Raw genomic sequence first — 212,306 nt, 5'->3', positions numbered from 1 at the left:
TTTTTAATTGTAACCTGATTATTTCTCTAATTTTGAACATACTTAAATCAGCCTAAAGATGCAATAGTGCACTGCAAATGTTTGTAAAACCACTCAATTTGATTAAAATGTGAACGTGTATGTGTCTGAAAAAGACTAAGTATAAGAGGAATCTGAATATGGTTGTCACGTATCGACAGAACTCAGGTATAATTCAGTTTTTTCTATGAAATAATAACCAATGATTTTGGTACACGACAATCAATAAATAACTCATAAAACCTACGTCATATCCTCAAAATGTCAACGTGTGGGCTAGCTAGTTTATTAATAATAATAAGATAAGACCATTTTTGTTTGACCAAAAAAAATATTTGAATGTTCTCCATGAAAGCAAGGATAATAAATATAATATCTCTATCAAAAATAGTACAAAAGGTGGATCTCTGCCACATTACGTTCTAAATGCTCAGATATACTTGAACAAACCAAAAATAAATGAAATGACCGCCACAAAAACTTATTTTTCATTGATTTCGGTACATTGCAAAATAGTATAGTTAAAATTCTTTCTTATTATTCCAGACTGACATGTCAAGTAAATTTTATACATTTGTAAAGCGCAACATTTGAACCAACCTGTATTTTATAGAAATTCAGTTCATAATACGTAAAACATTGTGAATTTCCAGCGTATAATTCCATCGAACATACTTTGATCTTTTATCTATTAATGTTTTAGGGTCAGTGTCAAGGTGATTTAAGTAATTTCCAATAATACACTAAATATTCAGCTTCATAATGTATTAAGTAAACAGTAAACGTAACGGGTAATTACATTATCACAAACTAAATCATTTTCGATCGAGTACTGGAAGAAAACCAACAGCCTTCATTAATATTAAACTGTACTTAACTTCTAGATTATCACAGCATCCCACAGTGCAAAATTTGACTAGACTAACACATTACTGTTAATTTATTTAAACTTATTTCGTACGAACCACTTTTAGATTCATCGAAAATGTCAGTGGTTCTCCACTTTTAAGCTTCAGCTCTTTTTGGTTTAAATTAACACCACCGGCTAACATGTAGTTATTCCAATTGGCACAGGCTAACTTCTTTTTTAACGTTGTATGATTAACCATCACAGACACTTCAAAAGAAAATTCCGCAGCTTTGACACACGGTCCTAAATAAAGAACTAGGATTTCCGCTGATGTGACGTAATTGTAAGTCAAACATTTGAAGATACCTTCATGACAAATCATTACAAACGTTTGGTCTTCCTCTGCTACTGTTTTGGACACTTCATCAGAAAGTATGACCACATTATGATGAACATTTTTCAGATGAGTCATCAGAGTGTTGAAATCAAATTTTTGTTCACAAATTGGGCAACTAATTTCGTTGAATTCACAGTTATCCCGGTGAAATCCCACGTCACTTTGACACAACAACTCCTTGCATCCTTTGGAGGCGTTCTTGCAGGCTATTCGGGAGTTTCCGTCCACGTTTCTGACACAAGCTAAACACATATCGCTCTTACAATTACTGCACGTTACATGTCCAAACAGGCATACGTTCTTTGTTTTTTTATCAGCTGAGCCACTGCAATTTAGGCATTTTATTGATCTGGTTGAGTCCAAAGTGCAGTAGAGATTCTCGTAACTGTGACTGTTTAGAGCTGGCATAACATTCGACTCCAAGTGGGAGTTGTGTCGATTCTGAGTGATGTGCACCAGCTCTATTTGACTACCTGATGATTCATTGTCAAGGTTTCCAACCACTAAGTCCGGCACTGTAAAATGTCTTTTTTTGCACTCGATTTCATGCCCGTTTTCTTGATTAAACTTGTAGGTGTAGGTACATCCCATTTTGTGGTACCTACAAGGGAATTGTAGGTAATTGGCTACCGCTTCGTAGGCAATCTGTCGCTGACATAGCACTTTTTCTTCTTCTGGCAGTATTTTATAACACTTTGCACATATTTGTTTATTGTTTTGAACTAAAACTGGTTTGGCGTTCAAGTAGCCGTCACACAAATAACACTTCAACGTGTTTAAGATCGGTTCGGAGACTGGTAACATGGTGAAACGTTGGCAATGGTCCTACTAATTTATTTTTAAGCTAGCTCGAAGGTAAACGAGTGTAATCTACGTATGTCGAGGTTGAATACGTTTACTTTCTTATCAGCCAGTTCTGTCAACAATTTTATCGGTTTATTGGAATATAGCCTGTTTGCTGTTATATTTCGACGCTAAATTGATACTTGCAACCAAAGTTTGCTGGCTTTTAGAGATATTTTTCCATCAAAACAAAATAATTAAAACTGATTTAATTTTTATCTTAAATGGTTGTCTGCTATACGTGGTGATTCACAACCAAAATGCAGACGTGCATCATTTTTACTTTATTATCGTTCCTTTGTATCATCGAAATGATATATTTCACCAAAATTTGAAGTGCTTTGGTATAAATATACCTTTTGCTGTGCATTGAGAAAAAATAAAATTTTGCCAAAATTGCACTTTTGCTCAAAAGTGTCATTTTTTGTATTTTTGAAAGGTTGTAACTTTTTTGTTTGAACTCTTATCAATTTCGCTAAATCCCTATTGGAAAATGGATAAAAAACACTACAAAATGAGCATAAACTCGCCTCTCTTGCTCTCCATGTTACCGAGATACGGTATATCAAAAAGTAGTTAAAAAAATCCCTAGTATCCCCCATTCTTTCAATTTTTTTGAAAAATAAAAAATCATAAACTGTTTTTTTTGCGCTTATTTTACCTAATTTAAGGTTCTTTGGTATAAATATACCTTTCGCTGTGCATTGGAACCCTTATGGAGCAAAATAAAAATTTGCCAAAATTGCACTTTTGACCCAAAATTAATTTTATCCAGTTTTTGAAAGGTTGTAACTTTTTTATTTGAACTCCAATCAATTTCGTTAAATCTCCATTAGAAAAAAGATAAAAAATACTACAAAACAAGCCAAAACTCGTCTCTACAACTCCTCACGTTACCGAGATATTGAATTTTAAAAAGTAGTTAAAAAAGAGCCCTATCTTTCAATTTTTTAAAAAAATACAAATTTTAAGGTGCTTTTATTGGGCTTATTTCACCTAATTTTATGCCCTTTGCTGTGCATTGAAACCCTTCTAAGACAAAATTTTTTTTGTCAAAATTGCACTTTTGCCCAAAAATTATATTTTTGAAAAAGTTGAACAATTTAAAGCTTCCGTGTAAAAAACTTTGATTATCCGAATAGTTTCGAGAATAAAAACAACTATACGACCTCAAAATATAATCATAATATACTTTTTTCAAAAACATGGGTATACCTATTCTACCTTTTAAAAATTGACCATTTTCGACATATTGAAAGCTGTTTTACTGTAGACATCTAAGTTTTAGGAAACCCTAAATGAATAAGTAGCTCATTAGTGAAATAAGTGATAAGCAATATATGGATGGAAGTTAAAAATAATTTTACTGGCTCCATCTACTATTTGCTAAATAAAACGTCGACTAGTACATTAAAATTATTCGTTTCGATTTACAAATAATAGATGGCAATGGTTTGTATAAAATATAAAATAGTCCCTGTACAAAATACATTCTCTCTTGTATCTGTTTTGGTTGAAATAATGTGTGGTTGTACGACAGTCATGACTAGATGCTATTTTGATAATAATAAGTCATAGTTTGTCATAACTTCTACAAACAATTTACTGATTAAAACAACAAGTAAAAAATTTCAAAACTATTCCTAGGAATTCTATTACTACAAATAATTGGAATAAAAGATAATAGAAAAACGTTAGTTATTAGTAATTTGACAGTTGGTTAACAAATATTTACTCAGACTTTCTAGTGAGTTGTCGTCAAATATGTTAATTTTTAAACACTCTGTAGGTGCACATTGTACTACTTTCTAGCAACTTGATGACGTCTTTAAAATACTTATCAAAGTGTCCCCACTAAAACAACAATTTCCTTTATATACTTAAGTCATAAATCCTCTACATTGTGTTTTGGATCTGGCTTAAAAATTATAGCACCATGTATTAAATAACAACATTTAACAATAATAGATTTGTTTTGAAAGCTATGAAAAGAAATAAGTCTCCTAAAAGCTAAAACAGTGGATGACAATAACAAGAGCTTAAGAGATTTTGTGAGTATTACAGTTTTGTTCTAAATGAGATTAAGATTTAAACACCTTTAAATTGATTTACCTTTAATTTTCGAGTTATTAAGGTTTAAAGGATTGATCACACCCGATTATTCACTTGATTGACGAGGAAATAAATTTGTTTTCTTATTGTTTGATCACATAAAGTACACAAATAATTCCGACGTTCACTTACATCAATCAATGTCAATAACTGTCTGTTTTCATTCTCATTTTATATTAATTTGTAAACTGACTTATGCTTAATTAAGTTTAGGTGGAGAAACCAACGGAAAAATTCACTGTCTATCCATTTTCAGGAAAATAAAAAAACAACTTAATCATTATTTAGCCAAATATAATATTCTTTTTAATAAGGTTTGAACATTTTCAAAGACAGATCCCAATTTCAATTTAGTTTCGCTACAAACGAAATAATAAAATTCTCAATTTAAAACGTACACGTTTATATTCAAATGATAATTAAATCGACTTCGTTTTTTCGGTACATTTCCAGCATTAAATAGTTTGCCATAAAATGAATTTCGCTTAAGTTGAACATTTCGTATTTTATACGAGATTTTCCATAAACGTTTATAGTTAGACAATTTGGTGTTGATTTATTTAAAATCGACGCAACATTTTGCTTGTACAACATAATATTTTGATGGAAAGGCTGTTTACTGGAAATAGCTTAAAGGCAATTTTAGGGTTTATTAAAATTTATTGTATAAATCTCTTCTGTTAAAGCTGTGACGCAGACGCAATCAAAATTTTAGCCAAATAAAAAAATCGCAATTTATGTCCGGGAAAGTAATGAATTTTTGCAAAACGAGCAGTCCTGCATGTCCTGCAATCTAATTGCTATATGCAATAATAGGTTTCCGAATTAATTTTTTGTCACATTATGTAAACTGTAACAAAGTTTTACTTTACGTAACTAGTTGATTAAGTTACACAATGAAGATGAGACTAATGAAGGAAGAACGTTGCCAAACACTTATTATGTTTTTTTTTGCATTATTGACATTTATTAAACTTATTTCAAAATTGTTATTTTTGCATGATTAGGTATCGATTTTAGTTCTGATAACTCCGGGTTTGACCATTTTTGCTCTGATTTTACGATCTCTTCCCAATTCTTGTACGTCCAGTGGCCTTATTTTAGTGATTTAAGAGGACCAACTATGTCTGATTTTTTATAACTTAGTTTAGGCATATCTATCGTTGAAATAGACATATTTTTAAGGTAGTGAGTCCATAATGCATAGTTAAAAGTTAATTACCTATATCATTCCATATTTTGAAAAACGTTAGGAACAGAAAAAAGATTTCTAGAAAGTTGACTTACTACTTCAATAATATGTTTTAACATACAAAAAGTCTAACTAATTTCAAACAGTACTTTGATCTGAAATTCCAATGATTTTCCTTAAAGTGACCATAATACCAATTTGCTTAATCTGGTTTAACTTTCACTTCCATCAGGCTGACACCCAGTTAATTAAACCATTGTTAAGTTATAATTTTGTAAGATTTTATTTTTTATATAACAGACTTGTTGCTTTTAAGTAATAAAAAAACATTGAAACAAGAAAGATGTCTGTTTGAGCGGTTTTACTAAATCTTTCTAGGACTAAAAAAAAAGTCAGGGTGTTACGCAAAAGATTCCAAATAAGTTTCCAAGTAATAAATCTCGTTCTACTAATAAAAAGCAGATAAATATATTAATGCAGGTCTTGGTCAACATTTCCTTTGACGTTGCCTTCTTTCACTACATTACGCGCTCTACGATAAAAAGGTCTTCAAAGGCCAACTCGGCCTTTGCAAGTTTATTAATTTAAAGATTTTAATTACCCCTCCGTTGCGACGAATCATAAAAATGTAATATCCGGTGCAATTATGACTTTAAATTCCATTTTTTAATAACTGGCTCTTTGCAAGCAAATTTTATGAAACTTTGGATGGTAGTAAATCAGCCGTAAAGCTTTCGCCTTTAAAACGCAGATTAAATTGAGGTAAGCGATATTTTGTACTTAATGTAGATCGCTTGTGCGCTTTAATCCTCTGCTAAGCAGTTCTTCGACAGGCTGCTATTTATCCGAAAAAGACTTTCAGATAGTTTAATACCTGTGATAAGGTGCTTAAAGCGCTGGATTAGCTACATACGTGGAAGAACGTTAGAGTTGATTTTGCTGTAATTCCTTAAATTTCTCTTTTATGTAACAGTAATTGATAAGACAAAAATGTGCCGTTATTTTATTATTTCTAAAAAGGATTTCGATGTTTTTCCGATACAGATCATCGGGCAAATTCAACTTCCAACTTTGCCGAGGCCTTTCAGCGATTAATACACAAAACTTTGTTAAGAGTTTCTTTGCAGTTTCTCGTGGAAAACTGTGGGCGTTTTTTTCAGAAATTTATCCGAACGTGGCAAAGACATTTACCATGCAGCCCTTAAAAGCAAAGATATTTTCAATTTCCGATTAACAATTTTGTATTTAAGAACTCTAATAATCATATAACTTGACACCAATATATTGTTTGGATCCAAAAAAGTAAAGATAACATTCGAAAAGTACTAACAAAATAATAAAACAATGTAACAAGTAAATACAGGGTGGTCCAGTTTTAAGTGTCAATAATTCACCATTTGATAGCTAATCAAAAAATAAGTTGACTTGCATCATGTCATTTTTCTGAAAAACGTTTCCTAAGGAAGATACAATCCTGCAAATTTCAATTTAAAAAATCGTTTTATAGTTTAAAACTGAACATCCAAGACTTGTGAAAGTCCAAATTTGTACTGAATAGTCTAAAAACTTTTTTACTATTAGGAATAGTCTTATGATTCGCTTTCTCAGACTGCCATCCTGGTTGAGTGTCTGAAACTGGCATTCAAGAAGTAAAAAAAGTCCGAAAATCAAGACAAAGATTGTATTGTGCATGAAACTCATTTTTTACTACTAAAAATAATATAAAAGTTGACTTTTAATGCTAGAACTGACTTTACTACGACTAAAGAGAGTCCAAAAGTATATTTTCAAGACTTTAATTGGTGTACAACTGAATTTTCTGGACTGGACAACAAGTCTAGAAGTAAATTAAATTTTCGGACTATTTTATTTCTAAAAATTAGTTCTCAAAACTATTATTGTAGCATTTGGTACCAAAATTTTTTACTTTTATTACTGAAGAAACTTGACTTTTGGAAATAGTCTTAAACTCGATTTTTAAGTCTTAAAGAGCACTAAAAACAGTCTGAATTTCTTAGAGATGCTACAATTTATTGCACCTATGAGTGTAGAAGTCAATTTAATAGTGAAGAAGCTTGAAATAGCATTTTCAAGATTATGGTCAGTGGACAAAATGGCTTTTAGGCCTGATACGTCAAAAACTTTGTAAAGATAGTCTCAAAACTCGATTTGAGGCACTGAAAACAGCTTTAAAACACTAAAAACAGTCTAGTTTATTAAGAAATACCCGAATTTTTAGCACTGAGGTGTCTAGAAGTCGATTTAATAGTGACAAAGCTTGGAATGCCATTTTAAGTCTATGAAGAATGTAAAAATTGTTTTTTAAGTTTGTTATGTCAATAACTTGGTGAAGATAGTCTTGAAACTCGATTTTCCAAGCTGAAAGCAGTTTTGAAGCACTAAAAATAGTCCAGAATTCGATGAAAATGAAAAGCAAAGGAAAAAGCACGAAAGGTTAATTATTAAGACAATTTTCATGAATCTAATGTAATGTTCTGCATCTAAGACTATTTTCAAGACTAAAATATTGAAATTTGTTTTCAAATTATGAAAACTTACTTCAAATGCAAATTTTAAGCTTCTGGTGTCACTTTTCATTAGTTCTATCACATTTTGGGGTTCAAGTCAATTTTTAAGGTTTAAATGTATGAATTTGTAGTTACAAATTCTTGAAAAAGTACTTAGTTTTTATGTCTACAAGTCAATTTTCAGTATTAAAGTCTCTCGATTTGCATGAAAAGTCAATTTTCAAAACTAAAGTCTTTCAGTTTGTATGGAAACTATGAAAACTGGCTACAATAATATTTTTTAAACTTCTTAAGTGATTTTTCCGTTTCCAAGACAATTTTTAAGCTGGGTTGGGTTAGTTTTTGGTCCTTGACCGTAATAACGTGTAATAAAGTGCTTGTTCCAAATTTGATCAATATTGCTCCAACGGTCTGACAGTTATGACAAAAAAAAACGATTTTTTAAACAGAAATTTGAAGGGCTCTATTTTCCTTAGGAAACACTTTTCAGGAAAATGACATAATGAAAGTCAACTTATTTTTTAATTGGCTATGGATTGGTGAATTATTGACATTTAAAACTGGACCACCCTGTATACAAAAATAATTAAATCAATACCTGAACAGTTTGGTCAGTTTTCTACATATTTAGGATTCAATTTCAATCAAATTTTGTTTAAGGATAGTTTAGACTAGTAAAGTTTTATTTTGACTGTTTATATGCTATTTTACATATTATATTTTACACATACACGATTCAATGCAACTTAAGGTAGCTTTAATGAAAAATGTAAGCATCTTAGTTAATTAAGAAGTTTTGAGTATGGAGAGGAATTTTTTAAGTAAAAATATACTGCAAATACATTATAATATACGTACTCGTAGATAAATACAAGGATTATCTGATTATTTTTCTTTTATCTAGATATTTCTAGAACACTGAATTTTCTATAATGTTTTGAATTTGTAACAAATTAAATTTTGAAAAAAAACTTATATTATTTACATAAATTTTCAAAAAAATGAATACTGATCTAAATCACTTAGTAAAACAATCTCAGTAAACAAAACAATTTAAAGTAACTATCTAGAATAGTTAATTGGTTTAGATAATATTCTTTAACTTGTTTGTTTATTTTTGTTAAATTACAGATGTTATAAAATTATTATTCTGTCAAATAGTTGGCCTGAAAGACTTTTTATTCTCTATTTAAAGAAATTACTTTTTATTTTTACTGAGTGAAATTCTTAAAACCGGTTTTCTAACCGAAATTTGTATTCCGTCTACAGTCACCGATAATATTGAAGATGATGCAGTCTTTGCGGTTTATTACGGTTATCAACAAATAAAACAACATTATTCGCAACCTGGAAACTATTACAATATGTAATAAAAACGCGAACCAAAATTCAGGGTTTTACGGTTCTCAGGTTACGAATTTGCGCATAACCTTCAATTAAACACATCGTAATAATCTGCTGATAAAAATTTTATCGTAAGCATACCTTAACCTTATCAACACCGGTTTTGTCGACAATTTTATAACAAAAATACCAGCGCGGTTTACTAGTCGAGTTACGCGGAAATTATTATAATGTTTTGTGAATAGTTTAGTTGAGTCTGGAAAGTGCCATGATTACCAAAGTGTACTTGTGTCCTGCTGACAAAAAGTACAGTTGTACTTGGGAAGGGGCTTCCGATGATATTTACGAGCATTTTACTCAAGAACACGAAGATCTGCTGCACCTGACCAATTCGGTTACAGTTTCTCTGCAGGTGGACTCAGAAAACCAGTTGCTGCTCTTTAAAACTGAAATTTACCTTTTGCAAAGTAAAATCATAGATGAAGAGTTAAAAATATTTTTGAGATATCTAGGTCCTGCCAGTATAGCCGCAAACCTTAACTACGAAATCGAATTGTCGACTGCAGACCAGAAAGTTCCGAAACAAGACATTGAAACCCATGACGGTTATTTCAGTATATCTTTGGAATGTTTGCGTTCACGACTTGGTGCAGTTGATGATATTCAGTGCAAATTAATAATACGAGGAGATTTTCATCCATCTTCTGAACCCCCTAAAAGTCCTGTTTCTGCTGATGAATCTTTTAATGGTTCAGTAGTTAATCTGCAAGACCTATTCACACAATCCTATTCGCCTGAAATAGTTGAAACAAGAGAAAAGAAGCACAGTCTGGATGATTCGTACAGATCAACTTGGGGTGGTGACAACTACGTTAGCAGCAAAGCTTCAGGACTAAGCAGATCACAAACTTTTACACCAGAAGACATTAAAAGACACAGTGGAAACTTTCAGAGGTACGCCAGTACTAGAAGTTTGTGCTCTATTGCTGAAACTGACTTGGATGCAGAGTTGAGATGTTCAAACTGTGATTTTCACTTGTCTGCTCCAATTTTTCTTTGTGCTTCAGGACACAATGTTTGCCATCAATGTTACCAGAATGAGACTCCATGCACTTTGTGCGGCATGGAGATCACTACAAACCGAAACACTGACTTGGAAACCAAAAGTGAAAATCATATTTATTTGTGTGTGAATAGTAAGGAAGGGTGCAACCAAAAACTGCCTTATCCTTACATTATAGAACATGAAATCAACTGTGTTTTGTGTCGCTATATGTGTCCGATAGACGAGTGCGGGTTTAAGGGAGCTTTCAAGCAAATGTACAACCATTTAAAGCTGATTCACAGTAGCATCAAAGCTCTTCAGTCTTTTATAGCCACCTTCGAGAAACACCAAGAGATTTTCCTGTTGAATGAAAGAATGGGAATTTTCTACTGCTTCTGGACGCAACTGAACGACAAAGTCATCTGGACAGCAAAATTCTGCGGTCCTAAAGAGAAAAAGTTCTTCTGCGAATTAAAGTTCAAAAAGAAAACGTTCAAAAAACCTCTCCTCTTGACCAAAAAGGACGATTGTTATGTGAAAGAGTTGAGTCTGGCTGAAATGAAAGAAGCTAAAGTAAAAGTGAAAAACTCCGTTCTAACTGTGAGTTGTTAAAGTATTTTCCTAAATGAACTTTTGAGCCCAGAGGGCTGAATGGATTTCATATTTTCCGTGATATATGAAACTTAGCAAATATAACGAATTAGAATTCACGGCACAGCTGCAATATTCTCGGAATCCTGGCAAACACGCCCATCCATATTTAGAACCTGTTTCGACAAGAATTTATTTCCTGCAAATCTTTGTCCTGCCTCGAGGACGAAGTGACTTTCCGATGACAAAGACTGATCGTCTCGTCTTTGGAGGCATTTTTTCTGTTAGGATTTAGTGCAATTTGTTGTTTAGTTGTGGATTATTTTTGTTCTCATAGGTTGTGATCGCTTTTAGTTTAATAATATGTCATAAAGTTGAAAGTGAATTTTAGTTTTTATGAAGCAAGTTTTGTAGCTGAATAAGCATTGTAAATTTATTTACTTGAGTACCTAACTACTAATACAGTTTGATTTTTTTTTTAAATTTACTTTTTTGTTTTTATTTGTTATTAGTGTTACATTATCATAAGCACTTTTCTACGACATTTTTAAGTTACTACAGTCGCGGTTCAAAGGTATATTTTCGGCTCATCTTTGGAATTTTATACTTTCTTTGTCGTAGGATGTCAGTTAATACAATTTGTTTTTGATTCATGTGCCATAATTTATTCTTTTCGAGAAAATAACAGATTTTGATAGTGTACTTACTGTATTATCATAAATATACCGAGCAGACGAAAAAATGAGCGTATATTTGTTCAAACTTTAATAACATGACTCATTGAGTAAAAACCATTATTATCCAGTAACGCTTTTTCAACACTCTGTGTTTTAAAAATAACCAAATACTTATTTTAGAGCTTCAAATCTGTTTTATGTCTCAATCTTTATTTAAACTACCATGCTAAGTTTTTTCCCATCTAGGCTCGAATTTATTTGACGTGTACCAGTGGTGGAGATCTTAAATTTACTAAAAAAATTGACAATTTGACAACAAATTATGAAATGAAGTGGTTTTTCATGGGCAAAACCAAATATTTTGTTAACGTTGCCAACTAACCAAATTAATTTATCCTAAACCTGATAGGAATTTAAACAAAATTTTACGATTTTAAATAAATGAATCATTTTGGCAATCCAGCTTATGAAATTCAAGTATAGTTCAAACGGTTCTTAAGATATATGGAAAAAACTGAAATAAGAATGTTTTGACGCCATGTATTTCGAAAATCAAGAGCGGATACAAAAATATACAAGTTTTTGTGATAAATTTACAGTTTTCACACCCTGTATTTTTACAGCGTATATCAGTTAATTTTTTATATTGATTCATTTTTTTATTAGAATTATTAGTACAGAAAACTATGAAATGACCGTATTTTATTCTGAATTATTACAGTTTTGTTTGTGTTTTATCATTATTTTCTTGTTTTGTCCTTCTGGTTTTTTTTTTCTCTATTGTACATATTGTCCTTATTTTATTATTTCATATTGTTGGCATAACAAAGCTGCTCGACCTGTATCATACAATTTTCTAATAAAAACTTCTATGTTGTAAGTACATTGTTTATTTGGGTCTGGGTGGTACAGTTGATAATTATTAAGTATTGAACAGTAGTGTATTACATAAGCACCAAAGTATTATATTTGTTTATCTTGCTAAATTTGTCATTCTCGATAATTTCTGGAATTATTATTGCTGATAACTATGTTGTGACGCAAAATCTCACACTAATGTCAGATCAGTCTGCCTCACGTCGGATTCTGGGGGAGGCAAAAATTCGATAAATCGGAACGAACAACACAAAATAAACGCCACAAAGATGTATATAGCTACATATAATATCAGAACAATGAGCAATCCAGAACACCTTGTCAAACTGGAAAAAGAACTTGAACACATAAAATGGGACGTCCTCGGTCTTTGCGAAACACGGCTGCCAGGAGAAAAAACCACTATTCTGAAATCGGGCCACATACTACACCAAAACAATTCCGTCGAACGCACAGGCCAAGGCGGAGTGGCATTTCTTATTAACAAGAAACTAAAACATTTGATAACTGAAGTAAACTCGATCTCCGACAGGGTTATTTACATGATACTTAAACTAAACAAAAGATACAGTATCCAATTCATCCACGGATACGCACCGACAAGCCAGGCAGATGACGAACAGATGGAAACATTTCTCGAAGATATATCCAAAGCCATGGACTCACACAATACTCACTATAAAATAATAAGTGGTGATTTCAATGCTAAAATCGGCCAGAAGAGCGCAACCGACTCAAACAACATCGGAAATTTTGGTCTGGGTGTAAGAAACCAAAGAGGAGATATGCTCATAAACTACTTAAGTAAGGAAAACTTATACTGTCTGAACACCTTCTTCAAGAAACCCCAACAGAGGAAGTGGACGTGGAAAAGCCCTGATGGCAAAATCAGAAATGAAATCGATTTTATACTCTCGAACAACAGAAAAATATGCACAAACGTCTCAGTACTAAACCGGTTTGACACGAACAGCGATCATAGGCTGGTAAGAGCATCTCTTAGCTTCAATCTCAAAATCGAAAGAAACAAACTCATTCGAGCAGAAAGGTTTCCTACCGTCGAAGAACTTAAACAAAGAGCGACAGAATATCAGGAAGAATTGGGAAAGAAACTAGAACCAACCGAAACTTTGGATAAAATGGACATAAATGAACTTAACCGTAAAATCACTACTGACATCTGCATTGCGACGAAAAAGATTTGCGCGAAGTCAAAAACCGAAAAGAACTCTAAAATACAACCAGACACCTTGCAACTTATGGAACAAAGAAAAAGAACTCCCAGAGACACACCAGATTATCAGGAACTAAATAAAAGAATCCATAAAGAAATAAGAAAAGACATTCGAACGTATAACACCAGGATGATCGAAAACGCGATAGAGGACAATGCAAATATGCGGGTATTAAGGTCAAAACTATCCTCAGGCAAACACAAGATTACCAAAATGAAAAATCCCCAGGGAAACATGGTTTCGGACAACAGAAGTATCGCGGAACACATTAAAGAGTTTTACAGCTGTCTCTATACGTCTATTAGACCAGACCCAAGAGCTACGAACACAATTATATGCAACGTAGGATCGGAGAACGTTCCAGAAATATCAAGGCAAGAAATACAGGTTGCCCTTACGCAAATGAAAAATAGAAAAAGCCCAGGAGAAGACAAAATCAGATGTGAAATGTTAAAAATGGGGGGAGCCGTCGTCGAGAAGTCTTTACAAATTCTTTTAAATAAATGTCTGCAAGATGGCAATATTCCGGACGCCTGGCAAAACGCAGAAGTAATTCTGCTATTTAAAAAAGGAGATAATACTAATATAGAAAATTATCGACCAATTAGTCTTCTCTCTCATCTGTATAAACTCCTCACCAAGATTATCACCAACAGGCTAACCAATAAATTGGACGCATATCAGCCAGTGGAGCAAGCGGGGTTTCGCAAGGGGTTCAGCACCATAGACCACCTACAATCTATTAGAACACTCATAGAAAAAACAACCGAATACAACGTACCCCTTCACTTGGCATTTATAGATTTTCACAAAGCGTTCGATTCTATTGAAACGTGGGCCTTTATACAAGCAATGGACGACGCTAGAATAGATTCCAGATATACAAATTTATTGAAAAATATATACGAAAATGCCACTTTTCATGTCAAAATAAATGAAGATTTAAAAACAGATAAAGTCAAAGTGAATAGGGGAGTACGACAGGGTGACACCATATCTCCGAAATTATTTACCCTGGCGCTAGAGAACATCTTCAAATCATTACAGTGGGAAACAAAAGGCATTAACATCGACGGGTCCTACCTAAATCATCTCCGATTTGCCGACGACATCGTCCTGATAAGTAATAACAGACATGAATTGAGTGACATGGTAAAACAACTGAATGATGCTTCAAAAAAGGTTGGCTTAAAAATGAACATCTCAAAAACCAAAATAATAAGTAACAACGAAGAACACATACTTATAGATGGGATAGAATTGGAAAACGTGGAAGAGTATATACAGTGTGGAACAGCCAAATGGAATAAATTCGATAACGAATAAATGAGAGCATGTTGGGAAAAACGCTTCGACACGTCGATTTGTATTTTTAGATGCGCATTTATTAAAATAAATAAAAATTATATAGGGTGTGTCATGTGACAGTGGCCGATACCAACTTTCTTATTTTAAATACAACCCCCTGTATATTATTAGTTTTTTGGATTCTTCAGAAAATTCTAGACATAATTCATGTACAATGTCCCATACCTATCTTCAACTGTTACGAAAATATTAAGTGTTTTCAGATGTATTACAACAATTAACATTAAAAAAAGAAAATTATTTTATTTCACAAATAATGTAAAAAAAAACAAAAAAACATTAATTTCAATGTAAGAGATGTTCAAAATGTTCGTGAAAATAAGTACTGAGTGTAATGTAGCGAATTTGTGAAATAAAATAATTTTCTTTTTTTAATGTTAATTGTTGTAATACATCTGAAAACACTTAATATTTCCGTAACAGTTGAAGATAGGTATGGGACATTGTACATGAATTATGTCTAGAATTTTCTGAAGAATCCAAAAAACTAATAATATACAGGGGGTTGTATTTAAAATAAGAAAGTTGGTATCGGCCACTGACACATGACACACCCTACATAATTTTTATTTTTTTTAATAAATGCGCATCTAAAAATACAAATCGACGTGTCCAAGCGTTTTTCCCAACACGCTCTCATTTATTCGTTATCGAATTTATTCCATTTGGCTGTTCCACACTGTATATTTGGGACACACAATAAAAATAGGCAAAGAAAACCAGTCGGCGGAGATAAGACGAAGAATAAGACTAACTTGGGCAGCGTTCGGAAAAATGAAGCATATACTTAGAAATGGTACCATCCCTATTAACCTTAAAAGAAAAGTTTTCGACACCTGTATAATGCCGGTGGCGACCTATGGCCTCGAGACGATGGCAATGACCAAAAAAACCGCAAATCGGCTCAGAATAATGCAAAGAGCGATGGAGCGGGCGATGCTGGGTATTAGTCTCAGGGACAGAAAGAGAAACGAAGAAATCCGAGAAAGAACCAAGGTCGTAGATATAATAGAACGTATTGCAGAACTGAAATGGCAATGGGTGGGACATGTGGCCCGACAAGACCAAACTAAATGGTCAAATAGATTAACACACTGGCGACCAAGGGAAACAAAGCGCAGCACAGGAAGACCACAGACAAGATGGCTTGATGACATCAAAAAGCAAGCGGGAAATAGGTGGTTCCAGATGGCACAGGACAGGACGGCATGGAAAAACATGAAAGAGGCCTACGTCCAGGAGTGGACAGGAAGTGGCTGAAGAAGAAGAAGAGAAGATGTTGTTTAAATTTAGTATCTTTATATAAATTATTATTAGTTTCATTCTCTCTGTTAATGTTTTTCCGTCAAAACAAATTGTTAATTATCTCTCTATTGCCTGATTGTTCTTTCAACATTTAAGTTTACTAGTTTTTTTACTGGTTTCTGTAAATATAATAAATAACGCATTTTTTTTTTCTTTTTTTTTATAGTTTTTCTCCAGCGTTAGAAAGCTTAATGTAAAGACATTGAACATACTTGAGTATTATGATTGCTTTTAAGTATTTTTATACTGTTTACAATATATGCTCTCATTCATAAGACAAAAAAAAATGCAAAATAAATGCCAACATGAATGCTTTTATTCTTTGTTCGATTTCAAAACTGTATATTGAACCCACTTAAATAAAAACAGAATTTCTATTAACAATTGAACCAAGCATATGGAGTTAAGAGAACAAATATGTCTTCTTCATTTATTTATGTAATTAACATAAATATTTGTATTAATTTTTCATTCTATCAATTATAGGTAATTGCTTTAAAGTACGTCACATGAGGAAATGATTGAACTTTAATCATCTGGAAAATTTTCTGTTATTACGTACGGTTTGTCCCACTGATTTCGTTTACCAAGAATTAAATAAGCTTTAGAGCCAGATTTAGCCTTAATCTGTTTTGTAGTTCTGTTCATGTAGTTTACTTAACCTGATTCACCAAGTCAGATTTGTGTGGATCTTTAGGTATTTAGACTCTGGTTGTTATTGTGTAGTTTTTGCTACAAAACACATTTTCATATTTAAGCTGGAAAACTTTCTTGAAAACTTTCTCAAAATGTTTTTGGCAAAATTAAACTATATTCCATTTTCTTCTAATAATTGTCAAAATTTGAAGCTTTAATAAAGTGTGCAATTTATCTTCAGGATCACGTGACCGTTTTTAGACATTTTCAGACACAATGATTGTCAATAATTATTTTTAGAAATAACTTTGACACGAAAATGTAATAATGTTTATGAACTTATTATTTTTACTTTAAATAATTACATTTTAAATTGTTTCCTAATCGTTTTTTTTTTAACACAAATTTGCACAATAAGTACAATACCACAGCAAAAAACTTGTTTATCAACTATACGTACAGTTTAGTGTAGGAGTTAAAATATTAATGTATGTAAGTATTAACTTTCCTTATCGAAAATGTAATAATCGTTTTTCTACTTAAAAAGCTTTACATACAAATTTACTAGCAGCTAAGGCAATTTAACACGTTCTGCTCTTAGATTAGAGATTGCATAATAAATTGATGAGGACTTACCAAACAAAAAGTATTATACAGAGTGTTGGAGAAAAGTGTTTTAATATTTTATGGTATAATTAAAAATAACGAATTCAACAACACACAAACTTTAGTAAATTGAAAAATTATAATTATTTTTGGTTAATATTACTTTAGAGCGATAATACTAAAGAACTTTTTGTTAACTTTATGCTCAAGACAATTCGAAACGATCCTTGCAAGACGTAGGGGAGTCTGATAAGACTTTGTCCGGGGACTGGGAATTAAGATTAAGCAGATAAGTACAAGTCCAATTAGGAAAGTTATTATGTATGTATCCAAGAGCGGTCTCCTATTAATACGGGGGAAGATTAGCTGTCCGAAGATTCATAGCTTAATGTGCACTGAACTGTGTAATACACACTGTCGAATTCGGTTTATTATTGAAATTAGTTCTGGAAATTCCTCTTGCAGTTTACTTGAGGTGGTTTACAGCAGAAACTGGAAAATCAAACTTTTTTGAATAAATTGATACTTTGAAACTTTAGGTTTAGCCCATTGTTGCAGTCTGTCAGTTTTGAAAGTTCAAGGGTTTTTGGCACAGTAAATATCTGAAACAGTAAGAAACTTTCAGTGGTGGAAGACAAAGCAATGCTTTCTAATATTTCCAATTTAAATGAAAATACAGGGTGGCTTAAAAGTACTCCGACAAGCTTTAAGAAGTGATTGCTGACATTAAGATCATGGTTTTATTATGGTTTAATACGTCCAATTCAAAGTTCACAAAATGGAAAAAACAAAATGGCAAATTTCTCATAAAACAGAAACATTTTCTTCTTCAGTTTTCAAGGTGCGTGGGTGTTAAATTTTATTTGACATTTCAGCTTTTTGCCAATATTCAATATCTCATAAAGCGTTTAAATTATAATAAAAAAACTAACAGTCTTTTGCCTTTTTTTCGAATTTTACTCCTCATGGTTCAAAAAATAAAGTCAACCCTTTGCGAGAAAAAAGGATTTCTCACAAACATACGCAGATATTTTGATAACTTTTTGAACATCTTTTCTTCTGCAAAAGTAGTAATAATTAACAATTTTAACAACATTTTACAAAAGATTTTAATGATACTCGTAAATTTCTTTGGCTACACAAAAGAACCTATCAAATTTGTCTTTTTTTAGCTTTTTTATTATTTTAGTCCCTAATATTCTTTTCTTTTGTCTAGCAGACATCATCTATTTCTGTTTTATACCTTCATCCAAGTAATTTTGAGTTGATTACAGATTCTTCCTGTACTGCTTGCTTTTTTTTTCAGATTTACACCAGTTATTGCTGCAGTCCACCAGTTTGTATATAATATCCCCAGCATCTCAAATTTTTCCATTTCTTGTTTTATATCAGGATTATAAGTTGTGTAAAGTTTCGTTTCTGAGTTTCTCCCTCTTGAAAGCATTTTTTAGAATTTGTTTTTTTAATTTTGATGCTTTTATATTTGGTTACTTTCGTTTTTTTAAGTTGTCGTTGTTTTTGGATCATCTGCCAGCACATTTAGTCTTTTCTTTGCATTCTTGTACTGTCTTTCTTGTTTGTTCTGGTGAACTTGAATTCTGCTGTTCTGGTGTTTCAGTAACTATTTCTGTGCTGATTTTCTCACTTTTCCTAGAAAAATCTTTAATTTTTATTACCTATTACCTTTTGCGGAATGCTTCTCTAATATAAACTAAAATTACAAATTTGCAAAGTATAAATTAAATTATTTGCTACATCTACCATATTGTTTTCCTTCTGTACCCAATAAATACTATAACGTTTTTGAAAAGGGTTTTTGGTCAATATAAAGCAGGGTTTACACTGCAATTTGTTAAAGAACTTGATACATTTATTCATAAAACAGCTTTAAGAACAAGTTTTATCAGTTTTAAAAGCAACATTTTGTGTAAAATTTACCTAATTGTTTCACAAAATAGGACTGGTTCCTTCTGTTGCCAACTTGCTGTTTTATCTGTTACCAACACTTTGACCAAAATAACATCTTATTTGTTACTAAACAAACTACGAAAATACTACCTTCTTACAGAGCATTTTCTTGTGTTGACACATCTGTAGATTGTTGTAAGTCATCTTTAGAAAGGCTAAATATTTCTATTTTCCAGGTCGAAATTTTAGGTCAGATTTGTTTGAAATACGCCACTATACATATAAAAATTGATCAAAATGACATTTGTAACTAAACAAATTGAGAAACTAGTAGTTTTTTAAAGTGAATTTTCACATTTTTGGGAAGGAAAAAAAAAGGCGAGAGAAAAAAAAAGGCAAGACAAAGAAAAATGTCGAGAGAAAAAAAAACGTCGAGACAATAAAAAAGTCGAGAGAAAAAAAAAATGTCAAGACAAAGAAAAATGTCGAGAAAAAAAAAATGTCGAGAGAAAAAAAAAAGTCAAGACAAAGAAAAATGTCGAGAGGAAAAAAAAAGTCGAGACAAAGAAAAATGTCGAGAGGAAAAAAAAAGTCGAGACAAAGAAAAATGTCGAGAGGAAAAAAAAAGTCGAGACAAAAAAAAATGTCGAGAGAAAAAAAAAAGTCAAGACAAAGAAAAATGTCGAGAGGAAAAAAAAGTCGAGAGAAAAAAAAAAGTTAAGACAAAGAAAAATGTCGAGAGAAAAAAAAAAGTCGAGACAAAGAAAAATGTCGAGAGGAAAAAAAAAGTCATGACAAAAAAAAATTTCGAGAGAAAAAAAAAAGTCAAGACAAAGAAAAATGTCGAGAGGAAAAAAAAAATCGAGACAAAAAAAAATGTCGAGAGGAAAAAAAAGTCGAGAGAAAGAAAAAAGTCGAGACAAAAAAAAATGTCGAGAGGAAAAAAAAGTCGAGAGAAAGAAAAAAGTCGAGATAAAAAAAAAAGTCGAGAGAAAAAGTCAAGTCAACATTTATAGAAAGAGAGTTTTATTCTCTATTTAAGAATAATTTTTATTTTAGAAACAGTACGTTTTCCATTGAGTAGTAAAAGTTAAACCATTTGTTATATTTTTATCCATATTTCTATTTTATAAAACATTTTTTGATCTCCCAGTGGGGCATGTAAAAAAAAAACAATATGTTAGTTGGTCTGTATAAAAACTGGGTAATTAAATAGTGTCTAACGTGACTGGTAGAAGAGACAGAAAAAAAAATGGAAAAAGCCACATAAAGAAAATGGGAAGTGGCAATAAAAAAAGACCCATTCTCTGCAGGCATAAATCCCTTGTTAGGGATGGAGAGACAGATAAGAGTCGCTCATTATCTACTTTATTTCGCTTTGAGGTTTAAAGTTGGATAATAAAAAGTGTCAGAATCCGAAAAAATTAATCCTTGTCCTGAAAGTTTCACCGCTCTTTTAAGTCGAAAGTAGGTAAAGTTCCTAGCGAAACTTTTGAGGCACGTTCAAAAATATCCGTCTCTGAGGTCGTGTTTACTTGAGCGCCTCTAGGAATTTACTTTTTGGGACCTTGCCATCGATCTTGAGGATTAAAATACCGTTTCTTTTGCTTGTTGGAAGATTTTCAGGTCGCGCGATATGGAGCCCACTTAAATTCGATACAAACTAATAAATTACAGGAAAAACTCCCGGTCTCGCGAACATTACTCAAACGGAAATGACATATATGAAATTCCCGTTCCCCATATATCGGCGCCTGGCGCTGACTGCAAATGACTACCTAATGTATTGGAGGAGGTTTAATGCAAGACGCATTTTAATGGGAGTAATGCGGCAGAAAAATTTTTGGGCTACGTTCACAATATTTGCATCGCTAACGATAAATGCTTTACCACCCAAATACGGTGCTTTTAACGACCAGAACGAATTTAATGACAACAGTATCCAGTCTGGTTCACTGGAGAAGATGTATAGTCAATTTCTTCAGGAGATTTGGCAGTGATACTTGAAGTTTATTTCCAGTTATGAGCGTAAACTACTTTTATGCCTGATCCACATTTTATCATGTACTTATCGTTCTTTTAGTCACTCATGTGTTAAAGTAGTAATTTAAAGTGTATTCCAAGAAAAGACCAAATTCTAGAACACTTAAAATTTTACACAAATAACAATTCTATTATATAGAATTCTTTGCAGATGACACGATGATCTACTGTGCTGGGAAAGACATAACCACCATGCAGCAAATTATAAATAAGGATCTGGATGATATTTGGGAGGAAGAGTAAGCTAAATATAATATCGATATAAACGCCATTAACATTATGATTAGTGAACAAAAAATTATACAGGGTGGACCATATGTAATGGGACATAAAACTACAGCATATTCTTGATATTACAGAAAATTGTCCCATAAGGAATGTTTTTATTAAGAAAGATACAGTGTGTGAAAGTTGAAATTTTATTCTTGATTTTTTATTATATCATCTAGGTCTTTTCATATAAACTACTGAAAATGTGTATAAGAGGGTTTTGACAGACAAACTTTTTTCTACGCCATTGAAATGAATACACGATACTTGTTCTAAGTCTTCAGAGTTGACCGTTTTTGAAATATCCGATATTTTGATATTGCCTACAGCAACTTTCAAATTAGTATATTTTTTTTCAAAGTAAGTTTTTATTTTACTTTTGTAGAACACTTGTTGTTCAAAAGAAACCTTTTTTTAATGCTAATACTTTAATTTCCAGTGGTTTGAGGTGTAATTTTCATTTATTAATATCGGTTTTTTTGTTGTATGATTTAGCTAAAACTGCTAAAAGGCCTCTCAATTAGTTGTTTGTATGAATTACGTAAATGTACTTTACCCTTTAATCATTTAATCGTATTAGCAAAATATATTAGCATACAAAAATTTATGGAATATTAAAACATTAAATATTATATCCTTATTCGAAATATTTAGAAATATGTATAGGTACTTAGTAATCAATATTTAATACTTATTGTTCCTCATTGCTTGTGTTTATTATTTATTTTTATCTTTTTTGTAAATCTTTAAGCAATTTGCTAAATAAATACCTTATTAATATAATATATACAATCAATAAAACTTTGATAAGTAAGATAGCCTTCAAATTCATTATAAAAAAATAATGAATGTTCAGTGACTTTAATTTTTCTTTCTTATTATTTTTATAAAGTTTGCAATACTGCATAAAACAACATATACATAGTAGATATTTATGTGGTAGGCTGAAACTCTAACCGTTTTCGAGATATTCTACTTTTTTACTTTCTTTTTGAAATTCTTATTAAATTTTTGAAAAACCATATTACCGCCATTTTTTGGAGTTTTGAAAACCTCAAAATGTTCGTTTTCAACCTGTATATTTAACCACGCGCTAACCGCAATACCATTAAACATACAGGGTGTTTAACCAAAGGGTTTAATATCAAACTAACACTCTCACTTATTTTTTTCCATATTTTTTTTGTTATGAAAATTATATTTCAAAATTAATTGTTTGTTAATTGTATTGATAAATCATTAAATACTACATTTTATTTGATGTTAATTTACTTAATTTACTGTCAAAAGGTCAACGATAATTATTTTATCTACATTTATATATCATGTTCTATCATTTCAAGTACTTGCATGCGCGGGTAAAAAGGTATTGATCATGTTTTCGTACGTATTCGGTAGTATATTAATTTATTTTCGTCCAAAATATTTACAAGATAAAATTATGTTAAAATATATGAATAAATACAGGACTTGTTTTATACACAACTATATACATATTATATATAATATATTATTTTTATTAGACAAAATGTTTTTGTCTTCAAGTTTCTTGAAAACAACTCCATAAAATAAGAAAATAAACTAAAAGTCTCAGAAATACTAATAATCCGGTAGAAAGCAAAAGTTTTCAATGACAAGTAATAATTACAATAAGAAACTAAATAAGCAACAAGTTGACAATTATCAACCAAACATTTCATTAACTATTTATTGAATTTTTATTTTGTATTAATTTTTTTTATTGTATTAATCAAAAACCTTTTTCTTCCTTTCAAAGGAGAAAATTGTTTTCGTTTTCTTACTTCATCAGAATATATTAGGCGGAGATCATCAATGCATTATCTAGAATATTATCGGCAATACCATACAAATCAACTAATAAGAACTGAGTTACTTACGTTTGATAATTTTGGATTATTGGATGAATGGGAAAGATCCATAAGGATCGAAAAAAGATTACTTACTATGTAAGCAGAAAGACAAGCAACAAGACAACACCATATTTGTAATTGTTATCTGTCAGCAGTGACAGAAATGTATTTTTGTAAAACCAGAGCCCCAAATCTAAAAAAAATTGGTATAGCTTTTGCAAAAGCTCACTAATTTAAATAATTTAATTTTTTTTCTGTCAAAAGTAAATAACTTCTGTTAATCTAACTTCAAAATCAAACAAAGTTATAAAGAAAAACCTGACTTTTAAACAAACTTTCACTTTTTGTAACATTGATAAAAGAGCCATTTGTATGACAAAAAGTGACTTTAGGAAGTGCCCACCCAACTTAATGTAGGAAATTCCAGCCTTATTCCGTCGTCAGTTTTGAGAGAATCAGAATTACATCAGAACCATAAAAACTAACCTGGGGAGACTAAAACAGAGAGACAGAGCCGATTCCATGAAAGACCAATCATGGACATCTTGAGAAGAATCAGCCTCAAACCGGATACCACTGACAATTTTTACAGAAACCTCTACAAAAAGCAGACAACCATCACAATAACTCCCTCTTTTTACTCATGGACTAGAAGACTCAAGAGAGAGGCTAGAGGACGTAATTTGAATCATCAAGTTTCAGGCGAGGATGGGATTATACAAAGTCCTATCAGCAGCCAAAAAGTTCCTGGATAAATATCTCTAGATAATAAACTATAGTCAGAAGAAACTCTAAACCGATGCCTGATTGCCAAGAGATTTGTTTGAAGATCGTCTTGTTTCTTTCTGTGACTTGGTACATTCACTTGCTTTTAAAGGATTTGTTCAGACAAATTGATTTGCTTAACTACCTCTTGGCTTGACAAAAGTTTTCAATTCTTTATCTAATGCTATAAATCTACGATCCGAATAAAATATTTAAATAACTATGAAAGTTCTGTAATATATCTGTTATGTGGTGTATTTTGTGTAAGTTTCCAAAAATATTTATCTCTTGACTGTAGCCTGTATGTTAGATTTATATCTTCTCATTTGTATGGCGAATGGGCTAGATGGGTCCACTGTGTATTCGTCAACATAGCAAAAAAAAAAACAAATTTGAAGACGAGCTGTTTAAGCATGCAAACTCGGCTCTAAATCTTTGAAGTATTTCCTTGCATTATATCGCCCTTAGGAAAACACACTCCCAGGTTAAATTCGAAAGACTTTAAATTAAACCTCTGTTTTTATCGTCTCTTTTGCTTCGAGCATCCGAAATATATGGGTCCCATTTAACATGAGATGCGACGGCAGCAAATAGGGCAACGTTGATACGATACGTCTTTATTTGATATTCATGAGCAGATAATCATGCGAAACCTAATTTTTCATAGAGAAGAAATTCCGGACCGTCCCGGATATTTTTTAATCTGCAGAGCAATCTGTCTGGACATGTAGTATGACCTCGTTTGACGTGTAGATAATTCCTACACATGTTTAGTTCTGTCCGGAATTCAACTAATGCGTTCAGAGGCTTCCACAACAAAAAATAGATGGCGTTCCGGAAATATTAATCTCAGTCGTTCTGCTGGTGAAATAAACCAAGCAAATTTGCATAACCACCCTAAAAGGGATTAATATACGAATCTTTTTTCTAATATCCACGATCTGAGACTAACAAATCCCAAAGGCAAACGTTAATAAATTTTGTTTCATTTATCTTCCAGAAAGAAAAAAAGATTGGAACGTATATAAAGATAACTGTCGCGTATTTGGGATACTTAAAATGAGTTATGTGCTAGATTAAGGTTTTTGGACAAAAAACGATATTACACTCGGACAGTGGACGTTATTACATATCATAGAGTCACTTTGGGCATGTTGAAACGATCCGGCACCTCAAACTTATAGGGTTGTTGTCCTCCTTCAATTACCCACATTGTTCCAGGAGGAGCTTTTTCTATCACATCCATGAGATGAATAGCAGCTTCCTCAGGACTAAAATAACACAATTACAAAAATTTTATAACCATGAAATAATGGGTTACTTTTGACGTGGTGCAGAAGCAGATTCTGCCAACAGCAAATCCAAATAAAATTGAGACAAAGTGGCGTTAGAATATCCAGCCATTAAAGGAGTATTGGTAAACCCTGGACATACTCCCACTACCCTAACCTTTGTCCTGTCGTAATGGGCTGGCAACCCCCAAGCCAAAGTTAAACCGTGCAAAGCAAATTTAGTGGCAGTGTAAATGGGGATGCCGCCCAAAGGGCTGACTCCCCCAATTGATGATACGTTGATGATGACTCCTTCAGATCCTGATTTATACTTGGGAATGTAGTTTTCTAAACCCAGCAGCATTCCGTGCAACGTTCCTTTCTACAATCAGAATGTTGATTAGTTGGTGACTGGGTACTGATGGTACTACACGTTTTACAGTGAAAGATGACGCTTAATTAATTCAAATAAATCAGTTTATATTGAGATACATTTATGTAGTTTTGTGATCTTTTCTATTAATATCTTAACCATTAAGATGTCTAAAACTATTTTAGTTGATCAAACTTACTTAATATACTGGAGAGAGTTTCTGCAACCTGTTTTGAGACTGTGGTGGTTAGTTCCTAGTGCTTACAAACTACAGAATGTAAACATTGCTCATATATTCAAAAAACAGGTTTAACTCTAGTTCTAAGTTCTCTAGTTTTACCTAATCATGATATGAAATAAGTTGCATTTTAAAGTATGAAAACTAGTTGTACCTAATAATGAATGAAGCATATTGTGAATTCAAAAATCTAATTAATCAACGTACAACAGAAAAATGAATAGTAGCAAAATTGTACTTTTGACATCACTAAATCCTTGACAGACTGTTAATATTTTACTATATTCACAAACTTTTATTTAATATGTTCAGTAATCCTATGTTTGTTTGATTTTTCACATTCAGTTCAACCTTAATTTCTGATTATAGGAATTTTGGTTAGAACGTGAAAATTCATTAAAACATGACCGATCCATCATCAAGAGATTTTTTAAACTTACGTGATATTCCAAAATTATATATTTGTAGCATTCATTTTGAGAAAAAAGGTAGACCGTTTCGAAACATTTGGAATACCGTGTATAGTTCAATTCTTAACTCAAATACTTTTTGCAAACCAAGACTTATTATTCACAAATATTTTGGCAGATCAGAAAAAAGTAAAAACAGTAATATTTTATATCAAAAAAATTGTGTTGTGTTATGATAGCAACTTAACACTTTCTAATAATCGAATTGCTCCTCTCGTTGATCTTTGTAGGAGTATGATGCAACAGAATTTTAAAAGTTTAACCTAATGATAATAAAGATTCAAAACGTCGACATGCGAAAAATTGGATTTCCAACTCCGAGAAAAATTATTCGAATCCATTCATTTTCTTGCCATTATGATAATCTTGACTCTATTACCAAATTTGCTTACCAAATTAATGTCAACTTCTCTATTCCATCTCGCATCATCACACACTCCTGCATTGTTGATCAAAATATCCACATTACCAAAAAATTCTATCGTTTTTTTGAATGCATCTGAAATTATCATTATCAACATAGCAGCAAATAAATAAACAACTCAACAAACTTTCAAAATCATCTGAATTGGTAGTATCCACATGAACAAACAACACCTTGTTTGTTCCATATTTATTTTTGAATTCCTGCAAAGTTTTGAGACCATTTTCGTTGGAAACATCAGCTAAAGTAACCCCCTAAAAGACTTAAAAGTTACTTACAGATACACAAGTAACTCTTAGGTATGGTTACTTTTGCTCCTTTTTCAAGTAACTGAGCTGCAAAACAATATCCTAAACCCGAAGCACCACCAGTCACTATGGCCACCTTGTCTGCTATACTAAAAGACGTCATATTTTAAGTTTTAATATAATAAAACGAAAGTGAATCGTTTACTAGACATTCACAAATACCTGAACGAGTAACTATAATTAGGATCAGGCAATACACTAGCCAAATCAAGTTAAAAAGTGTTAGTTTGGTTGAATGCAATTTGTAATTGTGTTGAGTAGTGTTCTTGTTTAGGTCAATGTGCGTTTTGTTTTATCAGCATCTAACTGGAGGGAAAAACTGATGAAAAACTGCTGAATCGATAATTATTGAAAATTTAGGTAACTTTCACATTCATTGATTTTCAAATAGAAACCTAAATGTTTATCTAGTTGCTTTTATGATTAAGACAACGCAAATGTTTTGTCCTTCATTTGAAATATTACTAAAAATTGTTGTAAAAAACAAACATGTTTTCTTGAATATGAATCAATTAAACTTAATATTGTATTGATCAACTAAAACAATCACTTTCTTTAATTTCACTCAAAACACTCAAACTCGATTAAATCCGTTTTGAGACTTTTACTACAAAGAGAAATTAGAACACTTAAAATTACTACTTTAACAAACAAAAACACTAGTGCAACCAAGTTGCAGAGCATTTTTGAATACAAGCTATATTGAAGGATTGTATAGGCAGTTTAGTTCACCCTGTAATGAAAAAAGAAAATTCCACACAAACGTCATGTACTTTTCTGTTAAACAACCTTATTTGCTTTGTTTTATTACTTTACTGTTCTCTAAGTAAACCAACAAAATATTCACTCCAATTTGCAATCATTTAATAAACTTTAAAATTGCATTTAGATTATTTATATCTGACACTAGATGATGTTTACGAACTATTCAATACAACCATTAAAATATTATAATTAATAATAGTTATTTGCATCAAGACGAGTTTTACAATGTCAAGAGAGGTTATCTCTAAAATATGATAAAGAACTTTCATGAAAACATACCAAAAAATAGTGATTTTAAAGAACAAATATAAGGAAAAACTTAACAATGCAATAGAAAGGTAAATGTTTTCATTGTGCAAATTGATTATTCAAATTTACTTTGACTTTTGTCATATTATCCGGCGTTATAAATGTACTTTGAAAATGAAAAGATGATTGTGTTGACTCTGACCTCACCTCTTTTTTACAGCCATAGTGTAAAAGGTTGATAAAGATAATAATATATCATTTAAAATTATTTAATAAGCCTATAAGCTCAGTACTAATTTGTCAAATCAAGAGCACACATCTACAAAATGGCTACTTTTGATATAACCGGCAAAGTTGCTCTAGTAACTGGAGGAGCGTCTGGTTTGGGTTATCACTTCGTCGGTCAGTTACTCGAAAAAGGAGCTAAGGTAATAAAGCTAATTTGATCAATTAGATTATAGGAGATATTTTAATTGCTATTAGGGGGTGACTATTGCTGATATTTCGGAAGAAAATGGACGTAACGTGTCGCTAAAATATGAGCAGAAATACTCTAAAAAGAAAATTCTGTTTGTTAAAACTGATGTTACTAATTACGAAGACTTTGACAGTAAGTATTTTGATTCCAGTGAGTACTAAAAACCTGAATCTTTTCTCCAAATTTCATAAAATAGCAGTTTTGCCACATATTTAGTTATAGTAATTTTAGTGATATACACAGTGTCATTATCAGCAATAGTTGATATTTTATCATCAATATCATCGATATTTAGTTTATTGCCCTAAAAGCGTCTTAGTTTCAAAACTCTCTTTGGCTTTGTTAAAGAGCTGTAAGCAATGAGTTTCACATAAACTTCTCTAAAACTTTCCCTATTTAACCGACTCTGTAGCTCTTACGGTTACCGAGATCCAAATACATGTAGAACCAATTTGGGATGGTATAAAATAAAAACTACCCGTTTGATGTTAACTGTTAAAAAAATATTTAGTAAATAAATAATTAGTTTTTGTTTCTTAAATGTCCTGTTTTTGTAAATCAAAACATTTATCAACCAAAAACAAATGTTTGCAATATGTCTGGTGCATAATATTTCAAAACTTTTCAATTATACTATTTTATCATTTTCTAGCTTTTAAGTAAAATAAAATTCATTGTTGAAAATTTCTATATATAGATAATAATCTATACAGCATTTATTTTGTTATTGAAAAAAAACTATTTGCAACAGTATATTTATTTTATTATGAATTAAATCAAATTACTAACATTTTAGATGTCTTCAAGGTGACAATCAAAAAATTTGGAAATATTGACATTCTAATAAACGACGCAGGAATATTTGATGACAAGAATTTTTGCAGTAAAGAAGTGGACATCAATTTGGTAGGATTTTCTTTTTATTATTTTTGTTTTCTATGCTTATTCTATGATGTAGAAAGGTACAATTCATGGAACTATGCTAGCCGTGGAAAAATATATACCTAAGCACAAAACAGGGTCTGAAGGAGTTGTAATTAACGTATCTTCCATTGCTGGTATACAACCATGTGGAGGATGCCCAGGTTACACTGCAACCAAATTTGCTGTACACGGTCTAACTTTGGCTTGGGGACTTCCAGCACATTATGAAAGAACTGGAGTGAAAGTGATTGGAATTTGTCCCGGAGTGACCACTACTCCTCTGATACAAAACTTTTACCAAGCAACTTTTTCTCAATATTATAGTGATTTACTAAAACAAGAAGTGGATGCAACTGGACCATTGCAATTGTACGTTAATTTTATTAATAATATCTGACTTATGTAGTAATTATCGTTATTTGGTTTTAGACCTGAACACGTGGCTCTCCATTTAATGAAAATCATAGAAAAAGCTGCATCTGGGACAATTTGGATAGTGGAAAATGGAGAATTACCTTACAAATTTGAATTACCTAATCGTTCCAAAATTACAAAAGTGTTTTTGTAAAAATGTACCATCCATGCATTGTGTCTAACCAATAAAACTGTTTACTTACTTTTTAACTTTATCCAAAATTTTTTTCTTTCACCGTAAACATTATTAATTAGGAATTAATTTCTCTATTTTGCAAGTGACTATAACTATGATTTATTTTGACCAAAACTACATTTGTTGAATAAACTATTGGAAAGTTGGTGGAACCTTTACCACAACTTAATTTATTCATCTAAATCTAAATGAAATAGATAGAATTTAAATATTCTGAGAAATATATCATAATCCAATGCTGCTTATTAGTTTTGAAGTTTTAGGTGGAAAAATACACAGGGTGGTTCAGAATTATTCCATTCTATCATATTAAGTCCTATTAGTCGGAGAGGTACTAAAAATACCCTGTTTATATTCAAAGAGATCTACTGGTGCATTGTGGTTTGCGAAGAAAGAACATTTTTGAGCAAATCTATGCAAACTTACTTGTTTTGACAAAATCGATACTTGTCATAAACAGTTTTTACTTGACTCTATTTTTAAAAGTGAATATGTGACCGTACCCCAAATGAGGTAAAGGGCTAATTGACCATTGTAAAGAAGCTATGCGTTCAAAATTGCATATTTTGTTAGTAATTTTGGAAACCCAGAGCCCAGAGCCTATTAAACACCGAAATAGGGTTTAGAAGGCGAAATCAATCTATAAGTATTACAGATCTTTGAAATATCTTGAAATATGGTATAAATCGCAGTAAAAAATTGGGAAAATTTAAAATTAATACCACAGACGACATAACTTTGGATTAATGGTAGAAATTTAAAGTAAGGTGTCAAAAACCAATAATCAAACCCCAAAAATTAACATACTTATCATAGTTTCAAATTTATTATTAAGCGAGCATAGTGAGTAACGTTTTGTCGAAAAATCACAGCTAGATAACACAGACAAAAAATCTTTAATTATTTTCATTTTCAGCATAGACACTACACCATTCAGATAAGGTAATCTGTAATCTAGGTTCAACACGTGTTAAATAATTGTTGACGGCAAAATAAACAAAAATATAAACTCATAGAAGTAACAATAATTCAGTTTATTGCAAAATTAACATTTATCTATATTTACACAGTAACTATGTACTCACAAAGTAGTATATCAGTAAAATCTATGTATTAGTACGAGAAATATAATTTAGTCACGTGAGAAATAAGCACTAAAAGTGAGTGTTTAAATACCAAAAACATTGACACTTTCCTAATATTACAGCAAATATCATTGTGCACAACACTGTGCTATAAGTAAAGTTTTACTAATTGTCCGTTGTGCTTTACGAACAACATGGCTACTTTTGATATATCCGGAAAAGTTGCTATAGTAACGGGAGGAGCATCCGGTATGGGTTATCACTTTGTTGGTCATCTACTCGAAAAAGGAGCTAAGGTAATTCATAAAATTGTATTAATAAGAATAAAATAATACACATAATAGACATTCGCCTATTTACAGATGTAAACAAACAAGAAATTTAATAGAACTGTAAATTTTAGTTTTTTTTTATATATTTAATATGTCGAAATTTAATAAAATATTGTATAAAACACGTGACTTAAACCGGTTTATTCACTCGAAGAACACTCCATCTAATTGTTCTTTTCGTGAATAAAAAACGGTTTAAGTCACTTGCTGTATAAATAACTATTAATTCTTATCAGGGGGTTACTATTGCGGATGTGTCTGAGGAAAATGGTTCTAAAGTGTCCCAAGAATATGAGCAGAAGTACTCCAAAAACAGGATTCTGTTTATTAAAACTGATGTAACTAATTATGAAGAGTTTGATAGTGAGTATTTTTTGTTTAAATATATTAGAAATTGTTGCTATTTTATGTTTATTTATTTTCAAATCGAATACCATGTAACTCGAAATATTTTTCAATTTATCGCTGTAGTTTTTCTTACTACATCCCTAATCACAATTTTGACAGTTACCTCTTTCTCCTGCATTACCATGTGCCTATCAAAACCAGGTAAAAATTACCTAAAAACTACCAAAATTTGGTACAAAAAAAATCACATTTTTCGAACTTTTTAAAGGCCCCACTACCTTCTTTTATTTAAACGATATTCGAAAAAGCAAAATGAGTCAAAACTAGCTTCTCATCTCTTCATACTTCCGAGATATTGCAATTAAAATTCAGCTGATGTTCTTTAAGTAGATTGATGATTGCATCTTTCACTTCATTTATGAATTATTACTAAATATATCTTATTCTAGATGCATTCAGAATGACAATCGAAAAGTTCGGAAATATTGACATTTTAATAAACAACGCAGGAATATATAATGACAAAATTTGGAGTAAAGAAGTGGACATCAATTTGGTAAGTTTCTCTGATTGCTTGTTTTCAAATGCTAAATATGACTTAGAAAGGGACAATCCACGGAACTATGCTAGCACTGGACAAATATATACCCAAACACAAATCAGGATCTGAAGGAGTTGTAATCAACCTATCCTCCATAGCTGGAGTTATGCCTGTAGCAGGCATACCAGTTTACACTGCAACCAAATTTGCTATACTTGGGTTAACTTTTGCTTGGGGTCTTCCAAGACATTACGAAAGAACTGGAGTGAAAGTAATTGGGATTTGTCCAGGAATAACCAAAACCCGTCTGGTAAAACCCGTTTATCCAGAAACATTTTCCTCATGCTATGCGGATATCTTAAAAGTAGTTTTTGATGCCTGTGGAACGCAAATGTATGTTAATTGGAGTTTAAATAGACTTAGGACTGAATGCTTTCTGGTTGTAGGCCTGAACACGTGGCAGTAAATTTAATAAAAATTATAGAGAAAGCTCCATCAGGAACAATGTGGATAGTGGAAGATGGAGAACCAGCGTACAAGTTTGAAATGCCTGAACGTTCCAAAATTCCAAAAATGTATTTGTAAATTGTTTATCACTGTTGGTTTAGTTCCGTTTAAATGTGTATAAAAAAAATTGCTGTTTCTGCATTGTTCACTTATGATTTAAAAAACAGTTTACGAACCCCAAAACGCATTATAGTGCAAGAAAGCGCTTCTTGTAGATATTTTCCTTCGACAACTCTTACATACTGCTTGTTTTGCAGGACGGTTTGGTGGTACAGCGTGTTTTCACGAAAAGAATATAATCTATTACAGTTACAAAATATCGTTTGTATCAGACAATTGCTTCATATGAACGCAAACCGATGATAAGTTACCGAGATCCCAATACATGTAAAACCAATTTGGGATGAAACACATTGTATAAAATAAAAACTACCCATTTGATGATAATTGTTAAATAAAAAAATATATATTTAGTAAATAAATAATTAGTTTTTGTTTCCTCGTGGACAGGATGTTTTTAAATGCAGTTTTATTGAAGATAAGAAAAAGGATACGTAAATCAAAACATTTATAAATCAAAATCAAATGTGTTTGCAATATGACTGGTGCATATTCACATGCAGAATATTTCAAAACTTTTCAATCATATTATTTTACCATTTTCTAGTTTAGTTATGCTTTTATAGTAATTAAGATACCATATGCCCTATGGCATTATTTCTTAGATAATTGACCTTAATAGGTGTCGTTATTGATGAAATAATGCCCTTGGTATGTTAATTACCATAAAAACATTATTTTTTGTTTAGTTTCCATATTTTTCAGGACCATCGTACCAGTCCCGGGATTTTTCAATTCAGTCTGAAGTCCCGAATAGCTTTCTAGTCCCGGGACTTGGATGCCCTACCCAGAGCCTATTAAACACAGAAATAGCGTTTTGAAAGCGAAATCAATCAAGTGTTACAGATCTTTGAAAAATCTTGAAATATTGTATAAATCGCAGTAAAAAATTGAGAAAATTTAAAATTAACACCACAGACGACATAACTTTGGATTAATGGTAGAAATTTAAAGTAAGGTGTCAAAATCCAATAATCAAACCCCAGAAATTAACATACTTATCATAATTTCAAATTTATTATTAAGCGAGCATAGTCAGTAACGTTTTGTCCAAAAATCACAGCTAGATAACACAGACAAAAAATTTTTAAATTATTTTCATTTTCAGCATAGACACTAAACCATTCAATGTCAGATAAGGTCATCTGTTATCTAGGTTCAACACGTGTTAAATAATTGTTGACAGAAAAATAAACAACAATATAAACTCATAGAAGCAATTATTCAGTTTATTGTAAAATTAACATTTATCTATGTTTACACAGTAACTATGTACTCATAAAGTAGTATATCAGTAAAACCTATGTATTAGTACGAGAAATATAATTTAGTCACGTGAGAAATAGGCACTAAAAGTAAGTGTTTAAATACCACAAACATTGACACTTTCCTAATATTACACCAATATCATTGTGCACAACACTGTGCTATAAGTAAAGTTTTACTAATTGTCCGTTGTGCTTTACGAACAACATGGCTACTTTTGATATATCCGGAAAAGTTGCTATAGTAACGGGAGGAGCATCCGGTATGGGTTATCACTTTGTTGGTCATCTACTCGAAAAAGGAGCTAAGGTAATTCATAAAATTGCATTAATAAGAATAAAATAATACACATAATAGACATTCGCCTATTTACAGATGTACAAACAAGAAATTTAATAGAACTGTAAATTTTAGTTTTTTTTTATATATTTAATATGTCGAAATTTAATAAAATATTGTATAAAACACGTGACTTAAACCGGTTTATTCACTCGAAGAACACTCCACTCGCTGCGCTCGTGGATCTAATTGTTCTTTTCGTGAATAAAAAACGGTTTAAGTCACTTGCTGTATAAATAACTGTTAATTCTTATCAGGGGGTTACTATTGCGGATGTGTCTGAGGAAAATGGTTCTAAAGTGTCCCAAGAATATGAGCAGAAGTGCTCCAAAAACAGAATTCTGTTTATTAAAACTGATGTAACTAATTATGAAGAGTTTGATAGTGAGTATTTTTTGTTTAAATATATTAGAAATTGTTGCTATTTTATGTTTATTGATTTTCAAATCGAACACCATGTAACTCGAAATATTTTTCAATTTATCGCTGTAGTTTTTCTTACTACATCCCTAATCACAATTTTCTGATCTTAGAGATTTTAAAAATTGTACGACAGTTACCTCTTTCTTCTGCATTACCATGTGCCTATCAAAACCAGGTAAAAATTAGCTAAAATCTACCAAAATTTGATACAAAAAAAACTATTTAGAACTTTTTAAAGGCCCGAATTCCTCCTTTTATTTAAACGATATTCGAAAAAGCAAGAAAAATACAAAATGAGCCAAAACTAGCTTCTCATCTCTTCATACTTCCGAGATATTGCAATTAAAATTGAGCTTTCACTTCATTTAGGAATTATTACTAAATATGCTCTCATCTTATTCTAGATGCATTTAGAATGACAATCGAAAAGTTCGGAAATATTGACATTTTAATAAACAACGCAGGAATATATAATGACAAAATTTGGAGTAAAGAAGTGGACATCAATTTGGTAAGTTTCTCTGATTGCTTGTTTTCAAATGGTAAATATGACTTAGAAAGGGACAATCCATGGAACGATGCTGGCACTGGACAAATATATACCCAAACACAAATCAGGATCTGAAGGAGTTGTAATCAACCTATCTTCCATAGCTGGAGTTATGCCTGTAGCAGGCATACCAGTTTACACTGCAACCAAATTTGCTATACTTGGGTTAACTTTCGCTTGGGGTCTTCCAAGACATTACGAAAGAACTGGAGTGAAAGTAATTGGGATTTGTCCAGGAATAACCAAAACCCGTCTGGTAAAACCCGTTTATCCAGGAACATTTTCCTCATGCTATGCGGATATCTTAAAAGTAGTTTTTGATGCCTGTGGAACGCAAATGTATGTTAATTGGAGTTTAAATAGACTTAGGACTTAATGCTTTTTGGTTGTAGGCCCGAACACGTGGCAGAAAATTTAATAAAAATTATAGAGAAAGCTCCATCAGGAACTATGTGGATAGTGGAAGATGGAGAACCAGCGTACAAGTTTGAAATGCCTGAACGTTCCAAAATTCCAAAAATTTGTTTGTAAATTGTTTATCACTGTTGGTTTAGTTCCGTTTAAATGTGTACAAAAAAAATTGCTGTTTCTGCATTGTTCACTTATGATTTAAAATGCAGTTTACGAACCCCAAAAAGCATTATAGTGCAAGAAAGCGCTTCTTGTAGATATTTGCCTTCGACAACTCTTACATACTGCTTGTTTTGCAGGACGGTTTGGTGGTACAGCGCGTTTTCACGAAAAGAATATAATCTATTACAGTTACAAAATATCGTTTGTATCAGACAATTGCTTCATATGAACGCAATACCGATGATAAGTTACCGAGATCCCAATACATGTAAAACCAATTTGGGATGAAACACATTGTATAAAATAAAAACTACCCATTTGATGATAATTGTTAAATAAAAAAATATATATTTAGTAAATAAATAATTAGTTTTTGTTTCCTGGTGGACAGGATGTTTTTAAATGCAGTTTTATTGAAGATAAGAAAAAGGATACGTAAATCAAAACATTTATAAATCAAAATCAAATGTGTTTGCAATATGACTGGTGCATATTCACATGCAGAATATTTCAAAACTTTTCAATCATATTATTTTATCATTTTCTAGTTTAGTTATGCTTTTATAGTAATTAAGATACCATGTGCCCTATGGCATTATTTCTTAGATAATTGACCTTAATAGGTGTCGTTATTGATGAAATAATGCCCTTGGTATGTTAATTACCATAAAAACATTATTTTTTGTTTAGTTTCCATATTTTTCAGGACCATCGTACCAGTCCCGGGATTTTTCAATTCAGTCTGAAGTCCCGAATAGCTTTCTAGTCCCGGGACTTGGAAGCCCTACCCAGAGCCTATTAAACACAGAAATAGCGTTTTGAAAGCGAAATTAATCAAGTGTTACAGATCTTTGAAAAATCTTGAAATATTGTATAAATCGCAGTAAAAAATTGAGAAAATTTAAAATTAACACCACAGACGACATAACTTTGGATTAATGGTAGAAATTTAAAGTAAGGTATCAAAATCCAATAATCAAACCCCAGAAATTAACATACTTATCATAATTTCAAATTTATTATTAAGCGAGCATAGTCAGTAACGTTTTGTCCAAAAATCACAGCTAGATAACACAGACAAAAAATTTTTAAATTATTTTCATTTTCAGCATAGACACTAAACCATTCAATGTCAGATAAGGTCATCTGTTATCTAGGTTCAACACGTGTTAAATAATTGTTGACAGAAAAATAAACAACAATATAAACTCATAGAAGCAATTATTCAGTTTATTGTAAAATTAACATTTATCTATGTTTACACAGTAACTATGTACTCATAAAGTAGTATATCAGTAAAACCTATGTATTAGTACGAGAAATATAATTTAGTCACGTGAGAAATAGGCACTAAAAGTAAGTGTTTAAATACCACAAACATTGACACTTTCCTAATATTACACCAATATCATTGTGCACAACACTGTGCTATAAGTAAAGTTTTACTAATTGTCCGTTGTGCTTTACGAACAACATGGCTACTTTTGATATATCCGGAAAAGTTGCTATAGTAACGGGAGGAGCATCCGGTATGGGTTATCACTTTGTTGGTCATCTACTCGAAAAAGGAGCTAAGGTAATTCATAAAATTGCATTAATAAGAATAAAATAATACACATAATAGACATTCGCCTATTTACAGATGTACAAACAAGAAATTTAATAGAACTGTAAATTTTAGTTTTTTTTTATATATTTAATATGTCGAAATTTAATAAAATATTGTATAAAACACGTGACTTAAACCGGTTTATTCACTCGAAGAACACTCCACTCGCTGCGCTCGTGGATCTAATTGTTCTTTTCGTGAATAAAAAACGGTTTAAGTCACTTGCTGTATAAATAACTGTTAATTCTTATCAGGGGGTTACTATTGCGGATGTGTCTGAGGAAAATGGTTCTAAAGTGTCCCAAGAATATGAGCAGAAGTGCTCCAAAAACAGAATTCTGTTTATTAAAACTGATGTAACTAATTATGAAGAGTTTGATAGTGAGTATTTTTTGTTTAAATATATTAGAAATTGTTGCTATTTTATGTTTATTGATTTTCAAATCGAACACCATGTAACTCGAAATATTTTTCAATTTATCGCTGTAGTTTTTCTTACTACATCCCTAATCACAATTTTCTGATCTTAGAGATTTTAAAAATTGTACGACAGTTACCTCTTTCTTCTGCATTACCATGTGCCTATCAAAACCAGGTAAAAATTAGCTAAAATCTACCAAAATTTGATACAAAAAAAACTATTTAGAACTTTTTAAAGGCCCGAATTCCTCCTTTTATTTAAACGATATTCGAAAAAGCAAGAAAAATACAAAATGAGCCAAAACTAGCTTCTCATCTCTTCATACTTCCGAGATATTGCAATTAAAATTGAGCTTTCACTTCATTTAGGAATTATTACTAAATATGCTCTCATCTTATTCTAGATGCATTTAGAATGACAATCGAAAAGTTCGGAAATATTGACATTTTAATAAACAACGCAGGAATATATAATGACAAAATTTGGAGTAAAGAAGTGGACATCAATTTGGTAAGTTTCTCTGATTGCTTGTTTTCAAATGGTAAATATGACTTAGAAAGGGACAATCCATGGAACGATGCTGGCACTGGACAAATATATACCCAAACACAAATCAGGATCTGAAGGAGTTGTAATCAACCTATCTTCCATAGCTGGAGTTATGCCTGTAGCAGGCATACCAGTTTACACTGCAACCAAATTTGCTATACTTGGGTTAACTTTCGCTTGGGGTCTTCCAAGACATTACGAAAGAACTGGAGTGAAAGTAATTGGGATTTGTCCAGGAATAACCAAAACCCGTCTGGTAAAACCCGTTTATCCAGGAACATTTTCCTCATGCTATGCGGATATCTTAAAAGTAGTTTTTGATGCCTGTGGAACGCAAATGTATGTTAATTGGAGTTTAAATAGACTTAGGACTTAATGCTTTCTGGTTGTAGGCCCGAAGACGTGGCAGAAAATTTAATAAAAATTATAGAGAAAGCTCCATCAGGAACTATGTGGATAGTGGAAGATGGAGAACCAGCGTACAAGTTTGAAATGCCTGAACGTTCCAAAATTCCAAAAATTTGTTTGTAAATTGTTTATCACTGTTGGTTTAGTTCCGTTTAAATGTGTACAAAAAAAATTGCTGTTTCTGCATTGTTCACTTATGATTTAAAATGCAGTTTACGAACCCCAAAAAGCATTATAGTGCAAGAAAGCGCTTCTTGTAGATATTTGCCTTCGACAACTCTTACATACTGCTTGTTTTGCAGGACAGTTTGGTGGTACAGCGTGTTTTCACGAAAAGAATATAATCTACTACAGTTACAAAATATCGTTTGTATCAGACAATTGCTTCATATGAACGCAATACCGATGATAAGTTACCGAGATCCCAATACATGTAAAACCAATTTTGGATGAAACACACTGTATAAAATAAAAACTACCCATTTGATGATAATTGTTAAAATAAAAAAACTATATATTTAGTAAATAAATAATTAGTTTTTGTTTCCTCGTGGACAGGATGTTTTTAAATGCAGTTTTATTGAAAATAAGAAAAAGGATACGTAAATCAAAACATTTATAAATCAAAATCAAATGTGTTTGCAATATGACTGGTGCATAATCACATGCAGAATATTTCAAAACTTTTCTATTATACTATTTTATCATTTTCTAGCTTAGTTATGCTTTTATAGTAAATAAGATACCATATGCCCTATGGCATTATTTCTTAGATAATTGACCTTAATAGGTGTCATTATTGATAAAATAATGTCCTTGATATATTAATTACCATAAAAACATTATTTTTTGTTTAGTTTCCATATTTTTCAGGACCATCGTACCAGTCCCGGGATTTTTCAATTCAGTCTGAAGTCCCGAATAGCTTTCTAGTCCCGGGACTTGGAAGCCCTACCCAGAGCCTATTAAACACAGAAATAGCGTTTTGAAAGCGAAATCAATCAAGTGTTACAGATCTTTGAAAAATCTTGAAATATTGTATAAATCGCAGTAAAAAATTGAGAAAATTTAAAATTAACACCACAGACGACATAACTTTGGATTAATGGTAGAAATTTAAAGTAAGGTGTCAAAATCCAATAATCAAACCCCAGAAATTAACATACTTATCATAATTTCAAATTTATTATTAAGCGAGCATAGTCAGTAACGTTTTGTCCAAAAATCACAGCTAGATAACACAGACAAAAAATTTTTAAATTATTTTCATTTTCAGCATAGACACTAAACCATTCAATGTCAGATAAGGTCATCTGTAATCTAGGTTCAACACGTGTTAAATAATTGTTGACAGAAAAATAAACAACAATGTAAACTCATAGAAGTAATTATTCAGTTTATTGTAAAATTAACATTTATCTATGTTTACACAGTAACTATGTACTCATAAAGTAGTATATCAGTAAAACCTATGTATTAGTACGAGAAATATAATTTAGTCACGTGAGAAATAAGCACTAAAAGTAAGTGTTTAAATACCAAAAACATTGACACTTTCCTAAAATAACAGCAAATATCATTGTGCACAACACTGTGCTATAAGTAAAGTTTTACTAATTGTCCGTTGTGCTTTACGAACAACATGGCTAGTTTTGATATATCCGGAAAAGTTGCTATAGTAACGGGAGGAGCATCCGGTATGGGTTATCACTTTGTTGGTCATCTACTCGAAAAAGGAGCATCAATAAAATTGCATCAATAAGAATAAAATAATACACATAATGGACATTCGCCTATTTACAGATGTAAACAAACAAGAAATTTAATAGAACTGAAATTTTAGTTTTTTTTATATATTTAATATGTCGAAATTTAATAAAATATTGTATAAAACACGTGACTTAAACCGGTTTATTCACTCGAAAAACAGGCCACTCGCTACGCTCGTGAATCTAATTGTTCTTTTCGTGAATAAAAAATGGTTTAAGTCACTTGCCGTATAAATAATTAATAATTCCTATCAGGGGGTTACTATTGCGGATGTGTCTGACGAAAATGGTTCTAAAGTGTCCCAAGAATATGAGCAGAAGTACTCCAAAAACAGGATTCTCTTTATTAAAACTGATGTAACTAATTATGAAGAGTTTGATAGTGAGTATTTTTTGTTGAAATATATTATAAGTTGTTGCTATTTTATGTTTATTGATTTTCAAATCGAACACCATGTAACTCGAAATATTTTTCTATTTATCGCTGTAGTTTTTCTTACTACATCCCTAATCACAATTTTCTGATCTTAGAGATTTTAAAAATTGTACGACAGTTACCTCTTTCTCCTGCATTACCATGTGCCTATCAAAACCAGGTAAAAACTACCAAAATTTGGTACAAAAAAAATCACATTTTTCGAACTTTTTAAAGGCCCCAATACCTTCTTTTATTTAAACAATATTCGAAAAAGCAAAACGAGTCAAAACTAGCTTCTCATCTCTTCATACTTCCGAGATATTGCAATTAAAATTCAGCTGATGTTCTTTAAGTAGATTGATGATTGCATCTTTCACTTCATTTAGGAATTATTACTAAATATACTCTCATCTTATTCTAGATGCATTCAGAATGACAATTGAAAAGTTCGGAAATATTGACATTTTAATAAACAACGCAGGAATATATAATGACAAAATTTGGAGTAAAGAAGTGGACATCAATTTGGTAAGTTACTCTGATTGCTTGTTTTCAAATGCTAACCCTATGACTTAGAAAGGGACAATCCACGGAACTATGCTAGCACTGGACAAATATATACCCAAACACAAATCAGGATCTGAAGGAGTTGTAATCAACATATCTTCCATAGCTGGAGTAACGCCCGAAGCAGGCATACCAGTTTACACTGCAACCAAATTTGCTATACTCGGGTTAACTTTTGCTTGGGGTCTTCCAAGACATTACGAAAGAACTGGAGTGAAAGTAATTGGGATTGGTCCGGGAATAACCTTACCCCGTGTGGTAAAACTTTTTTATCCAGAAACATTTTCCCCATGCTATACAGATATGTTAAGAATAGCGTATGATGATTATGGAATACAAATGTATGTTAATTTGAGCTTAAATAGGCTTAGGACTTAATGCTTTCTTGTTGTAGACCCGAACACGTGGCAGTAAATTTAATAAAAATTATAGAGAAAGCTCCATCAGGAACAATGTGGATAGTGGAAGATGGAGAACCAGCGTACAAGTTTGAAATGCCTGAACGTTCCAAAATTCCAAAAATGTATTTGTAAATTGTTCACTTTTTGGTTTAGTTCTGTTTAAAAGTGTAATCGAAAACCGACACAAAAAAATTGCTGTTTCTGCATTGTTGACGTATGATTTAAAATGCAGTTTACGTACCCCAAATCGCTTTGACGCTATGTTTGACAAAAAGAATATAATCTCGTATTACAGTTATGCTTCATATGAACGCAATACCGATGATAAGGATATTTATATAATTTGTTATTAAAATTTGAGTAGTTACATTGTAATTTGCTATATAAAGTTGGCTATTACATAGTAGATATTAGTCTATTAGATAGTAGTATTGACATAAAATCGGCGCTAGTCGGCGTTAAGTGTTTGTGCGATTAGTATTATTTAAGTAATAGAACGGGGTGTTTTTTGACCATATTATGGCTAATTTTGATATAACTGGAAAAGTTGCTATAGTAACTGGAGGAGCATCCGGTTTGGGTTACTGTTTCGTTGGTCAGCTACTTGAAAAAGGAGTCAAGGTAGTAGTGAATATTATCAGTTGGATCAAGAATATTGATTTGCGTTAGGGGGTTACTATTGCCGACATTTCCGAAGAAAATGGAATTAAAATGACCGAGGAATATGAAACAAAGTATTCTAAGGGCAAGATTCTATTTGTCAAAGCTGATGTCAGTGCTTATGAAGAATTCGAAAGTAAGTACTTTAGTCAAGAGTATTTAAAAATGTATCACACGTATATTAGGCAATACGTTTCAGTAATTTATATTGACATTTCCCAATACTCTTAGATGTCTTCAAACTGACGATCGAGAAGTTTGGCAACATTGATATTTTAATCAACAACGCTGGAATATTTAACGATGCCAACTGGAGCAAAGAAGTGGACATAAATTTGGTAAGGGTTTTCAAGGCTTGTTCACTAAAACTAAATAATGCACTACAATCAAACCATACTTAAACAATGAAAATGTATCAAACTGATTCTTTATAGCCGCAGAAATTTTAGATATGGCTTCAAGCCATCAAGAATCAAGACCACCTAAAACTTTCATCAAATCAACACTCACTTTAAGCAAGAGGTTTGTAGAGGTTTATTTTTACTTAAACCCTGAAAGTGTGGCAGAAACTACACTCTTTAAAAAATATATACCTATAATTTTCTCCAGTACTTAATACTAGAAAATATTAACAAAATGCTAAAGAGGGAAGACCATGAAACGTCGCAGAAATTAATAAGCTTCATATGTGTAAATAATACTTTATTATTCGTACATTAATGTTATATGAATTTTTAACGTCAAGTGTTCTTGTACAATATTACTTTTGGACACGACAACATCACTAAAAGAAACAATGGTTATTATCACAAGCTCGCTGAATAAATAATATATCTATTGACTCTTTGCTAACTAGAAAAGTGCAATTCACGGTACAATGCTCGCCATGGAAAACTATATCTCCAAATACAAGTCAGGATCCGAAGGAGTAGTAATCAACATGTCGTCAATTACTGGGGTGGAAGCGTCAGAAGGAATACCAATTTACAGTGCGACCAAATTTGGTGTTCACGGCCTAACTTTAGGTTTAGGACATCCAGCTCATCACGAAAGAACTGGAGTTAAAGTCGTGGCAATTTGTCCAGGATATACCCGCACTCCTATACACCAAAGCCTACTTCCAGGCGCTATTTCGCAATTTCATGTTGACTTAGTGTTAAAAGCAATTTCTGGACTTGGACCTATGCAATCGTACGTTCGTTTCATCTAATAAAACGAGATAGGTGCTCAAATTTTGGTTTCAGAGCTGCGCATGTGGCTGTATCGTTAATGAAGATAATAGAGAAAGCTCCAACTGGAACAATCTGGATCGTGGAAACTGAAGAACCACCTTATAGGTTTGAAATTCCTAAACGTTCAACTATTAATAAAATATTTTTGTAACAATTTATGAAATATACAGTCTTTTTATTTTCCATTTATACTGAAAATCTTTGTTATTTTGTACATTGTTGCTAAAAGGTATCTTCAGTTATGAAGATCGTGTTGGAAGTCAAAGCCACGAATGACTGAGTATGTCATGACAAACTCCTGAAGATTTTTTGGAATCAATGGAAATGTCAAGAAATAGGTAAATTAGCTGTACCCCCAACTAGATTTACCTTGTCCTAAATTGGCGGAACTATTTTTAATGATATAGTAGGAAGTTCTAATTATTAGTTTCAGACAAATGAGATGAGAAATGTAATGATCAGTTTAAATAACTTGCGGTAAATAAAGTCAATTGTAATTTTACTATTTCTGTGCTTCTGTAAAGATACTAAAATCAACCTGAAGAAGCAGTTGTGCATTGCGAAACGTCTACTTGGAAGTGATGGAATTCAATTCTTCAATTTGAAACTAGACCTCTCTCAGATTATCTTCATTCCTCTTTGTTTCAGACATATCAAAAAACAATACAAAAGCCTAATATGATCAATAAGTAAAAAGTTTTTTAATTAGAGACAAAACAATTTAAAGTGTCATCTTTATCGCTCATAATCTTTTTTTCTTAGGATTATTAGGAAGGTAACTGTTTTCATCTTTTTGTTTAAATTGCTTCTAGCACCTTAGTGTACTTTAGTTGATCGGTTATCGAACAGCTTAAACGAATCTACAGGTCACGAAACACTTTGGAAATATATTAATTACTATGTGAGTTGCACAACAAACTGCTTTTTATAATACCATACAGAATGTTAATTAATTTGTCCGTAGAGTGGCAAAAACGGAAACCGAACATAGTTTGTGGGAGATGACAATTATTACTCCCACAACAGTTACGTAATGTATTCATAAAATGCACACACACGATTCGGTTAGACATATGCCGAAATACAGTGTACATAATATTGACAATTCAAATGCTAAATTTCGTATAAATTGGTTTAAAACAATTTTGGTTCGCGGACACGAAAAAAACGCACAACTGCGATTAAAAACGACAATAAAACATATCAATTTCATCTAGTTTGTTATCGGAAATTACAAAAAAAAGAGATATTAATTATTAATTTTTGCTGCTACATACGAGTATTTTCATGTTTGTTACTATAAAATATTGTCAAACTGTATTCAAAATATAAATTTGAAAAAAAAATTTCCTTGAACTTTTAACCACTAATTGTAAATTAAATAAAAAAAAAGCCTGACTGTATTATATATTTGTAGGCTTATATCAATGCTAGATTTAAAACTTATTATTAGCATATTTTACCTAATTTAAGGTTTTTAGTTATAAATATGCCTTTTGCTGTGCATTGGAACCCTTTTGGAGCAATAAAGAAATTTGAAAATTTTGCCAAAAAATGTCATTTTTCGAATTTTTGAAAGGTTCAAAGTGGTTATTTTACCTAATATGAGGTCCTTTGGTATAAATATACCCTTTGCTGTGCATTGGAACCCTTATCAAAAGGAGCAAAATAAAAATTTGCCAAAAATGCACTTTTTGCCAAAACTGTAATTTTTTGTATTTTTGAAAGGTTACAACTCTTTTATTTATACTCCTATCGATTTCGGTAAACTTTTATTAGAAAGACGATAAAAAATACTACAAAATGAGCCAAAACTCGCCTCTCTAACTCTTCACGTCAACGAGATATTGAATTATGAAAATTACCTAAAAAAGACCTCTAATACCCCCATTTTTTCAATTTTTTCGAAAAATTAAAAAATTTTAAATTCTTTTTTAGTGCTTATTTTACCTAATTTGAGGTTTTTAGTTATAAATATGCCCTTTGTTGTGCATTGGAACCCTTTTGGAGCAACATAAAAAATTGAAAATTTTGATAAAAAATGCCATTTTTTCAATTTTCGAAAGGTTCAAAGTGGTTATTTCACCTAATTTAAGGTCCTTTGGTATAAATATACCTTTTGCTGTGCATTAAAACCCTTAATGAGCAAAATAAAAATTTATAATAAAAATTGCCGGTTCCAGATACAAAAAACCACATTAGAATAGACTAAAGTTAAAATAGAAAATATACCTACTTAAAAAAAAAGGAAGAAGGAAAAAGGAAGGATAAAATAAAATAAAAATTCATTAAAAAACTACCCACCGGGTTTAAATAAAAAAACATTTTCTAGAAAATGCTTTTCCTATAAAATTTCCTTTATGTATATGTGCATTATTTAGGTAGCTTTTATTCAAACTTCCACGCTTTAAAACCTTAATCCATTTCAGTAAAAGTTCTTTGAAAAAAGCGTCCATTAACCCATCAGCCTCTCAAAGCCTTTCAGATTCAAAGAAATCGAACTTTGTCCCTTCGATAACCACAATCAACTGAACGAAATGATAACATTTTACAAACTTTATAACACACGGAAAACTTCTTTAAAGGTTATCGAAAGGAACGTAAATCAACAAATGGTGCTCCGGAGTTTTAAACTACATGGGATGTGACCATAAATTGCTTTGATCGGTATGGTTTGTGTTTTCACTTTAGTTCTGTTTGAGTAGTGGTTATGATAGAACAAGCTAAAATTAAATACACTTTCAACTTTAGTCTAAAACTGTTATAGTTTAATAGTCAATTGGTATACTTTGGTGTGAAATATTTGAATTTCTCCCCCTTGAAACGTTAACATATTCAAGACGTCTCTAAAATGTATACCTACATTACCTACCAACAAAAAATTAATTCAAAAGTCTTGTGGCTTTAAATCTGAACTGATCTAACCCAACCCCTCAATTAGAATTAGTTCCACAAGTGATTTGAGTATAAATATGAACAAAATACTGAAACTAAAAGAAACTCTAAACTTTACATTTGGAGTGAAATCAGAATTTTTGCCAAAGCTCTTTTAGTCACATTCTGTAAAATTCTATTTAGTTCCTTCTGTTTGGTTTATTTCTATTTTTCCACTAAAGGGGATTTTAAATATTTGTTATTTGCATTATGCATTTTTCAAATAAAAACAAATGCAGCAGTATTTTAAATTTCACTTTACTCATCACTTGACTTTTTTGTCAAATAATTCAAACATTTTACTTATGAAATTTTATTGGAGTTCAATTATTTGTATCAGTACAAATCTGTACATATTAAATTTGTATCTGGTAATCCGGAAAGTTGTTTGAAAAGCCCTGTTTATATAAAACATTTCAACTGGAAATAAACCTAATCAACAATGTTCCAGTTTCAAACTTTTTTATATCGAATTTACCAAAATCGTTTCAGGCAACGACAAAACACCTGAAAAATATCGATGCGGTAAACTTATTTAGGGCAAAGGGGAAGTTATTATTTAAGAGAAAAACCCTATATTACTGAATATGGTAGGTTTTTGCTCTCGCAGATTTTAGGTGAATTTGCATATTACATGTTCGGAGATTTTGAGGAAAAACCCAGGTCAGAAAGAAAAATCGGGCTGTATACCAAGTTTATGAGGTACTTTTTTTAGTAAAAAGTAGTGTAATACTTGTAGCTTGAAGTAAATTGATTGGCACTATTTTGATTACATCGTTTCGGTTTTAGGTCGGTTATTTGGTGTTTGTAAATAGTTGAATCGATTAATTACGCAAGAAGCAGTCATAAACAGTCATTATGATAATTATGTCTTCACTAGCACAGATAACAAATACAGTAATTAGGTTGAAGATTGTTAGAGTTTTCTTTATGCTTTGTTCCACCACTCAGTTAATAACTGGTATTGGCAACATCAACTGATTTTTTTGGCTTTACCTAATTAATATGTCCTCATTTAGTTTTAACTAATCAATCCTGTATTCCTAAAGAACTCAAGAGTGGATCTTTGTTCTAACATGTATGGGTATTGTTAACTGTTAACTAGATACGGAAGGATATACAACTTTTCAACCACTTGGTTTTATCAGAAAACCAAACTTTAGTAATGCCATATTGCAATATTTTACCTCTGAAAGAAGTATCTGTAAAAATTTACAAAAACAAGTAAATAATAACCGAATTTAGCGTTTTTTAACTTATTAATTATTGGTAATTCCTAATCAGTTTATCGTTATTCCGAGACTGAGGAAAAAGTCATTAACAAGTTTACTTTTTTTTGGTTATTGCCACAAACTCTTCTCAGCAAATAGTCAGACAGGAAGGACATTTTTTAAAACTAGATCATCAATTTTGTAAAATGATACACACACATAAGTAACTTATATTTTTCTAATATTACCTGCCACTTACCAAGAATTCATTTTTTTTAAAACATATTGCATAAAATCACTACACACATGATTATTCACATTTTTTTTATGTACAAAATAACAATTAAAAGTTGCAAATTATTTTTATATGATTTGTACCTACTTTTACGTACAATTAAGGAAGTGAAAAACGAGGAACAAAAATTATTAATTACTTTACACACTGAACTAGTAAACTCACTTAAGCAAGACTTTACTAGTGTTTAGACATCCATTGACCATTACCTTAGTCAGTGATAATGGCGGTAAACTTTTTAGTAGGTTTGCTGTTGTTTATGGTAATTTCGAAAATTGTGATGTGCATCACTGCAATGAAACCTTATAGTGGGCCCGAATGTCTTATAGGAAAAGTTGCTTTAGTTATTGGTGGTAGTACAGGTATGTTTTTACTTTTACTTGTTAAGTTTTTAGTCTACTAAATCATTAACCATTTTGAAACAAATATAAAATCCGTTTTCGAGATAACAAATATTGGTACATTGGGATTTTCAGCAACATTACAATTTATTATCAAACTACTTACTTCAAATATTAAAAAATATAACTAATGTAATTTACAGACTTATTGTATAGTTATTCGGTATTTGATACATTTCATAACAACAAATTTTTTTTAAAAAATTGTGTTATTTTGTTTAAAACTTTTTTTAAACTTTTTAAAATTGTTGAATGCTTTTAACTCATACAAAAACAGCTTATAGAGATGTTAAAGGAAATAAAACTAAACATTGAAAGTATTGCAAAATTGCAAAATGGTAAGTTGTGAAGTTAAACAAGCTCAGCAAGTAGAAAAAAGAAAATTATACAGTTATACATCAAAATTTAATAATTATTTAAACTCAAAGTTCAGTATGGTAATTCCTAAATGAATGTATTCAAAGAAGTCTCAATGAATTGAAAGGTCAAAACATATAACTTTACTAAATTCGTTTTACAAAAAAACTATTCAATATTAGCAAAAAAAACAAACCAGTCTATCAGCAGATAACTGTTTAATTTTTATATGAATTTCAAATAGGAAATAATTAGGTAAATTATTGATGTACTACTTATTAAATGTTGTCCAATGTAGGTAATTAATGATACACATCATCAACTTACCTAGGCTAAATAAATTCTATTATATTAAACCAAATTTAAAATACGTAAAAAAACTAACAAACTATTTCAAACATTAGATTACATGAAGAAGACTCTCCTTTTACCGTTCAAAACTGACACTGAAAATTATATCTGTTGTGTGCATTTTTTCAGGTATTGGACTTGAAGTCTCCAAATGTCTGGCTAGCAGAGGTTGTCGGGTTATAGTAGCCTGCAGAACTTCCTCAAACAAGTTGAGTAAATATTTACTACAAGAAACCTCAAACAGTAACATAGTTGTGAAACACTTGGACTTGAAATCGTTTACCTCAGTACGAAAATTCGCCAATGACATTCTGAAAACAGAAAACAAAATTGACATTTTGGTTAACAACGCCGAGGTTTTGTTTGACTTGAGTCCATTGATTGAAGATGATGAAGTAGATTCCCTTCTCCAAACTAATATTGTTTCTTCATTTTTACTCACCCATTTGCTTATCGGTTAGTCTAGTAAACTGTATCTGCAACAAGATTTAATTAAAAGTGAATTGCAGATTTATTGAAGAAGTCTGATGACCCAAGAATAATTTTCACAACTTCGATCCTAGCGTTTTGTCATAATTTAAGTGAAGAAACTTTAACAAAACGAACTAAAATTAAGGAATGCGCTGTTGTGGAGCATATCAGTCGTAACGGTGACACCAAAATATTACAAGTGCTGGTTTCTAATATTTTAGCTGAGAAATTGTGGAAGTTTGGCATCAAATGCAACTCCATTCACCCTGGCTTAGTGAAAACTTACACGATCACCAGAAATGAATTGCTCAACACTTATGGAAAAGCTTTTCAAGCTTTCTTTGTACTGCTCACTTTTTTGTACGGACGGGTAAGTTACCATTTAAACTAAAATGCTAGAGTTGTTTTACGTGCTGTTTGGCAGGAAATCGATGAAGGTGCTGCAGGAATTGTGGAATTGGCGGTTTCAGCAAAACATCGAAACACAACAGGACAATTTTTCTGGGGTGTGGGAATGTCCAATATTTATCCGAGTATTCGAGTTCTGAAAGATAGAGAGCTGTGCAGGAATATCTGGGAGCAGTTAGAGATGATTGTACAACTCAAACCAGAAGAAAAACTTTGATGCAATTTGTTTCAAGTATTGAAAAATGTAGTTCTTTTTCTGAGTGAAATGGCTGGCTATGATTCTTTTAGAAACTTTATGTATTTTTAAATACAAAATGATTTGATAAAAAAGTGTTTAAAGTGGTGATTCTTTATATTTTAATTAATATTTATCAAAGTGGAATATTATATTAATATTATTTTTCCTGAATAGCCAGAATACGATGTCAAAATTGTGAGTGAAAGTCCAAATTTGTACTCAATAGCCTAAAAACTTTTTTACTACTAGGAATGGTCTTATGATTCGCTTTCTCAGACTGCCATCCTGGTTGAGTGTCTGAAACTGGCATTCAAGAACTAAAAAAAGTCCGGAAATCAAGACAAAGATTGTATGGTGCATGAAACTCATTTTTTACTACTAAAAATAGTATAAAAGTTGACTTTTAATGCTAGAACGGACCTTACTAGGACAAAAGAGAGTCCAAAAGTATATTTTCAAGACTTTAATTGGTGTACAACTGAATTTTCTGGACTGGACAGCAAGTCTAGAAGTAAATTAAATTTTCGGACTATTTTATTTCTAAAAATTAGTTCTCAAGACTATTATTGTAGCATTTGGTACCAACATTTTTTACTTTTATTACTGAAGAAACTTGACTTTTGGATTTTTCAGTCTTAAAAAGCACTAAAAACAGTCTGAATTTCTTAGAGATGCTACAATTTATTGCACATATGTAATGTAGAAGTCAATTTAATAGTGAAGAAGCTTGAAATAACATTTTCAAGACTATGGTCAGTGGACAAACTAGCTTTTAGGCCTGCTAAGTCAAAAACTTTGTAAAGATAGTCTTGAAACTCGATTTGAGTCACTGAAAACAGCCTTAAAATACTAAAAACAGTCTGGTTTATTAAGAAACACCCGAATTTTTAGCACTGAGGTGTCTAGAAGTCGATTTAATAGTGACAAAGCTTGGAATGCCATTTTAAGTCTATGAAGAACGTAAAAATGTTTTTTTAAGTTTGCTATGTCAAAAACTTGGTGAAGATACTCTTGAATCTCGATTTTCCAAGCTGAAAGCAGTTTTGAAGCACTAAAATTAGTCCAGAATTCGAAGAAAATTAAAAGCAAAGTAAAAAGCACGAAAAGTTAGTTTTCAAGACAATTTTCATGAATCTAATGTCAATGTCCTGCATCTAAGACTATTTTCAAGACTAAAATATTGAAATTTGTCTTCAAATTATGAAAACTTACTTCAAATGCAAATTTTAAGCTTCTGATGTCACTTTTCATTAGTTCAGTCACATTTTGGGGTTCAAGTCGATTTTTAAGGTTTAAATGTATGAATTTGTTGTAACAAATTCTTGAAAAAGCAGTTTTTATGTCTACAAGTCAAGTATTAAGTAGTAGTTTAGTATTAAAGTCTCTCGATTTGCATGAAAACTGGTTACAAACACAATTTTTAAGCTTCTAAAATTTTTATCTTTTCTAAGTCAATTTTCAAAACTAAAGTCTTTCAGTTTGTCTGGAAACTATGAAAACTGGCTACAATAATATTTTTTTTAAACTTCTTAAGTGAATTTTCCGTTTCCAAGACAATTTTTAAGTTGGGTTGGGTTAGTTTTGGGTCTTTGAAAGTAATAACGTGTAATAAAGTGCTTGTTCCAAATTTGATCAATATTGCTCCAACGGTCTGACAGTTATGACAAAAAACCGATTTTTTAAACAGAAATTTGAAAGATTGTATTTTCCTTAGGTAGCACTTTTCAGGAAAATGACATAATGAATGTCAACTTACTTTTTAATTGGCTATGGATTGGTGAATTATTGACATTTAAAACTGGACCACCCTGTAGAGAACAGAGAAAACAGTTCATAAATGACAATTTATTGAGACCATGATGAAAACTTTTTTCCCCATTTAAACAAAAATTTTACTTTTCGAAAAATTTAGGTTTGAATTGAAGTTGACAGTCAGGTATTGAGTAAAATATAAACAATCACCTTCTGGAAGTATTTTTTTTATTATTATTTGTTTATGAAGGCTCTTCATAAAGTGTTCTCAAACAAGATGTTATTTTTCGGCTTTTTGAGTATTTCAGTGCAGTAGATGAAGAGAAAAAATAGTATGTAACTTATAAGGCACAGCAAAAAATTAAATTTACCAGAACATTCTACGAATGCTCAGCTTAAAGAAGCGGAAAGTAAATGCAACCACGATGACAAACATTAGGCCCACAACAATGTGCAATGTGACGAACAAAAAGTTGTTACAGATATTTGAATTGTTTATAGATCTAACTGGAGAAAACTGCAAAAACCATTTTAGTTGCACTATGCCACAGCAATATGAAAATATCACAAAACGAAGTTAAAAGCTGAGAATTTTGTCCAATATTGAATTGTTCACTTACATAAAATCACTCGAACCTAATAAATTAATTTAAATTCCATCCCCCTGAAACTGTTCCCAAAACTTTCAAAGTTCAAATATTCACTGTTAAGCTGGATATAAGTAACAACTCACTGCTTTGTGTATTGGAAAGAACTAATAGCGTTCGGATTTCCACTTTACTCCGTTTAACTTTGGAAACTTGTAAGATATACCTTAACTGAAGTTAAGCCTTTAATACATTTCTTGAAAGTTTCACAGTAGAATTCGATTGAGTTTCAAAAACACAACTTATTTACACGGACCGTTTCAATAGAATATCCGATTTATTTTACCTATATCGCTGTCAATTTGCCTGTACCTACGTCCAACATCAGTAACTGGTTCTAATATTGAGAAAATTTAAATTCAAAATGTAACCTTGTGTGAAGTTTTCGAATATTCGAGACTTGCGACTATTGAAACAGCTATTCAGCTCAAATCGGAAACGAGCGAGTGTGAAGTTTGCCTGCGCTTGACGAAAATATGAAACGACAAAGTTCTAAATTTATATTTAAGTTTTCTGATAATAGAAATGTCTATTGTAAGGTAAAATGATTAAAGTTAGCACTTGAAAGGGCTTTGATGTTGGAAATATATTTTTTTTGCAAAAAAAAAACATTATAAAAGTATATCAAAAATCAGGAACAGAATGGATATGAAATGGTGAATATGCCCTCTGTCAAATATCTGACAATGATTGGTTTTAGGAGTAAAGGAAAAGCGAAATAGAAGCAAGTTGGCAGGAAAATTCTTTAGCCAGTAGACAATGAATAGAATATTACACAGAAAATGTGTCTGAAACAACAAACAGAATCCAAAAATGCAGAAATATACAGATTTGTTTCAAAAGAAATATTCGCAGTTATACATTTGATGCAGGTAAATTGAGCCAATAGATTTATTTTTAAACAAATTTTGTTCCAGTACCAAATTTTGTTCGTCCAAATTGATTGCCAGAAGAAATGTGCAAAAATCAACTGCAGTCTCGTGCGGAAAAGTTCCACTTTCCACACATAAGTAACTATAAAATAGCTGAAAGATCATTAATTTGATTAAAAACGGATAAAATTTCCTGACCTGTTTTAATTAAATTCCTGCAAATGGATTGTTTTTTTTTGCATTTGTTGTAATTAAAAACAGAGAAATAATCTTGTTATACTTTTGTATTTACTCGTATTTTACTTTAAATCAAAGAACACTGTCTGGATTACGCTGATTTTAATCCCCCCTGGAAAATTATTGTCAATCAGTCAATGTTTTGTAAAGAGTTTTACAAAGTAGTATTAGGATGAGCTTTTTCCAATAATAACAATGTTAGTTGAAACCTGTATGACTGACTTGCATATGGAATAGGTTTTTTTTTTTAGAAATTATTATTAAAATATGACAAGCTGTCTGATCAACACGGTACTGAAAATGTGATAGTATAGGACACTCTGTAAATAGTACAAAAACAACGTTTTAAGAGAGTATTAATTATTTAATTGCAACATGTTTTTTCTTGTCTCTGGATTTTCGTTAAATGTGAATATAACAAATTTGTAGTAGTTTGTACATACCACGCCTTCATAAACCACATTGTATACTCAAAAATAACTTTAAACTACGTTTTTTGTATTTCTAGTCACAAGTGAGCACAGTACAGCACTCACCCTGTACTGTAATTATCAAATTTTAGAGTTTAAACTGAACCTAAACAACTGACCCTAAGATACAGATTGTACTAATCCTTCAAATGTGCATTTTTATTGACATCAACTGTAAAGTTTTTCATTAGGTTTGAGGTCCACAATATTCTCCATTTGAGTCCAAATTTTGCGACAAAAAGCTTCATCGTTCAATATTGCTGGGTTGAAAAATTCTCCAGTCATCCAAAAATCCCAGAAAAATTTTCCAGTTTTCTTTTTGTATTTTTCTGATACTGCTAAATGTACTATCCCTGCTGCGCCTTGTACTATTGTCTAAAAAAAACCAATTTTACCAATACTATATGATTCGTTCATAAAACTTACTTTGCCACAAACCCAGTTGCATAAAGAGTAAAACCATTTAAATAAGACTATATCAAAGCTCTCAATTTTTACGCTGCTTACTATTTCTGTTTTAACTAAACTAGGATGGAGGGCATTGGATGTAATGCCAAATTGTTGCAATTCATTTGCCAGTCTATTAGATATTAAAACTTGCAACACTTTAGTTGTTCCATAAAGGTATGCATTGTCAATTTTTTCATAGTTGCGATATGTGGTTAAAGTGGACTCAGTCAAGTTGTGGAAGAATGCAAATGATGATGAAGTGAATATTATCCTTGCTTCACCAGGTATCTTCAGCAAATCTGTGGTAATGATATTCATAGTTATAAGTGTTGATTTTAGCAATAAGTTTACCAATAAGTAGATGAGTCAACAAAAATGAAGAAACCACATTTACTTGGAGTATTGGATGAAGGTTATCTTCAGTAGGGCCGTTTAGATCTAAAGAAGTCCCAGCATTATTAATTAAGATATCAATTTTCGGTTCAGTTTCCTTGATTTCCCTGGCAAAGTTTCGTACTGACTTAAACGACTTCAGATCCAAGTACTTTACAATAATATTTGGGTTGTGGGTTTGTTCAACGATAGTTTTTTGAACGTCCTCAGCATTACTTCTACATCCCACTATTATTTTACATCCTCTGCTCGCCAAATTTTTGGTGGCCTCCAAACCGATACCTCAAAAAACACTGTACTATAGTAATAATTTTCTTAATAAGCACCATTAACATACCTTTACTGCCTCCAATAATAACTACAGTTTTTCCCACAAGGCACTCGTACCCATTGTAAGGTTTCATAGCAGTGCAGTTAGACGCCAGTTTTACAATTAGCAGGATAATGACTGCGATGATGATTAACACAAAAATAAACATGATGATGCAGTGTATAACCACTCACTAAACCATTTAGAAAAGTAAGTGTGGGGTTATAAACCACTAATTGACCTAAAAATGCTATTGAAAACGCTAATTACCCATAGTAGGGAGCCATTTTATCAGTTAATTAATGCCACTATCAAAGGTTTCATGAAGAAGAGAAAATGATGATTTTTATAATTGTTGATTTGGTCACACTAACAGACATTACTAATAAGTAATTATGGTTATACCAATAAGGGAAATGAACGATTACAGGAATACTTTAAAAATCTCTAACGAAATAACATATGAAGAGAACAGGGAAGAAAGGAGGAAGGTAATTTTTTGGGCAAAATGAGTTTATGTTGGCAATGTGAAGCTAAATACCCATAGAAATAGAAGAAAATACTTTCTTTTGCGTCTTGTTATATAATTAATTTTACATTAAACAAATGAGTACCCACCTTATTTAAAATAGCATTTTAAACTATAAAATCGAGTTTTCTCGAAAACATAAAAAAGTGACCTTCTTCTTCATATGGTTTCTACTTTGTGACAGTTTTCGGTTTGGGATTTAAACAACAATTCACGCGTTATTATTACTTTACTATGCAAAATAATTAATTAAGGTGTGCACGTTTATTCGCTGTTGCAATTTAGTTAAACTATAATAATTGTGTGACGACTGGAATAACGTAATTGCTAATTAACAGTGGCTTGTGCGACAATTATCTCTAATTGTTGTCGTAATGTGCCTTGTTATAGTGTTAAACTTTGACTAGGTGTTCCAAATTCAGCTTTTGTTGAAGGATAATTAACATATTATATGCAGTATTTATGCAAATCTGTTCAATCCACGCAAATAGACCGGCCATTATGTCACAAAATGCATCAAAACTACAAAAAGTTAATCAAAGTAAGAAAATCTAGGCAATTAGAGATTTTTTAGCAAAAAAGAAGTGAATGTATCGTAACATAGACGCTTTACAAAAAGTTAGTTTTAAATTCTGGGTGTTTGCATACTACTTTACTATAGGTGGCAACACAATCAAGATATAGCATCAGTTACTAGGGTTGTCAAACGAAAATCCGTTGTTGCCACTGATTTCATGTAGATGCGGCAACGCTGGAATCACGGAAATATTTTAGTCATCACGGAAAAGTTTTTCTTATGGCCATATTACTTAATAAAATTTTTCAGCTCAACTTTTCGTCCTTGTACAATATACTATTGTTACGGTCTGGGCCTACTATGCTCGATACTTCTTAACGAGCGCTCGCCTCGGGATGAAACCGATGCGCCGCAATATCTGGCCGGGCGCGTATTAAAGTAGGCCACAGTTAGGAAGCGCTACCTGGAAGATTCTTGAATGATCAAGGCAACCCGCGAAGCGTTTCGCGGTCATTCTAGAACGTGGTTTGCGAATATAAAAGACGCGGTCTCGACCGCAGTAGTAGTGAATTTGGGAACGCGGTAAAGTTTAAATAGCGGAGTAATTGTGGAATTGTAGTAGTGTTTTTAGTAGCTGTGTTAATTATTGTACGGAGTGTTTTGAAGTGTAAATAAATTTATTAATTGTTGAACTGACTTTGTGTGAACCCACGGGAAAATCGTAACACTATTTTCTCATTTTTCCCAATAGAATATTTTAGTAATATTAAGAATTTTGGTTAGTTTAATAAATATGTCGATGCAGTTATACTAGGCAAATTATTATTTTGCAAAATATCACCTCTGGAAGACACTATGTCACAATGAACATACTGTATAAACGACTGTAGTCACTTATTGGATTTTATAGCAAAGTTGAATTTTATTGCACTGTCGATATAATTCTGACTACGCAAACTAAAGTTTATTGTATTCTAATTATAGTACACTTAATTTCCAACCAATACTCATAAATAAATGCAAACATTAACAGTTTGAAAAATTATGGAACCATAAATAAAAGGAAAACAATTAACAGACATATTTAATTAACACTTCAGCTAAGTTTAATATTAAAATTTCAACAACAAAATTACAAACAGTAAATGCACCGAAACTCACTGAACCAAACTATCGTGGTTGTGGCGTATTTTCCATAAAATTGCAAGTTGTACATTACCATCATCAAAGAAATTCTCGGTACAAATTGCTGCTACTAATTTACAGCTGAAAACATCGTTAAAATGTTAAAAGCCTTTTGAGAGGATAGAGTTTATCAAAAAAGACGAAAATGACCGGCATCAGATTTTCTTGTTTCCTTTAGTATACTGAATATCAAATATTTATTTCTCATTCACTCATTCAAGATTTAATTATCAGCAATACGATGGTTATATCGCTGTGTATGGCAAGGAATAATGTATTCTACAGGGTGGTCCAGTTTTAAATGTCAATAATTCACCAATCCATAGCCAATTAAAAAAGGAAAATACAGTCCTTCAAATTTCTGTTTAAAAATCGTTTTTTTTGTCATAACTGTCAGACCGTTGGAGCAATATTGATCAAATTTGGAACAAGCACTTTATTACACGTTATTACGGTCAAAGACCCAAAACTAACCCAACCCAACTTAAAAATTGTCTTGGAAACGGAAAATTCACTTAAGAAGTTTAAAAAATATTATTGTAGCCAGTTTTCATAGTTTCCAGACAAACTAAAAGAATTTAGTTTTGAAAATTGAATTAGAAAAGATAAAAATTTCAGAAGCTTAAAAATTGTGTTTGTAACCAGTTTTCATGCAAATCGAGCGACTTTAATACTAAAAATTGACTTGTAGACATAAAAACTACTTTTTCAAGAATTTGTTACTACAAATTCATACATTTAAACCTTAAAAATTGACTTGAACCCCAAAATGTGACTGAACTAATGAAAAGGGACATCAGAAGCTTAAAATTTGCATTTGAAGTAAGTTTTCATAATTTGAAGACAAATTTCAATATTTTAGTCTTGAAAATAGTCTTAGATGCAGGATATTGACATTAGATTCATGAAAATTGTCTTGAAAACTAACTTTTCGTGCTTTTTACTTTGCTTTTAATTTTCTTCGAATTCTGGACTATTTTTAGTGCTTCAAAACTGCTTTCAGCTTGGAAAATCGAGTTTCAAGACTATCTTCACCAAATTATTGACATAGCAAACTTAAAAAACAATTTTTACATTCTTCATATACTTAAAATGGCATTCCAAGCTTTGTCACTATTAAATCGACTTCTAGACACCTTAGTGCTAAAAATTCGGGTATTTCTTAATAAACTAGATTGTTTTTAGTGTTTTAAGGCTGTTTTCAGTGCCTCAAATCGAGTTTCAAGACTATCTTTACAAAGTTTTTGACTTATCAGGCCTAAAAGCCAGTGTGTCCACTGACCATAGTCTTGAAAATGTTATTTCAAGCTTCTTCACTATTAAATTGACTTCTACACTCATAGGTGCAATAAATTGTAGCACCTCTAAGAAATTCAGACTGTTTTTAGTGCTTTTTAAGACTGAAAAATCGAGTTTAAGACTATTTCCAAAAGTCAAGTTTCTTCAGTAATAAAAGTAAAAAATGTTGGTACCAAATGCTACAATAATAATCTTGAGAACTAATTTTTAGAAATAAAATTTCCGAAAATTTAATTTACTTCTAGACTTGTTGTCCAGTCCAGAAAATTGAGTTGTACACCAATTAAAGTCTTGAAATTATACTTTTGGACTCTCTTTAGTCCTAGTAAAGTCAGTTCTAGCATTAAAAGTCAACTTTTATATTATTTTTAGTAGTAAAAAATGAGTTTCATGCAGAATACAATCTTTGTCTTGATTTTCGGACTTTTTTTAGTTCTTGAATGCCAATTTCAGACACTCAACCAGGATGGCAGTCTGAGAAAGCGAATCATAAGACCATTCCTAGTAGTAAAAAAGTTTTTAGACTATTCAGTACAAATTTGGACTTTCACAAGTCTTGGCTGTTCAGTTTTAAACTATAAAACGATTTTTTAAATTGAAATTTGGAGGACTGTATCTTCCTTAGGAAACGTTTTTCAGAGAAATGACATAATGCAAGTCAACTTATTTTTTGATTAGCTATCAAATGGTGAATTATTGACACTTAAAACTGGACCACCCTGTATATTAAAAGCAGATATTGAACTATTATTTACAGTGATATTATTTCCGCAAGTCAATCTCATTACTCCTTCTGATATTATATGACCCTCATTTAGTTTCTCTTAAGAAGCTGAATTTTAGTAGGCAGATTATTAGGTGGTCGTGGACAAATCACAAACCGGAATGTAAGACCTTAATATACGAGTATTATACCCAACGTTATGGAGAACAATTTTCGCGTTGTACAAATGTAGAGCTGTTTGTTATTTAGCCAAAACTGCCTGGCTTTTCCTATAATACAACTTTTGATGGAAAGTCCTATTTAAGCGCCGATCCTATAGGTGTCAATTTATATACCTATATCCGACAGCAATAACCGGCTCAAATATTGAGGGAATTTAAATTCGAAATGTAGCCCTTTGTGAACTTTTCGAACCTTCCGATCGTTCGTTGTGACGATTGAAATAGCAAATCGCCTAAATCGAAAACGGGATGGTGTAAAGTTTGCCTGCTTTTGACTAAACCAAACCAGTAAAAAAAATTTCAAAAGGATTTGATGACACTTTACAAGACAAAAAAGAAGAAATAATATTTTTCAATCCAGTTATTAATTTATATAAACGAATTATATTATTAACATTTTACTAATAAAAATTTTTCAAGATCAAATTTTTCTATCTATCTCAAATCGACTGCTTTCCGTTTGTGTTATCAAATTCAAAGAAAATCGATCGATTTCAGGTTAAAAAAGTCCAAAAGGATTGAAAGATGAGGATATCGTAAACAAAAGAACGTAAAACATTCAAAGTGTCTGCTTTCAATTGAATTTGGATACGCGAATCGAATTCTTTTGGTCCACGAGATCTAAAACTTAGACAAAGGAGTTCTCGCGCCTGATTGAATAAAACCCCGGTGGTTTACGGTTTCTCGTATATTTTTAGTGTTGTTTTAGCTTTAGTCAAAAATTCTGGTACGGCACTGAAAAACCACACGGCATATCCGCATAACTTAACCAGAAATTTTCATTAAAACAAATAACACGTGAGCAACTTTCAAACTTGTTTAAAACGCTTTCAAGGGGGAAGAATTTACGGTCTGACGCAAATAACTCAGTAGGAAGTTGCGCAAAACATATGCCCCACAAGGGAACTGCTTTAGCCACCAACTTGAGTGATTTTTTACGTTCCTCATTGCTTTTGTCGGAAAAAAGCAGTTTGCATTGCCGTAAAGCAATAATTTCTATAAAATCTTGTTAAACGGGTCGTTTTGGTTTCGCAGACTGCAATTAGTGAATGTAAGAAGCTAAGAAAGCGTAATTTTGCGTGTTGCTGTCGTACTTTGGAAGGGGACTTCTTAATTAAAAGCCAAGTCTGTAGAAATTAACGCGGTGTTAATGAGGGTGGTTTAGTTAAAAAAAAATCTTGAAGTTTTAGCGAAAACGGAAATCTCTCTGTAATGAGGTTGAAATAAAACTGAGCAACTGAGCTTTAAATTGAGACTTTGTCAAAGAATGTAGTTTGTAGAGATTTTGATTTATTATATTTGGGGTGTTGACAAAAAAAATGTTTTAGTAATAAATATGCAGGTCCGTATTTTTTATTGTTAGTAGTTAGTATTAAAAAGAACGCCATGAATATACTTTATGCAACTAATTTTATTTTTTTTACTATAAGTGAAGAAATGCATTATTATTATTTTTTCTTTTTGGATATTTAGAAGTAAATTTAAAGGCCTTTAAAAATTAAATACACTAAAATTAACATTTTTCTTCTACAAAAATCAGCGAATGTAAAGTCGAAAATTCCTGTAAACCAACTAGCATTTTAATAGAGTTTACCGTGAAAATGCAGATTAATGATGGACGATTTTGCCACTTATTATGTACTTATTGTTGATATTCTGCGCTGTAAGTAGTCTACAAAAGGCAATTTATTTTTCGGTTAGGTTATAGTAAAAACACCATAGTATACATTGAATATAGAGGTTTTTCCAAAAACCCACCCACCGTATAAACCTTAAGAGTTACAAGGTCGGTTGGTTTTGTTTCTTTCTGCATAAAAAAGTTACTTATTTTGGGTTTTTAAAGTAAGCCAAATTGTTCAGTTTTTTTCTTTATTATGAACCTTTTCTTAACAATATTGGGCCACCCTTTATTTTGAACCTTAACAATTGAGTTGTTTTACGTCTGAGATAATCCCGAGAAATTTTCAAAAAATATCCTCTCTATTGTGAAAACTGTGTATGTTGAAACTGACTAACTGAAAATGGGTCTTTTCGTATCGAAATGTTGAATTTCGATAATAATTAATCAAACAAGGGACTGCGTTTTCCATTACCCAGTACTTATGTGGGTCTAATTGTAAAACAAACATAGAGAGAGGACTCACAGTGTCGTAATTGGTGTTCCAGAAAGCGGCATCGCTACCTTTTACCTGGGCCCTCAAGTAATTTCCAGAAGGATCGTAAATTCCCCAGGTGACTGAAACTGCAGGAAGTTCGTCGAACGCAATAGTTTACGTTCGCGATTTACGACTTGTTTCGACACGGATTTGCATCCGGAGGTGTGTTTCGTTGTTTCTGATTAGAAAGTTTACGCTCTTATTACTGCACCGTTATTGACTTACCGCACTCGAGAAGAAGTTTCATTTTATTGCCCGGTTTTGTAACCGACCATAAACTATTCAACAGACAGGAGTGAAAACGTATAGAGTTACATTCAAATGCACAATGAAAATAAAAGGCCCTCGTCAAGTGGAACGGTGCCAATTCCTGTCAGGAAAACGCCGGTATGTTGAAACTACATCGCTATTTAGGGGTGGATAAGAATCTGTAGGAGACAAATTTTAGTATGGGGAGGCCTTCCCATATTAACGACAGGGTTGTTGTTATATGTAGGTATCGTTTGGGTCCTGCGGTTTATAGAGTGATTTGGGACAGGAATTTTCCAATTACCGGTTACCTAATGTGGGAATGAAACCCTTGTAGGGTTCGGATGCCGTAGCACTATTATCAGTAATTAACGTTAAATGTTGCTCATACTCAAAAATAATTAAATTTATTAGATTGGCATTCAAAAAGTAATCAGAAAAGTAAAAACCCAAAATAATGTATGTATTTACAAATAATACTTTCATTTATCCACTATTATTATTTATTAATAATAAAAGTTTATTAACTATTTGAACCAAATAATTCTATTTGGCCAGCATGTTTTTCTTCAGTAATTTGTGACAAGTTAAAATCTCAACAGACAATTGGCAACTTTGTCGGAAATTTGTAAAAAAAAATTTCTACATTTTTAAAAAATGTTTTTCTTACTAATGTTGTCTAATTTTATTTATACGATACGAACCCCGATCTCTCTCTACTGCCCTTTTTACTTGCTTTAGTTCTGTCAAATTCAAATTCTAAAATCAAACAAAATTTGAAAACAATGTTACGAGATTTTAATTTGCGATCCATATTGACAATTTTTAACTAATTTCAAACCGATTTTCTAACATTTTATTTTTTAATTAATCCCCATTTACACTGACGTACTTGAAGGCAAGTTTAAGCTTATTTTGACGTTTTTTAGTTAAAAATAGTTTAACTTAGTTAAACTATACAGGTTGGTCCAGTTTTAAATGACATTATGTCATTTTCCTGAGAACGCTTCCTAAGGAAAACACAGACCTTCAAAATTCAGTTTTGAAAATCGTTTTTTTTGCTACAACTGTCAGACAGTCAGACTAATTTTATTCCAAAAATTAAAGTTTTAGACTAATATCGTAGCATTTAATGCCAAAATTGTTTACTTTCATCAATGAAGAGTCTGAAACTTAACTTTTACTATAAAAAATAGTTTCAATTTCGATTTTTCAGTCTTAAAGCACAGTGAAGCGTCTAGAAGTCAAATTAATACTGACAAAGCATGAAATGGCATAATTAAGCCTACGAAAAATGTAAAAATAGTTTGTCAATGTCAAAAACTTGGTGAAGATAAGACTAAAACTCAATTTCCCAAGCTGAAAGCAGTTTCAAAGCCCTAAAAATAGTCCAGAGTTCTAAGAAAATGAAAAGCAAAGTAAAAAAAACCTGAAAAGTTAGTCTTCAAGTCAATTTTCATGAATATAATATAAATATCCTGTATTTAAGACTATTTTCAAGACTAAAATATTGAAATGTATTTTCAAATTATGAAAACTTACTTCAAATGCAAAATTTAAGCTTTTGATGTCACTTTTCATTAGTTCAGAGTAACTTTTTGGTCCAAGTCAATTTTCAAGGTTGAAATGTGTGAATTTGTTGTAAAAAATTCTAGATAAAGTAGTTTTTCATGGCTACAAGTCAGTTTTCACAAGTTCTTCAACTTATCTGACTACAAAGATAGTTTCTAAGCCTCTCAAGTAAATTTTCACAGTTTTAAAGTAAATTTACTGGTTTCTAAGTCAATTTTCAAAACTAAAGTCTTTCAATTTGTCTGGAAACTGTGAAAACTGGCTACAAAGACATTTTTTAAGCTTCTTAAGTCAATTTTCACCGTTTTTAAGGCAATTTTTATGTTGGGTTGGGTCTTTAAACGTAATTACTCAATTTTTTCGTAAACAAAACTTCAAATCAGAGTTTTGTAAGAGATACTTATTTTGTCAAATTGAAAAAGTAAAAAAAACGGAAAATTTTGATAAATATCCAGTGACATAGAATATAAGGCAGAAAAATGAAAACCATCTTTTTGTATTTACACCACTGGACAGTTTCGATTCATGGAAGTATTAATTTCATATGTATTTGTTCTAAATTTGATTAAAATTGCTCCAGCGGTCTGACATTTATGACAAGAAACTGATTTTTTAAACTGAACATTTATGGACTGTATTTTTCTTGGAAAGCATTTTTCAGGAAAATGACATAATATGTATGTTAACTTATTTTTTGATGGGCTATAGAATGGTGAATTATTGACATTTAAAAGTGGACCACCCTCTATAATATTTTAAGTTTAGTTTTTCCCACTATATTATTTTTAATAAAGCTTTTAGGCAGAAATAAAGCTCAACATTTTTTTATTCTTTTTGTACACTTGTCTTCATTTCCTTAGTTAGCAAATTATCAGTTACCAGTCAAAACAGAGTATAACGTTTGAAGGGTGAAAGTTCAAACTGTGTGTCAGATCACCAAAAGCTTGCAAACGAAACTTTGAAAGTTCTAGACTTGGATAACGTTTCCATGAAAACACACTACAGATTCCCCTTTGAAATTCCATTACTACACACAGATATTTCGTAAGTGTGCTAATTAAATAAAAAAAAAAAACCACGCAAGATCAACATCAATCACATCGTACCCATTCAAACCTTTTTGCATAAACGGCTTTTCAACTAAACGTGAAAGAAAGCGAGAACTCCCGTTTTATATAAATTCTAATTCGGGTCTGCGGTCTATTCACGTTAAATAACTCATGACAAAATAACGGCGCCTTCACAACCTTCCGGGACACGATTTACATGGGAAGAATTGAAAATTTATGAATATGTATAGTAAATGTTTTGCGCCATGTTTATATGCATGAGGAATGGAAAGCTCGCTATGCGAAGATGGATATTATCAACAAACGCACAATTTAATTTTTCGTCCTCCATATTAAATGAAGTGCAGTTTTTCTGATTTTAGTATGCCAACTGAGTATTTGTGTAATGTTGGGTTCTGCCTTTTACTGTTGAAAGCAGATAAAAGTGTAATTTGAACTGTGAGGGAGTTTTAAAAAAATAGACTATGCGGACTTGAGTTTAAATATTACAAATCTTGGTAAATGATTAGGTGTAAAGAACATTATTATTGGATTAGTCTAAAATAATTTTAGTATTCACACCTAAAATGAAAATTCTGGTAAATACAGGGTGGTCCAGTTTTAAGTGTCAATAATTCACCATTTGATAGCTAATCAAAAAATAAGTTGACTTGCATTATGTTATTTTTCTGAAAAACGTTTCCTAAGGAAGACACAGTCCTCCAAATTTCAATTTAAAAAATCGTTTTATAGTTTAAAACTGAACATCCAAGACTTGTGAAAGTCCAAATTTGTACTGAATAGTCTAAAAACTTTTTTACTACTAGGAATGGTCTTATGATTCGCTTTCTCAGACTGCCACCCTAGTTGAGTGTCTGAAACTGGCATTCAAGAACTAAAAAAAGTCCGGAAATCAAGACAAAGATTGTATTGTGCATGAAACTCATTTTTTACTACTAAAAATAATATAAAAGTTGCCTTTTAATGCTAGAACTGACTTTACTAGGACTAAAGAGTCCAAAAGTATATTTTCAAGACTTTAATTGGTGTACAACTCAATTTTCTGTTCTGGACAACAAGTCTAGAAGTAAATTAAATTTTCGGACTATTTTATTTCTAAAAATTAGTTCTCAAGATTATTATTGTAGCATTTAGTACCAAAATTTTTTACTTTTATTACTGAAGAAACTTGACTTTTGGAAATAGTCTTAAACTCGATTTTTCAGTCTTAAAAAGCACTAAAAACAGTCTGAATTTCTTAGAGGTGCTACAATTTATTGCACCTATGAGTGTAGAAGTCAATTTAATAGTGAAGAAGCTTGAAATAACATTTTCAAGACTATGGTCAGTGGACACACTGGCTTTTAGGCCTGATAAGTCAAAAACTTTGTAAAGATAGTCTTAAAACTCGATTTGAGGCACTGAAAACAGCCTTAAAACACTAAAAACAGTCTAGTTTAATAAGAAATACCCGAATTTTTAGCACTGAGGTGTCTAGAAGTCGATTTAATAGTGACAAAGCTTGGAATGCTATTTTAAGTCTATGAAGAATGTAAAAATTGTTTTTTAAGTTTGCTATGTCAATAACTTGGTGAATATAGTCTTGAAACTTGATTTTCCAAGCTGAAAGCAGTTTTGAAGCACTAAAAATAGTCCAGAATTTGAAGAAAATGAAAAGCAAAGTAAAAAGCACGAAAAGTTAGTTTTTAAGACAATTTTTATGAATCTAATGTTAATGTCTATGTATGACTATTTTCAAGACTAAAATATTGAAATTTGTCTTCAAATTATGAAAACTTACTTCAAATGCAAATTTTAAGCTTCTGATGTCACTTTTCATTAGTTTGGGGTTCAAGTCAATTTTTAAGGTTTAAATGTATGAATTTGTAGTAACAAATTCTTGAAAAAGTAGTTTTTATGTCTACACGTCAATTTTTAGTATTAAAGTCTCTCGATTTGCATGAAAACTGGTTACAAACACAATTTTTAAGCTTCTGAAATTTTTATCTTTCCTAATTCAATTTTAAAAACTAAAGTCTTTTAGTTTGTCTGGAAACTATGAAAACTGGCTACAATAATATTTTTTAAACTTCTTAAGTGAATTTTCCGTTTCCAAGACAATTTTTAAGTTGGGTTGGGTTAGTTTTGGGTGTTTGACCGTAATAACGTGTAATAAAGTGCTTTTTCCAAATTTGATCAATATTGCTCCAACGGTCTGACAGTTATGACAAAAAACCGATTTTTTAAACAGAAATTAAAAGGACTGTATTTTCCTTAGGAAGCACTTTTCAGGAAAATGACATAATGAATGTCAACTTATTTTTGAATTGGCTATGGATTGGTGAATTATTGACATTTAAAACTGGACCACCCTGTAGTTTGTCAAGATTACTGTAAAAAAGGAATAGAAATAGAAGGAAATACGAAATTAAGATTATACAGGATGGACGAACTTCCTCGTTGTATTAGCACTCAAAATATAAAATTTGTAGTCTAAGTGTATTTTATATCTATGTAGATAATTGACTGATATACAGGGTGTCAAACAAATCAATATTCATGCTCAAGAGCGCTAGGTTTTCAGTTTCAAAGTTTCTTACAGTTCTTAAGCCTGCGTAGAGACTTATAGTAAGTTAGTAAGGCCAGAAACATTTGAAATCTAAATAAACTAAGATTAACACCAACGTACTCAGCTGTAGCAAAAATTATTTATTTGAGTTGTATGGATATATTGAGTTATAGAAGCAGAAGTTTGAAGAAAAGTAGGTATGGGCGTTAATGTTTTTCATTACTGGTACCTTTATTAGCATGAGTAACTTCATTAAAAATTGTTTTTACTTTTAAAACCTGTTTTTCTTACAGTAAAACCACAATTAAACAAGTACTAAAATAAATAACAATTATGATTTTTAAGAGAAAATATTGTTTTCATTGCCTTCTTTTGGCAATCCTTTAGCACATTTTACTAAAAAATCGGAGATATTAAATTTTTTATCAAGATTTAACTTTGATAATTTTATATCAGGCAAACGTGCAATTCAAGAAGAACATTTCAGTTTCTGACCTGGAAATCGTTCGTGGACTTTTTTCGCCCCTATAAGTCCGCCATATGTCGACGAACGATTTTCAGATTAAAAAGGGAAATTTTCGTAGTTTCTTCTCGACCGCAGATAACTTGTTCCGAGTCGCTTTTCAAGTTTCCTATAGAATGCCCCAGGATTAGAAACTTTTGGAAAGACCGGCGATCCGGGAGGAAACTTAAAAATATTCCGCCGTGTCGAGCGGAAGAAATTTGTATTCAGGAGGAATAATAAGAGAAACTCCGTCATGGGCTAAATCTCTGCCGAAATCTTATTTTGCAGTGCGAGTCAGTGGCTTACCGCCCGTTTTTTCTCTCGGGGGCCTTTTAATAAAAACGCCGCATTCCGGCTAAACGACCGTTAGATATAATAGACCCTCAACCTAACCGGGAATAAATCCAAAGAGCCCCATGAAGCAAAAACACGAAAAAGGAGTGCAAACGCCATAAAAAATCTTTAGGCAAGAGGTTTTTCCTTTTTTTTACAATCCATGTGTAAAGCATCCAATCCATAACAGCTTTGCAGAAAATTGAAAGTACACACATTGATGAGCTGTTTTTTAAAAATACTTATAATTAGAAATTCAGTTTTGTAACAGCTTAAAAACTTGTCTTATCAACAAAGTTTTAAAAATACTAACATTAGGAGTCACGTGACACAAGTTAAAAAAACTTTAGTTTAGCCTAAGAACAGTTTAAACTAAGTTTTAGTTTGTCTGTAATTTTTTTAAAACTTGGTAAAGCAACACTATTTTACTGTATTTTTGATAAACACATACAATCTTACTGTTGATATATTCCATAAATGTTCTTATTTTTTCATGGAAAACATTATCAAATATCATTACTACACATTAACTTTATAAAGGTTTCTTAACTTTTGGCATTAAAAACCTAAAAACAATCATGTTCTTACATTTTTTACACTGTGCTGTTTTTTAGCTAATTGTCCCAATTATACCGTGCTTTATCAGCTATTCAGTTAAAAGCTAAAATATGCAAGATTTCAGGAAAACATGTGAAATACGTTTTACACTATGAAATTTCAACTAAAAGTAACTTTTACAATTTTGATCACTCTTTGAATTATAATGAAAAAGAGATATAAAACAATTATAAATATTCTCATTACACAATCTAACAGTGAATAAAATATGATTAACTTCTACTTAACAGCTATAACTGTATCAAACAGAGTGACGAAGGCGAGGAATTCTGTAATTGAAAAAGTCAGAAACTTTCCATCAAACATTTTTACCGGCTGGAATTTCGCTTCTTAAAAACGCTTTTCCGCGGATTACGCGAGGGATTTTTAAGCTTTATTCGTTGAAGAGCTACAAAAAACCAAACTTTTTTAATACTGCCGACTTAAACTTTGGCGCTTTTGTTCCGAGGGCAAGCGGCCTTTTAACGTTTCAAACGTCGATAATTATAATCTGCCAGTTCCGATTCGATTGCCGAAAATTAATAACATAAATGCCATCTTTAATCAATAATTTCACTTAAGACCTAAAGCAAACAGGCTGAATAATCCATCTTGCGATAAACCATGTTTACCTAAAATTGTGGTGGCCGTTATTAATTCAGATGGAATTCAGTGCAACCTTTATAAGGATTATTTGGCAACCATTAATGGTCAGAATTGTAATACTAATATTAACTTTTCTCTTAAGGGTGTTGTAATTTAGACCTTACATGGTGTGTTTTTGGGGTGAAGGTTAGCAATTTTCAGCATTAACAATCATTGAATAATGCAAAGCTACAGAACCGTACTTGCAAAGTGTAAAATCAAATTAGACTTTTTACCAAAAGAAGCTAAAAAGTGCAACTAAATTGTGTAAACGTTGTAAAAAATTTTTTACTGATTTATTGGCCTGACATTTATACTTTTTATCCTTATTACGCAACAACAACAATAATCACCTACAGGGTGGTTAAAGGTTATTGATATCTGCATTTTTGTACTGGATTAAATAAACCTTAGAGTCAATGGTTTTGTTCTGAAGAATGTCACAGATCTATATTGCAATATTGGGTCCGTAATGTACCCAACCATTTATCATTAATATTGTATACTAGGCTTAGGACCAAATGTCATAATAATTAAAAAAAATTTAAAAGACTCATTACCTATACAGGGTGGTCCAGTTTTAAGTGGCAATAATTCACCAATCGAAAATAAGTTCAGTCCTCCAAATTTCAGTTTAAAAATCGTTTTGTTGCTATAACTGTCAGAGCGTCAGAGGAATTTTAATCAAATTTGGAACAACTACTTATGAAATGAATACTCGTTATATGATGTGAATGACGTTTGGCAAAATTGTTTAGTAGCCCCGATACAAGATGATTTTAAAAATTGTAGTTTTTTAATTTCCTTGTTCAATATGGAGAAAGGTCTCTTGTAAAATTTTGATTTAAAATTCCGTTTACGAGATAACCAGGTTATTACGTTTTAAGACCCAAAAAAAATTGGACATGGGAGAGGAAAATTGTAATATATTATTTTATAAACATGGATATCACTCCACTCACTAGCTTTCAGGCCTGATAAGTCAAAAACTTTGTGAAGATTAGAAGTCTTGAAACTTGATTTTTCAGACTGAAAACAGTCTTAAAGCACTAAAAACAGTCCACATTCCTAAAAATTGGTCGAATTTTTAGCACTGAGTTGTCTAGAAGTCAATTTAATACTGACAAAGCTTGAAATGACATTTTTAAGCCTATGGAAAATGTAAACATAGTTTTTTAAGTCTGCTATTCAAAAACTTGGTGAAGATAGTCTTCAAACTCGATTTTTCACGCTAAAAGCAGTTTTACAACACTAAAAATAGTCCAGAATTGTAAGAAAATGAAATGTAAAATTAAAACCTTGAAAAGTTAGTCTTAAAGTCAATTTTCATGAACCTAATGTCAAGATCCTGTATTTAAGACTATTTTCAAGACTAAAATATTGAAATTTGTCTTCAAATTATGAAAACTTACTTCAAATTCACATTTTAAACTTCTGATGTCACTTTTCATTGGTTCAGAGTCACTGTTTGGTGCCCAAGTCACTTTTCAAGGTTTAAACGTGAATTTTTACTCAAAAATCCTAGAAAAAGTCGTTTTTCTCGACTACAGGTCAATTTCATCAATCAATACTATCCAGTCTGAAAACTCTGACGACTGATTACAAATACAGTTTTTAAGCCTCTCAAGTCAATTTTTTTAGTTTCCCAGTAAATTTTTAAGACCAGGCTTTCAATTTGGCTAAAAACTATGAAAACTGGTTACAAAGACAATTTTTAAGCCTTTCAAGTCAATTTTCACCATTCCAAATTCAATTTACTGGTTTCTAAGCCAATTTTCAAGACTGATGTCTTTAAATTTGTCTCATAACTATGAAACCTTATTACAAAAATAATTTGGTGAAGTCAATTTTCACTGTTTCGAAAACAAACTCAGAATTTTCAAAAAAAGATACTTTTTTTTTCAAATTTATTAACGAAATTAAAAGAAACGGTTATTTTTGAAAAATACCCAGTGACGTAAAAAATTTGACAAAAAATTTAAATTAAAAAAAAATCAAATCTTCCTGCATCTACCTCACTGAACAATTTGTGGTTGTTCCAAATGAGAAATGTTTGTTATGACAAAAAAACGATTTTTTAAAATGAAATTTGAAGGACTGATGTGTTTGCCTTAGGAAGCATTTTTCAACTTATTTTTTGATGGGGTATGGAATGGTAACTAAAAAACACAACACAAGTTAATATACATTTCAGATCTGATTTATGTATTACACTTCATAAATTTAGCCCTGCTTATCTTTAATAAAAAAAGACAATAACCAGATTTAACATCATCCTGTACAAAGTTTTACTCTGTTATTTTTATAATTTTAAAGCGTACATTAAACAAGCTAGTAATTTTAATTAAAATTATTAAACCGACGAGAATAATCGAGAGAAACTCGGTTTATAATTAGCTCTATATGCTTGAACTCTTTAAGCCCCCTCAGATGTAACAAAACCTTACTCAGATATTCATATCAGTGGAAGTTAGGGTCGTCATAATTTGTATGGGTGTATGTGTGTTTTCCCTTCCAACTGGAGAATCATTAGGGTGGTTTGTGCCGGAACAGTTTTACTGAATATGGTACAATTTGTTGGTAGCTCTATTATTTCTCAGGGTGAAATTATTAGGAATAGTACAATTTGGTTCAAAATCAGTACATTACAAAATTCCCTTCTAGTACATAATTTAATTCACTAGGAACACCATTATATTGCAAGGGAAATAAAGTGTGTCGCAGCTGTTTGACGTCGACTCCTCCGCATCATTAAACGCTAATTAGCGGCATTATCCGCTAAAGTGTTGCCCCCATTATACATTCCACTTTTATTATCTGTCTGTGTTTGGTCGGGCACCGAATTAGGAACCAATTTAAAATATATTGCCGTCAACCGCGTCGGGGTTTAATTAAATTCTTTGGGCCTCCTCCTTCTCAGTATATTAAAAAAAAACCTTTCGGTCGACCACCTAAATTAAATATTCGAGCCCCTTTAATAAGTCATTACGAGTCTTAATTACTTTCCAAATTTATGACCAATCGAAAATCTCCGCGACTGGGAAAATGTATACCAAAAAGATTCAAAATTGTTTACCTTCTAAATAATCTGAGAAATTTGGAAAATCTTAACTGATACTTCTTTAAAACTTTTTAACGCTATTAATATATTTCATGTAAATTATTATTATAGTGCGTAATTTTGACGATTTTAAGGAGATTTTTATGGTTTTAAAGAGCTTATGTTAAATTATTACTGTTATTATAGTCCTTTGAGGATTTAAATTAAGTATATTATAAGTATAAGGAGGTACCTAAAAAAATGATTAAAATCATTAGAGATCCTTTTGAAAAATTCCATCATTGCAGCTTATATTATTATACTAGCTGTATCGAAAAGAGAGAACATGAGGTTCTGCGGTAGAAAGCCTCATTAATGTAATGTAATTTCAAAAAGCTTTGGTCAAAACCCAGTATCATCCAAAAACACGTTTACTTTGAAATTGGAATTTGCCTGTACCGGTTAATTTTAGAACATAAAGTAATTCATTAGCCGCAGAGTGTCCGCGTAACTCATTAGCTTATTAGTTTGGATCAGGCTGTGGCACAGTGCGGTTTTGTCAAACTTCACCAACAAATAGGAAAAACTCACCGGAGACGCCAACATTTCAATATAAACTTTATAGCCCCCGCTTCTACGAACTTAAATAGAGGAGTGTAAACTTGAATGTTATCTGAACAACATAATTTAAGTTTGGATCCCAAAAACTAGCTGCAATGGTAGAGAAGTGTGATTCATGTGGGAAATTCAAGTAGGATGCACCTTTAAAGTTTATGACTCGAATTAAAAAAAATTACTTTTAGAACTTTATTTAGTTCAATTAATTTTAATTAAATAATTTTTATCTTTACTTATTCTTTGAAGTTATTAAGATTTGTTATAATAAATCCTCAAGTAAATGAGATTTCACTATTTTTTTATTAGTTTGCTCAAGATCGTGGGTTAATTGCAGGAGATTATAACTAGCTGTAAATGAATAAACCAAAAGTATAAAAGTTAACAAGTTGCAGATCAATAGAGGTTGCATAACAATGCTGCTGATAAAAATTGAGTAATAATTAAAACAGAAAAAAACATTTTTCCAGTGCCATACTGTCCTAATTTGTTCCTTACCAGATTTGAACGATGTATTTTGAGTAAGATTAGCTAATATTAAACTGTCATGACACACTGACACAACTGTCATAAATGTAGATACAAATTATGACAAGCATCAAGGAAGACAGATAATAATATAAAGCACTTTTTGGATACATATCAATTTGTAACAACAAGTCTGATCTATAGTTTAAATCACTGACGCTGAATTGTTAAATTTGGTTTAAATTTCAACCGATAATTCAAAGCGACATTTATCGGTAAATCCTTTTATTTATTGGCATTAATCCAAGCAAGCTCCACACTTAAGATGCTTTATTGCTTCGCCTTGTCGTACTTTTTCTCCAATATTTTAAGAAAGCTGCAATTTAAAAATCAGGAAATTTTCTACTTAATCATCTTAAAAGCAGATTCATTGCTTATGAATTTAGCAACTCCGGAAATATAAACTATAAAACATGAATTTTCAATTAATACGGTTTATCAACACCAAACCATAAATCAATTTATTGTTAATGTTTATTTAAGATAAGCCGAAAAACAGGAAGTAAGAGGCGTAAGTTAGCTTTTATCTCTCTTTGCTTCAATCCTTAAATTGTTCTGAACAACAATAGGGTTTCTGTACAATTGCTATCAAAAGAGTGTTTATTGAAGGAAGGCTCTATTGTTCCAACAATACAAAACAAATTACATAGGAGAGTTTATCAAAGGTTTAAAGTTTTCCTCAGGCAGAAAACAACAGTATAGATTAGTTATCAATCTAGCTATAAACTACATACATAAATAAATCGGAATTTTTATTACAATTTTTTAAAATGTTGTGTTCTGAAGCAGTCAGCTGTAGTTTAGCAAATGATTAAAGAAAAGAAAGTTTGTTAAAATAATCAATTTTACAGAACATACTACATAAACATTATGTCACCTAATGACAATTTAAGATACTCAGGTTAAGGAAGATAGACGGTAATTATTATTCGAGTGTGCTTATGTCTTTCCATTGTTTTATGTCAGTAAAATAAAGTTGTATAAAATCTAATAAAAGTATCTTCAATCTCTTTGACCAGTTCATAAAGAAATAAAGGAAGCTGTAGAAATTAACAGGTTATGGGCCCAGTCCAGGAAAACCGGAAAAGTAAGCAGTAATTATCCTGTTGTGAAACGTATTTTGAAAACCTGAAGGATAAGACAAATTATGGCGACACTTCCTAGTAATTTAATTGTAAAGCCATTTGATGGAAACGGCTTCTCAAATTGGGACTTGGGGATTGTGTCTTGAGCAACAAGGTGTTTTAGAAATGTTGGAGAAACATCCTCCGGAATCAACAGCCACAAATGAACTTGCAGTTTTTAATAAAAACGATATAAAACTCGGAATTTTATTGTTCAGTTATTGGCTGATAATGTTCTTGAAATGGTGAAAACCAAAACTACAGCTAAAGAAATCAAGAATGAGTTGAAAGGTACTTTTCAAAAGCAAGGAATAGCAACCCAGGGTAAAAATTTGCAGAAGAAATTAAGAAACATGAAATACTTTGGAAAAGGAAAACCAAGTCAATTTCTGTTTGAATTTGAGAAAACAGTCTCAGAGTTAAAAAACTGTGGTGGAAACATAAATGACACAGAGGTAGTTACACAGTTATTGTCTGCAATGCCAGAGAACTATCAAGTAGTTACCACTGCAATTGATATTATTTTTTGAAGGTGAAAGTAACATCTCTCTTGACTTTGTAAAAAAACAAATTACTTATGGAGGAATCAAGACAAGAAAAGGTAAAAGAGGAGAATGTAGAAATTAACAGATGCCATATGAAAAATCTTAGAGAGTGTTTCAGAATATTGTAGAAGATAAAAGTAGAAAAATTATAACAAAATACCTTTCTGATAAAATAGAAAATATGTTTTCAAAAAGACTTAGTGGAAATTAACTAATTTCCTATCATACAAGTCCGAATTTCAGCATAAAATTAAATGGGGATGAATTTTGCAGTCATATACAGGGTGAACTTTTTTGAGGTTTAGTGATGGAGTCTCGAAATCTATCAGATCTACTAAGTGACCTGAAAACTTATTTTATTTGTTTTTTTGAAATTGTTTATTCTTTGCTATATATTTAGCAGAAACCTAATTTGATCGATTATTTTGATTTCATCTAGCCAAAGCCGCTTCTCGAACAAGTGGTTAGGTAAGAGTTGCAGAAATTCATGAGTAATTGATGTAGCTGACCATGTAGGAAGGGATTGATAACATTATCAATTGATTGGGGAAGATTACTAGAAAACATGAAGGAAGCGTCCAATTGATTGTGTAATTAACACGTCAATATAGTTCAGGAAATTCATCATTTTAGAAAACGCTGCTTTTCTGCAGATCTCTATGGAACCCAAAAGTTTTGTACTGTTTAGTTCACAATAAGCGAAAATAAAAACAATAAAGCATTCACAACGCGAAAACTACGATGTATTCCATCAATCTCAACTAAAACTGAACTGAAAACTGTTTTAAACAATAGTAACAAGTACAATTTTCAGATTTAGGCCACTGTCAGATGTTGAGTTTGTGTCTTTGTCACCAAATGTAATAAATGCTCTTAAAATCTACACTGCAATCAATCATTTCACCTCGTTGATTGCATCGATTCACTTAAAACAGCATGGAATAAATTGATTGAATAAAACTACATTAAAGACGCTTTAGGAAAAGCAATTTCTACTTCTTCTTCTTCTTATTCATATTTAAGATCTCGCGATCTGTTAGTTTTGCAGGTTCCTCTGGATCAGTTCCTGGGAGCTGTCCTTCCATCTCTTAGGTGGTCTTCCGGGTGCTCTTTTCCCTATTGGTTTACCTTCAAGTGCGATGCGTGGCAGTCTTCCCTCTTCCATTCTTCTTACGTGAGGGTACCAATATCTTTTTCTTTGTCTCCTCCATCTTACGAGTACGATGTCTTGCACCCGACATTGTTCCTGATTCGGTCTCTTCTTGTTTTTCCTATTATAGTCCTGAGCTTTTTCATTTCGGCTACTCGAAGCGTTTTTTTCCTTTTGTTGGCTTCATGTCATGATTGGCCTGATACAAGTCTTATAGATCCTGACCTTCCTATCCTTTCGCATGTATTCGTTCGCCCATATTATCTGCCTTAAGCAGCCCGACATGGCAGACGCTTTGTTGATCTGGCTTCTTAGGTCCTTCACTGGGTCGTGATAACTCGACAGATCCATAACCAGATATTTGATTTGTGAGACTTGCTCGATGATTTTGTCCTGAACTACCAGCTTACATCTTACGGGATCTTTAGCAAAGGTTATGCTTTTCGTTTTTTCTATAGATATGGTCATGTTCATCGCTTGGCTGACCTGGCAGATTTTGGGTAGTTGTCTCTGTAGGTCGTCCTCCGTTTCCGCGAAAATAGCTGCATCATCGGCGTAGCATACCATACTGATTCTTTTATTTGGTATCCCATATTTAGTGATGATGATACTTCCTCTATAAGTCTGTCCATTAAGAGATTGAACAGAAATGGGCTAAGGCTGTCACCTTGCCTGATGTCTTCTGGTATCGGTATCTCTTCCGTATAAGTATCTCCTGCCTTTACTTTCTAAATTTGTAATCTTGTTCATATTGAGACTGCGGACTGGTCTTACGATGGTGTCTGGCGTTTCTTTTGCTATCAGTATATTTATGATGTCGGAGAGGCAAACCCTATCAAATGCCTTGGTCAAATCAATGAAGCAGACATATGCTGGTGTATTAAATTTGATTGATTTTTCTTTTAGTTGTTTGATAATGAAGCCTTCCAGAACCAAATTCACTGCAACTGTGATTCGATATAAAATTAAAATGAAATGTTATGTTTGTTAACAAAATTAATACGTTACGTCATATTTTTTTTTTCAATTTTGAACGATCTAGTAACTGGCTTTACTGTCTCATTGAATAAACGTAAGTATTTTCCAATCAATTGAGAATAAAAAATAGTTGATCTTTATCATTACTAAATAAAAAAAACATTTCAACCAAAATTTGAGCAATTCGTTTTCCTAAAAGCAAACTTTATAGAAAGAAAATGCACTTTATCGATCTGAATGAACCTTTCAGAACAAAGACGATAATCCGAGCATAATAAAACAATTTACTTTCAATAATGCCTTCGTCCAAAAAGCAGTTCTTTCCTTTCCTGTCATCTCAAAAAAAAAACAATTAGATCATCGAACAGTAAAGAATGTGAAATGGATTTTTTTTCAAACTTTCCGCTCGTTAATCAATCATATCAAGACAGGTGTCTTTACGTTATTAAAGTCTGGTGTATGAACAATTCTAAAACGAAAATAATAAGACGTCGCATTTGAAACATTACAATTTTCATAACCAGTTTTTGATTGCGGGGCGAGGCAATATGAATATAAATTGAATTTAAATCAGACGGCGTCGCAGGCAAAAGTCAAATCGATGAACCCATTGAAGTGTGATGGAAGTGAGGTAAAAATTGAATAATATCCAGTTCCGATTTACCAAACGTAATTGGTAGGTTGAAGCGCTAATACTTATACATAAATTATTCATCGTTGGATTCGTTATCGCTTCATTTGGATGGTAATATAAACCATAACCAGAAATTAAACTCGTATAATTATTTACCTATCAAGGGCTGAAAAAATTGGCTTTCGGTCAAGGATGGTAGTCCTTCTAAATGATGCACAAATCATCTTGGGTTAAAACAGTTTCATGGTAAATTAGGCCTTCAAAATGATCGAATATCCTCTAAGTAGTAAGCAAACGTTTGTTCGTAAAAACTATAACCAGAAATTAGATCCGAAATCCATAATAATTTACTGAGGGTGGTTTTTCCAGTAATCCTACGCGACCCCGTCGTTGTTGAAAACAAAGAACTTATTTGCTGGTTGTCGGCTCTCGCCCAAATATCATTAATCTTTTTTATTCATCTTACAAATCCCCGCTGGGATATTGTGAATGAAATTCTTCGCTTAAAACCGACGTTCCGCGGTTTCGGGCTAAACATTTATTTGACGATTATTTTTGTTGGCATTGTTGACGGTTTAGGTGCAAAGCGGTCGCTATCTAAATAGAGTTTTTTTTTAATAAAGAATCGACACCATCGATAAGATCCTTTGGGATATTCAATTTCCTATTCAGAGTTTAATTTCCATTTGCCATTGGATAAGCTTTCAAATTTGCAAAGTTGATGTACTTTTAATTTAAATTGTTTGAAATTCCAGACGAAAAATTACTGCATGAGATTAATTAAAAGTAAACTTTAAGGATGTTTGAAAATTTGTGTCCTAAATCATTCTGATACAACGACTTTTAGCAAAAGTTATGATATAGCCCAGGTTGGTTATGCTGCATTTTTATGCAGGGCTGTATATTGTTATGGACTTAGATAGGCTTTTTCTAGACAAAAAGATAAGATAATACAACGACTAATATAATGTAACCTTTTTTTAAATGTAAGTCTGTTACCTTCAAGAAATTATTAATTCTAATGCGGATGAATGAAACAATTGTACGTTATTTTGAAACGACTTGGTGTAGAATATTGAAATATCTACGTTACTGGAAAATCCGAATTTATTTCAATCTTTTTGCAGTGTTTTCACATTGTATTTTATCTAACTTTGTGATTTTTTTAAATGAAACTCTTTATACTAATTAATTAGTTTTATAAAGTGGAATTCAATGACATACAGTGTCTGAATGTATCATCAATCTAGTAACACGTAATTTTATTGAAACTTTATACAAACTTTGACCAAAATTAGCTGAAGAAAATAAAATAATTATCTAGTAATTTTAAAAAATATGAGAAGAATTATACAAAAATAAACGACGTAACAATGTAATAGACAGATAAATGTTTTGAATGTGATGGTTGCTTCTTTACTTCTCACCTATAAATAAATTCAAAACATTTATCTGTCTAGTACATTGTTACGTCATGCTATTTTTGTTTGATTTTAGGTATGTAATGCAATCCTATCAAATTCTAAAAACCGATTTTATTCCAAATTCAATGGTGTATTACACTGTAGGGTTTAAATGCAATTTACTCGGTTTTTTGACCTTAAGAAATGTCCTATTACAGATCTGAAAATGATTTTTAGTTTCAACAAAAAAATTAGTTCTTTTCCAATAACAGAAAAAAATAGAGTTTTAAAAACATCAAATCAAATCAAAAAATGCACTTTTTGAAAATATCTCAAAAACTGAAACAAAAATTTTTAAGGCCATGAGTACGCAACTTTTATCCCATTTAACCAAATCTGTAATTCTAACCGCTTCCTAGTGACCAACCTTATTCCGGATACCCTGTATAGTATCACAAATATTAATGACTAACCAAACTTATTTTCTTATTTTTAAATATTATTACTATAATTATTCTACGGAAATATGTAATGTATACATTTTTGAATTACAATATCTCGAAAACGTTTTAGAGAGGCGGCTTTACAACCATTTGGTAGTATTTTGATTACTTTTGCATGGTTGAAATTTGCAATCAGACATATGGAACATAACAATATTGGAATTAAGTCAATCACTTACCTCAAACAAAAAACTCGAATTAATATAACGGTGTTAATTGCTCACCTGGACTTAATTGAGTTTTATCTTAAAATAATAAACGTGTAAATTGTCAAGAACTGCTTAAATAGTATATTCTATATTAAGAGCGGAAAGTATATATTTGCCGCTTGCACATGAAACTACAATTTACAAGAATTTACAATCAATTTACAATCATGTAAAAGCGGCAAAAGTACTTTTGGCTCGAAATATAGACGATATTTTTTCGACGACTGCTGTGGGGTGGATTAGAAGGACAACTCACATCATTTTCGTCGCTCGAACTCATTGTCACCGATAAATCACTTTGACGGAATGTGGTTATTTCAAACAGGTATGTCAAGCGTTGTTATGGAAACGCCGAAAAAAGTTGGTGAGTAGATTGTTAGTAGAAAGCGAAAACGCTCTAGAGCAGAAAATCTCTCTTTCTGCTCGCGCGCGGCAAATAACCCCTTTCTGCTTCTAAATGGAAGCGTACATGAGGTACTTTCAAAGTCAGTTGTCGAAAAAGTCTATTGAAACCCATTTAGCGATTTGAATAAGGAGATTCATAGAATTTCTCACGCTATTTATTAAAATAAGTGGTGAAATGTGCCATTTTTCTACATATTAACAGTCAAAAGTCGTTGAAATAAATGAGTAAATCGATTACTCGAGCTAGTTCTGATAATATGAAAACTATGAGGAGCCTATGTAGGGAGCTGGTAGGGAAAATAAATAAATCTAATGATGTTACTGGAGGTGACTACGCATTATCAAACCAAATGAATAGACACTTTCTAACTGTAGTACCAAATTTATTAAGCAAACAAAAATTATTGCCATTACAGTGTAACATAAATGAAAACAATCAATCAATGTTTCTCAAGCCTGTAACGAAAGATGAACTGTTAGAAATCGCCGGTAAACTAAAAAATAATTACACTTCGGGGGATGACAATATCCCAATATGTATTGTTAAATCAATTATAATACAACTTCTGGATATGATGAGGTATCTTATTAACAACTCACTGTGTGCTGGCATCTTCCCTGACGAGCTGAATGAAAATTGCCAACATTAAGCCTTTATTCAAAAATAAGGGACAAACAGAATACCCTAACAACTACAGGCCGATATTTATACTTCCCAGTTTCTCCAAAATATTCGAAAAAGTAATGAGTACTAGGATTCTAAATTTCTTGAATTGCAATAGCTTGTTGGCAAACAATCAGCATGTATATTTGACTGGCAGATCTACAAACACGGCTATCTTTCAATTTATCAAAACTGTTATGGAACACTTAGAGCACGGGGATATTGCTTTGGGTATTTTTCTGGATCTGAGCAAGGCATACGATTGTGTTAATCATGAGAATCTGCTAGTCAAATTATCAAAATATGGGATAAGGGGAAAAACAAGTGTATGGATCAAATCATATTTGTCAAATATGCCGCAAAGAGTGGTAATAAATTCGGCAAAATCCGAAATAGGTATAAGGTTGCTCAGGGAAGCATTTTGGGTCCAGTTCTTTTCGTTATTTATATTAATGACATGTACAATATGGGAGAAGAATTTATGTTAACGAGCTATGCAGACGACACCAACATTCTACTATCTGGCTCAGACCTGCCTGGCCTTGTGGTCAAGGCTCAGGATGCCTTACACCAAACCTCTAATTGGCTCAAACAGAATCAGCTAATACTGAACACCGAAAAAACAAAGTTAGAAATTTTTAAAACAAAAAATAAACGTCTAACTGTTAATGATTCAATACATGTAAATAATGAAACTTACAGACTAAACAGTAACGTGCAGTTTCTTGGAATTACACTTGATGAGTTTTTGTCATGGGAGAGACATATTGACCGTAAGGTTAGCCAGAATAGGTTACGGAATAAAGACAATCTCGCAATATGTAAGCTTGGACTGTGCAAAAATTATATATCATGCAAACTTCGAATCTGTATTGCGATACGGAATAATTTTTTAGGGAAGTGATTTTAGAATACAGAAGGTTTTTGTAATACAAAAAAGGGTTATTCGAATAATACGGAAAATGAGTCCAATAACTAGCTATAGAGGTGTTTTTAAAGAACTAAATGTGTTAACAACAATTGTTGTGTACATTTTTGAATGTTTAATGTTTGTATATAAGCATAAAGATAAGTTCAACATGACCCAAGTACGTCAATATAATACCAGATCTATTAATAGTGTGTCATTTAAGAATCAAACCAACGTAATATTTTTTAAGAAAGAGCTAAAATCATTGTTAATTAAAATGGAGCCATATTGTACACAGGAATATTATAACAAACTACAAGGTAGAAATTTGATCTAAGTAAGTAATGAGTAACCCTTTCTTTTGGTTTATGTTGGCATTGCGGATATTACAGAAAGATAGGTAAAAGCAGCATCCACCTATTGATTTATTGACGCTATTTCATTTTATGTACTATAAATATGTAATTTGAAATAAAGAAACATTATTATTATTATTAGTTCTAGTAAAGTTATAAAACATTCACATATTAAGTTAAAACGATTCACACACTTTGTCAAAATGGTTAAGAACTTATATTGAATTGTATTCCACTCACAACTATATCTTGATGTTGAAAGCACAAAACCTTGATTTGGGTTGCTAAAAGAGTGATAAAAATTCAATAACTTTGTACAAGGAAAACCCCCGGTACAACACATTATAAATTTTATTTTACAAGAGTTCAACTAAAAATAAAAAAAGATTCTAATACGTTTATATTAAATGTTATAATGGTTTTTCCATCGTCTAGACGTGCAAGAAGAAAATTTCCAAAGTAATGCAAAAACACGAGTAGCGATATTGAAACAGCCGTGCGATAATCTGCCCTAATCCCGTGCAAGGCTGCAGCCCAAAAAGTGTTAATCTCGGGTTTTAATGGGTAAAGTAGGCGGACTAAGTAGGTTCATTAATTCTAGGAAGACAGTGGATTCGCCTGTTTTCCACACTTTTTTCCAGCTGAAACTAAAGCACTAAGACGGCTACAAAATTAGACGGTCCAGTAAAAGACACACAAACTGGATCTTGGTTATTAAAAGGCCACTCAACCTAATTTGTTAAGATAAGTCGGAACTTGAGTGAACTCCATTAAAGACAGCTTTAGGAACGCCATCTGGGAAATTCCCGTTTAAGCCTCCGGAAGGTTTTGTTTCCGATTTAATTAGTCGCAACTGAATTTAAATAGTTTTGTAATAGCCATTTGGTTCTTTTTAAAGACACTCAGACAAACATACGAACCGCTTGACGTGTTACAAATTTCGTCCTGTGTTCATTATATTTATCTAAATTGCTTTCATTTAAATAAATAGCGGGTCCCGCTATTTGGTGAGTAAAGTGGAGCTGAGGGAACAAAGGGCATTATGACCATATTTTACCTTTATCCCGGATCGGGGATGGGGAATTGTTTCTGAGCGGATGCACGCACTGAAAGGAAAACTTTGTCTTGCTATGATGACGAATGGGATTTTAAGTTGCACTTCGAAATTCTATTATTTATATGCTTGGAGTGTTTATTGTGTCGGGGTATATGAAGATGGATCTATGCGTTTTGTTATATTATGCTATGTTGTATTCGGTTTTGCTCTTTTACTAGGTCCCATGTTTTGTTTCACTTTTATACGTTTTTTCAGGTATATATTTTTAATCTCTATGAGATTATGTTAAGTGAGACATCACTGCACCATGATAAGACTAAGTTTGCATGTGCAACTTTTGCAAGTCAAAAAAAGCAGCTTACAAACCACCAACAGCGCACTGATTTAAGCAAATAGTGCACATGTAGACTTGTCTAAAAACTTTTGTTGAGGAATGCTTTTAATTTATCAAATACAGTATTTTATAATAAATTATCAACACATTGTGCAGGTACGTCCAGACAAATGTAATTCTAGCTTTTGACAATTGCAAAGTGTTTCTACTATTTATTGTGGTACACAAGTAACGTTTTCAAACATACATTCTGGCAGGTTTAAATATTTAATTCTAGACAAATAGTCTTGTACTGGCTACCACAATATTTTGGATCTACAGTGTGTCCCAAATTTAGTCTACATGTATTCTGATCTCTGTAACCGTAAGAGCAACATAGTCGGTTCAATGGGGAAAGTTTTAGAGAATGTTATGTAAAACTTATTTCCGGTTTCCAAATTAAATTATCTTTCTCCGTTTTCCGGAAAATTGGAAAAACGTCAAAGGCTGCATTTTAAACACTCTTTAACAAAGCCAAATAGAGTTTTGAAACTCAGACTCAGGCACTTTTTTACGTAGAACACGATGACGTAATTAGAAAAAATCTATCGTCGTTGGTTTCCGAGATATGGAGGACGCCATCTTGAAAGCGGCCATAAGAATTTACAAAGTTATCCTCCACATCTCGGAAACCAATGACGATAGATTTTTTCTAATTACGTCATCGTGTTCTACGTAAAAAAAGTGCCTTAATATTGGCTTAGCTTCAAAACTCTCTTTGGTTTTGTTAAAGAGTGTTTAAAATGCAGCCTCTGAAAATAATTTAATTTGGAAACCGGAAATAGGTTTCACATAAAATTCTCTAAAACTTTCCCTATTTAACCGACTTTGTAGCTCTTACCGTTTTCGAGATCCCAATACATGTAGAAGCAATTTGGGCACACTGTATACAGAATAAAAGTTCTTGGCAAAAATGAACTCTTTCTATAAAAACTTTGTATTTCAGAGATGAACACTGATGTAAATGTATGTAATTTAATTAATGGCATGTAGGTAATTAATCACATTACACTGGTGTATATTGGTCTTTTTCATACTACTTCTCTTCTTAAAAATTATGAAAATAATGTAATTATTTACATTGCAATAATAACATCAGTGACGTTTTTTACATCAACAAAACAGTACTTCATGTAATCTACTACAAGCCAATAATGCTTAATAAAATTTCTTATGTAGAATATATTTCGATACAGTAAACAGTTCTTGAGTAAAATGTTTCTAACATTTCCACCTGCATATACCGCGTTGGGATAAAAATAATCGCCATTTAACAAATTTAGTTTACAAAGTTACTGATAATTGCAATTTATAAATCTGAGCTTATGTTAGTAACCAGTCAATTTAGCACACAATATGTTGAACTTAAAAATTGTTTTGGATAATTCACAAATAAAGTAAATCACAGAGTGTTTTACTAGAAATTAAAAACTTCTTGACAGTTCAGGGAAGCAGTAATAAAATTTCAATTCATTCAGTTTCAGAGAAAATTCATAAGCTTTTCGAGATATTAACGGGCGTTCCATGTTTTTGTCATACACACTGTATAGTTGCAATGTCACGTTACTTCGTTCCTAAATAATCCTAAAAACCATTTGATAAAAACTGCTAGACAGGTCGCTTTCTTTTGATCCTAATAATCCACGTCCAGTATATACACTTTTTACTAGTAGTAGTGTAGATAGTAAGTAAACTAACTGAAACTTTGTTATTTTTATAAACAAAATCTTAACCACTTGGTAGCAAACTATAATTTAGTTACTAAAAATATTACCAAGACGTTTGATTTAGCCTATTAAGCAAAGCAGAATAAAATAATTTAAAGACATGTGAGAAATTATAAAACATTTTACATTTGACTCTCGTGATTCTATTAATTTAGAATAACAATTGATTCATATTTTTTAAAATTCGGTGTAATTACTAACTCTTACTAATCCTTAGATTTGCAGGAATAAATTCAGTAACAAAATCTACTGACATTACAGATTTTTTAGCATAATTACTTGTGTAGGTACGCAGCTGCATATACATATTTTTAATTTTGCCATCCTCGGACATTCTGCTTTACTTTAGTAATTCTATATTTTTTAATCAAACTAATATCAATTCGTGGCACTATTAAACAAGTAATTATAATTACTATTGGGGTAACAATAACATGAATTCGAGTGCAACCAAATAAAATGGTTTGAAACAGGAACCACTGAACCAAACCACAATAATAATAATCATAATAAAGTAATAGGACAGTGCGTTCAATCGATGGTAAATTAATCATCCCGGGTTGCATTGTTGGATAATCCAGTCCAACGTAATCCATAAATGCTGTCCAGATGACTTTCATTAAAATCGGCAAAGTGCAAAAGCCGAAACGGCTCTTCATAAACGATGGTGGTAGTTGCCAGATAATAGGTGTTTTGTGAGTCAATATAAGCCATTCAGGAACGAGAATGTCCAGCAGGAAACTAATCACTTTTAATTTGTCCGTTTTCAAAATACCTTTTGAATAGTTGGTTGTTGCAATTTTCAGCGGGCAGGTATAATACTCATTTATCTGTAATTAGCAACGTGGACTGTAATTTTCGCATTTGATTCAAAACGAGTATTGAGAAGAGTATATTGCCTTTAAGGGAAGAGATTTGTAGCATGTATAAAGCAGAGAAATTGAAATTAAAGTGGTCTCTAAAATTCAATTTCAATTTTGTACCCATAGTTATAAAGAACAATTTTGTCACAGTCAAACAGTTAAGAGAAATAATTTTCTACATTAACTGTCTGTATACATATACATAAAGTCATGTGAAATATATAAATTACCTCTCAGATACTTTGATTTATATTTACTAGCCGTAATTGAATTTTGCCTCAAAATAGTTTTTCGAATATTTAGCACATTTAAATTACGTCAATAAATTACAGTATCACTAAATAATTTTGTGCAACTGGGTTTCAACAATTAAGAAGAGAAATACTTGCTGTAAATTTGTGTTTACAGCAAAATCTGGCAACAAAATATTTGCTGAAAAAGATCGTGGTTACTTTGTGTTGTTCTTGGATCATTTAAGACGAAAAGCCTAGACTAAAGGTCGAGGATTCTAGAGGTGCCATGCCATGATTAATCGGCTCGGTCTAAATTTGCAGCTCACCTTAACGATTCATCACGTCCTCTTTCTGCGTGCCCAGTTTTCTTCCACTTTGGGCAAATCAGTGGCGTTACTTTTCTTTCTCTGCTTTACTTTTGTTATCCAATTTAAATCACGAAGCAAAACATAAATACGTTACTCAGACATTTTTTCAAACCAGTTTTAATTAATTTATCCAGTAAAAGCAAAGCAGTTGTTAAACTGCTTTGATGCTGATAACTACGCCAATGCTCCCAAAGAGAAATTTCCTTCTTTTCGCTATATTGCAAGTCTAAGGTAGCTGAGCTAGGTTATGACAACTATAATTCATCAGCCTGGATTTTGTTTAATAAATGGTATCCACTTTATTTAGGGGTTTATACTTTTCGGACGGATGTTACTTACATCGTAGCGGTTTCTGTCACTTATCTTAATTTTGCCAGCGTTGACACAGTCGGCTCTATTTTTGATGAACAGCCAAAAGTAACTTTATTTCTACCTTAACTAGTTTGTACTAGATATGTTCAATATGTGTCGAGATACTTTTATGAAATGCGTCAAGGTAGTGGATATGCAAAAATCGAGACTTTTACAAACACCGAACATCTCTAGTTTTTTTAGTAACCGCAACACTTGAAATTACTTTGCATCACTTTATTATAATCTTAAGATCTGCATTGTGGCTGAGCATGAATATTCATTACTGTTTAAAATAGAAGCAAACAACCGTCCCTTAAATGGGGGGATTTTCCCTCGGTTACAAATTGAGGACATTTGCGGAAATCAGCGTGTGCGATAGAATTTTTACGAGGTCGCTTAGTGTAACGATTTTTTAAAAATGTTCCGTCATTTGCATTAATTAACATTAAATTAGATACCCAAACGAGGAATGATAACAAAATATTACAAGGTACAATTGACCAGATAAAGCAGTCAAATTAATCAAGCCGACATTGTGACCATAAATTAACCGTTAACAAATTGAATTTACTCTATCAGTATTTTGTATGAGTAATATTAATTCACTAAAACAAGGACTGTAAAAAATCACGCTTTTCAAATAAATTTAATGGCAGGTGCTCGAAACTGGCTCATGCTTCCGTAATTAACCTGCCAAATACGCAGTTTAACATTAAATAAATGTGCCCCGCTTTTCATGTATTAATAGCACATACGTAAATATGCCATGCAAATTAAATACCAGTTTTTAGATCGGAATTTTGTTATTAAAAATAGTCGTAGTCCATAAAGAACTTGTTTGACCGTATTTTGATACAAAGTGAATTCTGTACTCAAATTTAATACAGCTTGTATACAAGAAAGTTAAAATGAAAACCCATTTAGAAATAACGGTTTAGATTATTAAAATGGTACAAGTGTTATTATGGTAACCGGTGGAAAATATTGCTACGAGGTCGTAGAAATAAAAAGAAAAACGGATTTAAAAGCGTATATTTAATTTAAAATTTCTAAAACAAATTAATAATGCATGTATTTATGACTGTTGTAAGTTAATAAGTTAAATAATAAAAAATGTATTTAATAACTTATTAAATAAAAAAAAGTTTCTTTGAAAAGTGTTTTAAATAAATGCCTGTGTCCCAATGATATAGTACCCATCATTATGTAATTTGGTTTGAAACACTTTTAAAAGATCTTTGGAAATCCAATAATTACTAGGGGCTACTAAATAAGACGAAGAGATAAAGTAACCATAAGGGTCAAAGTAAAAAGTGTTGCCAAACAGCCAATTTTCGCAGAAACTAGGGGGAAACGTCTCTAAAGACGTCATTGAGGTTTTCAGTTTAAATTTATTTTTTAGGGACAGTTACAATTTGTCCTTATTATTAATGTTATCACATTTTCTATTTTTGTCATAAAACTATTACATAGATTTACGATAAAATGGTACAAATTAAAAAATAGGGACTTTTAGGGGTTCTCACAACTCCTCCAAGTGTCAGCTAACAAACTTAACAGGTTTCGGACAAACAATACAAAGCTTCGTCCTTATTTTAACATGTTTATGGAAATCACTGTCAAATAATATAATTAACTATTTTTTGTCCAGTGCTTTTTTGACGTAAGTTGTCAAAATTCAGGACATTAAGGGTAAAAGAGGAAAGTGTCAGAAATTGCAATTACGGCTTGGAATATCAGAACACTTTATTAACAAGTAAAGCGACGTTGCCAACTGGCAGGAAACTTATGAAGTAGTATTTGGCCACACTGAGATATTATCTGAGATCGAATGGCTTTTTCTAGTGTCAATTCAGTGTGTGTCAGACTTTTGAATGGGTGGAACGGTTTATTCAGTTGTTACAAGTAAACTAGACGTTTTAGAGCTGAAGAGCCGTTTTAGAGCTTAAGAACGTTGCCAATATTTAAGTTTTTGCAGGCACACTGCAAGTTGATTGGTTTTGAAATCTTTTAAAAAAAGCAAGTTGGTTTTACACTAAGAAGAACCAAAATAAGTTTTCAAAACAGTGCAACGTTGCCAACCTTTAATTAGACAGTTTCAATGTTAAAAAATCTTAATAATCAACACAGCATTTAAATCTAATATTAACAACTTATGAGCTTTGACAGGTTAAAATTTTTCATTTTTTTAACCTCGACCATTGTCAGATTTTAGTTTATGAATAAAATTAAAGTAAAATCTACAAGTAAATGTGACATTTAAATTACAATCATTCAAGGTCGGAATTGTATGACCAACTCTTTCGACAAAACGTAGACAAATATATACTACAATAAGACAACTAACCAAAATGTAAACCTTAACCTAACCCAAACATAACTGTAGTCCTAATTAACTGGAGTATTTTCCCAGACTAGACCTTTTTGTTGTTAAAGCCAATTAAACGAACAATACCGACAAGTTTGTGGTTTTGTGTAACTACAGCCAGACAACCCTAAATGTAGGAAAAAGCAAACAAAAATATAACAATAATTAGATTACTCTTTTAGTAAAGTTTCAGAACTACAACGTAATAAACACGGTTAACAATTATTTTCTAGAAGTAGTCCACACACAAAATAACCCTAAGATATGTTAAATTCTAATTATTACAGAATTCGTAACCCTCGTCACTGTACTTAATGCAACAATTGGGTTTTTAATTTTATAATATTTTTGTCCACAATTTTTCTGTAGTACCTACTTATAATTGAGTTTATGATAGTCTTAGGTGAAATTATCTCAGTTAACAATCATATTTGACTTTAAATTTTCAGCGACAAAACATTATCTAATTAAAGCTTACGGAAGTTCGCCACTAAACCGGCTCAAACTCTAATTGGAATCTCTTTCGGCGAATTGAAATTCAGACCCGTTAGTCGGAAACTAATCGAAACGCAGCTTTAATAGTTACACCATTTCGAGGACATAATTAATTTTTGCAACAAAAGGCAAATTGGTAGCCGAATGATTCCCGTATATATGAGACTCGCTAACAATCAGTCGATAGCACTTCCGGATCGCGCAAAACCACCCTTAATACGCTCTATCTACGTGAAACAAAAAATAATTTGTCTTTTTTGGAGTATTAATAAATAACGAAAAACAACCAGTAATTACAGTGCTTTAAAATAATTATAGTTGAATATTTGCATTTATTTACATAAAATGTACATGTATTGAGGAAAATTTAGTTACCGGATGTTTCTATGTGGGTTTCAAATAAATGTTAATAAATTAATTTAAACAATAAGTTAATTTTATATATTAATGGAACTGAGTAACTCGAGACTAACTCTAACATACATAAATATGTGATAAGGTTAAGTTTTTAGTAATGTACAGGGTGATTGCTTATATTTTACTCAATAGCTAACTGCGCTAATTTTGATCTTGAATTAGCCTAATTGCAGTATGTTTTCGCCAGGATCTGATGTTAAAATTGACATATCTCAATTTTTGACACACGTGGATTTAACAAATTTTTTTGAGTCTATATTCCTAACGCGCCAAATGTTGATGTTTTTATTAAAACAGAATATCAATTTTATCTGTCTCAGAGTGTATAATTTTTAAGTCAAAAACACTCTAAATTTTGAATATAAAGAGGTCAAATCTAGCTTAACCACTAATATGTTAAATGTAGATTGTTTTTTATTTTTCGAAAAAGCAATAATCAGTTGAAGCTGAAGGTAACCTTTATTTGTTTCAACCTGCTAGTTTGTTGTTATTTTAGTTGTTTGTCTTAGTAATTACTGGCACCTTTTTATACAATAATTAACTTTTTGATAAAAAAAATAAAATGAAGTCTCATTTTTAACATAAAATAAATTCCTTGAAACAAGTTATATCCCATAATGATGTCGGGACAAACCCACACCTAAACGTACTTCCAGGCCCGCATCCAGAAAGATTAACCTTTTCCCCGAAGATTTATAACTTCAATCATCGGGAATTAGCCGGCGGCATCGTAGTCACAGGCCGATTTTTGGTTTGGCGGCACCAATGTCAACGTCTCGTAGATGCAGGAAACTGGCAAAAAAAATTAGAAAACGGGCGTGCGCAATACAGGAACATCGGGATAGAATCGGGACGTTGGGAACGTCAGTAGCGTTGCGACGTTTCGAACTAGTCTTTCCGTAACGTTTCATATCCGGTTCGCGCCAATTTAACGCGAAAAAGTTGCAGAAAACTGTGCGTGAAGTTGTGCTGGTTTTTTTTGGGGTAGTTGGTACCTTTAATCGGTTGTTTTAGTGACTTTCCGGACTTAAACTGTAACTGGTAAGTTTTACCTAATTAGGTAAGAAACTTTGACAAAAACATTTTTGTTGCATAAACAGTTTGATTAAATTAATCAATACTTACAACAATTTTAGCACATTAGCTAATGTAACTTTCGTGTACTTCCTATTTACTACCGTCAGGCTATTCAGGAAACTTTTGCATTGCTCCCAAACTAAGTTTACAACTTGTCGCTACGTGTCACTTGTTTCCGCGTATTAGCATCGAAAGCGGAAACTTTACAGGTCCACAACTTTGAATTTAATTGACAACAGTTCAAGATGCTTTTATTGTTATAGATTGCTATTTAACCCAATCAAATTTGGGTACAATAATGTATCAAGTTTTAGGATTAATTCGGGTTTCAACATTCAACAAAAGAGTAAAATTATAATTTGTAGTATAAATTTAATATTTTAAAACCGCATGACTCAAATACTACTTAATATATTTATTTTAATTTAATATTATATATAATTAAATATTTCGTTAAAGAATCTTAGTAGTTTTATAGGTAGATTGCATTCGTCAGAAACAATACAAATAATAAATTATGTCAAAAGTTGCTTGTCACGTAAGTGATTTTTGATATGTTTTGGGTTTATTTCCGAAGAACCCTCATCAAAAATAATAATATTACTGGAATATTTTTTATGGAATTTATAAAAATATTGATGGTTGTGCAAAGAAAATTTAAGATGCTCATAGTAGCTCTCCTTATCCTGGACACACTGTATGAATGAATACAGGTTTTTATACCTTTTTATGGTACATAATAATATTTTTCTAATTTTGGCATATAAAGTGACACTTTTCAAAACTGATTAGAGTGACAAACGTAACTAACTAGTTACGAAAAGCTCATTTCATCACTCCCTGTTTTTATGCATTTCCGTAGAAACATATGGGCGACATCCATCATAACATGTCGTTGTCACAGTTTATACAAGGTGCTATGAAAGTGAATATTTGTGTTAAATCACTTTAAAAGATGGTTTTCACAGCTTTTTGGTCAAAATTAGAAAAAATTATGTATGCAACACGTTTCGAAAATGTCTTATTGTGTAACTCATTCAAATTGTAGGACCTCGCTGCGCTCGCCCTACAAACATTCATTCGTTACACAAAATCCATCTTTTCGTAACTGGTTACATAAATGGCTATTGTATTTCTTTTGTTCATATGAAGTAATAAGCTGCTGTCAATAAGCAATTCTTAACCCCAAAACTCAAAATCTCACAATTTTTCTGGCATTTTTAATTTTAGATGAACGAACCAATGTCCTGTCGACTTTCAAAATACACTACACCACTTGCAAACATACTTATTTACCACATACAACTGAAATTGCAAAGCTTTTTATCAAAAATCAATGATCAGAAGGGACAACAATAATTACAGTCCAATGTAATCTTGTCAAAAAGGGTAAACTTCATAAGTGATGGTTGGTCAGTCAAATGGCCTTACATCCGTTTCTTTGCCCACAGCATTGAATTGCAGTAATTATTCACTATTTCATGTTTGGTCCCATCAACAAAAAGTGTTGTCTCGGGTTCCTTGGGTTCCAAATAGTCAGAAACGGCCATTATCAACTCTCGGAAAATTGGCATAACCTCAGGGAAATCGAAAAAGTGCATTTTTAGTCGGAGAATAAAATTTCTTGTGTTTTCGTCAAGGTTTTAGGATGGTCTTGAGGATTGAGTTACCTAACCCATAACCCACTTAAATTAACCCAATTTAGGCCAATTTTATTAATTTTTCCAGATTTTTTAAATTTTCACTTAAGAAAGTCTAGAGAAGCAGAAAAAATTGCTCCTCACCAATAGACTTGGTTAAAATATCCAAAATTATTGTTTAGCTGCTAACATGCACTTTTACGATTTTTAGCAATTTTGTGATGTTTGCAATAACAAAATTTGATGTTGCCTATTTTGAATAATTATTAGTTTATATCAAGAAAAGAAGAAATAATTGTCCCACAAAACCACTAATATCACATTTACAGGTAATGTATTAAGTTGCCGCAATTGAAAATATTGCCAAAAGTGTTTATTTTTCTTTTTTTGAACTTTTGACAATCGAAAGTTTGCAGTTTCTTTGTTTTTTTATTTTTTTTATTTTTTTACTTAGTGTTTCTATAACAAACTGGATTTTTTGCTATACTTGTACTTGTATGTGTATACGATTCCCAACTCTCAAAGGAGGCTTTTAGTGCTAATATAAACACTAATAAACACGGTTAACGATTATTTTCTAAACCTAGTCCACACACACAAAATAACCCTAAGATATGTTAAATTATAATTATTACAGAATTCATAACCCTCGTCACTGTACTTAATGCAACAATTGGGTTTTTAATTTTATAATATTTTTTGTCCACAATTTTCCTGTAGTACCTACTTATAATTGAATTTATGATAGTCTTAGGTGAAATTATCTCAGTTACCAGTTAACAATCATATTTGACTTTCAGCAGTTTCTTTGTTTTTTTATTTTCTTATTTTTTTACTTAGTGTTTCTATGGCAAACTAGATTTTTTGTTATACTTGTACTTGTATGTGTATACGATTCCCAACTCTCAAAGGAGGCTTTTAGTGCTAATATACAAGTCTCTTTGAATATGAAGGCTTTTACGTGATTATACATCATGTAAGGTGAATTATAACACCTTTTAGCCATGAATGTATTTCCTGAATATTAACTATTAGTAATGGTTTCTAGACTTGGTAAACGAAATCACTATCTTACGCTACAATACTACAAAGGTAATAAAAATAAAATACTTACACATGATATTGGTTCAATTTAACTGAAATCTGTAGTCTAAATTCTAAAAATACCAGTGACATTATCGAATTTTAGCGCCTTTCTTTTCTTTTTTTCTGCTCACCTTTAAATTAATTTTTTTTTATTCTAGTGGTCTTTTTTTGTTCTTTTCTCCTATCTCACTTCAATTAAATTCTTCTTTATTTAATTTGGTGGTCTCATCTTCTTCTGATTCTTGATTTTTTGCGTTTAAGTTTTTTCTTTTTCTGTATCTTATTCTTCTTTGATTTTTTGTTTTTACCTCGAGTTTTCTCACTCTTACTCACTTACTCAGTCTTTTTAGAGCTATTTCCTAGCTCTACGTTTTCTCAAAAAGAATTATTAGAAACTTTTAATAACTATAAGCAAACAAATTAATGCAAAATACGGCATTAGCCTCAAATTTTTTGTCGGGAACTTAAATGAAATGATAATTTGTTTGTCATATATTTGGAATTAAAAAATGCCAACTGTAAAGCGGCCTTATAAAGTTATTTACTGATTTAAAACCATTTGATTGTGCTTAGAGGTTTCATGCGTTATGGAATTTGCAGTAGACAGTAACAGTAATATAAAATCTCTATGTTCTTTCAGTGCACCGCTCTATTTTCACTTTTTTTACACCTGTGTTTCCTGTAGTGCGAATAAGAATTTGTATGCTGAATGCAGCTACATACTGCTCTTCCTCTTCATGAAAAAATTAAAAATATAAGTTGACTCCTAATATTGCTCCGTTTTGGATATAGGTGTGTTAAAAAACGCTTGTTTTTGGATTTTTATGAAAAAAAAGTAGAAACTCCAAATCACCAACCAAAAAATTTAACTCGATCATAATATGAACTTGCAAAAGTCAGCATCCATTCCGACATGTGACACGTCATCAAATAAGCTCGATCACACCTTGGCGATATATTATCGAGATTCGATTAGTCAGCCGTCATAATCTCGCAACGCCAATTAAACTCGGATCTATCATAAATCTTAAACCAACCATCAGATATACGTGGAGGGAAATGTGTGTTCTGCTGGAAACGTTCCAATAACTTACCAGCGAAAATTAATCTCATTTACGAGGCCAAACACACAAAGATATGCCGGAGAACCCTTCAAGTTATGCAGGTGATGGGAGTTTCGGGGTTATTCCAGCAATTTTCAACGAGGATAAGGCAGGAATTTGATAATGGTATTAGTGAAATATCGCGGTTCAAACTAATGAAACTATTCGGGATTCAGTTATACGGCTCATGTTAACCAAGTTTCTAGAAAGCAATATTCATAAGGTAAACTTTTGTAATAAGTCGTGCTGGCGAATAACAACGACTACGGTATCGATACACCGTGTAAAGTGGTTCTTGACGAACAAACTTTATTGAAAACTCACTAATTAAATTGCCAGTTAGCTGGCTAAAGTTTCAAGTTTTCCTGATGCCGAAGTTGGCAGACACTTTTGAAACAGGTGACGAGTTACTAATTTTCATCGCAAAGTTTCAGACTAATGGAATTAAATAAAACCGGACTGTATAATGTTGTCCACTAAAAGATAGTTCGCATTAACCAGTTAAGAACGAGGTAATTGCGTTAAATTTTTAATTTTCCGACATGAATTTATGGTAAGTACGCGTGATTTATTGCTGCAAAATGATTAAGCTTTAGCCAGACGGCAAGAAAATTAAATAGAACGCAATTTAATGCAAAATTCAAGTGGTTTCACGGCACCAAAGTAAGTTACAGCCTGAATTATTAACCTGTTTTTCTGAAGGGTACTTTCGTCTTTTTAATGCAACGTAATGCATTTATTTACGTCGCAGTCTGTTAATTAATACGACCCTTCAAATAGTAAATAACACGATAGCTCTATTAGTTACTCTACTCGCTGGAGCGTTGAATTCCTGTAATTTTCTTAAACATGTTTTTCGTTAGGTTTACACAAAGGTACTAATTAAAAATAAATCAATTAATGTTTAGTTACCATTCTACTAAAAATTATGCTTTGTTTTTTCGACAAACACTTGTTCAAGCAGAATGTTCTTATATACAGGGTGGTCCAGTTTTATATGTCAATAATTTACCATTCGATAGCCCATCAAAAAATTAGTGCACATGTATTATATCATTTTCCTGAAAAATGCTTCCTAAGGAAAATACAGTTCAAAATTTTGAAGAAGTATCTCTTGTAAAATTTTGATTCAAAATTCTGTTTGCGAAATAATCAGGTTATTACGTTTTAAAACTCAAAAAAAATGAGATGATTCAAATTTGGTCACTTGGGAGGTTAACAAGTTAATTTTTGACACTGAAAATAGTCAAAAAAACAGGATTTTTGGACTAATTTTTACTAGCGTTTAATTTTTTTAGACTATAAGTAGTGCCAAACTGATCATTCAAGACTTTTGTTGTTGTTTCAAGAAATTTGTACTGAATAGTCTAAAAACTTGTTATTTACTACTAAAAATAAGATTATAATCCGTTTTTTCAGACTGCAATCCATTGTCAAGTGTTTGAAATTGGATTTCAGCAATAAGAATTCTTTTAATGCTACAAATGACTTTACTAAGACTAAAGATAGTCCAAAAGTTTTTTTTCAGGACTTTAATTGATATACAACTCAATTTTCTAGGCTGAAACAAGTTTAGAATTCAATTAAACACTGCAAACTGTCCAAATTTATTTTTTTGGACTAATTCATTTCATAAAATTAGTTTTTAAGTCGAATATAGTAGCATTTAGTTCCAAAATTTTTACCTTTATTACTGAAGAGTTGATTTTTCAGTCTTAAACCAATAAAAACAGTTCGAATTTCTTAGAAATGCCCCAATTTTTTGAATCGAAGGAGCAGTATACAAACTGTCCTTCAGGCCTGATAAGTCAAAAACTTTGTGAATAGAGTCTTGAAACTAGATTTTTCAGGCTGAACACAGTCTTAAAGCACTAAAAACAGTTTAGATTTTTAAGAAATGCTCGAATTTTCAGTACTGACGTGTGTCTAGAAGTCAATTTAATAGTGACAAAGATTGAAATGACATTTTTAAACTTATAGAAAATTTAAAAATCGTTTTTTAAAGTCTACTATATCAAAAATGTTGTGAAGACAGTCTTGAAACTCGATTTTCCAAGCTAAAAGCATTAAAAATAACCAAGAGTTTTAAGAAAATGAAAAGAAGAAAGAAATGTATTTTCAAGACTAAAATTTTGAAATTTGGTTTCATATTATGAAAACTTATTTCAAATTAAAAGCTTCTGATGTCACTTTTCATTGGTTCAGAGTATCTTTTTTTGGTATCCAAGTCAATTTTCAAGGTTTAAATGTGTGAAATTTTAGTCCAGAATTTAAAAAAAAGGAATTTTTTATGTCTACAAGTCAATTTTCAATACTAAAGTCTTTTAATTTATATGAAAACTGTGACGACTGACTACAAAGACAGTTTTTAAGCTTCGCAAGTCAATTTTCACAGTTTCCAAGTCAATTTTCAAGACTAAAGTATTCAATTTGTTTGGAAACTATTAAAACTGGCTACAAAGAAATTTTTGAAGTCAATTTTCAACGTTTTCGAGACAATTTTCAGGTTGAGTTGGGTTGGTTTTAAGTATTTGAACGTAATAACTCAATTATTTAGAGTATTAATTTCATAAGTCTTTGTTCCAAATTTGATCAAAATTACTCCAACGGTCTGACAGTTATGACAAAAAACCGATTTTTTAAACTGAAATATGAAGGACTGTATTTTCCTTAAAAAGCATTTTTCAGGAAAATGACGTAATGCATGTCAACTTATTTTTTGATCGGCTATCGAATGCTGAATTATAGACAGTAAAAACTAGACCACCCTGTATTAAGTAAAAATTAGTTTGCTTTCTTAAATTGGAACACTTTAGCTCAAAGTATCGAAGAACTTGGCAAAATTGTATATTTCTACATTTCTTCTTTTTTGCTGTCCCTAACTTTGGGTAGGAACACTCAGTATTTTAGCTGTTTTCCAAATTTCAGGGTGTTTTTAGTGTTCAATTTTAATCGTTATTTTATTTGCTGTAGAGCGGGATACGAGAGTAAGCTCTATGTGATAAAAGTAAGTAAATAATGTCAAATACCATTATGAAGAAAGAAACAAATTATTTTACACCTGGAAAAGCAAATTTTTATTGCTTTCTCTGCTAGCTAACTACAAAAATGTAGTAGAAAATAAGTAGACAAAGAACTGGCTGTTACCAGTGCTCATTAAAATAAGGTTTGCATAAAAACTTTAATTTCAGGAAGAAACCTTTCTTTTTAATTTTTTTTTAAACTAAAATATATAAAATAATAAAATATGTATAATACACTATAAACCCTGCTAACTGAAACAATGGAATACTAAAGTTAATAGTTGTAGATGATCCCATGAAGAAAGTGTGTAAATAACGTCACTAAAAAAAAATAAATAAGAAGCATAGACCAAATCTAAAAAGGTAGGTCAGAATGGGATAGAAATCAAGTTTTTGAAATTTTGTAGTTTTATAATACTTTCTTCTTTTTATTTAAGTTAGTTTGAGGTTCATATTGAGTTCAGTTGTTTACCCATTCTTTTTATGTTTATAAAGTATTTTTTTTCTGTTTGGAAAGATTCTTAGTTTTAGCACCCTTTTGGCAATAATTATGAACAATTGTGACTTATGACTTTTCTGTATTTTTGATCTGCATGCTATTTTTTTCTCATTTAATTATACTGAATAGGTCCATATTTTGAAACGATTTGTAGGTGGATCCACTTAATGTTTAGATATATTGTTTTAGGAGTTTATGGTTAATGACCGACTTTCTGGATCAATTAAGGTTCTCTGTAATCAATTTTTTTTAAAAATATAGCAACTAGAATTTCACTGAAACAAGCTACTAAAAAATAAAAAGAATTTCCTCGGAGACAAAATTAAGTTTTTTGTTTGTCGAGTAAGACAAATATGCCACCCGACGAACCAAATAAAATTAATAAGCACCGCCTCCATCGTCAAACAGAAAATTGATTAAATCTGGTCCCTGAAGTAATATTAGAAAACAGGTCCTCATTAAAATTCTCAAAGTGTTCGGATCTTTTTCTTAATTAAAAAGAGGCTCTGCGTGTTTATTTGCCATGCACAAGCAAACCTTATTGGCTGCGACAATTATTTCCCAAAAAAAAACAAAAATTACGGAATCGCTTGAAATTCATTGTTAAGTTCAGGCGTTATCAAAGTGATTAAGGCACCGCACAATTGCTGGGAAAAACAATTATCCTTTAAATTTCAATGGTAGACGAATTATTCGACGATAAAGCTGTCTTAAACAGCTTCGTAATTAATTCAATAAGTATTATTGCAAACTTAGAACCCATTAAGTCCTAAGAATTTCGCGATTGGAAACTTCTACAAACTAAAGTTTGCAATCGAGTGATTGATTATTAATTTGGAAATCTATGCAACTGTGTATTAATTTTACTACAAAAAATTCTACCCAACAAAAAAAATTCTGATAAAATAATACAACCGATGTAAAGTAAAATTCGATATTATGTTATTTTAATGGATGGTTCAAAGTTGGCTCTAATTCCCTTGAAAATTGGAAACTTTCCAACATGGGAATTTTAAATCCACAAATTTATCAGATTCTGGTATTTTCAGTTTTATAAGTTTGCCAATTTGCTATTGGTCTCCTAAATAGCGGAAATTTTGAAATAATTTAAAAATATCTTGCAACGTATAAATAAGAGTATTATGAGTGTATAAGAGTATTATGAGAGTATTATTTTTAAGCTTGTATACAATTTTACTATATGTAACTCGGTTTCAATATAATTAATAAAAATACTGTCTGCAAATATTGAACATAAATATTTTAATATTTAAGAGGTGTTTATTAAAAAATAAAAATAGATAGATTGCCTATTATTAGCGATAGAATTTTTATTCATGTCATAAACAATTTTTTGCTACTTTATCAATCAATTTCACAACAACTCTACTCTACTCTCAAGCTGTATTTAGAGTAAATTTTCACCAAAGTCATGGAAAATGTATAGGGGAAACAGTCGTTAACTCGTAAGTTCCACTCAACAATTTGCGCTATGCAGACGATACAGTATTTCTCGCCGAAAACAGGTCTGACAATATTCTGAATAACGTCATTACATCTAGTCGATAATATGGTCTAACACTCAAAGTTAAGAAGACCAAATTTATGATTGTTACCAACATTGAAGTGCCAAATGAGGTTCTGTATGTGGAAGGCGAAAAGCTGGAAAGAGTTGAGAGCTATGACTACTTGGGGACAAGTGTCAACTGTTCTCTGGACTATTGTTCAGTAATAAAGATTCTCGTTGAGAAGGGATTTATGAGGATCAAGAAGCTGCTTTGTAATCGCGATCTGAACATGGAAATAAGAACTGGGATGCTCAAATGCTATGTATTCCCGGTCCTGTATGGTGTGGTGGGTTGAACTTTGAACGTATATTGCGAGCAAAAATTGGAAGCCTTTGAGATGTGCACATACCGTAGGATGTTGAACCATGGACAGAACATGTTACAAACGTAGAGGTTCTAAGAAAAACGCTGAAAGGCGTGGAGATCCTACATGAAGTTAAATCAGATTATGCAACTCAAAATCCAGCGAAAGATCGCGGGAAAGAAGTCTATTGGAAGAAGAAGAATATCCTGGCTTAAAAACTTACGAGAATGGTTCTGCGTCACGTCCTCCAAACTATTCAAAGCCGCAATTCCCAAAGTAAAAATAGCAATAATGATAGCCAAACTCCGACATGGAGAGAACTTGACTGAACCTACTTCTTATCCCTCACATCTTTTGAGAGCACCAATCATTTTGTTGTTTCACTTAAAACTCGTTTTTCAGTATACAGGGAGAACCAAATAATACATACTTTTTGTAAATGATAAGAGCAAACTAACCTTTGAAATCTAATGTGAACGATTTATCCAAAAACACGTCATTTGACAGGTTTTTTTCATGCTTTTTTTGGGTTTTATCTTGGTTTTGTGCTTATTTACTGCTATTTTTGTATGGTTTAACTAGTTTTTGACAAAACAAGCTTTTCAAGTTTTTAAAAATAAACTAAACTAATAACTGCTTTGACTAGTCTGCATAATTGTTACTTTTGAGCGGTTCTACGTCTGTTGGAACCATATTGGATGCTGAATTTGGCTCGTTCGTGGTTAATCTGTGCCAAATTGTATTATTTCGTTTCAAAACCGGTAAAGATCGATTCCGATGTTGTTCTAGTCTGCATATTTGTTACTTTTGAGCTATTTTACGTCTGTTGGGACTACATTGGTCGCTGGATGATCTGTGTCAATTGTGATAATAATCACTTTTGCTATATTGAGATATTGAAGGTTTCTAACGACAAAAACATGTATAAGTACTGACCAAAAAACTTCTAAATTTTCCTGAAGAAGTCTAAAAAAATGTAAAAACATTCCAAAACACTATAGAAGCCTTAAAATGCCTTGTAAAAGCTTAGCAGAAGTTTTGATAAAATGCTGCACGATCATGTAATCGAAGTAAATGAAGTTGCTAAATCGAGGATTATTAACTAAATAAAAATTATCTCCACTCTAAGTTATTGTATATTGAGTTCCTTAATAATAGTACAAACCTTTTCCGAACCGATCTTCAGGAATTTTCCTGAACTTAAATGGTTCTATGGTCTCTTTAAGGAACATTTGTTGCAACTCTTTGTTACTTTAATGCCTTGAATCATCTCCAAAATACCTTGATGTTATTCTGGCTCACCCTGTTTTATTATACATCAAAAATCATACAGTTTAATTTCAAAACTGTTCAATTTTAACATTAACTTTACTTGTTTTTCTATGCAATTTTGATTTAAATTTCGTGTAAACCACAATTTTTTATAAAAAAAATGTCAACCATTATCAAAATAAAAGCTGTTGTCCATGTGATGCAAATAAAGTGAGACAAAAAGTAACAAACAAATTGTTTCTAATTACTTACAAAATAGTTATTTTTCTAACACGTGCGGAAAGTGATACTTTTCCGCACGCTAACTGAAGCATCATTTGTTCTACGAGCGTTTTCAATAATTGGAAAAAACGACAATTTGAAAATAAATGATATTAATAAATTAATTTTTAATTATAAATATTAATAATAAATGAACAATTATTATATGTAATAACAATTTTAAATATTATACATAAATTAACATAATTTATTTTTCACGCCCTAGTGCGGGAATGTTATCATTCAAGCACGCTCGTAGAAAAAGTATTTTTCGACGACTTACTTTGAAAGTACCTCATGTACGCTTCCATTTAGAAGCAGAAAGGGGTTATTTGCCGCGCGCGAGCAGAAAGAGAGATTTTCTGCTCTAGAGCGTTTTCGCTTTCTACTAACAATCTACTCACCAACTTTTTTCGGCGTTTCCATAACAACGCTTGACATACCTGTTTGAAATAACCACATTCCGTCAAAGTGATTTATCGGTGACAATGAGTTCGAGCGACGAAAATGATGTGAGTTGTCCTTCTAATCCACCCCACAGCAGTCGTCGAAAAAATATCGTCTATATTTCGAGCCAAAAGTACTTTTGCCGCTTTTACATGATTGCAGCGTTCGGCTTCGCCTCAAGCTGCAAATTTCATGTGCAAGCGGCAAATATATACTTTCCGCTCTTAATATAGAATATACTATTTCCGCACTCGACTATATCGCCGACACAACTGCAGTCTCGTGCAGAAAAATCACTTCCCGCAATATACATAAGTATAACATAATTGTCAGTATTATGCATGTGTATTCATATTAGACTTTCCTACGTGATTTAACATTTAATTTTCGGAGATTACATACAATTTAATAAAAACCTTTAATATAAAATTTTATTTTAGCTTTTTCAATCCCGCTCTTAAATTTCGATTGGCAGCACACAAATTTTCCGGCCTACCATCAAACTGTTTTAAATCCCAGTTTGGCGTATTTATTTAGTTTAAAGCCTGTATTCAATGTCCTGTGCATTTAAAATTTAAATTATCCCATATTTTTCTTCGGAAATTTACACGTGCCAGTGGAGTGCCGAAGCGAAAAGAGCAACGGCTTTCGTGGGATTATAAGTAAAAAACATCGGTGCACATGAGTTTGTGTGGATTTTTTTATTGTAATGGTCTAGTATTAAAAATTTATCCGATTTCGAAAATTGCCATTCATTTTCTTTTGCAATCGCGGATCATTTTCATGCCGAGCACGCTCTAATGCCTTCAATTTGCGAATATCGATTTCAGTTTAGGGAAATGGAAAAATTTTATTCAACATTAAAGCGATATAAATTACGCATAAATCACACTGTAATATTCTCACCGTACTCTGTCTCAACAAAAAAATGAACTTTGAAACAAATATTAAACTTGCGGCAATTCTACCACCCAGCCAGAGTTATTCCTCGACTCAAAGCGGCGTTAAGTTTGCAATAATGATTATTGAATTAATTACGAAGCAGTTCTCGGGAGCTTTCTCTACGAATAATAATAGTTCCTCTCTCCCATTCGAGTTTTAGGGTGTAATTGTTCTGCTCACCGTTGTACGATGCCTCAAAGTCTAGTAATTGCTTAGATATATTGTTCTAACTAATTGACGTAATATTAGACGTAGGGGAAGGTTCATAACTATATTAAAAATTATATTTCTGGTGAATGATTATAAATTTTAGTTCAGGTAAGACAGTTTAATTTGAAACAGCCCTTGTTTCAGTTATGGAATAGAAGATGCTCAACAATTATGTCTTTTTTTGTAACTTGTTATCAAACTTGTGACTGTTACAGTTTAGCAGATGACCAAACGAAACCGACGTAATCAGCGTTAAACAATTCTTCAGACAGCTGAGTTTTGCTGAATTTTGATCAAATTCGGAACAAGCACTTATGAAATTAATACTTATTGTGAATGACGTTTGCCAAAATTCTCCAGTACCGTAGATGCAGGAAGATTTAATGTTTTTGCCTTATCTTCTACGTCTCTCATTTTTCAAAAATTACAGTTTTTTTAAATTTCACTGTTCACGATGAAAAAGAAATTACCTCTTATAAAATTCTGATTTAAAACTTCGTTTACGAGATAATTCAGTTATTACGTTCAAAGACCGAAAACGGAAAATTCACCTAAGTAGCTTAAAAAATTTCATTGTAGCCAGTTTTCATAGTTTCCAGACAAACTGAAAGACTTTAGTTTTGAAAATTGACTTAGAAAAAATAAACAAAGTTTGTAACCAGTTTTCATGCAAATCGAGAGACTTGCGAGAGAAAATTGATTTGTAGACATAAAAAAACCACGTTTTCTAGAATTTTTGACTACAAATTCATACATTTAAACCTTAAAAATTGACTTAAACACCAAAAAGTGACTATAAACTAATGAAAAGTAACATCAGAAGCTTAAAATTTGCATTTGAAGTAAATTTTCATAATTTTGAGACAAATTTCAATATTTTAGTCTTGAAAATAGTCTTAGATAGAGGACATTGAAATTAGATTCATGAAAATTGTCTTGAAAACTAACTTTTCTTGCTTTTTACTTTGCTTTTCATTTTCTCAGGATTCTGGACTGTTATTAGTGCTTCAAAACTGCTTTCAGCTTGGAAAATCGAGTTTCAAGACAATCTTTACCAAGTTATTAACACAGCAAACTTCTCAGCAGAATTTTTTGACTTATCAGGCCTAAAAGCCAGATTGTACACTATCCATAGTCTTGAAAATGTTATTTCAAGCTGCTTCCCTATTAAATTGACTTCTAAACTCATAGGTGCAATAAATTGTAGCATCTTTAAGAAATTCAGACTGTTTTTAGCGCTTTTTAAGACTGAAAAATCGAGTTTAAGACTATTTCCAAAAGTCAAGTTTCTTCAAGCCAAAAAGTAAAGTAATAAAAGTAAAAAATTTTGGTACCGAATGCTACGATATTAGCCTTGAGAACTAATTTTTAGAAATGAAATAGTCCGAAAATTTAATTTATTTCTAGACTTGTTCCGGCCCAGAAAATTGAGTTGTACACCAATTAAAGTCCTGAAAATAGACTCTTGGACTCTTTTTAGTCCTAGTAAAGTCAGTTCTAGCTTAAGTCAACTTTTAGATTGTCTTTAGAAGTAAAAAGTGGGTGTCATGCACAATACAATCTTTGTCTTGATTTCCGGACTGTTTTTACTTCTTGAAATCTAGTTTCAGACACTCGACCAGGATGGCAGTCTGAGAAAACGAATTATAAGACTATTCCTAGTAGTAAATAGCAAGTTTTTAGACTATTCAGTACAAATTTGGACTCTCAGAAGTTTTGAATGTTCAGTTTTACACTATAAAACGATTCTTGAAATTGAAATTTGGAGGACTGTATGTTCCTTAGGAAAAGTTTTTTTAGAAAAATGGCATAATGCAAGTCAACTTATTTTTTGATTGGCTATCAAATGATGAAAACTGGACCACCCTGTATAACTTGAGAGCAAAAGATTGATTTTGTTTCAATTGACATTAGATACTTGACTAAACATTTGCATGTGCTTAGTTTCGATGTTGATGCAAACGTTCCAGTATAGCTGTGGCCTGGGGCGAACAAATAGGAACAATATTTCCCGGCTTCGAACTACAGATGTACGACCAGAAGAGCCTGACAACATAATGCATAATGCACGTTCCGTATTCCCGCCTTGCTTCATTCCTCAAACAGGAACGTTTTCGGAATGCCGCGGTGAAAAACGACAACGTTTAGGGGAAAACATGTCGCCATATTTCCAGTTCGGCTCGCATACGTGACTGCCGGCTGAAGGGTGAATATTTCGTTGGAGCGAAAAAATATTTTGGCGGTGACGAGCCACTTTATAACGCAAAGTGAAAGCCTTTCGAGACGAATTACGGTTCAAAGGAGATATACGGAAAACGACGGTAATACGATGCCTTAAGCTGTTTTCCTACGGTTTGTATTTCCTTCAATTGCAGCCTTAATAGAAACAAAGAGGGGTTTAAACTGCGAGGAGTTTAAAAAGAAATATTGTTGCGCCCCTTCAATGTTTAAGAGCAAAACAAACCAAAAAACTCGAGTTGGGATTTAATATAATGAAAGTCGCTGTACAACTTTGATTTCAATGTCGAAACTTTTCGTTTCTGCTCTTCTGGAAATTTGCTTTTACAACAACCAGCTTTTGTTCCAGTTTTAGTACAAAAAACACTCGAAAAAAATTAAATCTGTTGAAATTGCCTTACAATCTCATGTCTCTCAGCAGATTTCCAATACTCGCATGTACATACACCATTTTTAAGTGAACATTATCTATACATATGAATTTAACTTGATAAATTAATTAATAAAACGTTCCAAAAACTTTCAAATACAAGTAATTAATTATCCAAAATCCAGAAAAAGCAGAGGATACACTTGAAAAGAATTTATGGCTTTAAGAGATTTAGGGATTTCTGAATCCCTAATGGGCTTATTTGTGAAATTTCCATTCTTATTTCGTAGAATTCTGAAAGTCAGTTGGTGTTCACGTCCTTAAAGCTAAACAGGTATCACATATCGTTAAAAATTAAATTGCAAATTTTATGAAAGCCGGTCTGGAAAATAAACGTAAATATGATGCCAATAATATAAATATGCATAATAAATAAGATCCGAGGATGCGTCGTATTTCCTTTTTTAAAAGTCCACCGAGTCTCATATCAAAATTTGAATTGCAAATTTCGAGCTGCCGAGATCACTCCGATTTGGTTTCCTTTTGATCATGCAAATGCGTTCGTTTTTATTAGAAAACGATCGTTTTATTGCGCAAAAAGGATCAAAGTCTTGGTTTTTCTGGCCAATATAACTTCAAGAAACGGACTGAGAACCCTAACTGGTATTACTACAATTAAACCGCATCCAGATGGTAAAAGGTGTACTTTAATTTTATAAATACGCTGAAAAGTCGGGAGAGCAAGATTTTCTAGAAAAATGGCTAAACTTAACGAATAGTGGGGTGCACGACCTCGTTTCCGCATGAAGGAGGGTATTAAGCTTAATTTAGTGAGACATAAAATATGTTGGTTCTTCGTCATTCTCGTTGCATTAAGTCGGAATGGAGTTTTGTGAGGTAAACAAAAATGGAAAAATCTTCGTTTTTATATTTTGGATTATGCCAGCAAGGTAGACAAATGTGTAGTGTGGTGTGGAGTAGTTTTGTCAGTTATATTTGTGTCAGTTTGTAAATACAAAGTTTTATCGTATTGGACCCATTATTGGCGGAATCATTCGAACCTTTACAATGGATTCCGATACTAAAACTATGATGGACCGTTTTGTTAAATTATTGGAAGCCCAACAGCTAGAAATGCAACAACAGGCACAAACATACCAAAGTCAGATAAGGGAGCTTATTACATGTCTTGAAGAGAAGGGAAGAAATTGGTGTGATACCACTATTACTCGCCATTTTAACCAACTGTGGAAACGACATCCAAGTAGACAACCCTCCTTACCGTTTCAGGAAGCGAATGGATTGTTGGAGACTAATCAAGATCAATACGACAAGACTCAACTGGATAATCTTCAGTTAGAGTGCGTGCAATCCAATTCTAATGGCAATGAAGTAGTGAATAACCGTGAGGTAGAAGACTTGGGAAACAGTTGTTCTGAAGAAGTATTTCAAGAAGTTTACACATCAACCATTCATCCTGATGATGGTTTGAAAGATTGTGATTCTGGCAGTAGAGCTCCAGATTCTAGGCCACAGCGCACCACCAGCAAAGATGTCGATTATCGGGAGTTGTCTGGTGTTAGAACATATCGTCGTAACATTGAGTAAAAGGGCAGGAAATGTTGGGTTATGCCAGAAGGTAGACCTGTGAGGTAGAAAAATGTGTAGTGTGGTGTGGAGTAGTTTTGTCAGTTGTATGTTAGTTTGTAAATAAAAAGTTTTATCGTATTGGACCCATTATTATACAGGGTGGTCCAGTTTTAAATGTCAATAATTCACCATTCGATAGCCCGTCAAAAAATTAGCGCACATGTATTATATCATTTTCCTGAAAAATGCTTCCTAAGGAAAATACAGTCTTCAAAATTTCGAAGAAGTATCTCTTGTCAAATTTTGATTCAAAATTCTGTTTGCGAGATAATCAGGTTATTACGTTTTAAAACTGAAAAAAATGAGAGGATTTAAATTTGGTCACCTGGGAGGTTTACAAGTCAATTTTTGACACAGGATGACACAGGAAAAAAAACAGGATTTTTGGACTAATTTTTACTAGCGCTTAATTTTTTAGACTATAAGTAGTGCCAAACTGATCATTCAAGACTTTTGTTGTTGTTTCAAGAAATTTGTACTGTCTTGTACTGTTACAGAAATTTAAATAGTCTAAAAACTTGTTATTTACTACTAAAAATAAGCTTATAATCCGTTTTTTTCAGACTGCAATCCATTGGTCAAGTGTTTGAAATTGGATTTCAGCAATAAAAATTCTTTTAATGCTACAAATGACTTTACTAAGACTAAAGATAATCCAAAAGTTTTTTTTTTAGGACTTTAATTGATATACAACTCAATTTTCTAGGCTGAAACAAGTTTAGAATTCAATTAAACACTGAAAACTGTCCAAATTTATTTTTTTGGACTAATTCATTTCATAAAATTAGTTTTTAAGTCGAATATTGTAGCATTTAGTTCCAAAATTTTTACCTTTATTACTGAAGAGTCGATTTTTCAGTCTTAAACCAATAAAAACAGTTCGAATTTCTTTGAAATGCTCCAATTTTTTGAATCGAAGGAACAGTATACAAACTGGATTTCAGGCCTGATAAGTCAAAAACTTTGTGAATAGAGTCTTGAAACTAGATTTTTCAGACTGAACACAGTCTTAGATTTTTAAGAAATGCTCGAATTTTTAGCACTGACGTGTCTAGAAGTCAATTTAATAGTGACAAAGATTGAAATGACATTTTTAAGCTTATAGAAAATTTAAAAATCGTTTTTTAAAGTCTACTATATCAAAAATTTTGTGAAGATAGTCTTGAAACTCGATTTTCCAAGCTAAAAGCATTTTTAAAGCACTAAAAATAACCAAGAGTTTTAAGAAAATGAAAAGAAGAAAGAAATGTATTTTCAAGAAGAAGAAAATTTTCGAAATTTGGTTTCATATTATGAAAACTTATTTCAAATTCAAATTTTAAGCTTCTGATGTCACTTTTCATTGGTTCAGAGTATCTTTTCTTGGTGTCCAAGTCAATTTTCAAGGTTTAAATGTGTGAATTTTTAGTCCAGAATTTAAAAAAAGGAGTTTTTCATGTCTACAAGTAAATTTTCAATACTAAAGTCTTTTAATTTGCCACTTTGCCACTGCCACTGGAGAATTTTGACAAACGTCATTAACATCACGTAATGAGTATTAATTTCATAAGTCTTTGTTCCAAATTTGATCAAAATTACTCCAACGGTCCGACAGTTATGACAAAAAACCGATTTTTTGAACTGAAATATGAAGGACTGTATTTTCCTTAAAAAGCATTTTTCAGGAAAATGACGTAATGCATGTCAACTTATTTTTTGATCGGCTATCGAATGCTGAATTATAGACATTAAAAACTAGACCACCCTGTATATTACAGTTTCAGATTTGTAGGTATATCAAGCCATCTGTGTAGTCTTCTTTTCCATTTATTTTAACATCCTTTATAACTGAAACTTTATTTTATACTTATAATAAGATGATGTCGTTCCAGTACGGACTCCTTGGAGATTATTATGCTACTTTTAAAATATGGACAATTATTTTACAACTAAATATTTCACAGGCAATATTAGAAAAAAACTAAGACACACACATTTGCATTCTTTTTTACTATAAATAATATAAAAGACATATTTAAAATAAATAATTTTGGTAAAATGCAATGCACTAAAACCCAATCTAGCATCTATTTTGCTGTTATCCAAGAGTTACATATTAACATATTTTACAAAAGAAAAAGATTTAAGCGTTTAAAGAAAATTAATAATCACCTTAGATGTAAAACTTGCACAAAACAATATTATATAGCCAATTTTGTATTACTCCTTGTTTTCACATTATTTACTATTGATTCTCAAATATAAAAAAATAAAGATATTACTGTTGTGAAACCATGAGTAAAGTTTATTAAAGCAAAGTTAAATGGTATAGCATTTTAGGTTATATTCACAGGAAATTTGAAAATAATCCATCCACGAAAAGAAAAGAGAACTATTTCAAGACAAGGTTGAAGAAAAACTTTGTAAGTCACAAGTGACTGTTTACATTTGCGGAATGGATGTAATGTCAGTTGATGACATTTGTTTTCAAAACATTGTCTGTCATCTAGAAAATTACATTTACTAATATTTATGTATGTAATACTATAATTTTACCAACTTGTCTACCCTGTAAAAACTCTAGGAAAAAATATTGCCTGTAGATACTCAGAATGTAAAACTACAAAAAAAACACCTGTCCATTTCCTATGCAGAGATAAATCAAAACCCTATTTCATTCCGGGAATAAATTTATTGCCGATTTATCAGATTCCCACAGGAACGTGAGTTTAAAAGAATTTCAGCTTATAGATGGGTGGAATGAAATCGATAAGCAAACTCCACACAAGTCATTTCTATTCGATTTTACTTCTGCTAACGGTTTTGTATGGTTTTGAAGGAAAGTCATCCAACAATATAGATCGAACTTTCTTGTAATGAAATTTCCACCTAAAGTTTGATCACCTTTAGATGTTTTGCCACCGGCCACTTTCCATACACCAGCATTTCCTCTAGGAAAACTCACTTACCAAAGTTGGAGATCAATTTTGGGGCTCGTACGAAGAATGCTGTATGGGTTCGGCTAAACTAATTTAAGAACTTTTATATTAAAGTTGTCATGTGAGCCGGACGTACTAAAAGGACCGTGGAAAAGTTATGTGCCCATTTTTGGGGTCTTATTCCATTCAAAAAGGATCCGCTTTTTCGGCCCTGATTTCATTTACATGTAAATTAAAGTAGGATGGAGAGAGGACAGAATTCAATTTGTTCTATGCTCAAAAATTAACGACCTAATGTATCCCTCAGGTATTCAATTATTAATCTTGGGACACCCGAATTAACAGCGAATAAGGTCGGTTAGGCTTTCCATTAAACTACTTTCACTTGATTTAATTTATACAGTGTGTCCCAAATTGGTTATACATGTGCTGGTATCTGGGTAATCGTAAGAGCTAAAAGTCGGTTAAATGGGGAAAGTTCAGAAGATTTTATAACAGAATTATTCATTGGAAAATCGACAGAGAAATAAGTGTTAAAAATAAGATATTTTTTTGTGTGATCTAACAATTGACTCCAAAACCAGTATTTTTTCTTAAAAAAAAATGAAATTGATTCAATTTTGATTACTAACTGTCAAATTTTACCATCTCTTTAACTTATTAATTCTTGTTGTTACAAAATTATGATTTAAATTATTAAAAAAAGTCAGATCAAGTTTTTGAGTTATCCTCTTTGTCACTTCCAAACTTCCTTAACAAACGAACCCTACGACACACTAATTTTCTTGTCGTATTTTCAATTTTGATGCCTACTAGGGGAAAAACTTTAAATTAAGCGTTATTTTTTGCATTCAATTAACAAAAACATCAAAAATGTTTAACTTCCTTAAAATGTAAAAGTTATCGATATGACGTTTATAAAACTTTCTAGAGTTATCCTTCATATCTCAAAAACAAATAATGATAGATTTTTTCTAAAAAGCCATCAAACTCTACTAAAAAGTGTTGTAATAATATTTTATTTCCAAAACTTAGTTAAAAAACTATAAGCAAAATCATTAAAAAGTAGTTTCTGACGTTTTTCCAACTTTCAAAGTGTGTTTTCAAGTTGTTCAAACTTTCCCCATGTTCCCCACCTTGAAGCTATTATAATTATCGATACCAATACATGTCAAATTTTGTACTGACACCCAGTATACCAAAATATGCGGAATTGACAACGTCCCAAACTTTTCTTATTGATAAATAAGACAGATAATCATAAGAAAAAGAAAATCGAGCCTTCTTGTTTTTCTGTTTCGATATAAATTGCCAAGAAACTTTCTTTCCTATTGTTGGCTTATAACAAAAGCTAGATTAATGCGATCGTTTTATTATTTTTCGACCATTAATTTGCTCTGTTATGGTTTTTCCGTTGTTGAGTAAATAAAAGTTGAGTAAGTAAATAAAGAGAAGTAAATTGAGTAAAGTTTTTAACTAATAAGTTAATGTATACTGCAAATTAAATGTAATATCTAGCAGGCACTTCAAAATGTTTGTTTATTTTTGGGACAATGTTGAGAAAGAGCAGTCATAATTTTCTTAAGCAAAAATTCAAGTTAATTTTGGAAAATAAAAGATGCTTCTGTATTTCTCTTATTTATATAGCAAAATGAGTCATTTTGTAATAATACAACAAACATTACTATTCTCTAATCTTGACATATAAAACAACCCTTTTTAAAATAGATTACAGTGACAAAATGTTTTACTTTACGTAATGGAGGTGTAATTTAAAGTTGTTTTGTATGTAACTGGTTATAAATATTTCATTTCGTTAACTATTACTTTACCGAAAAAACACTTGGTCCTGGCATATTGTTATCGTTTATATAGGATGGCTCATCGAAAACTAACCAAGTACGTTTTTAGCAACTCTCTCTGTCAGTTATTTTGATGGGAATTTTCATGGATTTTTGAAATAACTGTGAAAATGACCTTCTCTCAATACCTAAAACCAAAAATATTTTAACAAAAATGTGTTAGTTTGCTTGTCAAACAAATAAAATCACACATTACGACTGGGTAAACTACCTCATATCGGATTTCCTGTTATTCAAGTATTAATTTCATGATGAATTATTAGTTCTGACTGGGTCAAACTAGTTTGTCCAGTTTCGACCAGACGAAAGCCAACTAGTTTGACCTAGGTATTCTGAAACTAAAATGTGCTGAAATGGGCTTTAAAGTTGAATGAGTTGGTACATTCGAAAATAACTTTGAAATCTGCTATTTTCTGAAAATCAACATCATTATGCAAACAGTTAAAACACTTATTTGAATAAAATACTTTTAAGAAATAAAGGGTTTGTCCTAAGTTTCAGTTATCATCATATAGAATATGCTTTGTAGGTCACATAGATTTATTTAGTCTCGAATTCAAGTCTCATATTAAGTTACCTTTTGCTATGAAATGCGGTGAAAAATGTAATATTTCTCACTATTAAAGACGTTTACTATTAGATAATACATTTGAATGTTTATGTTAATTTTCCAACAATTTCCAGCGTTTTACATTTCCAAGCACGTCTTCGGGTTTTTTTTTCTGTCGTGGCTCAAACATTATCATTAGCCCTCAACTTGTAACTTTTCCACACAGATCCCGAACAACCGATAGTATAATCGCAATTAACAAGAAAAAAACCGACTAAGAATATTCAAAGGGCCGCTTGCAAGGGTTTCCGTCGCATCTAGTTAATTCCAAGGCGGAACATGATTTTAATTATCTCCTAAACCCTTAAACATCCCCGGCAAGTGGAGTCTCATTAAAATTCTAAAAGTATAGTCTATTCCCGACCACTCAACTCTTAATTAAAGAAAATGAACACTTAAAGACAATACCTCTCGCCTTGAGGCGGCAGCTCGTTTTTAACTGAAATGTGTTCATATTTTAGAAATCCGATCCGACGCTGCACTTTTTATTTTGTCAAGAATTTTAAATTAAGTTTTAAAATTCTTGACAAAATGAAAAATTGATGTTGTTTTGTGCAATAAATTTATGGAGTTTAAGAACTTACACCATGCATAATAAGATTGGTTGAACAACTGATTCATTATTTTATCCTATCTTAACTGTCCTAAAACATTTTATATTAAAATAACGATAACGGGTATTAATACGGTAACGATGTCTATCCCTAACTATGTCATTAAGAATTACCCTGTATAAGCCGTTTAATTAAGGTAAAAGTATCGTACTATTCTAAGTAGAAACTACCGAAACTTTCGATCATGCTTACATTGGATATTTGCTAAGCACTTTAAATTCAATCAAAGGAAAATCCGTCAGTGCTTAGTGTTGACGAAAAGCACAATTTACTACTTTCATTTACCTTAATGTTTACCAAATCAACAAAACTCGCTAACTTAAATTCCAAAAAACAAACTTAACTTGAAGTTTAATTTGCCTTTAAGTGTTTAGTTGTTTGAAACTACTACTGTTTTTTTTTTAATTTACAACGCTTGATGTTTTCTAATGCAATAATAAATATTAGTAGTAGTAGTAGTAGTATATTATATTAATTATAGTATATTAGCCAACAAACATGTAATGATAGCTTTTGCTCACGAAAATAATAAAATGTTCTGCCGTAGTAAGCAATAATTTATTACTCATGCTACCTATTTAAAAGTAGTGAATAATGAGCATATCAGTTAATTAAGACGTCCTATTTTCAAGTCAATTAACCCCACCAAGAATTTGTCAAAATATTTCCAGTCGTTTTGAAAAAATCGTGAAGTTTAAACTTTCCAACACCTTGTATGTTCTAAATAAGTTTATATTGTACTTTATACAGTTTTAGAAATTTCTAATATCGAAATCAATGATAAGAAGAGAAGACTATTACAAATCAATGGAATATAAGATTTACAATAAATTATAGTATTGTGGCCAGAAAGATGATTTCTATGAAAACAATTGTGTTATTTCTATATTTGTCATTGTTAAGCCTCTAAATACTATCAGAAACCTCCCAAAAATTATCAGAAGACAATCTACAAGTGTTCTAAACCTTAAAACAAGCGTTTGAATTAGCTAAAACCCTTTAGAAGTAAAAAACTTTACAAAAATTGTTTATGATTGCCAGAGGCCTCTAAATACTAGCGAAAACTTCCTAAAACTTGTCAGAGACCTCTTCAATTGCTCTAAAAACATAGACAAATCGTTTTAAAATGGCCAGAAGCTTCTAAATAGTATCGAAAACCTTCTACAACTTGTCAAAGGACTCTACAATTGTCCTAAACCGTAGAAAAACAGTTTAAAATTGTCACAAGCCTCTACAAGTGTCCTGAACCATAGAAAAATCGTTTATTATACCCAGGAGCCTCGAAATACTATCGAAAATCTTCTAAAAATTTGTCAAAGGTCTTTTCAAGAATAAGTAACCTCAGAAAAAAGGTTTAAAATGGACAGAAGTCTCTAAATATACTATAGAAAACGTCCAAAAAATTGTCAAAAGACATTACAACTGTCCTAAACTTAAAATTATTTAAAAAACGTCACATTCGTCTACAAGTGTCCTTAAACGTACAAAAATTTGAATATTATAGTCAGGAGCTTTTAAATGCTATTAAAAACCTCCTAAAAATTGTCAGAGACCTTTAAAGAGTGCTAAACTTTAAAAAATTGTTTAAAAATGGGCAGAAGCTTCTAAATACTTTTTAAAACTGCCTAAAAATTATAAGAAGACTCTATAAGTGTCCTAAGCCTTAGAAAAAAAAAACTAAATCTTATCGAAAACCTCCTTACACTTACGAATATTCCAAAAAAAATTAGTCTAAAATTCGAGCGTATTTTATCTGAAAAACTTTTCTTTGTTTAATGTCACTTTGTTTCCTGGTGTGGACTTAGTGAAACTTGTTCACTCAAACACCATTTAGCGTTGACAAACCAATTTTCCTTCAATAATAATGGAAAAACAGGCAAAGGGAGAATTAATAATCACTATAAAACTGATGTCTACATCACAAGCGCTAAAGGAGGCCGAACTGTAACGTGCCTCGTGACGTCACACGACATGGAAAGGAATACCATGAGAGAAGAAAGATTTCAGAACCAAATTTCATGGTATGTAACTGTCAAAATTATAAATTAAATAAATGTAAATATAATAATAGAAAATTATTATTAAATTGCTAGTTTATGAGGCATATTATGTCAATAATTTCAAAAACAATACTTTTGTAACACAAACAACATGTTTCTATAGGTACTTTTTATTTCTATTTCATTACAGCTTCTTTGATTTTGTTGTTAGTAATTTATAATGACTCCCTTGTTGGCTTTCTTTTAATATGATATGTTATAGTCTTTTAAATAATACTTTGTACTGTTGTTTATTCATTAATTCAAAGTTTAAAACTTTTTTTGAGCCTTGTACCAATTTGTCTTGTTCTGTCATTTTGTTATATTGTGGATATGGCAAATAAATCAGTTTTTCTAATTTTGGCATATAAAGTGACACTTTTCAAAACTGATTAGAATGACAAAACGTTTTACTTTATGTAACTAGTTACATAAAGTATCACTTTTTGTAACTAGTTATGAAAAGTTCATTTCATCACTCCCTGTTTTTATGCATTTCCGTAGAAACATATGGGCGACATCCATCATAACATGTCGTTGTCACTATTATATATAATATTTGTGTTAAACGACTTTAAAAGATGGTTTTTACCGCTTTTTGGTCAAAATTAGAAAAAATTATGTATGCAACACGTTTCGAAAATGTCTTATTGTGTAACTCATTCAAATTGTAGGACCTCGCTGCGCTCGCCCTACAAACATTCATTCGTTACACAAAATCGATCTTTTCGTAACTGGTTACATAAATAGCTATTCTACGTTTTCTGGTTTTTAGTTCTTAACTTTTATCACTAAATTAAAATAAATATTATTATATAACACTATTATTAATAACACATTATTAAAATAATATTATATTATAACACTAATAATTGTACTACTAAAATATCAAAAACACTACCTATAAATTGAAACAACAAATATTTAATAACCAAAAATGACGGATTTTCTGTATTAATATATTCAGTTATCTGTTAGCACACGCTTTTGTATCAATTTTACATGCAATATTAAATACTACACACTTTTTATTCAATAATTAATTGCAGTTCATATAGTGTTGCAGAAAGGATTTGGGTTTTTATTAAAATTTTACAACCAGTTGGAAAAAACGAATTATTTGAAACTTTGCCCAGATGAATGTTTGAATCAAAGTTATGTTGGCTGCAATTTCACTGATGTTGTTAAACTGTAGTGAAAAAGCTGATAGCCAGTTCCTTACAAAGCTTCACTGATAATATCTATGAATAACAAATGTTAATATAGCTGCAAGTTTACAAATTCTATTACTAGTTATAAGAAAACTTTTCTAACTTTAAGATTGCAAAAGTTTAAGACCAAGCTTGGACATAGCCACTTTAATATTTAAACTTACCAAATTGATATTTCGAAGTTTTGTGGACAAGAGATGATAGTTTGAAAGTCAGTGCCCTTATGTTTGATTCAGGGTATACTAATAGGGCAGTAAATAAGCCAAACTTTGTATATGTATTGTGAGCCACTGCTTAGGTATGTCAGTCACGAAGTTAGGCAGAACAAAGCTGTTTATATTTATTTAGGTATAATATCTAACCGAATGGGAATGCTCTTAATCAAGTTTCCTATTATTTTCTCTTTTAAAATTCTTTTTATATTTTGTTAAATAAATTCAACTCAACACCCAAATCAAGAGTATAATTTAAATGCGGAAATTAGCATTAAAAGATTTCCCATAAAAAAAGATGAATTTTTGCAAACGGTCATTTCGTGTTATTGTTAAATTTCTGCGTTTCCGTCATAAAGCCCATTTAAATGTAAATTTAGAACAATGAAATTTAAATTGCTTTCAAAACACTCCGCTTCCTGAAAGGTACGGTTTAATTTTCAACTTTACCTTCCCGAGTCTGCGGTTCTTAGAATAATACTGTAAACGATTCGCAGTAAAAATTCTGAAAGGAATCTTGCGTAGAGAATTAAAAATAAAAGTCGACGAGTGCATCAAAAGTTTCCGCAAGAAAACCCCGAACAAATATAAACGAAAACGTTCCGAGACAATTCGAGCAATCGATTCACTCTCGACTGCAAAATGAAATGGGCTTGTTTGGGCAAAGTTTGGATTTTAAAGTTCGAACCCAGTTTGAAGAAGTTTCCGCTTTTGCCTAACCGCCTCGAGTGACTGAAACTTTTCCAGCCAAATTTCGTTAAGCCTACTGGACAGCCGGAAAATTAGGTGCTGAGAAAGTTCTTCATTCGTTTTAATGAGGCACCATTTCGTTTTCATGTCCCATTAATAGTTGTGAAGATGAACGAAAAATACTTTGTGCTCAAAGATAATAATCAGCAATTTATTATTTAGCTATCATCATTATTTAAGTATTTTTTAAGACTATCTGGGCCAATACTGGTATAAATGACGAATATTGTTAGTGTTTGTTCGAATTATAGTATTTTTTTTTTTTTTTGTTTAAGCTAAACTTCAGCTTAATTAAATTAGTAAGCTAAGAAAATAGGTGGGTTTAACTAACTTTTTTATTTTTAACCTAAAGTTTAATAATTGATAATTTTATCTCATTTTGATATCCTCTATTTCTGCTTTTTTCTTAATGTTTCTACAGCATCTCGTGTTTTTCTGTTTGTTGTCTTAAATGAATCTCCCTCACCTTATAACGATTTGACTATTTTTTAGCATTTAAATTTCGAGTTCTTTAGTCTTTTATTGCTTTTTATACAGTGACAATATAATATCATTTAAAGTCAGACATTTAGTTTGCATTTATGTGCTAAAGTGCTAAACTTATTTTATGTACAGCGTGTCCCAATAAGCAATGCACGCTCGAAGCAAATGTTCTATTTAGCTTTTCGATAGTACGTTTTTATCCTAGAAATCTCGAAAAAATTAAATTAATTTGTGTTGTTTTCTATTGCCTATTCCATAAAGAATCTGATTATCTATCGTGAAGTGAAAACTGCAGAAAACTCTAGAGAAAGTTATCTGCAATATTTTGCTGCACATGTTTAAAATGATATTTTTCAACCACTCTGTATAAATATTGCAAATTCCTATTGTTTTCATTGGTACAGCCAGGGAGAAAAGCACTGTCAAAGTTTGAACTGAGAAACACAGTTTGAAATGACAGTCAGAGACAAAATCGCCTGTAAAACCCACTTGGAGTAAAAAAATGACTGTTTTAAAAACATTTTTGAAATCCTCATTAAATTTCCTATCCAATAACCTGAAAAAACACTACAAAATTGGTACAGTCTCGGAGAAATGCACTGTCAAAGTTTGAACTGAGAAACACAGTTTGAAAAGACAGTCAGAGACAAAATCGCTTGTAAAAACCACCTGGAGTAAAAAAATTACTGTTTTAAGCAAATTTTTGGAATCTCCATTAAATTTCCTATCCAATAACCTGAAAAAACACTACAAAATTTGGTACAGTCAGGGAGAAAAGCACTGTCATAGTTTGAAATGAGAAACACAGTTTGAAAGGACAGTCAGAGACAACATCGCCTGTAAAATCCACTTGGACTAAAAAAATTACTGTTTTAAGCACATTTTTGGAATCCTCCTTAAATTTCCTATCCAATAACCTGAAAAAACACTACAAAATTGGTACAGTCACGGAGAAAAGCACTGTCAAAGTTTGAATTGAGAAACACAGTTTGAAAAGACAGTCAGAGACAAAATCGCTTGTAAAAACCACTTGGAGTAAAAAAATGACTGTTTTAAGCAAATTTTTGGAATCTCCATTAAATTTCCTATCCAATAACCTGAAAAAATACTACAAAATTTGGTACAGTCAGGGAGAAAAGCACTGTCAAAGTTTGAAATGAGAAACACAGTTTGAAAGGACAGTCAGAGACAAAATCGCCTGTAAAACCCACTTGGAGTAAAAAAAATGACTGGTTTAAGAACATTTTTGGAATCCTCATTAAATTTCCTATCCAATAACCTGAAAAAACACTACAAAATTGGTACAGCCAGGGAGAAAAGCACTGTCAAAGTTTCAACTGAGAAACACAGTTTGAAAGGACAGTCAGAGACAAAATCGCCTGTAAAACCCACTTGGAGTAAAAAAAGAACTGTTTTAAGAACATTTTTGAAATCCTCATTAAATTTCCTGTCCAATAACCTGAAAAAACACTACAAAATTTGGTACAGTCAGGGAGAAAAGCACTGTCAAAATTTGAAATGAGAAACACAGTTTGAAAGGACAGTCAGAGACAAAATCGCCTGTAAAATCCACTTGGACTAAGAAAATGACTGTTTTAAGCACATTTTTGGAATCCTCATTAAATTTCCTATCCAATAACCTGAAAAAACACTACAAAATTGGTACAGCCAGGGAGAAAAGCACTGTCAAAGTTTCAACTGAGAAACACAGTTTGAAAGGACAGTCAGAGACAAAATCGCCTGTAAAACCCACTTGGAGTAAAAAAAGAACTGTTTTAAAAACATTTTTGAAATCCTCATTAAATTTCCTGTCCAATAACCTGAAAAAACACTACAAAATTTGGTACAGTCAGGGAGAAAAGCACTGTCAAAGTTTGAAATGAGAAACACAGTTTGAAAGGACAGTCAGAGACAAAATCGCCTGTAAAATCCACTTGTACTAAGAAAATGACTGTTTTAAGCACATTTTTGGAATCCTCATTAAATTTCCTATCCAGTAACCTGAAAAAATACTACAAAATTTGGTACAGTCAGGGAGAAAAGCACTGTCAAAGTTTGAAATGAGAAACACAGTTTGAAAGGACAGTCAGAGACAAAATCGCCTGTAAAACCCACTTGGACTAAGAAAATTACTGTTTTAAGCACATTTTTGGAATCCTCATTAAATTTCCTATCCAATAACCTGAAAAAAAACTACAAAATTGGTACAGTCAGGGAGAAAAGCACTGTGAAAGTTTGAACGTATTTGTCTAATACAAGAAATATGAGTGCTAATACTTGATTTTTGAGATGTGGTAATATAAAAGGACTTTAAGAATAACTTGTGTAGACAAATGACAAATGAGGAGGTACTGGAAAGAATGGGAAAGAAAGAGGAAGTTGCAATATCTGAGCCACGTGATGAAGGGAGAGAAATATGTATTGGTGCAGAATATTATTCAGGAAAAAAGAAGCAGAGGAAGAAGCTGCAGCATCAAAAATGAGAATTGCTATGATGATACCTTCTGAGAGGAGATGGCCCTTAAAGAAGAAAAAGGGAGTTAATTAAAAAGGCATTTTAGAGATATTGATATAAAAAAGGTTCTTCAATTATTGACAACATAATCAGTTTTGCAACAGCACAACAGATGCTATTACTGAAAGTCATACATAAGTGAAACTAAATTGGTGTATGGACGTTTACAGTTGGCTGTATCGGCCACATGCCAGTTACTGATAAATTATCAAAACAATAATCAACAACAAATTTCCTGAAGCCAAACTCCGGTCGCATATTTAGTTACGTTCTCATTCACTGGCTGGCGATGTTGAAATTACAGATTTGAGCTGGCAAATTGCCAAGCTAAATATCCCCAACAAGGCTTTTGTAATTATCAGGCAGCGGAACTAGTGCATAGAGCTGTTTATGGTTGATTAAAACCGCGCGTGTTGACCGCAAGAGAGGTTTTAGTTCCAAATGTTCCACAATTTTAATTTTCGATATTGATTTAGTCGTTCACGTAGGCGCGCAAAATTAATCCGTTACGATTTTAAACCTCCCCTAATTACAATATTAGGTAACTAAATACTTTAGAGAAACCAAGGCGGGGAATTTTCAAATTCCTGGAATTTTCGTCGTCATGTCGCTTTTAGTATTCTAAAGAAAGGTTTAGTATGGAAATTTAAGGTCTTTAAAATTAAGTATCTAAATATAATATGGCGCATTCATTTGGAATCCTTAATTTTCTCTTGGTGTTAAGTAAAAAGCTGAGATTTGTGTGAAGGCTGTAACAAAACCCTACGACTTAAATGGATTTTAAGTAGGGTCTCAATAAGGACAGTTGTATACCTCAAGAGTCCTAATGTATTATAATGCTTCTCAAATTAACGCCACAAATTTAGAGCCAAACTGCCATGTTAGTCAAACCCTTCTCAGCGGAGGTCCAATAGGACAACTCTATATTATCCCAGTGTTATCTGGGTCTAGTGCGATAATTTTAGAATAGAAAATTTTATTAAATATTTCAAGACATTCACTTCTTAAAACGCTTTCGAGGAATTGAAGTCGAATAAAAAGCAGGGCGAATTCGGTGAAAATAAATTACCCTCAAGAAATGCAGCGCTATTTTGCATTTTTGCATGCACATAATTTATGATTTGCAATTTTCGTTTGCTCCGTTCGAAGGATGGAAAATCCATGAATAGAAAGCGTTGTTGTAGTCCGGCCGATATTGCGAAACTCGCCTAAATGGATATTGCAGGTCATTGCCGACAAATACGGTTCTTTTCTGCGTCGTAATGAACTGAAGGCCTGTTGATGATGGCTCATAAAATGCTGTCGATTTTTGATAGTATACAAAGCGAAGCTACATAAAGAAAAGTTTACTTTTTCGGCTTTAAAAGTAAAAATTAACCTAAAAGACGACGATGTAAATTTGAAAATATATTGTAAAACGAGCTGTATTGAAACTATTTAGGCCAGTTCATTTTTAATGCTTTTTATATCAATTCAATAGTTTAAATTTAGCTTTGTAGACAATGTAATGAAACAGTATTTCTACGGCAAAAAAAATGAAAACTTTTTGTATTAAAGCCTGGAAAATTTAATTAGTTTTCTAGTAAAATGAAAACTCCTTCAGTTGTACTAGACAGAATATTCTTTCAGAGAAAACATTAAATTACACAATAACACTGCTAAGCTATGATAAAGTTGCAAAAAACAATAAAGATTCTAAATTAAATGATGGATCCGATTTTTAGTGGATAGGGAATCTAGGTCTTCAAGAAAAATCAGAAGAATCAGAATCAGGTTACGAAATCGATTTTCAGGTATTTTTTTCATGTTTACAGTGTGTCCAGAATAAATAACGCTGTAATTTTGTTACAAACGCGATTTTCCGTAAATCTACACATTTCTATGTAAAATCACAACAAAAAATTACATAATTTCTAATCTAATTAATAACTATAGTTATTGAACCAAATTTTACTTAATTTAGTTTATTACAATAATCCTTAAAATGTATCCTAATATAATGTATTTTTCCTTGTGTGATAAAATTTTTGATACTCAAAATTCTATGTAAAAATTAAGTAAATGATTTTCAATTCAATAAATTATTAATCAATAATTGACCAAGAATTCAGATTTTTTCAATATTTGGAATGCAAACGGTTGAAGATTTCATCAAACACTTTTTTGATATCTATGGTATGATTTTATTTTTAAAACCTGCTCCATACTGGAAAAACTGACATCTACTGAACATATCCACAAAATTTATATTTTACATACTTATGTTAAGGGGGAAAGCAAAATTATACACAAATAAAAGTCTTAGTACACACAAACGACAAACTTTTCTCTACATTAACACAGCAAATTTAAATTTTAAACCATAAAAACTATCCTAGTCTGTCGTATCAAAAACCACGTACTTTCAGCTATACACTAGACACAATACCGTCACAAAACAAGTTAAAATAGTAATGCAACTTGTAAAGTGATATTTTAAAGTTTTCCAACTTCTAGTATAGTGTAAAACTTACAAACCCGTAAAACTCGTTTGTTTTCAAAGTTATAGCAACGTTTTTGCGTTCTAACACTTCTTGTAATTCAAATCTGATTTCAAACAATATTAACTTTGAGGTAGCAAAAAATTAGTTTTTAAACCAGAAATACAGATGGTGTCCCTCTAATCCTCTAATTCCTTTCAACAAGGCATCACCACAAATAAAGCCATTTCCCTTGTATCTAAACTTTTTACGATGTGTTCCCTTAAACTAATTTGAAAAGTTTTTTTATTAAACTTTCCTTTTGCTTGAACAGCATCAAGCCTGGGGAATTGTATCAATAGTTAGTCGAAAAGTTATATCGAAAATATGTTGTTCTTTGCCTTTTCTATTTAAAGAAGATTTTAATGAGGTTGTCATAATTGGTTTGAGACAACTTTGTTAAACAAAGCCAACTGTAGTTTCATAAAGTTTTCGTTTGTTTCAGATCTTGACTGCGCAACGATGAACAAACCAACGTTCCAGAATTGCCTTGGAATTTGATTGTTGACTCTCTGTTTTGGGTATTTCGTATGCGGAAAAATGTGAAATTCGTCTTCCGGTAGCTTAACGCAGAGAGTAACGTGTGACGGGAAATGATGTGCTTATTGGTTTATCTGAAGTGCTCGTTTGTCTTCATGACTGTAATATTTACGTTAGGGAGAGGCGTCCCGGCGAAAAATTCCAAACAGGATAAGATCCAGGGTAAGTAAATAGATCTCCGTTCACCTCGGGCTATAAATATTTATTAAGGCCTGTGCGATTGGGAGCACACGTCACCTGGTTTTGTACCGCGCCACGTACAAGTATGTTTACAAACCGGAAAAATAGATGTGGGAGTTCAGAATAAATTTCTATAAACATATTTCATAATTTTGTTGAAGATTTTGTGAAGAAGTTGTTCGAAAAAGGACGTTTCAAACATAACTAGATAACTGAATTGATTAATTATACTTCAAAACTTACCATCCCTATTATGTTTCATTATTTTCTTATGAATAAGCACAGCACAAGTGTGTATAACATAACCCAAGTTTCAACTTGTGTTTTGTGATTATGCTATGTACTTTGTGTCTAGCCAATTAAAACGAGTTATTTTTGTAGCAAAAAATAATTCTTTTTTTGTCAATATTCAAAACATTACTCAAACTTTAAAAAACTAGGATAAAAAAATGATCAACAAAAACAAAAAAAACTCCTAAAAACACTATATTTATGCATAAAATAGTTTTGAAGCAAAATAGCCTATAAATTGCAACGTTGTAACTAGTACAACTCAATATTGCAAATAATGGCAAGAAGTCATAAATTCTGGTGACTAAAACTAGAAAAAGTACTTAATAGAAAACATTTTTAATGTTATTTTTTTCTCCTTATAATTTAAACTTGTTTTTATTCAAAACTCCTGTAGAATAAAAATATAAATGTTGCATGTTTTACAATTTGAAATTTTATTGTTATGTTTGACTCAGGGTGTAAACGTAACTGTTTTTTTTATAATTGATTTGAAATATTCACGATTGATTGATACATATTCACGTATTTTTTGATCACTCTGTAAATTTATAAAGAAAAGTTCTTACCGTTTCAATTTTTTTTTATCCAAACATGACAGTTATGACTGTCATTATTAATGTCATTTTAGACAATCTGACATTTTTCGCGTCACGTGACAGTTTTTGACATGTGTCCACTCAACTTTCTAATGTTACCAGCTGCGAATTAAAATTGTCACGATCAGACGTAATTTTCTAGTTTCAGCTTTCCCAACTGTTTAAATGTAATTTAAAGATTTTTCAAAATTAAGACATTTTCTGAGTCACGTGACTGTTTTTGACGTGTGTCAACTTACCTTCACAATGTTGCCAATGTTGACGTGTAAATTTCTATTTTCAGCTTTCCCAACTGTTTAAATGTAATTTAAAGATTTTTCAAAATTAAGACATTTTCTGAGTCACGTGACTGTTTTTGACGTGTGTCAACTTACCTTCACAATGTTGCCAATGTTGACGTGTAAATTTCTATTTTCAGCTTTCCCAACTGTTTAAATGTAATTTAAAGATTTTTCAAAATTAAGACATTTTCTGATTCACGTGACTGTTTTTGACGTGTGTCAACTTACCTTCACAATGTTGCCAATGTTGACGTGTAAATTTCTATTTTCAGCTTTCCCAACTGTTTAAATGTAATTTAAAGATTTTTCAAAATTAAGACATTTTCTGAGTCACGTGACTGTTTTTGACGTGTGTCAACTTACCTTCACAATGTTGCCAATGTTGACATGTAATTTTCTGGTTTTAGCTTTCTTAACTGTTTAAATGTAATTTAAAGATTTTTCAAAATTAAGACATTTTCTGAGTTGCATGACTGTTTTTGACGTGTGTCAACTTACCTTCACAATGTTGCCAATGTTGACGTGTAATTTTCTGGTTTTAGCTTTCTCAACTGTTTAAATGTAATTTAAAGATTTTTCAAAATTAAGACATTTTCTGATTCACGTGACTGTTTTTGACGTGTGTCAACTTACCATCACAATGTTGCCAATGTTGACGTGTAAATTTCTATTTTCAGCTTTCCCAACTGTTTAAATGTAATTTAAAGATTTTTCAAAATTAAGACATTTTCTGAGTCACGTGACTGTTTTTGACGTGTGTCAACTTACCTTCACAATGTTGCCAATGTTGACATGTAATTTTCTGGTTTTAGCTTTCTTAACTGTTTAAATGTAATTTAAAGATTTTTCAAAATTAAGACATTTTCTGAGTCGCATGACTGTTTTTGACGTGTGTCAACTTACCTTCACAATGTTGCCAATGTTGACGTGTAATTTTCTAGTTTCAGCTTTCCCAACTGTTTAAATGTAATTTAAAGATTTTTCAAAATTAAGACATTTTCTGAGTCACGTGACTGTTTTTGACGTGTGTCAACTTACCTTCACAATGTTACCAATGTTGACGTGTAATTTTCTGGTTTTAGCTTTCTCAACTGTTTAAATGTAATTTAAAGATTTTTCAAAATTAAGACATTTTCTGAGTCACGTGACTGTTTTTGACGTGTGTCAACTTACCTTCACAATGTTGCCAATGTTGACGTGTAATTTTCTGGTTTTAGCTTTCTCAACTGTTTAAATGTAATTTAAAGATTTTTCAAAATTAAGACATTTTCTGAGTCACGTGACTGTTTTTGACGTGTGTCAACTTACCTTCACAATGTTGACGTGTAATTTTCTGGTTTTAGCTTTCTCAACTGTTTAAATGTAATTTAAAGATTTTTCAAAATTAAGACATTTTCTGAGTCACGTGACTGTTTTTGACGTGTGTCAACTTACCTTCACAATGTTGCCAATGTTGACGTGTAATTTTCTGGTTTTAGCTTTCTCAACTGTTTAAATGTAATTTAAAGATTTTTCAAAATTAAGACATTTTCTGAGTCACGTGACTGTTTTTGACGTGTGTCAACTTACCTTCACAATGTTGACCTGTAATTTTCTGGTTTTAGCTTTCTCAACTGTTTAAATGTAATTTAAAGATTTTTCAAAATTAAGACATTTTCTGAGTCACGTGACTGTTTTTGACGTGTGTCAACTTACCTTCACAATGTTGCCAAAGTTGACGTGTAATTTTCTGGTTTTAGCTTTCTCAGCTGTTTAAATGTCATTTAAAGATTTTTCAAAATTAAGACATTTTCTGAGTCGCATGACTGTTTTTGACGTGTGTCAACTTACCTTCACAATGTTGCCAATGTTGACGTGTAATTTTCTGGTTTTAGCTTTCTCAACTGTTTAAATGTAATTTAAAGATTTTTCAAAATTAAGACATTTTCTGAGTCACGTGACTGTTTTTGACGTGTGTCAACTTACCTTCACAATGTTGCCAATGTTGACCTGTAATTTTCTGGTTTTAGCTTTCTCAACTGTTTAAATGTAATTTAAAGATTTTTCAAAATTAAGACATTTTCTGAGTCACGTGACTGTTTTTGACGTGTGTCAACTTACCTTCACAATGTTGCCAATGTTGACGTGTAATTTTCTAGTTTCAGCTTTCCCAACTGTTTAAATGTAATTTAAAGATTTTTCAAAATTAAGACATTTTCTGAGTCACGTGACTGTTTTTGACGTGTGTCAACTTACCTTCACAATGTTGCCAATGTTGACGTGTAATTTTCTGGTTTTAGCTTTCTCAACTGTTTAAATGTAATTTAAAGATTTTTCAAAATTAAGACATTTTCTGAGTCACGTGACTGTTTTTGACGTGTGTCAACTTACCTTCACAATGTTGCCAATGTTGACGTGTAATTTTCTGGTTTTAGCTTTCTCAACTGTTTAAATGTAATTTAAAGATTTTTCAAAATTAAGACATTTTCTGAGTCACGTGACTGTTTTTGACGTGTGTCAACTTACCTTCACAATGTTGTCAATGTTGACGTGTAATTTTCTGGTTTTAGCTTTCTCAACTGTTTAAATGTAATTTAAAGATTTTTCAAAATTAAGACATTTTCTGATTCACGTGACTGTTGTTGACTTTTGTTAACTGGCTTTTTACGAATAGAACCAGTTCTATTTTTTGTCCAATTTAGAAGAAAATTGTTCAAAATCTTGTACAAGAAATTGAATAGTCTAAAACAGATTTAGTTGGCCACTCTGTACATACAAATTTAATGTTTTCTAAACAATTTTGGTAGCAGTTTTGACCTTTAATAACTCAATTATTTCAAGAGTTACGCCCAAAACACGTTAGGTTAGTAGATAGTTCAGAATCTAGGATTTTCAAAAATATCCCGACTTCAGTTTATGAAAACAAACATATTTGGAGAAAAATTATATATTTTTGAATCGGAATCAAATTTGGCAACAATGTATCAAGACGTGCCACTAAATTGAGAGAAACATAATGTTGCACTTATCTTTTTTAAAATTTAACAAGGTCTTTCGACATTTACGTAGACTTTCCCAACTGTTTAAATGTAATTTACACAAATTTCGATTTTTGAAACGGACATTTTCCAAGTCACGTGACTATTTTTGACTTGTATTAACATACCTTTACAATGTTGTGTAAATATATCCTCAGGAACGTAATTTTCATCGTTTTCTTCCATTTTCTATACGTTTTTCCTTTTTCTGCAGGAAAAACTGAAAAGTGTTTGTACTTTGACCAAAATGTAAAAAAGTCACTACCAAATTATTCTGACATTTATATGTTACTGAGATGCAAGAAGTTTATTAATAATTATTATTATCTCATAAAAAATCGAATTTTTCCACTTGTTGGATAAAACATTGTATGTCACTCATGTGTTATGTTTTCTAAGTCACTTGAAAATTTATAGCACTTGGCCATCTTTCTCGCGTAACTTATTTTCAACATAACACACTAGTACCATAGAGCAATTAATACTCACTTTTCATGTTATATTTATAGATTTTTTTATGTTCTTGTGTACATTTTTATTTTGACATATTGCTATATTTTTACTAAGTTAACTAACACACTATTACAAATTTCGTAGCCCTGTTCGCTTTAGTATTTTTATGACAGATTAAATGCTCGTAAAAAGAATAAGTAGAATAAAATCCCGTAAATCACCGGTATTTCAAATAGAAGCATTAGTAGCAAGATCTTAGATAGGTATGTGTCAAATTGGAATAGCTATAAAACTAAAATAAAAAAGGCAAAATCTTTGGTTTTACATTATTGCAAGTAGTAATAGGAAAACAATGCGAATATCACTTGCAATATGTAACATACTACGAATAAGTTAGAATAATATTGTCTTGAAATTAAGAACGTTTCTTTAAATTTGGAATCTAGTCAACAAAGTTTTACGCTATATAACCGCATTACATCTATGAAAACCCGACCGTTTCCTTGGTTAGGTCCAATTAGCTAAATAGTCTAGACTCGTTTTGAACTTTGAAAGATTAATGTTCTTCCTTTTGCCGCAAACCTACTTAACTTTGAAATAAAAGGAAAGAGCAATATATATCGACGGTTCGCATTCCTCCTCGTTCACACTCCGCCTAAATATTCTCCCGAACTGGAGCTAAATAAATTGCCGTTTGTTGGTGATTGGAGTAACTCTCAAATCTCACTTGCCCGTAGGGGGAAAAAAAGGCAGATTTCCACGCCACATTAGGTAGATTGGAACCGTTCTAAAAAATACCCTTTAAAAGGTGACGCATTTTTCTCCCATTACTTTTTGTTGTGACTTTAGGTCAGATCGTTATATATTTTGTTTTGTAAATTAACTGTAAGTTTGGTTTTAAGACCAAATTTATAGAAACAACGAAAATCTGAAGAGTTTGATGATGATAAATTTGATTAATAAACTATTAATACACTATTTCATACAGTAAAGCTAGATAATTGCATACTTTGATTTACAGTGTTATCCAATCCATCGAGGTATCTGTTGTCCAGGTAATAGAAATTGATAAAGTGAAAATTAAAACAATCTCCTCAGGTTATGGTCAAGATGATGAAATATGAAAACACTGATTTATAACCTTCCTTCCTTCCTTTAGCCAGTTTATTTATTACCTTCCAAGTTTCCTCTTATTTATCACCACAATGAGTGTACATAAAGTATGGCATAAACTAATTATTCTTTAAAGGGCACCTTTTATGATGATTTAATAGCTTATACACGTCTATAATTACTTTTACTTGGTCGTTTTTTGACATCAAAGCGATATACAGTGTGATCCAAATTGGTGATGCATGTATGGGGATATCCGTTATCGTAAGAGATACAGGATCCGTTAAATGGGAAAAGTTTTAGGGAATTCAATGCCATATTCATACCCGGTTTTGAAATTAGATTATCATTTGCCGTTTTTCGGCAAATTGGGAAAATATGAAACACTGGATTTTTAACTTTGCCTTATAGGGCCTTAACGAAGATAAAAATGCTACTTTATTAGAGCACTTTTTGACGTAGAATACTATGGTGTAATTAGAAATTAGGGCATCAATAGGTACATCATTGAAAAGGCCTTTTTAAGCGCTTTCCGAAAATTTAAAAATCTAAGCGATAGCGCCCATAAGATTTTCCAAAGTAGTCGTGCACAACTTCGAAACAAGTGCTGATAAAAAATTTCTAATTACACCATCGTATTCTCCGTCCAAAAGTGCCCTAATAAGGTAACATTTTCAAAAACATTTTTATCTTCGTTAAGGGCCTATAAAGCGAAGTTAAAAATGCAGTGTTTCACGTTTTCCCAATTTCCCGGAGAACGGCAAATGATAATCTAATTTCAAAACCTGGTATAAATATGGCATTGAATTCCCTAAAACTTTTCCCATTTAACCGATCCTGTATCTCTTACAATAACGGATATCCCCATACATGCATCACCAATTTGGACCACACTGTATTGATAATGAGCCAGATTTTCTTTAGTTTAATTAAAACGATAAATTTTTAACAATTAATGAGTTATAATTGACAAATTTTTTGTTCTGCAGTAAAAATCATCCTACGATAATTCATGAACAAGATTTTGATAAGGATTCTTGAGTTGAGCAACTTATAAACTAACCTAAAAGCCATTCCTTGTTCGAAAGCAAGCTGACGTACACTGTTATTAAGATTTTCTTCCTATGCTACTAAAATTTAAAAGTTACTGCTACTAAACAAAAAACAGCTCACGTATTTTTAACCAAAAGTAATCAAACCTCATTGTTTCTAATGACAGTGTAGCCGCAATAAAATTCTTAAAGAGCCTCAACTGCTACTATGTCAACATCATTACGTTTCACTGTGTTCGCGAACTGAACAATAAAATGGACGATAAAACTAGCCTAGCGGAATATAAAGAGCTGGATAATCGAGATGGGACGTCTCGCCTACAATGTAGCCATTAGCTTTTTGTCAGCTTACCGCAGTCCGGTTCAATCAGATATAGGTTTCCTCTTCATTGTTTGCTTTTTGATTTGTTTTGTTGCTGACGAACGGAACTACAACAAGGAAAATCCTGCAAACGATGGAAGCGGAATAATCGGTTTCCAATTGGCAATCGCTGACATACGAGTTGAAGCGTGCGTTTCGGTGAATTCAACAATTTTATTTTCAACTTTTATCCGTAATTAAACTTCAATTTTATACTTTCAACGATTGTAATTTGTTCGTAGGGCAACAGTGTTCTCTCTTTTGTTTGGCAATGTTTCTGTGCAACAAAGAAATAATTTATTAAAGTACTTTTGGCGTTAGTAATTTAAACTTCAAAAACCGTATATAAATCCGCTATACGAACGTCATAAAAGGAGCGAGCTATAGAAACAACCCATTAAGGATTTGAATGGAGTAGAAGCAAAATAAAGAGAGCATGCCGACACAGTATATGCATTTGTCAATGGTTCAGCGGAGTTAAACTAAAATTGAAAACATGGCGAAACATCGTTACTTCCAACGGCAAATGAAAATTGGAAAAAAGATGTTGAGATTATTTAAAAAAAAATAAATACATTTGCTACAAGCATAGAGTGCACTTCAATTTGCTTTACTCAGTTAGTATTAGATTTACAGAAGTATATTAGTGTAACTTGACACTATTATTTTATAAGTTTATTATCATGTAAAAGAGTTGATGATAATGACTGAAATGCAGTGACTCTATTAAACAAAATCTTCTGCAATTTAAAAAGTGCTTCTAGCAATATCAAATAATTCTTGAATTATTTGAATGGTTTTGCTAATAATTTAAAATAAACATCTGTAAGTATCTGGAATTTAATTTGGGATATTGAGAGGTTATAAACGAAACGATTATTTCAGTTTTCAAAGTTTTTACAGATCTCTAACAATTTTTCAATGGTTCTTAAGGCACAACGAAAAGTTTTTTAAAAATTGTTTATAGGTTTTTGAAGCTTTTGAAAACACAGAAAGTTTGGTATTGACTACTCAATTCGACATTTTCCAATTCCCAATCTACCTTCTTTCACAAAGTTTGGAATGTTACCTAAAAACGTCCAGTTATCTGAATAAATAATTACTAAGTTTGAAAAATTTAAAAACTTTTTTTTTTAAAACTGTATACTGGGTGTGCCGTAAAGAATGCGCCAAAATGCAAGGTTAGATTCTGGTCGTCAAAATATTAGGATGTCACCAAACATGCTTCAATAAAATGTTGCTCCTCTTCGATATACAGGTGTCAAAATATTTTTAAAATTTATTTAATAATATTAAGAAATTTTTGTCGTTTTTGCGTCAGCTGATAGAGGGCGCTAGTTACGCGTGATTGTGATGTTATTTTCGGCTAAAACTTTGATAGGACGTCTTAGCAGAATTTAGAGTAACGTATTTGATAGATCGATTATTTTTACGAAGAAAAGGTATACTTATTTGAAATCGATAGAACGAGCCAGTTCGGTGATATTCGACATTTAACAATTTGTAAACCTAATGGATGGGATGCTGATTAAATACGAGTACATCACGAAAAATGTATCAATAAGTAATATTTTTTCAGACCTGAAAACAATAAGAATTGCGTTAGCATACTTTATGGAAATGCCCCTCTTATAAAGAAAAACTGTGCTTTTTGGGGCGTTCTTTACGGAACACCCTGTATAGAACAAAAAACTAGGGAAAACAATTTGAACAAGAAATCAGTAATTTTGCTCTAAAAACGTTTTATACATTTGTAAATTTGTTTCGTAACGTTTTAAACTGAAAAGTAACATTTTCGCAATGTCGCATTTGTTTTAATGTTATGCTAATGGTGGACCCTTCTTGACACTAAACTCACAGATACTGTCCAAGTTTGACTTTTTAAATTTTGTTAATGATACAGGAATGTGTGTTTTTTATATTTGTTTGACTCCCCTAATAACGAATTATTGACGATTTGTAGCAAAAAAGCAGAAACGTCAAAACATAAAATAGAGCTTGTTTAAAAGACTTCCAAACCTGGCAAAACAAGTCCGAAAAAAAGAAAAATGGGAAGCTTTATTGCCAAAAATTACCCTTTTGGCTGTAATGAGGTTTTCTCTAGTTTAAAACCAAACACAATTTCCCAATACCCACACGCGACACCTTTTACTTTAACCCTTAATAACTTAACGGTTATATGAAGAATTACGGTTGAAAAGGGTATTGAGACTGACAGTTCCAGTCAAGGCTTTAAAAAATATCGACCCTTGAGACTTACTTAACAAGTTAATTTCCAAATGAGATAAAATTTGGTAAAAGTGAATCAAAATGTTAACTTGGTCTCAAACGTTACCAAATAACCACTCTGTATTGAGTTTATAATGTGGCCCTTATAAAAAATTGTGTATTTCATATCCAAACCGAAATATAACTTGGTTCAAAATGAAATAAAAGAAAAAGAGAATAACAAGATTAACTTTGTCAGTCTTTCATAATGAAATGAGGATTTGTTTTTCTTTTCTTAATGACTACAAAGTAAGGTACATTATTTCGTTTACTTCGGTTAAAAAAATATTGATTTATAAAACCTTATAACTCCTAAAATCAAAATGAGAATGATCTTTTCACCAGCTTATAATAATTATTGCATTAGCCCTATAGTTAAGAAATTAATTTACTTACAAACCACGATGTAGTTAACACTATACTTTAACACAGTACTTCAACTAGGTGAGTAATAGCTATCATTACATGCTCGTTGAATAATATATTATTATCACATTCATTACGTCAAAGTTTTCTTGGCACATTGTTTCTATTTTATGTATCTACGGACATTATTTTGAAATGGCTGACTTCACTTTACAGTATATTAGAGCTGGCGAGCAGAATCCAATTTAAATTTTATGGTAACTAAATTAGGTTGTGACAAAGGCCCTAAAAAGCGATAAACAAATAAGGACCCTAAAATTCCGAAAACTCGAATAGACGTTCTCGAATCACAAAGCATTCGTACTGAAGCTGAAACAAAAGTTGTTTCCGCAAATTCGATCGGCTGCGTTTTCTGAGCTTGCTTTATTAAAGGGGAGAAGCTTTTATTTTGATTTTTGGTATTTGCAAAATTGTTGCAAAATTACGTTACTTTTAATTTAGTTACAACATTTTGTTTGAACTTGAAATAGCTTAGAGTTTCAAAAACCCATTTCAGTTCAAAAAATCTGCAAACAGCTTTTTGATTTATTTACTTAACTGATTAATCAAAAATTGTAAATGTTCGAATACCATTAACAATCAATAATAACTCCAACTCTATAATAAAAAGATCAGATTGATCAAGGGAGCGAGTTTTACAAAAACTATACCTTTTCAGAATTTTTTTCTTATATTGATCGAAAAATTTGGAATATTCAATTTGTATGTTGTTATTAACATTTAGATGCATTTAAAACAGTAAATTCTTTTTAAGTTTTTGATTACGACGTAAGCACCCATTTTTTTTCTTTCAGGCAATTTAATGCTCCGATGTTCATCACTTGGCAATAGGGTTAAGGATACCAAGTCAGCGTATCTATTTTTTTTTAAATGAAAAGCCAAGATTGAAGGCCTAAGAAAGGTCAAGAAGGGAAAAAATGTCCTGCTGCAAAATATACATATACCTTGATACACAATGCAAGGAATAGAGAAGCAATGAAACATGCTATCGCAAACATCCATTAGTGGATACGCATTGGAAAAAAATTACTAATCAAATAGGATTTTGTTTCCTGAAAAATTTACTCTTTAATAACGATTTAGTTTTCATTTTAGTTGCTCGTCATTAAACAATGGTTGGGCACTTAGCATTTGCAAACATCAGTAGCAGTAGTATCCACAGCCTAATCCACTTCTAAAACGAACCAAAGTAGGCGTCGTACTCAAGGCTCGTAATGTCGTTGGCGTCAAAATCGTCATCGCCGTAGACCGAAGAAAAACCTAAAACAAGAACTGGAATAAGTAAACGATAAATATGTATAATAACAATAGAAGAGCACCTAATAAATTACAAAAAATACTAATAAAAAAAAACAGGAAACAAAATGATAAATACAGTTAATAGTAAGGATAAGTAATAAAGAAACGCTGAAGATAATGTAAAAATAGGTATCATAGGACAAACAAGTAAAAGTAAACCTTAAAATCGTTTTCTTTGTAAAAAATATTTTATTTTATACTTTGTCGTAATATGCTCTATTACGTAGTCAGTTTCAGTCAGTGAAATGATTCATTATGTTTTTTTATTTATAGTTATTTTTATGATATGTCCCAAAAAAGTTTCAAAGTTCACAAGTTTTTTTCTTGTAAAACATTCTGTATCATTTGTGAACAATAGCGTTTAAATAAACGTCATTTGCATTAAGGTTTTTATTTATTATGTACATTCAATTATACAGATACATTGGTAGTTACTACGATTAAAAGCAGGTGTAGGGAAGCTAACAATAAATTGCTTTTCTTTCATCTGATGTACTACAGAATAATATCAACTGTCTTCAGTACTAAAACAGTCCCAAATACATTTTCCTAAAAATACTAAATTTGGAAAACATAATTTGACTACTTTTAAAGAGATGGAAATTAAATTTAACTTTCAGTTTTGTCAGAATAATTAGTTAAATCATTAAACTATGTCTTAAAAGTGTAGTTTAGTTGTAGTTACTTACCAATGTCAAAAACAGAGCAAATGAGCAAAAAGCTCCAAATAATGAAAATAATTGTAGTGGAACTAGTCATGGTAGCTTACGAACTGTACAAGCCAAGGTACAAACTGTATTTTTGAGCTTCTTGTCGACAATTTATATACTACCCAGAAGTAGTTGTCATGTGTTGTTTTTTATTTTTTTTTTATTAAAAATATAATATTGTTAATTACAATTAATTACAATATATCTACTTAACCTTTTTTTAATAGAAAAACTATGCCACGTTTCTATAATCCTTTAGTGTACTTATCTGAAAACTATAAATTATAAATGTCAACTTTTATGTATACACGTGAAATAATGTATAATTAAAATAACCATATTACAGTTTTTTTTAACAGAAGAAAAAAAATTTAAGTTGAAAAGTTTGTAAATCTCATTATGTATTGCTTTGAATTCCAAATAGCGATGAACTTCTCAATACAGGGTGTCCCACGACGAAAGACATCGATTGATATTGGAAAAAGTATAAATAGGAGAGTTTTGAAAATTAGGCTGGATACTGATGTGGGCATGCCCAATCTAACTAAAATATTTTCAAGATGGTTGCACTTCCGTTTATACCGGAAGTCGATCACAACTTTTTTATTTTAAATAGAACACCCTATATATTATTACATATTTGGATTCCTCACAAAATTCTGACCAACTTTTGTCTACAATACCCTATGCCTATCTCTAGCCGTTTTCGAAATATTTGATGTTTTTCCAAAAAAGTGACAGTTGCAACGCTCAACATATTTTTGTACTCTGTCAAAACCGTATTTCATTTTGCAATGAAACTTTGGGTTATTGTAAATAAAGGATCGTTTTATTAAACTGAGGGTGCTTAATGACTCATTTGTATACAGGGTCGTCAAAAAAAAATCATAAACCTGCCAATAAAAAAAATGAAAAATTTCAAGTTTTTTAAATAGAAACCCACATTTTTTATGACGGAATCATTTTGAGCATTAAAAATTACTATACGTTTCAACTTACTTGCCTATACCTAAATCCAACCCATTTCGTTTTATTTGAGAACTAACCTTTTTTTTATTAGGCTGCATGGTTGGGATTAGCTGGTACTCTAGTTGGTCATGCTTTTGACACACGGTGATATTGAAGACCTGCAGAGCATGTTAATAACACTAGTTTTGAGTGTTTTGACAACTTGACAACAAAGTTGTGAGTAGAACATGTGAGGTATTTGCCGCTCGTTATCCAGAAAAACCAAAGCCATTACCAAAAGGTGTAAAGCAAATAATTGAAAATTTTAAGAATACGGGATCTGTGAAGATAAAAGCTATTGAAACAAAACCAATCCTTAATAATGCAAATATAGAAATTGCAATTTTGGGCTATTTTGTTGTAAATCCAACTTCGTCAATAAGACAAGTTTCCGTAGAATCAGGCATATCTAAAAGCTCAATTCAGAGGATCCTGAAGAAACATAAATTTCACCCTTTTTTATTTAAATTAGGGCAACACTTAAAAGAGGTTGACTTTCCGAAGAGAGTGGTTTTTAGTGAGTTTTTGCTGACTAGTCACTATGGAGAAGAATTGTTTTTGAATAATATTATTTAGAGCGACGAGGCCAAATTCACTAAAAATGGAATGTTCAATAGACATAATTCACACTACTGGTGTGACATAAATCCACACGTAATTAGAGAGAGAAATTTTCAAGAAATCTAGAGTTTTATGAATAAAAAATGTTTATTCGCAAATAAAACGAAATAGGTTGGATTTAGGTATAGGCAAGTAAATTGGAACGTATAGTAATTTTTAATGCTCAAAATGATTCCGTTATAAAAAATGTGGGTTTCTATTTAAAAAATTTGAAATTTTTCATTTTTTTTAGTGGCAAGTTTATGATTTTTTTTTGACGACCCTGTATACAAATGAGTCATTACCCACCCTCAGTTTAATAAAACGATCCTTTATTTACAATAACCCAAAGTTTCATTGCAAAATGAAATACGGTTTTGACAAAGTACAAAAATATGTTGAGAGTTGCATCTGTCACTTTTTTGGAAAAACATCAAATATTTCGAAAACGGCTAGAGATAGGCATAGGGCATTCTACACAAAAGTTGGTCAGAATTTTGTGAGGAATCCAAATATGTAATAATATATAGGGTGTTCTAATTTAAAATAAGAAAGTTGTGATCGACTTCCGGTATAAACGGAAGTGCAACCATCTTGAAAATATTTTAGTTAGATTGGGCATGCCTACATCAGTATCCTGCCTAATTTTCAAAACTCTCCTATTTATACTTTTTCCAATATCAATCGATGTCTTTCGTCGTGGGACACCCTGTATAGCAGATAATAGAACGTTAATATTTTATCGGGCATAGCTACAAATATTTATTAATAATTGTTATTGAATACTCCGAAAATTTAATAGAGTAGTGCATTTCGATGTTTCATTAATTAGTTCTGCATTGTTGCGCACCTTTTCACTCTAAATCCTTCAACCACAACACTAGATAATTTTGTTTTTACTGGAATAATAAAGAAAAACTACCACACAATACAATTTCAATTCAGTCACTCTTTTATTTGCCAGAATCATCCGTCATAATATTCGTTTTGTCACCGTTCCATGTTAACTGGCGTGTTGCCCATTAACCGGCACTGAACCCATTACTTACGACATTTTTCTTCCGGCCCATTCGGACGAACGGAATGTAAAGAACATTACTCTTTTTTATTACTCCGACTGTGAACTACCACCGAATAATATAAATTCCGAGATGCGAGCACCGAGACATTTTTCGGCGTATTTAAATTCTTCAATTATGACTTTATAAAGTGCATGAAACCGCTGAAGCCAGGTCTTGTCGCTCATTTTACTGATTAATAAATTTGAGGTCAACGGTTTAAAGATTAAATTATCAAATACTAAACCACTGAAATATTAGGTCTCAGTAATAATATTAAATTTTAATTTCGACATATTTTAGGTAGATTTTCAGTTTAACAACAACGTCCAAATAAACGTGAATTTGTAACGCAATTTAAGGTATTTTGCATGAAAATATGCCAAAAATTATTGTTTAATTGCTGCATTATTGTTGAGTAGAAAGAGATTGAATATGTTATATTTCAAAAGTAATTTATTACATTCCATTGTTTGTGCAGGAAAATTTGTTGTATTTTGTGTAGTAATTTATGGATGCAGTCCTGAAAAACAGGTGAGTTTAAAAAAGTTTATTTATTATAGTAATATTTTATTTATATCGTAATATATTCAAGGTTGAGATATAATCAGACATATTGTTTTTATACTTCTATACAGACAAAGGTAAGACTTTGATCGAATACAGGGTGAGACACAAACGAGGTACTTTTACAGCAAAAATGAGTAAAGTTTTGAAATTATTTTTTTTTAAATTCAAAAATAACGGATTTACAAGGTCTCATATATCTCATTTATTTCTGTAAGTATGAAGATCTCAAAAACGGTAAAACTGCACAACTTGGAGTTTTAATTACTTTCGGAGATATGCGAAAAAAAACGGTTTGGATTTTCGAATTAAGTTTTTGTTTTAATTATTTTATTTGATGAGCTAAAGCCTGGTTTCTAAACAAAATATAATTTTAGTATTAGAGTATCAGTAATAATATTAGTATTAACTGTAAAAATGCAAGGTGGTGAAATGATAAATTTATGGATGATGACTGACTAGATATAATTTTTGTGATAATATTCATCTGTCAATGCTGGGTTGTCAATACTGTAGGTGCGAAAAATGCAAAAAGATTTAATTTTAATATTAGCCATAAGAAATGTTGGATTTTAAGTAAATTCAATTATTACTAATACTAAAATTAAATTATTTTTTTTATAAACTCCTTCGGTCATAATCATTAAAACATACAATAAAATTAAATTTTGTTTTTCTAATTTTGGCATTTAAAGTGACACTTTTCAAAACTGATTACAGTGACAAAAAGTTTTACTTTTCGTAACTAGTTACGAAAAGTATCACTTTATGTAACTAGTTATGAAAAGTTCATTTCATCACTCCCTGTTTTTATGCATTTCCGTAGAAACATATGGGCGACATCCATCATAACATGTCGTTGTCACAGTTTATACAAGGTGCTATAAAAGTGAATATTTGTGTTAAATTACTTTAAAAGATGGTTTTTACCGCTTTTTGGTCAAAATTAGAAAAAAATATGTATGCAACACGTTTCGAAAATTTCTTATTGTGTAACACAAAATCGATCTTTTCGTAACTGGTTACATAAATAGCTATTTTATAAACTAGGCTTCTGAAAATAAATGACATTTTACTACTGTCACTTTTCCTCCTCTAACACGTGGCAATATCATATTTGAGATCCGACGTTTACGTTTTTGGTTATTATCATCATGAATCGTATCATATGCATCAATTTTGTAATTTCGCGAAAATAGCAAAAACTATATTTTTATTGTTAATGAGATAATACAAAGTATTTGACATTTTGTCATTGCAAGTTGGACGTTTCAGTTTTGGTAATACTATCCTACTTTTTTGGTGATTTAAAATTGATGTAAGTGTCGCTGATTTTTACAACAAAGTAAAAAATAAAATAGAAAAACACTTGCAACATTAAAAATGCAGTAAACTGTATTTTTTAAACAGAGAATTAGATATTTTTGTATGCTTTAGTACTGAACAAATCGCTAGGCTTAACCAGTATACTCTAGTCTGCTAGGAAGTTCCTGAGGTTTGAATAATTGTTACTTGGTAATGAATTTCCGATATTTGTCACTCTAATGTTGAGTTTAAATGGAATCCCCAACTCTGACACAGTCAGAAAATCAATTAGTATCGGGTTTATCGTCATTTGCAAAATTAATGCTTACATTGCTCATCGGTGTAGAGGTTAATGTTGTTAACATCGGCATTAAGTGTATTAGTGCTGTGGTGAGTCTAACAAGAAATAATTATTGTCAGATTTCCCTAAACCGGAATTACTCGAAAACGCTTTCTGTCCATGGTGCCAAACTAGATTTCAAAATGGTTATGAAATATTGCTGACGGCATTGTAAAATGGGGTTGGCCGCCCTGCTGTAATAGATTTGCAAAATACACAGTAAAACTGGAGCGGAATCATGATATCCGACAAACTGGATTTTGACGCTCGGTTCCTTGCACAAAGGAGTAAATATAAGGAACATAGAGAAAGGACTAGTCCGACAAAGCACCTGAGTTTACCGGATTCCAGTTGTAAATGTGGAGTAGAGTTTCTGTGAAATTTCGAATTGTAGCTGTTAATTACGGGAATCCAATGCAAATTGCTCATTAAGTATAACATTGCACTTACCACACTAGTTTATAGTCTTGAGAACAAGCAGAAAAGCAAACTCTACCAAAACTTTAGTAGAATGTTATGATGGTCTTTTGGTACAATTCAATGTTAAATAAAAATACCCTCTTTTATGCTTTCCCTATAATAAAACGCTTTATAATACAACTTTTTATTTCAACTCTCATGTAGTGAAACAAATTAACGCAATTTTCTTTTTGCGTGTTTCGCTGCGGAAAAAAAATGGCGTTTTGATAATTTTTGTGCATTTGAGCGGGACGTTTAATAAAGAAACCAGAGAATATCGCTTCTAAATAATGAATTCAGGTTTTTTGCAGGTAAAATTTTGAAATTTGCGTCTCGGTTAGTAGCCAAATATTTAAATTCGAAATTCTTGGCAACATTCTTGATGAAAATTGCGGCCAACCGAGAATTTTCGTTTTGTTTTAGGTTCCATTTTTCCAAACTTCAGACAGAAATGGAAACGTTACTAAAACAAGTTTGATATTTTAATAAGCACAAAAGACAACAAGTTGCAAAAATCAAATTTTCAAATTTTCATGCAACAGCAATAAAACATAATTTTTCATTTTAAAAATATACAGACTGTATCTAATTTTGTTGGCTAACCTAAGGAGTTGTTGCTTTAATCAGTTTTTCTCTAAATGTTGTCGTTTTCGAGATATTGACTCATGAATGGAATTTTCACTATTTGGAAGGCTGTAGCCGGCGAACTGTTAAAGATAGAGAAAATTGGTTTACATGTGCCCATTTTATTTTTTTTATTTCTGTCTTATGATGGTACTTTCAAATTTAAAAAAAAAAACAAAAATACTCAAAATTTTTCTCAAAAAATCTTAAGAAAATAAGATAGGAACATGTAAATCGTTTTGTTTTATCTTCAACCGTTGGCCTGCTATAGCCTTCCAAATAGTGAAAATTCCAATGTTTAACAGTCAGTATCTCGAAAACGACAACCTCTAGAGAGAAACAGAATAGAACAAAAACTCACTAAAATAGGCAACAGAATCAAGAAATAATATTAGTTACTAGGGTTGTCAAACGAAAATCCATTGTTGCCATTGATCACGAAAATATTTTAGATGGTATTGCTTATGGCCATATTACTTAATAAAATTTTGATTTCAGTATCATTTTTGGTTTCATGGAAACAGTACCTGGCATTCTTAGTTGGCTACCCTTTGTACAATAATAAATATGTAAATTTTAAGAGGATAAGAAGTAGGCATGTCGCCCATAAAAATATTTTATATTCCGGGTCACGGCAATATTTTAGAAACAAAAGAGACGGAAAAGTTAGAAAAAGTGATGTCGAGAGGCTATGAGAATGCCAGAAATGTTCGGGTTTATATTGTTCGGTAGCAACAGCCTCGGGTCAAGACAACGTTGCTATGAATGCGGAAATTTGGAAATTACAAGGAAGATTGTGTAGCTGAAGGCTGGTTGTTTTAATTAGCAGCACAAATATTATGTTGCTGACACTATATGCAGTTACGACTTAACAAAATCCAGTATAATCTAACATTATTCTGGAGAGTCTGGAGTAAAGACATTTTCAAGAACTATCCAGAACTTTGAACTTTTTAGCTCCTTGAAGAATGACATTTCCAACTTTTTGAATCCATTGTAAGTTTTAGCATTTAATGGATAGTTGCTATTCAGGATACTTTTCATAAAAACTTTTAAAAAATTGTACAAATTTTTATAAATTTTCTTGATACAATTATCTCTCTTTAAGTTATAGGATGTAATTAGATTTTCTTTGTTACTGTAGTTGTAGTCTATACTAAGCTCAATGTTCCATTATCTCGGGCTGCGGAAAATATACCAATAGCAAACTCAAAACGGTGCAAAGTTTTATATGGAAAGTTTCAATGCAGATTACGGTAGAGTACTAACTTTTACATGGTTTAGTAGAAACAAACTCTGATTAATATCGCGTTACTCGCAAAATATTTAGTACATAAAGAACACTATGCAAGCAAGCTCAATACATTTTATTTGTTTGCCATATTGTTTTATCCAAATTAAAATTAAGCTTCATTTGGATTTGTTGAAATTAACCCTAAATTTATGTATAAATGAAGGATGTTTTTGTATGTTTATTGATCAAATTACATGAACGAAAATGTGCCAAAAAATTATTATTTACTGATAATTTAGCAGCTGAACCAAAAATTCGTTATTCAATTACGGCAAAACCAATTTTTTTTAATTCAAATTCCGCAATACGTTTTGCGACATATTTTCGACGCTAAAAGCTCGTTTTAACTAGCAGATGAAATATTAATTATTCGCTTGTTTCAGCAGAGCATATAAATTATTTTTTGGTCCTTATAGTTTCCGGTTTTACATTATTTTGTAGCACAGGGTTGAAAGAATATTAGAATCTGCTTAAAGAGAAACAAACTTTAAAAAACGTTATTTTGTTATTAAATTATTTGAAGTTGTGTGATATTGCTTCTTAAGAACAGCCACAAAGAGAAGTATAACCTACACCGTTTCCAAGGTATTATGTAGTATAATGAGTTAGTTATTTCAGTTTGGACGGAATAACCCTAAAGGTCGTAGGTTAGTCTATGTTTAAAAAAACGTTATCCAAATGATGGTTTAGTTTTGTTTAGACAACACAATAGGTATCTCTTTATATTTCAAAAAGTTTTTACAAAAAAAGTCTTGAAATAAAAATTTTGATGGCTACTTTCATAAAATTAGACAAAATAAAAGTGTTTTCCTACGACTCTTAAATAATATAGCCATTCAGAAGGATAACCAATCGATCAACAACTTTATTACTAAGGTTTTCTGGTTTAAATTATATTTGGACGGTTTTCTCCATATTTCACCATTCTTTAGGCAAAAGGTTGCTTCTGTTAAAGGTATCCTAAGTTATCAACGCATACAAATTGAAAATTTACTTAAACAAATGCGAAATAACAATGACCCTAGTGTAATCTACACTTTTAAGCAGGCATTCACACGTGCATAATATTAAGATTACGTATTTCCACTTTGGGCAACGACCCAGTTAAACTGTTGCAAAAATGCATAAAACGTCATTTTCATTTTAATATTCCTTTGAACAAGTATATAAACCACACGTCTAACTAAACTAAACGTAAAAAGCAGCAATCATGAAGCCGGCTTTAGTATTTCTAGTATTTTTGGTTTTATCGATTACGGTGGTTATCACAAAGGCTGCTCCTCCAGAATGTCCATCTCCAGTTCGGTGCTTTTGGTGTCGGGACAAATGTCCAGAAGGACAAAAATTAGTTGTGGATCCATGCAGTTGCTGTTTTAATACCTGTGAGCCGGCTTAAGTGCGTAAAGATTGTTGCTTGCTATTTTTGTGTCTATTATTTGTGGGAATATGTTTACTTAATCAATAAACTGTAAAGCAATATGAATTTTTTTTCTCGTAATATAAGTAAAAAATTTAAAAACCATTGAAATAAGTTATTAATTGTCCCTTGAAAAACAAATACTTGTACAGGGTGAGCAAATTTCGATGTTTCTATAGGGGATTTCTAAAAGGTAAAAGAAAACTGATATCCCAGTCACAATGTCTTTTTTTGAAAGACGTTTAGTGTCGTATTAAAAAATGTAATAAAAAATTGTTTTGCTATTAAGTCCTCTGGTATTCAAATTAATTGTCCACTTCAGTTCTGTATTAACACTCACTATCTTACTTCCTATAAAAATTTATTTTACTAAAATTACACGTATTATTAGTTGTAATATAAAAAAACACTACTTCAAATAACAATTACTGATTGTAATAAGGATCAATAAATTTTACATTACAGTCACAATTGAGCTTGTAAAGTAATAGTTGAAATATCATTCCTCAAATTTTAATTAACTCTACTTGAACGTCTAAACTTCTTTTCTGTCCTGTATGACCGTAAACTTTTGAAATTCGAAACAAGAAACTTTATTTTCCTATTACGCAAAATGAACCAGTAATAACTATAAAACGTGGAAAGTTTTATGCAGCATTGGAAGCAGCAAATTCATACGGGCAATATTGCAAACTCAGTAAACTACCGGCAGTATAATGCGCTTGATATAATGTTCCATTACTTTTGTGGGTTAATATAGGAACTGAAATAAAACATGCACGTTTTATTATTTTAAATGCTGCGATTTGTAAAGTATATGCTGAAACAAACTTGCTAACAGTCAAATAAGCGGCTTAAAGTCTGTTGTTTTAATTAGCAGTTGAAATATCGTCGCAAGTTTTAATTAACCGGGAATTAACAGAAATTTCGAGTTCTTGTTTTATGAAATTAATGCTCTTTTCTCAACATGTCCCGTGTATATAAGGCAATAATTGATAATCCGACAACGCCCATGCCGGGAATTAATTCCTGTTACGCTATGCTACGTATTTTGGCGAAACTCAGCTGCTGAAATGATGGCGTAATGGGATGGAGATGGGTCTATATTTCATTATATACTACAGGAACTTCAACACCTGCTAGTCGAGTTTTAGAACTAAACTCCTTAGCTTTATTACCCTGAACTATTTAGGTACAGAATTAAAAGGATAACGTTTTATAATAAAACATTGATGAATGAAACTTCTCGAGAATCTCCGACACAGTCGTTTTCTGAACTGCGAACAAAACTGTCCAAGGCACCAAATCTCATTTCGTTTGTAAATGCGATGGCAATTTCTTTATTCGGACGGGATTGTACAGACCCTGTCAGCGTTTTTCGTGACACGCTAATAAAATGCTTTATGGCGTTCTCACAAGGAAATTCGCCCTAAAATTCGTTGACCTGCACCAGGGATATCGAAAACGACTTTTCCATATTTTGCGATATGGAGAATTTATTATTTCTCCTCTTTGCTTTGTTTTGCCGGTCTTCCAGAAACGCCAAAGGCAAGTTATAGGGCCCCTAGAAAGTTTTACTGTTTATTGACATCGTAACTACCATAAGCTTTCAGCAGAATGCATCAATGTGATATGTATTCCAACACTTGAAATTGTTCAGGTGACGTGACCAAAAGAAGAAGAAGGTTAGACATAAACATGTATAAATTTTCAGTTAATTAAAATATTGTATTGTAAATAAAATTGTAGGTGTAATAGTTATGTGTTTTTAATGGGTCGCCCTGTATATTTTTTTGTACCGATTTAAATCATTAAGAATTGTTAGATATAATCTATGTGTCGTTTACATTGTTACGTCATCTTATTTCTGCTTGATTTTTTTAATATCTTCAAAACACATAAGTTGTTAAGGATATTCGAAATTCAGCACTTTTTTGCAATCATTACTCATTAAAAAATATGTATTTTGTTTGAAAGTGGTATAAGACTTAAGTTAAAATCTAATTTTTAAGTCAAGAACGAATAGTAAATAATTCTGAAGGAAATATCTTAACTATCTTCATGAATATGGAGAAAATATTCACAAAAGTTACTACGGTAATTGTCCAATTTATTCCAAGTAATAAATATGCATGAAACTGAAACTCTTCAATAATTGTTCGACCAAAAAGTTGAATAAATTTTTAACTAATTATTATAAGACGAGACAAAAGGTGCTAAAATTATTGTTGTAAAATAAAACGATTCTATTTTAGTAATTTATTTACTTTTATGAACAATAAGAAATTAGAAAGATTAATCAACCAAAAATGCTTCTTTTAGTCTCAAGAACAGTAATTATTAAAAAAAAATAAAAATACTGATATTACAGTTTTATTAACAAAATCAAGTTTTTTTGTTGTTTAAAAATACGATTACTCGTTAAAGCAGAATTTGCAATGTAACAGGAGTGGCTGTGTGTCCAATTAAATAATTCTCGCTTGGTAAATCTCGACAGCGAATAATATTTAATTAATGCTAGAATTTAGTCGAATTTGGACCTAACTTTTTTGGTAATCATTAATAAGACCAAAAATAACTAACTAATGAGATAATTGGGCAATTATTGTTTCGTCGAATTTTTTGTTCATCTCAAATTTCTTTCCTTCTGGTTTCTGTCTAAATTATCTAAAATAGTTTTGCAATCCCAGTGTTGCCACTACATGAAATCAGTGACAACGGATTTTTTGACACAATACAAAATTATTTTAGATGTGATTCTCTTGCAACTTTTAATTATACACTTTTTTGCTTCAAGCTTCTGCTATGGAAAGTTTTCCCAAATACAGTACCTCGCCATTTTTAGCCACACGGCCCTTTTCTAGTCTTACAGGGATGTTGGATATATCCTTAACAGTTTAGAGAACGGATATGAAATCACATTCTAATCTTAACTGTGCCATAGGAAATAGACCAATGATCGTCCTCGTGCGATAGGAACATCATGTTTATATGATAATACAGGGTGGTCCAGTTTTAAATGTCAATAATTCACCATTCCATAACCCATTAAAAAATAAGTTGATATGCATTATGTCATTTTCCTGAAAAATGCTTCCTAAGAAAAATACAGTAATCGGTTTATTTTTATACTTATTCGGTTCTATTATTTATACTTATTATGAATGACGTTTGCCAAAATTCTCCAGTAGCGTAGATACAGGAAGATGGTGTTCATGTTTCTGTCTGATTCTCTGGATATTTTTCAAAAATTTCATTTTTTTTTACTTTACTTGTCCAATTTGACGAAATAAGTACCTCTTATGATTTGAAGCTTCATTTACGAGATAATTGAGTTATTACGTTCAAAGACCCAAAATCAATCCAACTTAACTTAAAAATTGTCTTGAAAACAGTGAAAATTTACTTAAGAAGCTTAAAAAATGTCTTTGTAGCCAATTTTCAGAGTTTCCAGACAAATTGAAAGACTTTAGTTTTGAAAATTGACAGAAACCAGTAAATTTACTTTGAAACAGTGAAAATTAACTTGAGAGGCTTAAAAATTGTCTTTTGACCAGTTTTCACAAATTGAAAGATTTTAGCGTTGACAATTGACTTGGAAACTGTGAAAATTGTCTTGAAAGGCTTAAAAACTGTCTTTGTAGTCTTTCGTTATAGTTTTCAGATAAGTTGAAAAACTTTAGTAGTGAAAATTAGGTTGTAGTCATGAAAAACTACTTTATTTACAATTTTTTACTACAAATTCACACATTTCAATCTTGAAAATGGACTTGAACACCAAAAAGTAACTCTAAACCAATGAAAAGTGACATCAAAGGTTAAAATTTCTATTTGAAGTAAGTTTTCATAATTTTAAAGTACATTTCAATATTTTAGTCTTGAAAATAGTCTTAAATACAGAATATAGACCTTACATTCATAAAAATTGACTTGAAGACTAACTTTTCAGGTTTGTTTAGTTTGCTTTTGATTTTCTGGACTATTTTTAGGGCTTTAAAACTGCTTTCAGCTCGGAAAATCGAGTTTTAGGGTTATCTTCACCAAGTTTTTGACATAGGAGACTTAAAAAACTATTTTTACATATGCCATTTCACGCTTTGTCAGTATTAAATTAACTTCTAGACGCTTCACTTTGCTTTAAGACTGAAAAATCGAATTTTAAACAAATTTTTATAATAAAAGTTAAGTTTCAGACTCTTGATTGATGAAAGTAAACAATTGTGGCATTAAATGCTACGATATTAGTCTAAAACACTAATATTTAGAATTAAATTAGTCCAAAAATTCGGACTGTTACCAGTGTTTAATTGAATTAAAAAAAGTCCAAAAATACTGTTTTTTGACTATTTTTAGTGTCAAAAGTTAACTCGTAAACCTCACAGATGACCAAATTTGGATCCTTTTGAACCATTTTAAAATAAAAAATACAATAAATTTTGAATATCCAGTGAGCGTAGAAAATAAAGACTATCCCCTATATCGACGCATTTAAACAATTTTGAAGGTCTGTGTCTTACTTAGGAAGCGTTTCTTCAGGAAAATTACATAATGCATGACAACTTACTTTTTGATTGGCTATCCATTGGTGAATTATTGACATTTAAAACTGGACCACCCTATATAATATCCTATTTCCTACTTGTAGGGTTCATCATTTGTTACTTTTTACACCACATTCTCTATCATCCTCCAGTAATTTGGCTTGAAATAATCCCTTAACATCCACAATAATTAATTTAAAAAGAAATTGACAATATGAAACGGTTTTTAAATTCAAAGTACCAAATGAAAAAAAAACCTCTTTTAAAAGTTAATACAAGTAAAAGCTTTGACTTGTCGCAATTCAATTCAAATTTCTAACTAGGAGATCAAAGAGTCGTGAAAGGTTTCATTTGAGCTGTTGGAAAGAAATTAGAAAGTCTATGAGGTGAAAGTGTGGAAAACGAACAGTTCATAGCACTAGGTCCCGCTTTTTGAGAATACAAATTGGATACCTCATTTATAGCGTGTTTATCTGCTAGCTTTGGGGTGGTTAGTTGATGAAATATTCATTACACTTTATAGGTTTAGTCAAGTTAGAGTAATGACCGTTTACCGGTCCATTTGCAAATAAACTGAATTAACTTGAATTTCGAACATGAAACCTGGAAAGAAAATTCTCTGCAACACTTTGTTTGGTAGAAGTCTGAATATTCAGTTACGGCCCATTTACTGCTGCATTAGCTAAACGATATTGGAACTATTTGTGTTTGAGCAAAGTGGAAACAACCCGGGGTGAGATTCTTTTTGCAGATCTTTTATCGAGCAAAATGGCAATTTTCTAAGTTCTCGGCCTTTTATCGCGTGCAAAGTGAACTGATGCATGGGAATTCGGCTTTATCTGCTTTACCCGAAACACCAAAGTGGAGCGATATGTCATCGTCAGTTCTCCTTTAAGCAAGGACTCCTGGACAGAATATGTTATTTATGGTCACGATTTCTTCGCGAAATTGGTGAATTTTTCAATGGGGCACCTTTTTTTTTGCTCAAAACACTAAAGAGGAAAACTAAAACCCGTTGGCAAAGTTGCGATGATTAAACTGAAAAGTTCACTGCGTGTTTATTAAATTCACATCCGTCTGAGCCTGGCGCAGAGTTGGGAATATTGGGACGGAACGGAATGCGAGAAAACTCAGGTATTTCGTTTTGCATAAATTTAAATATTATGAGTGGGATTATGAAGGAAAAGTTTAGTAGACATGTCATTCACGATTCGACTTGTTTCGAGGCAAAAACTCTATGAGAACTTATCCATTGTTGAAGTTGGAAAGAACTGCCAGAACAACTTGATTATCTGTACCAAAGTTGGGACAGGTTAGGTAATGGATCAGGAGAATAAAAGCTGTAAAGATTTAAGAGGACTAGTTCATTTGAGATGGTCAAAGTCAGAGCTCATAAGTAAATAACTTGATAAGGCACTTAAAAAAGTTTTTAAAAAAAAAAAAAGTAAGAATCATAAAAATGTATCGGTTTTGCTTCTAAACGAGCTGGAAATCTTGATTTCAATTTTAATTAAAAGTATGTACCAAAAATTCAGCCAGAAAAATTTGAATAAGGAAAGTTGGAAATTCCTTTCTTTACAACCAACCCAATTCAGAAATGTTGATTTCCGTCATTTCTTGTTCTTTTTTTTCCAAATTTTATTTCTATTTCTGTTTTTCGTCCATCATAAAAGAGAAAATTTGTCTACCAAATTTTTTCTCGTATTATTGTTGTTATTCGAGAAGACTATTTTACGAGAGAAAATTGGTTCGAGTCTAGCTAAACTAGTCATTCAGTATATGTCAAACAATTTTATTAGAAAATGTTCTTGCAAATTTAAATTGTGTGCTTTGTTAAAAAAGCATAAAAAAATTAACTGAGTGTACTTTGGATAATTGTTAGGATCAGTTGGAAACCGATGAAAACCGTCTCGATTTTCAGCAAACTAATTAAGTTCGGTCAGGTCAAAATACACATTTATATCCGATTTATTGAATAATGAATAAGTTTTCCCGCATGGATGAGTAAGCGCTGTATTTACTTTGCAAACCGTTGAATTTTACTGAAAGCTCTATTTTAATATTTTAGGAACTATTCCTATCATTTATTTAACACGGTCCTGATTGAACCTGTTAATTTTTAATTTAATTTACTTCTATTTATGTTAACCGATATAGACTAAAAATCAAACCAAATTATGATAACGTAACAGCCTCAGAAAATTTGCTGTGTTGCCACCTTGTACAAAAGAAGAAAAGTTTCAAATTTTTAAAAATTGTAACTTGAATTAACTTGTAATAATTATTTGAAAATTTACAGAAGCCTCGAACATTACTGTTTAAACATTCCAAGAAACTTTTAATGTTGTCAGATCTAGAGTCAGTTTGGAAATGCCAGAGGCCTCTACAAGGTGGTCCAGTTTTAAACGTCAATAATTTACCACTTGATAGCCCATCAAAAGATAAGATGACATGCATTATGTAATTTTCCTGAAAAGTGCCCACTAAAGAAGATACAGCCATCCAAATTTCATTTTGAGTTGTCTGAAACTAAAAATAGTCTAAAAGTACTTTTAAGGCTAGAAATTACTTTACTAAGAGTAAAGAAAGCCTAGAACTGTATTTTCAGTACTTTAGTTGGTGTACAACTCAGTTTTCCTGACTGAATTAAGTGTAGAAATCAAATCAAACTCGAAACAGTCCAAATTAAATTTTTGGGACTAATTCATTTCTAAAAATTAGCTTTCAAGACTAATATCGTAGCATTTAGTGCCAGCATTTTTTACTTTCATTATTGAAGAGTCTTGACTTGACTTTCAGTATTATAGACAGTTTAAACACGATTTTTCAGTCTTAAAAGCACTAAAAACGGTTCGAATTTCTTAGAAACGTTCCAATTTATTGCACCGATGAGTGTAAAAGTCAATTCAACAGTGAAGAGGCTTGAAATGACATTTTCAAGACTATGGACAGGTTACAAACTTGCTTTAAATCCTGATAAGTTAAAAATGTTGTGAAGATAGTATTAAAATTCGATTTTTTACACTGAAAACCGCCTAGGCACACTAAAAACTAGAAATGCTCTAATTTTTAGCACTGAAACCTATAGAAAATGTAAAAATTGTTTTTTTAAGTTTACAAAGGTATTAACTTGGTGAAGATGGTCTTGAAACTCGATTTTCCAAGCTGAAAGCAGTTTTGAAGCACTAAAAAATAGTCCAGAGTTTTAAGGAAATGAAAAACAAAGTAAAAAAAATCTTGAAAATAGTCTTGAAGTCAAGTAGTATGAACTTCAAGATTAAAATATTGAAGTTTGTCTTCAAATTATGAGAACTTATTTCAAACGTAAATTTTAAGCTTCTGATGTCACTTTTTAGTGTCCAAGTTAATTTTCAAAGTTTTAATGTGTAAATTTGTTGTCAAAAATTCTAGAAAAAGTAGTTTTTCATGTCTACAAGTCAACTTTCAATACTAAAGTCTTTCAATTTGTCCGAAAACTCTGAAACTGGTTACAAAGACAATTTTTAAGCCTTTCAAGTCAATTTTCATTGTTTCAAAGACAATTTATTGGTTTCTGTTCATTTTCAGCACTAAAGTGAAAACTAGCTACAAAGACATTTTTTAAGCTTCTTAAGTCAATTTTCTCCGTTTTGGAAGTTAAGATGTTAAGACCATTTTTAAGTTTAATTTGGTCTTTGAACGTTACTCAACTCAATTATCTCGTAAACGAAGTTTCAAATCAGAATTGTATAGGAGATACTTTCTTTTTCAACTTGAACACCAAAATTAAAAGAAAACGGTCAATTTGAAAAATATCCAGTGACGTAGAAAATAAGGCGGAAAAATGAAAACAATCTTCCTGTATCTACGGCACTGGAGAATTTTTTGACTTTTATAAGTGCTTGTTACAAACTTGATCAAAATAGCTCCAATTGTCTGACAGTTAAAGCAAAAAAACCGATTTTTGAAAATGACATAGTACATGTCAGCTTATCTTTTGATGGGCTATCAAGTGGTAAATTATTGACATTTAAAACTGGACCACCCTGTATAACAAGTATATAGTTGTAAAAAAATTCCTAATTACTTCGGTAAATTTACTGCTATTTGATTAAGAGTATACTTTCTGAACAGCAGAGCTGTGGCTTAAAAATAAAAATCAATATGAGAAACTGAACCAAGGGGTACAAAGTTGAATAATGTAAACCAAATTTATGGACAAAACACCGAACAATTAATTCCTTAATGCATTTTAGGGTCAAATTCTCCAAACCCGTTTCAAAACTTTCTGAAAGTTGCCACAATTCGCTCCCCGGTCAGAATACATAAAATTCGTTGTTGCGTTGAAAAAAATTGAGCGATCAACTCGTAATGGCGGCAATTTTTATGCCAGTCGAAACTTGGTGAAAAAATTAAAACCTTGTTCGAGTGCGGCTTTCCCTAATGGGCATTTAGGTTGAACGCCAAATTTGAATTTGGTAAATGCGGAAATCAATGGCCGCCACATTAATACGAAACAGGAAGACATAAATCATTCCACCACCCTTCCTCCTGGCAGAGTTTTAACCAGTTCTATCTAAAGAGAGGCAAAAACAAAAATAAACGATATTACCGAGAATTAAAGTAACAAATTAAGGTAATACCCTCAGCTCTCGACACTTAGGTAAGCAATTTATCAAAAACTTAAAGTCAGCACTAGATCTTTTCTAGCAAGGCTATAAATCTGCACAATACGCTATACTTCATGGTAAAGCTCCAGGTAAGCTACACCGGCGTTTTTCCTCTAAACCATAAATGCGGCCAAACTTTCCGGCAGGATTATTTACGCCTTTTACCCACAAAGTTTACACAACATAGTGCACCTCTCTGTTTCGTTTTTATTTACCCGAAAAAACGCGTTGAACGTGTACTGATCACCAAATACACCAAATGCAAGTTGTATTTGTTTCAACCGAGTAATTAGTGAAGTTAATTCCGTAGAGACAAAAGTTGATCTGTTCAGGAATGGCAAGCACGATTTATGGTCACCCCCGTTCGGTTTTAAGCTATTTTATGGGCCAGATATGTAGTTTCCAATGCTGGTCAGGGCAAAAACAGAGGAGAGCTTGCATCACACGTCACGTACAGGCTGAATGCAAGATTAGCTTGTTTGTTAACACAAAAAGAGCATATAGTTTTGCAGCAGGAAACTAGGTTGAATATTACTCAATTGGAATATCAATTTAGGTTATGTTTATAATCTAGCTTAATGGATTATGATGGACATTTTTTATGACTGAAACATCTTATGTATATCATAATTAACTTATTTATTAAGCTAGCATATTCGAAAGTTAATAATACATTAGATCATGTCCGACTTAACCTTTTCTTCTACAAACGACTTCTTCACAAAGCAAAAATTCCTAAGCCTCTAACCGCGCTTTTGATTTATCCGCATTACTAAACCCTTTATACAAGCAGAGACGCCGTAAAATTCTCTAGTTCAAAATGAGGGTTTTATCTTACAGCACATGTAAAAAGGAAACCATTTCATTTTAATAAGGCTGCTGCACCGAGCGAAATTAGACCGAGAAAATCTGGTAATATTGATATAGATCTTAATATACCTAACATGTAATTCCCATGTCTAGAATATTAGGGTTTCAACGGAGATTAACTGCAGTTACATCCGAGCTTGTGCATTATGTAAATTTATAATCCTGAGCACACCAATAATATCCAGTAAATATTAGTTTTCGAATAACTCACTGATTATGCAAATACAACATGACACACCCCATTACATTAATAGAAATAATTATGATTTGTTGCTATGCAATACAGTTTGAAGAATTTAATAAAAAATATTGTCTGATGTCCTGTTTACTTTTCTTGAAAATATCCATAAAGAAGATCACAATCTCCATTTTCCTAGGAACAAGACAAATAAACGCCATGCAAACAGAACGAAATTGCAACGGCAACAAGAATGTCGGATTGTAATAAGTTTCATAATGAATTGTAAGACCCTGTATTTGCCAGTCCAAATAGAATTCCTAGAGCAATGAAATGTTCACAAAATAGGTCGTAGGACAATAACCTTTTATGGACGGAAATATTGTAATCCTTCCAGAATTGGAATAGTAAACAGTCGTTGGATAAATGAGAATCTAACAATCATCCAGTGGGAATTGATGAGAGCTGAAAAAATAATAAGCGGAGAAATGACCCCTCATTATATGCGGAAACTCAGCAAAATGCTGAATCGCATTTTGACTATTTCGGATGCCGGAAAGTTGATTAATGAAATGTTTTGCTGTTTCAGCTAAATTTTTAAAACCTCGTTCCGAAATTGTGAGATATATAAAAGAGATTCGCATGGTTGAAGCTTAAAGTCAAATTTGTTGTCGACCGTAATAGAATGTCCCCGCAAACGAGGTTTCACTTACCTAATAAGGGTGGAAAGTGATGCTTTTGTGCAGTCTACCCTAACTGCAGCAAAAGAAGAAATTCCAGTGTCGTTTCCAGTAAGAGTTGCTTGATCGATGGGACAATAATAAAGAAACTCGGTCGTGGAGAATGTAATAATATCAGGAATTTTTGTTGAATGCTATTTTCATGAAAATTGGCCAGGGTCTACAGGGTGGTCCAGTTTTAAATGTCAATAATCCACCAATGGATAGCCAATAAAAAAACAAGTTGACATGCATTATGTCATTTTCCTGAAGAACGCTTCCCAAGGAAGACACAGACCTTCAAAATTGTTTAAATGCGTCGATATAGGGGGATAGTCTTTATTTTCTACGCTCACTGAATATTATTTAAAATTGACAAAAATGTCTACTTGGGTTATTGTATTTTTTACTTTAAAATGGTTCAAAAGGATTCAAATCTGGTCATCTGTGAGGTTTACGAGTTAATTTTTGACACTAAAAATAGTCAAAAATCAGGATTTTTGGACTTTTTTTATTCAATTAAACACTAACTGGACTAATTTAATTCTAAAAATTAGTGTTTAAGACTAATATCGTAGCATTTAATGCCACAATTGTTTACTTTCATCAATCAAGAGTCTAAAACTTAACTCTTATTATAAAAAATTGTTTGAAATTCGATTTTTCAGTCTTAAAGCAAAGTGAAACGTCTAAAGTCAATTTAATACTGACAAAGCGCGAAATGGCATGTTTAAACCTATGGAAAATGTAAAAATAGTTTTTTAAGTCTCCTATGTCAAAAACTTGGTGAAGGTAACCCTAAAACTCGATTTTCCTAGCTGAAAGCAGTTTTAAAGCCCTAAAAATAGTCCAGAGTTCTAAGAAAATGAAAAGCAATAAACAAACCTGAAAAGTTAGTCTTCAAGTCAATTTTTATGAATCTAATGTCAATATCCTGTATTTAAGACTATTTTCAAGACTAAAATATTGAAATGTATTTTAAAATTATGAAAACTTACTTCAAATAGAAATTTTAAGCTTTTGATGTCACTTTTCATTGGTTTAGAGTTACTTTTTGGTGTCCAAGTCCATTTTCAAGGTTGAAATGTGTTGTATTTGTAGTAAAAAATTGTAGATAAAGTAGTTTTTCATGACTACCACCTAATTTTCACTACTAAAGTTTTTCAACTTATCTAAAAACTATAACGACTGACTACAAAGACAGTTTTTAAGCCTTTCAAGACAATTTTTACAGTTTCCAAGTCAATTGCCAAGGCTAAAATCTTTCAATTTGTGAAAACTGGTCAAAAGACAATTTTTAAGCATTTTAAGTCAATTTTCACCTTCAAAGTAAACTTACTGGTTTCTAAGTCAATTTTCAAAACTAAAGTCTTTCAATTTGTCTGTAAACTATGAAAACTGGCTAAAAAGACATTTTTTAAGCTTCTTAAGTAAATTTTCACTGTTTTCAAGACAATTTTTAAGTTAAGTTGGGTTGATTTTGGGTCTTTGAACGTAATAACTCAATTATCTCGTAAACGAAGCTTCAAATAAGAATTTTATAAGAGGTACTTATTTTGTCAAATTGGACAAGTAAAGTAAAAAAAACTGAAATTTTTGAAAAATATCCAGTGACGTAAAGAATCAGGCAGAAAAATGAAATCGATCTTCCTGTCTCTACGCTACTGGAGAATTTTGGCAAACGTCATTCATAATAAGTAATAATTTCATAAGTGCTTGTTCCAAATTTGATCAAAATGACTACAACGGTCTGACAGTTATGAGCAAAAACCGATTTTTTAAATTGAAATTTGAAGGACTGTATTTTCCTTAAGAAGCATTTTTTAGGAAAATTTTTTAATGGGCTATGCAATGGTAAATTATTGACATTTAAAACTGGACCACACTGTATAAGCTTTACTTTTTAAATTTGAATTTTGTAATTAGAAAGTAGTGGTATTTAAAAAAAAAACTATGGATAGTGTATATTCTTGTATTATGAATGCAATTAACCAATTTTAATTAGGTACCCAAGTAAGCTCAATTTTTGCATACTTCTGGAAATAATCGAAATTCTTGAAATGTCCAAACAATTAAATTGAAACATTAATAGAGGTGTTAACAAAATAGCATATAAGAAAATGTACAGAATAAAAAATGTGATAAACAAATTAACTAATATTTTAAACATACAAATACATATTATAATGTTAAGTATGTTGCTCTATCAAGTTTATGGTAGTATAAACTGACTTGCCTTGTTTAAAATATTATTATGATGATACCATAGGTTCTAATTTCCAATTTTGCCTTTTTAAATTGTGTGTTACAAAATTGTGAAACAGAAAGCCAACATTTATTTAGGACCAACGGCTAAAAAGTAAATAACAAACGATACATTTGAAACGAATTTATTTAAATTTTTTCAATTATGGCTGAGCTTGACAGCAAGAACTAAAGTAAACGTATACCAAAAATTAACCAAAAAAATTAATTCTACATGAACTCATTTTAAATATATAATGCGGGACTCCGCAATCGCTTAGAACAGTCAATTTAATTATCTAAAAATGTAGTCTCTGGTTCCTTTTGCCTTCCAACGTTCAAAAGGATTTAATCAACGTTCCGTGTTGATTTTAGTCGTCGGAAATTATGTATACAATTAGGAAACATTTATTCACATCGAAAATCCACTTGCATCGGTGTAAATTGGAAACAATTTTAACAATTTGCAAAGGCAATAGTCATAGGTCATAGCTGAGTTAATAGGAATTTAACAAGGTGTCGCGTGATAGGCAAATAACACCTGTAACATAGTTGATCGATCCATCTGGAGCGTATAGTTTTATATGCCTCAAACGATCCTATGACAGGCGATAAAGCACATAATAGTGAATCGTTGATCTGAAACTGACTATAGAATGTCAGAGGTTAATCGATTAGTTCTGCATTAAAAGCAGTTTAAAACATTTTTAAAGTGTGAATTCGAGTTGAAGAGAAACTAAGTGAACAATAGTTAATAGTTTATACACAGTAAGAAAATTGGATAACAAAGTTTTAGTTGTTTTATATGAGCAAGGGCTCATATGAATTTAAAAATCCATTTTTGACCTCTTTTTTCTCACCTCTTAGGGCTTAATATAATCTTAGAACAGTCATATTAAACGTGAAAAATTATCTGATATTTCAAGCTGTAAAAACGTCAAGTTATGCCTTAGTGAAAATAACATAAAGAAAACAAATATCAAAGCAATTTTTATCCTTCATTTTCATTCTAACGATGACAATTTACGGCAAATTAAACAAAATCGCTTCACTCCCAACAAACAGAACAGAAACGGAATAAATTCACAACGGGGAGCCGGGGCTTGAATAATTGCGGCCCTTACATTCATTTTGAGATTGTCTTTTCCGAAGCTTTTGCGGTTTTTTTTTCTGGCATGTTGTTCCATTATTCTTTCTCGATGCGACGCAATTTGTTGCACTTCTTTCCAGATTTAGGGCTGCACTCTAACCGATCGAGATTTATTAGCGACGAATTAAGCAGGACGGAGTGATGCTCTTAAAAAGCCTTTCCAATAACAACTTCCATTATACGTTGCTTTTCCAGCACGATAAAAAGCTTTGTTGGTCAATTGTGTTCTTTTTTTATTTCCAGACCAGGAGTATTGGTACGAACAGGCCAGGGCAGCATTACGAAAAAGACTGCAGTATTCTGAGGATCGAAGACCTTATGCTAAGAATGTGATTCTTCTTGTGGGTGATGGGATGGGGGTGGCCACCACCACGGCATCCAGGATACTAAGTGGACAGCGAATGGGAAAAAGTGGGGAAGATCACGAGTTAGCTTGGGATACTTTTCCAGCTGTTGCATTAGCCAAAGTAAGTACATTTTTTATAGTTTGTCTTGTTTCGTATACAGGGTGGTCCAGTTTTAAATGTCAATAATTCATCAATCGATAGCCCATCAAAAAACAAGTTGACATGCATTATGTCATTTTCCTGAAAAACGCTTCCTAAGGAAGGTACAGACCTCCAAAGTTCAGTTTAAAAAATCGTTTTTTTGCTACAACTGTCAGATCAATTTTGATGAAATTTGGAACAAGTAATTATGAAATGAGTACTCGTTATGTGATGTGAATGACATTCTTCAAAATTGTTTATATGCGTCGATATAGGGGGATAGTCTTTATTTTCTACGCTCACTGGATATTATTCAAAATTGACAAACATGTCTACTTGAGTTATTGTATTTTTTACTTTAAAATGGTTCAAAAGGATTCAAATCTGGTCATCTGTGAGGTTAACAAGTTAATTTTTGACACTGAAAATAGTCAAAAAACAGGATTTTTGGACTAATGTTTACTGGCGTTCAATTTTTTAGACTATAAGTAGTGTAAAACTAATCATTCAAACAATTTTTTTTTATTCATTTAAACGCTGGTAACAGTCCGAATTTTCGAACTATTTTAATTCTAAAAATTAGTGTTCAAGACTAATATCGTAGCATTTAATGCCAAAATTGTTTACTTTCATGAATGAAGAGTCTGAAACTTAACTTTTACTATAAAAAATAGTTTAAAATTCGATTTTTCAGTCTTAAAGTACAGTGAAGCGTCTAGCAGTCAATTTAATACTGACAAAGCGTGAAATGGCATGTTTAAGCCTATGGAAAATATAAAAACAGTTTTTTAAGTCTGCTATGTCAAAAACTTGGTGAAGATAACCCTAAAACTTGATTTTCTAAGCTGAAAGCAGTTTTTAAGCCCTAAAAATAGTCCAGTGTTCTAAAAAATTTAAAAGCAAAGTGAAAAACTTGAAAAGTTAGTCTTCAAGTCAATTTTCATAAATCTAATGTCAATATCCTGTATTTAAAACTATTTACAAGACTAAAATATTGAAATGTATTTTCAAATTATGATAACTTACTTCAAATCCAAATTTTAATCTTTTGATGTCACTTTTCATTGGTTCAGAGTCACTTTTTGGTGTTCAAGAATTTTCAAAGTTGAAATGTGTGAATTTGTAGTAAAAAATTCTCGATAAAGTAGTTTTTCATGGCTACAAGTCAATTTTCACTACTAACGTTTTAAACTTATCTGAAAACTATAACGACTGACTGAAAGAGAGTTTTTAAGCCTCTCAAGCCAATTTTCATAGTTTCCAAGTCAATTGTCAAGGCTAAAGTCTTTCAATTTGTCTGCAAACTGGTTACAAATACAATTTTTAAGCCTCTCAAGTCAATTTTCACCGTTTCAAATTAAATTTACTGGTTTCTAAGTCAATTTTCAAAACTAAAGTCTTTCAATTTGTCTAGAAACTGTGAAGCCAGTTTTCACACATTTTTTAAGCTTCTTAAGTCAATTTTCATCATTTTCAAGACAGTTTTTAAGTTGGGTTGAGTTGGTTTTGGGCCTTTGAACGTAATAACTCAATTATCTCGTAAACGAAGCTTCAAATCAGAATTTTATAAGAAATACTTTATTTGTCAAATTGAACAAGTAAAGTAAAAAAAAACTGAAATTTTTGCAAAATATCCAGTGACGTAGAGAATAAGGCAGAAAAATGAAAACCATTATTGCTCCAGCGGTCTGACAGTTATGACAAGAAACCGATTTTCTTTGGAAAGCATTTTTCAGGAAAATGACATAGTGTATGTTAACTTATTTTTTTGATGGGCTATCGAATGGTAAATTATTGACATTTAGAAAAAGTACAAAACTCGACCTGTTTGGCAAAATCACTCGAGCTGCGCTCTCGTGATTTAGTTACAACAGGTCTCGTGCTGTTACACCAAAAAGAAAGTGTTCTAAGACAAGCACAAAAATTATTCGGCTAAATCTGAGCTCTTATGGTATTGCCCCCGATTATTTTTCTGACACCGTTCAAACGTGCATCCAACAAAATTAAAAACTTAGACAAATTGTCACTTGCATGTTTAAACAAGAAATCGTGTGCTGATATTTCTATTGAATTTCTGTAGGTACTTGAGAAATGTCGCATGCACTGCAACGGTATCTCCTTAAAGCTTATATTTACAATCTAAAATTTATTCGGAATATGACAGTTCCAGGTGTTAAACAACAATGTATCTTTTCGGTATTAAACAACCCTCCTTCTACACGTTTCGAGTCGTCAAATCGAATTTCTCGACGCTTTTATAGCATCCAGAGCTGGAAAATATTTGCTCGTACATCAGAGGGTAAACTCCGCCGACGGATATGACGAATTTATTTTAGCTCTAAATGTACTCTACGTCTGAGAATAAAACTGACAAAAAAGGAACGAGAACGCATTATGTAATTCGCTGAAATCCGCTTTCAGTCTCGATTGATCTCGATATGAACGAAGACAAACTCCCAGATAGTTTACTTTTAGCTTTCTCGTGCAGTTTATATGTCCCGGTATTAGATTTAAAATCAAAGAAGCTTTTCTGTAGGAAATTTTCAAAAATATGTTCGCTGACAGCGATTATATGACTGTAGCATGACAAGAAACGAAACACAAAATACAGATGAGTGCGTTTTTTAAATTTTTAATAAATGTTTTAATTTTTTTTCAATAATAATATAAGTGTTTTCAATTTAATCTTTACATTTTAGTAATTTAATTAAACGGGGATTAACGAATTTAATTGTTCTAAGTAAAAGTTGAGGTACGAAACGGTTTTTCCACTTAGGTTCCGGAAAGTTTCCATAAACTTTGATTGAGTTTGCTTAATTTTCCGCTTGCTACAGGGAAATTGTTAATGTTTCGACGACTGCATGTGACACTAGTTTTCTTGTAATTACTTTTCCGAGTTTCGGGCACTCGGGTATCAAAATACACGGATGACTTGTTATAGTTTCTAATTCAGTCTCGTTTACTTTTGTAACTCGAAATGGGAATTCAACTTTTTTACTCCAGCTCCGAAACAACGGGTTTTAAGGAAGATTATGTTACAAACTGCAAAGCATCCAGAGTGCCGTCCTGAAAATATTACCTTTTTAAATCTTGTTACGTTGAAAATTCAGCTCTCGAAACTGCTTGTAATTCGTTGTAGCTGTCCGGATATTATGAACATTTATAGGGTCGTGTGTTACTGTGACCATGAATCGTAATCCTGACAAATATTTTTTGTATACAAGACTTTATATCATGATCATAATCTATTTCAAGTGTTAACCCCATTTTTTTCAATTTTACAGTGCTATTTTTAAATTTTGAATGATTGTAACTTTTTGATTTGAACTTCTATAGATTTTACTAAAGCACCATTAGAAAAAGGATAAAAAAAACTACAAAGGGAGCCAAAACTGGCCTCTCTAGCTCTTCATGTCACTGAGATATTGAATTTCAAAAACTAGTGAAACAAGGCCCCTAATACCCCCCCATTCTTTCAATTTGTTTGAAAAATAAAAAATTTTAAAGTGCTTTTTTTGAACTTCTTTTACTTAATTTAAGGTTCTTTGGGATAAATGTGCCCTTTGATGTGCATTGGAACCCTTCTGGAGCAAAATAAAAATTTCCCAAAATTGTACTTTTTACAAAAACTGACATTTTTCTAATTTTGAATGATTGTAACGTATGATACTTTTTTCAATGCCATTTTCTGTAATACATAAACGTGCTATAATATTTTTTTACACATTTTTAGACTTACAACATGGACGCACAAGTGGGAGAATCCTCCGCCTGCGCCACTGCCTTAATGTGCGGAGTGAAAACAAATTTTGAGACAGTCGGTCTGGATGCCAGAGGCAGATTTGAAAACTGTTTCTCCAGCTTTTCGTCCAGAGTTCCCTCGTTGATTGATTGGGCGCAAGAATCAGGTAATTAGAGTCGTTATCCACTGTTCATACTTTTATTTATAACCCATTGTTCGAGGAAATTTCTCTGTTGCTACCGTCCTAGAAAACTGTTTTGCAACAGGACTCTTGGCTCTGCAGTATAGCATTTAAAACACTAACTCACCGGGACAATTTAAAAAAAAATCCAATTGCCTAGCAAATACGAGCGTCGTTAAAACGTTGCCTCGTGACAGAGAATGATGTATGTGGGCAATGCGAGCGCGGTTTTTAAAAATTAACTGAAGATTAATGGCCCAACTAATTCTCGTCCGGACTAGAATGGGTTTGTTTCAGTACACCTGGTGGTCGATAATTACATTTCGTCAAACAGAGAGGACGTACTGTTGGGAAAAATCAATCTGGATGATAAAATACTAAATAGGATTACAAAAATGTGCTTAAAACTGTTATTTTTTTACTCCAAATGGGTTTTACAGACGATTTTGTCCCTGACTGTTCTTTCAAACTGTGTTTCTAGCAGCTTATTCTTTGACACCACTTTTATCCCTGATTTTACTTAATTTTGTATTGATGTTTTTACGTCATTAGATAGAAAATTTAATGAAGATTCCAAAAATGTGCTTAAAAACATGATTCGGCCATTCCAAGTGGGTTTTACAGGCGATTTTGTCCCTGACTGTTCTTTCAGACTGTGTTTCTAGTAGCTTATACTTTGACACCACTTTTATCCCTGACTTTACTTGATTTTATAGTGGTTTTTTTACGTCATTAGATAGGAAATTTAATGAGGATTCCAAATATATGCTTAAAAACATGATTTGGTCACTAAAACAAGAAATAGAGCAGATTTCAGGCTTTCTAAAACTATCCCCCATGATTCGATTGATTGCACCGTTTGGCCGCTAGAAGGCGTCAAAGTTCCTTCACCATGAAATCACATATTTTTTGACACACGTTGTTTTGACCCTAAATTGCTCCCTTACTTGACAAGATACGTCAAAATATTATAGAAAACAAAAGATAGAGCAGACTTGAAGCTTTCCAAAAATATCCCCCCTCGAATTGATTGATAACGTCGTTTGGCTGCTAGAGGGCGTCAAAGTTCCTTCACCATAAAATAACATATTTTGTGACACTCGTTGCTTTGACCCTAAATTACTCCCTTATTTGACAAGTTACGTCAAAATGTCATAGAAAACAAGAAATAGAGCAGATTTCAGGCTTTCCAAAACTATCCCCCCACGATTTGATTGATTGCACCGTTTGACCGCTAGAAGGCGTCAAAGTTCCTTCACCATGAAATCACATCTTTTTTGACACACGTTGTTTTGACCCTAAATTGCTCCCTTACTTGACAAGATACGTCAAAATATCATAGAAAACAAAAGATAGAACGGATTTCAAGCCCAATTTCAAAAATATTCCTACAGGAGTTGATTCATGACACCGTTGCGTTCCAGACGCCTCTGAAACCTTCTTAAGCATACTATGAACTGTTTTTAACGTGCCCGAGGCCTCTGGCAATACAAAATGGCTGCTAGAGGCCTCTGGCACCTTAAACACACATTAACATGTCCATTAGAATGTTTCAGAGGCTTCCAGCAACTTTCAAAATCTCTTAGAAGCTTTCAGATGCTTCTGGCACATTCTAATGGCTATTAGAACCTTTTGGAACTCTGAGATATTCCTCAGAATGTTTCAGAGGCCTCTGGCACTTTCAAAATAGTTTTGAGTGGCTTCTGGCAACTTTCAAAGTGTCTTAAAAGGTTTCAAGACTTTCTGGAACATTCTAATCTCTATTAACAGCTTCTGGTAAGTTAAAATGTCCATTAGAATGTTTCAAAGGCCTCTGGCACTTTCAAAACGATTTTCAGAGGGTTCTGTCACATTTAAATCTCTATTTAATGTTTTTGGCACATTAACATGTCCATTAGAATGTTTCAGAGGTTTCTGCCAACTTTAGAAGACTCTTAAAAGCTTCCAGATGCTTCTCTCACATTCAAATCTCTATTAGAACCTTTTGGCAGTTTGAGATGTCCATCAGAATGTGTCTAGAGACCTCTGGCAACTTTAGAACACTCTTAAAAAGGTTTCAGAGGCTTCTATCACATTCAAATCTCTATTTAATGTTTTTGGCAAATTAAAATGTCCATTAGAATGTTTCAGACACAGTCTTAACAAGCTTAAGAAAGTTTTAGAGGCCTCTGGCAACTAAAAATGGCTGCCAGAGGCCTCGAAGTAGGTTTTACAAACAATTCCAATATCAACCACATTGTTTCCATTTGGGTTTTTTATTCTCATTTTATACTTATTGAACCTCGCTCCTCTGCCTGCCTATTTTCATTATCATTAGTCTGTATTTCTGAGAGTGACATTTTTTATGTTTAACAATCTGATACAAAAGATAAACTAAACCTAAACCTACACAAAAATTTAATTTTTTTTGAATACGAGCACAAAGTTCAAACCGAATAGTACTCGCTGGGTCGATCTTTAATTAATTTATAATGCATCAATCGTCTGATTGCAACGATTGTATTCCACAGGATCTGCTTTCCATAGGAAAGCCTACTGAACCGAATAATATTTCGGCTTTAATTCAAATTGCTCTTGCTTTCCTTTATCTAGTTTAGTAGAAATATAATTGAGGAATTTAGAAGTTAAATTAGCTTTAAAGCAACTTTCATATTATGTCGAAAATTATATTATGTTCAGAATGTGTTGCTTTGTTACAAAAATATTTTAAACATTTTAGACAAAATGATAAGTAAAGTAATGTTAGTTATTACTCTAAAATAAAGTTTTAAAAACTAAGTAGGTATAGGTAAATTAAAATTTACTTTATAGAAAATCGTGCAAATAGTTCTAATTTGTTGCACTATGCTGTGTATTTGTAATTTTATTCAGTCGATTTTATAAAAAAAATTTGTATGTAACCCATGCAAAAAGCCCTTTTTTGTACTAAATTTCAAAAAATATGTACTTTTTGCACTTGATGCATAAATAACTATTTTAATGTATATCTAGGAAAAAATATGTTTCAATCACGTGATAAAACAGCCTAATCACTTTCTACAATTGCTAGAAAAATAATTACTTATATTGTCTTAGTGTATCTTTAAACTAATCTAACTTATTTAAGTACAGTAATTATCAGAGTACTTTAATAAACTCAGTATATTCACATTTCTTATCAATAATTTATTTACTTTTAAGAGAAATAGCATTAAATGCTTGATTTTCCAATTCATTAGCTATTCTCATGTAATTTTGACGCTACACAGATTGAATTTATTGAGTGTGGATATTGCAGGGCTCTTAAATTTGCATACCTATTGTCTCGTGCAAAATTCGTTTAGTTTCGCTATCTGGTTTCAATTGTGCACGAGCATACACTCGCTCCTATGTCTTTAATACATGAATAAACAACAATTTTCTAATCCACATAATATCCTCTACTTGGTTTTGCCAGGTCGTTTTGCTTAAAAATACAATTGGTGCACGATTAAATATTAGAAACGTATTTAAACATGAAATTTAGATTTTGGGTGAAAAAGCAACTTTTAGCAAAAATGGTGTTGAAATTTTTCAGATAAACTTTAACGGTATTGGGTTTTTACAATTCTGTATTTAAATTAATTATTTTTCGAATAACCAGTATCTAAATGAGTGATGAATATAGAAAAAATATATGTAGGATATTTTGAAAATTATAAAGCTGAAATTTCTTTATTTACAAAAATAAGATTTTCCTACTTTACACAAATCTCTTTTACTAAATACTAAAACAATATGTTTATAGATATTTTTAAATAGTGTTTTAATAACAAAGTATTAATTTTCTGAGAATACGAATTTCAGCATAAAACTTAGTTTAATACTTATGTCAACATTACCTGCATAATTACAAACTTACTTTCACTGTGCACTACTAATTAAAAACATTCCACCATTAAAAAGTTTCATCATTAATTTAAAAGTAAATCCCCAGACTACATAATGTACAATGTACATGGAACTGAGCAAATTATACAATGCTGAAACAGTGGAGTTGTATAGGTTTATTGTACCTAATGTTCTTTTTTTTTTAGACAGTCTTTTGGAGCATAAAATGTAGTTTCTAGTAGTTTTTATTTTTCTGTATCCACAAGAAAATATATTCCTAGTTAAATGATAAGTTAAGTTTCAGTAAAGCAAGTTAAGTTTTTCTAAAAGTTTGACCACAATCTTAAAACTAAGTAACCAACAATTTGGTTTTTGTATTAGCAGCAGCAAGCATAGTTAAACTAAAACCAAAATGTTACCAGTACAATATTTTCATTTGTTACAGAATGTTTACAGATTCGCAGAGTAGATTTTTTCCAAGAAGTAGCCTTTCTTAAAAGTTTGTTCAAATAATTTTTCATCATTTTTTGACTTACTTTGAAAATGAAATCTTATATGAACTCTAAAGTTGTATTTTCAAACGGCTAGTTTCAGAAATTCAGGGTGTTACGGATCTCTGAATCCTAGGCTCAATTTCTCGTTGGTAGATACGTAATAACATTATTTTCCTGCACTCCAGCTAGTACAAATTTGCTGCTTTCAATAAATTTTTGCGTTATTTTACAATAAAATGCAAGATCATAAAATAGCAAAGCCCATTCGTTAGAACGTCAAACTTTTCGACGTTCGTTAGCTTTGCATATAATAAAAATTCGATTTACACAAGAAAGAAAATTGGTCCTTTTAAGAAATTACCTATTTACCCAAAGAGCGGCGTAAAATTAGAGAGCACCCTACTGCATAATCCCGCTTCGTCTAAATTCAATAAAAACTTTTGTTCCTTCAGTCAAAAAAAAAAATGCACCGAGCAAGGTCTCCAAGATGAGAAGCTTTTAATGGTCGTCTTTGTCAACTTTATTTCCATTCTTTTTAACGTTTTCACTTGCCGTCATTCTGATTGAAGGACTTGAATAATACCTTTTAATTGCTGCAGTCGAGGATTGCCATTTTAAGACAAAAACAGTGACAAAAGAACGAGGGAGGAACGGAAATCATTCAGTCGTGTGAAATCCTTTAACCTCGTTTCGAGCCAACATTGACATAAAGAGAAACACGAATAACGAAATATCAACATGGACAAGCGTTTCAGTCCTACTGTATATAGATCGTAGAAGTCGTTTCCACCCGATTTGGTTCGCCCCTCGAGGCCAAAAATATTCGAAAAAGCACTTTGCTTCAGCCCGCCAATATTTCACGTTATCTGCGTTATGATCTCTATTTGAAAACTTCTAGATTCGCATTTTCCGGGTTTCGAAAAATGCATTCGAAATGCATCGTCTATTCTTTGGAATTGTTTATGCTGATGTTGGGGTATTGTGGCAGATTGTTTTAGTTAGAGCCTGAATAGAAAAGTTCACAAGACGTAAAATACAACATGAGGACTTGTCCAACTCCAAAACTATTATATTCTGAAAATACGAGTTCTGGTTAACTAACTTTGAAATAATTAAATTATGCTACACGAAAACACTAAAAATATCTTGCATTATTTGATCTTAAAATCAAAAAATTCCAGAAAAACTGAAAATCAAAAATCTAAATCAACTAAGTAATGTTTACAGAATGAAACTGGGATATTCAAAATTAAAACCCATTTTTGTCTTTAAAAGTGTTTTTAGTTTTGTGGTAATATTTTTAGATTTTTCAAATACTTGTAATTTTATACCCCAAGTTTTCTTAAAAAAAATTCTCTTAACAGATTCTTATAGCAGATTCAATAATTACACCCAAAAACAAAGCCGAATAGGCAGTATTCAAAAAATCATAAAAAAATCAATGTCTTGTCAGTAATTTTTAATATCCTAGACTTAATCTAAAACTATTATTAGTCGTTTTCACTTATTGTAGGCAATCTGAAGTGACTCCTAGTTTCAAAGAAAATCTAAATGAGCAGAACTAAAGAAACAAAATATTCCAAAAATGAAAATAGATCATAATTTTATTATTTTATACAGTTACTCTTTGTTTACTCGAAAATTTAAACTTAAAAAAATTACCATCATATATTCAAAGATTAGGTACAATTTTTAAAAAAGTTGACAAAATCATAATTATTAATTTTTACGTCACAGTGAAATTAGGTTAGGTTAGGCTGTAAAAAATTACTAATTCAATTGGTTATAACTATTAGATAAAATTAGCAATAATTTATTTGTTTTTACTACAAATAATAAAACGTGCAACATGTGGCCAAACAATTGGAAGACGATATTTAGTTATTTTCTGCCTTAGAAGAAAATTGTTTTTTCTAATTTTGGCATATAAAGTGACACTTTTCAAAACTGATTAAAGAGAGAAAACGTTTTACTTTTCGCAACTAGTTACGAAAAGTATCACTTTATGTAACTAGTTATGAAAAGTTCATTTCATCACTCCCTGTTTTTATGCATTTCCCTAGAAACATATGGGCGACATCCATCATAACATGTCGTTGTCACAGTTTATACAAGGTGCTATGAAAGTGAATATTTGTGTTAAATCACTTTAAAAGATGGTTTTCACAGCCTTTTGGTCAAAATTAGAAAAAAATTATGTATTCAACACGTTTTGAAAATGTCTTATTGTGTAACTCATTCAAATTGTAGGACCTCGCTGCGCTCGCCCTACAAACATTCATTCATTACACAAAATTGAACTTTTCGTAACTGGTTACATAAATAGCTATTTTAAATATGAATTTGTAAGGGAATTTTAAATTATTTCTATAGACAACCTGTGGTAAGAAGAGCGAATCATTAGAAATTTTCATATCTGTATCTCTAGGTGATTTTTAAATTTTTATTTCGGTGATTTCCTAATTGAAAATCACTACTGTTGGTCAATTAAGTATAGTTAATATGGCAATAATATCAGCAACCAGACGATAAAGCAATATAAAGCACGATTCTAAAACTATACTTGCATGTCATTCCATAACACTATCTTTAATATTTATTTTTACTTTAAGTGTTCAAACACGCACAATACTTACATAAAGTAGCACTTATTTGTTTAATTAAAATTTAAATTAGCTTCGTAAACTTAGAATTCCAAGTACGTCGGCAAAACCTTTTGATGAAATCCTCGAAAGTTTCGAGACGAAATAAATCACGGCTGCAATACCGAGAAACGCTTGAGAATCAATCTAAGTGGCTTTTCGCGGCAAAATAACATTTTGCCCGAAGTTTTCTAATATTTTTCAGTCAGCAGCGTTATGAATTGAAATGGCACGTAACGTTCGAGCCGTTTTGCCACTTTGATGCATCAGCTAATTATGATGGAACCTCAAAAGCAGCCCAGTCAAAGGTTAATCGAATTCGATCGGGTTCGAGTTTCTTATCGGCGTTCATCCCATTAGTAATGGAAAAAGCGTATCCCCTCGATCTTGTGCTGCTAAATATTTTCTCTTCTAAGTAGGTATAACGCGTTTGGCGGGGACGGAAAACGTATTTAGTCGACGGCTTTGAAGTCCGGAAATTGGAAAGGTTCAATCTAGGCCCCGAAGAAGGAACGGCAGTCAGACCGAAACAAATCGGAAAGAAAATTGAAAGTTTAAGTGCTCAAAAAGGATCGCTGGCCCACTGAGTAAATTTTATTATTTGTAACTGGATGAATCGTCGGACAAACTCGTTTTGGTTTTAGAGAGACAATTGCGTTTAGGACAGCCATCAAATACGTGACGGGTCGGTTTTATTTAGTGAATTTCGCGGAGTTTATTTCAGGAATTTGTGATTTTACAAAACTCTGCTCGACAGTTATTTCCAAATAATAATGATGTATTATACTTTACGAGTTTCTAACGTGGAACAAGTTAACAGTGAAGAAAGATGTCTTGAAAACCAGTAATTTAGAATGAGCTTCATCTTAGGCATTATCGAAGCTAGTTCTTCTTGTAATAGTACTTATGGTTCATTTTTTTTCCCGTGGCGGTTATGAAATCAAGTGCTCCGCCATATTGAAATTTACGCACGTCGTTTATTACAAGCTAGGCTATCCATCTTTTTAATCACCTGTTCCTCCTTTAAACCACACAATATGTATCTTTCATTAAGCAATTATAAATGAAAATGAGAAAACATTATTGTTTCGAAAAAAAAAACATTCTGTGAATCTCACATGTTGGAAAGAACATCACAAATAGGTGCATTCAAACGAGTCATTAACAAACAGTCCAATACCAACGTTTCAAGAATTATTCCATAAAATTTGCAAGGTAAGGCAATGTGTGTATTCTGGAGACTATTAAATCCTTGCAGTTTTGTGATGATCCTAAAGAAAGCAGTGTTTTCAACTTATAACAGAATTGTTGGAGTTTTAAGAACTTGCTTCTTGGTTTTGTATTAAATTTACCCAGCATTAAATACCTACATCATTTTGGTTTTGTTGTGTGATTTATTTAACATGTTTTTTAATTTCAGTTCAATTTATTGTAAGAGCAGGTAGGTACCAGTAAAAGAAATTATCTAATTATATGATTGTTTATGAAGAAAACTAGACTTCTTCTTAGATAAAAAAAAACTCCAGTGTACTTTTTAAAGATTTTATTTGTATATTCCATAATGTGTAAATAATAGAATTAAAATAGTAATTTAACCTATCTGATGTAAAAGTATTTAACAGTAGCACCATCTGTTTCTAGCCTTATAGTCAGAGAAGATATGGCAAAATTTATAAGGGCTAATTCTGCAAAATAATGGCATTTGATCAAATTTACATATTAAGTAACTTATATCTTTCTAATATTACTTGAAACTTACTAGAAATTTGTTTTTTCAACACTCTGCATATGGATTTTGACAACACCATTATAACCATAGCTTCAAACACCTTTTGTTCAGAGCCTTTTAGAGCAATTGATAATGGGACTTTTTAAATTTGGACCCTTTCAAAGCATGATAAACAAACTCCAGATAAGCTATTTAGTATTAGCAGCTCATTAATACCTCTACTAGAGTCATTTTTATAATATTAAGTAAATCACCTTGTCAGCTTTTGCTAAATACACCTTTACTCTATATCCATGTTTCTTCGAGAACCACTGGCTTGAATAAACTGTGTTTTTGTAGTGTTCTTGTAAAAACTCTTCTTGAGAGTAAGTAAATACCTATATGGGCTGTTTCATGGTGACAGTGTTTTCTATTAGAAAAAGCATCCTTTTCTGTTTCACAAACTCTAGTTCCTTCAGAATGTTTCACTGGCCCCGTTGATAGTTATAAAGTGTATTAAGAAGGTGGCATTTTCAAAACTGACTACCGAAACACACACACATTATCTAGTCTCACCATACCATAAAATTGCTAAATTTAGTGTTTTTGTATTTAAGCTCGTCCACAGATAAAAGAATGACTTTCTTCAATTATCTTACTAAGACCCACACTCCTTTGAATGAGCCATTTCTTGAAGAAAACCTTTTCTCGTAAAATGTCGCAGTATTTTTCACTAAAAGCAACATTTGCTATGGTTAGCGATACAATAGAGAGGCATATGGAGGAAAGATGAGGAGACCTAGGGCTGATTTGATAAACAGACAGAGCAATATTTTATGCTGTGTCATCCACGAGCAATTGTTAAGTCTCATGTTTTGCATTTTGTCCCAGATTAGTCAATTTCTCTAACTTATTAAAGTTTCTAACAATTATTTTTATAAATTCTACCTGTTGATTTCTCCTACTTCTAACATTGTTTCACAAGCCTACTAGTAATCAACAATATTTGACTTTTGTGACTAAAAATACTTAGGTAATACTTTTCTCAAAACTTGAATCTCTATCTTCTATTCCGAATCATTCTCTGCCTAGATCACTAATAATCTCTATCAAAACATTAGAGTGAATCTAGTTTTATCTCAACGATTGTGGGTTGTCAAGCCAATAACGACAATCTTGACTACTTACTTTGAGTTGTTAAAACTTGCGTCTGCTTGTTAAAAAGATATAAAAAAGATTAAAGAATAGAGATTTTATAATCAACATTACTGAAATATTTTTATAAACTCTTTTTAAGTTTTCCTTCCTTCCTTCCGGATAATTAATCTTTTCGGCAGCCTTTGTGCAGAATTTTCCGTTTTAGAACGCCCTAGGGAGTTTCGTTTAAAAGGGTCGGCTGATTGACTTCCAAACTTCCCATTATACCAACTTACTGTATCTACTTTCATTACCGTTTCGGTGAATACGAGAAACTTTCCGCTTCCCGATGATTTGTTGTCATGCGTTTATCCTCGATCAGATAATCCACAGTTAGTTAGTTAAATAACCTGTGACGTAGCTCAATCATCATTAGTAACAATAATGCTTTGTTCAGCGTTATGCGATTAATTAGTCGCGATGTAGCTATGCAGTGCAGTATCAGTTTTAATTGGTAGGGACAGTGATTACGTCCGGCCATTATTTTACGTGTTTGAGCATTTTTTGGGTGAGCAAAAACTCGAAAACGCTTATTTCATCAAAAGCAGACTTGATTGATTGGAGCGAAATTAGATGTCACCATCTGACCGCTGCTGGAGATTAATCTGGATAAAAACAGCGCGTATTTTTCCGGCACAACTTATCCGGAAAGGAAATCGTGCCTTGCTCAACATGAAAAGTCGTTTCCAGCCGGGGTGAATTTAGCCTCATTTGTTTTTGCAAATGCCCCTGTTTCGACGCTCCGTACGGTGGGTTGTGTATTAAAAGTTACGATAATGTCAAGTTTCTATGAAGTTATTACATCCGGTGTTGAAGTTTTGCAAAGAAAACTTATTAAATCCAATACAACAGATTTTTCCCAGCACAGCAGTAGCTATTTATTTAACTAGTTACGCAAATTTTTTACATTTTAAATATTAGCGTTTCATTAAAGAACACTCTGTATATGCTGTCGAAAGGACGGGGGCAAACAGAGTGAAAATTCATGCGAAAATCTAATAATTTACGACCCAATAACTCAATACGCTATATCTCCAAAGAATAACTCCTACGGAACTCAAGTTGTTTTGCCGTTTAACCAAAGAAACTCGAAGATGTTTTCTTAACAACGGGATATTTTGCTTTCAGGAAAATCTACGGGGATTGTGACAAATACTAGAATTACCCACGCCACCCCTGCAGCACTCTACGGACACGCGCCCTCCAGGTACTGGGAAGACGATTCCAAAGTTCCCCCCGCTTCGAGGAAGTCGTGCAAGGATTTAGCCAGGCAGCTGATTGAGAATGATCCAGGACGAAATATTAATGTAAGTACTGATATTTTGCATAAATATCAGATAATATAGTAAAAAAAAGTTGAATTTGGGGTAAAACGATAACTCATCTCAACTCTTTTGAAAGTATAGATAGGATCCATTAAATCGAAAATGGAAATAAAGGGTTGGTAGACTTCGGAAATTCGGAATAAATGGGGAAAAGATGGAAAAAAGGCATTAGTTCGATAAACGCTTCTTATTCATTTATGCATTGATTGTCGGTTTGGTCAAACTTTACATAAAAGTAATTCAAGTGATAGGGTCTAAACAACTCCACTTAAGTGGCAATTTTGTACCTCAGCTTGGTAAAAAAGAAAAATTGTTGCAAAAAACTTACTTTAAATTCTAATAATAACAAGATTTGTTTAATTCTTAAATCGAAAGATTATTAGATAGTTTCTGAGATAAGGCTTTATACAGGGTGGTCCAGTTTTAAATGTCAATAATTCACCAATCCATAGCCAATTAAAAAATAAGTTGACATTCATTATGTCATTTTCCTGAAAAGTGCTTCCTAAGGAAAATACAGTCCTTTTAATTTCTGTTTAAAAAATCGGTTTTTTGTCATAACTGTCAGACCGTTGGAGCAATATTGATCAAATTTGGAACAAGCACTTTATTACACGTTATTACGGTCAAAGACCCAAAACTAACACAACCCAACTTAAAAATTGTCTTGGAAACAGAAAATTCACTTAAGAAGTTTAAAAAATATTATTGTAGCCAGTTTTCATAGTTTCCAGACAAACTAAAAGACTTGTTTTGAAAATTGAATTAGAAAAGATAAAAATTTCAGAAGCTTAAAAATTGTGTTTGTAACCAGTTTTCATGCAAATCGAGAGACTTTAATACTAAAAATTGACTTGTAGACATAAAAACTACTTTTTCAAGAACTTGTTACTACAAATTCATACATTTAAACCTTAAAAATTGACTTGAACCCCAAAATGTGACTGAACTAATGAAAAGTGACATCAGAAGCTTAAAATTTGCATTTGAAGTAAGTTTTCATAATTTGAAAACAAATTTCAATATTTGTCTTGAAAATAGTCTTAGATGCAGGACATTGACATTAGATTCATGAAAATTGTCTTGAAAACGAACTTTTCGTGCTTTTTACTTTGCTTTTCATTTTCTTCGAATTCTGGACTATTTTTAGTGCTTCAAAACTGCTTTCAGCTTGGAAAATCGAGTTTCAAGACTATCTTCACCAAGTTATTGACATAGCAAACTTAAATAACAATGTTTACATTCTTCATAGACTTAAAATGGCATTCCTAGCTTTGTCACTATTAAATCGACTTCTAGACCTCAGTGCTAAAAATTCGGGTATTTCTTAATAAACTAGACTGTTTTAAGGCTGTTTTCAGTGCCTCAAATCGAGTTTCAAGACTTTCTTCTTTACAAAGTTTTTGACTTATCAGGCCTAAAAGCCAGTGTCCACTGACCATAGTCTTGAAAATGTTATTTCAAGCTTCTTCACTATTAAATTGACTTCTACACCCATAGGTGCAATAAATTGTAGCACCTCTAAGAAATTCAGACTGTTTTTAGTGCTTTTTAAGACTGAAAAATCGAGTTTAAGACTAATTCCAAAAGTCAAGTTTTTTCAGTAATAAAAGTAAAAAATGTTGGTACCAAATGCTACAATAATAGTCTTGAGAACTAATTTTTAGAAATAAAATAGTCCGAAAATTTAATTTACTTCTAGACTTGTTGTCCAGTCCAGAAAATTGAGTTGTACACCAATTAAAGTCTTGAAAATATACTTTTGGACTCTCTTTAGTCCTAGTAAAGTCAGTTCTAGCATTAAAAGTCAACTTTTATATTATTTTTAGTAGTAAAAAATGAGTTTCATGCACATTACAGTCTTTGTCTTGATTTCCGGACTTTTTTAGTTCTTGAATGCCAGTTTCAAACACTCAACCAGGATGGCAGTCTGAGAAAGCGAATCATAAGACCATTCCAAGTAGTAAAAAAGTTTTTAGACTATTCAGTACAAATTTGGACTTTCACAAGTCTTGGATGTTCAGTTTTAAACTATAAAACGATTTTTTAAATTGAAATTTGGAGAACTGTATCTTCCTTAGGAAACCTTTTTCAGAAAAATGACATAATGCAAGTCAACTTATTTTTTGATTAGCTATCAAATGGTGAATTATTGACACTTAAAACTGGACCACCCTGTATAGTGCGAGTTTGGAATAAATTCAGAAAATCAAGACATGGGCTTAGTTTGAAAATCCCAAATTTGAGATTGATGAGATTTTTTTAAATGGCAAATGGTAATGTATCAGGTTACACATGCGTACTAAATGTCAAACTGTTATTCCTTGTCGTTGGAAAGGTATTTATCAAAAATTAACTAATACGAAAATATATATATATATATATATACAATCTTTATTCTCCAAAAGAAAAGGCTATCGGCCCTAGTGGCCTTTCTGCCCATAGTAATAACATCATTTAGAGATTAATAATATACACTATTTATAAGCTATCTATATGTATGTACAATTTCAATAATACAGTACTTATATCTAGAGTTAATGTATGTCTTGGTAGTGTTCTGTCAAAGTTGTGTTTGGCGTCAGGTATCGTGAGGTTCGGGTCTGTCGGGTGAGGCATAACTTATTAATTATTGTCCAGTTGTCTTTTTTGTTTTTCCATTTTGTTTGTATTTTTTGATGTCGGTCCGTTATTTTAATTAAGTTAGTCCGTTCATACAGCAGATCATTAGATGGGTTGAAAAGAGGATTTTCTGGGTGCCGAATTTTTGTAATTAGTCTCAAGGTGATTTGTTCTGTCGTTTGAATGTATTTTTTGGTTTTGTCGTTTGCGTTTGCTAGTATTATGTTACCATAGTCCAGTAAAGGTCTGCAGATGGACTTATAAATTTTTGTAGCTGTATGTGTACTAATTCCGGCTTGTTTGTAAGTAAGTCCTCTGAAGTATTTTGCTCTTTTAGTAATGTTAACCCTAATATTTCGTAAGTGTTTAGTAAATTTGAGTCCAATGTCATACCTAAGTACTTAACGAAGTAACTAGGTCTAGTCGTGTATCCGTCAGCCGTAATTGTAGGTGAGTTTGGTCCTATTTTGTGGTTTGGCAAAAGAAGTTGGTTTTTTGTGGGATTAGGAGTCAGTCTCCACTTGTAGAACCATTCCATAGTTTTGTTTGTAAGTAATTGTAGTTTACTTGTCGCGTTTTTAGTCGTCTTGTCATGTACAATCAAAGCAGTATCGTCAGCGTATTGTAGCAAGTATTGTCCAGAGTTGTCAAACGTAAGTTCGTCTTTTTGATTGTGATTGTAAATGTCATGACAGTAAATATTATACAATAGAGGAGACAGCGGCGAGCCCTGAGGAAGGCCCTGTTCAGGGGAGAAGGGAAAGGACAAAGTGTCGTTGATGCGGATTTCTAAAAGGTTGTCATTGAGAAGGTTTCTAATGGTATATAGTAGGTATTGCGGTGTTCCGAGTTCGTAAAGTCTAAAAAGCATACCCTTGTGCCAAATGCTATCAAAAGCCTTATTTATGTCCATCAGTAAAGTAGCTGTTCGTCTGTCATTTAGGTGAGTAGTTTGTATATTGTTTGTTACCACAAATAGGGGATGAATTGTCGAGTTTTTGCTTTTAAACCCAAATTGGTGTTCGGGTATTCGTTTTTGAGTTAAGCGTTCTAATCTTGTTTTGATGATTTGCTCAAAAAACTTTCTCAACACCGGTAGCAAAGTGATATTTCTATAGTTGTGTGCTTGTGAATTGTCTTGTCCGTTTTTGGGAATTGGTATTATTATACCACTTCGCCAAGCCTGTGGAATAAAGCCCTTTTCCAGACATTCATTCATTTGGGTACGTAACAGTATGTGCGTTTCGCGAGATAAGCCCTGTAAAATTTTGCTTTGAATGTTATCTTTTCCAGGGGCTGTGTTTTTAAGTTTTTGTAAGGCTGTATGGTATTCTGCGTCAGTAATTGGTATGGATTGTTTTCGTACAGTGTTGTCGTTAAAATAATTGTTGTACCAGATGTTTACTTGAAGCCAATTGTCTTTGTCAAATTTGGGGTTATTGGACATCTTAAAGCTTTCGCAAAAATGTCGAGCAAAAGCATTTGCTTTGTCTTTGTCCGAGTACAATTCAGAACCATTTTCAGTGATGTTGCCAAGCATACTGGATTTTTTGTATTGGCTCAGCTTTCTGACTTTGGTCCAGAAGGATTTACCTCTGTCGTTTTCAATGTCTTGGCAGGTTTCTAACCATTTGTCTTGTCGATAATGTTGTATTAATGTTTTGATATTTCTGTTTAAGCTATTTAAGGTCCGTTTAAGTGAGTTGTCCTGTGTTCGTACATATAGTCTGTATAATTCTCGTTTTTGTTTTATTAATCTAAGTATAAATCTGGGTAGAGTGTGCTGGTATAATACGAAAAATTTACAAGAAAATATATTTTAATTCAAAAATGTTTCCTTTTGAGTTGAGTGAGTTTTTAATTTAACTTGCATATCTTACTATAAGCCATCTTGTTTAAATCTCTATTTCTACTTCTACTAAGTTACTTACATAGTAACTTTACTGGAAACCTTTTAACACGCACAATACCCTTGGAGTGTTGAAGAAAAGCCATGTAAGTGGTTATTAAAACTTTCTTCACATTTCGTCACAATTATTCTACCTTACCAATTCTCAATGACAACGCTGATTGTCAAAGCATGAATCAATAATAGCTGATTTCTGTTATGGACCTTCAAAGAATAGAAAGGAAATAGAGATATAATTCCACAATTATAAGTTTTTAAAGATCAGTTCTATCTTTGACCTACTAAGACGTTCATATTACAATTTCTAGAGATTCCTTACTTGTTAACTATGTTCCTGTGTGCAATAACAATGTTTAACTAAAACATTAAAGCCAATCACGCGACATTTCAGAGAAGCTAAATCGTATTATTAATACTCAATACTCTCTAGTTATATGAAGGAAACTCGATAATTTAGTTTGTGTTTCCAACAAGCACATCAGCCATTATTGAGCTAGCTGATTTAGTTAAAACCCGTTTTCAATAAAATTTAACCAACCGAGTTTAGACAGGAAACCGCAAACTTTAGAGCATTATCTTGACGGTCGTCCGAATGTTAAAAGCATCCACCCCTAAAAATGACTTTTTAATAATCACCGCGCCAAGAAAGCGTTTCATCATTTTTCAATAAAGGGCCTTAGACGTAATTGCAAAAACTTTCATCGAGCCCTAATTGTATATAACGGCTTAGTTTAATGCGTTGCAAATTACCTGTTTTTAGTTTGCCATAATGGGTTTTATTACAGCGGCGGGTAATTTCGAAAATTTCCCGGGGGTCTTAAAAATAACGGATTGCTCCTGTGGTAGTAATGTAGGCCTGGATGCTCTTAAGGCTTTTTTTACATCAACATATCAAAACTTCTTAAGTGATTTACGACACTTATCTCCCCACCTACGTTAGCCTTGTAACCGCACCCTAAGTGTCGCTAAACTAAAACGTAACGCAGTATGATTTCGCAATTAAGTCCGTATAGAATTTCGAAACCAGACGTAAGGGCGGCAGCTGTTTGTAGATAATTTGGATCATTTGTGCCTGAAACGCTTAGTAATTCAAGTTTGAAAGCTAAATAATTTAATTCGCCTTCATGGCTGGATTACTTTGTTGTTCGGGGTAACGTGCGGAAAGCGGTTTCGACTTCGGAGTTCAATTAATAAAACTCCAAAGTCAAAGAGAGAAGATTTTTTTCTAAAATGTTGAGTAAAATTTGTTGGCAAGAATTGTTGAAATTATTCTGTTTTTCATTTTAAAATTCAACTGAATTATACAGGGTATTCTAAAAGTTCCGGAACGGTCTACCTTTTTCCACAAGGAAACTTTTTTTAAATAGATTTAGTTTAATCTTTGAGCAAAGAACCGGTTTCATTAATGATTAAAATACCTCTTAGGACCAAATTAGAAGGTGGATTAAAGATGAGAAATGTACAGGGTGGTCCAGTTTTAAATGTCAATAATTCACCATTCGATAGCCCATCAAAAAATAAGTTAACATATATTATGTCATTTTCATGAAAAATTCTTCTCAAGGAAAATACAGTCCATAAAAGTTCAGTTTAAAAAATCGGTTTCTTGTCATAACTGTCAGACCACTGGAGCAATTTTAATCAAATTTGAAACAAATACATATGAAATTAATACTCATTAGGTGATTTAATGACATTTGTCGAAACTGTCTCTATCTGTTAATTTTTCTACCTTATTCTCTACGTCACTGGATATTTTTCAAAAATTTCAATTTTTTTTACTTTACTTGTTCAATTTAACAAAATAAGTATTTTTTATAAAATTCTGATTTGAAACTTTGTTTACGAGATAATGAGTTATTACGTTCAAAGACCCAAAACCAACCCAACCCAACTTAAGAATTGTCTTGAAAACGTTGAAAATTGACCTAAGAAGCTTAAAAAATGTCTTTATAGCTAGTTTTCATAGTTTCCAGACAAATTGAAAGACTTTAATTTTGAAAATTGACTTATTAACCAGTAAATTTACTTTGAAATGGTGAAAATTGACTTGAGAGGCTTAAAAATTGTCTTTGTAACCAGTTTTCACAGTTTTCAGAGAAATTGAAAGACTTTAGCCTTGACAATTGACTTGGAAACTGTGAAAATTGACTTGAAAGGCTTAAAACTGTCTTTGTAGTCAGTCGTTATAGTATTCAGATAAGTTGAAAAACTTTAGTAGTGAAAATGGAATTGTAGCCATGAAAAACTAATTAATCTAGAATTTTTGACTACAAATTCACACATTTCAACCTTGAAAATTAACTTGGACACCAAAAAGTGACTCTGAACCAATGAAAAGTGACATCAAAAGCCTAAAATTTGCGTTTGAAGTAAGTTTTCATAATTTGAAATTACATTTCAATATTTTAGTCTTAAATACAGGATATTGACATTAGATTCATGAAAATTGACTTGAAGACTAACTTTTAAGTTTTTTTTTACTTTGCTTTTCATTTTCTTAGAACTCTGGATTATTTTTAGGGCTTTAAAACTGCTTTCAGCTTGGAAAATCGAGTTTTAGGGTTATCTACACCAAGTTTTTGACATAGCAGTAAAAAACTATTTTTACATTTTCCATAGGCTTAAACATGCCATTTTACGCTTTGTTAGTGTTAAATTGACTTCTAGGCGCTTCACTGTGCTTTAAGACTGAAAAATCGAATTTTAGGTATTTTTTATAGTAAAAATTAAGTTTCAGATACTCTTCATTGATAAAATTAAACAATTTTCGAATTAAATGCTACAATATTAGTCTTGAACACTAATTATTAGAGTTAAATTAGATCAAAAATTTGGACTGTAACCAGTGTTTAATTGAATAAAAAAAAGTTTGAATTGAATGATCAGTTTTACACTACCTATAGTCTAAAAATTGAACCCCAGTAAACATTAGTCCAACAATCCGGTTTTTTGACTATTTTCAGTGTCACAAATTAACTCGAAAACCTCACAGATGACCAGATTTTAATCCTTTTGAACCAGTTTAAAGTAAAAAATACAATAACCCAAGTAGACATTTTTGTCAATTTTGAATAATATCCAGTGAGCGTAGAAAATAAAGACTATCCCCCTATATCAACGCGAATTTTGAAGAATTTTGAAGTCATTCACATCACATAACGAGTACTCATTTCATAATTACTTGTTCCAAATTTGATCAAATTTGGTCAAACGGTCTGACAGTTGTAGCAACTTTGGAGGTCTGTGTCTTCCTTAGGAAGCGTTCTTCAGGAAAATGGCATAATGCATGTCAACTTATTTTTTGATGGGCTATCGATTGGTGAATTATTGACATTTAAAACTGGACCACCCTGTATATTTTGCAGTTTCTTGAGTTGACGGTTAATTGTTTTTTTTTTTTTTTTGCTTATCAAACATTAATTTGTAAATTTACACTTTACTATTAAGTATTCTAGAAAATTACTACATAAAGAACTATTATAAATTTCGGCAGAAATCAATTTCAATATCTTTTTGTGTCTCATAAGCCTTCAATTACCACTAAGATTTGCTGAATAACTCACTCAGCGTCTAGTTGCTGGTACTATAGCCAGAACTATCAAGATGATTCGATTGGCCAAGAGCAGTGATTTCCGATTTGGAATTCACTGACGTATGTCATTAACACCAATAATCAATTTTGAAAATCACTTGATATTAACATCATAATGATTAGTGCCAAAAGTCTATTATCATTTCAAAGAATGTAGAGAAATCACAATAAAAGGCTTCGATCAGAGGGTTGTGTTGTCTGTTGCAACATAACTCCTCAAAGCAATAACCATTTCTTCGCCCCATTACGCATGAAATCTGACAAGAAACCTATTTGAAATTAAGCAAAACATATAAAATAGCCCGTATGGAAAATAATAGCCCACGGGGGAGGCGTACAAATAAATTACAATAGAGTAGTCACGTTGATGCCTAGTTCAACTTTACTCCCGAGAGCAATTTAGTTAGGCTCAGATGAATACAAAGAGAGGCATAAAAGAGTCAAAAGCCGTGGATTTATGTTACGCCTAGTTTAAGTGAAACAGGCTGGTTTCTCTAATATTTACGTTTCTAGTCAGGAACGTAATTAATTCAAGAATTTATTATTTGTCTAGCAAAGTTTGTGTGCACTTGTCTTGAATTCCTATTGGATTTTAGCTCATTGTTCTATATAACTTTACTTCGGTCCCCTCTCATTGATTTGGTCAAATGGAGAATCGAATCAGAAATCCTCTTCACACGCTTCCATGTGGAAAGCGATAACGTTTGTGAATCAATTTCCATAAGGTTAACGTTATTAGTGCTTTACTCCAGTAATCCCTGATGAAAGGAAAGATAAATTTCATTTTTAATTCAAAACTTTGCATGCTCCTCCATAAAGCATTACAAAAAAAAAACCTCTTTCCTTGAATATTAAAAGTTACGATCATAACGATCAAACAAATCATTCACAAACTTTTAGATACTCCATTCCTAGTGAATAATTCCGCCATTTCCTCCGAATCGTCGTGTAAATGATCATAAAATATACATTAGAGAGACCAAGAAACAATTTAGGTCGTGGCGGATAGAACGTTCTTCGGGGCATTCCTGGCATATAAAGAGATTTTCTCTATTCTATAGAGGAACCGTTTTATTGAATATGAAATCCCATTTGTGTTCCAAAGAAGTAAATTGCTCTTCGTCGATTTTAGGTTTTTCATCAATGACTCCTCTGCCACAATACCTGTCATCAAAGACCAAAAGAATATTCTCCAGATTTGTCGTATTTCATCAAAAAAGCTCAGTCTAACTAATAAATTAAGAGTGACTTCCCGTTTCATACTGTAATATTAAAGTGCTTTACGTCATTTTATGAGGTATTCTCAAAACCGAAAGAGATTTACGTCCTTTCCGGCGTCTCTGTAGCGGCGCATAAAGCCATTTACTACGGTTTTTGGCCCCAACTAATGGCACCACTGACATTTTCAGATCGGTTTTGTAAATACCCTTTTGGGAGCGATTGCTTATTAAATGTTCCATATTTTTTTATTACTTACACATGCAGAAGAAAAGCCTCAAAATATTTTTGTCATTCTGTCCAGTTTAGTGTGTCTAAAATGTTACTACCCATCAAATTATATAGGGTGTCCCACGACGAAAGACATCGATTGATATTGGAAAAAGTATAAATAGGAGAGATTTGAAAATTTGGCAGAATACTGATTTGGGCATGCCCAATCAAACTAAAATATTTTCAAAACGGTTGCACTTCCGTTTATACCGGAAGTCGATCACAACTTTCTTATTTTAAATAGAACACTCTATGTATTATTACATATTTGGATTCCTCACAAAATTCTGACCAACTTTTGTGTACAATGCCGTATTTCTATCTCTAGCCGTTTTCGAAATATTTGATGTTTTTCCAAAAAAGTGACAGTTGCAACGCTCAACATATTTTTGTACTTTGTCAAAACCGTATTTCATTTTGGAATGAAACTTTGGGTTATTGTAAGTAAAGGATCGTTTTATTAAACTGAGGGTGCGTAATGACTCATTTGTATACAGGGTCGTCAAAAAAAAATCATAAACTTGCCACTAAAAAAAATGAAAAATTTCAAGTTTTTTAAATAGAAACCCACATTTTTTATGACGGAATGATTTTGAGCATTAAAAATTACTATACGTTTCAATTTACTTGCCTATACCTAAATTCAACCTAATTCGTTTTATTTGAGAATAAACATTTTTTATTATTAAAACTCCAGATTTCTTGAAAATTTCTCTCTCTAATTACGTGTGGATTTATGTCACACCAGTAGTGTGAATTATGTCTATTGAACATTCCATTTTTAGTGAATTTGGGCTCGTCGCTCTAAATAATATTATTCAAAAACAATTCTCCATAGTGACTAGTCAGCAAAAACTCACTAAAAACCACTCTCTTCGGAAAGTCAACCTCTTTTAAGTGTTGCACTAATTTAAATGAAAAAGAGTGAAATTTATGTTTCTTCAGGATCCTTTGAATTAGGCTTTTGGATATGACTGATTCTACGGAAACTTGTCTTGTTGACGAAGTTGGATTTGCAACAAAATAACCCAAAATTGCAATTTCTACATTTGTATTATTAAGGATTGGTTTTGTTTTAATAGCTTTTCAGATTTACAGATCCCTTATTTTCAAAAATTTTCAGTTATTTGCTTGACAGCTTTTGGTGATGGCTTTGGTTTTTCTGGATAACTTTTTTAGTGGCAGGTTTATGATTTTTTTTTGACGACCCTGTATACAAATGAGTCATTACGCACCCTCAGTTTAATAAAACGATCCTTTATTTACAATAACCCAAAGTTTCATTGCAAAATGAAATACGATTTTGACAGAGTACAAAAATATGTTGGGCGTTGCAACTGTCACTTTTTTGGAAAAACATCAAATATTTCGAAAACGGCTAGAGATAGGCATAGGGCATTATACACAAAAGTTGGTCAGATATTTGTGAGGAATCCAAATAATATATAATAATATATAGGGTGTTCTATTTAAAATAAGAAAGTTGTGATCGACATCCGGTATAAACGGAAGTGCAACCATCTTGAAAATATTTTAGTGAGATTGGGCATGCCCACATCAGTATCCTGTCAAATTTTCAAAACTCTCCTATTTATACTTTTTCCAATATCAATCGATGTCTTTCGTCGTGGGACACCCTGTATAAAACAGTAGGTGTAATGAAAGCATGGAAGCATCTGATATTTTTAAATTAATTGCATTTAAAAATCCTTACATTTTTGGAAAAAATCAAAAAAGTAAAGATACTTTGTTTAGTCTTCATGTTACTATAAATAGTCTTCTATCAAATAACGAGCTAAATTAATAATAATGATTTTACCTATCATTCGTAGAAAAATTTGACACAAACCTTCCGTGTCAACTTGAAACTGAGTTGAACAAATAAGTACGCGTTTATATTCAAATATTTCGCTAAAATGTTTTTTTATCAAAACACTTTGTAAATTTATAACAACTTTACGTCGAGAAAAAACTATTCCCATATATATTTAAATGTTTCTCAAATATGGACCATAAATTCGATAGAAATGTAGTTCGCGATTCTAATCGCAGTAAAATATGGACGAAAGTTGAAAACAACCTCATATTCACGACTGGAATACTAACAGACACTGGCGCGATATTACGTTTCCGGATTAAATACCATCAATTTGTTGTCTGGAAATCTGAACGGAGAAGTAAAGAAAACAGCAACAAGAATCGCTAATAGATTAATACGACAAAACGTGATCCGCAACGTAATTCCGAGCAAAACAAAGTACAATTTAGACCATCTGCGAGAATAATAAATCCTTCCATCTGCTTCTTTCTCATGCTGAGAACCTGCAATATCCGTAATGAGTTGCTGCCTCTATGTAATAAAACACCTTCTATTATAAAATGGGCACGACAATGGAACAGCGAGTTCTATTTTATTATCGTCACCTGTCTGAAATCAAATTTGTATATAAAGTCCGGAACGACGCTGACACTGAAAGAATTCCTGAACAAACAAAAACTTTATAAAAATTTCATTTGTCGAAAATTTCTCCCCCGGGGGGTAAAAATTCGCCGCTGTTTTTATCCTCGGGGTTCGTTTTCACCGTGAATGCTTTATTTTTCTGCTATAAACTTGGATGTATGTGGCAAAAAAACGTCCGTTCTTTGTCGGGTTACTGTTTCGTGATGTTCCCCTGTCGGGGTGATTACTGTCGAAATATTTATCTTGTTCTTACATCGTGGAAAGCTAGTCGAGACAATTGTGAAGAAAGTTTGCGAGTATCCACACTAAATGGTAGTAAAAGTGAAATTGCTTTTTCAAATGAAACACAAGTTTGTAGTCCAGAGACGAAGATCATAGATCCATATACGAAAAAAATATATAGGATATTAGGTAGATATGTCAAACATTATATGGTACCCGTTAAACCAAAAGTCGATCATAACTTTATCGTTATTTTAAATGAAATAAATTAAGTCGTGCACGCAGGAGTTTCTCTGAAACTATTTTTCTAAAAATCTAGTTTTATTAATTTTGGTTATAAGAAATTTCTTTAAAACACGGATCTGGATACAAAATGTAGGTTGCTATAATATTAATAACATAATAAACTAAAAGCAAAATTTACATTCAGTGTGAAAGTACAGATATTGAAATGCCTGCACTTTCATAAAGCATTTAATTTCCTAAGCAAAACGTACATGCATAACTAATTATTTTAGGAACTATTATGCAACAAGATACCTTAAACTTCAGTTCTAGTTTCAGTTCAAAATCGTAACTACAGATAGATCCAAATAAGCTTTAATTAATTTACCGTTTATTTTGGAAAGGGTTTCAGAGATTTTCACGTCCCTGGCAGTATATTAGATTTAATTATCTGAACGTTTAATTAAGCAAAATCATAATCTCTGGATATTTTCTTTATGCCACGTAATTTTAACTACTTCAGTAATTTTGTTCGAATGTTTACAAATTTATTTGACGTAATCCTGTTACAATTATGTAGCGTCGTTATAGCATAATTGTTAAAGCCTATTCCAGAGTTGCCAGCGTTTATTCCTTTAGAATTGAGACCATAATCCCTACGTGTAACTTGACAAATAGTAATTGCGTTCATGTCGAGTGAGCTTGCATACCAACATTCCTGATGTATTTATTGGGTAATTAGGTAAAGTACAAGCACGCAGATTTATTGAACTAACATCGATATGCATTAACATTATCTTGCTTATAAAGTACTAAAACTAATTTAAAAAAATACATTTTATGTTTATTTTATAATTTAATCTTATTAGTTTGAGTCGACTGAAGTTGTCACACAACATAAGACCATAACATTTAATTATTACGATGTGTAAAGATCGTATTTTAACATGTCGGTATGCGGATGACACATCTGTTATTGTGACTATGCGTAAAGCAGTAAAGCAAATATCCATCCAATCAATTGATGAATTGGACTAATCTGTGATTATAGCAAAAATCTAAATATTTCTCAAAAATAGGTAACAAAATCCAGGATTTATCTGTGAAGTTAGTTTCTCCAATATATTGAGCCAGCTGATCATTGTTGGTAGTTAGTTTGTTGTTGTATAGTTTTTTGGCCTGTGTATATACAGGGTGGTCCAGTTTTAAATGTCAATAATTCACCAATCCATAGCCAATTAAAAAATAAGTTGACATTCATTATGTCATTTTCCTGAAAAGTGCTTCCTAAGGAAAATACAGTCCTTCAAATTTCTGTTTAAAAAATTGTTTTTTTTTGTCATAACTGTCAGACCGTTGGAGCAATATTGACCAAATTTGGAACAAGCACTTTATTACACGTTATTACGGTCAAAGACCCAAAACTAACCCAACCCAACTTAAAAATTGTCTTGGAAACGGAAAATTCACTTAAGAAGTTTAAAAAATATTATTGTAGCCAGTTTTCATAGTTTCCAGACAAACTGAAAGACTTTAGTTTTGAAAATTGACTTTTCATGCAAATAGAGAGACTTTAATACTGAAAATTGACATAAAAACTACTTTTTCAAGAATTTGTTACTACAAATTCATACATTTAAAGCTTAAAAATTGACTTGAACCCCAAAATATGACTGAACTAATGAAAAGTGACATCAGAAGCTTAAAATTTGCATTTGAAGTAAGTTTTCATAATTTGAAGACAAATTTCAATATTTTAGTCTTGAAAATAGTCTTAGATGCAGGACATTTCCATTAGATTCATGAAAATTGTCTTGAAAACTAACTTTTCGCGCTTTTCACTTTGCTTTTCATTTTCTTCGAATTCTGGACTATTTTTAGTGCTTCAAAACTGCTTTCAGCTTGGAAAATCGAGTTTCAAGACTATCTTTACCAAGTTATTGACATAGCAAACTTAAAAAACATTTTTTACATTCTTCATAGACTTAAAATGGCATTCCAAGCTTTGTCACTATTAAATCAACTTCTAGACACCTCAGTGCTAAAAATTCGGGTATTTCTTAATAAACTAGACTGTTTTTAGTGTTTTAAGGCTGTTTTCAGTGCCTCAAATCGAGTTTCAAGACTATCTTTACAAAGTTTTTGACTTATCAGGCCTAAAAGCCAGTATGTCCACTGACCATAGTCTTGAAAATGTTATTTCAAGCTTCTTCACTATTAAATTGACTTCTACACTCATAGGTGCAATAAATTGTAGCATCTCTAAGAAATTCAGACTGTTTTTAGTGCTTTTTAAGACTGAAAAATCGAGTTTAAGACTATTTCCAAAAGTCAAGTTTCTTCAGTAATAAAAGTAAAAAATGTTGGTACCAAATGCTACAATAATAGTCTTGAGAACTAATTTTTAGAAATAAAATGTCCGAAAATTTAATTTACTTCTAGACTTGTTGTCCAGTCCAGAAAATTGAGTTGTACACCAATTAAAGTCATGAAAATATACTTTTGGACTCTCTTTAGTCCTAGTAAAGCCAGTTCTAGCATTAAAAGTCAACTTTTATATTATTTTTAGTAGTAAAAAATGAGTTTCATGCACAGTACAATCTTTGTCTTGATTTCCGGACTTTTTTTTAGTTCTTGAATGCCAGTTTCAGACACTCAACCAGGATGGCAGTCTGAGAAAGCGAATCATAAGACCATTCCTAGTAGTAAAAAAGTTTTTCGACTATTCAGTACAAATTTGGACTTTCACAAGTCTTGGATGTTCAGTTTTAAACTATAAAACGATTTTTTAAATTGAAATTTGGAAGACTGTATCTTCCTTAGGAAACGTTTTTCAGAAAAATGACATAATGCAGGTCAACATATTTTTTGATTAGCTATCAAATGGTGAATTATTGACACTTAAAACTGGACCACCCTGTAGTATATTGGCCCAACTTTGAATTAAAAATATCATACTTCTAGTTTTATTTCAAAACTGTCATTCTTTGAAGTTTATTAGCTACGCTTAACGAGGGTTTTAAATTTCAAAGGAGAATTTTACGATATATGCTGCAGGTAAAATCTAGATTGTCCTGTAAACCACTTACAGGACAATTTAAGTAACTTTTATTTCCAAACACATTATGTCAAATGTGCTAAGAACTAAGGGTATTGTTATAATAAAATTACAATTATGAAGACAAATAAATTAACTGGTTTGGTCAATAAAATCGCAATTCTAGGTTAAACAACTGCAGTAAATTTAAACTTTTTAAAAACCCAACTGTTAAATTTAAAGTTCTAAACCACCTGGCCTCCCTCCAACACTTAAAAAATGTCCATTTTCCACTGTACTGGCTGTTAAAATTATCGTGAGTAATAAACAGGCGTTCGCTGGAATTTTCCACCGTCAATAAATAACAGAAATTACTGGAATATCCGAAGGGTGCTTAACAGTAAATTAATTCCCATCCCGTGGAGTCACGTATCTGCCCATTTTCCCTCCTTTATTGCCGGTATTGCCATTCTGATTATGAAATATTAGACACTCATCGATCCGTTAGAAACGTGCCAGGGGGATAATTAGGGATTACTTCTCGTCCCGCCAAAATCCAGTTTAAATGGGTTCGTTTCATAAACATTAATACACCACATACACCAGCGAATACGAACTCAACAAGTCATTAATAAAACGTGGGCGGTATATCTCTGCCAATCAGTTCCGTAAATTGATTTTAAAAAATACAAATTATTCAAATATTTATCTCTAAATTTTCTAATTACATTCACTTATTCTTTATTTATAATGGCTTAATGCATCCTCTTTCAAATTTTGTGTTAAATACTAAATCTCAGTATATCTGAGTATCGTGAGTATTGTTACAGTTTCCGTAACTATCATCAACTAACAGTATTGACAGGTATTATTAGCTGATTGGGCTATTTATATGGACAATTTGTTGTACTACCCGATTTATATTGTGCCATATTGTACATACGTAACATTCATCAGAAATTGCTTCAATCAACTAACGTTTTAAAGTCTGAAAAATGCGAAAATATACGCTTTTTTTAATTTTATCTGAAAATACACACATAAATAACTCAGGAAAAGAAGAAACAATTTGGCAAACGTGTAAATGGATTACAAACTTTAGTAGAGATAAAAACCCAAAACAGTATTTTTTGCTTATTTAATCCACCTTGTAAATCTTACAGAATTTTAAAGACAACATTAATTGGATTTGGGGAATTTTAAATACCAGGCCTATAAAAAAAAATTGTTTTAATTCCCTCTCATAAAACATCTATTAAATCGATGTATTCCTAATTTTTCCTAAATTAGGAATACAATATTTTTATAAAAACTTTTACATTCAGTATCTCAAAGAGCCTGTTAATATAAAGATTTTTTTTTATATCTGTTGCCTGTATATTGACACACATACTAAATTTTTCAAACTGCTATTATTATAACAAGTGACCCATACTTGCTATACAAGGCCCAAAAATATTTTTTTGTGGAACCCTGTATAGGTACTCTCTCTACCATTTTCGAAATATTAAACATTTTCCAAATTTTGATATGTTACGCCACATTGAAAACATTTAGGTACAGCAGGTGTTTTTAATTTTTCTGATAGTTGCTGTTAATCACTGATACTTGGAAATTTTAAATTAAATTTAATAAAAAAATGCTTTTTTGCTATTTAAATAAGCCGAGAATTTCTTCATTTTTGACGAACGTCTTCATATTTTGGTCTTGTACATAGTTTTTGTACTATTAGCTGGATAATAAACACGGTGCGTTAAGAAATTACTACATTAAGGACCCCAATTAGGGTTCTATTTAAAGAATATCGTTGGATCTTGTATTGCAAGGACACACTGTATATGTGTATTTTTAATTTTCAGGTTTTATTGGGTGGTGGTCGACGTCATTGGTTACCAAAAGTCGCTCACGATCCGGAACTTACCAAAGAAGAAGGTCGTCGATTAGATGGGCGCAACCTTATTGACGACTGGTTAAGGGACAAGAAAAAACGAGGCCTTAAGGCTGAGTATGTGTGGAACAAGGGGATGTTGGATAAAGTGAAAAACAATCAAGTAGACTATTTACTAGGTTAGTTTTTTTGTCCTTAATTTTCTAACAATAGACGTTAATTTACTTTTTTAAAGCTTTACCTTCTAATTTTTTTATCAGTGTTATCATAGAAATCAATTTACTGCTTTTTTTTAGAACGACGTTGTTTAACACTGACATCATAATGTATGTCCAAAAAAGGTTTTGCCCATATATGTTTATATGATATTATCTTAAAATAAATTGCTCTATAGAATACTACTCTTTCTAGGAAACTAATTATTAAAAAAAAAAACTAGTTATAAACTAGTTAAACTAGTTATTTAACGTCCTCGTTTAATTTTTGCATTTTGGGACTTTTAAATACTATCTTAACCTAAACAAAAACATGTTGTTTTACAACCATTACAGTAATTGTACCATTTCAAGATCCTATTAATTTTTTTTGTCAATTGAACTAAACACTTCCAACCATGCACAATTGGTAAACTTAATATCGGTACCGTGAACCTGTGGGAATTGAATGGTTTAATATTCATGATACACGCGTAGGCATTACCTTAGGGGGCATAAGAGCTTGTTCTAACCTGTAAATTGCCTATGCAAAGCTAGTTAGTTACAGTAGACCGCGAAATCAAAAATGATAATAATTTTGCAGGATTATTCTCGTACTCCCATATGGACTTTGAAGTTGACCGCGATCCGGGACCACAGGGCGATCCGTCCCTCGCAGACATGACTCGTTCGGCCCTTTCGATCCTCTCGAAAAATCCCAAAGGATTCCTGTTAGTTGTCGAAGGTGAGTGTTATTCTGCATGTGAATGCGGCGGTTATTGTGTTTGGAAATGTAGTTAGAGTAGATTAGACGTGCTCGAAATGCGGTTATATCGCGCTTTGTGCCGACGCTTCCGGGAGTAATTGGTGTGGAAATTTACTGTTTTCCTCTATTTAGTATCAAGAATTTCTCCCACGTTCCTAGTCAGATTGGTCGTTAGATGTGCTAAAATGTTCAGATAGGAGGGTGTGGGCGAATAATGACGTTTTTTAATCTACCACCAGTTTCATTAGGCAGGAAATAGCACCTGCTCTAATCCGCTAACAATTCCGACCATTGCAGCTGAGGTTTTCATTTGCGTTTAATAAACTGAATCGTAAAACCCGACAGTAAAATTCCGGAAGCGATACTCCTCTCTGCTTTATATTAATCGTTAAAAATAGAATTTGCTAGAATAATAGGACACTTTTTTTGACAGCCCACTAAACTAGTTCACCTTTTTGATTTAATATAATGTTCTTCAGTCAAAAGTTAGCATTGCTATTGAAATGATGTTAATTGTATTTTTCAAATTGTTGAAGCATTTTACAGTAAATATTTATCAAACCAAACCCTAAAATTTGAAAAGAACTAACCGACACTCTGTCAGTACGAATTTTTTTTTTCTTCAAGTTTTTGGGTTTAATTTAATGAAACGGTCAGATACGCTACAAATTATAAATCATCAATTTGCTGTTATAGATAATATATCCATAAAATAAAAAAATAATAAAACAAAATCCCTAAGTTTCTTACTAAATTTTACTACAATTGATTTTTCTGGATTGGTTTGAGAGTATTCAAAATAAGATGAAAGTTTGTCCTGCAGAGCCATATTACTTCTTTACTTTTTTTAAATACTCGTAGATAGAAATTTAGATAGACAGAAAATAAAAATATATAAATGGTTATTATTATATATACAGGGTGGTCCAGTTTTAAGTGTCAATAATTCACCATTCGATAGCCAATCAAAAAATAAGTTGACTTGCATTATGTAATTTTTCTGAAAAACGTTTCCTAAGATACAGCCCACCAAATTTCAATTTAAAAAATCGTTTTATAGTGTAAAACTGAACATTCAAGTCCAAATTTGTACTGAATAGTCTAAAAACTTGCTATTAACTACTAGGAATAGTCTCATAATTCGTTTTCTCAGACTGCCTTACTGGTAAAAACTAAAAACAGTCCGGAAATCAAGACAAAGATTGTATTGTACATGAAACTCATTTTTTGCTACTAAAAATAATCTAAAAGTTGATTTTTAAGGCTAGAACTAACTTTACTAGGACTAAAGAGAGTCCAAAAGTCTATTTTCAGGACTTTAATTAGTGTACAACTCAATTTTCTGAAACAAGACTAGAAGTAAATTAAATTTTCGGACTATTTTATTTCTCAAGACTAATATCGTAGCATTTGGTACCAAATTTTTCAGTCTTAAAAAGCACTAAAAACAGTCTGAATTTCTTAGAGATACTACAATTTATTGCACCTGTGAGTGTAGAAATTTAATAGTAAAGAAGCTAAGCTTGAAATTACATTTTCAAGACTATGGACAATGTCCAAACTGGCTTTTAGGCCTGATAAGTCAAAAGATAGTATTGAAGCATCTTAAAGCACTAAAAACAATCTAGATTTTTAAGAAATACTTGAATTTTTAGCACTGAGGTGTCTAGAAGTCGATTTAATAGTAAGAAAGCTTAGAATGATATTTTAAGTCTATGGAGAATGTAAAAATTGTTTTTTACGTTTGCTATGTCAATAACTTCGATTTTCCAAGCTGAAAGCAGTTTTGAAACACTAAAAATAGTCCAGAATTCTAAGAAAATGAAAAGCAACGAAAAGTTAGTTCAAGACAATTTTTATGAATCTAATGTCAATGTACTGTATCTAAGACTATTTTCAAGACTAACATATTGAAATTTGTTTTCAAATTATGAAAACTTACTTCAAATGCAAATTTTACGTTTCTGATGTCACTTTTTGGTGTTCAAGTCAATTTTTAAGGTTTAAATGTATGAATTTGTAATAAAAAATTCTAGAAAAAGTGGTTATGAATGGTCAATTTTGAATATTAAAGTCTCTGGATGTGTATGAAAACTGGTTAGAAACACAATTTTTAATCTTCTGAAATCAATTTTTATCTTTTCTAAATCAATTTTCACAAGTAAAAAATTTTAGTTTATTTGGAAACTATGAAAACTGGCTACAATAAAAATTTTTAAGCTTCTTAAGTCAATTTTTCGTTTCCAAGACAATTTTTAAGTTGGGTTGGGTTAGTTTTGGGTCTTTGAACGTAATAAGTGAATTATCTCGTAAACGAAGTATTAAATTATAATTGTATAAGAGATAATTAATTTTTCATCGTGGAAAATAAAATTAAATGAAACTGTAATTTTTGAAAAATATCTAAAGACCTAGAAAATAAGGCAAAAACATGAAATCCATCTTACTATATCTACGCTTCTGGAGAATTTTGGCAAACGTCATTCATAATGAGTATTAATTTCTAGAGTGCCAAATTTGATTCAACGGTCTGACAGTTATGACAAAAAAAACGATTTTTTAAACTGAAATTTGAAGAACTGTATTTTCCTTAGGAAGCCTTTTTCAGAAAAATGACATAATGTATGTTAACTTATTTTTTGATGGGTTATCGAATGGTGAATTATTGACATTTAAAACTGGACCACCCTGTATATTATACTTATTTGTATTGTTACAAAGCATAAAAAATCAGTTACACATTATATTTTCTAAAAAAAATTTTGTATATTAATTTTTTTTTTCTTATTTTGATAAGATCACAAAAATTACAGCTTCTTGTATATTTCCATAATTTGTTCAGCGCCAATAAGTTAGCTAGATTCACTAAATCAAATCGATAAAATTTAGCTTTCTGGCTTAGTCTTAGCTATTTTCTTAAAAACCTAAGCTAGTATTTAAAGTCTGTTTAATTGAATTGAGTTTTAGCATCAAAATGACTAAGCAGCTAATAAGCTAGCATAAACACTCCCACTTTTTTGGATAAAACTAACTAGTAATTAGGATTCCGGTGGGTATCTTCTCTATAGATTTTCGAACCCCTTTCGCCTCCTGGCCCGTCCAAAAACCAACGCGGTTAATTTAAAATGCAAATTCCGTTCGGCGCATTAGGCAAACTAGACGCGAAGGCATTTCTAGGACAACTCTATCTCTGAAAAAGATCTTCTGGGCCCCCCCATGAAGGCCGAACAGAACTAGGAAATTCCCGGTTTGAATTTATGACTCGCTAATCTAGTTTAAAGGGGGGTTTATTGCGTTTTTAACGGCCGTATCGAGGGTTGTTATGTCCGACTTTCACTTAAATGCGATTTTAAATTGGAGGGGATTTAGTTGAAATGCACTTAAATGGTTATTAGCTTAAATCTCATTACCTAGTAATTACACAGTTACTAAGACATTAGCTGGATGCAAATACGAAAATTCTAGGTTTAGGTTAATGATTTTCCTAAATAAAATTTTAGGTTCAAGACACAAACTTAATTAGGTTAATTAATATTTTAAAACTGTGAAGAACCACAGCAAATTGGCATTTTTAAAACATGTAATGTTTCAAGTTGAAAAATGTTTCAAAACTAACTAAACCCTAGCTAACATCGTTTAACATTGATTCTCTCTATATTATCTTAATAATAATGGCTAAACCATCGTTAAGTATCAACAATAGGTTCTAATTTAATTGTTGCGGCAATAAATCCGGAAATTGTGGTGATTAAGCTAGCAGGCTGATAGAGATTGGTGCTGAGGTCTCGTTATAATGAAAAGCCCTGGAAATTATCGAATTAAATAATAAAAGGAAATTCAGCAATTAGGTATTTCCGAGATACGACTATTCGGTGCATAGAATTTGAGTGAATTTGTTTCCGTTCAAATGTTGGCATTTACAATTTTAACATTTAAATTTCGTTGAAAATTAATTAAACATTCCATTGCTTTAAAATTTGTTAGGTGTTCTAATTCTGCAATTTAGCAGAACATGATGTGATCCGAGCATATAATTCTCAATTCAGTCAGTACAGACAAATAGATAGAAAATTGTATACAGGGTGGTCCAGTTTTAAATGTCAATAATTCACCAATCGATAGCCCATCAAAAAATAAGTTGACATGCATTATGTCATTTTCCTGAAAAATGCTTCCTAAGGAAAATACTGTCGTTTAAAATTCAGTTAAAAAAATCAGTTTCTTGTCATAACTGTCAGTTGGAGCAATTTTGATCAAATTTGGAACAAGTACTTATGAAATTAATACTCCTAATGACGTTTATCAAAACTGTCCAGTGGCATAGATACAGAAAGATTGTTTTCATTTTCGGCCTTATTTCCTACATCACTAGATATTTTTCAAAAATTACACTTTTTTTACTTTTCTTGTTCAGTTTGCAAAAATAAGTGGGTTAGTCAGGTTATCCTTCTTATAAAATTCTGATTTGAAACTTCGTTTACGAGATAATTGAGTTATTACGTTCAATAACCCAAAACTAACCCAACCCAACTTAAAAATTAACTTGAGAGGCTTAAAAACTGTCTTTGTAACCAGTTTTCATAGTTTTCAGACAAATTGAAAGACTTTAGTCCTGAAAACTGACTTGAAAACTGTGAAAATCGACTTGAGAGGCTTAAAAACTGTCTTTGTAGCCAGTGGTCATAGTTTTCAGGTAAGTTGAAGAACTTTAGTATTCAAAATTGACTTATAGACATGAAAAATTACTTTCTCTAGAATTTGTGACTACAAACTCACACATTTAAACTTTGAAAATTGACTTATTAGACACAAAAAACTTGTGACTCTGAACCAACGAAAAGTGACATCAGAAAATTTGAATTTGAAGTAAGTTTTCATAATTTGAAAACACATTTCAATACGTTAGTATTGAAAATAGTTTTAAATACAGGATATGGACATTAGATTCATGAAAATTAACTTGAAGACTAACTTTTCAAGCTTCTTTACTTTGCTTTTCATTTTCTTAGAACTCTGGACTATTTTTAGGGTTTTTTAAACTGCTTTCAGCTTGGAAAATCAAGAATATCTTCGACAAGTTTTTGACATAGCAGACTTAAAAAACAATTTTAACATTATCCATAGACTTAAAAATGCTTTTTCAAAGCCATTTCAAGCTTTGTCACTATTAAACAGACTTTTAGACACTTCAGTGTTAAAAATTCGACCATTTCTTACAAATCTAGACTTTTTTAGTGCTTTAAGGCTGATTTTAGCTTGAAAAATAGAGTTTTAAGGCTCTTCTCGATCTTCACAAGGTTTTGACTTCAGGCCAGTTTGTACAGTGTAAATAAAGTCCTGAAAATAGACTTTTGGACTATCTTTAATCAAAGTAAAGTCATTTCTACCTTTAAAATTAACTTTTAGACTACTTTTAGTAGTAAAAAATGACTGTTTTTCGTGTTTGAAATCCAGTTTCAGACACTCGACAATGGATTGCAGTATAAAAAAACGAATTTTAAAACAATTCCTAGTAGTAAATAACAAGTTTTTAGACTATTTAGTCTTGAATGATCAGTTTTACACTACTTATAGTCTAAAAAATTTCTGGAGAAATTTCTGGTATAGAAACTGGAGTTCTGTCTTCCTTAGGAAGCCTTTTTCAGAAAAATGACATAATGCATGTCAACTTATTTTTTTCTGGACTATCGAATGGTGAATTATCGACACTTAAAACTGGACCACCCTGTATATTGACTATATTTAGTAAAAAATTGTAAAAAAATTTTTTTTTTCTAACTTGACTCAAAATTAGTGTAAACTCACTGATATTATGAGATTTTTGAAAAGCAACAAAATGCATTTGTTTTACAGGATCGGACTTTTCGTGTGGTTTGCTCTTCCTACTCTTTTAAAAACAAAACAAACTTTTTGCTTTGTAACTTTTCAACTTTTTTGATGATCCATCTTAGTTTGCATTTCCTCGCATTACGTATTTAATTCGCTTAGTTTCTATACGAAAACGGGGGCGGAAAGCTCGCTTTTTCGCTTACGGATAGTTTTTGTCGGTCCTACAAGAGCCTTGTTTAATAGAAAATAAAAAGGCTTTTCAGCTAGAGCGAACCTTGCATATAAACCCATTACCGTCTGCCTTTTTTCAGCTTACGGGTATTACGCTCCCAGAGTAACTTTAACAGTTTTGCCTATGCCTTCGGCAATAAGGAAGTTTAGCTTATGGAGCTCAAAGTTCATTAAGTGAAATTACTTTGCTATGACCTACTTGAGAGCAACAGACATTCTCACTTAAATGACTTGGTGCATTAGCATTCTCTTCTCATCTAGGCCGCGTGTTCACTTATTAAGAATTAATAAAATTTAGTCCGATTCTTATTTCGTTGCGGGTAATAAACCGTTTCTAATAAAGTTAGAGAACGGCAAAATGAAAAATTAAGAGATGACGGAAGTTTTATAAAGTTGAAAGTCGGATTGGGCCTCGGGTTAAACACAGAATCTGAGATTTCTGAATCTTGTAATAACTTTATCAGCTGCGGTGGATTTCCAGTAATTAAGAAACTTCAAATACCCTACGGATTTTTTAATTTTATGATTACCTCGAAGCTGGTTTGTAAATCAATTCTTTTGGTTCAATTTTGATATTTTTTACCATATTGCTCCCAGATATTGTATGTAAGCTTATTAGCAGTTTTCTTTGTGCTCTCTTAAAACTGACTTGTCATATCTAGCAGTTAAAATTATACTGTGTGATTTCTTATCCGTGTAGCCAGTGGCAATTGCCTACTTATCGGTTCTCTAAACTGTTAATGAATTATAACCAATATTCCTGTCGGAGTACAAAAAACTATAAAAAGTTTGACAAAAAAGCAACATTGGCCTGTATCAACAAAATAACCAAGATTTCAGCTAAATGTGACTTTTCAGCTTATTCTTCGGTGCTTTTCTTATAAATCTGAAGGTTATAGTAATAATAATAATAAATATCTTTATTTCAAAATTATGCAATTGTAAACATAAAGCGAAATAACGTCAAATTTCTGAAGGAAGGAAGGAAAAGACAAGAAATGAAAGCAACTACACATTTACATACATTTCACTTAACTTACATTGCGATAAACAAATATGATCACAAATTACACAACAATATACTTACACATACATCGTTTTATGTTGGAGCAAGATTCAGATAATCAGACACTGTATAAGGCTCTGTTTTCACCAGGAATGCATGGAGGAGTTTCCTGAACTGGTTGGTATGGCTTATTTGTTTAATACTTGGTGGTAATTTGTTAAAAAATCTTATACAATTATAATATGCTCCATGCTCATAGACTCAGCCTATGTCTTGGTAGAATGTAGTGTATTGGCCTAGTTGGCAGTGTATTTTTTGGAGCATGTTCTTGAAATAAATGTTTGTGTTTAATAAACAATAATATGCACTCCTGTATATACACTGCATGTACAGTAAGCAATCCGACCTCTCTGAATCTTCCTCGACATGACTCTCTTGGGTTTAATCCCAACATAATTCTTATTCTTCGCTTTTGACAAATAAAGACTTTGTTGATGTCAGAACATTGACCAAAAAACATAATTCCGTATCTAAGCTGGGATTCTAAATTTGCATAGTACATCATTTTCATAGTTGGCATCTTCACATATTTTGATACAATTCGAAAACTATAACACACTTTATGTAATTTTGTCACAACATAATCTACATGAGCATCCCATGACAATGTGTTATCCAGTATCATTCCAAGAAACTTATTCGATTGTGTAATTTGAATTTTTACATTGTTAAGATTTATTGCCAGTGGAATGTCTAGATTTGACAAATTTGTCTGAAAAATTGTGACAGGTGTTTTTGAATTATTCAAAACAAGTTGATTTTTTGAAAACCATGTGTTAGCTTTTTCTAAGATTTTTTTAGTATCTCTGAAAACTGATGTGATAGTAGTGCCCATCAATAACAGGCTTGTGTCGTCGGCGTAGTTTGTGATTTCAAGTTTGATTCCTTCTTCTAGCAATTCTGTTATGTCATTTATGTAAACTGAAAACAGTAAAGGACCAAGTATACTCCCTTGTGGTATGTCTATTGACATTTCAAGCCTATCCGAAAGAACTCCATCAATCATCATTTGTTGCTGCCTCCCAGCCAAATAAGACCTTACCCATTCAAGTGCCGTATCCCTTATACCACAATTACTTAGTTTAGTAACTAAAATGTCATGATTCAATGTATCGTATGCTTTGGACAGATCCAAAGATACTCCCAGTGGTATGACTTTGTTTTCTAAGGAACCTAACACAGAATGTACAAAGTGAAATACTGCGGTGTGTGTTGATTTGCCTTCTATGTAAGCATGCTGTGATTCATTGAATATGTTATGGTGAGAAAAAAAGTCGATAAATCTGTTAGATACTACTTTTTCAAAAATTTTGGAAAAACTTGTTAGCAAGCTGGGTCTATAGTTTTCGAACTGATCTTTGCTGCCTTTTTTGTGTATTGGAATTATTATTGCCAATTTTAATTGATGTGGAAATATGCCGAATCTAAGTGAATTATTGATTATGTAAGCTAGTGGCTTAACAATACTGGGTATTATGGTTTTGAGCAGATTTGTGGATATGTTGTCATGACCGCTACTATATTTATTTTTTAAGGTCGCTACAGTGTTTAGGATTTCTATATCATCGACCATGTCAAGAGAGAAGACTTCAGGATTTATAAGTTGTTCAGTTGTAAAAGAAATATTAGTGATGTCTTTTAAAGATTTGTGGGCGCATTTGAAAGATTGCGTTGAATTCATTTGCTACTTCAAACTTCCGCTCGCTTTCAACGTTTATTTCTGACTTGCTATTTTTATTTTTACCTAATATTTCATTCACAATGTTCCACGTTGTCTTAGATTTATTTTCCGATTTTTTAATAATGGTAGAGTAGTATGATGCCTTTTTGTTTTTCAATAAAGCATCATACTGCTTTTTTGTTCCGATATATCTATTTCTATATTCAATACTGATATTTTTTAAAACATATAGTTTGTCTAATTCTTTTTTACAGTGAATTACTTCGGTGTCTCTGTGCAGATACTTGGCATTGCCTTGATTTCTAATTGGCATTTTTCTTAAAGGAAAACATGAATTAAAGCAGCCTGATATTATTTTGCCGAAGAAGTCCCATTGATTGTCAACTGCGCTGTTATGTAAGGAATACAATTTATAAAAATTTTGTTCTGCAAGTAGCTTTTGGAAACGCAGTTTACTATCATCATTGAATATTATTTTTTCAACATGGCTTTCAGTTATTTTTCCTTGCAATGGTAAGGATATTTTTTGGGCAGAGTGGTCTGATATGTGATATTCTAAGATGGCTGTATTATAGTGACATTGTGCATTAGTGATAATGTTGTCTATGCTCATATAGTCATCAGTACTTAATATTACTTACTTTATGTGGGTTATACAGGGCATCATTTGATCCATTACAATATAAAAGTAGGTTTTTTAACCGATAGCATCTGAAACTGAAAGCAAAAAAATCGATCACGTAGGCTTAAAACCTCTTATTGTCACTCTATCTAAGCATCTTATACCAAAACCCAGAATAACCTTTCTGAAAGATATTCAAACACTGAACTTTCCCTGCGGGTCAACAAAGGTCCTAATCTCCTCCTTTAACGGTTAAGCCTCGAACCTTATATAAATTGGCCAGTTTCTCACATCTCCGAACCCAAGACAAAAGATCCGCACTCTCTATCAGTAATTAATTTCGCGGTCCCTGAAGATACTCACATCTGGCTAGAGATCTTTGCGTGATTAATAGGTTAGCTGTAAGATAAGATGCAGCATGGAAAATGGGAATGTAATTTACCGAGTTCGTGATAAATTGCCTATGTAGTTTGGTTGTATTGGATTAGGTGTGTCTATACATCGGTTAAAGGAGCCAGATTAAGTTGACAAATGATCAGATTTATAGAGGAAGAGTTAAGACAAATGCCCAAACTACAGTTTCCCAATATAAAACCCAGAAAAAAAGGTAAAATCACGTTTAGCATCTCAGGCTGAAAGGTCTCCAGGTTATCGTAGCCAGACCGTCCCTAATGGATTCTCCACTCGGGGTCCAGTGTTATTTTCTTTGTTAAAGCCATTAATAACTCAAAGATAAAAGTTTTAAAGAGAAATAGATAAATTGATATCATCAGTATAACTTTTGCTGTAAATAATGTCAAAGTGAATAATCGCAGGGGTTGAAGCGCTAATATTCTGAGGGATAGAGAAAATTTATTTATGGGATGAATAATAATTTTTTTTTTGGTAGTCGCCAACTGGAATTTGTAACATGTGTGTTTTTCCACGGTTTTGTTCAAAATTGGATGTAAAACTTAGTTAACCGCCCTACAATTACACATGCAACCCGGATAACTAAACGTTTTATGTATGCACGTGCATTCGTTAACCTGGTTTAATGAAGACACATTAACATTTCAGGCGGACGTATAGATCACGCCCATCATTACAACAATGCTTTTCGAGCTTTGGACGAAACTTTAGCTATGGAAACTGCAGTGTTGGCGGCTTTGTCCATGGTCAACCCTACCGAAACACTTATCGTTGTTACTTCAGATCATTCTCATGTTTTGACAATTGGTGGACAGGCTACTCCAAGAGGACATCCTATTTTAGGTAAGTTTGTTACTCTATGATTTTTTAATTAATTGTTAAGTTTGTTTTGTGAAGATGATTGAATTTTCCTTCCTGGAAAGTTACAGAAACTTTAGAATTTATAGGATGAAAATTATTGGAAACACCTGGCAGCTCAAAGGGGCGCTAATGAAGTGTGCACTCAAATCGATTATGCAAACCTAATAGATTATGTAACAACCATGAAAATGTAGGTGTTACCCTTTATTTCGTGCCCTTAAGACGTTAATTGAGCTAATTGTCGGCAAGTTTACCTAAGTGATTGGTTTAATTAAATTTTGATTGAAACAGGTAATATCATGACATTTCTTTGCTTCAGACCTTCTTATAGAAAGATAAATCAAATGAGGTACGATACACCATAAAGAAGGATAACAATGGTAGTCATTTAAAGTTGTTATAGTAGGCAAATCCATTAACCACAGACGAGCAGAATAAATACACACAGTGTGAGAGTTTTGAGCTTCTTAATTAGTTGCAGTATTACCACACATATTTGTAATAGGGAGTTTTTGAAGAACGACATCCACAACAAAATTAAATATCAGAATTTGTCTAAATAAATTTGACTGTTATTTTTATATGAATATCAATTTAAACTCCATATACAGCCATGCAAATTACGAATATTATAAATGGCACAAAATGCCTGTAGGCTGTGAAAAATCGCTTGTTTACTTGTACTAAAAATTGCCAATAATCGAAAGTTGACATCGACATGATGAATAATAAACACTTGATGAAGAACTGAAATAGTTCACTGATTTGCTTCAAGCAAATTTCGGCCTTTATTTCGGACATAACTTCTTAGTAATTGAAAGTCAATAATTCTGAAATGCAAAAGTTCATCTAACAGTAGTATTATATAAACTAACACTTGCGGTGTGTGTAAAGCTGATTTTACATTAAAAACTGGTTCCTCTATTTTTATTAAAATTTAATAAGGTAGAATTTAGCATCTTTTCATTGATACTTTAAAGGTGACTAAAGTCCTTTAGTCACTAGTTTGTTTCAACCCAGTTTCGAGTTTATTCTTTTAATTTTCTCATTTCCTTCTTATTTTAATATTTTTATTTTTATTTTTTAAATGTAAATTAGTACTTAAGAACCATAGATTAGTTAGTATAAGTTATTCCATTCTATTCTTTCACTTTCTTTTGTGCTTATTTTGTTTAATTTATAGTCCTTCAGTATGCCCTTTGCTGTTCATTTTTTTCTTTTCTACTACAGTTTAAATTTTAAGTACTTACCTTAGAAATATAACCATCCAATTTTGATTAAATCGGCTTTACCATAAAAAAGTAACGAGCAATTTATTTTCTTCTAAAAGTTTTTATATAAATTCTGTAAAAGTTTCAATTTGTTTGAACGAAAGTTTTCACTATATTTCAAAATTGTATAATTAAATTACGAAACCGAAAAGCTTGATTTGGTTTGGCTTGGAAGTAAGCAATTTACAGAAATCAGGTCAAGTGTTTAGTCGCTTTGAAATTAAGTGCAGAATTACCTTTCTGTAAAATACTTGAATAATGTTTAACGAGTGCAAGAAAAGACGGGCTAAGACGTTCCCTTTGCAGCACAAAAGGTTCTCTTCAAGAGTGCTTAATGAACTTACAACGAGCAATTACGTTGTGTTTAATCTTTTCCTTGGGAAAAAAATTTGTGAGAATTGGTCCTAAGCAAATAATAAAATCATTATACAAGTACATTAGAAATCTTGTTCGTTTTACCTAATTTAATTGATCCGTTTAATAATAAATAAAAATAGTATATTATTAACCAAGGTTTAGACAGAAGAATAAAAGCTGTACAAACCGTGGATAATATAGCATTTTTCCAATATTAACAAAATTTAAGATAACAACATGAAGTAACAACCTAATTTATCTGTCTCTATAATTGACATTATTATTTACCTAGGTCAGTAATATTTCCTTTTTTTGTTGGGTTTGTGCCAGACTAGAACTAGAGATTAGACTCTATTTTTGACCTAGGTCAACAATGACCATTAAGGTAGAGAAAACTAATTTCTCGGGAAAAACGTTTTTTTTATTCGTGTGAGTCAAATTCTATGTATTACTTGTATGTACTTTGATTTTTGCCATATTTGAGACTCGTAAGAAACAGTAATTTATTTTGTGTTTCTAGGACCTGATAGTAAAGTATCAGACGTTGACGGACAACCTTACACCACTCTTCTCTATGGCAACGGTCCAGGATTTGCCACCCCAAGAATTGTCCCAATGAACACCACGTCAGCCATGGAAGACAAGAACCAGGTGCATGGAGCGGCGGTTCCAAGACAATGGGGCACTCATGCCGGTGAAGATGTGCCAGTGTATGCTTTGGGACCTTTGGCAACAACGCTATTTGCAGGTCGGTACCCAGTTTTAGCTTAACAAAAATATCAGAAATATAGTTTCCGGTTAACTTTACCGTTTCTCTTTTGCTGGTAGAAAGGGTTTTGTCAAAATTGTCAATCAACCAAATCAATTTTTTCAAAACTAATAAATTACACAAAACAACTTTTTTTCAGGTACATTTGACCAAAGTTACATCCCACACGCCATAGCATACTCAGCGTGCCTCGGTGAACACCGGCTACGATGCCAAGGTCTAGATCACTACGTCCCTACCTCTGGACAAAACTGTTCACATAGTGAAGTATCCGGCAACGCTGTCAATGGACAACCAGTCGCAGTGGCGTCCAGCGTAATGGCCGACGATGGACATCGAGTGGTCAGTTCTGGATGTTGGCGAAAAGAAATGTTTAGTGACTTTGTGGCTGTTTGCATAGTGAGTATAAAGTTATTCTCCATCACTTAGATATCGGTGTCCCGGGTGGTTGGTATTAAAATTAAAGAAGGTGTACATAAGATGACTTTATAATAGTTAATAGAGTGTGTGCTAAGTGTATATACTATCAAAAAAGTGTGAAGGACCAAACAAACTGTTTAATGTACATTTTTGTATATAGTTTTAACTGAATTGATTGTAATTATAAAATTATAGTTATAACGGTCTTTTTGTGTAGCTTCAATGTTACCCAACAAAACAGGAGAAACCCAAACGGTTTATAAGATTGAAACTTCATCTAAGAATTTCTAGATTCATGTGACACATTTTAAACTATCTTTAGTAGTATTTAAAGATAAAACACTATCCTCATCGAAATAAATCATCATAAACACCCTGAAAAGATATTATTCATTGTGTACCTACAATCGATTGCTGTAACTAATGTTTTCGCAGTTCATTACGAGGCCCACGTTAATTGTTTACTTAATACGGACGTGTAAACAGTGATAGCATAGTTCCAAAACCGAGGGACAACAATATCATCCCTGTCCAGTGTATAATTAAAAGGGGTTGTTTTTGTCTGTGTATATGTGTGTGCGGTGTAATTTTTTTCATGCATTATGTCGGTTGGTTTAAAAACATGACAATTTTGACGGTTAATCAAATTAGTTTTTTTAAATAATCTCTTTTGGTTTGTTTTCAGTATTACCACATAACGGACATGTTTTTTTCTGTCACCCGTTTTTAAACTGACTGACAAAGATAATAATGCGATTCATATGCACACGTGTGTGTGTGTATCAAGCGTAATTATCGAGGGATTATTTGAGTGATCAATATTACATTTTTTTTGAAAAACCGACCGGTAGAATGACGGAGGCCGCACTGTTATCACGTTTAATTTTTCGTGCAGCTCACAGAATATTTTTATTTCCTCATAAAACAAACTATATTTTAGTTATTGATTATTGAATTTTCCGGAAAATGCTTAACACTTTTCATGTGGAATAAGTTTCATTTAAGTAAACTGTTTTTACAAATAAAAAAATGGTGCTGTTTTTATTTACATTGAACTCAACATTTTGTAATCGTTTGGTAAAGTGAAAGAAATACTTCTGGATTAATTTTTTATAACAAGTATTTCTAAAATCTAAATGTCATTGTAAATGCCTTTCATTAAAAGAGCACTCCTTTTAAATATCTGTTTTACCACTAAAAACTAAGAAAAAAATATATATACAAATAAAAGAGAGAAACATATTTGTGTGAACGCATTTATTGAAAATATGACCTTTAAAAAGAGTCCACAATTTTTTAACCTTTAGAAGCTTTAGAAACGGTTGTGCTGGCTAATTGTCCATGATTTTCAAGAAAATAGTAGTAGAGTGTAATAAAATGATTGTGCCGGCTAATTGCCTAGAATTTTCAAAAAAATAGGGAAGAATGTACTGAAATGATTGCGTTGGCTAAATGCTCAAAAATTTCAAGAGAACAGTAGAAAAATGTGTAGAATAAATTTGGCTGGCTAATATCCTAAAATTTTTAAGAGAAAAATAGAAGAATCTGTTGTAATGGTTGTGCAGGCTAACTGGCTAAATGTGTTAAAATGATTGAGCTGGCTCATTGCTCAAAATATTAAAGAAAAAAGTAGAATAATGTGTAGAAATGATTGTGCTGGCATTGATATGATTTTTTACGAAAAAAATATCCAAATGATGCCTAAACTGTCTCGTGAAAACCTCATCTCAATATTTCAATCCTAACCTAAAATATCGGCCAATATAAAGTTATACAAAAATGTTTATTATTCGCTACCACTGTTCTTATTACACTTTTTTGACACTTTTTTCAAATAACGGAGTTATGCACTCGTTTTTTTTAAAACCAGTTTTGGAGGAATATCTCTCTCAAATTACCTTTTAAGGCAAAAGTGCCCTAATGGATTCTTGTAGAGAATTTAATTCGCTACAACTCTTCCTATTACACTTTTTTGATATTTTTTTCAAATTACGGAGTTATGCACTCGTTTTGTTTTTTAAACCAGTTTTGGAGGCATATCTCCCTCAAATGACCTTTTAGAGAAAAAGTTTCCTGATGGATTCTTGTAGAGAATTTAATTCGCTACAAGTCTTCTTATTACACTTTTTTGATATTTTTATCAAATAACGGAGTTATGCACTCGTTTCGTTTTTTAAAACAGTTTTGAGGAAATATCTCCCTTAAATGACCTTTTAGGGCAAAAGTGCCCTGATGCAATCTTGTAGATAATTTAATTCGCTACAACTCTTCCTATTACACTTTTTTGATATTTTTTTCAAATTACGGAGTTATGCACTCGTTTTGTTTTTTAAACCAGTTTTGGAGGCATATCTCCCTCAAATGACCTTTTAGAGAAAAAGTTTCCTGATGGATTCTTGTAGAGAATTTAATTCGCTACAAGTCTTCTTATTACACTTTTTTGATATTTTTATCAAATAACGGAGTTATGCACTCGTTTCTTTTTTTAAAACAGTTTTGAGGAAATATCTCCCTTAAATGACCTTTTAGGGCAAAAGTGCCCTGATGCAATCTTGTAGAGAATTTAATTCGCTATAACTCTTCCTATAACACTTTTTTGATATTTTTTTTTTAGAATAACGGAGTTATGCACTCGTTTATTCTTTTAAAACAGTTTTGGAGGAATATCTTCTTCAAATGACCTTTTAGGAAAAAAGTGCCCTGATGGATTCTTGTAGAGAATTTAATTCGCTACAACTCTTCCTATTACACTTTTTTGATGTTTTTTTCAAATTACGGAGTTATGCAGGTTTCGTTTTTTAAAACAGTTTTGAGGGAATATCTCCCTAAAATAAAAATTAAAAATTATTTTTAAAAATTAAGGTTTAAAAATTATTTAGGACATCATTTTTTAAACCAGTTTTTTTTGGAATTGTTTTTATTAAGCAAGTTTGGCCCCTAAAAAAGTGAAACGAAACGAAAAAATGCAAAAAGAAGAAAGCAATTCTATTTCCATAAAAATATACAGTTTTCCGTTGCTCCACTCTTTAGAAGAACCCTGAACGATAATTAGTACTCTGTGGTAATTGAAAAAAGTCGAATAATTACAGTGAAAGTCGTGTTTAAGTGGTTTTTGAATCTGATCCATTTCTTAGTATAAAAACCAATAAATAACCGCATCTAATTTCTATATTTCTTAACTTCTTCTTAGATTTTACAACAGTTTGAAATCCCAATCCAAAACATCGATTATTTTATAAAATTTAGGTTAAATGAACTAAATTAGATTATCTTTGACCAAGTAAGCTTCAAAAGGTAACAGAATTAAAAAAGCCCCTGATTTTTTAAGCACGTTCTTAATAGTGAGTTTTTGGAATCTGGTAAAATGTTAAGGAATTTCCAAGATTAATGAAGTTACTTTTAATTGCGCGTCCCGAAACAAGCTTGATTGATGTTCGCAAGGTACAGCAGGAAAAAGGAAGCAAAACAAATTAATTTGTCAAAAAAAGATAAATTTTCTATAATGATTCAAAGCTATATGACAGCCATAAAGAGAAGAAAATTCTTTAATAATAATTTGTTTTTATCCAGACAGACAGTTTTTGGCTGAAAACTTGATATTTGCTCTTCCTGAATCTGAAATGAAATTACAGAAGGGCCCTACTTCTGTGATTGACGGGCGACCTTCGGGCGTTAATGATGTTTACTCATTTTTGTAGCCTTGAAGAAAGAAAAACTGGTCTGGAAAACGAACTTATTATTG

The 212,306-nt window shown here is 31.7% G+C and overlaps 12 protein-coding genes and 2 long non-coding RNA genes across 20 annotated transcripts in view; 8 read left to right on the top strand and 6 right to left on the bottom strand.

Moving 5' to 3' along the window:
• The window catches only part of LOC145735985 (fatty acyl-CoA reductase wat-like), a 15,497-nt gene extending 10,352 nt beyond the window's left edge, over nucleotides 1-5,145 (bottom strand). The window contains exon 1 of one of the 4 annotated variants that reach the window (XM_081990180.1): nucleotides 4,221-5,145. The gene's annotated coding sequence lies outside the window, so the exon portion shown is untranslated. The remainder of the gene's footprint in view (nucleotides 1-4,220) is intronic. The other 3 variants (XM_081990169.1, XM_081990198.1, XM_081990190.1) reach the window with 3 other exon arrangements.
• Nucleotides 769-2,141, bottom strand: LOC145736018 (uncharacterized). Its single transcript, XM_081990232.1, has one exon. The coding sequence runs from the start codon at nucleotides 2,067-2,069 to the stop codon at nucleotides 969-971; it is 1,101 nt and encodes a 366-aa protein (XP_081846358.1). The 5' UTR covers nucleotides 2,070-2,141; the 3' UTR covers nucleotides 769-968.
• Nucleotides 5,146-9,474: 4,329 nt separating the features above from the next.
• Nucleotides 9,475-11,405, top strand: LOC145736010 (uncharacterized). The gene has a single exon (XM_081990223.1). It carries the CDS (start codon nucleotides 9,553-9,555, stop codon nucleotides 10,939-10,941), a length of 1,389 nt encoding a protein of 462 aa, XP_081846349.1. The 5' UTR covers nucleotides 9,475-9,552; the 3' UTR covers nucleotides 10,942-11,405.
• A 14,049-nt stretch (nucleotides 11,406-25,454) lies between these two features.
• LOC145736084 (15-hydroxyprostaglandin dehydrogenase [NAD(+)]-like) lies at nucleotides 25,455-27,748 on the bottom strand. The gene is made up of 5 exons (XM_081990337.1): nucleotides 27,566-27,748; nucleotides 27,384-27,510; nucleotides 27,225-27,331; nucleotides 25,802-26,133; nucleotides 25,455-25,751 (listed from the first exon to the last, which is right to left on the bottom strand). The coding sequence occupies exons 1-5, from the start codon at nucleotides 27,665-27,667 to the stop codon at nucleotides 25,613-25,615; spliced, it is 807 nt and encodes a 268-aa protein (XP_081846463.1). The 5' UTR covers nucleotides 27,668-27,748; the 3' UTR covers nucleotides 25,455-25,612.
• A 1,102-nt stretch (nucleotides 27,749-28,850) lies between these two features.
• LOC145736076 (15-hydroxyprostaglandin dehydrogenase [NAD(+)]-like) lies at nucleotides 28,851-30,609 on the top strand. The gene is made up of 5 exons (XM_081990327.1): nucleotides 28,851-29,006; nucleotides 29,062-29,188; nucleotides 29,853-29,962; nucleotides 30,015-30,349; nucleotides 30,410-30,609. Exons 1-5 carry the CDS (start codon nucleotides 28,905-28,907, stop codon nucleotides 30,546-30,548), a joined length of 813 nt encoding a protein of 270 aa, XP_081846453.1. The 5' UTR covers nucleotides 28,851-28,904; the 3' UTR covers nucleotides 30,549-30,609.
• A 1,049-nt stretch (nucleotides 30,610-31,658) lies between these two features.
• On the top strand, nucleotides 31,659-33,888 carry LOC145736092 (15-hydroxyprostaglandin dehydrogenase [NAD(+)]-like). The gene is made up of 5 exons (XM_081990346.1): nucleotides 31,659-31,971; nucleotides 32,244-32,370; nucleotides 32,805-32,911; nucleotides 32,958-33,289; nucleotides 33,343-33,888. Exons 1-5 carry the CDS (start codon nucleotides 31,870-31,872, stop codon nucleotides 33,479-33,481), a joined length of 807 nt encoding a protein of 268 aa, XP_081846472.1. The 5' UTR covers nucleotides 31,659-31,869; the 3' UTR covers nucleotides 33,482-33,888.
• An 872-nt stretch (nucleotides 33,889-34,760) lies between these two features.
• LOC145726101 (15-hydroxyprostaglandin dehydrogenase [NAD(+)]-like) lies at nucleotides 34,761-37,040 on the top strand. Its single transcript, XM_081975049.1, has 5 exons — nucleotides 34,761-35,098; nucleotides 35,386-35,512; nucleotides 35,956-36,062; nucleotides 36,109-36,440; nucleotides 36,494-37,040. Exons 1-5 carry the CDS (start codon nucleotides 34,997-34,999, stop codon nucleotides 36,630-36,632), a joined length of 807 nt encoding a protein of 268 aa, XP_081831175.1. The 5' UTR covers nucleotides 34,761-34,996; the 3' UTR covers nucleotides 36,633-37,040.
• An 844-nt stretch (nucleotides 37,041-37,884) lies between these two features.
• Nucleotides 37,885-43,022, top strand: LOC145728809 (15-hydroxyprostaglandin dehydrogenase [NAD(+)]-like). 3 transcript variants are annotated; one of them, XM_081979358.1, is made up of 5 exons: nucleotides 37,885-38,250; nucleotides 41,686-41,812; nucleotides 42,270-42,376; nucleotides 42,425-42,756; nucleotides 42,810-43,022. In XM_081979358.1, the coding sequence occupies exons 1-5, from the start codon at nucleotides 38,149-38,151 to the stop codon at nucleotides 42,946-42,948; spliced, it is 807 nt and encodes a 268-aa protein (XP_081835484.1). In that variant the 5' UTR covers nucleotides 37,885-38,148; the 3' UTR covers nucleotides 42,949-43,022. The 3 variants fall into 3 exon arrangements, with proteins under 3 accessions (XP_081835484.1, XP_081835467.1, XP_081835476.1); XM_081979341.1 differs by lacking the exons at nucleotides 41,686-41,812; nucleotides 42,270-42,376; nucleotides 42,425-42,756 and adding exons at nucleotides 38,538-38,664; nucleotides 39,108-39,214; nucleotides 39,261-39,592 and having other exon boundaries at nucleotides 37,896-38,250; XM_081979350.1 differs by lacking the exons at nucleotides 41,686-41,812; nucleotides 42,270-42,376; nucleotides 42,425-42,756; nucleotides 42,810-43,022 and adding exons at nucleotides 38,538-38,664; nucleotides 39,108-39,214; nucleotides 39,261-39,592; nucleotides 39,646-39,847 and having other exon boundaries at nucleotides 37,897-38,250.
• Nucleotides 43,023-43,227: 205 nt separating this feature from the next.
• LOC145728804 (15-hydroxyprostaglandin dehydrogenase [NAD(+)]-like) lies at nucleotides 43,228-44,897 on the top strand. Its single transcript, XM_081979328.1, has 5 exons — nucleotides 43,228-43,437; nucleotides 43,486-43,612; nucleotides 43,708-43,814; nucleotides 44,333-44,667; nucleotides 44,721-44,897. Exons 1-5 carry the CDS (start codon nucleotides 43,336-43,338, stop codon nucleotides 44,857-44,859), a joined length of 810 nt encoding a protein of 269 aa, XP_081835454.1. The 5' UTR covers nucleotides 43,228-43,335; the 3' UTR covers nucleotides 44,860-44,897.
• Nucleotides 44,898-49,342: 4,445 nt separating this feature from the next.
• On the top strand, nucleotides 49,343-51,518 carry LOC145733521 (uncharacterized). The gene is made up of 4 exons (XM_081986386.1): nucleotides 49,343-49,510; nucleotides 50,387-50,713; nucleotides 50,767-51,098; nucleotides 51,153-51,518. Exons 1-4 carry the CDS (start codon nucleotides 49,372-49,374, stop codon nucleotides 51,351-51,353), a joined length of 999 nt encoding a protein of 332 aa, XP_081842512.1. The 5' UTR covers nucleotides 49,343-49,371; the 3' UTR covers nucleotides 51,354-51,518.
• A 3,707-nt stretch (nucleotides 51,519-55,225) lies between these two features.
• On the bottom strand, nucleotides 55,226-56,735 carry LOC145726759 (retinol dehydrogenase 14-like). The gene is made up of 4 exons (XM_081975991.1): nucleotides 56,533-56,735; nucleotides 56,154-56,477; nucleotides 55,779-56,101; nucleotides 55,226-55,727 (listed from the first exon to the last, which is right to left on the bottom strand). Exons 1-4 carry the CDS (start codon nucleotides 56,672-56,674, stop codon nucleotides 55,521-55,523), a joined length of 996 nt encoding a protein of 331 aa, XP_081832117.1. The 5' UTR covers nucleotides 56,675-56,735; the 3' UTR covers nucleotides 55,226-55,520.
• A 36,099-nt stretch (nucleotides 56,736-92,834) lies between these two features.
• Nucleotides 92,835-208,765, top strand: LOC145726172 (alkaline phosphatase-like). 2 transcript variants are annotated; one of them, XM_081975149.1, is made up of 10 exons: nucleotides 92,835-93,015; nucleotides 125,843-126,099; nucleotides 161,254-161,477; nucleotides 165,232-165,406; nucleotides 176,440-176,618; nucleotides 194,058-194,265; nucleotides 194,885-195,025; nucleotides 205,535-205,729; nucleotides 207,896-208,123; nucleotides 208,284-208,765. In XM_081975149.1, the coding sequence occupies exons 2-10, from the start codon at nucleotides 125,991-125,993 to the stop codon at nucleotides 208,571-208,573; spliced, it is 1,749 nt and encodes a 582-aa protein (XP_081831275.1). In that variant the 5' UTR covers nucleotides 92,835-93,015; nucleotides 125,843-125,990; the 3' UTR covers nucleotides 208,574-208,765. The 2 variants fall into 2 exon arrangements, with proteins under 2 accessions (XP_081831275.1, XP_081831278.1); XM_081975152.1 differs by having other exon boundaries at nucleotides 92,835-93,034.
• Nucleotides 118,468-118,758, bottom strand: LOC145740484 (uncharacterized). Its single transcript, XR_014181438.1, has 2 exons — nucleotides 118,572-118,758; nucleotides 118,468-118,528 (listed from the first exon to the last, which is right to left on the bottom strand). It is a non-coding gene; the product is annotated as an uncharacterized LOC145740484 (long non-coding RNA).
• On the bottom strand, nucleotides 137,017-138,061 carry LOC145731215 (uncharacterized). Its single transcript, XR_014178771.1, has 2 exons — nucleotides 137,967-138,061; nucleotides 137,017-137,238 (listed from the first exon to the last, which is right to left on the bottom strand). It is a non-coding gene; the product is annotated as an uncharacterized LOC145731215 (long non-coding RNA).
• Nucleotides 208,766-212,306: the final 3,541 nt, after the last annotated feature.

Source organism: Ips typographus, linkage group LG1 (assembly GCF_016097725.1).
Source record: "Ips typographus isolate SLU linkage group LG1, UJ_Ityp_2.0, whole genome shotgun sequence".
In the NCBI taxonomy this organism is placed as follows: Eukaryota; Metazoa; Arthropoda; class Insecta; order Coleoptera; family Curculionidae; genus Ips; species Ips typographus.
The sequence above is the reverse complement of the archived record's forward strand: the minus strand, read 5'-3'. Positions and strand labels throughout refer to the sequence as shown.

Coding starts and splice junctions, on each gene's coding strand:
- LOC145736018 (XM_081990232.1), bottom strand. CDS start 2,069: ATGTTACCAGTCTCCGAACCGATCTTAAACACGTTGAAGTGTTATTTG.
- LOC145736010 (XM_081990223.1), top strand. CDS start 9,553: ATGATTACCAAAGTGTACTTGTGTCCTGCTGACAAAAAGTACAGTTGT.
- LOC145736084 (XM_081990337.1), bottom strand. CDS start 27,667: ATGACGTCTTTTAGTATAGCAGACAAGGTGGCCATAGTGACTGGTGGT. Junction 27,511..27,565: donor TACTTGAAAAAGGAGCAAAA/GTAACCATACCT, acceptor TAAGTCTTTTAG/GGGGTTACTTTAGCTGATGT. Junction 25,752..25,801: donor GCTTCTGCACCACGTCAAAA/GTAACCCATTAT, acceptor GTGTTATTTTAG/TCCTGAGGAAGCTGCTATTC.
- LOC145736076 (XM_081990327.1), top strand. CDS start 28,905: ATGGCTACTTTTGATATAACCGGCAAAGTTGCTCTAGTAACTGGAGGA. Junction 29,007..29,061: donor TACTCGAAAAAGGAGCTAAG/GTAATAAAGCTA, acceptor AATTGCTATTAG/GGGGTGACTATTGCTGATAT. Junction 29,189..29,852: donor TAATTACGAAGACTTTGACA/GTAAGTATTTTG, acceptor CTAACATTTTAG/ATGTCTTCAAGGTGACAATC.
- LOC145736092 (XM_081990346.1), top strand. CDS start 31,870: ATGGCTACTTTTGATATATCCGGAAAAGTTGCTATAGTAACGGGAGGA. Junction 32,371..32,804: donor TAATTATGAAGAGTTTGATA/GTGAGTATTTTT, acceptor ATCTTATTCTAG/ATGCATTCAGAATGACAATC. Junction 33,290..33,342: donor GATGCCTGTGGAACGCAAAT/GTATGTTAATTG, acceptor TTCTGGTTGTAG/GCCTGAACACGTGGCAGTAA.
- LOC145726101 (XM_081975049.1), top strand. CDS start 34,997: ATGGCTACTTTTGATATATCCGGAAAAGTTGCTATAGTAACGGGAGGA. Junction 35,099..35,385: donor TACTCGAAAAAGGAGCTAAG/GTAATTCATAAA, acceptor AATTCTTATCAG/GGGGTTACTATTGCGGATGT. Junction 36,441..36,493: donor GATGCCTGTGGAACGCAAAT/GTATGTTAATTG, acceptor TTTTGGTTGTAG/GCCCGAACACGTGGCAGAAA.
- LOC145728809 (XM_081979358.1), top strand. CDS start 38,149: ATGGCTACTTTTGATATATCCGGAAAAGTTGCTATAGTAACGGGAGGA. Junction 38,251..41,685: donor TACTCGAAAAAGGAGCTAAG/GTAATTCATAAA, acceptor AATTCCTATCAG/GGGGTTACTATTGCGGATGT. Junction 41,813..42,269: donor TAATTATGAAGAGTTTGATA/GTGAGTATTTTT, acceptor ATCTTATTCTAG/ATGCATTCAGAATGACAATT.
- LOC145728804 (XM_081979328.1), top strand. CDS start 43,336: ATGGCTAATTTTGATATAACTGGAAAAGTTGCTATAGTAACTGGAGGA. Junction 43,438..43,485: donor TACTTGAAAAAGGAGTCAAG/GTAGTAGTGAAT, acceptor GATTTGCGTTAG/GGGGTTACTATTGCCGACAT. Junction 43,815..44,332: donor AAGAAGTGGACATAAATTTG/GTAAGGGTTTTC, acceptor TTTGCTAACTAG/AAAAGTGCAATTCACGGTAC.
- LOC145733521 (XM_081986386.1), top strand. CDS start 49,372: ATGGCGGTAAACTTTTTAGTAGGTTTGCTGTTGTTTATGGTAATTTCG. Junction 49,511..50,386: donor AGTTATTGGTGGTAGTACAG/GTATGTTTTTAC, acceptor GCATTTTTTCAG/GTATTGGACTTGAAGTCTCC. Junction 51,099..51,152: donor TCACTTTTTTGTACGGACGG/GTAAGTTACCAT, acceptor GCTGTTTGGCAG/GAAATCGATGAAGGTGCTGC.
- LOC145726759 (XM_081975991.1), bottom strand. CDS start 56,674: ATGTTTATTTTTGTGTTAATCATCATCGCAGTCATTATCCTGCTAATT. Junction 56,478..56,532: donor TATTATTGGAGGCAGTAAAG/GTATGTTAATGG, acceptor GTGTTTTTTGAG/GTATCGGTTTGGAGGCCACC. Junction 55,728..55,778: donor GCAACTGGGTTTGTGGCAAA/GTAAGTTTTATG, acceptor GGTTTTTTTTAG/ACAATAGTACAAGGCGCAGC.
- LOC145726172 (XM_081975149.1), top strand. CDS start 125,991: ATGATGTGCTTATTGGTTTATCTGAAGTGCTCGTTTGTCTTCATGACT. Junction 126,100..161,253: donor CAAACAGGATAAGATCCAGG/GTAAGTAAATAG, acceptor TTTTATTTCCAG/ACCAGGAGTATTGGTACGAA. Junction 176,619..194,057: donor ATCCAGGACGAAATATTAAT/GTAAGTACTGAT, acceptor TTTAATTTTCAG/GTTTTATTGGGTGGTGGTCG.